At 34.6% G+C, this 280019-nt stretch overlaps 10 protein-coding genes and 2 long non-coding RNA genes across 35 annotated transcripts; 8 read left to right on the top strand and 4 right to left on the bottom strand.

The window, feature by feature from the left end:
• The first annotated feature begins 1389 nt into the window (after positions 1-1389).
• LOC148268861 (uncharacterized) lies at positions 1390-5939 on the top strand. 2 transcript variants are annotated; one of them, XR_015817147.1, is made up of 3 exons: positions 1390-1648; positions 3726-4749; positions 5717-5939. It is a non-coding gene; the product is annotated as an uncharacterized LOC148268861 (long non-coding RNA). The 2 variants fall into 2 exon arrangements; XR_015817148.1 differs by lacking the exon at positions 5717-5939 and having other exon boundaries at positions 3726-4129; positions 4340-5708.
• Positions 5940-29250: 23311 nt separating this feature from the next.
• LOC110817428 (transcription factor TCP8-like) lies at positions 29251-31503 on the top strand. The gene has a single exon (XM_022045962.2). The coding sequence runs from the start codon at positions 29502-29504 to the stop codon at positions 31038-31040; it is 1539 nt and encodes a 512-aa protein (XP_021901654.2). The 5' UTR covers positions 29251-29501; the 3' UTR covers positions 31041-31503.
• An 888-nt stretch (positions 31504-32391) lies between these two features.
• LOC110817402 (uncharacterized) lies at positions 32392-34064 on the bottom strand. The gene is made up of 2 exons (XR_002540192.2): positions 33710-34064; positions 32392-33032 (listed from the first exon to the last, which is right to left on the bottom strand). It is a non-coding gene; the product is annotated as an uncharacterized LOC110817402 (long non-coding RNA).
• Positions 34065-34523: 459 nt separating this feature from the next.
• Positions 34524-60377, bottom strand: LOC110817391 (etoposide-induced protein). Of its 11 annotated transcripts, XM_022045898.2 has the most exons (13): positions 48681-48820; positions 46815-46915; positions 46667-46735; positions 44176-44285; positions 43506-43558; positions 39576-39707; positions 39435-39498; positions 38940-39012; positions 38755-38856; positions 36074-36150; positions 35769-35884; positions 35094-35190; positions 34524-34915 (listed from the first exon to the last, which is right to left on the bottom strand). In XM_022045898.2, coding segments are annotated over exons 1-12 (966 nt in total). In that variant the 5' UTR covers positions 48683-48820; the 3' UTR covers positions 34524-34915; positions 35094-35123. The 11 variants fall into 11 exon arrangements, 8 of the variants coding, with proteins under 8 accessions (XP_021901590.2, XP_021901594.1, XP_021901595.1 ...); XR_015817146.1 differs by lacking the exons at positions 44176-44285; positions 46667-46735; positions 46815-46915 and adding exons at positions 59923-59988; positions 60098-60377 and having other exon boundaries at positions 35752-35884; positions 38755-38837; positions 38940-39025; positions 48681-48831; XR_015817145.1 differs by lacking the exon at positions 48681-48820 and having other exon boundaries at positions 35752-35884; positions 46815-48674.
• Positions 60378-60470: 93 nt separating this feature from the next.
• LOC110817348 (Cox19 family protein (CHCH motif)) lies at positions 60471-66210 on the top strand. The gene is made up of 2 exons (XM_022045843.2): positions 60471-60628; positions 65810-66210. The coding sequence occupies exons 1-2, from the start codon at positions 60543-60545 to the stop codon at positions 65913-65915; spliced, it is 192 nt and encodes a 63-aa protein (XP_021901535.2). The 5' UTR covers positions 60471-60542; the 3' UTR covers positions 65916-66210.
• A 17074-nt stretch (positions 66211-83284) lies between these two features.
• Positions 83285-87939, top strand: LOC110817431 (ATP phosphoribosyltransferase 1, chloroplastic-like). 2 transcript variants are annotated; one of them, XM_088213661.1, is made up of 11 exons: positions 83285-83691; positions 84136-84195; positions 84332-84445; positions 85618-85683; positions 85772-85879; positions 86003-86086; positions 86632-86733; positions 86902-87015; positions 87095-87175; positions 87271-87423; positions 87634-87939. In XM_088213661.1, exons 1-11 carry the CDS (start codon positions 83425-83427, stop codon positions 87727-87729), a joined length of 1245 nt encoding a protein of 414 aa, XP_088069787.1. In that variant the 5' UTR covers positions 83285-83424; the 3' UTR covers positions 87730-87939. The 2 variants fall into 2 exon arrangements, with proteins under 2 accessions (XP_088069787.1, XP_021901656.2); XM_022045964.2 differs by having other exon boundaries at positions 83286-83691; positions 87271-87390.
• A 597-nt stretch (positions 87940-88536) lies between these two features.
• Positions 88537-93099, top strand: LOC110817360 (large ribosomal subunit protein eL24-like). The gene is made up of 6 exons (XM_088213662.1): positions 88537-88680; positions 90423-90496; positions 91809-91884; positions 92052-92153; positions 92479-92627; positions 92782-93099. The coding sequence occupies exons 2-6, from the start codon at positions 90486-90488 to the stop codon at positions 92939-92941; spliced, it is 498 nt and encodes a 165-aa protein (XP_088069788.1). The 5' UTR covers positions 88537-88680; positions 90423-90485; the 3' UTR covers positions 92942-93099.
• Positions 93100-104146: 11047 nt separating this feature from the next.
• Positions 104147-109432, top strand: SHM3 (serine hydroxymethyltransferase 3). The gene is made up of 13 exons (XM_088213660.1): positions 104147-104357; positions 104463-104510; positions 104643-104860; positions 105093-105288; positions 105400-105574; positions 105657-105774; positions 105874-105986; positions 106096-106218; positions 106502-106606; positions 107119-107205; positions 107303-107410; positions 108851-108923; positions 109044-109432. Exons 3-13 carry the CDS (start codon positions 104659-104661, stop codon positions 109316-109318), a joined length of 1575 nt encoding a protein of 524 aa, XP_088069786.1. The 5' UTR covers positions 104147-104357; positions 104463-104510; positions 104643-104658; the 3' UTR covers positions 109319-109432.
• A 560-nt stretch (positions 109433-109992) lies between these two features.
• On the top strand, positions 109993-111859 carry SRR1 (sensitivity to red light reduced protein (SRR1)). 7 transcript variants are annotated; one of them, XM_088213659.1, is made up of 3 exons: positions 110011-110271; positions 110424-110517; positions 110793-111859. In XM_088213659.1, the coding sequence occupies exon 3, from the start codon at positions 110957-110959 to the stop codon at positions 111812-111814; it is 858 nt and encodes a 285-aa protein (XP_088069785.1). In that variant the 5' UTR covers positions 110011-110271; positions 110424-110517; positions 110793-110956; the 3' UTR covers positions 111815-111859. The 7 variants fall into 7 exon arrangements, 6 of the variants coding, with proteins under 6 accessions (XP_088069785.1, XP_088069784.1, XP_021901678.1 ...); XM_088213658.1 differs by having other exon boundaries at positions 110777-111859; XR_015817144.1 differs by having other exon boundaries at positions 109993-110517; positions 111002-111126.
• Positions 111860-112736: 877 nt separating this feature from the next.
• Positions 112737-116552, bottom strand: NFU2 (NIFU-like protein 2). Of its 2 annotated transcripts, none has more exons than XM_022045992.2 (4): positions 116259-116552; positions 116005-116116; positions 115151-115464; positions 112737-113093 (listed from the first exon to the last, which is right to left on the bottom strand). In XM_022045992.2, exons 1-4 carry the CDS (start codon positions 116334-116336, stop codon positions 112905-112907), a joined length of 693 nt encoding a protein of 230 aa, XP_021901684.1. In that variant the 5' UTR covers positions 116337-116552; the 3' UTR covers positions 112737-112904. The 2 variants fall into 2 exon arrangements, with proteins under 2 accessions (XP_021901684.1, XP_021901685.1); XM_022045993.2 differs by having other exon boundaries at positions 115151-115461; positions 116259-116550.
• Positions 116553-128468: 11916 nt separating this feature from the next.
• On the top strand, positions 128469-236910 carry LOC110817359 (RNA helicase family protein). 5 transcript variants are annotated; one of them, XM_088213654.1, is made up of 34 exons: positions 128478-129272; positions 134387-134492; positions 134604-134794; positions 134988-135041; positions 135848-135998; positions 136084-136496; positions 136859-137065; positions 149170-149281; positions 149521-149712; positions 150087-150166; positions 156447-156569; positions 156690-156776; positions 156963-157063; positions 163693-163750; positions 176532-176597; positions 177147-177229; positions 177333-177516; positions 187067-187213; positions 187300-187401; positions 187534-187686; positions 189954-190058; positions 193779-193919; positions 194025-194114; positions 194200-194256; positions 194691-194774; positions 206894-206992; positions 207079-207219; positions 209648-209718; positions 213498-213567; positions 216752-216844; positions 217326-217538; positions 234550-234642; positions 236341-236463; positions 236550-236910. In XM_088213654.1, the coding sequence occupies exons 1-34, from the start codon at positions 128979-128981 to the stop codon at positions 236625-236627; spliced, it is 4362 nt and encodes a 1453-aa protein (XP_088069780.1). In that variant the 5' UTR covers positions 128478-128978; the 3' UTR covers positions 236628-236910. The 5 variants fall into 5 exon arrangements, 4 of the variants coding, with proteins under 4 accessions (XP_088069782.1, XP_088069780.1, XP_088069781.1 ...); XM_088213652.1 differs by having other exon boundaries at positions 128480-129272; positions 136847-137065; XM_088213655.1 differs by lacking the exon at positions 156447-156569 and having other exon boundaries at positions 128479-129272; positions 136847-137065.
• A 15797-nt stretch (positions 236911-252707) lies between these two features.
• On the bottom strand, positions 252708-253401 carry LOC110817409 (uncharacterized). Its single transcript, XM_022045939.2, has one exon. The coding sequence runs from the start codon at positions 253356-253358 to the stop codon at positions 252816-252818; it is 543 nt and encodes a 180-aa protein (XP_021901631.1). The 5' UTR covers positions 253359-253401; the 3' UTR covers positions 252708-252815.
• Between the last annotated feature and the right edge of the window lie 26618 nt (positions 253402-280019).

Raw genomic sequence — 280019 nt, 5'->3', positions numbered from 1 at the left:
TACCCAGATTTACCCACATTTGCTTCCTGAACTATCAACTCATCCCTTTATTGAAACTGTGATTCTAGGCATGCAAATATGGTCGTGATCAATAAATATATCTTCATGTGTTGAGGGATCTGTCTTTCATTACAAGTTCATCATAAGTTCCACATCCTCATTCTCACAACAGAACCAGAATGTTTGATTTTGATTTAACTAAGGGCTCCTTAAACTTTTGTATTAGGGTCGATTACTATGGAGTAAAACAGTGTTTGTTTTGGGCAGAATTGATTCATATGTTTGTGGTGTTTAAAAATGAAATTATGTTCTCTTAGTTTACACTGAATTTCGATAATGTGAATAAATCTCTTTTGCATAACTTTCAATTATAAATTGAGAATATTGAAATAATGTAGTTATTAGAAATTAATTCTCCATTTTATGATTGATTTTCACAGTTGTAATTTCAAAAATTAGCATCTTAGGATAAAAATATGACAATTGCTTACATTAATTGTTTTTTAAAAAATATATGAAGTACCGTTAGATGTGTTGCAGGTTGAGGTGTTAGGTTTAATATATGTGATTCCGTAATTAGTGTGTTGCTATTGGATTTTAATCACATGAATATCTGAATTCTAAAAGGTTTTACATGCTCATTAAGTTTGGATTAGATTACCCTTTCTTTCTGAAAAGAAAAATTACTAATTTTAAAAATATACAAACTTCCTTGAAGCTTCTCTCGTTATATATATATATTAATTTCTTCTTGTATCTTAAAGTAAATTTTAAAACCTTTTCTTTATTTTACCTTTTTCAATTATCAAAAGCTTAATTTAAACATTTCACACTTCCAACTTTTGTAAAATTTTAGATTGTCAATACATGCTTAAGATAACAATACAAAAATTTTGATTCTATAATAAAAATTAAAAGAAAAAACAAAAATTTGAATTTGCTTTCTGCTGGCTGAGGCCATTCCATTTCTTTTTTCTGCCCCAAAATATAAAAAAGATGATTGATTCATCCAAGACTCGAATGAAGCCCGGCCCACTCTTTACTTAACGAAGAAACGACATCGTGTCGCTCTCAGCTTCAGCGAGAGGGTTCAAGCCACCAAAACGGAGGAACAGGTAAGACTGAGACAGATAGATGACAAGAGGAAGCGAGAAATAAAAAAAAGGAGGGATGATGCGTCGAAATTTGGTGATTGCTCCAGAGAGAGTGAATGTACAACAGGCAAAAGCAGCGGGAAAGGAGGGGAAAATAATAAAATCTCGGCTTCTGGTTTCAAAAAGTGGGTGTATGAGATGATTGATGATAGTCCGGGATCACGATGAGCGATTAAGGAGAATCAGTGCTGAAGAAAGAGAAAAGAGCTTGGAGAAAGCCCTATAAATTGGGGGGGGGGGGGGGGGGGGGGGGAAATCAAGCTATGGAGGCAGACTGAGAGGTTGGAGAAAAGCTAACAGAGAAAAAGTGAACCTAGCATCTGTTCATGTCTCTTTTTCAAATCAAAAGGGAAACAGATCAGGTAAGAGAAAGAAGGATGGACGGCCAAGCAGATGAGGGAACTGAGAAGGGATTCTCTGACGGTGGAGGAGACTTGATGCTGAAATTAAATGCGATAGAAGATCGTGTAGCCACCATTTGAAGGAATTCTTAGGTAATTCTATAACCATCGCTTTCTGTATGAAATATGAATGTTGAAACTGGATAGTTCATCAACTTCAATTATACCATGACTGTTTGTAGTGATCTTGGGATGAATGCTTAAATTGTTGATGAATATAACCGAGTGATGTTCCTTTTAACAAGCTCTTCACGAACTGTACATCATTATACGAACCTATTTTACTTTATCATAATTCTGAACTTAAATCAATTACATGAAATAAATATTCAAATTTTCTCCTGAATTTGCTCTTGGACTTTTTTGCTACACGTGGGCTTAATATGGATACCGGCAAGGATTTCAAACTATTAATTTAATCAGAACTTTTAAAAGTAATTAAATATAATTAAACATGATTGAATCTTAATACATTGAGTTTAAGGATAGATTTATAATATACAGATATTATTTTGTAATATTTTTTTTTATAATAAGTAAAATGCAAAAATTTATTGATATAAAAGATAATTATAGTTACTGAATTATAAGTTTACTATTTTATTTTTTAAAAAATTTTATTATTAAAAAAAATTAATCTTTTGAGACACCATATTAATTCTAAAGATTTTACCGTGCAAACAATATTTTTGTTTATATTTTTTATTAATTTTATACCTATTTAAATTTATAAATTTATTAATTTAAAAAATATTTTTATTATAACTAGTGATATCAAAGTATTTTTTGTATTAAATTTTTGAAATTCATTTTTTTTTTGTAATTTTCAGACTGTCGATCCAAGATTTAAGAAAATATATATACAATAAAAATATATATATATATATGTATTTTAAAAGAAAAAAATTATATATGAATTTCTGAAAAATTATATACTTATTTTAGATTCAGGTATATATGAATTTCAGAAAAATAAAGCAGAAAATATATATATATATATATGCGTGTATGTTTAGGATATATATATATATATGTATATATATGCAATAGAGAAAAAGGGAAAGTAGTGGCCGACAGCCGCTACATTAAGCCGGCCAAATCTGTAGCCGAGCATGAAGAAGGAAACCGCGGTCGCGCGACCGTTCGGCAGCCGAAACGACTACCGAATCTCATACGTAACGGCGGAATTTTTCGGTCGTTACAGAGACAGCCATAATGCCCCTACGGGCGTGAGGAGGTGGAAGGAGAAAAAAAAATTTGGTTGGGTTTTCTTTTGAAATTTATGTGGGGTTGGTCTACAAGAATGGAAAAAAATAAAAAAAAAAAGGCTCATTTGGGTGGACCAAAGCCCAGACGGGTTTGGGCTAGGCCGACCCGACCCGAACCGATCCAACTTGGTCCAGAACCCGATCGAATGTTGAACCGATTCAGTTAACTGGTTGGTCAGTCAACAGTCAATAGCCAATAGTCAACGTTTCGATCGGTCAAAGGTCAATGTTGAAAGAAAAAAAAAAACAGAATTTTTTAAATATATTTTTAGTCATTTGTAGTTGATTTTCTTTCTAATTCAGTTTAAATTTTGAATTTTAATATTAGTATGTGCTCGTACATATTGAAATAAATTGATTTATACAATATGTCACAAAAATAACACCTCTTGTGGATAATTTATTTATTTTATAATGTAATATTGCATGAGTTTAATTTATATGAACATTAATTAATTCAAAAGAAAATTAATATTTAATACTATTGCATTCTATTTTTATGGTAATAAATACGTGACAGTTATTCAGTATAACATGTGAATTTTAAATCGGCCCAAATGAAAGTTTATTATTTGATGTGTTCTTACTGTTTGTATTTAATTACTGTTATAAGGGACCACTTATAAGTTAATATTCTGTCTAAATTTGTGTTCTTCTTACGTGTTTAGATTTATAAATTTATTGATTTGAAAAATATTTATATTCTAACATTTACAGCATTGTAATGTACATAAACCTTTGAATTTAGGGTGTTACTTGTTTACTATATTTTCTGTATAAGCTTAGATTACAATGTTTAGAGACAAGAGGATTCCCTCCGATGCATGCTTCTAGCTTGTAAGGATTTCTTATGGGGCCTAAAAACTGACTGTAAACTAAGCTTTTAAAAGATGTTTTTGTAGCGCCCGGAGAAAAGGAGCCAAAAAAAAAAAAAGGCCACGTCGGCAGCCACGTCAGCGGGCCTGGTCAGCAATCCCAGCCAACCGGGGCCTGACACGTGGCAAGACCACGTCACTCCAGAACGGGCCACGTTGGCGATCCGCATGAGCGCGATCGGACGGCCCAGATCAATCGCGCGATCGGACGGTCCAGATGCAATCGCACAGACGGCCCAGATTCAATCAAAAACGAACGGCCCAGATTAAAACAAAATGGACGGCTGAGATCAAAAGGCAAGGGGTTATAAATAGAACCCCCACACCAGACCACAAACCCTAGCCGCCTGCCGCTCGCCGGAGAAGACAAACCAGAAGCCGGCTGCCGTCACCCGCCGCCGCGCCGGGGAAATTTCTGACCGCCGATCGAGGTAAATTTCATACCCCCGACTCATTTTTCCACGCTGATTCCTCCTGTGGCCAAATCGGAGCCAAAATCCCGGCCAAACGGCCGGAATACGCGGCCGAAGACCAGCGGCGCCGCCGCGCCCCTTCTCGGTTTTTGCCTCCGACGAGGCCCTTCCCGGCCTCCGTTTGATGCAATTTTTATATCACCGTGATCACCATTCTTTTCTCTACAGGTTGACCGGAGCCGAATCACCAGAACACGAACCTCGCCGGAGAGCCGTCGCACCCGAGAGCGCCGCCGCCGGTAAGCTCCGTTTTTCCGTATTTTTTGGCCCCCCGAGGGCCCTAGGGTTGTTTTCTCGCAGGGACCGATGCGAGTGTGGCCGAATTCGGCCGAAAATGGCCGAAAACAGCTAACCCGAGGCGAATCGCCGCCGCAAGCGGCGGCGCCGTCGCCGGAGCACGGCGAAGCCGCCGTGCCGGAGTTGCGATATTGGCCAAAAAGGGGCCCTGAGCCTAATTTGAGATTTTTTGGAACACGTGCAGGTACCGTTAGTGCGTTTCAGTTTCCCGGGAAAAATTCAGGGAAAATTAGGAACAGCCTGTAGGCACACTGTGAATCGTATTCGAATCCCGAAAATAAGTAAGGACCCCTCACCCTATTTCCTATCACGGTATTAAAGTTCAAATGATAAAACGGTATTTCTTGAATTAATGAATGTGTGAAATTGCTTAAGGTGGCTAATGGAGCCCGAGTCTAGTGTGATTGGTGATTTACTGTTATTTGGCCTGTTTACAGCTTTAAATGCAAAATGAGGTTTGATGTGTTCATTTTACAGATTTTTGTGCATATACTACGTTTTTATTGATTATGGGTTGAATGACTGAAAAAAAACTGATACTGTATGTTGTTTGTTTGGCATGAATTATGATTTGCTTGTTTAAATGTGAATTGATGATGCTGACTGAGGAAAAGAAAAATAAAAGATTGTGTAGACTGATAATTGTATTATGGGGTCAGCCTGACTAGATATCCTGGGAGATGGTGGATGGACCGGGTCCGTAGGGAACCCTACCGGGATTGTGGTCTCACATGCCGGACGGGGTATGGAGATCTTATGGTTTTGGCGCCCATACCGGACGGGGTATGGGGACGGCCCGTTTCACCCTCATACCGGACGGGGTATTGAGGTTTATGGTTTTGATGCCCATACCGGACGGGGTATGGGGACGACCCTGAAAACTGATTATGAATGTTAAAGATTAACGGGTAGCGGGACCCCTATGGACCCCCATGGATACTAATAGGCTGGTAAATGAGAAAAAGATATGTTGTATAATAACTGAATTACAAGAGGCGTGATAAGTGTTATGTTTTACAGCTTATATTATTCCATGATTATGATAATGTTATTGTTTTTCTTATATTGTTTAATAAATTCCACCGAGGTAAGTGAATGGTAAAGGTTTTATCATAAATGAAAGGATTTGTTGTAAAACATGCTTCATGGGTCCTTTGTATTTTCTACCCACCTTTACCTCCGTGACGGTGAGATATCATGATGTTCTTACTGGGCTAGTGTAGCTCACTCCTTATTTAACCATTTCAGATCAGGAAGACATGGTTCCCGAGCCCGTTCCGCAGGAGGACGACGAAAGGGATGCCTAGAGACTCTGTAGTCATAATCATAGCTTTATTTTCGAGTTTCTCTTTTAGTTAGTTTAATCTTTTATATTTTAAGTACGTTTTTTGTTTTCGTGTAAGGGATGTTAACTGAAATTTTGATCTCGCTTCCGCATTTGATATATTTAAATACTCATTTCATTTTAATATTTCCGGGGTCGTTACAATTTTAATTTGAACTTAATTGTTTGTTATAGTCTCTAACGCAAACCTTGTATTGTATTTCATTTAGTTCTTAATATTTGTAATATATTTAAAATTGAGAATCTATATATAGAAGGATATGTTGAATAAATAAAGAAAATTATAAAATCAAATCTTTAATTCTCTTGCTTTTTGTTCTTTTTCTCACTTATTTTCTTTTAATCCCTTAATCTCTCTATCCCTGCAGGTATATCGAAGCATTACTATTGAAATTCAATCATTCAACTCTATACACTAGTAATTTTGGTGACATTGTTGTTGTCTCTTTCTCCCCTCATCTCCTCAGGTTACATGAAAAGGGTTAACATAATATATCTCAAATTTATTTTTTTACCATACTATCAAACTTACTGCACAAACTGAACTAAGAATAAAAGAAAAAGTTTGAAGATTGACAATCTTTATGAGAAAGATAAAGAAAATCAGAAGATTTTGGAAAAGAAGAGAGCACAATGATAAATCTGAAAAAAAAAAATGCTCCAGTTATTATAAACAGTATATGTGTTGGTATTTATACAGAAAAATTATTTTATGCCTAATTACAAATATAATTTTACAATTACACAAAATTACATAAAAACAAATATAACAACCATTCTAACATACACTAACCTTATTCAAACTAGATCGTACATCCTTCTTGCTGTCATCTCCTTTAAAGATTATATTGTTTTTGTCTAGTTAAATCAACCATCTTAATACTTAAATTGTCATTATGTGCATACTTTTTGTACTAATATAACCTTATCATTCACAAACAGAATAATAAAATCTCTTCATGTGATATGACTCTCTTCTACATGTATATTTTCATGTAGCCCTTACTCTTTCTCTTCTGCTTAAAAAATCCCTATATTTTCTCTCCGACTCCTTTTTATCGTCAAAGCAATCTTGTTCAACTGTTTTATTTAAAATTAATTCAAAATGTTAAGCCATTCTGTAATTGTCTCTTCCTTTTAATAAAATGGCATTTCAATTGTCAACTCTTCTACTTATATATATACATATATAGTTTACCCACTGATATCATTTTAGAAAAATAAATAAAAATGTCTCCAAGCCTAAATGGAATATCTTTAGAGAGCAAATAATTAAATAATTATCTTGTGAGAGGTATAGTTTCTCTTCTCCTTATATAAGGAAAAGGTATGCTTGCTTCTTACTTGGTTATTAATTGTCATGTTCTTGACTTTTTTTTCTTTTATTATTAATAAAGCACATAAGAGTTTTTGTTGCGCGAAGAACTGAAAAGAAGAATTAAGAGAGAAGCAAAAAAGAATAATATTGGTTTAAGTGTTGGAGTTTCTGTATTGTCTTAGAGAAAAAAATAAAAAATAAAAAAAGGTTGGTGACTATTTCTTATAATTTTAAACTTATAGGAGAAAGTATAAATAAAAATTACTCTAAATATATAGATTAAATAATTTTATATTAAAATAAATTAATAGAGATTAGTTGATAGCCAAAATTTAAACATTAAATATTTCAAGTGATTACCAACAAAATTTAAACTAATAAAAAATATATATATTTTGTTATTTATATATTAAAAGGAAGAAGACATGACTTGTTAATATAGTTTCATTTAAATTTGTATTATTTGTTCTTTTTAAAAAATAATTTTATCTTTTTAACAAAACTTTAACAGAAAGATTATCATTTTTCACAACTCGTTAATATTAATTTGAACATGTTGTTATTATTGAAGAATGAAGGAAGAACTCGAGAAAGAGAAGTAAATTGCTAATCAAGATTAAAGATAGCTTGTCGTCCGGAAAAATAAAAAATGCTAAGTTACAGACAAAATTAGGGTTTCATTTAGTTTAACTAAAGTAAATCAAAGAAAATGAGAGAGATGAGAAAGGAGAAGTAGGAGTTCATAAAGAAAATTTAATCTATTTGGCACCTCAATTTTAGTACGTTAGCAGAAAGTAGAGTTTTTTGGGATAGAGTATTTTTCTTAATAATATATATATATATATATATACACACATATAAATGGTTTGAAGTTGTATATCTTTCTCAAGAAAAATACAAATAAAAAGAAAGTACAGCAAAAAGCAAATGAGAAAGGGGAACCGACAAGAAGCAAATGAAAAATCTCTCCTTTATCTTTTCCTAAATTCTTACAAAGATTCGCTGCCTTTTCATAAAGCCACCTTTCTTCTCTTGCTTTTGCATTTTCCAGTACCCTAATTTACATTAAAGTAATTACCACTTCTCATTTTCTGTTCTTTTTATACAGCCATTTTATGCCTATATATAAATATATGTGTATGTATAATAGGCATAAACGACTAGGAACTGCTGTGCAGATTGCGAGGACACTCAGTTTCCTTCATGCAAGCAACCCTTGTGTTATTCACAGAGATATCAAGTCTGCAAATATTCTGTTTGACTCGTTTTAGAATGGTAGGTTGGCAGATTTTGGATCAGTGTGTTGCTAGGCAAGTCTGTGATGAGTCAAACCCAGGTACCAGAAGCTGGTACAATGGGTTACATGGATCCTGAGTACACTAAACTCAATTACCAGCAGCAGAAAAGTTATGAGTCGACTGGTTTGCACCATTAATGGGGAAGAAATTACAAGTAGCGGGAATATGTGATGGCAGAGTTACTTTGCTAGCATACATGCATGAAATGGTTACTTTTTTGCTGGGTCTGGCGAGGCCTTCAATTGAAGAAGTCAACATGGAGATCCAAAGCTGCTTCCTGGTCGATGAACCTGTGATTAGAAATAATTATAATAATAACATTCTAATTTGGATTAACGTTAATTTAAGGAAATTATCTAAGTGTCTACCTTGTATTGTTCCAATTTTTTTGCTTTTGGTATCTCACTCAAGAGCATTTGAGTCACCCTACTCTTCAGCTGTGCCAGAAGATGCTACTGTGAATTATTTGCATGCTCAATTCTGATTAATTTGATCCAAATCTCCAAGAAGTCTATGACCTGTTTGGCAGTTTCGTGCTTGTACTTCAGTTTGTGCTATTCGAAAAACAGGGTAAGTCTGATTTGTATATTACTTGGTTGTATCAATCAATAAAATCATATAGAAAATTTCACAAAAAATATTTACTGTAACATGGCTTGGGAGCTGATGTAAATTAAATTCCACATCTAAAATCGTTTATTGCCTTCCTCTTAACGATAGTGAATCTTGTTCATGACCTTAACAATGGTTAAATATTCTTCCTCCTGTTTTTCTTCTTCTTTTTTACAAATTCTACTTCTTGGGTTCTCACATCTCCTATCCCCCTGTACTTATCCACAAGTCACTCTTTTTGTATCAAATTAAACCTCACGAGTTATCTTCTACATGGAAAAGATGATTTTTATTAATCTTAAACTATCAAATTCTCCTTGATTATTGATAGTTTAAAGCCGCAAAACCTGTATTTCATCTCTCTCCTACTCATGGATTTAAAACTTAGATTCAAAATCTTAATTTTATCACTTGGTTTCAATAAGACAATATGCTATTTGCAAGGTTCTTTTCCTTCTCTCATTGAAGTTTCATATGTTAGTGGACTTGCATCTTCCTTGCAATTATGAGATGCTTTGCATAATATTTTTTAATAAATTCCTTAATCACGCCAATTACAACTTCATGTCACATTTCAAGAACTAAAAGAATGACTAAGCATATTTATGTCTACTTTAAGCAAGCCACATTGCTAGAAAATGAATGGGCTATTACTAGTCCTTTTTTTATCTCTAGTTGGATTCAGTGTTGTGATTTTCTATAATCTTGGATTTGAGTGAGTTCTTGGGGACATTGGCTTCCGCTAACAGTGAACTATTAAGAATCGCATCCCACACATATTCTACATTATAGCCTGCAACTAATTCAGCTTCCGCTTCTGGGAGATCAAACGGAGCTCGATTAGTTTCTGCTAGACGAGAAATAAGGAACATAACCAATATAGGGAGCATGGGAATACTAGATCATATACGTTTTTGCACCATGACAATCTCACTCGAATTACGGGAGCCTACACATATTAGTATAGTATATCGGGGTCCCCGGCCAGAACCACACGTGCACGTTTCCCTGCATGCGGCTTGTCCATGCTTTTCGAGGAACTGCCTGTGACTCAGCATGAGAGAAGGGGGCGGAACTGCACACTCTCGTGTTCAGAGCATTGTCCGAGTGAGTAGGCAGCGCCTACCAAGCAAAGCTTTCTTGAAGAGGTTGGGCTGCTTCCTTTTCGATGCCCGCCTTTTATTTAGATGTTGGGGCAAGGCAAGCCCCAAGAAAGTGAACGGTTGGCTCCCAACTCCATCTCGACCGGCATCCTGCTCTCGAGGGAGAGGGGTCCTAGAGTGAACTACTCATTGTTGTATGTCCTCTTTAGTGCTCTCAAGCTTACCCAAGTGATGTGATAATAAATTATGAGAAGTTTTGTGACAAGTAGGAGATCTCTGTGACAATAGAAGGGCAAAAACGATCATGCAATAGTGAGCTTTCAAGGCATACTATGAAGTGTTCCTGAACTAAAAGTACTCAAGCCGGATCTACTCAGATTCAAGTCCAAGATTCGAAGAAAAGTGAATCAAGAACCTAGTAGGAAGTTATTGGGCCTCACGACTAATGAGAGACTCAGTATAAGAATTCTACCATATAGAGAAGCCTAAAACATCATATGAGTATGGGTACCCATCGAGTACACATGTGTGGCCATGCACATGTGCAAAGCAAGGTATCATCATATACGAGAATTCTACTTGCGCAAAGAAGCACGTAGGGTGTGTGGGTATCAGGAAATTCCCGCTCTAAGAAGCAGGCAACCTCGAGCGCGCGTGAAAGGAACATTCACACGCTAAGAGCACACAACCCCTGCACCATCTGCACGCTATCTATATGGGCCAGGCGGGAAGCCGTAAGGTGAGTCCTTTTAGTCTCATTTTCTCCTATTATTCCTAATTTTCCAAGGATTCCTACAGCAAAGGACTTCTAAAATTTTTTTCATGTGTTTAAAGTGCAAAATTGATAGAGAAATTCTACTCAAATTGGAAGTTCAAGGAAGATCAAGCCACAAAGAGATTTGGATAAGGAGAGAAGATTATTTTATTATTTATTTTGATTATTTCGGTTTATATAATTAATTTTAGAAAAGAATTTAATTATTTAATTATTTTAGTTTTATACTTTGTTTAAGAGTCCAAATAAGAAGTTGTAATCCTATTTCGAGTCAGATTAGTAAATAAGAGCCCATATAAAGACTTCAATCATTATGTTGTAATCACAACTTCAAGAGATCAATAAAATTAAAACTTTTGCTTTATTTCTAAATTAGTTTTGGCTAATTTTGAGAGAGTTCTTTAACTTTCTTCAAATTAAGGAGTTTCTAAAAACTTGTTGGGTCAAGGAATTGGGATTGATTTATCAAGTAAGTTGTGACGTCTTTTCTTATTCTTTTTGTTTCTCTATTAGCTTGATTTTTCATGCCCTATTGTTGGGTATAGTTTCAAGTAGGAAAGGTAAATTAGGTGGTTAAGTTTCTGATTCATATGTTGTGTGAGGTTTCGGGAGTTAAAATGATCGTTCCTCATTCCTCCCGCATCTCCAAGACTAATAACATTGTATGAGATTAGTTAGGACTAATCTCATATTCATACAAGAATGTGATGGTATATATATATTTCTCTTACCAAGTCCTCTAAAAATCCATCTTCAACCTAGTCTAATTCCTAACAAAAACATGATCTCATTAATAGTACACTAGAATCCCCTTGAAAATCTCATTACTAGTACACTAGAATCCCCTTCAAGATCTCATTACTAGTACACTAAAATCCCCTTGTAAATAAGCTAATGTAATCTATATTATACAATTTATTATTATCTCCCTCTTCACCGCCCCTAGTACACTAGCAGTTAATTGATGACTAGATATTATTGTATCCCATCATGTTTCACCATATTTAAACTCTATTATTGTTTCATAAGTTTAAGAGAATAATGACCTCCAAACTAATGATGATTAAGATTTGAAAATTCATCATACAAGTATCTATTTTACTATTCGATCAATTTATGTTTATACCTAAAACTTAGTATTACAAATTTATTTATGTTAGTCGATTTGCTCATGATAATAATTGTTTGTAGGAATTCCTTTTACATATGTTTTATACATGATCAAGATACAATGAACATTCTTCTCAAATAATTGATATATCGAAAAGGTCTTTACCAACTTTCATTCATTTAGTATCTCTAGGCTAGCTAACATTATTTTATGTTCCTTTATCAATAATTCGAATGCATATCTTGGTTTTAAATGGCTTTTCAAACTTTTTAGTTAGTTATTTCTCTGTTTCATTTACTTCATAAAAAAACTATTTTCTCTTTAGCGCATGTATATGCAATAGCATCTATAACTTTGAATTCCATTTTTAATAATTGATTAAGTGATTAGCTAGATAATAAGACCAATTAACTTATACAAGAGTTTTGAGTGAGAAAAATCTTTAGTTTGAGAGGTGAGTATCAAAATCAAGCTTGTGTGAGAGTTACAAATATAGTAAAAAATCTCAAGCAGGGAGCTTGAGGAGACGACAATAGGCAAGTGTTGTTGGTCGAAACCCTATAAATCGTGTTTACTTTCTTTTTTGCTTCTCCACTTTTACTTGTTTATTATTTTGAGTTTAATTTTATATTTGATTATGCAAATACTCTAATCAATAAGAAGTTTAAAAATCTAAAATTCAAATATTCTCTTTATTTGATATAAATCTTTTCTGTTAATAATTGATGTCAAAGCATCGGTCTCTAGGATTTCTAAGTGTCTAGAGCAATGAAGGACAACTCAAACATACACTTGCTTTGCTTAGTAAAAGTAATTACAACTACTAAAAAACTAGAATTAGGATATTCATTCAAGAATTTGACTATGAAGTTCAGAAATTTATTTTGAAAGGTCTACTTGTTCCCTCTAAAACTATAGGCATCAATTTTTAGGTAATGAGCATGCACATATAAAAATGAGCATAAGCTTGTCACTAATAGATTTTAAATCGTAGCCTCCTCATGCATGCATTTTTTTCTGTTTCTTCTTTCTGTCTTATGAAGTCTTTAAGCTCTATTTTAAAGTTTTCTTCATAGTAAATTGAAAAGATTTCTTTTTTTAATTTTCAAAATATCTTCTCATAGAATAATAAAAATTATGCCCAAACACTCTTCAAGGTTCACAATCATATGTGTTTAAACATAAAAATCTAAGTTGCATTAGAGGAAAACACCCTTAGATGAGATGGATAATCCAAAAGTAGGGGAAAAAAAACCTATATGAGGGACGGTTAGGTCCCTTATTATGCTACTTCCTTATATGGTGCATTATTGTTCTATCTTCTTTAATGTTTCTTTTCTCCCACAATAGCCCTTCTCTTTGATTACATCCCATAAAATTGTATCTTATTATGCTAAAAAAAACCCTAGTGATATTGAGCCACACAAAATTAACTTAACACCATTCTAAAAGGGTTCCACATATTGCTATATTGGTAATTTGCATAAAACTTATAAAAACCTATTTGAACACTCTTAATCAATCAATTAAGAGTCTAACACTCTTAAAATATAACTGCAACTGAGAGAAAAAATCATCTCCCACTTAGTTCCTTCATTTTTAAAGAGCTCATCAACTCTATATAAAAACTCATTTTCACTTAAAGGAGAAAGTCTAAGAATAAAATAGTGAACATTCTATTTTCTCTACTCTTTTTCCCCATATTCTTCTATCTCAATTAGCTTTTTAGAAAAATACATAAAAATGTTCAAAATTTAGGTTTCTAAAGTTGATCACTCAAACAAACTATTTCAAAATACCTATAGTCTCTAGAAAAGAGCATTCTTAAGCATCAATATGCAAAAATATAAAGTAAACCTTAAAGGAGCTTAACTAGTCTCTTAAATCCATTTTTGGTGATATATTTAGCAGAATGAGAATATTAATAAAGGCACACTTATTTATTTTTTTTCTTATTTTATTGTTGACATTGTTCACATTTTTTTTTAATTTTAGTATTTCCTTTGTCATTCCTACCCCATTTTATCTCTTTTTATTCTAGAATAGTATGAGAGTCTACATTTTGAGAAAAATTTTAAAGGCACACTTATTTTTTGCTTTGCCTTATTTTATTGTTGACATCGTTCACAATTTCTTTTAATTTTAGTTTTTCCTTTGTCATTCCTACCCCATTATATCCCTTTTTATTTTAGAATAGCTTGAGAGTAATTTTTTAACCATCTATTGAGCCATCGTAATTTTCTATAGACAATCTTTTATACTTCAATTTCTTGTAGTTTATTTTCTTTTATTTATGTTGTAAAAGCCCAGCCTCCTACTGATGATTCCGAGCGTAAAACTTAGTAATAGTCAAATAAATAATACTAGAATTTATAATTTAGCGGAAACAAATTAAGTTTAGGGTTACATTCCTTACATGTTTACTTAAAATACCTAATAGAGCTACGGAAATGCCCTCAAAATTTAAATGAAAGAAACATAAAAGAAAACAAATATGATTAATCTCTACTCAAAATTGACAAAGTGGAAGAGGTAATCTCTTAACTAGTTTCTTGCTATTCAGGATTTAGGTTTTGGTTGTTCTGATGTAAAATAGTTGACAATAAAACGGTGAGATACACTATCTCAGTAAGAATATTAACGTCTTACTACTGATTTAGAAAATCAAAGATTGTAGAAAATATAAAATAACTAATGGATCTCATTCTTAATAAAACTCGAATGCTAGTACATTCATTATTCATTTCACTAAAAACGATAGTATTTTCTTAACTCACCTGTAAATCATCAAATGTCATTTATTAATATAAGAATCAAAGTAGCAATCTAACAATATATATTCTAAGGACATATAACAATTAATCCTTCACTATTTTCCAAAATTGGATTATTTATACATATTCATCTCTATCATTTTACCTTTTTCCAACCACTATCGCTAGGGGTCCATAGGGATCCCCACTACACATGGACGCAAACCTTTTCTCTATAATCAAATGGTTGTCCTCATACCTCGTCTGGTAATAGATGCCACAACATACAACCGCCTCCATTCCTGGTCTGGTATGAGTGTAATTAGAATAATTCCTAACTCCATCTGGTATAGGACTTCTCAGCCCCGTACGACTGAGGGTAATGTCGACAGTAGGGTTCACTTTATGCACCAAGTTTGTACACTCTTTCTCAAGACACCTGACAAGCCAATTTCATTCAACACCATTAATTCACGTATATATTTTCTTTTACTTACTATTTAGCTTTAAAAGACATGTATATTTGCATTCCAAGCAACACACGAGTATAAAATTCATATTTTAGAGTACATAGGTGAAATAAACATGCATTATGCCGACAGAAACGTATTATGCACACAATAAAATTATAACAGCCTGGAACTAGAAAGGAAATAAATCATAAATTGAATGCGAAAGTAAGATAATAGCGTTAGGGTTTACATTTCTTACACAATAATTCAGAATACCCAATAAGCCTACGAGAATGACTATTCTAAAATAACAACGAAAAATCAAAGAAATAAATAGAAAGTAAACAATTGAAAATCATATTCGCAACCCTCTTATGAATCGGGATCTGGATCTTGATTTTCTTAATCTGAAATGGTTAATGAAAGAGTGAGCTATACTAACCCAGTAAGAATGTCACACTACTCACCAATATAGAAATGAAGGTTCGTAAAAATCATGAAAACAAATAATAAAATTCTTAATTTAAGTAAATTCATTTATCATAAATAAATTTATTTATGATATACTTACCGTAGAAAAATTTTCAAAACTGACCTATAGAGGTAATAACACAACAATATCATAATCTTTTATTCAATTAATCAAAATAAATGCTTTTCCTTTTAACCTACCTACTGGTATCCATAGGGGTCCATAGGGATGTCCCCACTATGTGTGAACCCTTATTCAACATTGTTAACTAACCGGCTGTCCCCATACTCCGTCCGGTATGAGAGCCAAAAATATCATCCCTCAATACTCTGTCCGGTATGAGAGTAAAACAGGTCATCTTCATACCCCGTCCGATATGAGTGCCAAAATACTAATTTTCGATACCTCGTCCAATATGAGGCAACGTTCATGGTAAGGTTCCTGGTCTATCCACCATCTCTTAGGATATCCGGTCTGTCCATTCATTCATTCACTTAATCAAACAATTTCTCATTTACATTTAATTTTTAATTTCACAATTTAACTGTAAATCATGCAAAACCAGTAATACATGCATCAAGGAAACACAATTGAATTATCTTACCAACCCTAGCGTATTGTCATACATTTAAAACTGTAGAATCAATCAATCAATTAAAACAAGATAAACAGTTATAAATAACTAATTCTGTCTCCATTAGTAATATGTGATTAATAATCGAAATTTTTTAAATTGTACAAAATATCACATTATTTATAATTAAACTTCAATTCCATAACAAAAAATAGGGTGAGAGATTCTTACTCGAATCAGTGTTGTAACGCTAAACTTTTACCTACGCCTACCAGTGGTTCTCGGGTTCTCGGAATTTTTTTTTGAAGATAAAAACATGCTCCAAATACCTAAAAATACCCCAAAAAACTCAATCGATGTTAAAACCCTCTTCCGACTAATTTTAAAATTCTAGCACGGCGGTACCGCTGTGCTCTGACGACGGCACCGCCGCCTGTAGCGGCAATTTACCTCGGACTGGCCGTTTTCGACCAGTTTCAGCCAATTTTGGCTGGTTTTGTACTTATCCAAGCGAGAAAACACGTTAAGGGGCCTCGATTAGGCGAAAAAATCGAAAAACAGAAGCTTACCGGCGGCGTCATTTTTCGATACGGCGCCCCATCCAGCTCACTTTCGCAATTGGGCATTTTTCTTCGATCAACCTGTGGGAAACAAAATGGTGAATACAATTGTAAAAAAATCGTACGAAATGGGAATCGAGAAGGGCCTCATCGGAGGTAATTTTTTATTTTTCCTACGGCAGCGCTGTCGGGCTTTACCCGTGGTTTTCGATTCATCCATTGGTTCTTTTATTCCGATTTAGCCATGGTGTGTTCAAAATCGAATTTCGAGCGAATAAGAAATGTTTTGCCTCTTTTAACGGTCGGAGGTGGCTCCAGCATGGCAACGGGTGGCAGTTGACTCTCTCTCCCAGCGACTGATTCTTCTTCTCTGGTGGAGGGCTGGCGGCTAAGGTTAGGGTTCGGTATGAAATGAAGTATTTATATCTATCTTCCTTTAATCTGGACCGTCCATCGCGTTTGATTTCAACCGTCTGATCGCATTTAAATAAGAAGTGAATTTGGACCGTTGATCGTGATTTGATCTAAATCGTACGATCGCGCCTGAGGAAAAAATGTATCCGGGCCGTCCACGCACGCGGAAATAATTTTGAACCGTCCGATCGTGGGCATGTAGATTGCCAACGTGGCCTCCTCCGTCAGCGTGCCTTTCCACGCGGTGCATTCTGGTTTGTCGGGGCTACTAATTGGGCAGTCCTACGTGATACATTTTTCCTAAATTATATTTTTTCTCCAGTTTATGATTTTTCTTTCAAAAACATCCCCAGAATCCAAAATTTCACCTATTTTTCTCAAAATTGTTTTCAATTTCACCATACACTTATTTTTCGTAATTTTTACTTTAAATAAAATTTATAAATTAAAAAATATATATTTTATATATTAATTTTAAAATTTTAAAATTAATTATGGTTATTACAACTCTCTTCCCCTTAAAAGAAATTTGGTCGCTTAAATTTCTCTCTCTCTCACTAAATCAACCAGTTGGGGATACTGGGTTCTAAAATCTGATTCTAGCTCCGATGTGGCCTCTCCCTCTGTGTGATTATGCCATAGGGCCTTAACGAAGGAAATTTTCCGGTTGCGGAGTACTTTGCTTTTTCGGTCTACAATACTGACAGGTACCTCCTTGTAAAACAGATCCTCTTAGAGTGAAAGGGACTCGTGCACCCAGACGTGAGAGGGGTTTGGATTATATTTGCATAGCATGGACACATGAAACACGTTATGGACCCTGGATAGCTCTAGAGGTAATGCTAGTCTGTAGGCAGCGGTGACAATTCGTTTAAAATTTCAAATGGCCCAATAAATTGGGGGATTTAGTTTTCCCCTCTTGTCAAACATATTGATTCCCTTGAAAGAAGTGACATTAAGGAACACTCGATCACCTTTCTCAAATTTTAAATTCCTCCTCTAAGTATCTGCATAACTCTTCTGGCTGCTCTAAGCCATCTAGATGTTCTTTATGATCTTAACTATTTTACTTGTAGTCTCTTTTATAAGATCTGAATCGAATAATTTTCTATCACACACCTCATCCCAACAAATTGGCGATCTGTGTGGGCGACCATACAATACCTCGTACGGAGCCATGTCGATATTTGCTTTGTAGTTGTTATTGTAGGCAAACTCTATTAGGGGTACGTGATCATCTCAAAGGCCCCCGAAGTTAAGAACACAAGCTCGGAGCATATCCTCCAGTGTACGGATCGTCCTTTCTGATTGTCTATCAGTCTGAGAGTGGAATGCAGTACTAAGGGATAATTCCGTTCCCATGGCTTACTGAAAACTAGACCAAAATCGAGAAGTGAACCTGGAATCCCTGTTGGACACTACTGTCACTAGCACTCCATGTAACCTGACTATCTCTTGAATATACATTTTTGCTAGCTTGTCTAAGGGGTCAGTCATCTTGATGGCTAAGAAATGGGAAGACTTGGTGAGCTGGTCAACAATTACCCAAATGGCATCATGTCCCGAGCATGCCCTAGGCAATCCTATTACAAAATCCATTGTGATATGTTCCCACTTCTATTCTGAAATTGGTAATGGCTGAAGTAGTCCGTTTGGACGTTGATGCTCTATCTTGACTTGCTGATATACCAAACACTTGGAAACAAAGTCGACTACATCTCTTTTCATCCCGTTCCACCAAAATAGGGATCGCATATATTGATACATCTTAGTACTTCTGGGATGCATGATAAATTTTGAGATATGGGCCACTGTCATGATGTCCCTTCTCAGCTCACTATCACATGGAATACACACTCTATCCTGAAATCTAAGCAACCCATCGCCAAATACTCAAAATTCTAAATTAACTCTCTTTTCTGCATCTTTCTTGAGGGCTATTAGGGTAGAATCGGTGGATTGAACTTCTATTATTCTCTGGATCAACTCAGGTTGAATAATCAGGTGGGCCAAACATGTGACTCTCTTCAGGTCCTGAAGTTGTACCTGTTGAGCGGCCTCTATTGCCCTACATTCTGAAACTATTAGGTGGGCCAATATACCTGCACTTTTTTTACTAAGTGCGTCGACTACCACGTTCTCTTACCCGAGTAATACAAGATGTTGTAATCGTAGTCCTTGAGGAGTTCTATCTATCTTCTCTAATATATCTTGAAATATTTTTGAGCGAATATGTGTTTCAAGCTCTTATGGTCAGTATAGATCTGAAAGATCTCCTCATACAAGTAATGGCGCCAAGTTCCAACTCTTCAAGGCGTGGATAGTCGCAGCAAGTTCCAAGTCATGGGTGCGATAGTTTTTCTCATGACTCTTCTACTTCCTGGACCCATAGGCTATGACCTTTCAATACTGCATCAGAACATAATCCAACCTCAGGTAGGAGGCATTACTATAAACTATATATTCACCTGTCCTGCTCGGTAAGGCCAACATAGGTGCGGTAGTCAACCACTTCTTTAGTTCTGAAAAACTCATTTCACAGTCCTCGTTCCACTCGAACTTGATGTTCTTCTTTGTGAGCCGAGTCAAAGGAGCAAGTAGATAGAAAATCCTTGCACAAACTTACGGTAATAACCGGTCATTCCTATAAACCTGTGAATCTCTTTGACCGAGGTTAATTTTTCCCAGCCGAGCACTGCCTCAACTTTTTTGGGGTTCACTAACACTCCATCCATTAATATGATGTGCCTTAAAAAGGTAGTTTACTCGAGATAGAACCCACACTAATTCAACTTCGTATATAACTTCTTTTCTCTAAGAACCTACAAAACCTGAGTCAGATGGTGAGTGTCATCCTCTCTGCTTTTTGAATAAACTAAGATATCATCGATAAATATAATGATGAACTGATCCAGGAATTGTCTGAAAACTCTGTTCATTAAATTCATGAAGATGGTTGGTGCGTTGGTTAGTCCAAATGGCATGACCTGGAATTCATAGTATTCGTACCTGGTTCGAAAAGCTGTTTTGGGAATGTCTTCTACCTTGATCTTTATCTAATGGTAATCTGAACGCAAGTCTATTTTAGAGAAGACTTGGACACCCTGCAACTGATTAAAAAGGTCATCGATCCTTGGGAGGGGGGTACTTGTTCTTGATCGTAACCTTGTTCAGTCCTCTGTTGTCAATACATAACTTTAACGTCTCATCCCCCTTCCTTGTAAATATGACTCTGGTACCCTAAAAGAACACAATATGTCGGATGAATCCACTATCCTGTAATTCATTGATATGTTTCCTCAACTCCTCCATCTCAACACGACTCATGCGGTAAGGGGCAACCAAAATAGGCTGGGTGTCTGGCTGAAAATCTATGGTGAATTTAACTTCTTTGTCCATTGGTTGTCCAGATAGTTCATCCGGGAACACATTCGGAAAGTCTTGGACTATCAAAAATTTTTAAATACAAATTTCTTTCTTAACTTTGCCTAATTAGAGAAAACAGCAGAGTTAAAGCACTTATTAATAGGAAAAATTACCATGAGGGAATAAATGTTAAAGAATTTTATTAATTTGTAAATGACTCTTCATTAGGAGAGTTGAATACAAACTTCTTATGAAAACAATCTACGATGGCTTGATACGCCGCTAGCCAGTTCATTCCTATGATTACATTAAAGTCCCCCGTGTCAATCTCTATTAGGTCCTTACTCAATTTCTTATCCGTTATCTCTATAATACAGGCTCTGTATATAACATCCCCTAGTAGTGTCCTACTCTCAAGAGTAGACACAAATAACACAGATTCTAGTCTTTCGAGTAATACATTCAAGTTTGGTGTAAAATCATATGAAACAAATGAATGTGAGGCACCAGTATCAATCAAAACATATGTAAGATGATTACAGATAGTGTACGTACCTTGTATCACGTCTAGGTTAGCTTCTGCATCTTACTGAGTTAGGTTGCAAGCCCTGCCCTAGATAGGAGGTCTGACATGATTCTGATTTCTCAGGTACTCTCTCATGTAATGTTGGGCAGTCCCATATATGCGGTAAGTATTGTTAAGGTGATAGCAGGGTCAGTCCCCATGATCCTTGTCATAGTGTTGGCAAGTCTTGTCGCATCCTATTGTTAGAATATGAGGAGGAGCTTGAGTCATTGGTATAGGTTTCTTAGTCTGCTGAACAGGTGCAGTAGGTGCTGGTCTATGGTGTGAAACTGAGGGCCTGAGGTTTCCTACTGCTTGAGAGAAAGTACGAAGGTTCATCTCCACTAGATGTGATTCAACCAAAACAGCCAAGTAAGTACTGAGCTCGAACACATACAACCGTTGTCTGATCTCAGGACGGAGACCCCACTCGAACTTTCTTACCTTTCTATTTTTATCCATCATGCTCTCATAGGAATATTGATCTAACTCTAGGAACTTTCGGGCATATTCTGAAACAATCATGTTACCTTGGAGCAGGTGTGCAAACTCCATTTTCTTCAGTTATCGGAGATGCTATGGGAGGTACTTTACATTAAAGACTATCAAGAATTGTTCCCAAGTGATTGGAACGGGCATGGTGGCATGCTTTAGTTGCCACTAGCGGCTTGCCTCTCCTACCAGCATGTAGGTGGCAAGTATGACTTTCTGCTCGGGAATCACTCCAAGAGTCATGAAGGCCTTCTCTGTCTCAGTTAACTAGTACTCTGTTTCTTTAAAGGAGGATTCCCCTGCAAATGTAGATGAGTTTAGTCTTTTATACATCTCAATGTAGCTTGAATCTATCATGGAAGGAACTGGGTCCCGTGGAAGAGGGACTGGATTATATTGAGGGTGGACCAGATAGTCCTGTGGTGGTACTAGATGATACGGTAGATGCACTGAATTGTACTGTGGTGGTGCCAGGTGATGCAGTTGGGGCACCGGGTTATACCATGGTAGTGCCGAGTGGTACTATGGTTGGGGCACCAGATCATACTGTGATGGTGCCAGATGGTACTGTGGAGGCTCAGGGTCGTACCGAGGTGGCTTAGAATCCACCCGCTGCAGGGATGGCTCAACTTGTGGTAGCGGGGGAGGGTTAAGTATCTCCCTCCTTTCCTCCCAGGCCTGCTGGGCAGGGATGAGTCTCTCCACTATTTCAAATAATCGGTCAATATACTCTCGAAGCAAACCCTCCCGGGCTGTCGGTTTAGTGGAGGTCTTTCTCTGTTCATCTATCTGTACCTACATTTCATAAGAAATGGTTAAGTGATAATTCATTCTTTAGTGTTTTCTAGGATTTTTGTGTAAGGAATGGTTTCGAGGAACGCAGCTCCGATACCAACTGTAATAATCCAAAACTAGAAAGGAAATAAATTATAAATTGAAAGCGGAAGCGAGATAATATCATTAGGGTTTACATTTCTTACACAATAGTTCAAGATACCCAATAGGACTACGGAAATGACCATTCTAAAAGAACAACGAAAATCAAATAAATGAATGGAAAGTAAACAATTGAACATCTTATTCGCAACTCTCTTGCGGATCAGGATTTTGATCTTAGTCCTCTTGATCTGAAATGGTTAATAAAAGAGTGAGTTACACTAGACCAGTAAGAATGTCACACTACTCACTGATACAAAAATGAATGTTAGTAAAAATCATGAAAACAACTAATGGAGCTCTTAATTTAAGTAAATTCATTTATCATAAATAAAATTATTTATTATACACTTACCATAGTGAAATTTCTAAAACTGACTTATAGAGATAATAACACAACCATATCGTAATCTCATATTTAATTAATCAAAACAACAACTTTCCCTTTTAACTTACCTATTGGTATCTATGGGGGTTCATAGGGATATCTCCACTACGCGTGAACCCTTATTCAACATTGTTAACTCATCAGCCGTCGCTATACTCCGTTCGATATGAGCGTCAAAATACCAATCTTCGATACCCCGTCTGGTATGAGGCAACGTTCACGGTAGGGTTTCCTATGCACCCGGTCTGTCCACCATCTCCCAGAATATCCAGTAGGGCTACCATTCATTCATTCACTTAATCAAACAATTCCTCGTTTACATTTAATTTTTAGTTTCATAATTTAACTCTAAATCACGCAAAACCAGCAATACATGTATCAAGAAAATACAACTAAATCATTTTACCAACTCTAGCGTATTGTCATGCATTTAAAATTGTAAAATCAATCAATCAATTAAAATAAGATAAACATTGATAAATAAACAATTCCGGCTCCATTAGTAACATTTGATTAATTATCGAGATTTTATAAATTTTATAAAATACCACATTTTTTATAATTAAACTTCAATTTCATAACAAGGAATAGGGTGAGGAATTCTTACTCGAATCAGTATCGTAATGCTAAACTTTCAGCTACGCTTATTGCCGGTCCTCAGGTTTCCTAAATTTTCTTCCGAAAATTAAAACACGCTCCAACTACCTAGAAATACTCTAAAAAACCTAAACCGGTGTTAAAACCCTCTTCTAACATATTTTAAAATTCTGGCACAGTGGCACTGCCGTGCTCTGACGACGGCAACCCTTCCTGTGACGGCGGCACTGTCGTGCTCTGGTGACGGAACCGCCGCTCACGATGGTGATTTGCCTCGAGCTGGCCGTTTTAAGTTAGTTTCGACTAATTTCGGTCGATTTTGTACTCATTCCTCTGAGAAAACACATTAAGGGGCATCGGTTGGCCGAAAAAGTCAAAAAATAAAAGCTTACCTGTGGCAGAGTTTTTTGGTGCGGCAGCTCCGCCGGTTCACTTTCGCAGTTGGGTATTTTTCTTCGGTCAACCTGTGAAAAATAAAATAGTGATTACAATTGTGAAAAAATCGCATGAAAGAGGAATCGGAAAGGGTCTCATCAGATACGATCTTTTATTTTTCCCATGGCGGTGTTGTGGGGCTTTGCCCACGATTTTTAGCTCATCCGCCAATTTTTTTGCTTCGATTTGGCCTTGGGGGTGTTCAAAATTAAATTTAAAGGGAATAAAAATTATTTTTACTTCTTTTGGCGGTCGTAGGTGGCTCCGGCATGGCGGTGAGCAACAGTCGGCTCTCTCTCCCAGCGGCTGGTTCTTCTTCTTCGGCAGAGAATTGGCAGCTAGGGTTAGGGTTCGGTGTGAAAAAAGGTACTTATATCTATTTCCCTTTAATCTGAGTCATCTATCTGTTTGATCTCGACCATTCGATCGCGTTTAAATAGGAAGTGAATCTGGACCGTTCATCGCAATTTGATCTGAACCGTACGATCGCACCTAAGGAGGGTACGCAGATTGCCAGGCGTGAGAACAATTCCGGACCTACCGATCGCGGGTACATAGATTGCTAGTGTGGCCTCCCGTGTGGCATCGTGTCAACGTGCCTTGTCACGCGGCGTGCTCCGGTTCGTCGGGGTTGCTGACTGGATGGTCCTACGTGGCACATTTTTTTAAAATTATATTTTGACCCCCAATTTCTAATTTTTCTTTCAAAAACATCTCTAAAACCTATATTTTCACCAATTTTTTCCAAAATTATTTTCAATTTCATCATCTACCTATCTTTTCTAATTTTTACGTTAAATAAAATTCATAAATTAATTAAAAATTTTATTTTATACATTAATTTTAAATTTTTAAAATTAACTACGGCTATTACAAAAATGACATGACAATATAGATTAAGAAACCTTATCACATTAGCCACAGATTTAAAGCGAATAAATTAAAATAAACAGAACAGTAAATAGATAAGCATAATAAACGATTGAATAAATAACTAATACAATTAAAACTCAAAACAGGCATACACTGACTGATTACTTGCTCCATTGGCAACCTGTATTTAATTAATTAAAGAGCTGCCAATTGTTTAAAATTTTCATTTATTATTAGTTTGGCTTCAATTTAACAGTAACAGGGAAAATAGATGAGAGATTCTTACCCTAAGTCAGTGTCCAACACCACCTTTTTTCACTATGATTTTTGGTTCTTGAATTTCTTAGATTTTCTTACTAATATCAAAACATACGTCAAAATAGCGTGAAAATATGCAAAAATTGCAAAAAAGGACAAAAATCTCACCAAGGGATCAGATTGGGATTCCGGTGCGGCAGTGCTGCCGCACTCTGCAGCCTGGTCCTTTTTTTTCGGTGGCTCTTCCTCTTAGTCAAGTCGTTTTCAGTCGATTTTCAATGAAAATCTATTTAAATCATGGTTAGGAGGTGTTTCTCGGTGAAATGAGGGAAAAAACAGAAGCTTACCAGCAGTTTTGTTCCTCCGATGTGGCGGCTCAGCCAAGCTCCATTGTTCCTTCCTCACGTTTTGCAGTTGTTCTCGGTTCCCCTGCAACGAAAATAAGTTAGACGGCTAAGGGCGGAGAAACGGAGAGAATGAGAAGAATTTTCAGCCTACCAGAGCATTTTCGACGATCTAGCACGGTGGCATCGGCGTTCCTTTGGCGACTATGTCTCTTTCCGGCCACCTCTCTTCTTTTTCTTGGACTTTTGGATGTCGGCTAGGGTTAGGATTTCAACAGAAAATATGTTTAAATACCTCTCTTCGATCGACCTCAGTCGTCCATTCTAGGGAATATGGAAGCACACGGGTCGTCTGATTGTTCCTGTTTAACAAACTGATCTGGTCATCCATTAGAATTTGCGTGAGGCGTCAGGAGTCCTCCCATTGCGGTCTATTCGGGGAATCAATATGGGTCGTTCGTGTGCGTGGGAGTGAACATGGGCCGTTGGATCGCCCTGGCACGCAGATAGCCTGCGTTGCGTGGCTCCCGTAAGGAGCCTGTGCCAACGCATCTACTACGCGGCATGTTTTGACTCGTCGTGCTGCTGACGTAGTCATCTTACATGGCCCGTACTTCTTTTTTTTTGTGATTTGACCCATGTTTTCAAACTTTTCTTTCAAATACACCTCCCTTTTTATTTACAGTTACACTCTGCTTTCTAAAATTGTTTCCAAATTCGTTCAAAATTTATATATCTAAAAATAATAATTAAAATTAAATCCTACAATTTTTATTATTATTTTATAAATTAAATTACACTATTCTGAGTGTAAATCTTGGGTTCGGAATGTTACAAATATTGTTCCTTTTTGCAATTCTATTCATAATTGCTTTTCATATTATTATTATTATTTATTTTTTTCTATTTATTTCTTATAAAGATGCAAATATTTTTCTTTACTGTGTCCTAGAATGATCTAAGTTATAGAAAGTATCAAATGCTAATTGTTAATCCTTATGATTAACGTCATTTAGATCAATTATATTCTTGAGAATTTCCTATTCAATAAATTTTTAGAATTACCTATAAGATACTATGATAGAATGTTGTTTTTCTCTTATTGAGAGCAGTTGATTCTTAACTACCATTAAATAACTCTATAAAATCTAAGTCATTCCTAATAAATATAGTCAACCAAACCACATAAAACAAATATTTATCTCTTATATTCAAAAAATATCTCTTCATACATAAGTTATTTATGATAGAATTAAGTCTAAAAAATAATTTTATATAACTGTAATTATTTAAATTTTTACTTGACACGTAATATAAACTTCATGCAAGAACCTACTACTCAAGTTAATCTAATAAATGTATTCCTATAACAAGCACTATGTCCTACATTTAAGTACTTATTAGCTTTTGTTTTTTGTTTTACTTACTACATTTATATTGTCTCTCGTGCATGCTTCTTTTCGTGATTTACTATTATTATGTTTTGAATATGGAATAATGCATGTATTAACTAAGAGATGTTCACGATGTTAATATCTACTTATAATGTAAGAAAAATGAATGAGATAAATATTAACTTCATGTGATGATTGATATTCTCGGGAAGGAAGTTAATGATACTTTTTTTTTTTTTTCTATTAAAGAGTAGTGATTTACTACAAAAATGTCTAAACTAATTATAATAATGTACAAGGAACATTGTTATAATAATTATATTTCAAAAATAATATAATTATTACTTTAGGAATAGCAATGTGTTTTACAGAGAATATTTGAAAGCCTTATATTTGTTAGGGTAGTTAACTAGAAACAATGCCTCTGAATGAAAGACCAAAAAATAAAATAAATAAAAAATAAAAAATCAAACAATATTGATATGTAGCTCACTTTTATTTGATAACACAACGTATAAAATCTAATTTCTAATGTAATTAATTTGAAGAAAAAACATGAATATATATATATATATGTATACTGTAAAAAGTACTTTTAATGTAAAATTAGTAGTAAGTTGCAATAAAATATCATTAATATAATTTTTTAAATAATATTAAATATTTTTCTTAAAATTTTTAAATAATTTTAATTATTTTATTCAATATAAGTGTTGATTTGAAATTGATATATAGTTTTCTAACTTTAAAATAATTTTAATAAATATGAAAGTATAATAATAAACTACAACTACATTTTATATTAAAATATTAAACTAATAAATTAGAGAAACACAAAGTAATAAGTATAGTTATTGAAATATAATTATTTACACCTTACAAAACCAAGTCATATGTCAAAAACATATATTTCTGATATATTTAAATTGTGTTTTTAACATTAAAAGTAGAAGTAGAAATGTAATTTAAAAAACCTCAAGACTTACTAAAAAATGGTCATTGAGTTTGTACCTCATTTTTTAATTTAATTTTGATATTTTAATTGTTAAAATTAAATTCTTGAAGTTTTATATTTTTTTTAATAAGTAATTTAATTAATTTATTTGTTAAAATAAATAAATTTTAGATACGTCATTATCACCTGAAACGACATCATCAAATGTCCATTACGTCATTGCCACGTGGTGATAACTTTGTCCATTGATGAGTTAAGTAAAGGACTTATTTGTAAAGTAAATAAAAATTCAAGATTTAATTAAAAAAAAAAAAATTGAAAGTTTGTGAACTAAATTGAAAAAAGAGTAAAAGAGAAGGACCAGTTTGTAATTAAAGAGACAAGAGAGTATGGGGTTTGGGTTGGGATGAGCTGTTTTATAACTGGATGGGAAATTGTGGCATGCATAACACTGCCATACATCTAGCTGCACCCATGCTTCTACGTATGTATTGATTGTAATATATATATATATATATATATATATATATTCTCACTCAAAAAAAATTATCTATATAATATATATACATGTGTGTGTGTGTGTGTGTGTGTGTTTGTGTAGGAGAGATAGAGAGGACTGGAAACTAATAACAAACTAAACCTTACGTTATGAAACATAAGCCACAGTTAATTGTAAGATACAACGGTGATACATATGTGTTGAGAAAATAAATTCTCAATATATATATATATATATATAATTATGAAGTATTATAAAAATAAATAAGAATTTAACGTGATTTCAGCAAATATAAAAAAAAAAAAAAAAAAAAAAATTTATTATGAAAATTGAGAATATATCATCAATAAAATTATAAATTTTTATATAAATAAAATATTAAAATTTTATTTTTAAAATTATACGCAGAATATTTTTTAAAATATATATAGAATATTCCCATTATTCAATAATATATTATAAAAAAATAATAGTGATTTCAAGTGTTATTTCTACTTTGTTTTATGTTGGAGGACTCCAATTGTTTTAATTATTGTATATTTGGTTATGTTACACTATATGTATGTATATGTATATGTTCATATTTGATATATAAATGAAATATATATATATATATATACATAGTTTGGTGAGAAAATATCATATTCATATGGGTTGTTAAAAAACTATATGTTTGTAGCAAATGTAGTATATAGATATTGATTAAGAGAATTATAAAAATATATATTTAACGTAAAATGATTTTAACATATCAAGAAAATAAGAATTGGCAGAGAAAAAGTAATAAAATAAAGTAAAAAACATTTTTACTGAGTGGGCAAAAAAGATTAGCGTGGGATTTTTAACATTCCCTTTTGGAGACCCCACGAGTGGACTTGTGTTTGCCTACCCTAATCCAAACTCCCTTCATCTCTCTCTCTCTCTCTCTCTGCAACCACACAGACAAGAGTCAATCAGAAATCAACAACCCCACAAAACCCTTTTGGTTCAGACTCCCACCTCCTGCAAATATTATTATTCTCTACCTCTCTCTCTCTCTTACTCTCAGATGAAGATGAGTTATTGAGTGAAGAGAAGAAGAAACCTCTATATGTACATGTGTATGTATATATTTTTTAAAATTCCCTGCTAGCTAGCCCACCAAATGGAGCTCACAGATTTGCAAACCAATAATAATCAAACCAACAATTCTTCCCCACAACCCCACCAAACCCATCACTCTTCTTCTTCTTCTTCCTCTCATCTTCTCCTTCCTTTTGATGGCAGATCAGGACCAGGTCCCTCTTTTATGGGCTCCATCTCTATCCGATCACAACCACTCCCTACTCCATCCTCCGCTTCTGCTTCTTCTTCTTCTTCTTCTTCTTCATCATCATCTCCTTCTTCACTATCTTCCTCTTCTTCCTCCTCTACTTCTGCTTCTATCTCATCCATCACCACCACCACCACTCCTCACCTCGTGGATGCCTCCCTCGCCATCGCTACCAGATCTACTTCTCTAATTGACTCTACAAACAACAATCAACAACAAATCGCAGCAACAAACCCAGTAAAACGCTCCACCAAGGACCGCCACACCAAGGTCGATGGCCGAGGCCGCCGCATCCGGATGCCGGCCACCTGTGCTGCCAGAGTTTTCCAGTTGACCAGAGAATTGGGTCACAAATCCGACGGCGAAACAATTGAGTGGCTCTTGCAACAAGCGGAGCCGGCGATTATTGCTGCAACCGGCACCGGTACCATCCCCGCCAATTTTTCTACTCTCAATGTTTCTCTTCGTAGCAGTGGATCTACGCTATCTGCGCCGCCCTCAAAATCTGCACCGCATTCTTTCCACGGTTCCTCGGCTCTTCAGCCTCACCACCGCGCTCACTACGATGAAGGGGGTTTTGCCCATACGGTTTCTTTGTTGGGTTTTCATCATCACCAGCAGCAACAACACCATCTTCTGACTGCAGATCAGATTGGCGATGCGCTTGCAACCGGCGGCGACGGTGGTAGGGAAGATGATGGTGGTGGCGATTCGAGTGACAACTACATGAGAAAACGCTTCCGGGAAGATTTGTTTAAGGAAGATAACCAGCCGCACAATGAAAGTGGCAGCGGCGATGGAGACGGAGGATCTCCCATCAAGTCCTTCAAATCCGGTTTGCAGCTGCCTAAGCCTCACCAACAAACAACGAGTTCAGGGCTGATGCGGTCGTCGAATCTCCTTCCTGCGACTGCCATGTGGGCCGTGGCTCCGGCACCCAACAGCAGCACGTTTTGGATGCTGCCGGTGACGGGCGGAGGGGGCAGCGGATGTTCGTCGGTGGGCGGCGGTGCTGGTCCATCGGAGAGCCAGATGTGGCCTTTTGCTAGTGGGAATCCAATGCAAGCACCTCTACATTTCATGCCGAGATTTAACGTTTCGAGCAATGTGGAATACCAAGGTGGACAAACAAGTGCTTTACAACTGGGTTCCATGTTGATGCAGCAGCAGCAGCAGCAGCAACCATCTCAGCATCTTGGTCTTGGAATTTCAGATTCCAATCTGGGCATGTTGGCTGCTCTAAATGCTTATTCTAGAGGTGGTTTGAACATCAATTCTGATCAGCAAAATAACCCAATGGGGCATCGTCATCAACAACACCAGCCTCAAGCAACTGATAGTGGAGATGAGGATCCCAATAGTTCTCAATGATCCATAATATATATATATATATATATATATAGAGAGAGAGAGAGAGAGAGAGCATATACAATTCATTCCCGTATGTGACAGCTCCATTCATGGCTTATATATATATGTATACAAACATACATCCTCTCGTACGGGAGAAGGATGAATCAGGTAGAGTTTTGGTGGGTTTGTTGTTGGGTTCCTCCAGTAAGTTGAATTTTTGCTGAGTCGATTGTTTGATAAAAGAGAAAATCCAGTACCGGGTTTTGTAGGGGGATGAAAGTTGAGAGTTTGCTTGGGTTTGAGTTTTTCCAAATTATTTACTTGATGTGTAATTTGGTTAGTTTAGTCCAAAGGGAATTGATGAGGAGAGTTTGTATTGTATAGCAGGAATTCGTTTGTGTTTAGTGTTGTTGTTTTGGTTTGTTTGTACCAAAAAGGAAGTGATGACTGATGAGAAAAGGATTTGTTATTTCTGTTTCAATTTTATTTTTATTTCAAAAAGTCTTGAATGTTCAATCAAGCCCTGAAATGCTTCTGGCTCTTCTTTTCCTTGAAGAGAGAAAAGCAAATTGAAAAGATTAGAGAGATGAGGAAGAAGAGAATGAAGGTGTTAAATTCTCTCTTCTCTCAGAGCCGAAGGGTAGTTGGTTGGTTTGGTATCTTCTACTGCTTCAAATCGTCAAATTACACATCCTGTTTCCCTTCTTCTTCTGTCTATCTTTTAACTTTGATATGGCGTTAACAATTAATAATAAGACTAATAAAAGATTATTATTATTCTTTTTTAAATGTATAAGAATTAATTTAAATAATATAAAAATTAAATTTATATTTTAATTTAAAAAAAAAAAAAAACCAATCAATTTTAGCTGGGGAATTCATTTTGATAAAGTGCTTAATATATTTTTGCAATGACAAAAATCTTTTTTGAGGAGTAAGACTCTTCTCATATTATTAGTTCGTCCAAGAACCAAAACAAGTTAACAATACGACCGCGGACATTGAAGATTTTAATAATCTTTTAAAGCACTTTTCAAAATTGAAATTGAAATTTTAATTTTTATGGTACTCCCAACTCATGGAAGTAATTATCCCCTATATATTTGGTTTTATATACATATATATATATATATATATTTCTATTTTAATTATTACTGATTATCATTTACAACAATTTCAACTATAATTATCATCAACTTAAAAAGCCAATACTAACAAATGGGTGACAATTAATATATAATTACTAAAATTAAAACAAAATATGTCTAAACCACAAAGTCTATGTACTTTTGTACAGCTACAATAATTAAAATTATAACAAAATATAATCAAATCTAAAAAGTTTGATATAGCTAAATCAAGAAAAATATTACAGAAAAATCCTTATTTCATTATAGAGTTGCATCTACCTCCGGCTAGATACAGACATGCAGAGTGTTACATATCATTTGTCATAATAGTCCATTACTTTGTCAAATAACAGCCTGGTGACATTCATTAAATAAAATATATAAATAAATCAGACACCAGTTTGTATGAATAATTGTTTATCCAATGAAAAATATATAGCTACCACCTCAACCAACTTCATATCAGATGGTGTAGCTACTCTCTGAAATACCCACAACTCAGCACAGCAGCCAACTTCTGATTGACCTGGTTAACTTCATTTTAATTCATGAATTATCTAGCAATTAACAGAAACTCAATTTCTCTTTCAAGACTTCAGCTTCAATTGCATCAAGGGCAATTGTTCCCACCAACTTAAAGACTGAATTTTCTGTACTCAAAATCAGTCTATTTGTAAAGAGAGAAAATTGTCATTGATGCATTTGAAGCTGAAGTCTTGAAAAGGAATATGAAGGCCATTAAGAACACGATATTATAGTTCATGAATCAAATATTAATCTAGAGGAACTCCATCAGAAATTATGGTCACTAACCAACTATAAAATTGCAACGCCATTATACTTGCAATTTGGAAACGCTTGATAGCATCATCCAGGTCATCTATAAACATAGGAACACACATTTTCATCAATATTATTTAACAGCAAATCATCAACGTTAAATAGAAGACATAAAACACATACGTACGTTCAGCTGAAATGAAAATTAGAGGTGAGAAATCAAGCAAGAATGGAATAAGAAGTGATCCAGACGAAGTGAAATCGATTTTTCAAAAATACATCAATAATAAATGTAGTAATTAGATTAAGGAATGATCAGGAACCATGTCAATAGATCAATGGTTACACTGCTTAAAAATCAGTTTGCAGTGACAAGTTCTGTTTTTTATTTTATTTGGAACCAAAAAGAAATATATCATCTTATCAGTTATAAACATCAACTGACATGGATTTAGCTTCTCCTAATCTCAAGAAGGAGAAAACCAGAGCTAGCCAAACATGGCAGGAGAAAGATTTAGAAGGAGGTTCAGCATGTAACAGTGACAAGAACAAAAAATGCAAATCAAACATCAATAAATTCCCAAAAAGTAATAAACGCGAATTGAATGGCTAAAAAAGACACAAGTACAGAGATCACCAGAACTCAAGCTCTGATCTGATCGACAATTGATGTTTATAACATAGAATATATAAATTACGTTCTAGATCTAGAAATGTGAGAGAGAAAAACACACATAAGAAAAACTCTCCGGTTAACAGAAGAGGATGAAAACTGACCTACTGTTCGGCAGATAATTTTAATCGTAAAAGGATGATGTTAAGATGTAGAGAAACAATCCAAAGCAAGCACCATCCAAAGGGCGGCCAGGGAGAGCCCTGAACAGAAGCTGAAGATGGAGAACACTAGCGTTTTACAATTATATAGAGGGAGGCGGCAGGATAATGGGCCATATTAGGTATTATCAATGCTCCAAAATTTCCAACCTTTGGATTAAATCGAAAGTATGTACACACACACACACACACATATTTCATATTTCCCTTATATCCGGAAAGGTAATGAAAGTATATACATATACACATATATACTATATACAAGTTTCCATGTAAGAAAGGGTCCTACTGTTCAGACTCCAACTCTGTAAATTAGAAACAATAATAATAAAAATATTAACTATGAAATAAAAAATAATTTACAGTACTAAAGAATTATAGTAGTAATAATATTATATTTATAAATGTATAAAATATTTTGAAGAAAAAAGCTAAAAAGAGTTGATAAAATATTGTTTTTTTTTTTTTAAAAAAAAAAAAAGTAGAATTGAATATATAAGTAAATATAAAAAATACATTAAAAAAAACTTAAAATTAAGATATATTAATTAAATTTTAAGTAATCATTTATAATAATATAAATCTTATAAGTTAATTGAACCAAAACTATATCCAACCCAATGATGAAAGTAAAAATAGTAAAACTAATAAAAGTAAATCATATCTTCTAAATGAACTAAAACATTTAATGATTTGTTATAAACATTTATAAAATTATATTTAATTTAACTAGGAGAGAGGAAAATTACATTGCATGAGCTTCCAAAAAATGGGGATTCATACAGAATAGTGACACGTGGCCAATGTCATTAATTATACACAGACTGTAAACTTTTTATCATATCCAACTTTTCTTAAGAGTCAACACGATCCATTCAAGAATTAAAATAAAGTTGCTATACATGCTTTTCCAGCCCTAAGAATGCGGAAGAGAAATTAGAATACAAAAGAATGGAGAAGAGGGCGTGGTCTCTGCATAGGAAACTTCACAACTTTCCTCATAACTGCTTGCTACATGCAGGATTTCAGACATAACGCTTATCCTTAATCTGTCTGGCATATAACTCTTGCTACACGCAGGATTTCCTGACATAATGCTTTCAATTTATGTAAATACCAACTGGCAACACAATCTCATCTGCCTCGAACCTGATCTCGGAAACAATTTAAATTAACAGATAAAGCAAAAAGAACTACAACTGTGCAATATTCAAATTAGGCAGCAATATAGATAATACAATCACAAAATCCAGGTACAACCAAGGAACTAGAGGTTCAGAAGCAAGAATTTATCGATTTAAAAACAGTTTTCATATTGCATACTTACACTTGACAGATGATGTACAGTTAGAACTCCTTAATGTTCCTTATTGTCTTGCCTTTGTTCTTGGGGCTCCAAGAGGAAGATAGATAACATCCACATCCTTAAAACCAAGCAAAGGAAGCAAAATAAGTCCCCAAGTTGAACACTTTTCTTTCACCATTTTTTAAAGACAATATACACATGATAATGGAGTTTGACATCTATATATCCAAAATATTCGTTTTATCCATGTTATGCTCTCAGATCGCGTGAGCCAACTATCAGTATTTCTACTATCAACTGCAAACTGAAATTGGCAAACTGCACACATGCATTATTCTTGCCAGGAATATTAAATGTGTACTATTAGTTATAGTTGTTCAACTATGGGGAGAAACAAACAATAATAACTTGCTCAGGAATACTCATGATTCCACTCTAATCTCAAGTCCCATAATTTGCACGGCCATGTTTAAGCAAACCAGAGATATCATCAACAATCTGAACACCTTTTTTTCTTTAGAAAAAAATAAAATCTTAAGCACCCTTTCAAGTGACTATGTTATTGTAATGTAGGACAGAAGTGGTTAGAAATCATGGCAACTTTGAATTAGTATGAATCTTTATATTGATGATCAAAATATGTGCATTTCAAACATAACTGGTAAATTTTAAAGCTTACTAAAGTTTGAAGCTTACGACAGAGTATCTGCAACATAAAATATCGGAAGCCTCCCAAGGCTGGCACCTTTCCATTTCCTTCTTTGAGAAAAGATTGCTTTCTCTGCCCCTGAGCTTGTTGCGGTAAGAACAAACTAAAAGAAAATTTGTTACCAACATTTACACAACCAAATTCTGGTAGCACATGGAAACTGGCAGGAAAGAAAAAAAAAAGAAAAAGAAAAAGAAAAAGAAAATTTTTACAACCATCAACGGAATTACAAGGCTGGGTTGAGGTGGACAGAGGAAGGGAGAGAGAAAGTGAGACATGAGAGAGGACATACCAGTGGAAACAGTATTGCCATGACCCCATAGCTCACAAGAGGTGAGAAAAAGAAAATAGCCAGGACACAAGGGCTTCCTGAATATAAATTAGAAGACAAAGCTGTAAATGTTTGCAAAAACCCAACCTTAGAATATAGGGAAAAAGCACGCACCATCTCCAAATAAGTTCCTACATGAGGTTGTAGATACTAAACATTGAGGAAACCCACTATTAAAATATAAATAATAAACTGATTTATCTCAATTAGCTGAAGTTTTTGAGATAATTGGTCACACAACTCAATTATTCCATCTGATATCAAAGTTCGAGGTAAAATATTCAAAACCTGGTTGCCTTATTTCTATTATGATTACTTTTAAAGACAAGGTGCAGTGGACCTGTTTCATCCATGCTTTCAGCCTTCAAGTAATTTTTTATCATTCTAAACTTTTGAGCAATCAGTCACATTTCTATATTATATCATACTAACATAAGGTCCTCATATGCTCCCACTAAATTAGGTCCTTGAGCCATTGGAAGCTAACTTTTGCTACCTTGTTGAGAGACAAACAGAAATAAAAAAAAAAAAAACCAATTGCTTATTATTATTGTTTTTTTTATAAGAAAAAAAAAGGCAAGTATCGCAAAGAGTCTTTGTTTTCTTTGAAATAAAAGGTATAAATTCATTCATTATACGCACCAAGAAGGTATAGCAACCCACGTACAAAAGTATTTATAATTCAATTAATATGCCAATTAAATCACCAAGATCCTCCATAGTTAGAATAGAATGACTCATTACAAAAAAACTTAAGGTTTGAAACCATCTCGCTCTAATCCTATCCATGTCCTCCTCCATCCCGTCAAATGTTCCCCTGTTCCTTTCTTTCCAAACAACCCAAAATATTGCCAAATGAATGAGCCTTAAATGTTTTTCTCCGACCAATAATACCCTTCCAAGCCCATAATTCATCTCTTACATTTCCAGCTAGAACCCGGCATATATCAATATCCCATAAGCCATCGCTCATAAACTATACGCTATGGGGCAACTTAGAAGAATGTGATCACAACTCTCTTCCACTCTCTTACAAAAACAACACTAATTAATAATGATCTAACCTTCTCATCAACTTATTGATGATTAGAATGCATCCACGGCTTGCTTCCCAAGCGAAAAAAGCTACCATTGGCAGCACATTCACCTTTCATAGTCTAAATGGGAAATTTTTCTTTTCTGGCTTCATTTTTAGTTAAATACCTGCAAAAAGATTTAACTGTGAAGTTTCCTGTTGAACTAGGAGTCCATCCAGGTTGATCATAGTTCTCAACGAGAGAAACAGAGCACATAGAGATCAAAAGTGACTCGTTCCCTGTATGCATCTTTCACCAGCATGTCCTTGTATCTAGTGGTAGCAAAAATGAGGGAACTTGTCTTTTAATACACCTCCATCGTTCCAAGCTGCAAAGGTAGAAGGAAAACCTCTTCCTGGCTCCATTCTCTATGATTCTAAGAACATCTTTAATTTCTCCCTCTAAAGTCACAGCAAAAGGCTTTTTTTTTTGTATCATCAAAAACCTTTTGGGTGATAAAAATAGCATGATTAAACCTTAAATAACCCGAAAAGATGATGGCAGATACCTCAAGCCATAGAGGATAATCACAAAAATGGGAGAGGGTAATGCATCACCTTACCAGAAGAACAGAAAAAAGAAAATATAAAAACAAGAGAACAGAAAGCCTTAACAGACAATGATCTCCCAATTCCTTCGCAAACTAGAGAGAGGCATATTTCTAAAAATCCATTTGCAAACTAGATAATGCCTCAAGACAGAATATAATTACAAGGATGAGAACGAAAAAAATTAAGAAAAAAGATGAGTACAATGCATCCTCATACTAGAAGGAAAAAAGGAAAGTTGAAAAACAAGAAAACAGAAAGGCCTCAAACATAGAATTGCCTCTCAGTTCCTTTGCATTAGATAATGACCCATCTCCAGAAACCCATGTATGTGCCTTCGCAAACTAGAATGTATCACACATTCATCTTGATTGTTCCTCAAGAACAAACGAAGACATGCATCTTCATGCAATGTTAGATGGCATAATGTAAATATGTGTACATTACTCACAAATATGCATTACATTCTCAGTATTAACTTTCTGTATATTTGACATCTTGCTCAAGTTTTGTCAGCATCCATTATGCTTCTTAACTTTAACATTCATGATATGGTCAAGAAAAATATGCTGAGACACCAGATACATGCATAATTTTCTGTGCCACGAATAATTGGGGTCTCAAATTTGACCCCTTGCTATTTATATTCAAGTTTATAAATGCTTTGCATACCTTAACCATCCAACTGTAATCTATTATACAGGAATTCGAATAATGAATGAGCCTTCAAGCAACATAAAAACAAATTCTTCCAGACGGATGGAATGCAATTTGAATGGAATAGAACAAGACTAAAAAGTAAATGATGTTAAATGATGTTCAGTTGGGTCATTTCAAAACAACCATGAAACCAAAAACTAAATGATTCTTAAGTTTCCTAAGATTTGGGAGGTTAAGATCAAACACTTAAATAAAAGCCATGCCAAGCGACTGAAACAACTCATCAACCAAACCAAGAAAACTATAAGGTGGAAGATATAGCACCAATCACATAAATACAAAGTGAACAACTACATACCAAAGCCAGCAAAGAATGCCCAATTAGATTCAAAGAAGTCCAGCCTTTTGTCCAGAGGCACCTCGGAGAAGTTCCATTTATACCTACCAATAAGCTCAAGAGCTAATATGTTACTATGTAGAAAACAGCAAGATTGAAAAGTTGAAAATAAAAAATTAAGAAAGTTAGTGCATTCCATCACATACTCATAACAGTAGTAGGCATACATCCAGGAAAGTAGGAGGAAATTAATTGTCTTCCCAATATATGGTAAAAATCCTGTAGCATACACCTGATTGTTATACACAAAAGGCAGTCAAATCTAGTATCAGAGAAGGTGCTTCAAAAAAATTTGATAAAAGATGAAATATCATTAGCAGGGAGGGGAAAAAAACGCAAAGGAGGACAAGCAACCCCCCCCAAAACAAAACAAAAAAAAAAGGTTGCAAAAGGAACATAATAAATACACTATTGATACATCATAGCAACCCAATTCCACTGGAAAGTTGATAAAGAAATTTCTGTAAAGAAATCATGGGCTTATCCCTAAGAAAAGATATTATAAGGATTCGTTAGCAAATAAAGTGTCTAGTAAGAATTGAAGACTGTATAGACACATATCATGATAACCTTATTTGTACATACTTATCATGTGAAAGCAACAATAATCTGAAATTTTAATACAGAAAACTGTCTCTCACCTCTAGGAAAAAAAAGCTCAAAAGTAGGACTGAATACACCTGCTCCCCTATTCCAACCATGATCCTGCAGAAAATTTAGACCAAAGGGAGCTTAGAAATCTCATCTGAAGCACAATCATTTTGGAATGATCGAAGCAGTACCCCCCAAGACCAGCAGGCTTGTTGGTATTTGTATTCTTTTGTGAGGTCAATGCATCATCTCCAGAGGGTTCCATAGCAGTCACCTCTGATTCCCCCAGTGCAGCAAATCCGTACTTAGCAATGTCGTTATACCTGAATTTGAGGTTTAAACGAAATAAAGGTATCACTAATCAACGAGTGACATCAAGGATATGAAAATTATTAATAATCTTTTTAATCGATTATATACATGTTTTGACTTGTTTACTCAGGTGGTGAACAGATTTACATGGAAGCAAATATGAAAAGGAACACATATCGTCATATGGCTTTCCTTGCCTAAGAAACTACATGGGGAAGAATCTTTGCTATAGGCAACATGATGTGATTAAGAAAGTAACTACATTTTTTCTCCACATTAAAGAGAAAGAACCCCAGGCCATATTTTTCTTTGGTGTCAAAGCAAGAAAGCTGTGGATCCAGCTTTCTTGATTAGCTAGGTAGTGAGAGGTTCAACAGCTAGTCAGTTTTAGGCATAGTAGGGTATGTGAGTGAGCAAAAATAATTCTAAAAGAAATTGATATTTCCGATCCTTTTGATGATTTTTTGAGTCTTATAAAGGAAAGTGGTGCACGAGCTTCTATGGTCATTTCCTCTCCTCTAGGTAGAAGTAGAGATCTTTCGTTTGAAGACCCCCTGTATTTTGTTTAAAGATCAAATGTCTTTTTTAATGCCAATAAAGTAATTTTCAAACTAATTTTTCATAGGATGATTTAGAAATAGAGGAAAGTTATGTGAGAAAGAGAAGAGTATAAGTAGCCAGGAGAATGCAGAAGATCAAAATGAAGAAATATAGGGAATCATATATTGAACAATATAGAGTTGACAGTACAAATAGAACAACAGACTCAGAGAAGTAAAATTAAACAAAACCTTAACAAAAGATATTCTGAATTCACCATTGTCTATCTAATTGTTTAATAGGCCTTTATATAGGCATTAGTTACAGCTAGTAGAAAAATGTTAAAATAACAAAAGAGAAAATCAAAAGTTTCTATGCTAAATAAATGTAAAATCAAACAGGATTCTGTTGTGACTAGAGTTTCTTAGTGTTTGGATTGTTAGAAGTGTGCTCCTTCCTTTGGTGATCTTGTCACTCTTGCCTATCTAGCATTCCACTTTACTACCATTTCTCTTGTTGAAATTCCTAGAGGTGTAGCTAGGAGAATTAAGAGGCTTGTGAAATTTCGTTTGATCAGGGTCTAACCATTCTAAGTCTTATGAGAAATTTCCTTTGATTAGGGCCTAACAAATCTCTGACTTAGTTGGGAGTTTCGTTGTTTGCCCAAATCTGACGGGGTTCTTGGTATTGATAATCTTTTTATATAAAATTTGTCTCTTTTGACTAAATGGTTACAAACATCTCCTTTGGAATCTAACTCTTTATGGAAGAAGGAAATTAAGAGCATTTTTGGTTTGTCATAGAACAGATGGGATTTCGAAGTAAATATTTGGAGGACATATAGAAGCCCATAAAAAGGTATTTCTAGCCTTAATGTTTCTTTTTTTCCGTTGCTCAAATTGTGATGGTTACTGTGGATGATGGTTAAGGTTTGAGGAAAACCCTTGATGAGGAATACTCTTCTAGGAGCATGTTTCCCTCCACTCTACCATTTATGTAGGCCCATCATCTCACTATTTCCTCTTTTTTGGTTCATTATAATAAGTCCTATTCTTTGGGCATGTCTTTTAGAAATCCTAATGACCGAGAAGCTAACGATATGACTTTAATTCAGCTACTTGATTCTTTTGCTCCTCTTTTCCCAATAACTCTAATTGTAGATTAGTCCTTTGGAACCTTCAGACATATATTCCTGCAAATCTTATTATGCTTTCTTGAGCCAAAACCCTACTTCTTGTAATAATATCTAAGATAAAAAGCTTTCTGAAGGTTCCTACTCACTCAAAGGTAAAGTTTTTTTTGCTTGGACTACGTTTTTGGCAAAAATGAATACGAACAATGGTCCAAGTTGCTGATGGAATCGTGCTTTATTTCCTGGGCTTATGTGATGTGCTTTAAAGCCACAAAGAGACATATTCACTTGCTTTTGGATTGTGATGTGGCATGGAGAATCTAGTGTTGGTTGGTTGATACTTCTAGTGTTCCTTTGATTTCTCCTATCACAGTTGAGGCCTTTCTTCTTCCATTCTTTTAGATTTGAAAATAAAGAAAAATGCTAAAGCCCTTTAGCATAGTGCACCTTTGCTTGGTTATGGGCAATTGCCTTGAGAGAAACAATAGAATTTTGAGGGAGCACTCTTTACTGTTTATACCTCTTTGAAAAAAGTTATCTTTCTTGGAGTTAATTTTGACCAAGACACATGAGCACTTTTAAAAGTTATTTTTGCCTTCTTTGGATGGAGGTAGGTTACCTGTTCTTTCCCAGTAATAGTTTATTTTTAAAAAAATAACAAGTGTAGAGTATATATTGATATCAGCACCAAGGGATGCCCATCCATATACAAATCAATTAAATTGTCACCTTTGCTTAGTTTCACTCGTAGAAACCGGTGCACGTTACTCACACACGCCAATCTAGGTGACCTAGGGCCATGGATCAATTGTCATTTCTCATTGAAAGTGTCAGAAGTTGGTGGATATACAGGGTTGACAGTGCATAAAACTATTTTGGCATGTCTAGAGATTTCCAATGATGTTTAGTCACGGAAGTTAAGCAAAAAGGGTGAGTGGCAATCTCTATTCTAGTAGATGTCACGGTGGTGGCTCAAGTGTGGAAGAGACTACTAAACGATTAAGTGTACTGGGGGCTTAGAGATTTTTTTCCCAATGTTTTTTTCTTTGGGAAGTGAATACCCTTTTTCAAGAAAATATTTCTTCATGGCAATATGTGGGAATTGTTTGTTTTCTCTTTTCTTTTGAGAATGTGTCAATTTAGCAAAGAAGGTGGGGATAAGAATTTATGCTTTGGTACCAGCTAACCTAAGAAAAGTAGTCTTGAAACTAAGTTGTCCGAAATAATCTAGAAAAAAGATGAAAGTTAACTAGGAGAATAGGGGTGGACTAGAGGAAATTTGAGATCAAGATGACGAAATATTACGAGAATTAGACTGTGAATAGGATATTAGACAGAACCATAACAATGAACACAGTAAGACAACAAGAAATAAAACTCTAACTAAAAAAGTTCTAATTCACACCTAACTATCTAATAGTTTGATGGCTAATAATTTTTACACTAACATCAGGTACAACTAGTAAGGCAAATATTAAAACAAGAAAAGAGAAAATCAAGAGTTTCTATTAAACTTAAAATCCACCCAAATAAGATAAATAAATTAAAGAGATACTAAATACTAATAATAGTTACAAAAGAAATTCTTTAAAATTCATTCCAAATTAAGATTTTCTTGTTCTGCATCAGCAATGATCCAGGGGCCTCAGATGTTTCGACACTTTTGTGTAAATTTTTATACTCAGGCAGAACCTTGGTTCATCGTGACAGAATTTATTTGTAACCAAAAACCCCACCAGAACTCTAACAGTTAACCAAAAGATGGAACAAAGTAATGTTAACTCCAACTCCAGAGGGATGTGCATCATTATAGCCTTTCTATTGAAGATACTGCTCACTTCTAGTAACGGGCATGGGGCAGGATTTGTAGAAAGTCAAAAGTTGCAAAACTAAATTTGGGTCTCTGATTCTGGGACATGATTTACATGAGTGGAATGATTTTGGGAATGTTTTTGATGTTTTAACTTAGTATAAATATTTTGAACAGGGGCAACACCCCCTTGGTGTTTATACATAATACATTCTTTTTTATCTCAAAACTTCTAGTTATGCATAGGCCAAAAGCATAACATGACAAACTACGAAGAAAATACTATAAAAAATAATAATACAAAGAACTGAAAAGAGCAAACAGTACCAGAGATTGCTTAGGATGAAGCTGAATATGTACAGTGGATAGAACCAAAATAACTGTAGGCAACAATGTAATGTTATTATAGCAGATGATTTTTAAAAACAAAATAAAAAAAGTGTAGTATGATTCATTCACAGACACCTACCTATACCAGATGAAAATTTAAACAGAAAATGAAAAAGAAACAAGAAGAAAGAAAAAAGAAGCATGTCCCTCAACTAATTATAAGTATACTGTCAGTACTCATCTACAAAAATGACATACAAACAGAGATCCTCGATGAATAGATACGTATACTCATAGGTAGCACCAGTTTATTTTAGATTACAGTCTTGTTGAGAGAGCTAAGATTTAGAGGGTGTTTTGCCTAGCTTAAAACATCAGAACTTTCAAGTTGAAGAGTATATAAATTTTCTCAGTAACTTATAAGCTATACAAGCTTATTTACAAATGAACCACCGAACCATTTCAGCTAATACGAGATTACAAGTTATTATGTGTTTGTTAAAAAAAATAACTAATTAGCGTTTCATTATGTCAAAATGACTTAAAATGTACAGCTGTATTATTTTTAATACATAAAGCTATCATATGAAGTTTTTTTATTAAAAAAATTAACTATTTACTTTCTAAATGACTTAAAACATTCATTATTCAAGAAACTGAAACATACAATTGGGAATTGCAAATAAACCTTCGAAAGATTTTCATTTGTAACATCTAATAATTGAAACTTCAGCCTTGTAAAGCTCAATATCCTTTTCCTTTTCAAGCTTCTTCCAACTGGGAAAGATGAAACACATCAGAGATAATGCATGTGATATCCACTTAAAAGAAAAAAAATATATAAGTAAATAAAATTTGGAGTTTGGATTTAGATGAAAGGAAATTTTCAAAAATTGGAACTTTTAATTAATTTAGAAACTTAAATGAAAATTAGTAAGAAAAAATGGAGTAAAAACATAAATAAGTGGAAGTGGAAGGAGGCAAAGGAAATCAAGAGAATGGAAGGCCCAAATCAGACCCCTTGAGAAGATCGGATGGAGGAGATTTTAAAAGAGAACGGATGGCCCAGATCAAGCTGGTGAGATCCAACAGCCAAGGAGATGGGTATATAAGAAAAGAGATTAGGGTTTTTCTTCATTTTGAGAGGAGAAGCCGAAAACGAGAGGAAAAAGGAGAGAGTCGACCGAGTGAGAGGGAAGAGAGGAGATCTGTTGAGGGGGGGAGGGGAGTCGAGAGAAAAAAAAAAGGAGAGGGAAGGAAGAAGGAGGCCGGAAAGAGTAAGGGAAAGGAGAGAAAAAGGAGGAAGGAGAAGAAAAGAGAGGAGGGGCCGAGCGGGAAAGAGAAGGGGAGACAAAGGGCGGCCGCCGCAAGGGAAGAAGAAAAGAAGAGAGGGGCGGAGGCGGGAGAAAGTGGAAGCCGAACCAAAAGGAAGGAGGAGGAAGAGGGAATGGCCGAGACGCCGTGCGACAGCGGAGACCAAGGCAAACGAGGTAAAGATTCGTCCTTTTCGTCTTTTCTTCCCCTATTTTCCTTTCAATCTATTTCTATTTTGCACTAACCGATTTTTTAGACGTAAAAATCATCATTCCAATCGCAAGCACGCAAGGGAGCCGCAGGGTGAACAAGAGGAGGCAAATTGGGAGCCAAGCCGAGGCCAAATCGCCCATGCTGAAAGATAAAACCGTTCTATTTTCGTGTTTTGGTGGTGGTTGAGCGGTGGTGGGGCGAGGCTAGTGTCAGGCTGGTCGCGCGGGTTTGGCCAGGCCACCCACCTGTGCGGGAACCGAGGAGGTTTCCTCGGGAATGGGGAAAGCCAACCCATGCAGGAAGCCGAAGGGTTTTCCCCGAGCATGAAAATCCGATCCACCATTTTGAGTTCCGATTCGCCGTTCGAAAAACTGAAAAATCTTCTTCTAAAAACGGGAATCCATTTCGCCATTCGGGAATGAAGATGGAGGCTAGAAAGAGGAAGGGAAAAGGGAGAAAAAGGAGGAAGGAGAAGAAAAGAGAGGAGGGGCCGAGCGGAAAAGAGAGGAAGGGTCGAGCGGGAAAGAGAAGGGGAGCCAAAGAACGGCCGCCATGAGGGAGGAAGAAAAGAAGAGAGGGGCGAAGAAGGGAGAGTGTGGAAGCAGAACTGAAAGGAAGGAGGAAAAGGGAACGGCTGAGACGCTGTGTGATAGCAGAGACCGAGGCAACCGAGGTAACGGTTCGTCCTTTTCATCTTTTCTTCCCCTATTTTCCTTTCAATCTATTTCTATTTTGCACTAATCAATTTTTTAGATGTAAAAATCACCGTTCCAATCCTAAGCACGCAAGGGAGCCGCGGGATGACCGAGAGGAGGCGACCGGGAGCCAAGCCGAGGCCAAATCGCCTACACCAACCGTTTTGTTTTCATGTTTTGGTGGTAGTTGAGCGGCGGCCCCTGCCAGGCCATCCACCCGTACAGGAACTGAGGAGGTTTCCTCGAGAATGGGGAAAACTGACCCATTTGGGAAGCCGAAGGGTCTACCCCGAGCATGAAAATCTGATCCACCATTTTGGGTTCTGATTCGCCGTTCGGGAAGCTGAAAAGTCTTCTTCAAACGGAAATCTGATTCACCATTTTCTGAATACAGATCCCAATAATTTCGGGTATTTCGTTGGGTGGTCGTCGGAACCCGTAATTTAATTAAACTAATTTTTAGTATTTCGAAATATTTTAATTAATTATATCGTGTCTACAGAAAAATTTGGACATTCAGATAGATCCGAAGAGACGCGTAGAAGAGTAAATATTTCTAAATCTCAACCAAGTTCGAATTTCGAAAAGTGCATTCATTTCATTAAATTATGAATTTTGAAATTTCAACGGACATTGATCCAATTTCGATGAAAAATAAAATCAAAATTATAATCAGTAAACCTAAACAATTGGAACCCTATGAAGAGACGAAAGCAGAAAACAGACCCAATGGACTGAAAATTATTTGAACTAATGAAATATGAAATTGAAAAAAAAAATTCTCAATTAAGGAAAAAATTGAAAAGGAAAAGAAATAAAATAAAAATGTAAAAAGAAAAAGGAAAAGAAATAATTGAGATTAAAAGATGATCATTTAAACAAATTGAGAATTTTGGAAAGAGAGGGAATGAGTGAATAGGGTAGGAACCCTAATACCTTCTCGTTTAGTTTGAATCGAGGAGGGGAATGTGTGTGTGTGGCTGGAGTTCAGGGGGCATAGTGAACCTGCACATGGATAAAGTCTGAAACTTAATTCACATGTGAACAAGCATTCGTGTGAGTGTGGGCCACCTAGCAAACATACCTGCTGTAGCTATTGTGTGATTTGTGTGTGCTATCCATACGATTAGGGGATCCATTTCGTCTTTCCTCGATGATGATATAAATGGCATCGCGCGATGAAACCTTAAAAATGACATTTCGAGTGTATAAGTGATCTTTAGTGTGTATGTGATTATGTTTCGAAATGATGAATAATATTCGAGTGGCCATTGTGTGATTTGTGTGTGTGCTATCCATGCAATTTGGGGATCCATTTTGTCTTTTCTCGATGATGACATAAACGGCATCGCGCGATGAAATCTTAAAAATGACATTTCGAGTGTATAAGTGATCTTCAGGGTGTATGTGATTATATTTCGAAATGATGAATGATATTCGAGTGTATCTGTGATCTTTTGTATGTGTGTGTGATTATGTTTCGAGATGATGAATGATATTCGAGTGTATCTATATTCTTTCAGAAGTATGAAAATATACATTTGAGATTTGTATATGATATTCGAGAGAATTCAGCAGATCGATCGATCAAGAACATGTGAAATAGTGAAAATAAAAAATGAATTTTGCACTGAAACATTTTTATTGATTTTGTTTCTTATTATGTGTTTTGCATGAAATTTTATCTGGATTGAGAGAATGGAAATACTTATTGAGTTGGTGAAATTCATTAAATTTCACCATGATATTTTTCAAAGGAAAATAAAGAGTCAGCCCGCTGGCAGACGAGTAGAACCCTGTAAAAAAGTTCTTATTTTTGTATATTTTGTACATATTCGAAAAGTTTTATTTTATTATATTAGATTCTAAATTCTAATCTCATGTTTGTATATATAGTTAATGTACATATCACATAAGATGTTAGGTTGTATTATATTTTTTTATTTATGTATGTATGTATTTTATGGGCCCACTATATAAAAATAACATAAGTAGGAATTACGCCTCATATCGAGTATCGGAATGTGACAATGCACTCTCTTAGTGCCAAACATACAAAGTTCCAACATGATGACGAACAGTGCCATGAGTATAATAGTCATAAATAAACTTATCATCATCACCGTACCATGAGTACAATAGTGGTAAATAAACTTATGAGATGTGAACGTATCTTCTAAAATGTATCATTTAAAGAAAAATCATAAAGGTAACAATACTGAGAGGTTGTTAAATAAACAGATTAAAATTGTTGATCAACATAATAAAGGTATTTAGCTTACAACAGTTACCCCCTACCAGCTGTTTAATATCAGTGTTATAACAGCTTTTTAAGCTCTTCATAATTGTCAATCACTTCACTAAAATGTTTAAGCTAATCGAGAGCTTATAAGTTCCATTTGACCAAAATCTGAGCTCAGTTAAATACCCTCTTAGACTTTAAAATCTAGAAACTACAAGATATGAAGCTTATAAGATCCCATAGACTGAAGATAGTATAATTTTGCAGATGATGCAATTAATGAAGGATTTTTTTTTCTTTCTTCAAACAAAGTGATCAAGAAATCTCCTATCGAAAAATATTGCCTGAAAAGGGGTAAAAACAAACTCCATGCTTCAACAACAAAAAGAACATCTTGTATCTTAACAATTATGAAACAAAAGAAAAGAGACAATAATGACCAGCTAAGCAAAAAAAGTTTAGACAAACATTACAGGAGCAAATGGGTTTTATGATACTTCATTTGCATTTAATTGTCCCTTACCAAACATAAAATTTATCCAATATCATTTATTCAATGAAGTAAAATGATCCAATTTCTTAATTCAAAAGCTATTTGGATAACATACTAGCAGGCCAATGGAAAGAGACCACATCAATCTTTTCTTTATAGTGTCTGTTAAAATTGAGTGCATGCAGCAATTACTATGATATCAATTGCATACTTACATAAAATAGTTGCACGAGCCCAAGACGTAACAAGTAATAAAATTTTAAAATACCACCAAGCGGACAGGTTTCTTGATCAGTGATAAGTGAGCACTGATGAGGCAGCATCCATTCTAGTGTTGGAATCACAACTGAGTTAAGGACAAATAGACTGCATGGAGATTATAATAGAGATATTCAAATCATTAGATCAAGAAAAGCATGATTTTGAGAGCACAACTCAACAACCATCAGAGGCATTCTTGCACATATAAACAGGGACCATTTTCAATTTAATATAGATAATGACGAAGCTAAAATTGATCATAAAAGTAAGACATATATTTACTAAAGCAGTAATACTAAAATTGTATTTGCAGGAGGTGAATGTCAGTCAAAATATCAACTAAACTACAGACTTATCTTCTCTCCACAAAGCATTGTCCTCTTGAGCCTCCTTGGAAAGGTTTGATGTTAATTCCAAAAGGAGGTTATCAGGGGGTCGGCTTAAAGGCAGCAAAGCTAGCAAAGAAAGCTCTGCCCTGAGACACTAGCCTTTGGCTTAAGCATTAATAGCTTTTAATTGTTATCTTATCAAAGTTATGAGATGTAAGGATAAAATAGAAGTTTCAGAGATCAAATAGAAGATAATAAAGTGAAGGATGTGGCCTTTAGGAAAGGGCACAAGAAGAGGAAAGAAAGACAGGTAAGGAGAGGTTATTCTGTAGATAGAATCATTAAAGAGCTCTGTTGGCAGTCTCCAATTTACAAATTATTGTACTGACTCAATCAACTCCTCCAGAAGGTGAGTAACCCTTTGAATATGAATACCCAGTTCCTTCAGTTAAAGCATTTCAAAGGTTTTCAATTATAATGGAACCTGATGCTATAAAGAAAAGCAAGCATTTCAACTATATTCATGAACCCTTCCCTCAAATCCTCCAAGTTTATATCCAATTCCAAATTGGTCCTCAACATGTATATTTCTAAACTTACGGACAAAACATTTCAATGCACTCTCAATAAAGTTTTAAGGATTAGATTAATTTCTAATAGAAGTTCTTTTGTTAGTCAAAATGCCATTTTAATTTGCTTTCTGTTGCTCTAATATAGTGGCAGAAAAACTGGAAGAGGAGGCCTACGTGGCAAGCATCCATGGAATCCGAGAATATGCAAGTCAAACTTAGGAAAGGGGTAGTTAAACCCCACAAAAGCCCTAAGTCATAGAACCTGACTCCTCGTCCACCTTCAATCGGTGAACCTCGGGTTTCTTGCATCCTTTCAGCTTCTTTGGTGGACAATTGGGAAGATTGTTTATGCACCATTTCATGTATTTAAGCTTCCATAGTATTCGAATATGGCAAATAATTTATCCAAAAGTATTTTAAACAGTCTCAATCTCTCTTGTTCTCTTTCACTCTCTCTCGGTGTTCTTCTCTCTCACCTTAGGAAAGGTGATGTCATCAATATATATATTACGATAATGTCATCAACATATATTAAGAAATGTGTAACTCCCCCTTTCTCTGAGTGTTTGGTGAAAAAAGTGTGGTCTCCTTGAGCCTATCTGTAGATACTTTTTTGTTACCAATCTTGTTTTATCTCTCAATTGTCTCATCTGCTTTATATTTGATGAGAAAATCCATTTGCATCCCACTTGTTTTTTGTCTTTTGCTAGATCCACTATTTCTCATATCTCATTCTTTTCAAGTATTTGCATTTTCATACTCATAGTGTTTTTCCATTTTTCCCAAGATACTGCCTTGGATATTGTTTTAAGAATAAACTCACTATTTAAACTTGTGAGAAAATTTCTGAGTTGATGAATATTTATCAAATGATACAAATTGTGATAAATGATACAAAAAGTGTTTAGTGCATTCTTTTGTATCTTCACAAAGTGCAATAGATATATCATTATTAGAGAATTGTATAAGTTTTTTGAGACTTAACTCAGTTCCAAGATCAATGTCAAATTCTTGGACTTCTTTTTTTTTTTCTTTTGAAACAACACCTTATAAAGGTATCATTAAATATATGCACCAAGGCGTGCAAACCCATGAACAAAATTATTTAGAAACCAGTAAGGATATCAACAATTTCTCCTCAATCTTCATCATTCAGTACAATGGTTGACCTAGAAACAAAAAATCAAAGATATGAAATCACGTCTTGTAACTTCTGAACACCTCATCCATCCCTTCAGAAACCCTTCAATTTCTTTCCTTCCACAAGACCCTAGAATAAGCCCCAAACAATTTTTCTGCTTTGTTAAACTCATCCAAACTCATAGTTCATCATTCATTGACCCAGCCATGGCCCAATTAATGCCCAACCATAAGCCAAAGACCACAAGTTGTGCTGGATGGGACACCAAAAAAAGTAAATGATTAAATGCCTCCTTCGTCATCTTACACAAGCAACATCAATCACTCGTATCTTTCATCTCCTTTTTAGCTTGTCAATAGTCGATATACTTGCCTCCCATGTGAAAAATATTATCTTAGGAGGTGCTTTTACCTTCCATATATGCCAATAAGGAACTTGCTTTGGCTTAGTATTCGGCATCTTCCTCCTTATATGCACTTGAGAAAACATTGAGTCTAATATGATAATAAAGGTGCTTTTACCTTCCATATATGCCAAGAAGGAACTTGCTTTGGCTTAGTATTTGATATCTTCTTCCTTATATGCATCTGAGAAAACCTAGAGGCTAATATGATTTCTTGAGATGATGGATTTTGAAGGTTTTCTTGTGGTGGCAAATTTTCTTATGGGTTATGGACATTCTTTTCTAGTATGGTTTTGAAGTTTATGACAATGGTGGTATGTTAAAATCCATTACGAATTCTATATTATTATCTTCCAATATACGCTCCCCTAAAGATAACATTAGATGAAGTAGAATTCTTATTTAACAAATGTGACACTTGAAGATAAAGAAAATTTTTATATGAGTAGATGGTAATTTTTGTACTCTTTTTGAAATGAGTACCCTAGAAAAACACATTTTATGTCTCAGGAAACAAATTTTCTTCATTTGTGAGAATGAATATGAAAAATGGCAACACACTTAAATATTCGATAGACCAACTGATTTGCTGACACTTACTGATGGATAAAACTACCGAAGTGTTTCAATAGGACTTTTTGAAATTAAGAATACTTGTAAGCAAACGATTAATAATATTGGTGGCAGTAAGAACAGTTCCAACCCAATATTGTTTTGCAATGTTTTGGAAGAGAAAGCTCTGGTAGTGGTTAAAGGTGACTATCTTGGCATTCCACTATCTTGTTCTATTGTGGGGTGTGACCATATGATGATTCATAAAGGATTCATTCTTGATAGAAGAATGAGGAAAGTGTTTGATTGAAAAAATTTTAACATTGTCAATACATAGATATCTTTATGAATGTTCTAAATCAGGTTTTTATTGTATTGTAGAACTGAGATATGATATGTTCAACATCATATTTAGCTTTAAACAAAAATAGTCAAATGACTCTAGTGAAAAAATCAATAAATAACACAAACCATAGAGTACTAGAAATATTAGGTGTGTGAAATGGGTCCCAAATATGACTTTTTTTAAATAAAAGTATGTGTGTTGCCTTTACAAAAGATTTACAAGCTAAGGGTCTGAAACCATTTATTCTAAAAAGATCATACCCTTCTGTATCCTCAACCCCCTCAAAGCCCTTTTGTTCCTATCTTTTCACACAACCCAAAAGATAGTAAGCGAAATAACCTCAACATGTTTCCTCCTACTACCCAATTCCTTTTAAGTCCAAATTTGATCTTTCATGGAATTTGAACACACCCAACTGATACCAAGAGTGCTATAAACCATGGACCACAACTTGGGAACGACTGGACACCATAGCAACACACGATTACAGCGTTTTTTTGCAAAAATAGAGGCGCTGACCAAAATCTTACCCCCTTCTTCTTTACTTATCTGTAGTCAGAATACATTCTTTGCTAGCCTCCAAAGCGAAGAAGGAAATGCATGGTGGAATATTCCCCTTCCAAATCTGCTTGTACAGAATAGTATAATCAATGTCATCATGTTTGTTAAGCTGTCTATAAAAGGATTTAATAGTGAATAGCCCATCCTTTGTTTGATTCCACATTGAGATGTCTCTACAATCATCAAGAGTAACTTGGGAAAAAAATTTGAGTAATCACTCATATTTCCTAATCTCTCAATCGTTCTGATGTCTTTGCATTAACACTTGCCACTCACTCGTCCTACCACCACTCTCTAACACTACATCACATATTCTAATCGCTTTTTGCCAGTCTATCGCATAAATTCAAGAAAATTGTTCCCTGAGGGGCCCACCCTCTAGCCGCAAGTCCTCCCACAATTTAATCCCGTCCCCCTTCCCAACCTTCCATCTGATATTCCTTTGAAAATGGTCTTTGCCCCTGCTGATTTTTTTCACGTGGTCTCGAGCTCAACCTTGTAAATTACCTCTTGTCAACCATATCGTACTTAACTGTAACCACTCTACTAAAGACTGAATACCCAGACCCCCAAGTGCAATCGGTTTTTTTAATTCACTCCATGCAATCAAGTGATACTTCAAGTATTTCTCTATATCTTCCCAAATAAATTTACATTGAATAGCCTCTAGTTTTTTGGCCACATTCATTGGAATAGTTAATAAGGACATGAAATAAGTTGGAAGATTACTCAATATACTTTTGATTAGTGTAAGTCTCCCTCCCTAGATAGAAGGGTTCTCTTCCAACCAGCCAATCTCTTTACAATCCTCTCCACTATTGATTCCCATGTCTTCGCCTCTTTAAACCTATAATGAAGGGGAAGCCCCAGATATTTAATCAGTAAGGTCGTAAGTCTACCACCCAAAGCACTCGTCAAATTGTTCGAGTCCTCTACATTCCCCAATCCCAATATTTTAGACTTTGTTAAATTAATATTGATACCAAACATCTTTGTGTATAATAATATTTTTCTTTTATTTCAAAAAAAAATATTGATACCAAACATAGCTTGAAAACTCATCAAAACACACTGTATGTTGAGCAAGACTCTTCTCTGAGGTTTATAGAACAACAATACATTATCAGCAAAAAACAAGTGATTCATCTCCTCTGCCTGTCCACCAACCCCAATCCTCAAACCACTAAATAGTGTACAATCTCCAACTTTTTAATTAACACTATTTAGTGATTCCATAACTATAATGAACAATAACGGCAAAAGTGGATCTCCTTGTCTCAACCCTCTTGAAGCCTGAAAAAAGGTCAATGCACGATCATTCACAATTACAGTGAAAGAAACAAAAGTCATAGAAGCTCTAACCCATCCTCCTCTCCACTTCAACCCGTAACCTAGCCTCCCAAGCATGTAGTTAACAAACTCCCAACTCACATGATTATAGTTCTTCTCCATATCAAGCTTACATAGAACCCCCTCTCTCTCTCTAAATACCATTTTATCTATCACTTCATTTGCTATCAACACAACATCAAGTATTTGTCTACCAACCACAAAAACATGCCGACTCTCTCAAATTATCTTACTCAAAACAGATGTCATTCTCCTAGTTAGGACTTTAACTATCAATTTATAAACATACTCCACTAAACTGATAGGTTTAAAATCCCTAATGTTGTTGCCACTACGTTTTTTAGGAATAAGCACCAAAAAAGGTGTTGAGAACTCTTACAAATTTTCCTAAATCATAAAAAATCGTGGAATATATCTATAATATATGTTTTCATGATTGGCCATCCGGACCCGGGACTTAGTCCCCTTTACACATCATCAGACTCTTATATATCTTTTTTTCTGAAAAGGCCTTCTCTAACATATCCTTCTACGGAACATCTAGTGGCGTGAAACATAGACCATCCAACTTTGGTCTCCTGCTCATTTCCTCATGATATAACTTGCCAAATATGCCTTGGCCGCCTCTTTAAGTTGCTTATTACCACGAACCATTTTACCATCAATCTCCAAGGATTCCACACAATTCATTCTCTAGTGGTGACTAGCCATACAACAAAAATATTCCGCATTCCTATCCCCCTCCTTAACCCACCTAGATCTGAATTTATACTTCTAAGCAATCTCCTTCATCTGGAGTCTAGTGGCAACTTCAACTTTTAGTTACTCTTTTCTAACCATATCATCCCCAATAAAATTGCCCTCCCCCTCTTTCCTATCTAGCTCCTCAATCTCATCATAGAGTGGCTTCAACTCCATCTCATATCTGAACTCCTCCTCCTCCTTGCTCCATTTATTGATCTCTAGTTTAACATATTTCAATCTTTACACCAATATAAAACTTGTCTTGCCTTCTGGATTAGCACCACACTACTCGTTTACCCTATCCCAAAATCTATCTACCTATAATCACTTGTCTTCAAGTCTGAAGTAGAACCCCATCTAATGTCGTTTAAAAACAAACAAATAGGAAAATGATCATATGTTAATTTTTATACCTTTTTCTGACACAGTTTCTCCATTATATTCTGAACATAAATAGAATCAAGAATCTGTCAATCTTAGATTACGATGGATTGATATTGATTTGACCACGTCCATTCAACCCCACTAATAGAAGATCAATTAACTAAAGTCAACCCACAATGTCTTTAAATTCATCGGCATAGCTTTGTGAAAAGTGGTCCCCTAATCTCTACCATCTCTGCACCACCATATTAAGATCACAACCCACCACCCATGGCGCCTCCCACAACTTCCTACATGTCTCCATATCCCCCTATAACAGCCTCTTCCTCCCTTCACCCCTGTTATAGACACCAAAGAACACCGACCTGAACCTACTGCAATAGCCCCTGAATAGGCATGAGACAATGCAATTTCCCAATAGAGTTTCCTCACAAATCCACCAATCCTCCTTACACAGGATAAGGATGCCCCCAACAGTACCAATAACAGGTAAGGATCTCCACCCCAATGGCTTACATCTCTAAAGACTCCTTACAACTCCCTTCGAATAGTTTCCATTTTGGTTTCTTAGAAACAAACAACATCAGGCTTTCACCAACCCAGACAACCCCTAATATCGAGCATCTTATTGATATCATTGATATCCTTAACATTCCATGATTCAATGTTGTCAAACATCATCATTTTCCAATCCTTCCCCTCCTCTCACCTTTTCACGATCCATCATAGTTCACAGTAATAACCAGTCTTCTAAGCTCTCTTGGACCCTCAGCCCCTTGTCTCCTATTCCCTTTTGCCTTTCCTCTCACCTCCCTCTCTTTTGATTTCCTCTTCTTCTCTAATTCCCTAAACAACTTTACCACTTTTCCTTCTAACCCTTCAAAGGAAACTCCCACCATACCACACAATCGTTGTACATTTTTCAACACCCATATCGAATCTTCCTCAACTGATAGTATAGCCCTCCCTCACTCCTTCACTCGAAAAATCATATTCATAATTGCCCTCCAGCAAGCCCCCACAACCATGTTCCTCCACACAATCGGCATCAAAAATCAGCATTATGTCCAGTGCTCTCTCTGATGAATCCAGAACCATCACACCATCATCATCGACCACCACCAACAGCCTTGATTCCAACTCCTCAAGTCATTGAATCACATCCCTCGACACTCTACTATATTCTGAAAACACTTCCGAATTTTGACAAATCCCCTCCATGCGCTAGTGAGCAATCGGAACCCGACCATCTATACACCTCTCTCCTCTATATTCTATTGTAAACCGACCACTCTTTCTGTGTCGAAATCGTCGCTAACCTCCGTAACCACCACCTCTCTCTTTTCTGCCCGTGCGTTTCTTCTTATTTCAGCAAGTAGGGTTTCATTTTGGTGTTTAGGTTTTCGGGTAAACCTTTCTGCTTAACCCCAGCCTGCTTACTAAATTCTACTCGAAACCAGACTCAATGTTGTCTCAAAATAGGCCCATTTCTCTATCTTCCAAACTCAGCCATGTTTACTCTCCTGCCCAAATCAAATCCGATTTGTTTCCCTTTAGCTTTAACACGACCGGATTCACTTTCTAGATGGCCCAACTTCATCCACCCATTTCTCTTTCTCGGCCCAAACCGTCTACCCGCTCCATTGCCCCTTCTTATCACAATCTTTGTCTCCTGATTGGCCCTACCCAATTTATCCAGCCCGTCTAAGTTTCTACTACCAGCCTCTCTCTTCTCTGAGCCAAAAAATGGTTTCCCTTTGCGTTTCATCCAACATTTTAAATTTCAAAACAAATGGATCTTGACTTGAGTTCAAACTTTTTCTTTTCAGCCTGATATAACGATTGCGCCTAAGATTTCATCATCGCTACAAATGTGGCTCTCCATGCCCTCCCAATGCTCACCATTAGCTCCGCCTTGCATACCGGGCAGCATACCCTTCCACTCTATCCATCTTCTCCCCAACCATTTCTCCCTCATGATCTGCAGCCACCACTCTCTCTTTCCTCTGCAATTTCCTTTTACCAATTCGACCCCACCACCTCATGAAAAACCACCATCAATATCCACCACCCATCTCCAGGACCTTCTGGCAAAAAAGTTCTTCTAAACCTCCCTCCCTAGTTTACAGAGAATACCAAAAACCTCTCTCTTTGGTTTCGGCTTAGCACTATCCACAAAGTATGGGTGTTCTTTCTCCAACATCTTTCCCATGTCTTCCCCTTCTTAACCTAGAAAAAATCTCTGAAACACTGACGGATCCACTTTACCTCCTCCTCCCTATAAAATATTGATCACCTGGATCCTCTCCTATTCTCTGAAAATCTAATACTATCCTACCCAATCCCTTCCTCTATAATGTCAAAATATTTTTGTTTGATGGCTAGAAATCTCCTGTTACCAACCATCGCTAAGTTTCTGTTACTGGCATCAATACATCCGCTTGACACTATTATTCAACCAACAATCTCGCCTACGACCATCTCCACTGTAACCCTAACTACACAATTCCACTCATTTTAGTCCCCAAATAGTATAGTGCATTAATTAAAATAGAACTAAATTGTATTTATTACTAATGAAAAATAGCACACGCTTATGTTTTGCAAACTAATATATATTGCAATGTAAATTTTCATATTCTAAATTCTTAAATAACGAAAGAAACATCACTTTTAAGATGAAGAATGATAGATGCCTAATCTTTTATGGTGAAACCAAATCTTGTGTGTGAGATCGATAGCAATAACAAAAAAGGATCCCAATGTGTATCTAAGTATTAAAGTCCGTTTCTGACTTCAATACGTCTAGTCATCTTCCGCGAATTCAGTCTTAGAAGTCACAATAAGAAAAGTATAATATTGCTTTGCAGTTTAAGTCTTATGATAATTACTTACTGACACAAGATTAATACATAATTTGGGGACATGTAATATATTTTTCAAGACAAAGGTAAGGTTAAGCTTAATGTCGTCCTTACCTGTAAAAGTATTGAGGGAACCATCTGCAATGACAATTCTTTTACTACTTTGACATGGAATGTATATATAAAAATTTTAAAAATATTGATACTATGGTCTATGACTCCTGGTCTATAATTTAAGAGTTCTCAAAAAATTTATCTAAGACATTTATTTCTTATGAGGTAGAAGTTATATCTGAGTATGCCAATAAATCAATACTTGTTTGTTTCTCTAGAGACTCAAGTAGTGTCCTTAATCTTTGAATCTCCGCTTTGAATTTACTAAGATTTGAAATTTTCATGTTGAAATTTACTCCAATAATTTGGCTGCGTGAGGAAACATTGATTTTGTATTGAATCAATTCACTAATTCAACTCAGACCAGGAACTCATTGAGTCAACTCAGTAATTCCACCTTAACTCAGCTTGCCTTGGATTTGGACAAAAGTTGCGACAAGGATACCAACAACTAACACGCATGCATTTCTACTCAAAGGGTTGCAATAGAGATAAGCTTAGGATGGTGCCTATGGCGAGTATAGCGACTTGGAACTATGACAATGAAGGGAGAAGCAGCAACTTCTAGCGCCGACTACAAAGGCCAGCTAGTGGTGGAGCTGGTTAGTCCTATGGTGCCTGGCGATAAGAGGTGGCGGCCAGTTATGAAGGCAGACCTCTTTTAGGTTTTTTTTTATTTGATAATGGAGGCTGAATAGAATTTGTAAAATAATTTCAGAATTTCTTAACCTAAAAGCTCTAATATCATGTTAAAAATAATTTTTTGATTTATACGTATTTTATTGAATATTAAAACCTACTATATACAAGTTTCCAGAACAAAAAGAAAATAAACAATTAATTACAATGGTATAATTTACCTTTATACCCTGATTTACTTTTTTTTTAACATTATGATTTACTTTCTTTCTAATATTTTGATTTATTTTCTCTTTAACATCTTGATTTACTTTCTTTTTAATTCTCTAATTTACTTTCTCTTTAATACTTCAATTTACTTCCTTTTTAACACTATTCAAAAATTTGAATCTAAAAAACTAGTATGAAACTATTTCAAAAGCACATGACAGAATATGTTTATTAACCAAATATATCTATAAGGTCTAACATCTCCCCCTCATTGATGAGATAATGACGCTTATTACCTAACAAAAAAATATCATAACATATTGTCAAATAACAACATAATTTATGATACTCCGTCCGTCATTGTGAAAAATAAGAATGCAGGGAGATAAAGAATTATCTTAAAAATTTCCTTTGGGCATTATTGGTACAAATGATTCACTTTTATAGAATTCATTTCAATTTAATTTTGCAAAATTATTTCTATTTAGGATACCCTGCATGAACTTCTGTGAAGACGAAAACCAAACCAATAAATCACCCTCTCTTTTAAGCCATCATACTTCATTTATGAATTCCATCAATTTTGATAAGACTCTAAATACATATTCCCAATTCCACTTAATATCTATTTAAAATTGAATTTTCATATTTTTTTTGTCTGAAGTAAATAAATTTGCAAATGAAATCCAAACAACAGTTTATATTTCCTACCATATCCGCGATTTCTATCCTTTTGGTTTTGTTATCACGAATTCCTTTTAGGTTATGCAGGTTATTTTCCTATTTAGTTTATACAATTGGTGCCTACATAAAAGAAAACACAGTTGTAACCAACAAATTATACTCTTTCAATGCAAAGGGTAACACTCTTGCCAAGAGCAACATTTCAAAAAATTTCTATTTTTTTGTTTACCCGAAAAATCAAAATCCAATTAATTAATCAATATCATACAAGACACAGTACCAGTTCAGATCGTTAAAAATTACCTTCCTAAGAAAATCAAACCGTTCAAGAGAAAACACTGTGCTGTGCGCATTAAAAGCGTTCTGGACCTGAAGTAAGAACCGAGAAAGAAGGAGAAAGCAAATGAGAATCTCGTAAAGAGGAACAAACATAATCAGTAAACAAGGCGTGTAATTAATTAGAGAAAGAGATAAGAACCGGAGGCAGAGAAGGACGACTCTGTGTAGACAGCAAGCTTCCCTGAAACCCTCAAGCCATAAAAACGACGCTTGCGTCGATTTTGCTTGTATTACTTTCACAAAAGGCTGTGAATTTTCCATTGCAGAAGAAAAGAGAGGAAAGAAATTTGATGAAGAAAAGTGTTTGCTTCACCCAGAGGGTCAGTCTATCAACCCTAATCAGAATGAAGGACCTGTTTGAATTTGATCATAGGTTTCTGTTGGGACAAAGTTGGGAGCTTTTCAAAAATGTTATATTAGTGGTGTTCTGGACATAAAAATATAACTTGGAGGGTATTTTCGCCAATTCAAATTATTTCAATATTAACAGGTTATATAATTCTGTAAGAGGAGAGAGAAGATGACGAAGAATTCATTTGGTGCAAGAAACAGAAATCAGAACGAGAGACGAGAGAGAGGAGAGGATGGGAAGGGAGAGCAAGGAGCCTTGCAAGAAAGTGGCATGCGATATTCAGGCCTGTCTCTCGAAGAACAATTTCCTACCTCAAAGGTATCCATGTTTCTCTTCTCGATATTTACAAAAATCTATATGCAGTGAGATCAAAGTATTGTTTGGAAGTTTTGATTTTAGGAGTTGACATGATTGATGCCTGGAGTCGGACAGAATTTGCTGTGTTGAACTGTCGGATAGGATTCTTTACCGTGATAAGATTTTCGGTCTGTTCTATTTTAGTATTTGTTTAGGCGAAACAAGTACGCTAATGTACAAGAACATAATTCCCTTTAGAATTATTGAAGAAAAAAATTATTTTCCCAAAACCTGATAGATAAATTTGTTCTTAACCTATCATTGTCGCTTTTATTCTTCAATTCTATCTACCGTTTATCTTCATTTTCTTGTTCTTTTCAAATCTCCACCATGGCATGTCTGCAATTCACTCATTGAGAATTGCTCTAACTTCCTCTGTGTATCTTGACTGCATGGACGAGTATGAGAGAATAGAGCACAAGTGAGAGTTGTTCATTTTTTAGCAGCTAGACCCAAATAATGGCTCATTTTCCGTCATTTTCCCATAAAAATCACCCAAAGTCCTTCGTTTTCTTTGAAAAGTCCCTCATTTTCCTTTATTTTCCCATTGCACATCACCCACAGTCCTTTATTTTCCTCCATGAAAAATCTCACATTCTTAGGTTAGCACACAAACAGGGCTTATCTTCACTACCCAAGAAAACTTGCATTGGCAAACAAATTCCATTCCAGCAATCCCACCACCTACTCAAAGACCTAAGGAGCTATAGTGGGGATAACGAAGCGTGACTAGATGGTTTCAACGTGAGGTTCATTAAGCAAAATTGTAACACTCTAAAGAAGGATATTATCTTCCTATATAGGGAGTGATACATGTTCTTTTGAGTCCAACCTCACTCTACTTTTTGGTGCTCATTCCAAAAGTTATCATGGCCTCAAACATAAAGGATTTTGGATCTATCAATCTTCTAGGAAGCATTTATAAGCTTCTAGCAAAGATCCTAGTAAAGAAGATTGAGTCAGGTGATGTGAAAAGTTATAAAGGAATGTTGGCATGCTTTTGTGGGAGGGAAGGTAAATTCTAGATGCAGCTATGGTTGCTAATGAGGTGGTGGGTAATCTTTTGAGAAGTAGAGGGGAAGGAGTGATGTGCAAGGTTGATATAGAGAAGACATATGTATCTTGGAGCTTTGCTTTATATGCTACATAAAATGAGTTTTGGCTATAAATGAGGTTCTTGGATAAAGATGTGTATCTCGACTTTCCTTTGCAGTTATGGTCTCTGATAGTCCTTCAACATTCTTTAAGGCATTTACTTGCCTAAAATAGGGAGACCCACTTTTCTTCTCTTTTCTTTATCAAGGTGGGCAAAAACAGTGGCATAAAGGAGGCCCCCCAACTTCTTTTTGCAAATGATGTACTACTATTCTACAAGCTTGAGCCAATATTCTTAATGAATATCAAAGGTGTGCTATTTTCAAGTAGTCTTTGGGTGCAAGATCAACATATCAAAGTCAGAACTTATTAGGTTTAGAGATTGGGAGACTTGGTTACATTGGCTAGCATTTTAGGATGTAAGAAGGTTGTGCTCCCTATGAATTATTTAGATTTACCCCTAGTTCTAAATTGAAAGATATATCCATTAGGGAACCCATTGTCAATAGATTTTAAGCTAGACTCACAGTTTGGAAGAAGAATTCTATGTTAAAAGGAGTGCACCTGACTTTGAACAAGAGCACATTTGCAAATCTCGCTATTTGTTACCTACCAATTCTGATAACTCCAGTAAGTGTGGCAAAGAGATTGGGAGCTATCCAATATAGATTCATATGTTAAACCTAAATAAGAAAAGGAGTTTTCACTTAGTTGCATGGAAGTTAGTTAAAGAACCATGAGACGGGTGCCCTAGGTATTAGGTCAATGATTGAGTTCAACAAAGCCTTGCAAGGAAAGTAGATATGGATATTTCTGATGGAGATGACAAGATTTAGCTCCATTAGAAAAGACTTGGACATCCTTCTTTTTCTATTCTTAAAGTGATGTTTCCTTTTTTATTTAAAGAAACCAATAGTGAAAATTTATATATGAGGTATGTGAACTTGGTAAATATAGTCGTATAATATTTCTTATAAGTAATATGAGAATTCTTACTTTTTCATTAATTCATAGTGACATATGGGGTTCATCCTATACTCCTAATATTTCTGGAGTTAGATGATTTATGTATTTCATTGATAATTGTACAAGAGTCATGTGACCTTTCTTACTTAAATCTAAGTTTGATGGGGGTTGCATAGTACCTCGATTTTATAATATGATAAAAACTCAATTTAGATGTCATATCAAAAGATTTTGCAGTGATAATGGCAAACATTTTTTCAACTCACTCACTCTCATTCTTCTTTTACCAAGAAAAGATTATCTAGAATCTTCATGTGTCTATACAGTACAACAAAACAGAGTAGCAAGATGAAAGAATAGTCACTTTCTTGCTATGACCCGAGCTTTCTTATTGGGGGGAAAGCAATTCTTTCAGGTATTTACATCATTAATCAATTACCCTCAAGTGTTTTGGATTTTAAAAGCGCTACGGAAACACTCGTAAAATTTTATCACCGAAGTCGGTGTCACAAACCATTGAATCCCTAGAATAGTCTGTATATTTACTTTGTTCACATTCATTGACATTGGAGATGAAAATTTGATCCCAGAGCCTTAAAGTGCGTATTTGTGGGGTACTTCTCTTTTCAAAGGGGTATAAGTGCTACCATATGCTTATGTAGAAATTTTGTGTCTGCAAAGTTACATTTGTTGGAACAGACTCTTACTTTTTCTAACCTTATCTTTAGGAGAACTTATATTGAAAGATAAGAATACAGATTTCTTTGTTCACATCAACCTTCAATCATTTCCACCTCTCTAATCACCAACTACACTACCGTAGAAAAGCTCTCAAAATCCATCGTTACCACCTACCCAATTGCCACCTACACCACCACAAAAAATCTCTAAAAATATTCTAGAAAATCAACCTACGCAAGAAACCATGCATAGCCCGAGATTTACTCAAGTGTACTCAATAAGAAATAATATGGCCTGAGTTGAAGCAGGTTTAAGTATCAAAAACAAGTTCTAGAATTGAAGTCTTGAAACCTTGTACAACTTGATATTGATGTCTTTTACAATCCGTAAAGGAACCAAGGAATGCATTAAGTACTCTCTTTATCCAATCTCACAGTTTGTGTCGTTTAATAAATATTCACAATCTCATAACAATTTCCTTACGAGTTTGAATGATGAGTCTATCCCTAACACTTTTGATGCATTATCCTATGAAAGATGGAAAATATAATGAATATTGAAATGCAACCACTGAACGAACCAGACGTGGGAAGTGGTGAATTTATCCAAATGAAAGAAACCTATGAGATGCCAATGGATTACAATAAAATATTAGGGTGGTGGAACAACAGAGAGGTAAAAGACAAAGTTGGTGGCCAAAGACTATATCTAAACCTATGGGATAGATTATCAAGAGACATCCGCTCTAGTTACTATGATGAAATTAATGCGAATCTTGTTGTTTCTATCTATCCACTTTAACTAGCAATTGAAACGATTCGATATAAAGAGTGTTTTTCTGTACAGAAATCTATAAGAAGAAATTTATGTGGAAATTTCGCCAATATTTACATGCAAGAACAATAAATTGTGTAAAGTGGAAAATGCATTTTATAGGCTCAAACAATCCCAACACATGGTTTGGTAGATTTCCAAAAATAATATTAGACTTGAGATGTAAACGAATTCAAGAAAATCGTACTCTATTTCTCAAACACTCAGAACTAGGGAGAGTTACAATTCTCTTAATATATATTGATGATATTATTGTGATAAGGGATGATGAGAAAAAAAATTGATGCTCAAATAATGCATGATCAAGAAGTTTGAGATCAACAAATTAAGAAAATTAAAGTACTTTCTTGAAATTAAAGTTGTTCACCTAAACTCGGGGATTTTCATCTCACGGCAAAAATATATAAATGAACTACTAAAGGATACTGATAAGATAGCATGTAAACTAACTAGCATTCTTATTGATCTCAATCACAAATTGGAAGTAGTAGAAGAGGATACAGAGATAGATAAGGGAATGTACTAAAGATTAGTTAGAAGATTGATATACTTATTACAAACAAGACCAAACATTATCTATTCAATAAAGTATAATAAGTCAATTCATGCAGAACTATAATCAGATGCACTTACAAGCAGCCTACAAAGTGTTGCATTACCTGAAGGGGACACCTGAGAAAGATATCATGTTCAAAAGGAATGATAGGTTACTCCTTAAAACCTATATCGATGTAGACTATGAAGGGTCAATGGTGGAAAGAAAATCTACCACATGTTATTGTACATCCTTTGAGATAACTTGGTCACTTGGAGTACAAAGTAAAATATAGTTGCGAGATCGAGTGTAGAGTCAGAATTCTGAGTAATGGCACAAGAAGTGTGAGCTCCTATGGTTAAAGAGGATTCTTGAATTTTAAGAATCAAATGGAATGATCTTATGCTTTTATTGTGGCAATAAGTCAACTATAAGCATCACACATAATTCAGTACAATACGACAAAACGAAATATATTGAGATTAATAGACATTTCATAGAAAAGAAGGTAGATAGTGGTCTTAAATGTACACTATACATGTCTACCAACTTAGAACTTGCGTACGTGTTAACCAAAGGATTGAATAATCCAGTATTTTAGACTATCATTGCCAAGCGAGTGGATAGACAATATTTACTCCTCAGCTTGAAGGGGTGTATTGAAGAACAAACTATATATATAATTAATCTAGGAGATTAGGTTAAAGCACATTCTTGACAGTCCCAAGTTAGTCTCTTAATTTCTCATATATTTACTTGCATAAGTTATGAAATAAAACGTAAAGTTTTAGCCCAATTGGAGGTTGATTAGGCAAAAAGGTCAAAGCGTTTTCACTTCCTTTTCTAACTTTGTTCCCGTCCTTCATCGCCAAACCCTAGCATTGTCTTTCTTCATGAAAAGAGATGAAGAAAGAATTGATGTCTGTATTTGTTTTATTTTTTTTATGTTGAGGTTAATAATAATATTACTATTATTAATAATATTTTTTTGGAGAAAATAATAGTGATAATATTATTATTGATGAATATAGGTGCAGAAAAGTGATAGAATTACTGGAATTGTGCTGTGAGAGATGCAATTACAATTCTACACATTGCGCTTCCGTTGCTGATCTGCTCAAGCAAATCAGGAAGTAAGCCACTTTTTGCACAAACCAGAGTGCAGATTCACCGAAGCAGAATCCATCTTTTCATTGGTGCTGAAACAATTTTTGAAGGCAATTGTCTTTGCCTATGGTGTGTTTGTTCCAGAAGAGAAGCCTTCTTTGCCTGCTCTTCTTGCTGCATTGCCTTCTCCTAACAAATTTTGCAATTTTATACATGCATGTCTGTATATATCTCTCACCAGACAATTTTATTCCCCATGGAATTACTTGAACTGAGGAATATTCTCTCTTCTTTCAAATAAATCCCTCTCTGAATTGAATTCTAATCTTTTTTTTTACCTAAGTATGGATTAAGAGCCAAGGTAAGAGATAGACTTTCTTTTGGTCCACTTTTCCCCATCCATGAATTTGGAGTTAAGATGTATATTCGCGTATTGAAAAGATAGGAATAGGAATATATCAATTATCATCCGATTCATGACATTGTTGTTTGTAGAAGTATGATAAGAAAATTTGTTGATATATATATATTTATTTTCAAATTTATTAGTTTGTATCCGAGCAAAATTTGAAAAACTCAATTTATAAACGGATCGTAATGCTGTATTTCAATCTTTTTGTCATTGAAAATAAAGCCATATAGGCACACACGTAAGTTACCAAACATAGACAAAGGTTTGGGTGGTTTTATCACCGGAGAACCCTCTTACAGTTATGTTTTTGCATTAAATAGCTCTACTTTTCAATTGAATGAACTAGTCCTAGGAATATTTTGGATAAAAATGTGTAAAATAAGATCGCAATTAAGTCTTGACTTTGCATTTATTTAGATGCACAAGTGACAAGAAAAGAAGATAGAATTGGACAAAAGAATAAAACGTACTAGGCAAAAAAATTGATTTATAATTCATAAGTCTTTAATTTTTTTCTTTTTTTGAGAAATTAGTACGTTATTTGATATTTTAAAAAAATTATAGAAATAACTAATTTTATTAAAAATATTAACTTATTTGAACCAACACATACAAAAAATTATCAATAACAATAATATTCTATTATTAAGTTTCTCTTATATTTATAAACGATAGTAAAGGTTTAAAATATATAAGAATTATATATCAAAGATGAAGAAAATCATAAAATTAAAGAATAAGTAAATCATGAATTTAAAGATGAAGAAAATTATAGTATTAAAAAAAAAATCAAGATGTTAAAGATAAAATAAATTAAGTTAAAAAGGTAAAATTATAATTTTTGTAATTAATTCTATTAATTGTTTATTTCTTTTCCGTCCTTGAAAATCTATATATATAGGGTAGTAATATTCGATAGAATACAAATCAATCAAAAAATCATTCTAAGCAAGATATAAAGTCTTAAATTAAAAAATCTCTAAACTTTTTTATAAACTATTTGTAGTTTTCATTGTTGAAATTAAAAAAAAAAAATCTAAAAGATGTTAGCCTTTATAACCAGACACCACCCTCCAGTCAATAGCCACCATAGGGCTAGAAACCACCACCAACCGACCTTCATAGTCAGCCCAAAAGTTGCCACTTCTCCCTTTATCACCATACTTCCAACCTGTAATAGTCACCATAGATACCATTTTCAACTCATCTCTATCACAAATCTTTACACACAAATGCGTGTGTGTCAGCTGTTGGTAACCTTGTCACAACTTCGGTTTAGATCCAAGCTTATATGAGTCAATGCAGAATCATTGAGTTGACTTAGTGATTCCATGGTCTGAGTTAACTTGATACAGAATTAGTGTTTCCTTATATAGCCAAATTACTAGAGTAAATCATAACATGACAACTTCATATTTTGGTAAATTCAGAATAGAAATTGAAATACTAAGGGCACTACTTGAGTCTCTAGAGATACAAACAAGTACCATTTTATTGGCAAACTCAAATATAGCTTCTATCTCACATGAGCTAAATATTTCAGTATAGACTCAAGAGGCATAGATCATAAAATTAATATATCTAAAATATTTTTATACATATATTACATATCTAAGTAACAAAAAGATTATCATTATAGATAATTTTCCTAATACTATTAGAGGTAAAGATAACATCAAGCTTAACTCTATCGTTGTCCTCAAAAAATATATTACGTGTCCTCATGTTATGCAATGATCTTGTATTAGTGAGTAAATTATCACAAGACTCGAACTATAAAGTAATATTTGTTTCTTCTCATTATGATTTGCAAGATCATAATTTTGAAAAGATGATTGGATGCACTGAAATTAGAAATAGACTCTACTACTTGGATCCGCTATAGGGATCATTCTACTATTACTACTGGCCTCACGCACAAGATCTTGCTTCAATATAAAATATTACAGTAAATGCAAACATGGCAAGTTCATAGTTTAGTAAATTATGAGTGGAGATTGAAAGATTAAAGGCATGATTTGAGTCTTCAGAGAAACAAATAAATATCGAATTATTAGCACACTCAGATATAACTTTTATCTCACAGGATTTAAATATCTCAAATAAATCATTTGAAAACACTTGGATTATAAACTTAGAAGTCACAAATCATATGACTAATACTTGTAAATATTTTTTTATATATATTTTATGTGTAAATAATAAAAAGATTATCATTATATACTATTCTCTTGGTATTATTACGTGCAATATGACATTAATTTTAGCTCTACCATTGTCCTAAGAAATATATTACATGTCTCATTTGTGCACTAATCTTGTATCAATGAGCAAATTATCACAAGACTTGAACTACAAAATAATATTTTACTCTTCTCACTATGACTTTCAACACTAGAATAAAGAAAATATGATTGGATGCATTGAAGGCAAAAACAGACTCTATTATTTAGATGTATGTAGAGGATCCTTTCTCTTATAACTACTAACCTCACACATAAAATTTGACTTTATCATAAAAGACTTGGAAACCCATCATTCTCTATTTTAAAGATGATATTTCTTTCATTATTTAAGAATTCAAAATATAAAAATTTACACTATGATATCTGTGAGTTTGTAAAATATAAGTATATGATGTTTTTCACAAGTAATAAATAAAGTTTAATTCCATTTTGATTAATTCATGGTGATATTTGGGAACCATTTTGCATATCTAATATTTTTAGAGTTTGATGGTTTATATTATTTATTAACAATTGCATTAAAATCACTTGGTTGTTTTTACTTAAAACTAAATATTATATTAGTCATATCATACATTAATTTTGTAATGTTATAAAAATCCAACTTCGAATATCCGTAAAAATTATGTACCTATAATGCCAAAGATTTTCTCTATCACACACTTTCCTCATTCTTCATCAAGAAAAAATATTTCATGAATCATTATACATACAAACACTACAATATAATGAAGGCGGAATGCAAAAACAAAGTTACCTTCTAACCACCACTAGAGTTGTTCTATTTCATAATAGTATCCCAAAACAATAATGAGACAAAGTCGCTCTTACTGCCACCTATATTATTAATCTTTGGCCCACAAGTTTTCTTGACTTCAAAAGTCCTTTTAAAATACTTCAATAGTTCTATCCAATAGTAAGTGTCACAAATAATCTTATCTCCCGAATATTTACATATATTGCATTTGTTCATATTCATTCTCACCAAAGAGAAAAACCTAATCTCTGAATCCTGAAATATGTATTTATGGGATATTCTTCTCAAAATATGATACAAATGTCATCATCTATTTACCCAAAAATTTTATATGTTTATAGATGTCACATTTGTTGAACAAAAATCCTACTTCACCCACCATTATCCTCAGGGGAAGCTTATATTAAAAGATAAAAAAATAGAATTCATAATTGATTTTAACCTACCACCATTGTTACATACCTCAAAACCAACAACATAAGAGACTGTTCAAAATCCACCAAAAATCTCACCACCATAAAAAAACCTTCAACGTTCATTATCTCAAGAAATCATATTAGAGCCTAAGTTTTCTCACATGCATAGAAGGTAGAAGATGCAAAATACTAAAATAAAGTAGGTCCAAGACTCTAACCTTGATCTTAAAATTGAGGTAAGTCTTAGAAAACTTATTGTATTTTATAAATGTATAAGAGAATGTATTAAACATCTTTTATACTTTATCTAATAATTTGTGTCATTTGATAAGTATTCATTAATATAGAAATTTTCTCATAAGTTTAAATACTGAGTAATCCCTAATATAGTTTTTTAAGCCATTATCCTGTGAAAAATAAAGAAATATTGTGAGTGTGAAAATGCAGGCACTTTAAAAGAATCATACTTGGAAAACAATGGATCTACCAAAAGGAAAGAGACAAATGAAATGTGAAATAAGTTTTCTAAATCAAACATAAAATGAATGAAACAATCGAGAGACATAAAACTAAGTTGATAACTAAGTATATCCACATACATATGAAATAGATTATGATGAGACATTCACACCAGTCACCAAGATGAATACTATGCGAATTTTGTTGTCATTAATTACCAATTTTGACTAACAATTATAGCAGTTTGATGTAAAAAAAATGTCTTTTTGTATAGAGATTTAGAAGAAAATATCTATATTGATATTATTGACTACCATACTTTATTATTTATTATTTAATTAGTTTATTTTGTTGGAATAAAAATACTTTTAAAATCAATATATCTATAAATCTAAATATATAATCTCGTACTGAATCAATAAAAAATGTAAATGGAAGTGTACCTGAATCCATCGTAGAAGATTCGATTGCATTCTGCGGTAAGTACTTCTGAATCAACATAATGCCTCAAAAGCTAGTTTTTTTTCAAGTGACATGATGTTAGAAAAATAAAATGGCAGTTTTGTTATTCGGGGACCATAACTACCTTTTATATCGATAAACATTTATAATTTTCATTTTGCCCATCATAAAACGAGAATATTACAAAAATAGTATTTGCACATTACAAACTCATATTTAAATCTGATGCATTAAGATTCAATACTTTTTAACTGTAATTGATCACTTTTAAATGAATCAATTAAATTGATAGTCTGATATAGATACCAAGACCCCCAGTAAGCCCACATATTAGAAAAACTCCAACAATCTCCTATTCGGGTTTTATATGACACCTTAACTATACATTAAATAACCATAAAAGTACTTAGAACTGTACTATCAATACCTAAATGCATCACCAAAATAATTATATTCATTGATCATAACGACATGTGATCAAAACGGTCTTCGCTACAGCTATTGTAGTTAAAATCTTTAATGGTTACGTATATCAGTATAACCGAACGACATAGATCAAACATGGATGTACAATATGAAAATTACATATTATGTGATCTAAACATACCTATTTCCAACTGGTCCTGCCTTAACCTTAGTGAGATCAACTGTAAGAAAACTCATAGATAATATATATAAATAAAAAACAAAACACAAGAACTGTAATGAAATCATATATACATAAACAAAAGTCAAAGCATAAATTTTATGACGTCTTACAAAATAAATGCAACTAAGGTACAAGACTCCCATTGAACCTACACACCATCAAGGGATAAAACACCCATATGAGCAATGTGCTCATGAAAGACCTTAGGTGGTAATTCCTTAGTGAACGGATCTGCAATCATAAAGTTTGTTCTAATGTACTCTATCGATATCTACTTACTCTGAACTTTTTCTTTAACAACGAAGATATCTATATACTTAGACTTGGTCAAGCTCCTATTGTTATTAGAATACATAACTGCAAATTTATTATCACAAAATTACTTTAATGATCTTTCTATGCCATCAACAATACGCAGGCCAGTGACAAAATTTTGCAACCATATTCCTTGATTGGATGCCTCATAACAAGGTACAAACTATGCTGACATAGTAGAAAAAACTACAAGTGTTTACTTAGCACTCTTCTAGGAGATAACTTCCCCAGTAAGTAAGTAGATATAGTCTTATGTAGATTTTCTGATGTCTTGACATCTGGTGAAATCAGAATCAGAATAACCAATAATCTCCAAGTGATCTGACATCTTGTATTTAAGCATATAACTTTTTATTCTTTATAGATACCGCATGACACATTTAACTGTTTTTCAATGATCCATACTTGAATTGCTTAAATGTCTAACTAACATCTCAATAATGTATGCAATATTTGGATGCATATAAACATGTGCATACATAAGACTCCCTACAATTGAAGCATAATGAACCTTTTGCATCTCTATAATCTCTAGGTCATTCTTAAGGCATTTACTTAAACATATTTTTTTTAGACACAGTGGAGTCACTTGGTTTACAATCCTATACGATAAACCTTTTAAGAATCTTTTTGATACAGCTCTTTTGTGATAATTCAAGAATACTCCGAGAGCAGTCTTGATGTATCTACATCCCTAATACAAAAGAGGCATCCCCAAGATCTTTTATCTCAAATTTTGTTATCAGAAATCTCTTGATTTTATACAATAAACCTATATCACTACTGGCAAACAGTATGTCATCGACATATAAAATTAGAAAAATATACTTACTTCCACTGAACTTTTGGTATACATAATCTTTCATTAAATTCATCTTAAACCAAATAAGATGATTACTTGATGAAATTTGTGATACCATTAATAGGAATTCTGCTTAAGTTTATAGATGAATTTTTTTAGTTTGCAAATCACTTGCTTTACATTTTTTGATATAAAGTTTTCTGATTGTACTATATAAATTGTCACATCAATATCACCCATTGAGAAATGTTATCTTAATATCCATCAAATGTAACACAAGATCAAAATGTGCCACTAAAGCTATTATAGTCTTGAAATAGTCTTTTGACGAATTCGGAGAGAAAGTCTCTTTATAACCGTTGTCTTTTTTCTATGTAAAGCCCTTAACGATAAGACGGGTCTTGTACCTCTTCATATTACATTTTGAATCCCTCTTGATTTTAAATATCTATTTATAACCAATGAGGTTCGCATCCTTAGGTAATGGGACAAGATCTCAAATGACATTGTCATTCATAAACTTTATCTCTTCATTCATGGTATCAATCTATTTTTGAGAGTTAGAACTTTATACGGCTTGATGGAAGTTGATAGGATCATCTGCCACAGTATTAATGTCAAACTCATGTTCTTGGATATATATAATATAATCATCTGGAATCGCACTTCTCCTCTCTTTAGTGAATCTCCTTAATGTCATAAATTTTGGAGGATGTAAAGTTTGTGCTTGAGGAATAATTTCTTAAACAGGAACAGGAGATATTATGACATTGTTTTGATTTGGATTTGCTTGTTGGACAATGTTCAGTATAAGAACTTGATCTTGATCATTATTAAGAGCAACTAAGGGAATAGGAATATCGAGTAATTCTTCGTTAAATACAAGGTCTCGAACTCTTTCTCCCCCTGCAAACTCAACATTCTCAAAGAATTAGATATTTTTCATCTCAAAAATTATATTAACAATGGGATCATAAAATTTATAACCCCTGAATCATTTAGAATAACTAATAAAATAGAACTAACTGTTCTGGAGCCCAGTTTTTTTCCTATGGCAATAAGGCCTAACCTCAGCTGGACAGTATCAAACTAGGCCTTTTGCCCGTCCAAATCTCATAAGGAGTCTTTGTAGTTGCTTCAGTTGGAACTTTGTTGAGTAAATATGTTGTGGTTTTTAATCCTTCTCTCTAGAGTTATTCAAGTAAGGTAGAAAGACTAATCATACTCCTCATCATATCCTTAAGTGTTCTGTTCCGCCTTTCAGCAACATCATTCATACTAGGAGAATCTGACATGGTATATTATAAGATGATACTGTATTCCTCTAGGAATTGAGCAAACGGCCTAAATACTATTCACTTGATATGTCAAATCTACCATAGTATTCACCACCATGGTTAAATTTAACAATTTTAATCATTTTGTTAAGCTGGTTCTCAACTTCTACTTTAAAACTCTTGAACATATTCAAGGACTAAGATTTCTCATAAATGAGATATAGATAGTCATATTTGGATTAATCATCTATGAACGTTATGAAATATTGTTGTTCATTCTAAGAAATCATAGGGAATGGTTCACAAATATCTGCATAAATAAATTCTAATACGTTCATAGCTTTGTTGGTACCTAATCTTTTAATGTTTGTCTATTTACCCTTGATCTAGAAGTTCATCTGACACAAGTCTCTTAATTCTCTTTTGGAAGATATGACATAATCTCTTGTGCAATAATAAACTGGAATTCTCCTTGGCTGATTTTTTCTTTACACTTCTTGTACCAATATGTAAGGATTTATTATAAGAAGCAATTGTATTAGGTAAATAAAGATTATCATGCGCTGATAAAGAAGCAGAACCAACAAGATTTGATTTAAGAAAAAGACTAAATTTTCTATTTTTAAATAAACATGAATAATCAAATTTATCCAACAGAGAAACATAAATCATATTTCGTCTAAATGACGATACAATAAAATTCTATTCTAAATCCAAATAAAATTCAATACTTAACAATAATCTAAATTTTTCAATTAATTCTACTTCGACTAGTTTGTCATTGCCTATATAAATGAATCTGACAACATCACTTGACTTGTGGCAACCCTACATAGACATACTAATGTAAGTTGTGGCACTAGAATCTATCCAATAACTGTGTGTAGGTATAGAAGTTATATTAATCTCATAACAAACAAAATTAAGAAGCATACATTTATTTGTACCACATGCATGATAGTCAGCACGTTGCTTCTTCTAGTGTCCCGAAGCTTTACAAAAGAAACAAACATTTTCGATCTGAACCTTTTGTTGCTTCTTCTGTTGTACTGAAATCGCAACAGATTTACCTTTTTTTTTTTAGTTCTTCTTATCCTTTGATATTATTGCGAAATTAGTACTCTCTGTCTTCTCATACTTGAATCTTTCCTTCTCTTGAACACAATGTAAAATGAGCTTATTCAGATTCTAGAATTCCTTCTAACAGTTGTATGTCACGTTAAAATGATTGAACTGGAGTGGAAGAGAAATAAAAATTAAGTACATAAGTACTTTTTCTGACAATTCTACTTCAATTGCCTTGAGCTTTGCATGCACATGTGATATCTCCATTATGTACTCTCTGATATTTTTATTTTCTTTACACCTCATTGAAACTAGAGTCAACAGAAATGTGCATGCTTCGATCTTATCACGTTTGGTGAAACGTTGTTCTAGAAAATGAAACAAATCTCTAGCTATTGTGATCTTATTAGACATAGTGCCTCGAAAAACCTCTAGAATAGTTTGTTGCATAAGCAACATATTCATACGGTTTGACTGATTTCATCTTTCAAACTCATTCTTTTACTCAGAAGTACTGTCAGAAGTAATCAGATCAGTTAATCAACCCGTCAAGCCCAATCCAGATCCATAACTCAAAGCACAAATCAAACATTATTCTTCCATTACTTGAAATATGTGTCATTCAACATTATGATGGAATTAACATTCGCAGAGATACTTCTAGTAGAAAAAAAAACTGAATAGAGAACAAACAAAAAATAAATTAATTAATACTCACATAAAACTGTAAATCATAAAATTTAATAATAAATTTTAACTAAAGGTATATTTTCATATCAAGATATCATGCACTTCATTAACACTCTATCTTTAGACAGAATATTAACTTGTAAGTGGTACTGTGTAACAGTAATTAAATATAGACGGTATAAACACATCAAATAATAAACGTTCATTTGAGCCGATTTAAAGTTCACATATTATACTAAATAATTGTTATATATTCATTACCACAAAAATAGAATACAATAATATTAAATATTAACCTTCTTTTGGACCGATTAAGATTCATATAAATTACATTTATGCAACTATTTATATTATAAAATAAATAAATTATCTATAAGAGATGTCATTTTGTTGACATATTTTATAAATCAATTTATTTCAATATATATATGTACATACTAATATTAAAATTCAAAACTAAAATCAAATTTAAACAAATTAGGAAGAAAATTGACCACAAAATAGCTAAGAATACATTTAAAACAAAAACTTTTTTAGTCAAAATGATGGTTGTTGACCGGTCAAAGTCAATGTTGACCGTTGATCGGTCAACCATTGATTATTGACCGGTCAACTATTGACCAAGTCGGGTTAACATCCGGTCGGGTCTTGGATCGGGTTGGCCCAGCCTAAACCCGTATGGGTTTTGGCCCACCCGAATTGGTCTTTCTCTTTTCTCCATTTCCTTATTTTCTTTCCTTTCTGTGGAATAAACCCGCATAATTTTTTTTTAAAAAAACTTAACCCTAAAAACCAAGCTCATTTGGACATAAAACACATAAGTCCATAACCTAAAAAAAAAAAAACTTTTTTCTTCTTTCTTTTTTCCTTCTTCTTCCTCGCGTTCAAATGAGCATTTGAGTGCTACAGTAACGATTAGAAAAACTAACCATTACGCATGAGATTTGGTAGTCATTTTGAATGTCGAATGGTCGTGTCACTGTTGGGTTCATACAGCAGCGGTCGGCTACTTCTTTCCTTCCTTTTGTTTTTGTTTTCTCTGCTGCATATATATATACATATATATTCATCCTAAACTCATATATATATATATAAATATTTTTTTTGCTTTAATTTTTTTATTTTGAAATTCATATATATATTTGCTTTAAAAATAAATATATATTTCTCATAAATCCATATATAATTTTTATTTTTTAAAATACATGTATACATATTTCTAATCCTCATATATATATACACACGCATATATATATTTCTTTTCTTAAATCCTGAATCCAAAATCCAAAAATCATAAAAAATAACTTGAATCTCAAAAATTCAATACGAGAAATGCTATGATACAAATTGTTGGAATAAAAATACTTTTTAAATTAATAGATCTGTAAATCGAAACATACAATCTCATACTAAATCATTAAAAAATGTAAACAAAAGTGTACCTGAATCTATCGCGGAAGATTCGGTTGTGTTCTGCAGTAGATATTTCTGAATCAACACGATGTCTCAAAAGCTAATTTTTTTTTGGTGAAAAAATTTCAAAAAAATAAAATGGTAATCTTGTGATTCGGAGACCATAACTGCCTTTTATACTGAGAAACTTTTATAATTTTTATTTCACTCATCATAAAAAGAAAATATTACAAAAATAGTATATACATATTATTAGCTCATACTTAAATCTGATGCGTTATTTTTTAACCGTATTTGATCACTTTTAAATGAATCTATTAAATTGATAACTTGATACGTATACCAAAGCCCACATTAAGCTCACATGTTAGAAAAAAATTCAACTTATTTTTTATTAGTTAAGAGGATGTAATTAGAGTTTTACTAAAACAATAATATCATGTAATTAGAATTTTAGTAGAATAAGAATTTTCTTATTAGTAGGTTACGAATTTTATAAATATTCTAAGTATAACAACCTAAAGTGTGAGAAATAAAATTATTATTTTCTTTCAAAAGTCAACATTGTATTAGGGCCAAAATAAGATTATTTTAGGGTTTTAATTTTAAGATTTCTTTCAAACCCTAAGATAACATAATATCCTATGTTAGTGTCTATTTATCCAAATCTATCCTTATCACCATTCTAAACAACGTCAAAAGCCTCATCACATAGTAGATCAGAGAGAGAATAAACAGTAGCAACAACAGTGGCTGTTGACAGATCTGCAACCAGATGAAACTAGTACACTATTCGGCGATGTAGCCTGAAGATAAAGAAGCAGATATGTGCACGTGATAAGGAAGACGACCTACGCATACAGTTTGAGAAAGCAAACCGTGTGTGGCCTATAAGGTGAGACAAGCTTCAGCGCGACCAAAACCGAATAAGGTGACTCACGTGGCCGCTTTTTGACGGACTGTTGTGTTATTGAATCTATTGTACTGAGGAAGATAGATTTGTCCAATGATTTTTTAAAACCAAAGGGCTGAAAAAGAAGGGACTGCATTCGTTTTTGTGAAACCAAAAGAGTTGGAGACAAATCACGCTACGGAGCTTGCCAAACAAGCATACTCAACTGCGATGACCTACTTCACACAAAGGCAGAATCAACGCATTTTTGGAACGATCTCACTGAATCCGTGCCTAATCTAAACCCACCAGTGTGTTATGTGTGGTTTTCGGTAATTTTCAGCCATGACACATGAATTTCCAGTGACTGTGCATGTGCTGGCTTATGGAGGCGTGTGAGACTCCAGTGGTTACAAGTGGTGGTATTCCTAGTGGTGTAGCGTGGTGGTATTCCCAATGGCGTAGCATGGTGAGATTCCCAGTGGCGGCATGTGGTGGTCCAGTGGCAGCGCATCCAGCAACGTGTGAGAGCTTGTGTGATATGAGCCCGAATTATTTTAAAATCGAGCCTAAGCTATTTTAGAGCCGAGCTCGAGCTGTTTTGAATAAGGCTGAATCATTTTGGGTCGAGCCGAGTCGAGCTACTGCATAACAAATCCGGTTTCAGTTTGGAACACTTATTGGCATTCTTTGGTACTGATTAGAAGGATGGCTTTTCAAACCTTTATATGTAAGTTGGACATGTGTGATATATCTGTGACAACTTAATGGGGGGTGTTAACTACCCTATTTTATTATTTAATTAGTTAAAATGATATAATTAGAGTTCTACTAGAATAATAATATCATGTAATTAGAATTTTAGTAGAATAAGAATTTTCTTATCAATAGGTTAGGAATTCTATAAATACCTTAAATGTAACAACTTCAAATATGCGAAATAAAATTATTATTCTCTCCAAAATCAACTGATATTCCCTAGGTTTTAAGAGATGACCAAGAGCTAATAAGGTATGTAAAATAAAGAAGACTTTATATGGATTAAGTAATCATCAAGAGCATTATTTGACAAGTTTGTAAAGGTGATAATAAATTTTGGATTAAAGCAGACTCAAGGAGACTATAATCTTTTCATCAAACACTCAAAGACAAAGGAAGTTACAGCTCTCCTAATATATATTAATGACATTATCGTAATAGAAAATCATGAGAATGAGCAAGGAACACTAAAATAATGCGTAACAAAAGAATTTAAAATCAAAGAACTATGCAAGTTGAAGTATTTTTTTAGAAATTAAAGTAGTTCGCTCTAAGTTTGGGATTTTTATTTCTTAAAATAAATACATTCATGACCTGTTAAAAGACATTGACAAGCTAGTACGCAAACCAGTTAACATTCATATTGATTCTAATAATAAACTAAGAATAGTAGAGAAAGATAATTTAGTAAATAAAGAAATATATTGAAGATTAGTTGGAAGATTGATTTACTTGTCTCACATAAGATCAGACATCGCTTATGCAGTAAGTGTTATAAGCTAATTCATGCACAATATGAAATAAGTGCACCTACAAGCTACAAATGGCAACTTGCAAGTGTAATAGTGGTCGACAAGGTAATAAGGACTTAAAAAAATAAGCAAAAAGAAATAGAAATAGAAATAGTGAGAGTGTGAGAGATTAATAGGAATCACACTAAGCCATAGGTTAGGGATCTTTTCAAATAAGAATGTTGTATTTGAAAAAAGTGAAATAGCTCGTCAAGTGCGATATTCCCACTGGGCAATCACTATCGCCTGTAATACTTGTCGTTTTTCATGAGGTCGCCTGTGAAGTCTTACCTAGTGAACCCTAAGCTGCCAATACTCCCTCAATGAAGCTTCTTAGTATACAATTCCTTCTTTTTGGAGAACAACATTGTTTTATTCATGAAGGATTTACAATTGGGAAGTAACCAATAATCTCCCATAGAATTCAACTGCATGTTCTAAGTGGAGAACTATAACAGCATAATTCTGTGATGTTTTGATGTGTTGATTGAATAAAAAGATGAGATTTGAGTTATGTATTTTTGGGAGAAAACAAAGAAATGAAGATTAGAATAAATAATGACGGATTTGTAAAAATAGGATGCAAATTTCATATAATAATATCTTTAGGATTTTTTTATCTTATTACTATCTATATTCTCAGTTTTCTTTATTAATACTTTCACAACTTGATTTCTTGATTTAAATGTCAACAAAAATATTTTTTGGTTTTCTGAAGGAAAGACTAAAAAAAAAAGAATTTCTTTTTAAAGTTTAGAATTTTGAGTTGCTTTAACTGTTATATGAAAACCAAACAATAAATGAAAAATTAAACTTTTTCCACTAAAAGATTAACGTCATTGTGTTAAATCATATTTTGTAAAAAATTAAAAGTTTGGGGATTATTTTGTAATGAAAATAAATATTTAGTACTAAAATAGAAAAAATAGATTAATAAGAAATTAGTTAAACCATTAATTAGAAATCCATTTACCAAGGCGATGATCAGGCTACTTCGAGATGATGATCATCACAATGGGGCTGAAACATGATTCAAACTCTTACGGGAGGCAACCGTGGGGAATTTTTTATAATGTGCGAAAGTCTAACAAACCAATATCGTGTGGAGGTAGAAGGCCCATGGGTTGTGAACTTCTTTTCCCAGATAAGAAGCAACAACGGATGCCAAAAATAAAAAAAAAAAGGTCTTGGACACGTGATGGATCTTGAAGTACTATTTTTGTATCGCCTTTGACCAAATCTACCCACATTAGGATTATCCGTTAATGGTTGATCGAGTTTGATGGATTCGCCTTTGGAAATAAGAAGTTCTAATCCTGGGGGGAGGGGGACAATATCAACCACTTAACATCCATTCGATGCATCGAGGCCTTATAGGCAGTGGTTTACCTTGCAGCAGATATCAATAGTTCGAGTTTGCTTATCTTCAACTCGTAAACTTAGTCGATATGAAACTATATAATAGGGCCAAATTTTTCTGATTCAGCAATTCGATCTATGGCTTCTCATTCATAGACATTGATAAGATAAGATCTTCCCATTTAATAGTACTTTAGGATGACATAGCCTTCAAGTGAAAGGTGAAGTTCAAACAAAGAAAGGCTTACAATGGATACCTAGGCACCCAGAGACAAAGAAGGCGTAGTAAGCGACAAAATATTTTAGGGAGTTAAAAATAAGCATGGATCTAGAGATTTTCGAATAGGTCAACATTTTGAATAGCTACTGAATCCATCGGCAGGCAAGAGACAACGTGGTAAACTGAAACATCTTAATAGCCAAAGAAAAAGAAAGCAAAAGTGATTTTCATAGTAGCCGCGAACGAAACAGGAGCAATCTAAACCGTAAAAATGGGGTTGTGGGAGAGCAATAAAAGTGTTATGTTGTTAAGCGAAGCGGTGGAGTGTTGCACCTTAAATGGTGAGAGTCCAGTAGCCCAAAGCATCACTAGGTTATGCCTTAACCTGAGTAGCATAAGGCACATGGAATCCTAATTAAAAAATTAAATATGAAACTTCATACACCTTAAGATTCATAAGATGAAAAGAGAATTTTTAAGGTCTTTATACTCATTATACCTACCATTAGATGGATTAGGGTTACTCTTATAGCACATCCTTGTATAATGTTCAAGGCTCTAAGCTAAGTAGCAGGAGCAACTTTTAATTTGTTATAAGCATAAACAATGGATCCAATAGGTTCTTACCAATAACCACGCCCGTTGAATAGAAACATTAAACTAAAAACTCATACAAAATGAGCACTTAGGAAAAAAAGACCATATGCAGATAATAGAAAACCATAAGATTGAATTACTTGGTATGTTTGCATTCATAAAAAATCGTGTAGCCACCCATTAATATTAATGGAACTCTGCACAAAGTTTCCTCTCGTGATATGAGTTACCACTCTCTGATCGTTTATACTACCCCAAACATCTGAGTGCATTTTCCAAATGAATGGAATATTATTGCAAAAATGGAAAGGAGCAATAAAATAATAATAATCATAACAATCAATTAAAAAAAATGGATTATTATACAAATATTTTATATAGAAAGATAAATAAGTCCATTTATTTAGTTCTACCTTTCTTATACCTATTAGATATATATTCACTGAAATATACTTATATATAATATACAAATTCAAATTATAAGATAAGACATCTTTACAATTAAGAATATAACAATAATAAGTACAAATATTAAATTGAGGTCCATTCTATGACAAACTTGGCCTTTATTTTTATACCTTTAGTGGGCCTAGTATATCTAGTAATTGCAGTGGCTTCTTTATCTCTTCATGTTAAAAAATTGAGGGGTACCCATCATCTTCTCTGTTATTTCCCCCATATTCTAACCTCATCAATATTAAGACTTTCACTCCTAAATTACCCACTCCCAGTTCACCAACATTGATGATGATGATTGCTTAATCAATATGAAAGAAGGAGAAGCAACTAACTAGCAACAACATTGAGCAAGGGTAGATGGGCTGTGAGTTTGGGTTCATGCCAAAAATTTACACACTTGTGAATCTGTATGTTGGGAACGAAGAAGACGATGTCAGGACGAACGAGAGCGAGAAAGAGGGACCAAATGAGGAGGAATTGGTGGTCCAGGCACAAAGTAATGAAGAGGTAGAAGCTAAAAGGACCAAAGGTGGCAATTAGAATATCTACATTTAGGATTATAGGTTTATATAATGATATATTATATATATTAGCCAATCCCAACATAATGTGATCAGGACGAGCCAGTTTCTTCTATTTGCACATTCCTAGATCGAGTTGGACTAAAAAATTTGACTTGGTCTGATCCACATTTAAAAATTTAATTCAGTACAATTCTTTAATCAAAATTGAAAAATACACATGACTAACTGTGTCCAGATTATGAGCATACATTTTAAAAATAATTTAAAATACAATATGACAAAGCAACCTTTTTGCACCTCATTACGATAAAGAAATCTATGGCTCATTAGATTGAAATTAACCTATTATGCTCTTTTCTAATTTTTTTAAATAGTTTGAATTCAAGTTGGTTCGAGACAAATAAATAATACATAATATTAGAACATATTAGTTTTTGTTTAAAAAGAATAAGTTTAAACTTTGGTTACTTATATAATTTTAAATTGAAGTATAATTTTTTTGTAATTAATTATATTGTTGGATTATTGAATTTATCATTAACTTAATTAATTAATCTTCACATAACGGATTGGTTTGATCTAAATGTTTTGAAAAATTTGTTTGCTCAACTTAAAGCCACATGAAAATTAATGAATCCATCCCAAATTTTCGTGCCATAACTATAGGTTAAGTTCAAGTGTTATAGAACTCCTTTTAAATTTCTTTGTCATCCCTATGTGTACCCATGAAAATCACGTGAAAATTCACCAACCCGTTCCAAATACGGGATACGGGATGGGTTCAAATTAACGAACTGAACCGTTAAGATGCTCAAAAATAATAATTAAAAAAAAATCGAAGAGATGGGAGGAGCATGCAGTGATTTATGTGCGTGAAATAGAAGGGAATGCGAGTGTCTCTGCTGCCTCGTCTTTCTGACAGATCCCGCTGTTTAGGGTTTCTTTCTCATACTACTCAAAAATCCTCGGCTCTCCATGTCTCTTCTCCAGACCAATTCCCCACAATGCCCTTCCTCATTCCCTTCCTCTCCTTCCCCCTCCCTCTTCTCTTCTTCCTCATTTCGCATATCTGTAGCCCGGCCTAATAGCACCAGTAGGGCATTCATTTCTTGTTGTTTATCGCAATCTCAAACTGCTATCGTCAATGGGGGTGTCGTTAATCGAATTGCTGAGAGAAATGAGATTCGCTTCGGTTTGCCTAGCAAGGGCCGAATGGCTGCTGATACTCTTGATCTTCTTAAGGTATTTTGCTCTTATTTCTGTTTGGTTGCCGCGGAAATGAATGGAAGTCTAAGGAAAATCGCGATCTTATATTTGGATTTTCTTTTCCTTTCGGAAAATTTATTTGACTCGGAAAATAGAGACATTATTTGTGCAATTCTGTCTTTGTTTGAATTCATGATAACTTCTTGTTCCTTTTTTGTTGAACTGCTGCGTTTCTTTTTAAGTGTTTCGCGTTATTTCCTGATTTTTTTTTCAATTGGTATAATATATCTCAAGGCAAATTCGTCAATTGAACTACGAACTAGGTAGCTGAGAAATGATTTCAAATATATCTTCTCTATTTTGTTTCTTTATTCCAGCACTTATCTTGGTAATGGCGCGGAAACTTGAGCCTCGTATGAACTACTTACTACTTGCTATTCTCAGCTCTGACGCCATACTTTAATTTGTTCTTTTGAGAAGGATTGCCAATTATCTGTGAGGCAGGTTAATCCTCGACAATATGTGGCAAAAATCCCTCAGGTTCTCTCTCATTTTCATCACAAATCCTCTGTCACTTATTTTTTTGGTCCGTCGTTCTATATCTTAAATAAATGCTTCAGATTAGGCTGTTGGAATAAATATAAAATTTTCTTTGACACTTTTATTTCTCCTTCAGCTAGCCAATCTGGAGGTCTGGTTTCAGCGGCCAAAAGACATTGTACGGAAACTTTTATCGGGAGATCTGGATATTGGTATTGTGGGTTTTGACACTGTTAGTGAATATGGTCAGGTATTACAGCATCTAGTATATTGTTGGACTTGGATTTTATTTTCAGATTTTCTGTAATTACTTGGATCAGTTAGAGTAATCTTGATGTTACTGATATATGTCCAATAAATCCTGTCTCAAAGCTCAAAAATATTGCTTTTGGCAATTTAGTTGATTGCATAAGCCTTTTTTGAAAAATTAACCATCCTATTTTGCTCTAGTTATTCTTGGACTGATCTTATAGTTAGTACCAAGGAATTTTGTTCTTTGGGTTTGCATTAAGGTGGGTCACTTCATTTGCCTGTGATAACTTGGGAGTTACTCTGTTTCCAAGAATAGGAAAAAGACATCAAATTACATGTATTCTGCATACTACCTGTGTATAATTGTGCAAACATCTCTATGTTTTCTCCTAGGCATAGGGTGTATTCTTCATTAATCCATAATGCTTCTCTTTGCATAATGTTTTTTGATGGAATGCTAAAATCACTCAAGTTACCTTGAAGGCCCTGAAACCTCCACCTTCTTTACATTCAAGTTCTTTGCTCAGAGTACATGCATTTTTCTTGCATATAGTTCTCATGAAATAAAGAGGCATCCAGTTATTTTTCCCAAGAAGAAGAAGGAGAAAAGGATTAGGGCATACATTTGCTTCGAGTTCATTTAAGTAGCTTCGATTCCTTCTTTATGGAAGAATGATTATATATGTTCTACTCTGTATGAAAAAAATTATTCTAAACATATATCATCCTTCTTGACAATCAGAGAAACCACATTCTATATAAAAAAGTGGAGAAACCACATCATTATTTATTTATTTTCACTTTCATCTTTAGAATGAGTCGTTGTAACAAATGATTATGTTCCTTAGCATTGTATAGTATTTTGATAAACGTGGTAAAGAACAAGTGGCTAAAAGTATTTTTAACAAGCAATCTGCAAAGTTCCACCATCCGGTCCTTCTGGGACTCTTTGATTAAGAGTTTAGAAGTTAAAAAATCAAGGCTCAGATGCTGCAGCTTATAGTCCTCCGGAGTTAGATGCATAATATGAAGTTCAATTGTTTTAACAAAAGGGAACATAAGCATCTTCCAGATTCTTCTAGTGTCTTGGCAATGTGAAAATCATTAACTTGGAATGTGATGAAAGTATATTCTTGCTAAAACTCTTGGAACATTTGATTTTCTTGTTAGGGGAATGAAGAGCTTATTATTGTTCATGATGCTCTTGATTATGGGGATTGTCGTCTATCTCTTGCTGTAAGTGATTTTTGCTTCGTGCATATAACTCATTTGAAGATTTTCTCTCATAGTTAACAGTCATCATGGCCATCTTTTATAATGTCAGATTCCGAAGTACGGAATTTTTGAGAATATAAATTCATTGAAGGAACTAGCACTAATGTCTCAATGGACTGCAGAGAAGCCTCTGCGTGTTGCTACTGGCTTCACTTATGTATGATATGCTAGCTTCTCTTTCCATACTAAATTAATTTTTTCTTCTAGTAAGATTTCTTTTTTGAGCTAATGGCTAGAATGACTCTATTCACATTTAAACCTACTTCAATTTTCTATGCAGCTTGGTCCTAAATTTATGAAAGAAAATGGACTGAAGCATGTAGTCTTTTCAACTGCAGATGGAGCCTTAGAGGCAGCTCCTGCTGTAAGAAATTCTTCCCTTCTAAATAATCATAATGACTTCCATTGTAACCTGAGTGATACTAATCTGAAATGATTTGGGTGAAAATAGTGGAAAAGAAAGCCTTAGAAGCAGCTCCTGCTGTAAGAATTCTCACTTTCTAAATAATCATTATGACTTACATTATAACTTGAATTATACTAATCTGAAATTATTTGGGTGTAAATAGTGAAAAAGAAAAAGAAATAAGATAAAGAAATTGAAGGCTTTGAAATAACTCTTAGTAGAAACCTCTTTAGCTCCTTCACTCGGTTTGATTCTTGGCTCTAACTCTTTGTAGAAACTTCATAATCCTCATTATTTTGCTATTAAAATACTTTTTTTCCAACTAGATTTTAGATTCTGTACTTATTAAAAGTTGTTTGTTTCTTGGTTGATGTTATCATTCTGGATGATGATTGTGTGAACTATTAATATTCATTTTGTAAGATGCTTGTCTCTCCAAGTGATGCTTATCAAAGTATTTCTCCATATGATGCTTATCGAAGTATTCGTTTCTGTTATTCTAGATGGGAATAGCCGATGCAATTTTAGACCTTGTGAGTAGTGGAACAACATTAAGAGAAAACAACCTGAAAGAAATTGAAGGGGGAACAGTCTTGGAAAGCCAGGTAAGATATCCTGTTTCCATCTGTTTTGCACAAGCGAATCATGTCAACTTGTAATCTTGAGAGTCTTATTAGTTGTTGGAAATTATTGTTTGTTGGAGATCAAACAGCTTTTTTCAAAATTCTCTTTAATGTCTCTCATTTTACATCAAGTAATGGTGTTTTTTATAGGCTGTTCTCGTAGCGAGCAGGAAATCTTTGGTCCAGAGAAAAGGTGTGCTGGATACAACACATGAAATTCTTGAGAGGTTGGAGGCTCATTTGAGGGCAGTTGGTCAATTTACGGTGTGTAGACCAGGGTTTTTTCCTTTTTAGTCATTTGTTTATTTAGTCTTAATTGTTTTCTCATACAATTTGATGGTAGGTGACTGCAAACATGAGAGGAAGTAGTGCAGAGGAGGTAGCTGAGCGAGTACTGAGCCAGCCATCACTATCTGGTTTGCAGGTGATATTTGAAGAATCCAATCTTCATCTAATTTGGAAGTTGTACTTATCTTTTCTTGGTAAAGTGCTGAATGACAGAGGTCTTTCAATTTGTAGGGGCCAACTGTAAGTCCAGTCTTCTCCAAGCGTGATGGACGGGTAGTAGCTGATTACTATGCCATGGTCATTTGTGTTCCAAAGAACGCACTATACAAGTCCGTACAGCAGTTGAGAGCGGTCAGCTATGACAAATTCTACCAGTTCTTATCTGTGTGTATATTGATTATGTAGTTTTGAGTACCAGCATATTGGTTCTGAACTCGTGAGAAGTTCCTGTCCCTCTTTTGGATGGAACGAACATTATTTCAATTCTTAAAGCCATATTTCTAATGTATATGAAAATTACTTGTATTTTTTGGACTTGATTCCATATTTTTGATAATATCACAAACAGGATTTAAAGTTATTGCTATGTTGCAGATTGGAGGGAGCGGGGTGCTGATTTCACCATTAACCTACATTTTTGATGAAGAGACTCCCAGATGGCGGGAACTGCTTTCAAAACTTGGGCTCTGATATCGAATTTAGTTAATTTGGGAAGTGAAGTTAGTGTGTGAAATCTTCAAGGTTTTGCTTTTTTAAGGGAGCCTGTTATTTCATCGGGCAGCAATATCATCTGTTGTTTTGTTGTATCTGTAATAAATTACTTGTAGTGCTATTAGAGGTTTCCTTATCAATGGATTCTACAAGTTATTCGATTTGAGATATAATTCAGTTGTTTAGTCATGTTGATAGTCTCAAAAATTACAGTGTGAGAATAAAATTGAAGATTAAAAAGAAACCTTTAGCAGCAAATAAGTGTATATCTATATACATGTCAAAAATGGGACAAATGCAGACTTATTCCTTTTGTTATATTTTCTTCTGAGAGAAAAAAAAAAAAAAAAAAGAAAGAAAGAAATGCGTGTATATATATATATATATATTTCATATGCCATAAATGGTAAATATTTTAAAGAAATTACTTTTGAAACACAAAAATTAGTACAAACGCTTTATTATACTAACATCTCCGTAAAAATTTATAAATTTATAAACAAGTGTTTTCGGAGTATTGTGAAAGAGAAAAATGAAGTGAAAAAAGAGAGATGAAAAATAAAGTGACAAAGGTGGAATGGGAAACCACATTGTTCTTTCTCTATTTGAGTTTGGGTCTGTAAAGTTTTCACTTTACCCCAACCAAATTAAATGAACCTAACTCATCAAAATCCAACCCAAGACCCAAAGCCCGCTCTTTAGAAAATTAGCCAAACGACGCCGTGAGCTCGGGATCTCTTAGTGTTGAAAACGGCGTCGCGTGGGGCTAGGGTTAAATACCCGAATGCGGTTTGGTTTCGTCATCTCCTCTCTTCCTTCACCCAAAACTTAAGCGTGTGGCTTCTGGAGGCGATTGGAAGAATCAGAGGAATCTGGAGTTGGGAGAGTGAATAAGCGGAGGAAGAACGACAAAGAGCATTCAGCCTCTAGGTATAGTTTACAGATCTGGTTCTCAAGATGAAGCAACGTTTGTTCTTGAAAATTGATTTGGGTGCAGTGTTTGTTGTTCTGAATTATGCTATTTCAAGTTGATTGAAAATTTTCAATTTATGTGTTATGCAGTTAATTAGCTTCTTTTTTTTTTTACCGTAATAGGCGTATCCGTCACAAACGTTATAGTCACCAATATAAATATACTGTTACTGCTAGGAATGAAGTATGGTAATTTTACGTTCCATCGTTTGTCTTCTTTTTCTTTATGTTGGAGCGATGTTCTTTTGCTGCTGATATATTTCATTCACTATTTATGATATTTTACAAATCATATGCGTGCCAGTCTCACTTGCGTTTTGCATAAAGAGTTGCCACGTTTTAATTTTCTTGCTGCCTTCCCTCAATCTGATACTACTACTCAAGAGTTCGGACCTCCAGGATACTATTATCAGCTTTTAGCGGGACATGAGTCTGGTTCTGTTTGCTAATGCCATTCATGTGGCTACCTTTCTTTCTACTTTTTCTTTGGACCTGCTGTTTGCAAATATAATCTTCTAAGGGTTTTACTGTGCCTGGTTTCTTTTTAATTTTTAGCACGCCTCTTTTTGGCCTTGACTGAGTAATGTTGTTATGGTTGCAGTAAAAAAGAACTCAGGTTATCAAATATTCTTATTGAGTAAAATGAACGAGTATGTCCACAATGATCTCTTGGGTTTTTAGGTTCTCTTATGGTTACTTGCAACTGTTACATGCATATGTTGCCACCTTTGCTGTTTGAGTTCCGTTGTTATATATTATGGCTTCATGTTGTACTACTTCCACATCGGTATTATAACAGTTGTTTTGCATTGGAATATCTCTTGCTCGTTGCATTCCCATGATCAAAAATGAAAAGCATAAAAGGGATAGAGAGGAAGGCTCTTACTTTTTGCAAAAGGTTGAAATGGTTGTGAACTTTGATTGCTCTCTTGCGGAGAAGAAAATGCTAAAGAATTATTAGGTTGATCATTGGCGTGACAAGATGAGATTTTATAATTTTACTTTTATTTCATTTCTTATTTTGTTTTTCTTGTTTTCTTTTTTTTTTTGATGTATTTGATTTTCTATTGCTCATATATTTTGTGAATGTAATTAAAATAAGCGGTATCTTATAGATTTAAATAGAGAAATAGAGGGTAATTTCACATTCTAATAATCTATACTAAACCATTATGTGCCCATGCGATTTTATTATTATTTTGATCACATTTAACTCCTAACATTTTATATTTAAAATAGGATTTTTTATATATATTAGGATTACAGCCATTATTATTTTCAGAGAAGATAGAGGCCCATTTGCAATTAATTATACAGAGGAATCTTTAAGTAGTTTCTATGAAAAAAGGGGAATTATATTTTTTATTACCGATTTTGAATAGCATCATATTTTATCAGTTAAAATAGTGTGAAAAATGATTAATTATTTATTTGTGAAGATGATATTTAACAAATTTAAAGAAATAGGAACGATGACAGGATAATTGTCAGAGCTCCAAAATCAGATCCATTTGGAATTAGAAACATAGGGCCTGGAAATCTAAAAGGGTATTGGGCCATCTTAGGCTTTCAGAAAGAATAAATTCAACTTCTGATCCGACCACTTGTAATCATTGGCACTTCTATGATTCTTTAATAAGTGAATGGAATTTCTTTCAAAAATTCGTTTTATATATACTGTGTTTTCTTTTATGCTCTAGAGTTTCAGCAACAGAGGAGGGTTTCTGCGACCAAGGGGGAACAGCAGCAGCGGAGTAGCAGCCATGGTTCTCAAGTAACTTTTTCCTCTATTTTTTCTCTATTGTGTTATTGTGTTCATTGAAATCGTTTTCAATTGACGATCTTTGATTTAAATTACCCTTTATTTGTCTATTTAGTTTCTGGATTTGAAAGAGTATAGTTTATCTTCCATGAATGCATAGTTTACACGAGAAACACGATCTATCTGTTTCCACCTCCAAAATATCGATCTGTGCTTTTTTCCTTCAAATATTTAGTCAGGCAGCAAGATTTGAGGATAGCTTTTTATTTCTATTTTAATTGTTCTTCATCACATTTTATAACCAGTTTAATGGTGAGCAGAGGAGTCTAAAGGCGAAATAGAATGACTCCGGGAAACTAGGGGAATGTAATACTGAAAGCAATTTACACTTTCTGCTTTTTGGGTTTAAGTTTGATTCGGATGTGGGTTTCTTTTGTTGTTTGTAGAAATATGGATTGCCATAGTTCAGTTAAGGTTTCTGGTATTGTTACTATGGATATGAGTGACTTAGCTTTTGCAGTCTTCCTCAAGAATTGCCTCTTTGAGTAGCTATTTGTATCAATATGTATAATTTTAGCTTAGTTAAGAGGCAAAAATTAATAGATCATTATTTGGTCTTCTATGGTATTTCGAGGGGACACTGTTTTTCCCATAAGTGATCTCCATGATCCCCTGGACATTCTCTTTAAGTTTACTTTGACCGAGTGCAGTTGGTTTCTTCAGAATTAATACCCAAACATCACATCTTTTGGACTCAGGAAACAGACATAAATAAAAGGACTGTTGGATTCCAGAAGTAGACATAAAATAACAGGATGGTCTGCTTGGCTTTACCATCCAAATTCTTTAGGCTTCAGAATTCCAGTCATGATATTGCCCTCAATAATTGTAATTTGATTAAATTCTTTTAAGGCAATATTTCGGTGGATAATTCCATTTGATTAGTTATGATGAAAATGCTCGTGGCATTGGAACGATTTCCTTGTGTCTGATGTGTCTCTATTGTTTGCAACTAAAATGTAGGTACTCAACACTTACGGTTATGAATAGCAAAAACCTGAGATGCTTTGTTTTCTCAGGACACCTGACAGGACTTAGGCTTAAGTTATCCAGATAAGCTCCTTATATTAGCATCAGAGAAAGACTGACAATGCATATAAAAAACATTTAACCTTAGTTTGGTTTATTTTCATTGTAGAGAAAATAATTGGTTTCATGTATAGAAAGTTTATTTTTTTCATATAACAGTGAATATGTTGTACCTAAGTATTTAATGATCATGTTGAGATTCTGACTCTAAAACTTCAAATTATTGGTATTATAGGACAGAACTCTGCCGTTTCAGTGGAGCCAAGATTTACCCCGGGAAAGGCATCAGATTTATACGTGCTGATTCTCAGGTGAATTTCATCTAGTTTAATTTGAATTTATCTATTTTCCCTGGCCAACATTTCTTTTAATTGGAAATGGCTTTCTTTTCATATGGGTATCATGTCTTTATTGGTAATAGTTAGGTGTTATGCGGTTGTTTTCAATGATAATGACAGATCTGCACTGTATTTTTTAGGTTTTTCTGTTTGCCAACTCAAAATGTAAGAGGTACTTCCACAACCGACTTAAACCATCAAAACTTACCTGGACTGCCATGTACAGGAAGCAACACAAGAAGGTAAGATTCACTGGAGATTGGTTTTAATTTTGGATGGGGTAGTTAGTGGATCCATAGGTTCTGTATTTAATCTTGTTTCTTTGAGTGAAGAATCTGATAGATGATGTATGATAAGCCCCTCAACTTTTCTAAGGGGCCAGATTGTCTATATGCAAACTAGATTAGTCAAATCTTTTTAATGAGTTACTTGAATATGTTTGTGGACTTATTCCCGATATGTTAAAAATTTCAACCTGCACAATGCTCCTGTCTCAGTTTAGTGAATAAAATAAATGTATCCAGTATCAGCCACAACTCATGAATAGGTTACCTTACTATGTTAAAGGACATTGCCCAAGAGGCTGTGAAGAAGAGGAGACGCACCACCAAGAAACCATACTCCAGGTCCATTGTGGGTGCCACCTTGGAAGTTATCCAGAAGAGAAGAACTGAAAAACCGGAAGTTCGTGATGCTGCCAGGGAAGCTGCGCTCCGGTGTGTATTCATTTAGTAGTTTTCTTGTTGCTATTCTTGAACATTTTGTTTAAGTTTTTAATTAGCCATTTCTTTAGTTTCCTGCAAAGCATAAATCTTGCCATTGTGTTGTATATTTGTTATGGTTCTCAGTAGATTTACAATTATATTGCAGTGAAATTAAGGAAAGGATCAAGAAGTCAAAGGACGAAAAGAAGGCAAAGAAGGCTGAAGTGATGGCGAAGCAACAAAAGATAGGAGGCAAGGCGAATGTTCCTAAGGGCGCTGCACCAAAAGGTCCCAAACTTGGTGGTGGTGGTGGAGGGAAACGTTGAGGTATTTTAACAGTTGGTAGTAGTTATAGGTTAATTTGGAAGGTTTTGTTGACTACACTTGTGTTTGGCCAATTTGGAATTGGCATTTTTGTTAGCTTACATTGATTACATGTTTGAATGGATATCTGGTTATTTTATGGATCATGGACTTTTTGTAATTTGAACTTGCCTGTGCAAATATGCTTTTTATTTTTTTGGGGGGATAGTGTGATGAGAAATATGGATCTGGCAATTGTTGTTCTAACATTCTTCTATTGAACCAACTGAATAAGCTTTTTGTCAGCAGAGGGAGGGAGATATTTTCAGCTCTTTGAGATATTTTAACCAACTGAATAAGTTCTCTTTGAACTTCTTGATAGGAAAAATTGTTATTGGGAGTAATTAATGCATTCCAATAAAATATTTGAACTTTTAGTAATGAAAAATCGAATATAAACAATTATGTATGAATATAATCAATAGTTCTATGATTTTAAAACCAATTATATACAAAGCATAGTGGCCAATATTCAGGGGAAGGAGGTTGTGGTGATGGATGCACAGAGTACGGTTTTTATAATCGCAGATTGCATGGCATTGTTACATTGAACTGGGTCTGTATGGATTGTAACATGGTGGCTCATAATTTTGCTCAAGCTGCATGCATGTAGTGTTTTGAATTTTCACGTTTGAGAAAGACTATCCCGGAACATGGATGCATTCTTTGCAAGTTAATTAATTTCTATTGGTTTTTACTACATATAAAAAAAAACCAATTATATACAATACATAGGTTATGTCAAAAAATTAAATCGAAACCTTTGTCAGAAAGAGTTCATGTGCCAATAAGATATAATAAAGTGATTGATTCATACAAATTATGTCACAATTAATAATAATAAACTTATTATTAGAATTCATAGCTACAGATAAATTTTAATCAAACAAAATACGGAATAAGACTGTTTTGAGATAAGATAATTAATAATAATAAAGTTAAAAGTAATAAATAAAAAAAAAAGTCTCAATTAATTAATCACAAAGATGGATGGATAAAGTACAAAGCTTTTCGCTTTCACTCAGTTATTAAATATTAATTATCCAGTAAGTATAATTTAAATAAAATTTACATATTTAATATATACTTTAATCAATTTTGATTGTATTTTTAATTGTACGATGATTAATATGCCTTGAGATTTTTCAATAAAGTGATAATATACATAATTTGAATTTGATATAAAATTAACTTGAAATTAAAATTATGTTTCAATTTGAACTCCTATCATGCTTATATTACATTTTTTTATTTATATTATATGAAATTTGAATTTAAATTGAATGTCAGGTTTGTCATACAAGTGTGTAACTATATAAGATAAAAAAAAAATTTAAATATAATTTTGGGTTTTTAAGATATGACTTGTACAATATATTTCAAAGTTCATCTATGTTGGCGTAAATAAGTAGTAGCTAATCCAAGGAGGTGAATTAGGTTTTTAACAAAAACTGAATAATCTCAATTTAAAATGACAACTACAAGAATATGCAGACAATTAGTATAACTTAACAAGTGATAAATGCTTAATGAAAATAGTTTAGATAATGTTTAATCTCTATTAAGTGCTTTTAAATTGGTGATGAAATGAACAATTATCAAATGTTTTCAATAATTATAATTTATGCTGTCATAATAAATTCAAGAGCAAGAGACAACTAAAACACCAAGTTTATTCAATAGATAATTAAAGTAAATATACAAGAGAACATTTAACAACAAGCAAAAGTTGATTTACAACTTGTAAATTTAAATGCAATGTGTAAATTTAAGAGATAAAGGAAGAAAAATTATAAACTCGATTTTTGTAAAAGTTCGACTACTCACGTGCACCTATATTCTCTCCCCAAATCAAGTCAACTACTTAAGTATTTATATTATCTTATCAAAATTCTTACAAGTGCATTTTTTTTGTCCTTTATTTCACCTATGACAAAAACTTGTTTATCTTAGTGTTAAATTTTACCATTCAAGTGGATCTATCAAATACTCAATTCTCAATAGGTCCCCCACCTCATTTTACAAACCTCTAAGAATGTGAAATGGAATATTTAAATTTTATTCCCACCAAGATAAAAATTACAAGATGAAGCTTAAAAAGTTTTAAAAGGATTTTCTAAGATTTACCTCAAAGAATATTTAACTTTCAAAAGTTATGGTGACAAGCACTTTTCTAAAATAAATATCTTTTCAGACTTGAAGTACATAGAAGAATAAAATTAAAATCAAACTCTCACAAAAAATAAAATTTCAAGTTGAAGCTCAATTATATGGGATATATTTTTCAAATGATTAAATCAAGCTTTAGTTTTGAAATCTCTCGAAAGTTAAGTGAAAAAAACGAATAAATGAACAATACGTAAAAGCTCAAACAAACTTTTAAATGTTACCTAAAGAATATCTTATTTAAGAGTAAATGGCAAGAATGAACACGAAGAGATTCAAAATTTTGAGGTTACGAGAAAGTTAAGAGTTTTTCACTTTCAAGATTCAAATTTATCTCTTCAAAATTATCAAAAAAGAGGTAGATGAATTTTTTTTAATAATGTCAATGTTGTACTACTCGTTAGACACATAAAATGAAGTTTTTGGGTATTAAATTCATCCAAGACACGTATAAATGCATGTGTTTGTGCATTAAAAATGACGTTATTATGAGGTGCATTAAAATACATCGTAACTGTTAAAGATATCCATTCGAAATCATCTCCAAATCAACATCATTTGCTATTTTCTCTTTAGCACACTCATTTGTACAAGCTCATGTCTGCGATGTTATCTCCTTCATATTGTCTATCTCTTCAGGACTTCATTTTTATCTCAATAACTCCAGCATATTTATCTTATCTATTCTGCACATATCTCATCCTACTTTCTAGCTTCAATATTATCCAACAATGTACTATTTAAACAACAATATATTTAATAAGAATATAACATAATTTCTGCTTTATTTCTGGGTTCATAACATGGTATCAGAGCCATCATAGAACAAAGAAAAACAATGGCTTCTTCTGATAAACTCTCCCTCATCTTTGCTTCCTCAAACAGTAATCCCATAACCACTCACTATTCCTTTTCTATCAAATTAAATCCCAAAAACAACCTGGCATGGAAAACTCAGTTCATCCCTATCCTAAACTATCAAAATCTCAAAGGCCTTGTTGATGGCAGTGAATCAGCACCGCCCGAATTACTAGTCACTGGTGAACCTCCCACCACCACTGCAAATCATGTGTATCTCGCATGGTTTCAGAAAGATCAAATGCTCCTTTCGTGGCTTCTATCCTCCTCATTAGAGGAATTTTTTTTTGTGTATTATTAGTCTCACTGCCTCATTCTCTGTCTGGAATACCTTAACAACTGTATTCGACTCTATATCTCAAAACTACCAACTTTAATTACATATTGAGCTGCAGGACCTAAAACGGAATGACCTATCAATTTCACAGTTTCTCTACAAAGCTAAAGCCTTGGCTGATGAACTTGCATCCGCTGGTCGTCAACTTTCTTCTGCAGAGTTCAACGCAATCATTTATCACAATGTAGGTAAGGAATTTCATGGAATCATCACTGCACTTAATATGAAAACCTGTCATTCCATTAGCTTCATAGGCAGCTACTTGCTCACGAAATTCTAATAAAAATCACTTAGGACGCACTGATTGCTAATATTGTTCACACCACCAGCTCTCACAAAGTTGACAAATAACCATCTCAATTGTCCTTCAACTACAACAGGTCTGCTTAATCCAAACGTAGGGGACTGTGCCAGATTTGCAGTTACCGAAATCACACCGCAGATAAATGTCAAAAAAATGTATCATCCACGACATCCTACTCCAGCTCAAGCCCACTATACTTATGGTAATCCCAGATTAATCTCAAGTATTCCCCATCACAACCCCCAACCATACCAAGGTACTCAGTATCTATCATGGAATCCAGACATAGTAGCCTCCCGCCATATAACTCCGGACATTGCTTCCCTCCATATTGCCAACAATTATAATGGTGATAATTAACTCAAAGTTGGTAATGGCCAAGGTATGCAAATCACTCACTCTGGTTCAGCTACTTACTACTCTTTTTCCCATAACTTTTACCCTAAAAATGTTCTCTGTGTCCAAAATTACACAACCTCTATTGTCCGTTCAAAAATTTACACATGATAACAATTGTTTCTTTGAGTTTTGGCTGTCACGTTTTCTTGTTAAGGATCAGGTAACTAAAAAAGTTCTTCTCCTCAGACCTAGTAACAATGGTATCTATGAACTGCAACCACCAAGGAAGCAAGCACATGTCAACACCACTTCCACCTTCATTGATTAGCACTCCTGGCATGGTCATCCTCATCACAGTATTGTCTCCTCTATCCTCAAGTCTCACAAGTTGCCCAGTTCTCACTTCTCCACTTCTAACTTTTATCAGTCTTGTCCTTTAGGAAAATTATCTCACTTAACTTTGTATTTTATTGTCCACAAGAGTCTGGTGCCGTTTGAGTTAATCCACTCTAATGTATGGGGTCCGACACCATCTCTTTTGAGTCAAAGTCATATGTATTTTTCCATTTTGGTTGATAATTTTACACAATATACATGGTTGTACTTTTTAAAAGATAAAAGTTAGCTTTTATCAAAATTTCTTGAGTTCAATGCCTCTATTGAATGTCAATTCAATTCCAAAATTTAATCACTGCAATCAGACTTTGGGGCTGAATATCAAAAAGTAAATCAATTCTGTAAAACAAAGGGAATCATTCATCGTTTAGCTTGTCCTCATACGCATGAACAAAACAGTTTATCAGAAAAAAAAAATCATCATATTACTAATATGGGTTTCACTCTCCTTGGTCACTCAAATGTTCCCCTTCGGTTATGTCAATTTGTATTTGAGACTGTAGTCTTCTTAATCAACATACTACATACCAATGTGTTAAACAATTCCTGCCCATTCACCAAGCTTTTTGGTTCTGCTCCTCTTTACCAGAGCTTAAAAATCTTCGGGTGTCTCATCTTTCCTCTCCTCAGACCATATAATCGTCATAAGTTTTCATATAGTTCCAGTCCTTGTGTTTACTTAGGTAATTCCCCTTCCCATTCTGATTTTTGTTGTCTTGATCCTTCATCAGATCGTCTATATATATGTCGCCATATTAAATTTAATGAAATAGTCTTTCCAGTCAAAATCTCTTCATCCTCTATTCCTTCCACCACTCCAGGTGCTGCAGATGCTTCCTCTCATTGGTTAATAATTCACACAAATAACTCCCTTGCACTTACCCCTATGTCTCCCTTCACTTTGACCTCTCCCCTAACCATTCCTCACCAACCAGACATCCTTTCCTCGATTTATTCCTTCACCTTATCCACTACCATGCCTCCCATCCCCCTTATAGTTGATCTCACCTAATATAATTCGAATACAAATCCCCCTACTTCTCCCTAACGCACCCACCCCATGACATTTCACCCTTCTACCATGACCCATAAACATATCGCCTACCTTGCTAAACACTCCTAAACCAAACTATCTTCAGACTGAGCCTCAAACTTATAAATAAGCCTCTCGTTATAAAGAATAGAATGTTGCCATGAAGTCTGAGTTTGATGCATTGCAGTCTACCAACACTTGGTCACTGGTACCTAGACCCACCCACAAATATATCATTAGAAGCAAATGGGTGTTTCATGTTAAAGAAAATATGATGGCAATATTGATCACTACAAGGCCCTGTTGGTCGCCCAAGGCTTCTCCCAACAACCTGGCCTTGACTATAAGGAGATATTCAGTCCTGTTGTAAAAGCTTCCTCCATCAGAATACTATTATCTCTTGACTTTGCTCTTAAATAGGACATTCAACAATTGGATGTCTCAAATGCCTTTCTCTATGGTACCTTGAAAGATGAAATTTATATGGAGCAACCTTTGGGTTTTAAATCTACTGCTCATCCTTCTTACGTTTGCAAATTGCAGAAGTCACTCCACGATTTGAAGCAAGCCCTGCGGGCACGGTTTACCAGGCTAAGTTAGTTCTTAATCTCGGTTGGCTTTCATTTCTGTAAAGCTGATACCTTATTATTCATCTATCATCATGGCACTGATAAACTCTTTCTCCTATCATATGTTGATGACTTAGTTATACCGACAATAATTCTAATCTCATTTTCCGTATCATTACATCCTTTAAGTCTGAATTCCCTGTACGCGCTCTTGGACAACTACATTATTTCTTGGGTATTGAAGTTAATTATGAGCATAATGGGCTGCTCCTCACTCAAACCAAATATATACACGATCTTCTCTCAAGAACAGGCCTTAAAGATGCAAAATCGTGTCCAATACCAATGAATGGCTTTCCTATACTATCTAAATCTATGGGTACTCTACTTTCAGATGACTTTATATATCGTCAGGTAGTTGGAGCTCTTCAGTATGCAACCATCACCAGGCCAGACATTAGTTACTCAGTTAATAAATTATGCCAGTTTATGCATGCTCCAACATATATACACTAGAAAGTCGTTAAACGAGTCCTACGACATCTCAAGTACATAGCCTCCCTTGGTTTACTTATCTCTCGTGACACATCCCTTGATTTTCACTGCTTCAGTGAGAGTGATTGTGGCGGGGGCCCCGATGATCGACTTTCTACCTGTGGATATGAAATTTATCTTAGCAAAAATCTTATATCTTGGGTTGCTAAGAAATAACCAATAATAGCTCATTCTTCCACTGAAAATGAATAAAAAGCTATTGCTAATGCCACTTTTGAGCTCATGTGGCTTCAGAGTCTGATGTGTGAACTTGAATTTCCTTCCCCCAATAAATCAACCTTATGGTGCGACAATATTGATGCCATCTAACTATCTGTAAATCCTGTCCTTCATGCTCGCACTAAGCACATTGTATTTGATTACCATTTTGTCCGAGGACAGGTAGCAAACGACAATCTTCTTATTCATTTTATGACAACTAAAGATCAAATCGCAAATGTCTTCACCAAGCCCCTCCTTCGGGATCAGTTTTTATTCATTAGAGATAAACTTCGCCTACAATCCTCGAAGGATGGGCTTGCCGGGGGTGTTAAAGATATTCATCCGAAATCATCTCCAGATCAACCTCATCTACTAATTCCTCTCCAGCACACTCATCTGTACCAACTCACCTATGCAATGCTATCTCCACCAGATTGTCTATCTCCTCAATACTTCATCTTTATCTCAATAACTCTACCATATTTATCTTATTTATTCTGCACATATCTCATCCTACTTTCTAGCTTCAATATTATCCAACAATGTACTATTTAAACAACAATATCTTCAATGAGAATATAACACAATTTCTGCTTTATTTATGGGTTCATAACAGTAATATGCATCATCACAATGAGTTTCACATTGTTTACATGTTTCCTCAAACGAAGCTCACATTACATGTTTTGGTTATTTTAAAACTTTTTTAATCCAAAACTTTGTTCATATTCTTTTTACCTTGATAAAATATATTTCAAAAGAATAGTATTTTTTCACATAAAAACTCATAAAAAATCGACTTAAAATATATATATTTCATTTTATAAAAGAAATCAATTTTCTCAAAAATTCATTTAAAATTTATCTATCTTTCAAAAAGTTTTAAAAGTATATTAAAATAATTTTTATGCGAAGAACCTTAGGAATAAAATTAAAAGGACTTCAAAATGGATTTTAATATTCTTCAAATATAATCTTAAGCCAAAAAATGAAAACACTAACATAAGAGGATATTATACCGATATATTTACATTTTCAATTTTATTCACTTCCAAATATATCCATGTAATCTCCAAATATAATATCTTAATTTTTCTCATTTTTTTTTTGTCTATATTCATTTTAAAATTTAATTTGATCCATTAGTTCGTAAAACTATTTATTCAATTGTAGACGTATCTAAAAAACCTCTAATATAGGAATAAATAATCAATTTTTGAATAACTTATTGTCAGCCTCTTTTGCATATGAGTCATCTGATTTATAAGAGAATAGTTTGTATTAGTATCTCAATTTCAATTCAAATATTTGATTGATTCACATTCTATATTTTGATAAATATTTACCATTCGAAAAGAGGAAAAAAATTGAGTTTTTGTCTAAAGAAATATATAAGAGAAATGGTAGATAGATAGAACATTTCAACAAGATATTGTTTTTTAACATTCTCAAAATAAAATCTAGTCCAAAAATATATATCATGATTCCTTACTTCAAAAAAGACAAACATCTAAATTTTATATTTTTATATATTTTTTAGACTTATCGCCCATAATAATAAGTAACAATAAAAAAATTTATATCTATTTTTTATGATTTTATACTTGGATCAAATATATTATGTTTTCAGGAAAAAAAATATCTTCCACAATAAAATATGATAAGTAAGATTTCGAGTAAGTATTTATATAATATTATCTTGTCCAAGGAAATGATTCATTAAAATAATGAGTCACCATTGATATCGACATATATAAAACGCTAAATATTTAGGAGTTCATCTATTCAATCATTTTAATTTCTCATCTCTATATCTTGCTAACACAGTAAATATTGCATGTAAACTTGCCTACGCCACTTAGCTTTCCTTTCCTTTGTTGATAGTCTATTAAGTATAGCAAGCCAACAAATGAAAGTTTGTCCTAGGATTCAATAAGAACCCCACACATGAAGTAATCCACTTTTACAGTTTTCTTTCTCAAACTTTCTCAAGAGCTACTAACTTCAAACTTTCTGCTCTGAAAAGGAGTCCACCATGTCTACATCTTGCTACTAGGAAAGAGAACTCCACAAATTAAATTTTAAATAGTGACTAGGTCCTCATATCTAGTTGGAGGTCATTTCCAATCATTGTCTTGAACAATTGCTGTTACTATTGTCTCAGTGTCAATGGAAATTACAGAATCATAGCTTTATCTTTAGTTTAAATATTATTTTAAATTTTTTTAAAAAGCAAAACTAGTATAAATTAAGATTTTGTTATTTCATCAAAATCAATTTATGTATTTCATCTAACTGTAATTTATATAATTAAAAAATCAGTACAATAAATAACAACTTTGTAGATTTAAATATAAATAGACGGTAATTTCAAATTCTAATGATCATACCGAACCTTGTTTACCCGTGCTATTGTTACTATTATTTTGATGACCTTTTACTCTGCTCCTAACATTTTATTACAGTCATTATTAATTTTAAAAAAGATATGGACCCATTGAAAATTAATTATACAAAGAAGAATTATATTTAAGAAGTCTCTTATGACAAGAAAAGGGAATTTATATCTTCTATTACTAATTTTCGAGGAGCAAATATAACTTTATCAATTAAAATAGTGAACAAATTTTATTAATTTTTAATTTATGAGGGTTATGTTTAACAAATTTTTTTAAAAAAAATAAAAAATAAAAAAAAGGATGTCTGATGGGCTCATGTATTGGAGCACCAAAATTAGGCTCATTTTGAATTAGAAACATAAGACCCAAAAATCTAAAAGGTCATGGCCATATGAGGATTTTGTAAAGAGCAAATTTAAATTCGGATATGAACCATGTAACCAATGCATTCCCCCAAATTCTATGACAATCCAAGGAGGAAATGAATTGGGTATATAAAATTTCAAACTTTTAAATAATTATTCTACTTTCTTTACATGCAATTTTCCTTAAAATGGAGGAATTTTCTTTGTAACTATTTTTACTAATTAATATGTATAGAATATATAAATATTTGATTTTCTAATCAAGTCCTTTACGATGATATAACAAGTATCAATGAACTATTGATAATAATAGACTTGATTTTATAAAACAAGTATTCAATTATGTACATGAAATGTAAGTAAGAATTAGATATCAAACTGTTATTGAGGAATATATCAAAGATAAGTTAAAAAAGAGAAGGGAAAAAGATAATACAAAATTCTTTTATCGAGATTCGCCAACCGCTTATGCCTGTATCATCTTTTTCAAGCAGAACCAACCACATGAGATTCTACTGCTCTATTCAATCTTTTACAGCATGTTAGTTGTTATTGGTAGTTAATTCACCAAAACACTTGTGGATCCTCAACAGAAGAACTTTCATAGATCTCATCAAAATTTTCAATTGTTTTATTATAAAACTCCAGATATATAAAAAAAAAATATATTATAATTTTCTTTATCAAAGACTTGATTTACAAGTAAAAAGTATATTTAGAGCTCAATTGAGACTTAAGAGGAAACAATAATTTTTTTTTTTTTTAAATTTTCAAATTTGATCCTTAAAAAACTATCTAAAATTTGTTATGATAAAATATTTATATGAGAGAAAGTTAATAAGAGTCACTTGAGACTTTTTGAAACCATATTTTATTTTTTAAAGTTGTAAATACAAACCATATTTTGTGATATAATCATATTGATCGCGTACTCGGACACACCTCCCACTGAACTAATAGACCATCCAATAGGTTCCCTGTTGGGGCCTCGTTATGCCAAACCATGTGGCGACTGGGGGGAAGGGAAGGGAAGGGAAGGGGAAGGGGGAGGGGGAGGTTGAAAAGGGGATCATATCATATCAACTTGTATCATAAAAAAACTATTTTTAACTTTATTTTCTAATATAATTTTTTTGATACATTTATCATATAAATATAGTTTGATTTAAAAACTGTATAATTTAGGATATGACACGAAGAAAACACATTCCGTTGTATTTAACATTAAAATGTTCTTTTTCTGTGCTCTGTGAAATATTTTATTTGAATAATTTTTTATGATACATTTCAAATAATAATTCTTATAATTATATATATGTTGACACACAAACTCACATTTTTTTAAATAAATTTATTTTTTTTTAAATTATTTACCTATATAATTATCATTTTTTAAAAAATAATTTTTATTATTTTTAAGAACAATAAATTTTCAAAGAGATTTTCATAAACAAAATCTTCTTAACCTTTCAATCATGAGTTACCTCAAAAATAATATGTCTAAATTAAAAATTGCTTTGGGGATTCTGACAGTAAAATACTCTCCTTCTTTTCCAAAATTTGCTTGTTTTTTTTTTTTTTTAAAGCAAATTATATATTGATGATAACAAAAGTAAGTACTCTACCCAATAGAGTAGAGTACTCATAAAATGATAAAGTTGAACTCAGTTAGCCAAAAAATATAGGCAAAAAATTTACAGAACTGGACTGGAATGTCAATGTGAAGATGTCTTGTGGGCCGATGATAGCTTGACAGAGCTTTACAGATCCACTTCTGTAGCCCTAATTCTGTCAGTAGCAAATTGGAAAGATTTTTCCGTTGCTCGGAAGCCGGCCATTAGCAGAATCGAAGCAAGGGTACTCATTTTCTTTTTTAATTAAATCTTTGCTCGCAGGGGCGCCTAACGTTATTACAAGGGTTTTGAGCAAGCTGCTAAGTTTAACCCTTCTGCTTTTTTGAAGTTATCGAAAACGAAATCCCGACAACCCCAAGAGCGGAAACTGAAACAGGTATTTTACCCATAATTTTCCTTTCGAGTTTAAGTTTATATTTGCATACTTTTCCTTTCTCTCCTTTTGTGATTTCTACTTCGGACATGTTTTTCCTCCCAAAGGTTCATGTTACGTTTTAAATGGATATAGGATATTGGGAGAGAGAATGGAGACTTGTGGTAGACTTGCGGTGATGGGTTCTGTGCAACACCCTGTTTGGTTCCAGCTCAAAGAATCGAGCACGGCTGCTCTTCCTCTACAGTTTAAGTTCAATTCATTGATGTCTTCTAGGTCTTCTTATCTTCATGGAAGAGTTGTTGCTGCAAGATCATCTTCTTCTGTTTCTGTCGCAGCACCAGAAGTCAGTGGTCAGTATTGTTCGTTATCTACCTCTTGTTTGGAGATTATGTGGGTAGAGTTTTTTTTTTGGGTTTTTATGTTTTATTGTTTGTTTCTGTTTATATACCCGTTGGTGTGGGGATTGACAGTAGTAGTGGAATGATAGTAAGTTTATTATGGTCAGCATCATTTCAGTTACTCAGTGGAAGGATTTGTTCAGAGCTGATCTTTGTTTAAGGAGTTTCTTGTTGTTTTGTTCAGCAAATGTCAGTGCCTTTGTTGACCATAGCTTGAGTGACATGGACCCTGAAGTACGGGCGATTATCGACAAAGAAAAGAATAGGCAATTTAAAAGCCTTGAGCTTATTGCGTCGGAGAATTTTACATCTCGAGCAGTGATGGAGGCAGTTGGTTCATGCCTTACAAACAAGTATTCTGAAGGACTACCCGGTAAAAGGTAAGCTTTTTCCTTTTCTATTAAGAGGCTGCTTTTTATATTTTTTTATGAATTCTCGATCATAAATATCTGAGAAATTTTTTTTTTTTTTTTTTTTTTTCCACATCTTAGATACTATGGTGGGAATGAGTACATTGATGAGCTTGAAACCCTTTGTCAGCAAAGGGCTTTGGAAGCTTTTCACTTAGATGATAAGAAGTGGGGGGTTAATGTTCAACCACTATCTGGCTCTCCAGCTAATTTTGAAGTTTATACAGCAATTCTTAATCCACATGATAGAATTATGGTGAGTTATTTCTTTTGAGGTGCTGTAATCAGTAGTTGTTGTTCTGGGGTACAGGAATCAGTGATCTGTTCTTTTAACTTAGGGCTTAGACTTACCTCACGGTGGGCACCTGTCTCATGGGTTCATGACTCCTAAGAGGAGGGTTTCTGGCACATCAATCTATTTTGAGTCTATGCCTTATCGACTCGATGAATCTACAGGTTCAGCATTACTTGGCCTATTTTCTTAGCATAACATGGGCGGTGTACTGGTCAGTGATTGAACTGGTTCATTCAATGTTTTATTTGAAATTTTAACAGGCCTTGTTGACTATGATATGCTTGAGAAAACAGCTAATCTCTTTCGACCAAAACTTATAATTTCTGGTGCTAGTGCATATCCTCGAGATTTTGACTATCCTCGGATGAGGAAGGTAAGGCATTCTTGCTGGTTCTATTCTAATAGATTTTACCAAAAATTCTTTTGCAGCGTGTTGGGTTTTCTTTAAGATCTAACTTCTTAAAATCTATATGAACTTGAAGATAGCAGATGCTATCGGTGCTTTTCTCATGATGGATATGGCTCACATAAGTGGACTTGTTGCTGCCTCCGTGGTTGCTGACCCTTTTGAGTACTGTGATATTGTGACAACTACCACACACAAGGTGTGTATTTAACTGTTTTGCAACTGCAAATTAGGAGTCATTTTCTATGTGGTACTTAAAATCTTGGTCTTGCTTGTCTCTGAATTCCAGCTTCATTTTATATTTTCTAAATTGGGTGTAGCATAGAGCAGGTGGCGCTTTGGTTCTCTTTGTTAGTGGATCTACTTTATTTGTAAAATTTATCTTTTACCCTAAACTCTTGAATAACATTAAATCTAGAAAGAATTTTTATCCTTCCCTTTTTCAATTTGCACATGCACTATCTGATGTAAAAGCCCTTCAGTCTTTGAGAGGTCCAAGAGGTGGCATGATCTTTTTCAAGAAGGAACTGGTTCTTGGAGTTGATCTGGAACAAGCTATTAACAATGCTGTTTTTCCAGGTTTACAGGTCAGTTGCGCAGTCATGTTATTTCATTTCCAAATGTGATGATGAGCTTCCATGTTTGTCCTCTTCGGTTATGAAGCTATTTTTTAGTGTATGATATAAAGTCATGATGGACAACTGAAAAGGACCAGAACAGAATGTTCTGTCACTGTCGGATGTCATAACAAGAGTTTCATACATTAATATTTTTATATAATACCCCACTTATTTTAGGTTGTTAAAAAATAATTAAATTCTATGGAATTTATGTAAGATATAGTTCTATATGTATATTTTAGTGTTTACAGTTTAATTTTGTATCTTGCTAGGGGTTTTCTTTTACTATTTGGAAATTTTCTTTGCCAAATAGTACCATCTATAATGCACTTCTAGTTGGTTTTAGATGGTCTATTACTATTGATTCGGATTCAATTAAGAATTTCAAGATTCAAGTTCTCTTGTTAGTTGGTGTTTTCTTTTCTTTCCTCCTATATTCCCTGCTATGTTGACCTCCATCAATGACACTCTGTATGCAGGGTGGTCCTCATAACCACACAATTGGGGGCCTTGCAGTTTGCCTCAAACATGCACAGTCGTCAGAGTTCAAAGCTTACCAGAACAGGGTAAAGTTCCTGTTTTGAGTTAACCAAGATATTGGTTATTTGTGATCAAAATAAGTCCTGTATTTCTGAGCAAAGATATGGTTGCTCTGCCATGTAGGTGGTATCCAATTGTAGGGCCCTTGCAAACAGGTTGATTGAATTAGGGTATAAGCTAGTTTCTGGTGGGAGTGACAATCACCTAGTTCTTGTAGATCTCAGGCCACTGGTAAGTTTCTTGGTTCGTTGTTTTGTTTTTTACCTTCAAATATCGGTTTAGCTATTATATTGCTTATATATCCATTAAAGTATGTCTATCCATTCAAGTATGTCTATATTGTTCAGTGGTTGTTTGTCCATGTTGGAAACACGAAGTTAACGATATATGGCTTTGTGCATGGGATTATCTAAATGTTTCAGTATAAAAATTAGTGTGATGTCATGTTGCACTTAATAAATTTATAGTACCATGCTCTTTTAGTTTGTAGATAAAGTAGATGACTTTGTTAATGACCAGATTAAGTTTGTTTAACTTTTTAATTTTATTAAATAGAAATGGGAATACAATTCAAGTAAGATAGAAATTTGAAAGCATTCCGTCTCCAATTCAAGATAGAAGTTTTTGCAGTTCATTCTTTAATAGATGAGAACATGTATCTGTGGTGGTTGATGACATAAATAAAGTTAATTCAATTATACATCAAATATGTAATTATAATTTTAGGTTACGTATCAAATAATAAAGTATAAGAATTGAATGAGAATTAAATAGAGTTGAACCAAATGCAATCTTAGTATTTCTTAGTGGTTCCAGAATATGACTAATGATTCTGGAGTAGGTTTTGATTATTAGGAGTTTGTGGTCTGCGAATTGCAAGTATTAATTCTTTAATTCGTTAGTAATTTCTACTGATACTAGAAAGTACCATATTTTTATACATGAATTGTTTGGGAAAATGTACCTCTACACTTATTTGAGCATTGTAGTTGAATTCTAAAAAGTTATTATTCCAAGCAATGTAGTAAATACCATCCCGTCAATTCCTGCCAGCAGTTACCGTATGATTCTAATAGCGGCATGGCATAGTTGGAATTCAATCACAGGTCAAATTAGTCAAAATTTATCGATACTAGGCTTATCAGTTGAAATACCAGTACTATCTATTACAAAACATAGTATTTCTTTAAAATCTAATATTTTTATGATTTTTGCTTGAAAATTAGAAATTGAAATTGTAAGACAACTTTAAAAAGCTATTTAAATTTTAATATTTTTAATATATTTTTGTAGTCAGACTATGAGTTTGACTTAACATTTTTATAAATTAAATACTTAGACATGCTTGTAAACCATACTTATTTATTTGTAAAATGTATTATCAAGTTAAACTATCCACTTACATTGAAATTTACGAACGTTGGTACGTACTACTCCAAACTGAACTCGAGATCGTAACTCGTACAGTGGGTATTACTTTGATTTTAATCCAAGACTAGATGTGAGAAGATATTATTTACTTTCTCAACCTCATTGTCTTTGGCAAATACAATAAGTTGCGGAACATGTTGAAAATGTGATTCAAATCCTTTACGAGCACCATATCATTTGTCATTTTGCTCTTTTACTGCATATTTCTCTGATATTATTTGATCCATGTACCATAACCAGGGTGTAGATGGAGCTAGGGTGGAGAAGATTCTTGACATGGCCTCTATTACTCTCAACAAAAATTCTGTCCCTGGTGAGGAGTTCTTTATTGTATCAAGTATAGTTCCATCTAAATATGTTGATTGTTTTCCTTTGTCTTGGGCATCTTGATGTTGATACCTCATAACCATTAAAATTGAATTCATATATGAAGGTGACAAGAGTGCCCTAGTTCCGGGTGGGATTCGCATTGGATCACCTGCTATGACTACTAGAGGGTTTTCAGAGAAGGAATTCGTGGCAATTGCTGAATTCATCCATGAGGGACTGCAAATAACTCTTGAAGCTAAACGTGCAGCGCCGGGATCAAAGCTTCAAGATTTCATGAAATATGTAACGTGTTCCGATTTCTGTTTGAAGGAGAAGGTATCAAATCTCCGCGAAAGAGTAGAAGGACTCACAACCCAGTTTCCCATTCCTGGTGTTTGAGTTCTTTTGAAATTTTTATGAGAAATGGGCATGTATAAACTGATAATTTTGTTTCTTATATGAATATTTATACCCTCTAAAATATATTCAACCACTCAAAAGTTACGATGCTAATTGCGTTGTTCAACCTGCAATTCTTGTAGGGAGAAATTTGATGACTTGGAAATAGTATTTACTGAAGGGGTGAATAACAATTTACATTTTTAACTTAAATAATTTATATTTTAAAATATTAAATATTATTAAACAGTAAATTTGATTATAATAGAACTAATGCTTGTTTAAAATATATAATATTTTTATAAGAAAATACAAATATTGATGAAAAGTTATGTCATCAGAATTGTAAATTTTAATTTGTATCTTAAAGATCTTTGTTATATATAATACAAATAGCTATGTGCGTATAATCTATAGTGCCAATAATATTAATATATAACAGATATAGTGTATGGTAGGAAGTTAGTTTATAATAATAACTTGAACGAAAATTATTAAAATAAATATTAATTTGCTTATGAATTATCTAAAAAAAATAAAATTTTAATATTGTTAGAAATTTTTAAATTTATTTGATAGTTAAATTTTTAAAATGTTTAAAAGTCCTTTCAAGTTAATACATACTTATTGTTGAAAATTTTAAATTATATAAAATAATTATTAAAAATAAATAGTCATTTTTCATTAAGCGTATATAAAACATTCGTCTCTGCCGCAGCAGCAGGGGGTTGCTTGCGCCAGCCACACAGACGATCGAATCCAGACGCTAACAACACCAGCAGCATCACTTGAGGCCGGTGGAAAGTGGGCATAGGAGCTGTTAGTGGATCTCAGGATCTCAGGCTTTATTACAAAGGAAAGAAAGGTGATCTCTTAAGTTTGAAAAGATTGACGCGGTTGCCTAACCCTATTTTTTCTCGACGACAGCTCCACATCCAGTCTCTTCGATTTTGGTACGCTGTTTATTGTCCTTCAACTGAATCTGCTTATAGAGATAGAGAGGGAGAGAGAATCGGATTACTCTTTTGTTTTGCTTTGGATCGACCTTGTTAATATTGCCCTGCGGAATCTAACACAATTGAAGTTTAATATCTTCTCCATTCAGATTTTTAGGGATGATGCTGTTACATCGTCACCAAATTCTAATATTTGATATCTAAGTCTGTTGATGATTTGCGATCCCCATAGCATGCTGAAACGTATGCATCTAATACAAGGAATCATTTTGACTGTCTTTTCTCTTGTATAATATATATTTTTAATGGTATGGCATTAAGGAAGATATTCTGATCCTTCGTTGGTCGTGTTCATAAGTAAAAGGAATATTTTATTACTGAAAAGAAATAAAAGGGATCATTTTGCTAGTCTCGCGTATGATTGTTTATGCTGCAAACTTTTCTTTGTCTAGATCCACTTTATTTATTTAGTTTTTGATTAATTGTTTCCGCCCAATGATAGTAGGTGTAAATATCAGGTTTCGCAGTTAGACTAGTTCATGATATTTACAGCTTACTTGGCGAGGCACATATATTGAGTTCCCCTTGGCAACAGCTTCTTCTCAGTTCTTCTACTGGCAATTCTCTTGGCAAATAATTTACTTGAATTGCTAGCCTCAAGAAGAAAAAATATTTGGTTTTGATGGCTGCTTCCGCCAAGGTTCTTACCATTGATAATTTGACTCAGAATGGAGAGTGGACAATTGTTTTACCCCGTCGACAGAAACAGAGAAGAACAAATTCCATTAAGACTAGAACTGAAGAAGGACAACCTTGGATTCCAACTGATCTAGAAACTGATCCCCGCAAGCAATCAAAATTGATGCAGAAGATGGAGACATCTATGAGGAGAATTGAGAACTCGCAATTTTATGCTAGTTTCTTGGAACAAATCCAATCTTCTGATATGTTGGATCGATTCCACAAAGTTTTGGGATCTGACCTGAAGATGCAGATGGTAATATACGGTATAGGCAGCATTGAATCATATGAACCTCCTAGGTTTCAGTTGAGCCTTGCAATCTTGATGAAGAGAAAGTTTAGTTGGATTGGGGACATAGAGGTGTTTGATCCAGTTCTTTCTGCTACTGAATCTTGGGTTTTAGAAGCCCTTGGTTGCACTGTTCTATCAGTAAATGAGGAAGGTCGGCGACAGGCTCTGAAGCCTACACTTTTCTTCATGCCTCATTGCGAGGCAGAGTTATACAACAATCTTCTACAAGCAAACTGGAGAGTGGATCTCTTGAATAGAATTGTTTTGTTTGGGAATAGCTTTGAGACGTATGAGCAGAATATTGTTTACTATAGAAACTCATCCATTATTAATTCAGCTAGGCATGTAATAGCTGTTCGAAAATTCTCAGATGAGTTTAGAATCAAGACAATATCAGACGATTATTTTGCAGCTTTTCTTGATTCTAGTTGGCATTTTTTCGGTCCTGATCTTGAGTCAGAACTGCCGTCGATTAACTATGATGGAGATTATTTATTGGATGGGTGAAAAGAGACTATTTATTGAATAAAATTACATTTATTTACACTGCAATCTTGAATGCCTAAGAAACAAAACCTAAGTCATTTCCTCGTATAAGAAAGGTTGTTTGTTATATATTCATATAATAAACTGAATCCATTGACTGTTCTTGTTCATCCTTCTTTAATTTGAGTATAATCTTGTGAGTTGTTGCCTAGTTAAATTTATGGTGTTAGAGATTTGCTGGATTAGTCACTCAACTTTACAGTGACTGTTCGCATTCATTAGTTTCAGTACGTTGGATATTTTGTTTGAGATGGACGTTGTAGTAAATCATTACGTGTTCTTACTTGCAGGAATGATATGCTTTCAGTTATATTTGTCTTGGATGGGAAGTAATAACGGGTGATACAATACTTATACTAAATGCAGTTGCAAGTTCCAACTTTTCAGTGCTAGTTGATGATAGGTGAAAAAATGAACACATATATGTATGTATATAAACATAGACAAGTAGAATCATTTTTGTAGATAGATGCTATATTATAGATACAGGGTATTGCATGAGACGAGCAATATAAAAAGAAGGGTTATTTGATGTAAAGGCATTCATCAGTGTGTAACGGGATTAAACAAACAAATAGATTATTGAAGAAATGATTTTCAATTTTAACGAGTATACCTAATTATATTTATAAATGATAAGATAAATTCTGAAAAATTATAAAACAATTTCTCGTAGTAGAAAAGGCACGTTGGATGATTGTCATCATCATCTGTGTGTTCTTTAAAATACTAGACCTGATTATAATTAAACCCTCCTTTAGTTTCCTAAATAAAAAATTATTAAAAATGCACTTATCTTCAGTTTAAATTATTGGATAAACGAAGTTTGTTCAAAGGCTTCAAGCTAATGCTTTAAGCAAAAATCCAGTGGAACTCACAGGCATTAAGAAGGCTATGCTTTCCACAACTTTAGCAAACTTTTAAAGGCCAAATTTAACTAAAACTTCCATTCTACAAACTGGATTCGTATCCATTCATAAACTATACAGATTGTATTCAACTATTTATTGGCAAAAAACTACACATTTAATTCCAGAAGGTTGGAGAGATATTAAAGAAGCTGAACTGCAGCAATTGCTGGGATCTTCTCTCGCAATTTTTGTGTAACTGCCACTCGGACAGTCATCACTCCTGCTGCTGGACCGGTAATTCTTACTTTCACAATTGGCTCCTCAATTGCCACTAACTCCAGAGATCCCCCGGCTGCTCCAACAAGGTAAGGCCTTATTTCTTCCAGTACCTGACATAATCCAGCATCATAACAAGGGTTTACAGTTGCAGGTAAGAGAATGAGTAGTGAAGAGGAACACAGGTAGAAAAGCTGTCAATCAGAAACTAATTAACTTGTTCCAATATATATAAATAATATATAATATATATATGTTTATTGAAAGTGAACTTAATATTTTATCTCATGTACTAAACTGGTGCCTCATAAATCTCATATTCTCATTAAGCCTCAAAAAGAAATCATAAGTCATAAAACGGCCACCCTGAAATCCTAAAAGAGGTGCTCTTGAATGCCACCAACTAATTCCTAACCCGAAATAAGCCTGAAGAATAAGAAATCTCAAAATTCTAGGCTAACTTAAATAACCTAAATATTTGTTAGAATTTACTCTGTTATTTTTATAACATATTATAATATCAGAAACAACTTTTTTCTTTTTTTGAATGGGACGGAAGACAACACTCAAAATTGAGTTAAATATTTTATCTCATGTACTAAACCAGTGTCTTATAAATCTGATATTCTCATTAAGCCTCCAAACAGGAATCATAAGTCCTAAAACGGCCACTCTGAAATCCTAAAAGAGGTGCTCTTGAATGGCCACCAGTTAATTCCTAACCCGAAATAAACCTGAAGACCATGAAATCTCAAAATTCCAGGATAACTTAAATGACCTAAATATTTATTAGAAATTACTCTGTTATTCTTATAACATCCTATAATATCAGAACAGCCTTTTTCTTCTTTTTAATGGGACGGAGGACAATACTCGAACTTGAGTCATCAACTTTACAATGAAACATCATGCCATCTAAGCTAAATGTTATTGACTCAGAAACAGGTTACATCATTCACTCTTCTTTACCATCACTTACTAATATTAGTCAAATATGTATCTAGAATTTGGCCTTCTTATATGTGCCAATAAGTAATAAGACATTGGTATAAACAAATGTCTCAGCAAGAAGTTTATTTTGTGAAGGACTTCTTGTAGTCCTTCCAAACTCTTCTTATGTTGTAATTGATTCACATTTTATTCTATTCAATTCCTATATCTTAATTATTTAACATATAGAAGTTAATAATAATCTATAAATTGGTGATTATTGAATCAATCTCACTCAAATCTTCAATTAAAGAACTATGGTTTATATCCTCACTTTTTTTTTTTTAAATAAAAATGGTAAACTGTACAAAAGATTTACAATAAAATTAGTGTCTCTATGACATTCCCAAAATTCATATCACTAATAATGTCATGACCTACCAAAATACAACCAAAATAATTCAGTCATTTATCTTTTAGTCTAGAGAATCTATTTTCCTCACAATCAAAAGCTCTACTATTCTTTTCTTTCCAAATAACCCAAAAAACTGTTAAAGGAGTCATATTAGCTAATTTATTTTTAGATTTAAACTGTCCCAAGCCCAAATTTCTCCCCCTCCCGACCCAGCAATAACCCAATTAATGCCCAAAATACCGTACACAAAAGTTGACAAACTATATGCAGTAGGACACCATAATAGAAGGTGGTTTGTATCCTCACTTGTCAATGAGAGAATCACAAAAACACCTTATCTAAATTGGACATGGATTTGACTAGAAATTAACATGTTAATTTTGTTCAAACTTCTATCCTTTATTGTATACCTATTTTTATTCCATTCAAATGGATTTGATACAAACTCGACTTTACTGTATCTCTAAACCACTACATTTACTAAAACCTAATCTATGTCAACAAATCTTCAAATTCGAACACAAGTAAAACTGAATGTTTTCCATACTATAAGCATGCCACAACATCTTATAGTTCAATGCCTAGATCATCAAAAGTTGGCACCAGATATGGAATGTGTATCCAACTAAACCACATATATGGTATCTCTAAATAACATGTCCACATATGGAATTTGAATACTACAAACAAGTAGTCCCATTTGGTCTCCCTTTTTTTTTAACTTGTTTTCCTCTCTGTATGAATCTATCCATCGTAAATGGGATATGAATACAACTACTGAATTAACGACAATGCAACTTGATGTAAAGACTCTATCATGCTCACCTTTTCTATATTTTCTTCATTCAGCTCAAGGCCAGTCTCTTCATCCGGTACTGATTCAACTGCAACTACTTCAGGAATCTTTTCCATTAAACGACGCTCTATACCCATCTTCATTGTCATAACAGCACTTGGGCATGATCCACATGCCCCTTGTAACTTCAACCGTACAACATTGCCATCAATCTCATATAAAGCCACGTTCCCCCCATCTGCAATGAGATATGGTCTAATTTCATCTAATACACTTTCAATATTCTCTGCCGTTAGAGGCAATTCCACCACTGGATCTGGAGTAGCTACAGCCTTTACAACTGCTAAGGCAAAAGAAAAAAAAAAACATGAACTCACTAGTTCAGCAAATAATCACTGAAGTAGAGCAGTGGTTGAGGAGTGCAAGAGAAAAAGATCCCATCAACAGCAAACAAACCACAAAGAAAAATAGCTTCAATTGTTAAGGAAGTACAAAACTACAGATAAATCTACAAAACAAGGGAATAACCGCAGTTGAAATAAACATGAAATAAATCAAATACATGCATAGAACAAAACTAAACCAGGCAGCTATTTCCCTGGTTGAACTTGATAACAACCTTAGGGGAGGAAAGAGGAACCCGCTCCCCCCTAAGAGAAAGGAAAAAAAAATCGTTGGTTTTCTTTTTGTATTCCCCAAACTTGCAACCAATCTTTTCATGCTTTGGAAATTATCATTTTAAGCTCCTTCTGTCGAAGAAGCAGCTAAATGAAATTTACAGAAATAGAAAATGAGCAATAAGAAAGGCAAACAAAAATCAATATCTTGAGATTAGTAAAACTTACAACAGAAAAAAAAAATTAAAAAAGAGGCAAGAACTAACCTATCCTGCTCGTTAGAAGCCGAGGTGGAATTCGCAGGGACCTACATAAACCCCATCGCAGAGGATTACGCCTTCTTGCAAGCGAAACTTTTGTTCCAAATAAACTCCACCTCTGCGAAGTTGAGATCACAAGAAATTTAGAAAAAACCCAAATTGAAGAAAGTGGAAGAGAAGCCAAATTGGCATTAAAAAAAGATTCTTAATTTCACAAAAAAAAGAAAAAGAAATGGAGAAAATGAAAGAAAAAGAAATACCTGAAGTGATAGAGAAGAACAGTATAGGGATTGTCGAGGGCGGTAGCATAGAGCTGGCTTTAACACGACAGTTTGCATCCCTTCCTCGTTCCCTGTGTGTGTTTATACAGAAGCAAAGGTGGATGTGACTAAACGAATCTGCTAGAGATGTGTTTGAGCTTTCGTCAAAGTCCCTAGTTGGTAAATTTCGCTATTATGTGGGATTCTGATAAATTTTTGTCGAAGAAAAAAAACGACCAGACATGAAGGGGAGCCAAATTTCTTCTTGGTAGTTTTCTGGAAAGAAGTATAATCCCAGACGGCAAAATCACTGGGCTCTTTTGTAAGCCGGCCCGCCCGCCCGCCCGCCCATTTGGGGCTACATATTTGCCCCGCATTCCCAAGTTTGTTATAAAAAAACTAGTACTAATTTTTCTTGGACAACCAACATGTACTAATTTGAATAAACATTAACAAAAGTGTTTATTACATAAAAAATGGAATAATACAAGATATCTTACAAACATTTGCCAACCATAAATTCACCAAATTCCACTCCCAAATGGGAAAACTATTTTTTATTAATAATGAATTAATCAAAGTTACATGAAAACGAGACTATATGAAGAAAAAAAAAAAGCTTACTAGTAAATAATATTTAATTGCATCTTGTCTTAGTTTATAATTTTATTGATAAATTTTTAAAATGAGAAGTTTATAGAGAAGATAAAAGTGGACAACCAACTGATTAAATGGCAATTAATTGATTGCCTCAAATGCAAAAGACTGTAAAGGGCAGAGTAGAGATGCTTGATGGAGGAGAGCAATATCAGTTTCCAATTGTATGTGTTTTTATTTAGCATGATCATTATGTTGAAGGGGTGTGGAAAGTGATTAGAATGAAATAACTATGTATGATTAGTGTGAATAATGGGTAAATATGATCATCACCTAATAAATTTTTTTCTACTCCATCATACTTAGTATTTAGAGAAAGATAATTGATATCTTGATTACCATAGTGAGAGGCATTTGAATCAACTGGCCATTATTTCTTTTATTTGAAGTTATTATTGTATTTATTGGTGGTACACGAATATTAAGAAGCTTCTTTAACTTGAAACATTTATAGGCATTATGACTAAAATTTTCACAAAATTAATAATTGATTGCTCTTTATTGTTGGAGGATTGAGATAAAGGATTTTTTTACCTTGATTATGCTTTGAATAGTTGGATTAGACCAAAGTTATTGGAGGGAAAAACTTGAATTGATTTTATGATAAAGTTGGTAGTGATAGATGTTGTATTATTGAGTAAAGTTTCTCAATTAGGAAAACTTTTATACTCAATCATTTGGTCATGTAATTCTTGAAAAATGATCGAGGTGTTCATAACCCATATTCTAGTAAACTTGTTGCCAACACCATTATAAATACATATTGTAACATCATTATATAATAAAAATATATTTCTATTGAAGGTGGATCATTAATCTTAACTCTAATACTATTCAAATAATAAAAAGCTAATTTACTTTTATGTAAGAAATTTTTTTTCTTTAATTACATTACACGAGATCTTTGTATGTTAGATAAGATACGTGAGTTTAAGCTAAGCTTCACGAGAATCAAACCCCTAATTAGTACACACATATTTTGTGAGAAATATTAATAGAATTATTGCTGTAATAAGAGAGATAAAATATAACCAATCACATTTAATGTATCTGGTAAGATCATATTCATCTAAGAGAGCTAAGAACTATAGCTAGCTAGACAACTTGAAAAAAGTGAGCTTTAGATGTGATTGGATAACAAAGTTGATAAATATTAGTGGATACACACTCCCTACTCATAATATAGGTGGGTACAACACTTGCCTCCATAATAAGTGGTGGTTAAAACAAAAAACTTCACTTGATATAATTTTCAAATAATTAAAAAACCCCTCTTACTAAAGGTATAAAATTTTATCAACATTTTTTCTTGTAAAGTAAACTTAAATTTCATCATTTTCTTAGATATATAAATTCAAAATAACAACACTTCTTTTTTATATAATATCGTCAAAATAATAATTTCATAAGAATCATGAAACATTTTAGATGATGACTCATTAAATTATAGCAAAGTTACTTACCTCACTTCCAAGCTTACATTAAATCAACAATTCTCCTAAAATTTCCACATTTTCCTTTCGGTTTAGGCAATATCCTAGACATATTTTTCTTCTAAAATTTTGACTATATTTTCCCCTCTTCTCTACTAAATTTTGGCATTATTTCCTTCTTACAAATCATCAAAACTTTTGCTTATAAAAATGGTAAACTAAAATAAAAAATAGAAACCAAAATAATCACTTACCCACCTTAAGTTCTCTTGGGCTACTCCTTATGTCTTCTTGTTTTCTTCAACTCATTCATTCATTCTTAAACTCGCTCCTCTTCTTTCTTCCTCATCTTTTTTTTTCTATCTTTTCCTTTCTTTCCCTCTTGGCTATAACTTTTTCTCCTCTCTTTCTTTTCTCAACTCTCTTTTTCTCTTTTCTCTCTTCTTATTCTTATTCTTTTGTTTTCTCTTGCTTTGTTTTTTTCCTTTATCTAGGCGCTCCTATTTATAATAGTTGGGGAGACTTGGAGAGAAGACACTTGGAATGCAAAGTGGCACAGGTTGATGGTCGATCACCATGACACCCAATTGCTTATTACTTATCTTCTCTTCTCTAGCTTGCTAGTAAGTTATTTTGCTCATAAATTTTAGTCCGAATTTTTTCACTCAATCCTCTTTTCCCTCTTGGTCAACATCTCATGGGACTAATGTCTCAATTTTTGCCAAAGTTTCCAATAATAGCTAGCTTTCCTTCCATATACACCCATGGCCGATTGTTTGCCCTTGCAAGGTGTCCTAATTTCCTCTCAACCAACCATCTATTCTCCCTTTATCTTTCCATGACCAATGGACTACTTCTTTGTGTCCTTAATTCTTTCATAGCTTGACATCTAGCCAAGGAGAAAAATGGCCAAGCTTGGGGGAAAAATTCCCCAATTAAGGGAAAAGTACTCCTTATGCGATATAATTTTCTTTTCTCCTTCATTAATTGTTTTTCTTCCATTTTCATTTTGCTTTCTCAATTGTTGTTGTTTCATACAATAGATATTTTCTCTAATTTTCACTTTTCTTACTTGAGAGAAAATATTTTCCGTCACGAGGTATTCTTCTCTACCACTCGAGGGATTTTTTCTCCCATTTACCCTAGGAACTTCCGTTTTTTCTTTCTTTCACTTTTCTCATTTTTCTCTCCTTCTTGGGATGTTTTTCTCCATATTAGGATGTTGTTTTTGCCTAGAGTTCTTTGCCTAAGAAAACCCTTTTTCTTTTCAAAGAAAAAATTCTTACCCGTGGAAAATTTCTCTCCTGAATAACCTTTTTCTTCTTTCAATTTCCTAATTTCTCTCCTGGATAATTTTTCTCTCTTTAGAGATGTTTTTCTCCTTCTTAATTTCTCTTCAATTTTTTTTATTTTTGCCTTAGGAAAATTTTATTATTTACTCAGAAAAAATTTCTCTCACAGGAGAAATAAAATTTCTCATTCACTATTTCTTTTCCCCCAGGGTCATTTTTCTTTTCCCATATACCTAACAATTTTTTTTAATTCCTAATTTCACTAAAACAATATTCTTCGAATTAAATATCTTGCAAAAAAATCATTTCAAAATAATGCAAATTATATTAAAACATTACCATATGTAAATTATTCTTTTTTGCATTATTACAGAGGAGCCTTTTAATGGCTCCAACTTACGTGAATTATCATATCTGTAATATGATTATTAAGGTTAGTTTTCGTGCATTTAAGGCATTGGCTTCAGAGTTGAGATAACAACGTAGACCCAATGTTGAGGAAGAGATGAAGATTCTTTTGAATCGTGATTAGAATGCCAAAGTGATTCATGTTCACAAGAAAGGTGACACCTGTGCCAATTGTTAGGTTGATTAGGCTCACGAAAGTTATGAGGTGACGTGGGGTAGTATGAGGAGAATCGTTTTGAGTCCCCGAACTTTGACCTAATCGCATGCAATATCAAAATTCAAACAACCTAATTAAAACCCTTCCCTTTAATTGAATTCACAATCCTAAAAATTAGAAATGTAAAAATAAAAACTAGGGAAACAAAAACAAAGAAAAAAAGACACTATAAATTTACCCGATAAGTTGATCCCAACTCCTTGACTCAATCAAGACTTCGCACGCTCACCTAACTTAAAAGAACCTAAAGAGAAAAATTAGCACAATGCTAATAAAAGCATAAAGCTTGATTTATTTATTATTAAGAAGATTGTGTTTATAATGCTTGAGTTAAAGCCTTTATATAGGCTCTTAATTACTACTTCAATAGGGAATAAGATTTAGAAATTCTATCCAAATTTTAGGATTTATTGTAATTAGAAAACAAATACTTAATTAATTAAATAATAAAATTCTAACCTAATTTGAATTTAAATACATAAAATAAGTACTTATCCTTATCCGAATTCTAAAATAATAATTAATTAATCCAATGGATAAGTCTTACATTAACATATTAATAAAATAATATTTATTAATGGTCTCCTCCTAATTCTTCAAGGACATCTTCTCTTTAACCTTGAATAGAATTCTACCTTTATAATTAGTATATTTTCCACATGAAAAAATTTGGGAACTTGGATATATTGTGGAAGTAGAAAAAGTTAAAAATTTTGAGTAAAAAAAGGATTAAAGAAGAAGGATCGCTTGGGTTGGTTGTTGGGGCACGGACAAAGTTGTGGATTGCATGGGCTGGGCCATGGGTTCCCGAATGGGCTGGTTGGGTTGCACGACCCTCTCCCAAATGCATGTGACGTGCGCGTGATTGATCGATTTGCGTGCATGCAAGCTACTGTGCGTATGCTAGCGCGCGAACCACACGCCTCACATGCTCCTTCACGTGGGTGAGGCTCTCGCATGTGCAGGTGGTCTTTCCTGCATGTGTGGTGATTCACACTCGTGCTGAAAACATATCACATATATGGCACGTACTGACTCATGCTTTCCCGATCCGAACTGCTTCTTGTGGGCCTTTTCTTGAGCTTCGAAGGGGAGTTCGTTATTCACCAATTCTTGAACCAAAAGGTTAAAAATATTCAGAAATTGCTTAGCCTAACTTCGGGTAATCGGTCCTGGGGGTATTTAAATTTTACTTCCTATTGACCTCAGTTCGTCATGGTCTCCCTGAGATGTCCCTTCTTCCACTAGAGTGTTAACTGTCACATCATCCCCCCTTATTCGTGAGGATTCATCCTCAAATCGTCAACTACATTAAAAGGAGAAAAATAAAAAAATATTAAAAGTAACAGATACTCCATACACTTATAATATATCAATCTTGTAAGCATTGTCGTTGATACGCTCCAAGACTCGGTGATACGAAATTCGAGATCAATAACATAACTCAAAGCCCCGCATATACATCACCAACCAGAAATTTAAAACCTTGCACATACATCACCAACCAGAAATTCAAAACCCTAAGTAAACCCTCCCTACTTGACTCGCACTCAACACGGTAGTGAAAACCAAAGTTATAGGGAAAGAACAAAATTTAGAATTAAAAAGATGCAACAAGACTTACCTCAATAAGTGATCTCAATCTTTTGCTCAACAAGTCAGTTGAACACATGCTCACTGAACTCACTCTTGGAAGTAAAAAAATCTGAATATTATTGAAACCTAAATTGTCCCTACAAGAAGGGGTGGTGGCCTCTATATATAGAGTTGACCATCCTCGTTTGACTCAAATTAGGAAACAAAACTCCTAAACATAGTTCTTAATTTTAATCTCAAAAAAATACTAAAATTTGATTTAATTAAATCTCAAAAACTAAAAGAAAATTGCAATAAAAAATTCTAGAATTAATTAAGCTAGACTTATCTTCTTTGGTCAGCTTAAACTCCCTTTTCCACTTTACACTTGTCTTCCACATGGCTTCATCTTCTAATTTCTTTATTATTTAATTCTTTATGGAGGTAGTGGCTGGACATATTACTTCTTCTAAAATTGTAAACAATTTGGGAATTTAGAAATAAAAAAGGACTCTCCCTTCTTTGGCCCACCCACTTTCCCATGTCGTATGGTTTTGTTCCTCTTCCCTCTTTTTAGTTTCCTTCTTCTACTCATCTTTGGCATTCCTCCTCTCTTCTTCTTCTTATTGTGCTGCCATGCAGACTTTTCTTCTTCTTGTAGATTAGGGGAAAAAATTTCAGAAAACTATAAGATGGCTTGCAGTAAAGAAAATCCTTCTCTAGTTATAGGTGTTCTTTTAGTCTCTGTTTTGCTTCTGTTTTTTTTATGTTAATTGGAGTTCATGAAGAAGGCTTCAGGCCTAATCAAAGAGAAACCCAGCTCAATCTTTCCAAGTTTAGTGTAGTTCATGCGCGAGTGAGCGAGATTGCACCTCAATTCTCTTTTAAAATCAGAACCAGATATGGTTAAGACTCTTCTTACTTTTTTGGACCTGTTCTTCCAACTTTTTGAGATTCAAATTCGATTTCCTAAGTGATCCAAGTTTGGACGAGCAAATTGAAGGCCTTTTGAAAGCTTTTAGCATGAGTTTGGGTAATAGGTCCCTCCGAAACTTGAGTTGTGATTCTAGATTCTCCCAAGTTATCTTTTTGATCTCTTATGTTCTGGTTTGCATCACTTGGAATGATCCGTCTCCTTTGGGGTCGAGTTTAGACTTCTTATGCTTAGGAAATCTTTCCTTTCTCATGTGAACCCAAATCTAGTCTCTGGGTTCGAACACGATTCACTTTCTTCCATTATTAGCATTGCAGGCATGGGTTTTATTTTGTTTCTGTATGTGCTGTCGTGCATTTTCTTGTATGGTCTTAATAAGTTCAGCTCTTCGTTGCCCATCGATATTTTTGAGATCCTCCACAAGAATGGGCGTAAGGTCTAACGATGTGGACAGGTTAAAGCCGTAGACTACCTCGAAAGGTGAGAACCCTGTGGAGGTGTGGATACTAAGGTTATAGGAAAATTCTATATGGGTAGACAATCCTTCCAAGTTTTCAAATTTTGACCAACCATAGCTCTTAACAACGATCCTAAGATTCTGTTAACTATATTCATTTAACCATTCATTTGAGTGTGACATGCGGTTAAGAATAATAATTTAGTTCCTAACTTACCCCACAGTACTCACCAAAAATGACTAGGGAACTTGACATCCACTTATTATCGTTTTAAGTTTGTGATTCTAGTCGCATTTTCGGTCTTATGATAGATAATAAAGTGGATCATTTTACTAAACTGGTTTACTACAACGAATATGTTGTCATTATCCTTCTTGGCCCTTGGCAATTTTAACACGAAATCCATAAAAATATCTACCCGATGTGCTGAGGTACAGGTAAAGGTGTATAAATACCATGAGGTAATACCCTAGACTTTGTTTGTCTACATGCAATGCGTTGACTATAAATGTGTTCGATATCTTTTTTCATATTAGACCAGTAGAAGTGTTTGCTCAAGATGTTTAAGGTTTTACCTACTCTAAAATGTCCCATGAGTCCCCCACTATATGCCTAACGTACTAACAACTTCTTAACTGAGTAGTTGAGTATACACAATTTCCCTTCCTTAAGAAAGAACCCATTGATCCCATGGTATATATGAAAAGCATAGTGTTCATAAACATGGTATACAATGGAAAAGTCTTTATCGTTGGCATACATCTCTTTGATATGTCCTAAGAACTTAGAACTTAGCGTGGTCATTAAAGCATACCTTCGAGATAATGCATTGACGACAATGTTATCTTTTTCTTATTTATACTTAATTATATAGGGGAATGACTCTATAAACTCCACTCACTTGCCGTGTCTACGATTGAGTTTACCTTGACACCTTTAGGTACTTAAGGAACTCACAATCGATATGAATCACAAATTTTTTCGGAAGCAGGTAGTGTTGCCACACTTCTAAGGATTTTACCAAGGTGTACAACTTGTTATCGTAGGTTGAGTAATTTAAGGGTGCTCTACTAAGTTTTTCACTGAAGTAGGCTACCGGGCACCCTTTCTGCATTAATACTGCTCTTATACCTACTCTTGAAGCATCAAATTCAAATTCAAAAGTTTTATTAAAATCAAGTAAAGCTAGAATAGGGGCAAAACACAATTTATCCTTTAGCATAGTAAAAGTGTTCTCTTGTTTTTCAGTCCATGAGATCTTGACATCCTTTTTGACCAATTCATTTAAGGGTGTCACAATAGAGCTGAAATCGTTCATAAACCTGCAGTAGAAGCTGGCTAGCCTATGGAAGCTTCTAACTTCGTTGGAGTCTGTCGGTGTAGGTCACTCCCGAATGGCTTTTACTTTTTCTTCATCTACCTTAATGACTTAGGCACTCATCACAAACACTAAATAGATCACAAAGAAAACAAGTTAAACTATATTGCGTAGGAATCCGATTAATCCCGATGGATATAATAGAAAGGTATATCCTAATTATACTACCTAATACCAGCTACACTCTACGAATGGTTGAGTTTCTTTATGCAACATTAAGCTAAAATTTCAGGATACAAAACGATCAATTAATAGTGAAGCATAAAAGGTTTTCGCTCACAGTAGGTAGACTAGTCTTCCTTTTTGCTTTATGATGTAAAATGAATGAAAACCAAAAGTTTTCACAAGCACCTATTGGGAGAGGTACTCTATCTTTGAATCCACAAAGGTTTTTCAATCTCACTTACTAGGCAGTTAGTCTACTTTTAAATGCAATATGCAACAACATGTCAACTAACTTGTGCAATGGAGATATCTTTGTATTTTTAATTTTTATAATTTTTTTGATGATAAACACGAATCACTTGAATTAAACAGATATGTATGAATTCAAACGCAATGCAATATTAATTAACAAATCAAAAATTAATTTGAATTGTTAATTAATTCACAAGAGTACTAAAACAATTAATATAAATAGATTCATTAGGAGCCTATACCTGACGTGGGAGGTATGGGGAGGATCATTTTGACTCTCATAATCTTAATCCAATTGCATGCGATATCAAAACTCAAACAACCTAATTAAAACCCCTCCCTCTAATTGAATTCACAACCCTAAAAATTAAGAATGTAAAAAATAAAAAATCAAGGAAATAAAAATGAGAAAAAGAAAGACGCCACAAACTTATTCGATAAGTCAATCCCAACTTCTCGGCTCAATCAAGACTGTGCAAGCTTACCTAGCTTGGAAGAACTTGAAGAGAAACATTAGCACAATGCTAATAAAACCTCAAAGCTTGATTTTATTAATTTCCAAGAAGATTGTGTTTACAATGCTTGAACTAAGGCGTTTATATAGGTTCTTAATTACTACTTCTAGAGGGAATATGATTTGAAAATCCTATCCAAATTTTAGAATTTATTCTAACTAGAAAACAAATACTTAATTAATTAAATAATAAAATTCTATCTTAATTTGAATTTAAATGAATAAAATAAATAGCTATCCTTATCCAAATCTTAAAATAATAATTAATTAATCCTACGAATAAAGTTTACATTAAAATATTAATAAGATAATATTAACTAATGGTCTCCTCCTCCTAATTCTTCAACGACATATTTTCTTCAATCTTGAGTAGAATTCCACATTCATTGTGACATTCTAAATATTAATTAAAACATAAGGATGCCAGATACAAAAACAGATATGAGTATATTTAAGATAATTATTTGAAGTGGAATAAAATATTACAATTTCTTACAAAATAATAATAAAGTTCTAAAATCTTATAATAATGAGGTAAAATAAAATTAAATACAAGTCTCTACAAAAGATTGACTCATCAGAGTATGAAACAAAATATGCATTCGTAATGGTTCATGAATCTACAAGATCCATAAAAGCTTTAAGAGGTAGTTGAACGATTGGTTCCTCACTATCGTCTTCATATGAGAGGGGACATGGAAAGAGGTAAGTTCCGCATACTCAATAAGGAAAACAATTTTTAAATAACATCACTAACATTTTAAAAGTAATTTAAACTTAAATAGGGTACCATAATTACTTACCATTGGAAATTGTATCAGGATTCCATTTCAATAATTATGAAAACAATTTACTTTATTAAAAAAATATCAAATCAATTACGTCATAATCATATCATGCCATTTAATTCAATCATGCTAAATTTTGAATAGAAAAATAAAACAAATCATGACATATTTTTATCTCATTTTATTCTTCGTGCGAAATCATTCAGACTTCCATCTATTGAGGGCAATACATATTTTTGACTACTCATGTGGATGACCAATTCATTTTATATCATATCAACAATTTATGACTTGCTAAACTATCAATACATTTACGACTTACCAAATCATGATACGATCTATGACCACGACGATGCCAACAACAGTGGTCTTATATATAAATTATAGTTATGACTGTACTTCACCAAGAGTGACTCTTACAATCATATTGTTTGTCACTCTCGTAAGAAGGTACACCATCATTCACAGGGAGCGGTTATCTCACGTCATTTCAGACCAGATAATGGAGAAACAGAAATCTCTCAGAGATGAACAATATTACGAATCATATCATTATAAACCATACATGCCAATATCGATAAATATTCCCCATAACATCATGCTTGTTACTTTATCATGTCATCGTTCCATATAAATGTACATCAACATTCACCATATGCATAAAAATCATTATGGTTAAACATGCAAACAACCGATTTATATTCGTTCATATAAATATGTGTTAACACATAACATTTACCTTAAACTATAATAAAAATTAAGAATGCAACAAATCGATTAATATTTTATTAAATTAATTTAGAAATATTCCTTAATATGTTGAAATAAATACTAAATTTCTTACTGAAACTTTAGAGTTTTTCTTACTTCTTTCCATCTTCTAATTCTTCATCTTTTCTCTCTAGCTCTTTCTCTCTAGAATTGTTTTGGTGGATAGAAGAATGAAGTTGGAGTGGTGAGAAAATTTTGAAAATGGGTTCCTATTTATAGAAAATGGGAACTGTTAAATTTGTGCCAAGTGACGAAATCTTCTGAGAAGAGAGGAAAGAAAAAGGTGACTTGATGTAACGCGACAACTGACGGATGCGATTGATAGATGACCAACGCGATGACGGTGATGCGACATTGGTGCAAAAATCGAAGGTGTGCCACCAAAACGATGGTGGCATGCTGCATAACCGACGACGCACGCCCCCGAAGGCGCGGCGCTTGCTGCCCGAGGCAGCTTCCACTGCTCAAACTTATCGAGTGTGCATGCACATGCATAAGGCGCGTGGAGCAACATGCAGACTGCACGCCTCGTGCCTTGCGTAGATGGGACGCGAGCACAGGCACATGTCCCATGGCCGCGCGCAAACGAGGACGGAGAGACCTTATCGCAGCCTTTTCTGGTGGATTTTTTCGCCGTTTTTCTTCTCTATTTTTCCTAAAATCTTTTTAAAATAATTTAGACAATTCAACAACTTTAAAAATAATTTAAATAATTTTAATTAATAATAAATACGTTAGTTTCGAAAAATTCAAAATAAAGTTTAAGCACAATTCATTCAAAAATCAAAGCATGAAATTTAAAAAGTTCAAATGGCCTTAAGGCCCGAATAATTAAAGGTTTTACATAAAACTTTTGCACAAAGATTTTCGGGATGTTGCATTCATAATTAACATATTTTGCACATGAAAAAATTGGGAACTTAGATACATTGTGGAAGTAGGAAAAGTTGGAATTTTTGAGTCTAAAAAGGACTAGGGAAGAAGGATTGTTTGAGCTGTTTGTTGGGGCACATGATGGGCCGTGAATCGCACAGGCTGGGTTGTGGGTTGCCCGAATGGACTAGTTGGGTTGAGTGGCCCTCTTTCGTGTGGGAGGTGCACGTGCGCGGTGCTGCTTGTGTGATCGGTCGCCTTGCCCGCATATGTGCGGGCGTGCAGTTCTACACTCCTCACGTGCTCCCTCACGTGGGGGAGGCTCCCGCATGTGCGAGCGGTCTTTCCCACATGTGTGGTGATTCGCACACGTTCTTGAGGCATATCACATGTGTGGCACATGTTGGCTCCTACTTTCCAGATCCAGACTGCTTCTTGCGGACTTTTTCTTAGGCTTCGATGGGGAGCTCATTATTCACCCATTCTTGAAACAAAAGGTTGAAAATATTCTAAAATTGCTTGGCCCAGTTTGGGGTAATCGGTACTAGAAGTATTTGAAATTTAATTCCTATTGGCCCCAGTTCGTTATGGTTTCCCTGAAACGTCCATTCTTCTACTAGAGTGTTAGTTATCATATCATTAGGCCTCATTAAATTATTGCAGGTCCGAATGATATGGTTGATTCCATTCGTCTTAATTACTGCGAGATCGCTTGGGTGTGATATCACTTGGGTGCATGTGACCGGGCATTAGGGGTGCTTTGATATTTACTTATCATTTTGTAGCCAAAAGAAGAAAGTTTGTTTTAAAGAAAGTTTGAATTTTTAATGTTGTAGAAAATCAAAAGTCAGAAGCCATGGAAATTAGTCCCGAATCTATACCGTCCAATGTGTCTTCCTCCTTGTTGCTTAAAAGGAACGGCCAGTTCTGCCCATCGGCAGACTTGCACCATTCTACCCTCTGCACAGTCGACACTGCCATTTTGATTCATACGCCCAGCTGAAGATGCCTCCAAAAAAGAAGTCGCAGAAGCATAACAGCAAACGTGCTACTTCTTCATCGTCAAGCAAATCAAAGCAGCGTCAATCCTCCTCCGGTCCCAGGCTTCAGATATCGGCCGAGAACGAGAATCGGCTGCGCCGTCTCTTGCTTAACTCTGAACGGACAGCGGTCCCGGCACTTCCCCAAGACTCTCTCTCGAACGCCCAGAAGGCCAAGAAACTCAAGGCGATGTACGAGCAGCTCTCTTGCGAAGGCTTTAATGATGATCAAATTGAACAAGCTCTCTCGTCTATCAAAGTACTTTTAACTTTTACTGTATCTATTTGACTATCCAGAAAGTTTGAAGTGCATGTTTGCCGTTGGTTTTCTTTTCTCTGTGTTTTTTCCCTTTTATTTCCTCGAAATGAAATCGCAGCAGTAAGGAAAATTCATATCTGTGTAGTCACAGTAATGTAAAAAATAGTTTTTAAGAAACCAATATGGCAGAGAATAGATTGATGGAAAATTATGAACTGGCGACGTCAAGTCATGTCTAAACATGTGAAAGAGAATACTGTTGTTAGAGAAAATGTCTGTGCGCCATTCCCCAAGCCGAGCATCTCTGGCCATTCTGGCTGCCTGGTGCATCGATGCCCTGGGCACACCAAGAAACTTCGTGGTGATTTAGTGCAAGCTTTTTGTTGTTGTATTAGAGGCAGGAGTTTGCAATATTCTTATTGAATTGGGGGAGGGGAGTCCATGGGCTAACTCTTGGTCTAGATAATATAGGGGAATACTAAATAAGAGCAACCCTAGGTATTGAAAATCTTATTTATAAAAAATCTGTCTTTAGATACATGGTTATCGCTGTATCATGAGGAATTTTTTATGATATGGGGCAGGTGAGTCTTTGAGAGATCAATTTAGTTAAGTGAGATGTGTGTTGTCTTTCTAAAAGAAAAATTGGCCTACTTATCAAGAATGTTATATATAAAAACCTGTCTTTAGATAAATGATTATCACAATTTCTTTTGGGACCTAATTCTCTATGGTACAAGATGATAAACAATAAGTTTGGTTTGCACATGAATGGATGAGAATGCATAGCTAGTATTTATGTTAGGGATTTAGTTGCGGAGAAGATCTCCAAGTGATTAAAGAGTTGTAAGGAAGTCCTTTTATCTCTTTGGTGAAGAGTGATTTTGTTTATAATCTTTTTTGCCTAGTACTCCAATATATTCTCTCTCCTTGTCTAAAAGTTTGGTTGGGATTGCTATTATCAATTAGAAGATCGTGAGAGATTTCTGTGTTTCGGTGTTGGTGAGAATACTAGGGATCATCTTTTGAAATGAGAGGTATGTTGCCTTTCTAGAAGGAAGGCTGGTTAGATCTTGGGAATTTAATGTCTAAAATTATGGCCTTTTTAGCCAATTGGCTATGTTATTTTCAAAAGGAATTTGATTCTTTGTGGCAAAAGGTGGCAAGAAGCAAGTTTAGCTTGAATTGGAATGGCTGGGAAATTGAGGGTCTTTCCAATCTCCCCTAAAAGGCAATTGTAAAGAAACTAATGAGTTATATCTTTCATTTCTCCCACTTGTGTTGGCTAGGTTGGGGGATAGAGCTAGTTTTCTTTATTAGGAAAGATTGTGTGATAGGGTACAGTTTTTATCTCGAAAGAAAAAAAAAGATCTGCAGATAGGGGATGCACCAGTTGCATTTTTTTCCCCTTGCCTATAGAGATTATCAACCACACATAATTTTCCATTTAATTCCTTTTTGTTCCTTCATGATAATTGTATATAATGAAAACCTCTACATTTTAGAGATCTCAATGACTTAGAGATATATGCCTTTATGTCTTTGATCTCTTTTCTGGATTGTTTGTCCCTCTCCAGCTTTGGTTATAGAATGTGGTTCCTTTATTTCTTAGGGGTATATACTTGTAAATATTGTTTTTGAGTACCTTATCTATAAAGTCTGTATCATTATAATTCATTCTGGGAAGTTAAAGTTCCTTATAAGGTGAGGACTTTTACCTAGACAAAGTACCTAATAGAATTTTGATAGAAAAAGAAGTATTATTTAAGAGGAGAAAGTAATTGCATGCAAGAGGAATAACACATCCTCCTTGAATCGTTAACTAGAACAATTGAAATAACGAAAGGGAAACACAGAAACACATAAGTCTAAACGGAGAAGTATAGATTCCTTATCTTGAGGCATTACAATATTAGTGCCTCCCAATTCCTATGTAACACAGAGAGTAGTGTTTGTAAACAACCCATGAGCTTTCGCCCATAGTGTGGCCAAAAAGGTCCGGTCCTCCTTTCCCATAGACCCTGATCAAGTGAAAAAGAATAATTAAAGAATCAATTATTCTTTTGAAGCCATCTTGTTCCCTCCATGTGTATGTATGAACTCATAATGTACTCCACTGTTAGAGGAGTAACCCAAGCTAAACCAAATAGCACAGACAATGTTTCCACATTCTCCAGGCAATGTCACAGTGTCAAAATATATAGACATATATCCAATTTACTTACACAGATTATATTCATTACATATATGTATTCATAGTAGTATATCCCCATATATTTGTATGTATGTTGTATATATGTCGTGTATACACATTATATAATATATAGTGCATATATACAATATATATAGTATATGTGCACACTGCTTATTGTATATACATTTCATATATAGAGTGATATACACTGTATAAAGTGCTTATATGCATATAATGTATATAAATCGTATTTATCTATACTGCATATAAGATATATATTAATATGTACAGTCATATAAAATATGTACTAATATATACAATGTATATATTCTCCATATGTATTACGATATTTATAATATTATATATATGCACAATGTATATATACTGCAGATATATACAGTATATATAGTGTACACATTATATAATGCATATATATACATATATGCACATACAAATATATCTATTAGTATCTGTGCATTTTGGTTATTCGGGCTATTTTCTGGGCATTTTAGACATATGGGCGCATTTTTGGGTATTTTGGGTGCATAATCGCATTTTTCGACAGTTTAGGTATCTGGGTAGGTTTCTAGTCTTTTGGGTCCCTAGATGCCATTTTGTTGGATTTGCTGAACTTTGGCTAGCCTCGTGCAGGTACTTAAGTGCTTTTTGCACATTTTTAGTACTGGTGATTTATGGGTGTTTCATGTGTTTGGACGCAGATGATGTGTAATACTTGGTAATATGGAAACATGTGGTTAAATAGTACAATAAATGGTAAATCAGTAAAAACACAGTTTCTTTTCTTTTCCACCCAACAACGGAGCATGGTAAATTATTTTATTTCTATTTACTTTCTTTCTCATTTTTTTAGCATTCAAATTTCAAACAAGAAAAAGAATGTTACTTTCCTCTTTTCCTTCTCTCCCTATCTAACTACCTAACATAGCCTTAAAGTGGTTATCTAGATGTTTATTTGTTCTTTTGTTGTTATTTCTATTAGGCTTGACTAGATATCTCTTTGCTAGTTTATGCTTTTGCAAATTCATAAAGATGTAGATGTAGTGCTTGTATATTTTAAAATGCTAAATCTTTAGGGAAATGGCTCTGGAGGTATTTGAGAGAGGAGGATGGGCTCTGGAAGAAGGTGATTGATGCAGAATGGGGATGTTGGTTGCTGGGTGAGAGGTCTAGGGATATAACTAGACCTCATGGGGTGGGTGTATGGAGGAAGATTACCAGGGAAAGACTGAACTTGCAGACGTGCATCTGCTGGAAATTAGTAATGGCATGGTTGTTAAGTTCTGGAGTGATGATTGGGTGGAAGGGGCCTGTCTCAGTAATCAGTTTCCTCAAATTTATGCCATTGCTTGTTCCAAGCACAGTAAGGTTGGGGAGGTGTACAGTGCAGGGGCCAACAACTGGGATTGGAACATTAATGTTAACAAAAATCTTAATGATTGGGAAGTGGCAGAATTTGAGAAACTTATGAGCCTGGTAGCAGCCATATTGCTGAATGATCACAAGGATGGACCTATCTGGAAATTGAAGAAGAATGGGGTGTTCACAGTTAGATCTTTCTATAATTTTCTGGTTAATCAAAATGGGCTGGAGGAGAGCAATTTTCCTATGAGACAGATCTGGAGAGTTAATGCCCCTCCTCGCGTTGCTTTTTTTGCTTGGGAAGCAGGTAGAGAAAGTATTTTGACCATTGATAAATTCATGAGAATGGATAATGTCTTAGTGAACGGTTGTTATTTGTGCAAAGAGGATGAGGAGATCTGTAGCCATATTCTTCTTTGGTGTCCGATGGCTTATAGTCTATGGACTTTGGTGTATGGTTTACTTGGAATTAGTTGGGTCATGATGGGTAATGTAAAAAGTGAGATTTGGGTTTGGGATGGGTTAAGTAGGGGGAGGAAGATTAAATGACCAGAGGGCGTGGAGTCTTGAAAAACATGGAACATTTTCTGTTAAATCCTATGACCGTAAGCTGATGAGTGGGGCAGGGGGTGATTTTTCTGTGTTCCCTGTCAGACAGATCTGGAGGATGAAAACCCCTCCTAGAATGGCGTTCTTTGCCCGGGAAGCTTGCAAGGAAAGCATTTTGACGATTGACATGTTGAAGAGGAGGGGTCAGACTCTAGTTAACCTGTGTTTCCTGTGTAAAGGGGGGCTGAAACGTGCAACCATATCTTGCTATGGTGCCCGATGGTTTATAGTGTATGGACTATGGTTTATGGCCTTTTGGGTTTGAATTGGGTTATTGCGGGTTCTGTTAAAGATGAGCTTTGTGGGTTTATGTAATAAGAGGACTCATCTACTGCTTATTCCTATATCTATCTTCAGAGTGGTGTGGAAGGAAAGAAATGCTCTATCTGATCGGATTGAGAGGGATTTTGTTAGCATTAGGGATAGATGGATTCATATGTTTGAGTTTTTAATTTTGGGTCATGACATTAGTGGTTTAAATAATTTTGGGAATGTAATTGACCATTCGATTGATATGTAAATACGGTTGTATATGGGTTGTACCCCCTTGATACCATTGTTAATAATATACTTGTATACACTTTTATTTCAAAAGAAAAAGTAGGGGGAGGGAGATTATAAATTTAATACCACTTACCATTCACTGGGTGGTGTGGAAGGAAAGGAACCAAAGGGGTTTTGAAGAGGTTGAGGGTAATAACTCAAAATTAAGGGATGAATGGATACATTATTTAAGTTTTTTGTGTTTGGGTCATGATATTAATAGGATGGAAGATTTTGGGCATTTTATTGACCTAATGACTGATTTGTAAATAACTTTGTAGATGGGTGGCACCCCTTTGATGCTATATTACACACTTTACTCTTTTTATTTCAAAAAAATGTTGCTTTGTTTGGGTTATTTGGCATCTTGTGCACTTGTCTTATGTAGGATAGTGCCACTCTTGAAGCTGCTCTTGATTGGTTATGCTTAAATCTTCCAAGCGACGAGCTTCCTTTGAAATTTTCTAGTGGGATTCCTTCATACAGAGATGAAGGTAACTACAGTTTTTCTTAGGTCATATTGGAGTCAGTACTTTTGTTGGTTATACCTGCAAACTTTCCTTTCCTTTTAAGCATGTTGTTTAATCATTCATTTGATGGTGCAGGAGGTTCAGTTAATGTCATATTAGCTTCCCGGAAAATTTATACTCCATTACTTGACTCACCAACAAAAATAAGAGAGGATGGGGAGGAAATTTTTGTTAGAGCAAAGGGGCAGCATCAAGAGGATACTTTAGATTCTTGCCAGCCATCTCAAGCAGATTGGATCAGGCAGTATCTAGAACGACAGGAAGGGGTAGGAGAATTTGAGGCTTGATGAGAAATTCTTGTCCACTTTTGCTTAGAACTTTATTAAATTTATTGTCGTATTAGTCCGCGCTAATCGCATAAGGTCTTTCTGATTTGAGATCTTTCTGATTTGAGATCTAATTGTCATTTTCCAGGAATGCAGTCTTCCTGGAAATAATAGTTAATTTTTATGTTTGTAGGATGATTCCAGGTCTTGGGAAGATGAGGCTGTTGACACTGACCCTTCCAAAGAGGTATATTTACTTTCATTTTTAGTGTTTGTAGTTACAGGAAGTTAGTGCTCTCTCTTTCTCTCTCTCTCTCTCTCTCTCTCTTTCTCTCTCTCTCTCTCTCTCTCTCTTTCTCTCTCTCTCTCTCTCTCTTTGCCTCTCAATTATTGAGTTATAGATGATGTGATAACATAGTAAAGTAGATACTTGAATCTTTCAAAAGAAGGTACCTGAGTTTTTCAAGTTGAGTAATGAACTCATATTGTGCTCGTAAGACTGTCAGATGGGTTGTTGTATTTTATGACGTGGATGAATGTTTCGAATGCACTAGTGGAGGGGGGAGAAGGGGGGTTGTTAGCAAGTGCTTAGGGCTCTGGCTTCTTTGGTTCTGTTCCTCCACTCTCACTGTTTCTTAACTTAGGTCAGGATCATAGAGTTTGCTTATTGGATTCATCTGGTATTTTAGCTTACAAGTCCTTGCCGCCTGCTACTCCTGTTCGTACCACAACCCCAAATAGCAGAGTGATTAGATGTAACCTTCTAAGGTGCTAAATTGTCTATGGAGCTTGCTTTGTTCCTGTACCGGTACTGAGATCCAGAATGTACTATGTTCCTGGTGACCAACCTTGTATTTGAATAGGAAGGTAGCTTATTTTGTAGAAACTGAAATGAGTTGAGAGTTGAGAGTTGAGAGCCTGGGGCGTACAGTAGGCAAGAAGGGAGGAATCAAGACAGAATTTTATTTGGTGCATACTGGTTTGTTCAGTCTTTTTTGATTCGCAGGGTTCTACTTCGTATTTTTATTTCTTTTTTCTCCTCCTAATGTATAGGTGCCTGGAAAAAGGTCTTTTGATGTTATTGCCCAAGAGTATTATGCAGCAAGATCAGAAGCTTCAAAAGCCAAGGAAAAAGGAGACAAGAAAAGCCAGGAACAGGCGGGCCATGTCATCCGAAAACTAAAGCAAGAGTTGTCTGCTCTAGGTTAGATTTAAATTTTATTTTAGTCTTTCTTCAGAGCTTTTTTACTAATTACTATATGTCATGAGCCTTTGAATTTGCCAAGTAGGATTATCAGATGAAATCTTGGTGTCTAACATTGGGCGGGAACAGACCACAAATAGCTCTGCTGAGGACACTTTTGCTATTTCCCTGCCGTATAATCACCACAAGTCAAGGACATTAGTTAATGTCGAAAGTGATCTTCCCCTAGTTCTGCATTCAGATGAATCAAAAAGGGAAGGAAATGATATGGAGAGCTGGGACTCCAAGGAGTTTCAAGCCAAAGCTCTTCTCTCAACTGTAACTGTTGAAGAAAAAAAAGCCTCAGATGATGATGTGGAGCTTGGTGGTCTTTTCTTCGAAGATTCTGTGTCTAATGAAGCTTTGCCCTCAGAAGTCTTGAAGTTACAAAAGAAACAAAAGATGAGAGAATTATATAGTGAGCAGAATTTAGAGAGATTAAATGGAATCTGGAAGAAGGTATGCTTGCAATTTAATCATCTTGTTAGGCTAATAATAGAGCCAATGGATGGTAATGCGAATTAGACATCATAGTCAAACCTCCATGTTTGTCTACATATTTTTCCTATGTCTATCATCTAAAATATTTGCAACAAAATGCATTTGGTGCATGTATTGTGTTCAAAAAATATTAGCAGTAGAACTCTTTTTTATGATAAAGTTACATTTACAGTTATTATTTTTTTTATTTTTATTTTTTTCTGTGTTTGTAATCTATATCAGACTTCTTTATTATATGTATCCTTCTTGCGTCCAATGAGATATTTGTTTGTTCTTGTGATTTTTTTGATGCTACTAAGTTATGACAGGGAGATCCACAGAAGGCTCCAAAGGCTGTTCTTCACCAATTATGTCAGAGATTGTTGTGGGATGCACCAAAATTCCAAAAATTAGTTGGCAAAGAAAATAACTTCTTCTATTCTGTTAGTGTGCTGCGCAAGGCTAGTGGTGTAGGAAAAAGCAGAAAAGCTGGGGGTCTGGTCACCCTTCAGCTTCCCAGTCAAGATAGATCTTTCGAATCTGTTGAGGTACTTGTTTATTCTTATTCGTTTATATGCCGGCATTGATGTTGCAAAAGCTTGTATAAATCTTCGTATAAATCTTCTCATAGATCATTTTTTTGTAACTGAACCATATTTCCAATAGAATGTAACTAAAGAATATGGTTAACTCCACTCTTGTTGTAAATTCATCCAGTCTTTCTTTTGTATGTTAGAAAAATGGTTCTTTTAGTAGTAAAAGAAGAATTATTAAGGACAGCAAATACTTTTTTTTTTTTTAAATCACTAAGGACAAGCAAAGACCAAGTACAATAACGGAGGATAAGATATCCTCCTAGCATTTTCTAGTAGAACTCTACAGCATAGTTACAGTCAAGCCTCCCAGATATTGGTGTTTATCGTCCTCCAGTTCCTCTGTAGCACGGAAATATAAATATCAATAAAATTTCCATCGGGCCTTAGTCCATAAGGAGGCTAGAAATGTCATCCACTTCCACAGAACTTGAATCAGGAAATTGCAGTCATAAAATCCTATTGTTCAGGTCCAACAATAGTGTTCACAGCGTGCACATAGAGCATCCTTCCAAAAGGTTTTTGCTTCTTTTCTCACCCCACTTCAACATAGATCCGCTTACGAAACACTTCGAAGGAAGAACAAGCCACATTAACCCTAACATATCAAACAACTTTGTCAACAATTTCCAAGCCACATCGCAATAGATAAATAAATGGTTATGTGTCTCCCTTTTCATGTTTGTGTTAGAAAAATGTTTAGCATAGTAAATATAAGCACTCTTTGTCCACTCTATCCGCAATTCTTGGACATGTTCAAGAAGTTGAAGAGATTTTTCTTTCTTTTACTTGAGTCATAGGAGGAGGAACCAGTTCCCTTGAGGCAGAATGAGGTTCAGGTGCAGGCTCAAGAGTATGGGTAGGATCTGTCTATTGAATAAAGAAGGCAAGTCTATTAAAGGAGAAGAGTTGTCCTTGTCTTCCAAAGATAATTTCTCCTCTTGAGAAGAGGGTCGGTAAGATAAGATGCATTTTTAACAAATGTGACATTTGAAGGGACTGAAAATTTCTTAGTAGGTAGACAATAACACTTGTAACTCTTTTGACTTGAAGAGTAGCTACAGAACCATGTTTCAATACTCTAGGATCTAGTTCACCTTGACTCAAGCAATAATGATGAACAAATAATAACCGTCTAAAGTGATGCCGGGCAAGTAATGGAAGAACCAAAATTATCCTACAATGTGGAGAAAGAGGGAGAAAATTCTTTTAGATAAAAGAAGATTTATTGGGAAGAATGAGGAAGAATACAATTTATGCCTGAAGGATAAGGGATCCTCCCTAAAATATCATGACCTCTTCTCCACGAGCCGAAGAGCATAGTAGATTTTTCACATCTGGAGGGGTAACCCAATTCAAGTCAAAGAGACTAACCAAATTTATCCAAGACTTCCATGTAGTGGCACAATGTAAAAATAGGTAAGAGTGTGTCTCCTCCCTCTAAATCACATGAATTATGTATTCAGAGATAAGGCTTGGTGTAGTTGACGAAGTTGAAGCACATGATTTGTGCTAAGTATCGCTCTTCCCATTACTCTTAAGAAGATGTGCTGTTGGTCCTTAAAGATCCAACGTTCCGAGATAGCCATAAGCACCATAGCTAGCAACTAGAGCCTTTAACCAAAGGGGCTTAGCACTTGGCTCCTTTCATTAATAAAGAGCGTAGAAGACTTCCTACATTTGGGATGGTAAGCTAGTTCAACCAAAAGACACTAACCAAAATTTTCTAAATCTTCCATGTAATGGCGCAATGTGGAAATGGGTGAGAATGAGTCTCCTCCCCCTTTGAAGCATGTGAAGCATATATTTGGAGATAAGACTTGTATGGTCAACGAACTTGAAACATATCCTTAGTGTTAAGCTTCTGATGGATGAAAGTACATGAGAACACCTTTACCTTTGATGAAACTAGAGCTTTCCAAAATATCTTCTCAGCTAAGGTGGGGGTTGTTTGTGATGTGATAAAAAAAGACTTGTGTACAACCTTGGTGGTTGAAGGGCCCAAGTTCTGTCGTCTAGTTGAGGTGAGAGATGAATTGGCTACAAAGAATCTAATAAGGATAGGATGTCGAGAGTCTCCCCTTTGGATGGGTGCCAGGTAAAGTGGAAGTTCCAAGAGAAACTTCCTTCGGTGTTTTAAGTGAAGGTGGAAATATTGGTATTGCTTCTAGTGGATAAGTTGTATAGTCGAGGGAATTTTGATGTTAGGGGTTGGTCTCTTGCCCAAGTATCTTCTCGGAAAAATACTTGAGATCATCTTCAACTCAAAAACAGGTGAGTGGAGTAACCAAGGTTTGGATGTGGGAGCTGATTTCCAGGACTATGGTGAATAGTGGAACTTGCAACAAAGACATGCCACCTTTCTGTTCCGTTCATGTGGATGCTTTTAACCACTCCGTGATAAGTTTAGTTCATATCGGAAGCACCAAAACTAGTTAGCCAATAGAGTGTTTGGAACTTATGACATGTAGCTGCGGTAAATCAGAAAATCAAAGGGAGAGAGAAGGGGTTAGATCAGGGAGAGAAACAAAATATTTGATAGAAACAGAGAGAGGTAGATTGCAGAGAGATGGGAATGAAGAATATCGAGAGAGAGGGATGGAGGGAATGAAATATATGAAAATACATTGGAAAAATTACTTACCACTTTGGATTTACAAGGAAATGATTAAATACATAAAAAGATACATGAATGATTCCATAGATCGTCGATCTTCCCTCCATAGAAGTCAAAGAGCCGCATAAACCCTAGAGATGTAGTGAATGAAGATGGAAGAGGAGGCGGGTGCGTATAACCTAGGTTTGGGAGGATTATATACCCCTCCTGAGATCAAGACACGTGTCCCCCCAAGATTCCACGGACGCATGCCACGTAACTACTTATTTTTTCTAAACTAGAAGCCAAAACACATCTTTACCCTGGCGTTTGTAAACCTTTAAGGGTTTGGATTCCCTGTGACCTATTCCATTTTTCTCTTTTTGTTCCCCTGCTAATCTAGTGTCTCCCTACTCATCTCCTCTCGGTTGCACCTGATTCTTAATAGTTCCTTGTCATTGAGAATTAACGTTTCCCTGAAGGTTAAGGTAAGTAAATTATTGTGGTATATAAGTGGCACTCTCCCATATTTTTATTCCCTTCCATTTGATTAGCCATTGCTTTTCTTCTTAGCCTTGATTCGTAAGTATTCTTGTTTGCAAGACTTTTGGTTCCACTATTTTCCAATTCTGCAAATTTTAGTAAATTGGTTTTGTAGTTTTTTGGACCTGGATAGTACTTCTTAAGTAGGGACACATGGAAGAAAGGATGTATTGTGGTCTCAGGGGGAAACTATTGTCTGTAGGCTACCCCACTGATTTTTTTTCTTGCGTTTGTAATGTCCTTAAAGTTTGGGTAGTAGTTTTTTACCCCTTCTCGTTGCTATCATAACTTCCTTGTAGGGTTGTTGCTTAAGAAGAAATAGGTCACCTTCTTCAAATTGTTGCCTTTCTTCCGAGAAAGTTTCGAGGTCGGCGGAGGGAGTATGTCAGATACCTTAGACATGGTTCTGATCTAAAGAAAAGGAGAGAAGGGAAGGAGAAGAAGAAGAAGAAGAAAGGAGAAACAAAGGAGAAAAATGAGAACATTAAAGATGAATTCTATTATTATTTTTCTGATGATTACAGTGCATAAGAGATACATTATTTGTAAATGGATCATGTTATAGGTGATCGGCGAAGATGGTGGAATCACCCGGATCTGATGCAGCGATGATCTCGTCCAGAATTGGCGACGATGATCTCTCTCATTTGTCACTACCCAACTTAGTCTACAAAATTGAGAAGGAATTCCTAACCCTAAATGTTAATACTTGTTAGAATATTATAGAAGATTCTCTGTACGTAACAGTACGATTATCTTTCCAAATATATTAATATAATTAAAAAAAAAATTAATAGGGTAATTTATGTTGGTTATTATAAATGATTCAATCTAAATGTATATATACCCCTACTCCTAGTTGAATAAAATAAGAATTATTCAATATTTTTCTTACCTAACCCTTTACATGGTATTAGAGTTAGGGTTTTAGGGGTCAGATTACATTAGACCAAATAAAGGTTGAACAACTCATTCCTGGTAACGGAGGAAGTCGACCACCATCCTCCGACAAGTAAAGGGTTAGAGGCTGTTTCGCGTTGGGTGAGCCGGAGGAGGCTGTTTCGCGTGTGTGTCGCGCTCAGCCCAGAGTCAAAATCCAAAGAGAAGCTTGGCTGGCTTGGTCTGAGCAAGAAACCAGAAGGCTGGAGTGTAGAAAGCCGAGGGGGAGCAGATTGCACGACAACAAGTTTTTTCCGGTTTTTTGATGCGATTTGAGGTTATTTTGTGAGCTCTATTCTGGATCTGGGTGTGCATTTGTGTTATGTATTGATTTTCGGTCGAAGGAAGGTATTTTGGTGATTTTTGGCAACGTGTGATTTTCCGGTGACGGCGCATGAACTTTGGTGGCAGCACGCGCCGCCGCAGAATCTTCGGTAATGGTAGTGTGGTTCTTTTGGTTTCTGTGTGTGAAGAAATTTTATGTTTTCTCATAATTTCTAGTTTATTTGCAGTGTTTTTCGGGTATTTCTGGTTATTGTGTTTTGAATTTTAAGTGGTATTTTTTGTAACTCTTGAATTGAAATGGATGATAATATTGTGTGCTATTACTGCCATAAATAAGGGCATATAATCGGTATTATAATAAATTACAGAATCGCAATTGGTGGACACAAACCGCTAATATTGTTGCTACAATTACTAGTTTATATTATGAGAAAACTGTTATGATTTCAGCTGACTAGTATGCTAAATTCACTCAATATCAGGAATTTTTGAATAAATTTTCTTTTCTTACTGAATAAGAAAAAAAATGTCTTATCTCCTAATCGAATAGAAGGGTGATTGATTGTGCTGTTATAGATCACATGACGTATAATTTTAATATTTTTTCTAGTTTTCAACCACATTAAACACTTTTTTCTGTAACCATTGCTGATAAGTCAACCTATAACATTGTGGGTTCCGAGATCACAAAACCAATATCATCTGTTATCTTGTCATTTGTATTAAGTTTATTTAAACTTGTTTTCAATATGATTTATGTGAGTAAATTTACTAAAAATTTGAACTGTTATATTACATTTTTTCCTAACCATTGTATTCTTCAAGATCTTATGACGAAACAGATTATTGGTAAATGAAATATATCAAATAGTTTCTACATTTTTGATACTTGGGTGCCTCGATCGGTTGTTTGCTTTAGCGTTATCTCTTTATTTGAAGCTTATTGTTAATTAGGACATTCTTCTCTACCTGTGTTGAAGAAGTTATGTCTTTAGTTTCACGATGTACCTTAATTAAATTGCGAGTCATGTCAGTTTGCAAAATATCACTATAGTCCGTTAGGTCCAAGGGTCAATAGATGAGCTGAGTCTGTTTGTGAATTAGTTCATTATGATTTTTGGGGCCCTTGTCTTGTTCTATCCAAAACTGGGTTTAACTATTTCATTACCTTTGTGAATGATTTTTTTCGAATGACTTAAATATATTCTATGAAGAATCATTCAGAAGTATTGTATTAGTTTTGTACTTTTTGTGCTGAAGTCAAGATATAATTCAATATTTATGTGTATGTATTGAGAAGTGATAATGTAAGGAATATATGTCAAATTCATTTCAGAACTATATGACTCAACACGGGATCCTTCACCAATCCTCTTGTGTTGATACACCATCTCAAAATGGAGTCGCTGAGAGAAAGAATAGATATTTAATTGAGATAGCTCAAATCCTCATATTCTAAATGCAAGTCCTAAGCAATTCTAGGCCGATGCTGTTTCAACGGCTTGTTTCTTGATTAATCATATGCCATCTATAGTACTTGATGGGGAAGTTCCTTACAGTCTTCTTTTTCCAAACAAATTTTTGTTTTACAGTGCAATTTAAGACATTTGGTAGCATTTGCTATGTTCGAGATGTATGATTTATTTTGACAAAATTGGACCCAAAGGCCTTGAAATGTGTATTCTTAGGATATTCTCGACTCCAAAAAAGATATAGGTGCTACTTTTCGATCTCAATAATATTTGTTATCAACTGATGTGGTTTTTTCAAATAATACACTATTCGTCTCCTCATTGTCCAAGTCAGGGGGCAGATGATGTCTGGCTTGTCTATAGTTTTATATCAGGTGTCTTTATTGAGAAAATATATAATAGTATTTTTCTAAATGATGTGCCTCCAGCTCTACTTGAGTAAGTTGATGATAGCATTCGTGTGCTTCTGACTCAAGTACCACCACTAATTGTTCATGTTTATTTTAGAAGAGAACAGACTAATGATACATGTCCTGCACTAGATCTGTCGTCATTTGATTTTGCCTCACAAGACCTTGATCTTTTTATTGGTTTTCGTAAAAGTAAACGTTAGTGCACCATTGCTAATTTTATCTCATATAACCATATGTCTCACTTGTCTAGTTCTTTAATTGTTTTTATAGATTCAACTTCTATTCTCAAAATAGTTAATGAGGCTTTGAATCACCCTGGTTGGCATAATGCCATGCTTGAGCAGATAAATGCTCTTGATGATAATCGTATTTGGGATCTGGTGAATTTACCCAAAGAAAATAAGGCTGTAGAGTGCAAATGAGTATTTGCAGTCAAAGTGAATTCAAATGGTTTTGTGGCAAAACTTAAACCTTGACTGGTAAGGAAAGGATATGCTCAAACTTATAGGGTGGACTATTTTGATACATTCTCTTTAGTGGCCAAATTTACTTTTGTCCATTTATTCATATTTATTGTAGCCTTGCAAGATTGACCCTTACACCGGCTGGACATTAAAAATGCATTTTTTTATGGTGATTTCTTATAAGAAGTGTATATGGACCACCTGCATTTGTTACTCAAGGGAAGTACGGAAAAGTCTGTCATTTGAAGAAATTTTTGTATGGTCTGAAGCAGAGTTCTTGTGCGTGGTTTGATAAGTTTAGTGAGGTAATCTGTGAGTTAGGATTGAAGAAGAACAAATGTGATCATTCAATTTTCTGTAGACAATCAACAACTGATGTTGTACTTCTTGTTGTTTATGTTGATGATATTGTGATTATAGGAAATGACCATTCAGTAATATCCTCCCTTAAGTTATTCTTGCATACTAAGTTTAATACCAAAGACTTGAGACAACTAAAATTCTTTTTAGGGGTTGAAGTAATAAGGAGTAAGGAAGAGATTCTGTTATCTCAGAGAAAGTATGTATTTAGTGTACTTGCAGAAACAGGAAAGCTGGGTGATAAGCCATGCAATACATCAATGGTACCAAATGTACATCTTACAAAAGATGATGGTGATCCCCTTGATGATTTAGAAAAATACAGGTGACTACTTGGGAAATTAAATTACTTTATTGTGACTCGTACAGATATTGCATACGTTATTAGTATTGTTAGTCAGTTTATGTCTTCACCTATAGTCAAATATTGGAGGCTTTGCAACATATTTTGTGTTACTTAAAAGGTGCTCTGGGACTCGGCATAGTGTTTAGAAATCATGGACATGCGCACATTAAATGTTTTATACATGCTGATTGGGCTGGATCTAAGATTGATAGAAGGTTTACTACGGGTTATTGTATTTTTATTGGTGGGAATCTCATATCATGGAAAAATAAGAAGCAAACATGAGTATCTCACTCAAGCGAAGAGTCCGAATATAGAATTATGACCCAGTCTACATGTAAAGTCTTATGGATACATCATATTTTATATGAAGTAGGTTTGAAGCCCACATCTCCTACGAAAGTCTGATGCAACAATCAGACTGCCTTCATATTGCATCAAATCTTGTGTATTTGAGAGAGTCAAATATATCAAGATTGATTGTCACTTCATTTAAGGGAAGATTTAGGATATCTACTGGTTATGTGAAGACAGAAGAACAACTCAGTGATATGTTCGTAAAACCTCTGAATGGAACACAAATTGAGTATTTTCGAAATAAGCCGGACATGATTAATATTTATACTCTAGCTAAAGAGGGAGTATTAGAATATTATAGAATATTCTTTGTACATAATAGTATGATTATTTTTTCAAATATATTAGTATAATTAGGAAGAAAATTAATAAGTAATTTATATTGGTTACCATATATGATTCCATTTACATGTATATATATCCCTACTCCCATTTGAATAAATTCAGTATTTTTCTTCCTTAATCCTTTACAATACCTAGAAGACTATTTTGCCATTCTTTTTTGTTTGTAATTTTCCTTTTTACCCTTAATATCCTGGCCACCCATATGCTATTTCATACGATTTTTGGAGGCAAGCTATTCTTGTTTTAGGGCTTTACTCATTTGTTGCCTTTCTTCCAAGAAAGTTTCGAGGTCGGCGGAGGGAGTATCTATGTTTACAGTATTCATGAAATGAGGGGGTGGAAACCCATTAAGAGCTTGAAAAGACGCCTTTTGCTTGAATGTTAAGTAGTGTTATACCACCATTTTGCTAGTTCAACCCATTTAGCTGAAGAGTTGACGTTACGATGGGTTGCCATACACTGAAGATACCCTTCCAAACATTGATTGAATCTTTCAGTTTGACCATTAGTTTGAGGATAATAGGAGGAACTATAGTAGAGAGTCGTTCCTATCAATCTCATTAATTAAAAAAAAAAATAGGCTGGTGAAAATTTTGTCTCTGTTGGAAAAAATTATCTGAGGGCACCCATGTAGTTTGATAGTCTGATCTATTAAAATTTGAGCAATCTTAACAGCGGTGAAAGGGTGTTTCAATGTCAAAAAATGAGCATATTTAGCCAATCGGTCTATAACCACCATGATGATATCTTTATTGTTTGACCTGAGTAATTGCTCGATAAAATCTATGGGTATTTAACATACTTAGTCAGTTAAGCGAAGGAGTTATAGCAATCCTGGAGTGGGTATTCGTTCCACTTTGCACGTTTGACAAACTTCACACTGCTGAATCCACTTAATCACATCTTTCATTCCAGGTCTAGAGAAATGTTATTTAAGCCGTTTGTATGTTCCCCAAATTCCTGAATGCTGTTGGAGTATTATGACATTCTTGGATTAATTTTTGTTTTAATCCTCTGGAAGAGCCTATGATTAGTCTTCCTTTATGCCTGATGATTCCAGTTTGCATTGTATAACCTAGTTTGCTGTCAGGACTGATCAAGAATTCCTACAGCAATTTCTGCATATACTCGTCATTCCTGTAGTTATTTGAAACTTCATCCAACCAGGAAGGGACATTGGTGGTAATGCTAATAAATTGACTACATGATCGAATTTGCAGTTGAGTTCTCTTCTGGATGAGGCATCTGCTACCTTGCTTTTAAGACCCTTTTAATATTGGATTGCATAGCTCAATCCCATTAATTTGGTTATCCCTGTTTGTTGTAATATGGCGGTGACTTTTTGGTTCAAGAGATGTTTGATACTTTGTTGATCTGTCTTAATGATGAAAGGGCTTCCCTCAAGGTAATGTCACCATTTTTTAAAAGTGTAAATGATGACAAATGGTTCCTTTTTAAAAATAGATAAGACCTGATTTTTTTGACTCAATCCTTTTATGATGTAAGCGATTGGTTGCTGCTCTTGCATTAGTACTGCTCCAATTCCAATTTTACAGGCATCTGTCTTGAGAATGAACGGTTTAGAGAAATCCGGTAACCTTAGAGCTTGCATGCTGGACATCTTTTGTTTCAGAGTTTCAAAAGCTTGCTTGGCTGCCTCAATTTGTTGGAGTCCTCTCTTTTTTAGCGTATCAATAACGTGTTTATTGATAAATCCGTAACTTTTGATGAATTTTTTGTAATAGCCTGTGAGACTCAGGAATCCCCTTGGATCTTTTAGTTGGGTCTGTAGAAGTCAAGTTATCATAACTTCTATTTTCTTTAGGCCAATTCTGACTCCTTGTTGGGAAATGAGATGACGCAGGCATTCTAGTTCAGATTGGGCGAAACAACACTTGAGTTCTTTGGCAAACAATTTGTATTGTCTCAATAATTCCAATACTGTCTTGAGATGCTGAAAATGCTCTTTTTTTTTTCAAGAGTATAGACAAGGATGTCATCCAAAAATATCAATACAAACTTCTTCAGATGTGCTTCAAATACTTGATTCATTTGGAATTGGAAAGTGGCATGGGCATTCGTCAATCAAAAATCGGATCCGACTGACCTGTGCCTTTAGATTTTTCAAGTTTATCAAGTTGGATCGGTGATCACTGAATTTTTGCCTTGAAATCGTTGGTGATGCAGAATACAGGTTCAACCAATATGATAAAAAACTCTAACATACAATTTAGTGCTAAAATTTAATTACTAAGCAAACTCTCTTTACTTAACTAACAATTAATCTTTGATTGAGAACTAAAGTAATTGGAAAAAATAATAAGAATTGATAAAACACCACAGAAATACTTCGATAAGTAGAACTAGTTTTTCACTCAACAAAATGGTCGAAAAAATCTCTCAAAAAACACTCACAATTGCTGCAAGTTAAAGCAAAATTAACAGAAATTTTATTGAATCTGAATTGAATGAATTACAACTGATGACTCGGCCTTTTTATAAGCAAAAATTTAGAGAATTACAATCGAAATCAAACTTCTAAAATCTAGGATACATATCTCAAATTCTATCTAGGATTTTTAATAAAAAAATAATTAATAAACTCTTAATTACAAAGAAATTAAAACTCTTCTCTCTTGAGTTGTGGTAGGTTTAATCTTGGAGAATTCTCCTTGGATTTGGACTCCATTATTTTACTAATTTTTAGTTTTGAAAGATGACTTAGGATGCAACCAAGTTGATGTAGAAAAGAACTCATTTTCTTTGAGAAAATCAAGGACAATCGGCCATGAGGAGAAAATCAAGGAGGGAATCAGTTTTCAAGGAGAAAATCTAGGAGAGAAGTGGTCTTGTGGAAAACTTGTCCTTCTGAGTTTCTACTTGTTGAATTGGATGCAAACACTCATTCAAGATGGGATTTAGGAAGAGATAAGCTAACTAGGATTCTTGAAAGATGGTTTGCATGAAGAGAAGAAGAGCGGAGGAAAAACTATCATGAGGGAGAATTTCTTTCTTGGGTGGGACTCTCCTCCATGCATATCTAGGATCACTTCAGTAGGTCATATATTCTTCTCCTCCTGAGCTATATGTGCCTGCACTTGATTCTTCTTGTATCTTCAATCCTTACTGGAGGTAGTAGACTTTCCATGAAGCTTCCAATACTTTTCTATGGTGTGCTTTTTTTTTTTTTGCAGAAGGTATACCAGAGACTTGCCTGCTCCTTCTGCTGGTTGCTGAGGTCTTACTGTGATTTGATTCCCTTTCCAGTTGTCGTGGTTTGGAACCTTTAGTTACCATTGTAAAGCCATCAATTGTGCTCGATTGAAGCATAACTTTTCCTCTGTACTAATTAAGAATATCACCTCATTCAGGGATGAGATATCTTCCTTTCCCAGAATCTGAATTCTTAGCTGATCATATTCTTGATTTAGTTTTGCCATAAATTTGTATGCAGTGTCTTTCTCAACAAATCTTTTTGAGACTGCTGCGTCTTTGCTGCTCTCCATAGTGATACTATGACATTGGAGGTTGTGCCTTCTGCTTATATCTTGTTTGCATTTTGGTGGATTGCAGTGACAGATTCACTTTTGGAACAATACCTATATCTCAATCAAACATTCTGCAGTGAGTAATAACTCATATTGTCCAGTCTTCCTAGGGCTGACTATGTTAGTTACTCCTTCCAATTTATCTATAAAAAAAGTTAGTTACTCATTCCAACCCTTTTTCTTTTCAACCAAAAAGGTAGATGAATGGATCCGTTTGGATAGTGTAACTGGACTATATCTGGCTTTGTTTCAATTTCAATTTAATCAGGAAGTATATATATTTTCGGGGAGATAAATAGATCTGATAAGACAATATAAATCTGAAAATGCCTGACTTTCTTTCAATTTGATTGAATTAAAGTACATAAACTACGACATTCTTTTATAACAGGATGCGCAGAACGCTGTTGCATCATTTGCTCTCCATCGCCTATTTCCTGAACTTCCGATTCATCTAGCAATTATGGAGCCTTATGCATCACTTGTACTGCAGTGGAAAGAAGGTAATCCTTTGTGCATCAGATATCCTGGTTTCTTAACCAAAGAAAATCAGAACATCCCTTTGAAAGTTTGTCTTATGTGCATGATTAATGAATTCGAAGGATTCAGTCACTAAGCCCTCTTCAAATACTTACTAGTTTATTACCAACTTCAGTTACAATGATATTCACGCTGACAAAAAGAAGTTATTCTTTAAGATATCATGGACTGTGACTGGTGCTAAATATTTAACTGTTAATAGAGGAATTTTCAACAAAATCAGAAGAAGTTGAAGAAGATCGGAAGAGTGCCTTTGTGGATAGATTACTGAATATGGATGGCACATGTTCAACCATTTCTGCCGGTGTCACTAGCAGTTTACTTCCTGAAACATCACAGAGACCTCATGTTGAAGCTCGTGAAAGTTCAAATAGTGCTGATCACATAGCTAAAAGTATGCTTTCGATACATCTTTGGTTGATTGCACTGCTTCCTGAATTGTTAAAAAGGGGGAAAACTGCTTTCTGTAATTAGAAAACGGCTTTCTGTAATAAAATGGAAACTGGGGAGTGATGTTTATAGTTCCCTTTGCTCTCTCGGCTAAAGCCCATGGTTTTTTTTTTGTTTTTTTTTTTGTTTTTGGAGGATAGCTTATCCTACCCGTCTCTCTTGTAACTTCTATTTCTTTTCGTACATGTATTTTTTTGTCAAAAAGGAAAACTAATTGAATTGGAAATAAAAGAGACTATGCAAGAAGATATTGAACAGGTTATATTAGAGGTGTGGTTTTTATGCTGTTATTTGGTTTTTGCTCATTTTATATTGCAGGTGGAAACTATAATATTGAAGCAGAATGTAATTTCTTGAGACGTGAACAAGAGAATAAGAAAAAAAGGGCGAAATACAAGGTTTGGTTTCCTCTTTGAGTTCTCATTTCAAATTATTTCTTATTACATTGATGATACCTGTTGCAAAAATCATTTCACGTACTTGTCCACTTTATGGATGTTATGTTCTGGATACCAGGATCTTGTCATTGGACAGTTATCTGGGATTTTCGGTTGCAAAATTTGCTTATTCTCCTTACTGCGATTCCTTGGATGATTTATTTTGTGAAAATAGATTACAACTCATCAAAAGGAGCTGCTATCTTGGTTCTCGTTAGAGAGAGCTCCAATCTCGTAGTTTTAAAATAATATTCTGACTTATCTTTATTAATAGTAAACATAATCCTTTGTATAGAGGTTACAATTTTTATTTAGTACTTTTAATTTAATTATGAATATAAATTTATTTAGAAAAACTCTACTAAAATATTAGAAATTCTATAGTATTTAGGATTTCAATGCTAATGGAAAATGATATATTATTTAGGAATTTAATACTAATTAGAATTTTAACTATTTAGGAATTTAATGCTAATTAAGATTTCATGTTTAATTGAACTTCAACATTCTATTTGGTCATTGTTTTATCTTCTATATTTATGCTGTACAAATGCGCCCATAACATTACTCCCATCCTGGTCTTCAAGGTTGTACTCAAGTTTGAAATGTGGATATATCTGACTCGTTGGTCTTTTTTTATTGTTCTGTGTTGCATTCAATCTCGAGACATAATAGCCAGATTGATGATCCAAAATAAACGGCTCATCGCAGTTATAATACAACCCCTTCAGCCTCTTTTCTGCCATCTATGCTCTTGTTAGTTTTTTTACAATTGAAGAGGAAGCATTATTAGATTGTGTCGTAATGTTGCTGTCCTGCAGAACTAGTGTTTTCTGAACTATATTGTTAGGCTTGTTCATGGATTGAGCAGTGTCACTATAATTGTGTTCAGTCATAATGCACAACTGTTGTTTTCTTTCAAAATCTTTGGTCACTCATTGTGTGCATAATAGTGGTGGATGATTGCGTCTTGACCTCTAAATGGAGAGAATCAATCAGTCATGCTGTGAACAAACTTACATGCTAATTAACCCAAACGAATTTGTTTGCTCTTGCCAATTTTTCTTGAAACTGTCTTTGGTGGTCTGCAACCGATCTTAGTCTGTTTCAAATTTTTCAGTTCTCCTAACAGGTTATTTCCAACTAACGACCCAAATCTCAGATAATAATAGTTTTTGAATTCAGTACAGTTAAGTGTAGATTGTTCAGATTCTAACTAGTGGAATCACAATTGTGCACCTCCAATCATATGGAAGGCAACCAATCTCACCTTATCCCCTTCCGATGTGTGTTCGTTGACAAAAAACTTCTCACATCGGTATAACCATATTAGAGGATCTTCAGAGCCATCAAAATGTTGGAAAGTTTAACTTGATATAGCGGGGAACGATTTTGTTACTTGGAGGGTTGTTAGCATTCCGCAACTGACTTCTGGTATGAAGCACTTGAGGTGGCTGTTCCTAGGGGTGGTTGCTGCTTGCAGTTCTTTATGATTTTGTTCATCTGTCACGATTAGAGCTGGCCAGTATCTTTTTGAGTTACGAGGATAATTCCTGCGACTGGCTGCCTAATCGTCTTTCAATCTCTGCAATCCGTGCCTGATTTGCGGTCAGGGTTTCATCAATTATAGATCTTTTTTTGTTGTAGAGTCGCCCATTGTGTTAGATTCTGATACCAATTTATTATGTCCCAAAATCAGGATCTTGTCATTGGACAGTTCTATGAGATATCCGGTTCCAGAATCTGTTTATTCTCTTTGCTGTGATTTCTGAAGTGATTTATTTTGTGAAAATAGATTGCAACTCATTAAAAAGAGTTGTTACTTTGGATCTCGTTAGAGAGAATTCAAATATCGTAGTTTTAAAATAATATTGACTTATCTTGCGTACTCCTTTATATAGAAATTACAATTCTTATTTAGAAATCCTAATTTAATTAGAAATCTAAATCTAATTAAGAATATTCTACTAAAATATTAAAAATCTTATATTATTTAAAAATCTAATACTAATAAAAAATTTTATATTATTTAGAAATTTAATACTAATTAGAATTTATAACTATTTAGATATCTAAAACTAATTAGAGTTCCAACTATTTAAGAATTTAATATTAATTAGGATTCTATATTTAATTGAACTTCAATCTTCTCTTTAGTCGCTGTTTTGCCTTTCATATTTATGTCGTACAAATGTGTCCATAATAATAGGTTTTGTTTATTTATTCCTCCATTCATGAATGGTCATGCATTGGAATGCTTATCTTTCACATAGTTGCTTGATGATTCTGCTGATTAACATTTAAGTTGTGGCAGATTGTAATTTTTTTTTGATAGAAGAAGATATATATTAGAAGAAGAAGATAACTAGCCTTGCTTTTTTTGAACTGGTTATCTTCCTTTATGCTAGATAGAAAATTATGTTTTGACGGCATAGCTTTTTGTTAAAAACTAATGTGAAGGAGAGAGAAATTGAGGAAGAAAGGTTTTTTCGTTATGTATTTCTGATAAACCTTACACCTATATATACTTGTAACTTATACATGGAAGGTGCTAAATATGGTTACAGAATTATTACAGAATTAAAAGAGGAATGTTTTAATTTTAATGAGAGAGATTTTGATGATACAAGTGGAAAGTGAATGGTTCTGGAGTTATGGAAATGTTTTCAAATTATGACAAATCTTCCTAGAATTCAGCTAGGAAAATAAGAAGTCGAAAACAGAACAAATATTTAATGTAAAAGCTACAAGTTGTGTATGAAAATATCCTGAAGAAATAGGTGATGCTGATATCAGGCAAGAAACCATGCCCTTTGGCCCATAAGGAAGCCGAAAAAGTCATCCACTCCCACAACTCAGCATCCAAAGTATTCTTCTTGTTAAAAATACTCGAGTTCTTTTCTTTTTCTCTTCTTTTTGACGTGGAGGTATCTCTTCCTCCTTGGTTGTATTCCTTCTTTTTGTTCTCAATAATATCTTCTTCACAATAAAAAAATAAAAAATATTCCTAGAATTATGATATAACCATCTTGCTAATCAATTTTTTTGAATTGTTTGATGTCAAAATGGTGCATAAAGGTCCCACATAACCATCTTGCTAATCAATCTTTGGAATTGTTAAATGTCGAGATCTTTAATGAAGGTGTCAATTAGTTGATCTCTGGAAGTCACATGGTATATCTTTAGAATACTGCTGTTTATTTTTTCATTAGTGTAATTGTGGGAAAAGTATATAATTTGATATACATATATTTTTTCTTTTTCTGTAACAAGGTGTATCCCTAAAATTGGGCCTATTTAATTAGGTGTCTATTACGATCACAAAATAATTAGGTTTCCTTTAATGTAGCTATGGTGACAATAGGTATATGTGTAACCTCATGTAATTATTCGATAAGAAAAGATATATTTTCCTCTATATGATACTAGAGCTTTATTAAATATATTCTAATTTTTTCAAACCCTAAATTGGTCTTTATTGCCAAAATTAAAAGGAAAAAAAAAAACTAAATACTTAAGCAGCCTTCATAGCTGAAATTCTGCAGCTATCCCGCTGCTGCCCAGCTGGCCTTCATAGTCAGAAAACACCTAACTACACCTCTGTTTTAGCAAAGCTCTGTTTCAGCCGCCGTTGCTTTATTTTTGCAAGTTCTGTTTCAGAATCTGGTGCTCTGTTTGACCTCTGTTTGACCTCTGTTTGACCTCTGTTTGACCTCTGTTTGACCTCTGTTTGACCTCTGTTTGACCTCTGTTTGACCTCTGTTTCTGCTCCAGCCGATTCTATATTTTGCCTCTCCTTGTGCTCCAGATGGTGCTTTGTTTCCGCTTGTTCCCACTCCGGCTGTTGTTCTATTTCGGCTCTGTTTCTGCACACCTGATTTGTCATGTTTTGTTCTGTTCCTGTGCACCTTCTCTGTTATGCTCTTTCGGGAGTTCTGCCCCTTGCACAGTCTGCTCTACTGCCTTCTGCTTTGCTGCATTCCAGATTTTGGTTCACAAAAGATCTGCTTTCGTCACTGGTAATTTTTCTCATTCATAAAAAAAGCCTATAAGATGTTGGAAATTACAGAATCTACAATTCAGCCTAATTGGAAGAGAATTTTCGGTCCAATAGCTCGAAGAATTAGAAAATATCCAGGCAGCATGACTGGATGGAAAGAACTATCGTAAATGCTCTCAACTTTTGTACAGTGATGAAAGAAAGGGAAAGGTCAATCATTTCACAGGCACAAGAAAAAAAACAGGACATCCTCAATTTGAAGCATAGGATAAAGAACATTCCATCATTATGATATGGCTATGACACTTGAGATTAGTGACACATGTATGTTCTTGCCTAGTGTCAAGGGTATTTGGGACACATTTCTTCAAACCTACTCTAAAGCTAGAGAAACCGAGTACACGAGATTAAGGAAAAGATGATGGCTGTGAAATAAGGAAATAGAACAGCTACAGAGTATGAATCAATTGGAATCCCTGTTTGGTCAATATAAGGTGATGTGAACTAAATGTCCTGATGATGCCACTGTTCTCAAGGAATTGATCGAACAAGACAACTATGAATTTGTTGTTAGACTTAATCAAGAACTTAACCAAGTAAGAACTCAGATACTTGGTGAGCCTGAAGTTCCATGTTTTAATGAGGTGGTGGCATTGATTCGAGGCGAGAAAAGTAGAAGAGGCCTAAAACTTTAACATGATAACCTGGATAGGTTAGCTATGGTGGGTATCGACAACAAGAATGCAACTGATAGAACACTAGCCTTAGACAATGGAAACCTGGTGAAGCAAAAATTTGACAATCATGATAGCCTATCGTGTAACTACTGCAAGAAAGCGCGTCACTTGGGAACGGATTTGTTGTTGTATCGAATTGATAAGTCAAGACATGACAAACCAATTTCTTGATTTCCATTGGTTGAGCATATTATCCGTATAAAGTAATATGAGCTTATTTCCTGTAGCATTGCAACCTCCAAGCTTGGATGAAGTGTAAAAAGATCTTGACTGAGCAGGGTAATTAATTCCATCCAACCTTTTTGGACTTATTTGTAAAGAAGTATTTTTATTTTTACCAAACCCCAGATTATCTAGTGTTCGCCTCCATAACTCCTTTACCTTTATTCTTGAGGCACCGCTGCACCGAACCAACTCGAGATGGTTCGATTGCAGTCGCACCATAGAGAGCAAGAGGGTCAACTGAAATATGATCTGATTCAATTAGTTTGAGGCCTTATTTAGACTATCAAGTGATGCAATTGTGTATGTGAGCGAAGGTTGATTTTGGGGAATGTGTAGTAATCATGGGCGCTACTCGGGCTGAAAAGGAAGGTGAAAGAGAAATAGAGGGAGAAATATATATACTAGTAACTTCTGAATCTTTGCACGCATATAGACTAGTAATTTATGCATGGAAGAAACTATATATAATTAAAGAATTATTGTAAAATTAAAAGAGAAACATATATGCCTTAATGAGAGAACTTATGATACAAATGGAATGTGAGTGATTTTGGAGTTATGGCCAATATTCCTAGAGTTTGTGATTGCCATCATTTTCTATCACTTTCTTGCAGATGTTCTTGTATGTGAGACATAGAAAGGTGAACCCAAAGTTTTTGTTATTAATTTACCTGAAACATGCTCTGAGAGATCATTTGCTTAGCTGAGAAGTAAGTATGGCAAAAACTGAAAACCCTCTTTCGTTTGGCTGTTGGGTTGTCGGTGTTGTGGTTTGAGGGAGACATAAGGCTCTTTATAAAAAATTCTTTGCTTCTTCTACTTCTTTGGAATTCAATAACACTTTGGCCTCTCTTTGAGCTAAGGTGCATGGATTTGATAGAAATATCTTTTGGTTATTTTGCAGAGATTTGGCTGTTGTGATGTTGTATTGATTTTTGTTTTTCTTTTAACTTTTAACTTTTATTCATTCCTTTGTTTAGGAGTATATCTTACCTCCATTGATGTACTTCTCTCTTTTCTTCTCCAAATAATATTTATTAAGAAAGTTATTCAAGTTGTACAGGCGCCAATTGGAGTCAAGTTAGAAACTGCAACTAAAGATGATATCAGAACTTTTTGATCCTAATTAAATTAGTCTGGCTATATATCATAAATATCCTAGAGAATTCAGAATACTAGATAGTTAAAATAGTAGCAATTTTTTTTTTTTGACTTAAAATCTTCCATTTAACTTACCACTGTTTGTCATCTTCATGACCTTAGATTTTTCTTCTTTTAGGATATCTTCAAAATTAGGGCTTCTCTTCCTATTGCTGGGTCGAAGTATGACATATTGCAAAGTTTGAAGGAGAATGACGTTCTAGTTGTTTGTGGGGATACGGGTTCCGGAAAGACTACTCAGGTTGATATTCATTTCTAATTTCTTGATGCAAACGATTTGTATCCCTCATTCTCTTTCTTTGTTATCTAAGTTTTCCTATTCCAGGTGCACTTATAGCTTTCTCAATGGTCTTGTGTTTAGGTCCCACAATTTATATTGGATGATATGATTGAATCAGGAAATGGTGGATATTGTAACATCATTTGCACACAGCCAAGGCGTATAGCGGTAAGTATGTAGGTATTATTTTATGAGTGGCTACATTTTTGTTATTCATGCAGAATAATCTTGAAATCAGTTTATATGACATAATATTTTGAGTAGTTTGGTGGCATAAACTAAACAACGTAGAATAGTACCAGCTTTTCTACTATGTATTAACTTTAGTTTCCTGGTTGTTTTATTGGATTGTAGGCTATTTCTGTTGCTGAAAGAGTTGCTGAGGAACGCTGTGAACCCCCTCCTGGTTCAGATGGTTCTTTTGTTGGTTATCAAGTTCGTCTTGATAGTGCAAGGTGTTCATGTCTTCCCTCAACTTGGGTTTTATATGACACATTTGCGTCTATTGGTTCATTAAAATTTAGTTGTTCTTAAATTAGCTTTCACGACCTTTGATTTTCTTGCATTCATACAAGTTGTGAGTTGTTAGTGCTAGGTCACATCTTGTATCAAGTGAAAGTAATCTTTTTCATTTTCCATAGAGAGCTTTAGAGGGTGCTAATTGTTTCTTTAATAATTTCAACATTTGGCCAATTACCAAGCTAGATATGGTCTAGAAGGATTCATTTATAAAATTTTGTTGTAACCTCATTGTAAACAAAATTTTAACATCATGTTTTTTTGTGTTGATTTTTGGTCATCCGCATTTATTGTTGTGATGGTGTAAGTAATGGAGATGTATTAATTTTCTCAACGTTTAACTTTTACTTCTTTTGCGTTGTTTGGTTCAAGACTATTTTGTTTCTATTTTATTACTAAATTTTAGTTATTTAGTAAGTAGAATTTAGTTATAATTTGCATCTTTAATATATAGTTGAATTAGATCCTCCTGTATCTCTAATTACAAAATGATAGATTATATTCCCACCTATTACGAGAAGGTGATAAAAATACCTAACTTGAACCGAGTGCAGAATTATTAAAATTAGAATACCAATTTCATTCAAAATTATTATCATATTTATATTTTACCCTATTTATATTTTGTCCTAAAGTGTATATTATGTTTAATTATGGTAAAAGGTATATTATTAAAATACTTGCATATGTGACTAATTGAATCTTATTTTTATTGTTCCTAAGAGTAAGTATATCCTAATACTCAATAATAAACACACTCATTTTTCCACATGTTATCAGAGTTTTATTAAAAAATATCCCATATCTTTTACAAACTTTAATTAACTTTCATCTTCAAAGTAAGAAAAATACAAAACCTTAAGTAGGGCTAGCCTTACCATCAATGCAGTCACCAGCCTTTGTAGTCAGCCACCAAACCAGCCTTCTAGCCGCTCCTCCAGCTGCTGTGCGCTTTGCCGCCTCCAGCCACTAAGCTGGATATTGGACAAAATGTGTTTTACCGCATGATTCTTGAGGTTTTTAGCGAACTCTTTCACTTTTTGAGGTTAGTTGGCTCGGGTTTTTGTTCTTTGTTCATTTTTGCAAGTTGATATTGAACAAAGTGTGTTTAGTGTTAGACGAATATAAGATAGATTTAAAACCTGAACAAAGTTCTTTTAGTTACATTCTATTGAATAGCTGGATCAGTTAGAAACAATGATTTATATGCTTTATACAAGACTTTTGATCAATATGAACGCGTGGAGAAAATTAAAATCAATAATATTCTACAAGATTACAAGCTTTTGTGACTTATGAACTTAATAAAAATTCTACTTTGATTTGAGATTCTCTGCAAGAATGTTATTTATATGATTATATTATTAAACATAAATCTAATCTGGAGATTCTACTCTCATCGAAGGCATGGCTAGCTACAGAACTGCCGAAAAATTGAAATTGTTAAAAGCTGAAGGTGAAAACTTGGACCCGGGAGATTGGGATGAAAGAACAAGGCAACATCAATGATCTAATGCATGATCTGGAAGTTCTAGATGCCCTAGAGTGGAGTTGGGTCTGTCACCAGAGAACTTTGAGAAAAGGAATGCCGTGAGACTTGATCTGGCTAGCAAGCTCAACATGGAGGTTGCATCATGGAAGCAAAAAGCTAGAGAAAAGTGGCTTAAAGATGGCGATAAGAACATGGGATATTTCCACTGTCTTGCCAATCACAGAAGACGTTGTAACTATGTGGAAGATCCGCTAGTGGATTCTGTGAGCATTTCTGGTAATAAGAAGATGAGAGAAGCTGCCAAAAGTTTCTTTTAAAACCTATATAAGGAAGAATTCCCAAGAAGACCGAATTTAGATGACCTCCACTTCAAAAGACTGGATGAGGAGGCCAACTTTCAGTTGGAAGCGGTTTTTTCGGAGAATGAAATTGTTAGCTGCCTTCGTGAGTGTAATGGAGATAAAGCCCCAAGGCCAGCTGACTTTAACATGAGATTCATGTAAGAATTCTGGCTGGTGACGAAGGAAGATATGCTTGAAATGTTTAATGAATTTCACAAATCTGGCTCTTTTGTTAAGGCACTCAACTCCACATTTTTTTTTTTTAAATTCTGAAGAAAGAAGGGGCCAAAAGCATTAAATACTTTAGGTCTACAAGTCTGGTTGGTTGTATTATAAGATGATCTCAAAGGTACTTGCTAAACGCCTATTTAAAGTCTTAACCTTGATCATTAGTGACTGTCAACATGCTTTCATTGATGGGAGGCATATTACGGATGCAATTTTAATAGCCAATGAAGTTATTGATGACATGATAAACAACAAGAGAGAAGGTATTCTTTGCAAACTAGACATAGAAAAGGTCTTTCACCATTTTTATTGGGACTTTTTTGATTATATCTTTAATAGGATGGGTTTTGCTCAGAAATGGAGGAGGTGGATCAGATGATGTATGTCTTCAGCCAGTTTCACAGTCATCGTTAATGGGGGGTCATCCTCATTCTTCACGGCTTTCAGGGGCCTGAGGCAAGAGGATCCGTTGTCTCCCATTTTGTTCATAATTACCATGGAGGCCTTGAGTAGACTGCTGGAGCAAGCAAAAGAGCTGAATCTGCTTAGAAATATTAACATTGGTGGCAGAAGTTCACAAACTGAATTACATCACATTTTCTTTGTGGACGACAACCTAATATTTTGCCAGCCAGAAACCTCCATGCTACTCCATCTGAGATCTGTCATACTCTATTTCCAAGCTGTATCGGGTCTCAAAATAAATTTGCACAAATCTGAACTCGTGAGGATAGGTGATGGTAGCGATTGGAAGTCCTTTGCTCAGGTTTTGGGGTGCACTGCTGCTCAATTACTAATTAAATATCTCGGTCTCCCTTTAGGTGCCAAATACAAGGATGGAAGTACTTGGGAGCCTATCATCAAACTTTTTGAGAATAGATTAGCTGGCCGGAAAATGAAATTCCTCTCTAAAGGGGGTCGATTGACGCTGATAAAAACACTCTTTCCACCCTCCCTATCTACTATTTGTTATTACTCACCATCCCTTACAAGGTTGCAAAGAGACTGGAGACCATCCAATGCAGATTTCTTTGGAGGGAAAATTAGGAAAGCAAGAAATACCATCTGGTTAAGTGGGAGGACGTTAAATGTCCAACGAGACACTGGGGACTTGGTTTGAGATCACTAAATGAGCTGAATAGATCCTTGCTGGGCAAATGGGTTTGGAGATTTTGGGAAGAGGAAAATAGTTTATGGTTGAAGATAATTGAGGCCAAATGAGGAATAGAATTGGTCCTTCTATCAAAAACTGGGAAACAGAAAACATGGTATGGGTTTTTCGAAGAGTATTATGCAAATGCAAGAAACTTTCACTGAAAATACTAAATGGAAGGTTGGCAGAGGCAACAAAACTTACTTCTGGCGCGATGTTTGTTGTGGCAATGTTAGTTTTGAGCTCAAGTTCCCTCAAATATTTAGTCCAAAACGAGCATATGTTTGTTACTGATGCTTTCAACAACAATACATGGTTAGTGAACATTTCAAGGAACCTTCAGGACTGGGAAATCAACAAATACACTGAGCTTCTTCAGCTTCTCGCTACTGTTTGCCTCAATGATAGCCCTGACCAGTTCCTTTGGGATCTAAAGAAAAATGGGAAATTCTCAGTTAGCTCTTTTTATTGTCACCTGATGGGTTTTAAGGAGTTTGGACAATTTGCTTTCCCGATAAGAATGGTGTGAAAGTCTAAAGCACCTACCCGGATTTCTTTCTTTGCTTGGGAAGCGATTAAGGAATGTATTTTGACCATAGATAACTTGATGAAAAGAGGAAAAATCTTGGCTAATAGATATGCTTCCTGTGTAAAGAAGATGCCGAATCCAGCAACCACATCATGCTATGGTGCTCCTTCACCTAGGGTCTCTAGAATATTGTGTACAACCTTTTGGGTCTTAATTGGGTTATGGCTGGGTCGGTGAGAAATGAGCTTTTAGCTTGGGAGGGGATTTGTAAGGATAAGGGCATGCCTCGCCTCATACCCTTGTCTATCATGTGTGTCATTTGGAAAGAGAGACATAATAGGGTTTTTGAGGGCAAAGAAGAAATTCTTGCCAAGGTTAGAGACAAATGGCTACATTATTTTGGTTCCTTGGGACATGACATTTATAGCTCAGAGGATTTTAGAGCCATTGTAGATATCCTCACTGATTACTTGTAAATTTTTGTATATGGGTGGCAGCCCCTTATGCCTTCACTTAATATAATACTTGCACTTTTTTGTCTAAAAAAAAACATAAACCTAATCTTATTTTCAATCTATTTTATGCAATCGATATTCAACCTAAAATGGAAACCTAAAATTAAACTCAATCAAATATTCTGCATGGTCACAAGCTTTTGTGGTTTGTGAACTTTATGAAATTGCTATTTAGACTCAAGATGCTCTCCAAGAATAGTATTTATATGGTATATATTATTAAAATAGAATGCAATATTGTTTTCAATGCCTAAAATAGTGAGAACAAATGCTCCACCTACAACAGAAAAGAAGTAGCAGGAGAATATGATAATTCTTCTTTGTTTTAAAAGAAAAAGTATAGTAACTATATTAGTAAAGTACCAAAATAGAGGGGGTACCGCCCATTTACAAGAGATTTACAAGTTGGTTAGTATGTCAATGATATCCCCAAAATCCTCAGCCTTAATGATGTCATGGCCTAACACAAGAAAACCGAAATAATTAAACCTTCTCCTTCTTAATTTACTAATATTATTCACAACTCGCTCAAAAGCTCTCAAGTTTCTTTCTTTCCATATGACCCAAAATATGGATAGGGGAATAAGTCTCGCAGTTTCTATTTTTAGTCCAACACCCTCCCAAGCCCAAACCTCATCCTCAATTGAACCAGCAGGTACCCAATAAATGCCAAGCAAACCATATACCAAGTTCTGTTTATCCAAGGTTAATATGAGCAGAAGGTAGCGGCAGTCTTCCTCTTCCCTTAGACACATGAAACATCCATTCACCAAAGGAAAGCCCCTAGTCTTCAGTTTATCCAAGGTTAATATGTTTTCCCCGCAAGCCTCCTAGGCGAAGAATGCCATTCTAGCGGGTGCAGATTTTTTCCAAATTAATTTGCTAGGAAAACTGGGGGAGTTATTTAGCCTAATTCATCTTCTTATAAAAGTTGATTTGGAGGATTTCAAGATAGCTCTCAAGATTTAAGTGATAAGATTGATATGTATGAAATGAAGATGAAAAGATGTAGAAGAAATCTTGAATTTTCGATTACACCGGAATCTAACATATCTTAGATTTTAATAGAATATAAAGAATGAGAAAAGGATGAAAGGGTGCATAAATTAGCGACCGAACAAAATCTTATGAAAGTGCTGCATTTTAATGATCAAGAATTAACTAACGATATTAAAGACATATACACACAAGAGGTATTTAATATAGTAGAATAGATTGTGAGCGAAGTTGTGTTATTTCTGTTGCTCAAAGTTGAGTTTCTAGTAACATATTTCTCAATTTAATTGTAAGCAATAATGTTGTTAAGGTTAAAAATAATATTGTTCTTGTTGATCTTAAGAAGAAAGAGGTCCCACTTGAAGATACTACTACACATTCTTTAATTTTTAACAGCAAGGAGGAAAATTTGATAGTTCTTCATTTTATGGATTTTTCCCTTTCTAATTGGTCCAGTTTGTCTTTAGAATTCTTGATTTCAGAAGCATTCATGTTTTCTAATTACAATGTCAAGTTTCACAAGGTTTAATTGTTAAGAAGACAGGTTCCAACTTTAATATTCCTTCTACTTCGATATTTCAAAGTTCGAAGTTGAGTTTTTACTAATTGAAGAGGAATAATGTATGATAGGAAGCTCCTAAAGTAGGCATATTACAGTAATAGGAGATAAGAAGTAGAACTAATAAAAGAACATGAAGGTTTTTTGAAGTTAAAAAGAAAATAGGAAGATTTAATTTTATTTTTTAAGTTTTTGAAAGTTTTACGGAAGATTTGTTTTCCTTTTAAAATTTTGGAAAGTTTTACAGTAAAGGAAAATAGAAAGATCTACTTTCCTATTTCCTAATTCTTTCTATTTAACATACTTTCTTATTTTAGGTTTTCTTTGTTTACAATAAAAAGTAGGAAGATTTCCTAATTTTTTTCTATTTAACTTATTTTTCTATTTGTTAGGTTTTCTAAATTTTCTATTTTTGTTGTATTTTGATGCCTATAAATGAAGTACCTTAACTTAGTCATTAGATAGAGTATTCATGATTATTATTCAAATATTGAGATATTGTTTTAATGAGATTCATGAGCTATAAATTTTGGTTCTCAATAAAATTTCTTCAACTTTTGTATTCAAGCTTTCTTTATCCTACATTACAATATTTTTGTTTATTATTTTGAGGTTCATGTTTACCCAAAGTGTATTCGAAAATGCGTGATTTGCTTGTATCATGTATCTATACAAGTAAAGGTGTATCTGGGCAGGGATTTATATACTAATTTATTTATAAACAACATCTATTTTTTTTTATGCCTTCTCAGGAATGAGAAAACAAAGCTGCTTTTCTGCACAACTGGCATTTTATTGAGGAAACTAGCGGTACATAACCATACCTCATTATGTTTAAGATTATTTCATTTTTTATTTTAGTTTAAATTTTGTTGGCATCATTCCTTTAGTATTTACTTATAAAGTGGCTTTTCATTTCATATGGTACTATTGAAAGTCGCATTAATTTTAATCTAGAAAGAACCGATGTTTCTGTAATATTTTCGTTCCACGATATTTATCATCTTGGACAGCACATATGGTATGTTCTCATTAATATCAATTACTCTTCTCTCAAGGGCTTGGAGCGAAGTTCTGTGGATGAGGTCTATTAGAATATTACGAAATATATTATGAAATATTTTTATATAATTATTAGTTGATTTTCTATCATTAATTGAGTGATTTATGTTTCCATATATAGATTCCTCTTTTATGTATATATATTCCTAAACTTACGAAATGAAATACAAAAAATATTCAGTATTTTCTTCTCAAACTCTTTGCATGATATCAGAGTTAGGGTTAAGGTTAGGGTTTTAGGAGTCAGATTACATTAGACCAAAGAAGGGTTGAACAACTAATTTTCGGTATCGGAGGAAGTCGACCACCGACCTCTGACCAGTTCAGAGTGTGGCTAGCATGGTGGTGTATGCAGAAGAAGCTGAGGAAGCCGTTTTCCTAGTTGTTTGACTTCGCCTATGTCGGGTTTATTGGAGGAGATCAGTTCACATGCGTATCGGGTCCCGCACAAAGATAGAAGACGCAGAAGAGCCCAGTTGGTAGGTTTTGTGCACGAAACTAGAAGGTCGGAGCGGAGAAAACTGAGGTGGAGCAGACCACACGACAATAGCTTTTTTCGGTTCTTCAACGTGATTTGGGGTGATTTTGCGGGCTCCATTTTGGATTTAGGTGCACATTTGGGTTCTAAGGTGATTTCCGACCGAAGGAAAACCGTTTGATGGTGTTCAGTGGCGCGTGGGTTTCCATCGGCCGTGCATATGGCAACGCTCGGTCTCCGGTGGTGATAGTGAGGTTTTGCTAGTCCTGTTGGCAGTCATGTGTGAAGAGATATTATGTTTTCTCGGAATTTCGGATTTATTTGCAGTTTTTTCTGTATATCTCTAGCTGCTGTATTTTGGGTGAAATTTTTGTAATTTTTGAATTAATATGAATGATAATATTATCTGCTATTACTACCGTAAAAAAGAGCATATAAAACGGTACTGTCAGAAATTGTAGAATCGCAATGGGAGGGCATATACTGTTAATATTGTTGCTGTTACTGTTAGTTCATATTATGAGAGAACCGTTATGAATTCAGCTAACGAATATATTAAATTCTCTCAGTATCATGAATTTTTGAATAAATTTTCTGTTCTTGCTAAATCAGAGAAAAAATGTCTTATCTCATTTTCAAACAGATGAGTGATTGATTTTGATGTTACAGATCACATAACATGTAATTATAATATTTTTTTCTAGTTTTCAACCACACAAAGTACATTTTCCTATAACCATTGCTAATGGGTCGAGGTATAATATTGGGGGTTTCAGGACCACAAAACCAAGTTCATCTATTACCTTGTCATCTGTATTAAGTTTTCCTAAGCTTACCTTCAATCTGATTTTTGTGAGTAAGTTGAGTAAAGATTTTAATTTTTGTAATACATTCTTTCCTGATCATTATGTTCTTCAAGTTCTTATGACGAAGCAAATTATTGGTAAAAAAAATATATCAGATGGTCTCTACATTCTTGTTACTTGGGTGTCTCGATTGGTTGTCTACTCTAGGATATCATTTTCTACGTGTGTTGAAGAACCTATGTTTTCAGTTTTATGATGTACTTTCATTGGATTACGAGTTATGTCGGTTTGTAAAACATTATCGTAGTCCGTTACGTCCAAGGGTCAATAGACGAGTTGAGTATACTTTTTAGTTAGTTCATTCTGATGTTTGGGGGCCTGTACTGTTTTGTCTAAAATATGGTTTAAGTATTTTGTTACCTATATAGATTTTTCTCGAATTATTTGGATATATTTTATGAAAAATTATTTTGAAATATTTTCTTATTTTTGTATTTTTTGTGTTGAACTCAAGACATAATTCAATATTTCTGTGCATGTATTGAGAAGTTATAATGTAAGGAATATATGTCAGACTCATTTCAGAACTATATGACTCAATACGGGATCCTTCACCAATCCTCGTGTGGTGATACATTCTCTTAAAATGGAGTTGTTAAGAGAAAGAAGAGACATTTAATTGAGACAGCTCGAACCTTTTTGTTCTAAATGCAAGTCCTTAAGCAATTCTTGGCCGATGCTGTTTCAATGGTTTGTTTCTTGATTAATCGTATGTCATTTACAGTACTTGATGAGGAAGTTCTTTACAGTCTTCTCTTTCTGAACAATTTTTTATTTCTAGTGCAGGATAAGATATTTGGTAGTACCTGTTATGTTCGAGATGTGCGATCTAGTGTGACAAAATTTGATCGAAAGGCCTTGAAGTGTGTATTTTTCTTGATATTCTCACATTCAAAAAGTATATCGGTGCTACTCTCTAGATCTTAATAAATATTTGGTATCAACTGACATAGTATTTTTAGAGAATATACTGTTTTTTCTCCTCATTATCCAAGTTTACAAGTCAGGAAGCGGATGATCTGTGGTTCCTCTATAGTTTCACACCAGGTGTCTCTACTAACCAAGCAGATAATAGTGTTTTTTCAGATAACGTGCCTTCAGTTTTACTTGAACAAGTTGATGTTAGTGTTAGTGTGTCTCTGACCTAAGTACTACCACCAATTGTTCATGTTTAGGACTGAAGACAGCAGACTAATCATATATGCCCTGCACCAGGTCTGTTGCCGTATGATTTTGCCCACAGGATCTTAATCTTCCCATCAGTTTTCTTAAAGGTAAACGTCAGTGCACAATTCTTAAACGAACTTATCCCATTGCTAATTTTGTTTCGTATGTCCATCTATGTCCATCGTTTAGCTCTTTCATTGCTTTTATAGTTTCAATTTTCATACCCAAGACAATTGAGAAAGTTTTGAATCATTCTGGTTGGCATAATGTAATGTTTGAGGAGATAAATGCTCTCAATGAAAATCATATTTGGGTTTTGGTGAATTTACCCAAAAGAAAAAAGGTCGTGGAGTGCAAACGAGTATTTTTAGTCCAAGTAAGCTCAGATGGCTCAATAGCAAGATTTAAAGCTAGACTTGTAACAAAAGGCTATACTTAGACTTATGGGGTAGATTATTCAGGTACTTTCTTTCTGATTGTAAACTTACATTTGTTCATTTATTTATCTCTATTGCGATATCTCGAAATTGACCCTTATACCAATTGGATATCAAGAATGCATTCATTTCTGGCGATCTCCTAGAAGAAGTGTATATGAAGCAACCATCTAGATTTGTTGCTCAGGATCAGTATGGGAAAATCTGTCATTTAAAGAAATTTTTGTATGATTTGAAGTAGAGTTCTCATGTGTTGTTTGATAAATTTAGTGAAGTAGCTCTGAAAGTTGGGCTGAAGAAGAGAATGTATGATCACTCGGTCTTTCATAGACAATTAGCAGTTGGTCTTGTAATTTTTGTTGTCTACGTTGATAATATTGTCATTATTGGAGATGACTGTGTTGAAATATCTCCTTTCAAATTATTCTTACATACCAAGTTTCACACTAAAGATTTGGATAAGTTAAAATACTTATTGGAAGTAGAAGTAACAAGAAGTAAGAAAATAATTCTTTTGTCTTAGAGAAAGTATGTACTTTATTTACTTGCAAAAACTAGAAAGTTAGAAGATAAGCCATGTAACGCACTGGTGATACCAAATGTATACTATAGTAAAGATGATGGTGGCCTCCTTGATGATTCGGAAAAGTACAGACAATTAGTTGGGAGACTAAATTATCTCACAGTGATTTGTTCAGATATTGCATATTTTATCAGTGTTGTGGGTCAATTTGTATCTGCACCTATAATCAAACATTGAGAGGTTTTGGAATAGATTTTGTGCTACTTAAAAGGTGCTTTAGGATTTCGTATAATGTTTAGTAACAATAAGTACACTCACATTAAATAGTTTGCAGATGCTGATTGGGCTGTATCTAAAATTGATAGAAGATCTACTACAATTTATCGTGTTTTCGTTTGTGGGAACTTGATATCATGGCAGGGTAAGAAGTAGACTATTGTGTCCCGATTCAGTGCAGAGTTCGAATATAGAGATATGACTCAGTCCACGTGTGGAATCTTATAGATATAACACCTCTTAGCGGAAGTGGGTTTGAATCCCATATTACCTACAAAACTCTAGTGTGATAATCAAGTTATTTTTTATATTGCCTCAAATCCCGTGTATTATGAAAGAAACAAACATATCAAGATCAATTGTCACTTCATTCGTGAGAATATTCAAGAGAATTTGATCTCTGCCAGTTATGTGAAAACATGAGAACAATTAGGTGACATATTCACAAATACTTTAAATAGAATCCGAATTGAATATCTTCGTAACAAGGTGGGCATGATTAATATTTATGATTCAGTTTGAGAGGGAGTGTTAAAATATTACAAAATATATTACGGAATATTCTTATATAATAATTAATTGAGGGAGTGTTAAAATATTACAAAATATATTACGGAATATTCTTATATAATAATTAATTGATTTCCTAACATTAATAGAGTGATTTATGTTTTCATATATTGATCATTCTTCTATGTATATATGCCCATAATCTTATGGAATGAAATATAAGAAATATTCAGTATTTTCTTTCCTAACTCTTTACAAGGTCAAAGTTAGACGATTAGAAAGGTGTTGAGATTCTAGAAAATCATGCATAATTGCAATGATTGATAAAAATTCTCATGTACTCGAATAGTCGCAATAATTGATAAGAATTCTCATATACCATTTCATGTTTATAAATAATAGTTGTAAATCAAATACAAAATATGTAACTTTTCATGGAATAAAATCTCAATTTATTATTCTCTTTCTAAATTTTCTATTTTTCTCTGCTACCTCTTCTCTCTATATATATTTCTCTCGTTCTCTTTCTAAGAGCCTCTCTGTATATATATTTCTCTCTCTTGCTCTCACTAACATTCTCTTTCTCTTTCTAAAACATTCTTTTTTTCTCTCTCTATTTCTTTCTTCCTCTAAAATCTTTCCTCTCTCTCTCTCTCTCTCACACAAACTCTGTTCTTCCCTCTTCCTAACTTCCTCTCTTCTCTCTTTCCAAAACCTTTTTTTTCTTCAAAATTCCTTTTATGCTCTCTCTATTTTTTTAAATTTTTAATTCTACTCCCAATTTTTTAAATTTCTCAAAATTATCCCAAAATCATTCCAACTTTAATATTTTTTTTAAATTAAAGTTCCGGTGAATTACATGTCAAAGTTGGATCCTAACAAAAGGCCATCTAAGGAAAGTAAGGTTGAGTACATTTGGAATCTTTAGACTGATAAGACTACCAAACCTACTGGCTTTTTGATAGTTTTCTATTCAAATTGCCTGGGAGATTGTGGAAGGGGACTCTTTAAAATTCATCGAAGAATCCTTTTGAATAATAATAAAGAGGAAAGGTTAAGGTTTATCCCGGGGCTTAGAATTCTATCTCCTCTTGTGATTAAGTGTATTGTTTAAGTTACAGTTTTAAATAGGTTGAATACTAACAATCGTTAATTTTAGTTTTTATAATTTTGACAGCAACTTTTTCAAGCTCTTGGGTCATTAGAATTTAATCGTGTGTTAAAAGTAAGGTCAGAAATCAAGAAAAAAGAGAGAGAGAGAAAGGGGAAGAGAGAATCCAGAGGACTAGATTTTAGATATTTTTCGTTTCTCATTATGGTATTCGCCATATATATTAAGTACCAATTATTGGTACGAAGGACAAAATGATTGGTGCAAAGGACAACAAGGTACCAACAACTATTATCATGAGCTGCCATGAATATTCCCAACCTATTTTTAATAATTAACTAACGGTAACTTAAATTCGGAGTATCTTGATTCATTCCCTACTTGCCTTATTCCTAACATTTCCCCTCCTTTAGAGACGGACCTTGCCTTGAAGGTCGATTTGAGAGAATTTCCCCTTGAGGAAGTTCCAATCTTCGCAGATGGTTTCCTTGGAATCCATGTTCAGCCACTTCATCAGTACTTGCTCTATTTCTATTCCTATGTGAATGATGGTTCTTCTTTGCAGTATTTCTTTTGGCTCTACTTTACTTGGCCTTCTGATTCCACTATTGGCAGTGAGCTGTTCTTCACGTTGGTGTCTCCTTCATATCTCTTCAATTGTGACATATGGAATCATGCGGAATCCAGGATTAATAATACAATTGAAAACCTCGCATATAACATTAACATGTAGAAATCCTAAGTCCCAAAGAAAACCCTTCCTACTCGATCACACTCAAGCTGTGAAAGCAAACCAAGATATCTGGAAATAAAAGTAGAAATGAAAAGGACACTACGGCTTACCTGAGTAGTCAATTTAATTCATTAACTCAACAAGACGGTCGAGGCGATCTCACTTGATTGAACACTCTCTCACAATTAACAATAGCTAAGAGCAAAATAATCTGAATATTATTGATATGAAAATTGAATGAATACAACTAAAGAGGTGGCCTCTTTATATAGGCATTCACTGTACTTGTTCTACTAGGACTCGGAAATTTAAGTTCTAATTAAACTTAATATAGGATTACATTAAAATAGTAATAAAATAAATAAGAATTTAAACTAAGTTGCTTCTCTTCTCTCTTGGCCGATTCTTGAATCCTGTTCGGCTATGAGTGTCCATCATCCTCTTGATTTGTTCTTCCCATTAATTAACTAATTAATGGCAGATTTTGAGTTGAAGAAGGATGCAAAGATTCAGTTTTGTCGTTGAAGAAAGAAGGTGAATTCGGCTAGGAGGAAAATTATTCTTGGCCGAATCCTACTTTGGTTCTCTTGCTTTGTGTCTTGAATGAATCGCGTTCCCTCTTGAATTCTAGCATGGAATTCAATTAGGATTCTTCATGGCAGCAAGCTCAACTTGAAAAGAACTAAAAATCACAAAATAAACATGTGAAAAGGGAGAAGAAATCAGATTCCCTCTCGGGTAGGACTCTCCCACCTGGGCGGGAGTATTCTTCCTTTCAAACCCGCTTGCCTGCGAGCTGTTTCTCGTATATAACTCTTATTGCATTTCTTCTAGACTTTTTCTTCTTAGCGGTTTGTGTACATGTCCAAATAGTGTTGCGGAATCCAAAATTAATTATGTGATAAAAAATTCACACATACATAATTAGCACCAAAAACTTAATCTTTGCATAAACCCTTTCTACATAATTCACAATCATCTTGTGATTGGAATTAAGATAATAGAGATAAATAAATTAATTATAATACCACCAGGAAAACCTTGATAACTTAAAATCAATTCAAGAAAGAGATTGATGAAAATCCAGAAATTACCTTGATAAGTAGACACTAATTCTCTATTCAACAAAAAAGTTGAAAATATCTTACAAGTTGACAAACTAAGAGCTTTATGTTTTATTATTTTGAAACTTGATTGATTGATTATAATTCTTGAGGCCTGTTTATAGTTGTAGGCCAAGTGGAATACAAGAAAAGAAAATATCCTAATTAATTACATTTGCTTTTCTAAGAAAATAATAAATTACATAATTAAGAAAATAAAACTAATTAATTCTAGTTACTTTGTCTCAAAGCTACTTTTACTCTTCCCTGCGGGAAAAATCTCCCATCCATGAGAGAAATTCTGCATGCGCCTTGTGCGTGCTACTATCCTCTGTGTGCTCGCAAGTGGAGTCTATCGCCCTTCTTGTCGCAAGCTCGTGGGTAACTATCCTGTGGGATATTGGAATTTTGCGGGATTCCTTCTTCTTGTGGGACTGTGGCTTTGGTTTTTGTCTTGCCTATCCGAGATCACATCTTTCCCCCTTCTTAAAAAAGATTCGCTCTCGAATCTTTATCATCAAGATTGATTGATTCCTGCAAAGATAAAGAAAACAAAGAAGGGTTAAGTTAATCCACTGTGTACCGAAGTACACTCGGGCCTTTTCGCACATGGAAACACTCTATTGTCTCATAGCCTTTCTTTGGGTCATTGTTTCTCTCTCCCTTGCCAACAAAATCATCAAAAGTCTTGAGCTGTTCTTCATATACTTCTCTTTGGGACAATGGTGTAAGAACATGTAAAGAGTATTGATTCTTCCCACTGTAATGATTGACTTTCCTATCATACTGCCATAGTTTTTTAAGTGATAGATGTCCTGCTTGCATATGCACAACATCACATAATACATTGTTTACATATTTACTGATAGAGAATGGAACCTTGACTTGCTTTGTGACTTTGATCTTTATGTTGTCATTTAACCAGTATAACTTCTATGGGTTGGGATTTTTGTGCAAGTCAAGCCTATCCTGTCCACAAGCAGCGCACTAACCACATTAGTGCAACTACCTCCATCAATAATCATACTGCATAACTTGCCATTAACGAGGCATCTAGTATGGAAGATTTTTTCCCTTTGATCATTGTCTTCGGACTTGACCTGTATGTTCAAAGTCTGCTGGATAACAAATATATCTCCCTATGTTGGTGGCACTATGCTTTCTTCACAGTTTTCCAAGGATCGCATGCTATCATGGTCGCTAATTATCTCTCCATTATCTCGTATCATCATAGCTCTTTGATTGAGACACTGGGATGTGATATGTTTAATCCCAAAACACTTGAAACTTTTAATAGTACTCTGCCTTTGATTAGAGATACGTGCTTTAAAATTACCTTGCTGGTTGATGGAGAGTGGCTTACTTTCTTCTCTTCCAGTTTCTTACCTCATCTCTTTTAGGCTATGTAGAACTGAACTGAAGGGCAAAACTGGTAGTTCCTCTGGCAGTCCCCTTGAACTTCAATTGTCTCTCAATCTTGGTGGTCATGTGCACCATGTTTTCCAAGTCGATGTAGTGTTGTACCTCAATGATGATGGCAATATCTCTATTCAGACTGCCTAAGAATCAAGCCATGGTGGCGTTAGAATTTTCATAGACCCTTACTTGGATTATAGTTACTTCCATCTCTTTGTGGTAATCTTCCACTGACATGGAACCCTGAGGCAAGCGTTGAAGCTTCTGGTTCATGTCCTTGTTAAAATAAGATGCTATGAACCTCTTCTTCATGGTGGATCTCATCTCTCTCCATGTCGAAACAGCCTCATCTCCATTCTGTCTTCTGAGGGTAGTCAACTGATCCCACCATACTAATGGATAATCTTTGAGCTCAAGGGCTGCTAACTTGATATTCTTTTCTTCACTGTAATTGTGGCAGTTGAAGATGCGATCTACTTTCCGTTTCCACTCGAAATAGGCTTCAACATCCTTCTTCCCTTGGATGGACTTATATAGTCCTGTGATAATAATATACATATTGCACATCGCAATTGTACAGGAGAATGCACTAAACATTCTTTATATCTTTTGCAATTTGTGTCATTTGATAAATATTTATTGTTTTATAAAAATTTCCTCAAAAATTTAAGTAATGAGTGTATCCCTAAAATATTATTTGAGGCATTTTCTTGTGAAAATGGAAAAATGTCATGAGTGTGGAAATGCAGATACATGAAAAGAACCAGACTTGGAAATAATAGCAAGAAACCAATAAGATAAAAATGAGTTTTCTCAATCAAATATGAAACAGATTGGACAATCGAGATTTATGTAAAGCGAGATTGATGGCAAAAGTCTATATACATAAACATATTAAATGAACTAGCAGGAGACATTCGTACCAGTAGTTAAGATAAATATTGTGGGAATCTTGTTATCATTAGCTACCCATTTTGACTGGTAATTACAACAATTTGATGTAAAAAATATCTTCTTACATGGAGATTTAGCAGAAGAAATCTACATGGATATTCTACCAGATTTTGACGGAGGAGCAAGACCAAATAAGGTATGTAAACTAAAGAAGACTTTATATGGACTTAAGCAATTTGGTAGGCTTAAGAAGACCACACTCTTTTCATCTAACATTTAGAGATATAGGGTGTTACAGCTCTCCTAGTATAGTTGATAACACTATTGTAATAGGAAATGACGAGAATAAACAACAAACGCTAAAACAATGTTTAGCAAAAAAATTCAAAATCAAAGAACTAAACAAATTGAAGTATTTTATGGCAATTGAAGTTGCTTGCTCTAAATTTGGAATTTGTATTTCTCAACAAAAATACATTTATGACTTGAGGGGGAGTGTTAAAGAGGAAGAAAATTATAGTATTAAAGAGAAAGTAAATTAAGGTGCTAAAGAGGAAGGAAATCATGATATTAAAGAGAAAGAAAATCAGGAAGTAAAAAGAGGAAATGAATCAGGCTAATAGAAATGAAGTACATCAAATTAGAGGGTAAAATTATATCATTTGTAATTAATTGTAATTGATTGTTTATTTCCTTTTTCCTTCTAGAAAATATGTATAAATAGAACTGTAATATTCAATGGTAAACACATCAATTAAAACCATTTTTAACAACTTCCAGCATCTTTCCTGAGTGTGGTATGCTTTCTTACAATAGATACACCCCTGGCTATCATGATTCTCACTTTTTACTTGACCAGATTTATCATGGTCTAAGGTTGCTGCTTTAGCAGTGGCATTATTTTGTTGGTGGCTATCATAGCAAATTGATCGGTTTTACGAGGGTCAAGCATCAGGCTACTTCTACTTTCTTCACTGCGAACAAAACCTACCACCTCACTAAAACATAAAACTTCAGGTTTACCAAGTACATGGAACCTTTACTGGTCAAATTTAGGTCCATAGAGGAAATGCTAGGCTTTGTGTTGTTCCATGCATTCCTTGAAGAAATAAGCATCTGCAGGACATTTGGTTTTTAACACCTTGTAGCAGTCAAGTTCTTGCTGTAGAGCTTTCAGCTGGTTGGCATATTTGTCACTGTCCTACTACCGCATTTGGCAGCTATTTTCTCTAGCCTTTAAATAGTTCTGATAAAGTGAGTCTTAAATGTCTTTTGCAGTGCTCAAGAACATGCACGTGTTACAAGTCTTGGGTACGATAGAGTTCCGTAACCAAACCATAATCATGGAGTCTTCTTTTTCCCTTGCTTCAAACCGAGGATCTCCTGGTTTTGGTCCTATTTCTATGAGGTGGTTGATTTTTCCTTTTTCCTCTCAATATAGTCCTAACAAGTTAAGATCACTTCAGGTAGTTCTTCCCATCCGGTCTATATGCTGCGTGAATGATTTGCAAGTCCCTTGATTGTTAGGATCCAACAGAAGACTCTGTTTGAGCAGGATAGTTGGTTTCTGTAATTCTCGACATATTCTAGGTTATTTTATATAGGGAGAAAAAAATTATCAGATGCAAAGGCTGATCGAGAAAGGAACTGCAGAGCTTCACAAAAACCAAAATGGGGTCGGAATAGGAGCTGTGGAAGAACAGTGGAACTGGGCTGAAACAATGGCTGTGCAGAAGAGGGGATACACGGAAAAACAGAGCAGACAGGTGCTTTGCAGAAAGAAGGTTGTGGCAGAGCAGATTGTTGAAAAACAGAGCAGAACAGCTTGGAAACAGAGCAGAGCGGTGGGAATACAGAACAGAGCTTCGCAAAACAGAGCAGAACTACCCAAAAAAAGAATAGAACGGCACAAAAACGGAGCAGAAAATAGTGGTGGCTTTTTGCAGCTGAAATTAGAGCAGCTGTGGCTGAAAACAGATGCTCTTTTCAGCTTTAACAGAGCAGCTGCAGCTGAAAACAGAAGCTGTTTGGGAGGAGTTCGCACTATAGAGGCCTGTTGTAGGTCTAGGGTTTATTCTGGCCATGAAGGCCGGTTTATGATTGGAGAACGAAAGAAGAATATTTTTCTCCTATTGCTTTGATACCATGTTTAGAAAATTGTATTTATTATCAAATATTATATATGATTACACACTTATATATAGTGTTGTTATGGCTATGTAAAAGAAAAACTGAACTACTTTGGAATCCCATGATTTATGGGATTTTTTACCGTTCTAAGGTCCTAAATAGGTCTGACTCTATATATTACGTAAAGGAGAAAATATATAGGGCTTCCTTTTCCAACAAGAGTGATGTTATCTTTCCCGCTGGAATTGTGCCTTTTCCTGTTGTCAACCAAAGGATGAAGAAATAGAGTAGTCTTTGTTTAGGTTATCTTATCTGTTTGTTGATTCTGTGTATTTGTTTGATGTGTTGATATGTGTCAGTTATGTGAGAATGAGAGTCTGAATGAGTCTTAAGTAATTATATTAGGATACAGTTTAAAGGTTGGAGGAAACTGTTTTTTCTATTGTAATAAATCCATTCTGCAGATATTATAAAATAAACAGAAGAGTTAGGCATCAGTCGTAATTGTTTGATGATATCTGGGAGATGATGTTGTTTTTATTTTGCATACTTTTGGTTTAAAGTCCATCTTTTAGATCATTTCGTTATCCATGGACAAGTGGGGCTGGGGTGGTTTTTTCTATTGGTACAACTGCTGTGTTGTTTCCATCTCTTTTGGGGAGTAGCTAATCCTTCTCTAGATTAAATTTTTTTCTTCCTTTCTAATAATATTTCTTATTTCATAAAAAGATTATTGTTGAACAATATTTCCATATACTTATCTTTTATTTTTGATAGAGCAGATGCAATAATTGTTGTTTGTCCTTAAATGTTTAAAATCTCTTTTTATACCTGGTCAGACTAACCCCAAATTGCTAAGCCACTGTTTTTATCTTTTTCAATCAGGGGGATAAAATGTTGACTGGAATTTCTCATATTATAGTTGATGAAGTTCATGAACGATCTCTTCTGGTAAGTAAGTAAAATAGGTAGTAGTAGACTCACACAAGTATAAATGCTTCCCTTGGCATTTATCGATAAAAAAAAAGGAAAAGCTTCCGTACACAAAAACATGGTTGGGATGGTTAATATTTATCAAAGAAGTAAAATTTAATTTCCAAGAATAACTTTAAAGTTCCATAAATGATTGTTACATGTGTACAAAAATAATTTATTGTCAATAATTTTGCTTTAATAGTCATTTACAATCGTATATTGTATATAGCTTTGGTGTCTATAGTTTTGTTTCTTCCACAATTCATTATCTATGGCTTTGCTTTACTTAGTCATTGCAAATGGTATACTGGGGATGATGATGTGTGGTTTTCTATTTATGATTTAGGATTTCTTCAGTATTTGTTTTTCGCTTATGCTTCCTATGAAGTCTTTTTATGATGTATCTGGGCTGCAGGGTACTTTATTAGTCATATTTAGAAATCCTGAGTTGTACCATCTTATAGAATTTATATTAAAAATTAAGTTGCATGATAATGACTAGTTTTTCTTTTTTCTCTATACCAGGGTGATTTTCTACTGATTATTTTGAAGAATCTGATTGAAAAGCAATCTACTTATGAGACTCCCAAACTGAAGGTTATCCTTATGTATGTTTGAGCATTCCCAGTTTCTGTCACTGCCCTTAACATAGATATTGTCTTGGTTCTATCCTGTTTTTTATTCTTATACCCACTATTTCCGTATATTCAGGTCTGCAACAGTTGATTCAAGCTTGTTCTCAAGATACTTTGGACATTGCCCTGTTATTACTGCACTAGGCCGAACACATCCAGTGACAACGTACTTTCTTGAGGATATATATGAAAGTATCAATTATCATCTTCCTTCAGATTCCCCTGCATCATTAACATCTGAATCATCCACAAGAAACATGGTATGTGGTATCTTGATTCTTAATTGTTTGTTGTCAATGTCTGTCTTGCTTGCTGACTTTTTGCACTATTGATCTTCACCAAGTTTTCTTACTCTTTTTTTATGGTTTCTAGCATGTCTTTAATAAAAAAAGAAATTATATTAGAAAGAGAGGTAACATTTGGGTGGACAAGGTATTGTCTAAAGCAATACAATGATGAAACCCTAGAAAACAACAGAGTAGAAGTGAAATAATCCTCAAAACAAATTCTATCTATGGTGATGCTAGTGTCACACCCCAAGATCTAGATTATGTTTTGGAGTGTAACTAAATAAATAAACTATTAAAATTTCATTCAAAGCAAGTAAGATAAAGATATGACAAAAGGTAAACTCAAACCATTAATATAATGTATATATATAAATAAAGAAGCAACGGTTAGATCTAGGTCATGAACATGGTAAAAATACATCCCCCTTTTTTACAAAGCGGCTTAACCTTCCTACAACGGTCTCTAAAGGAAAAAAAAACACACAACTAACAAACTTATGAAGAACTTATGTCTTCTTGGATTAGCCAACCCTATCAACTCTTCAAAACTCAGACTCCAAGATTTTTCTTCTTGTTCTAATACTCATTTAATCTAAAATGGTTATGAAAATAATGAGATACACATTGCAGTAAGTAGCAAATTATAACACAACAGAAAAAGGTCATTGAAATCAAAATAAATCATAGATATAACATATATATTTCCCAAAGATCAATGAACATCACAAAACGAGTCACACTTTCACTATTATTATAGAAGGCACAATATAGTTTCCAAAGGGTCTGACTTTCTCTAATATTATGAATAGCCACATAATTCGCAAAAAGAGCTGGACTCCCTCCACAAAATGGATGGACAAAACAAACTCCTTTCGTGATATAGATGGGCACAAATGGACAGTGACTATAATAATGATAAACAGAAATCAGAATTACATATCACCCAATTTCTCAATAGTTCAAACACTAACTTGAGCAAGCACGTGATTATAGTACTTTGAAAAATCATCTAAATAAAGAATTAAGTAGGAGGAATACCAACAAAAAAAAACCAATACAAATCATGTTATAATAGATTACTTACCTTGAATTGAGGAAATTAAAGTGCTTTGAGCTTTGTTAACCTTAAATCAGCAGTAAAACAGTAAAAACATAGAGAAACGTCTTCAAAACTTCAAATTCTCTCCCCATCCATTCCACAAACGTCTTTTAGTTATCTAATCTCCTTCCGGAGTTGTTAAACAGTTCATGACAAGAGCTTAAATGACAAGCAGCTCCTATACGCTCCAAAAATGACACCTAGCCACAAGGTGTTGTAAACTTGTGTAGAAAATAATATTTAACCACGAGGTGTTGCAAACTTGTCCAAAAAATGGCACTTAGCCACAATATGTCGCAAATTTGTTAAGAAAATGACACCTTTCCACAAAGTGTCGTAAACTTGTTAAGAGAATGACACCTAGCCACGAGGTGTCATAAACTTGTTCAAGAAATGACATCTAGCTATAAGGTCTCACAAACTTGTCCAGAGGCACCTAACCATGAGGTGTCATAAACTTGTTCAAGAAAGGACATCTATCTATGAGGTCTTGCAAACTTTTTCGGAAAATGATACCAGCCCACAAGGTGTCACAAACTTGTTCAGAAAATGACATCTAGCCAGGAGGTATCGCAAACTTGTCTAGAAAATGACACATAGCCAAGAGGTGTAGCAAATTTGTCCATAAAATGAAACCTAGCCAAGAGATCTTGCAAACTTGACAAAAAATGGTACCTAGCCAAGAGGTGTCACAAGCTTGTCTAGAAAATGACACCTTGCTGCGAGATGTCATAAATTTATTCAGAAAATGATATCTAACTATGAGTTAAATGACACCTAGTCACAAGATCTCACATATACTCTCAAATATTTTATCAAACAACCGACAAATATTTCTAAATAGGATTTGTAATATATCAAATATGTAAACTTCACAAAAAAGCACGTTTAGGTGTGTATTAATAAAAAGTTTAAGTAAATAATGCAAATCATATGTTTAAGCACTAAAGATTGTCACAGCTAGTGGCCAACATCACTAATAAATCTCCTAAAGCACCACGAGAGATTCAAATTCCAATTCTTAAACCTAGAGTCATTAGATTTCCAACAAGCTTTTTGTCCATGCTGAGCCTCTTAGACCTTTGAAAGTAAAATAATATTGGGACTGGTTACAAATATGATCTCCATGACCTTACATCCCCTCAACCATTAAATTATGTTGTATTCAATTCTTTTTTTTCGGATAAAAGAAGACTTTAATTGGAAAGAGATAAAGAGATTACAGCAGAGGATAATCCTTAATAGTATACTTCCAAAAGCAAGAAAAGAAAGAAAGAAAAGAAAAAAAATACAGAGACTGTGCTGTAAATAAATACATCCCAATTTTGGTGGAGGGTGGAGATGCTAATCTTGTGAAAGTGACCATGTGCTTTAGTCTATAATAAAAACAAAAAAGTAACCCTATTGTATGAAGTATGCTTATTGTCAAAAAAATAATAAATTCCGAGCATATCAGATGCATCATAGTCCTGCAAAGAGAACACCTTGCCACAATGGTTTGGCTTCTTTCCTCATCCCTTTCTCATTGATAGAAACTGTAAGTAAAGTTTCTATTATTGGGGGTGAAATCCAACTACAACCAAACAAATAAAAGATACTGGTTGACAATTTCCAAGCAATGACATTGTGAAGAAACAAATGAGTGCGTGTCTTATCACCTTTGAAACACATAACACAAACATCGTGAGAAAGAGCCCGATAAGAAGTGCAAATTTGAAGTAAATCATTTGTATTAAGCTTTTGTTGAATAGCGGTCCGAACAAAGAACTTCACCTTAGAGGGAACATGAGCCTTCGACAACACATTGACAATGGAGGTATGTGTAGTGGTGCGGTTATTTGTTATGTGTTGAAAGAGGGATTTACAAGAGAAGAGCCTTGAAGGCTCCAGGGTCCATAATCTTTGATCAAGATGAGAGGATATAGTTATAGGTGACAAAAGATCCAATAAGTCGGCATATCCAAAGTCTCCCTATTAGAGAGGTCACGAGTGAAGTGAAAGTTCCAGGATGTTCTACCATTGGTTGTGGTAACGAAAAGGGTCCTAAGTGTGGTGTCTTTGGGGGAGGAGCTATACAGCCTTCGGAATTGAGAAACTAATGATTGATTACCTAACCATCCATGGGAGTGTGTTTCTTATTCTCCAAAGCTTATTATACAGATGCCTGGAGGTAGCATGCGATTTGAACATGAGATTTGTAGCAAGTTGTTAGTATTGAGCCTTTGATGCATGGTTGTCCATCTAATACCTTTACCTTTGATGGTGCTTATGCTTTCCAAAACAATTTAGCAATATGAACTTGGCTAGAGGTGTGATGTTTATTCAAAGAAAGATTTACAATTGTATGCCTCCAATAGGTCCATAAACCAAATTTTGGTGTCAGGAAGTGAAGAAAGGTGAATCTACTTTAATTGAACTAAAGGATTTTGCATTTCGAGCCTTCTTATCCAATTGCCATGAGACTGCCTTGTATCTCTCTTGAGAGTCATTGAACCTCCCTATGACACCACATTTCCATTCTATAAGAATATTCTCCATTTATACATCATCAGTAGCGCTCTTTGCACGTAATTCTGAATTTCTGTCTCCACGGGAGTATTTCCCTCCTTTATTCACATAACTCTAGACTCCTCTCTTCAACTCATCCCCTCTTTGATTAGATTTCCTCACATCATTTTTAAGGATGATTATCTGCTTAGTCAATTTTCAAAGGTGAGCTTAGCTGCCAACCCAACTAACCCTGACATATCCATTAAAATCTCCTTCTTCCTGAAACCTACGTTTTTTAATACCTCCTTATTACATGACTTTCTTTTACCTTTTAGGTACTGTAGATTTTCATAAGTTCATATCCTTCTTAGCTCTCCACAACAGCCTCCTACTACAATCTTTCACATATTCATAAAATCATGGTGTTGCAACCGTATATTACGAAAACAAAAAGGAGTAGGCCCAAGACTTAATAGTGAGAATTAAGAATAACCAGAAAATGATATTGTAGAAATTTAGGGAAAAATATTTACTTTATTTCCACTATGTTTTTGGTGTTACAAATAATTCATATATAGACAAGAATGTCTAAATACAAATAAGGAAATTTCTATTATAATAGGGAGTCAAGAAATTAATAGCGAGAGCTATATAGGAAAAAAATATCACAATTATTTAGGTAACAAAATATTCATATCAACACTCTCCCTCAAGTTGGTGCTAAAATATCACACATGCCCAACTTGCATATTAAGTTGTAAAAAATTTTGTTGTAAAATCTTTTAATGAGGATATCCGCCACCTGATTGCTAGAAGATGCATGATATAAGCATAAGATGACATTAACCACTTTCTCTTTTATAAAGTGACCGTAAAAAATCTCAATATGTTTCGTTCGTTCATGTTGAACTGGATTTTGGGCAATATTAATTGCTGGTTTATTGTCAAAAAATAATGATAGCGTCCCTTCTTTAAATAGTTTTAATTCATTTATTAGATTCTGCAACCATAATAATTACATACCCATTGAGTTATTGCTCTATATTCTGTTTCAGTACTAGAATGGACAACTACACTCTACTTCTTGCTTTTTCATATGACCAAGTTGTTACTAACGAATGTGCAGTAACCAGTAGTTGACCTTCTATCATTTGGAGATTCAGCCAAATCGGCATCTATAAATGCTTCTATCTTAAGGTGGCCATTTCTAGAGGAGAGTAATCCTTTTTCCGGTGCAGATTTTAGACATCATAATATTCGAAAGATGACATGTAAATAAGTCTCGCGAGGATCATGCACGTACTGACTCACCAAGCTAACTGCATAAGTTATATCTAGTCTGATATGTGAGAGATAAATGAGTGTTTTAACCAATCTTTGATATCTTCCTATGTTAACTGATGCACTACTACCAATTTATAATTTGTGATTACTTTTAATAGGGGATTCTGATGGCTTGCAACCTATAATTTCAATTTCTTTTGATAAGTTTAAGATATAATTTATTTGAAAAATGAAGATTTCTTTATTAGATCTGGCAATCTCAATTCTCAAGAAGTATTGCAATTTTCATAGATACTTAATTTCAAATTCTCGAGTAAGAAGTCCCTTTAGTCGAGCTTTCTCCTTCGTATCATTTCTATTCACTACAATATTATTTACATAAATAATGAGAAGAGTGATCCTACCCTTACAATGTTTGATGAACAAAATATGATCAGTATTGCTTTGCTGAACCTTTCAAACCATGCTCTTCGAGACTGTTTTAATCCATATAAGACCTTCTTTAATTTGTAAATCTTTCCTTATGTTTTTTCATCTTCAAGTCAGGTGAAATCTACATGTATACCTCTTTCTCTAACTCCCCGTGGAAGAAGACTTTTTTTACATCAAACTAGTGTAAATCCCAATCAAGATTAGCAGCACAGGATAGTAATATTGTGATTGTATTCATTTTTGCGACAGGTGCAAAGGTTTCTTGATAGTCAATTCCATAGATATGAGTATACCCTTTAGCCACTAGTTTAGTTTTATATCTTTCAATCGAGTCATTTGCTTTGATTTACAGTGAACACCCATGTTTCATTTTTTACCAATGCTTTCATTTCTTCAATCATCGCTTCCTTCCATTTGGGATATTTTAGAATTTCTCTCCAATCCTGTAGAATAAACACAAAAGAAACAGATAAGATAAAACCTCTATAGAAGGGAGATAGAGAGTCATACGAGACAAAGCTAGACATAGGATGTTTAGTACAAGTTCTGATTCATTTTCTAAGAGAAATGGTTTTATCATATAATTCATGAGACAAAAATGACTCACCAGTATCTTCAGAAACTTAAGAAGATTCTTGACGTGGGATAGACTGCATGATAGCTTTTTCTGTCTTATCTCTTCTTGAATACCTCTTCAAGTCCGGTTTATTCAGTCGTCCAACATTTTCTTTTTGAATAAGATCTTCTGACATGAAATTCTCCCCCTGAATATGACTGTCAAGAGTGACCAAATTGGACATCACCTCTTCCATTTCACTCTTCCCCTGAGAGGTGTTGGGGTGGAGCTGAAATATAATTCAAATTCTCTAAAAATAACATTTATGGTTACGAAGTATTTTCTAGATGGAGGATGATAACACTTGTAACTCTTTTGAGTAGGAGAATATCCAACAAATACACATTTGAGAGTTTTAGGTTCCATCTTACTCACATTTCTAGTTTGGACTGAGCAAACACATCCAAACACTTTGGGGGAAACAATATAGGAATTTGTAGTTTGGAAAACTTCCAGAGAACTTTTAAAATCAAGAACTCGCAAAGATATTCTATTAATAAGATAGGCGGTTGAGAGAATTGTATCTCCCTAATAACTTTTAGGTAAATTTATGGTGAATATTAATGACCAAGCTACTATAATGTGTGTTTGTTTTTTCTTTCAGCAACCCCATTCTGTTCACTGGTGTAAGCACAACTTGTTTGGTGAATTATACCATTAAACTCTAAGTACGCACGGAATCCACCATCCAATATTCTGTACCGTCACCTATTTTTAGAATTTTAATTTGAGTATCAAACTGTGTTTGAAAGCATAGGAACACATCACTTTTAGGTTTCAACAGATAAATCCATGTTAATCTAGTATAACAGTCAATGAAAGTAACAAACTATCTATGGGCAGATAAAGATGTATTCTGAGTAGGTTCTCAAATATCAAAATGAATGGTCATAAAAGGAGTAGAACTTCTATAATTACTCACATGATATGAACTCTTTTTATGTTTAGCTAGCTCACATGCATAACAAAATAGGGAATTCATAAAAGTTCTTTTAAACAATGTGGGATATAAGTTTTCCAGAGTAAAGAAAGAAGGATATCTTAACCGTCGAGGCAATTGTAGGATTTACCTATTAACATCTGTATCTCTGAAGGCAGGTTGATTTCCAACGACGTTTTGACTTCTATTCAAGACATATAAGCTATTCTGCAGTCTACCTGTGTCAATTGTCTTTCCTGTTTGAAGATCTTGAAGAATACAAGGATCAGAAAAAAACTCAATTCTACAGTTAATATCTCTACTAAGGGCACTAATGGATAAACGACTGTCAGAAAAACTAAGCACATGAAGAGCTGAAGTCAGTGGAATGATTGGAATACATTTAATGGAATCTGTTCTAGATACAAGAGTGTATGATCCATCGGCGATATAAATATTTTCCTGTTAAATACATGAAAAATAGGTCAGAAAATCTTTAAAAGAGTCTATCATTTGTCTATTAACTTCAGAGTTTATAATTTAAGTATCAGAATTAGAAATAGTAGGGAGAAGAGCAGTACCTGAGTTTACCATTTTTTGATGTACCAATAGTTAATAAATAGTTACTTGTACTTGAAACAATTAATTTTTTCACTATTGTCATTATTTAAAAAATACCTAGAGACAGACCCAGCTGCTAATCTCAACAAGATAGAAAAATCCCTCTGATCAGTACCAAAGATGTCAAACACGCTGCAAATGGTGACAAAAGTTGGAGTGTGCACTGGAATGCAATAATAGATCACAAAAACAGAGAGAACCCTTGCTGAAACGAAACACAAGATTGCGAAAAAAAAAAAACAGATTTTGGTCGAACAAAGAAGACCAAAAACAAAAACACCTGATGAAAGGCCTTTTGCTGGAACAACAGAAAAGTAACAATATGAAGCAGAAGTTGATACCAAAAACAGGGGCTGAAAAACAAAAGTTGAAAGAGCAAAAGCTGATAACAACAATAGAACTGAAGCAACCCAGAGGAGCGGCCGAGGAAACTTGGCGAATCAGATGCTGCGTGCGAGGGAACCTGGCGAAGGAGCAGCGGCTATGCACGAACCAAAAGCTGTGTTGGGTGTGTGTGTCATGTGTGAAGAACTCAGAAGGAAGCAGCATTTACCACTGCAAGTGGACGGATTGAAACTCGAACGAGAGGGTTGCACGTGAGGGGACCGTGTGAATCACTGCAGTCAGATGCAGCAAGCAAATGGCTGTGCGCGAAGAAGCAGATGAATCTGGAGTCGGGAACGTGAACCAGAGAGTTGCACGCGAAATGTCGCTTGAGCTGCTGCAGTCGGGCGGAGCAGGCAGGTCGGGTAGAGCGGAGATAGAGCCCGAGTAGGGCAGCCGACCGCATGGTGAGTCTAGCTCTCTGTTTTGGGTGGCTGATGAGAAGATTTTAGAGTTTTGAAAGAAACCCTAAAAATAAAACCCTAAAATATTCTTACTCTGCTTTGATACTATGTAGAAATTTAGGAAAAAAATATTTACTTTATTTTCATTATGTTTTTAGTATTACAAATAACTCATATATATATAAGAATTCCTAAATATAAATAAGAAAATTTCCGTTATAATAGGAGTTCAAGAAATTCATAGTGAGAGATATATAGGAAAAAATATCATAATTATTTTAGATAACAAAATATTCATGTCAACAGATATATTAAAAGGTGCAGGAGAATTTCGTACACCTTATCCAAAAACTATGCTCCCAGCAAGCAGATATCAAGAATCAATTGATATAAGAGAAATAAGTTCCTCCCAATCAACTGATCATTTAAACTGGGTATCTGCAAGAAGAAGATTCCATAACTCAAAATCCTAAGTACATTCATTGAAACCCCTCATAGTACTTGTGATTGTAGAACGTCCCACCCAAGGTTGAAAATGTTTCAAGTGCCTGACATGATCCCATCCTGTCACATTTACACCTTCTCAAATGGTGTCATGAGATGTTCTGTCTTCATTGAGATGTCCAGATATAGAGAAGAATGAATCTTTCACATTATAAATAACGTCAACAAAATAATGCTTGTTAGGTTCTTAGAAAGTTGGATGAAGAAAAATCCTATTTTCCTCCGAAGTTCCAATTGACTATCAACCAATGTGCTGTTTCTCTCCCCAAACTGATTATGAATTTGCTATGTCTATAAATTTCAGTAATGCTTATCCTGAATGATTTTGCTTCCACTGAAAGTTTCTTATTTTATCAAAAAAAGGACCAAAAAATTTTGCTTCCACTGGATGCTCTGAAGCCCCAGCTATGATCAAGAGGGAATAATGTGAAGAACAAAGTAAGATCTTCAAACAAAAAAAAGGAAAGGGAAGAAAGGTTCCCCCCCCCCAGATGACATCTTGTGTTTCTTTCTCTTTCCGAGCTAGAAAATTGAATTCTCACATATATAAATAGTGTTGATGTGAGTAGAAGATCACAACTCATTTAATTTTCATAATGATTTCGATTTTATGATACAGTCAGTAATCTATTGCCAATTTTGTCCCACTGTCTATCTTTTTGTTTTGTTCGAGACAACTGTGAATTGATGCTGATTTCTGTTGCTCACTGTTATTTTTTATTTTGATTATTATCTTTTAACGGTCTTTTATATTGCAATGACTATAGCATGGTAGTGTTAGCAATCATCGAGGAAAGAAGAATCTTGTCTTGTCCGCATGGGGCGATGATTCCATACTTCTAGAGGACCGGGTTAACCCGTATTATGTCCCAAGCAATTATAGATCATATGCCGAGCAAACACAACTTAATTTGGTAATTTTGAGATGATTTTGATAAGCTGAGAATGAGTTTTTCCTGACATTCATGCTGCTGTGCTAATTTAAATATTTCTTTTGCAGAAAAGATTAAATGAAGACGTAATTGATTATGATCTCCTTGAAGACTTGATTTGCCACATTGACAAAACTTGTGAAGAGGGCGCTATACTTGTCTTTTTGCCTGTAAGATCATACACAAAACCTTAATTTGTCAGTCATCTACTGCCTCTCTTTCTCATTGCCTGGGTTTTGCTTTTCCTTTCTCTCAATAGGAAGGAATCAAATTGATTTTATATGTTTTTTGTTGCATTACAGGGAATGTCAGAAATTTATACTTTACATGATAAGTTAGCTGCTTCCTATCAGTTCGGTGGATCATCTGTTGACTGGCTTTTTCCTCTACATTCATCTACAGCGGCAAGAGATCAAAAGAAGGTGTTTCTTCGACCTCCTAAAAACATACGAAAAGTAAGTTTCTTTGCTCCCAATCTTTGATTTCTTTTTCTTTTTTTTAGGAATGGTAAGGGCATTCTTCATTATGTTATTGTTTGAGAATAGGAGTATTTTTGTTAAAAAAAATGTAATTTGATTCAATTAGGTTAAACTGCATTAGGGTAAATATCACATCCTATGTAATTAATGACATTCGTTAGCAATATTAATGAAATATGGATACTATGGATGATACATGAAACACTAAAAGTACCCGAAGGGAAAACAGCGATCATGGAGAAAATCCAATCCTTAGAAAAACCGGCAACTTCTAAAAAATGTTTATTCTTCTTTTCGGCTATCCCATTTTGTTTAGGAGTATCAAGACATGAACTTTGATGAAAAATTCCATCTTTTTTAAGATACATATCCAACTTTTTTTCAAAGTATTCTTTTCTATTGTCTGTCTTTGGCACTTGGATTTTTGTCTGGTATTTAGTTTGGATCTTAATGTTGAATTTTCTAAATATGTGACAAACTTCTGATTTTTCTTTCATGAGGAATAGTAATGTAATTTTTGTATGATCATCTCCAAATGATGTAAACTCGATTTGGAACCCACATAAAACGATTTTATGCTGATAGTGCAAAATCATGCATCTCCACTTCATTGGCAGAACGTAAGAATGATTACCTTCTTGCGACCACTCAAGCCTTTTTATTCTCAAACCACGTCCGGAAACAACATTGAGGTGATTAATTGCTTATCCTTGAGTGCACTAAAATTTAAAAGTCCTTTAGAAACCCTTTCCAAATTCTACTTAGAAATAAGTGTCAAAAATCATCAGGTCCCACAAATATTTGGGTATATCAGCTATGTTCACATTCATTCACATTAATTGGGAAACTTTATCCCAGATTTTTAAAATGTATGTTTGTGGGATACTCTTCTTAAAAGGAGTATAAATTGAAGTACTTTCTGGAATTGAAGTCACTTGCTGAAAATCAGGAATCTTCATCTCCCAACAGAGATACATTTATGATTTGTTAAGATATATGTGCGAATTAATATGTTAGTTACTTAGTACTCTTGTTGATCCCAATCATAAATTGGGACTGATAGGAGACAATACACTAATAAATAAGAATATGTGTCAGAAATTGGTGAGAAGATTAGTATACTTATTACACATAAAGACCTAACATCGCCTATGTAGTAACTGTTATAAGTCAGTTCATCCACAACCCTAAAGAAGTACTCTTATAGATAGCCTACAGAGTGCTGCATTAGCTAAAAGACTTACCTGAGTGGGATCATGTTAAAAAAAAAAGATAAGTTGCTCCTAGACGTGTATACGGATGCACACTATATAGGATTAGTGGTAGATAGAAGATTTACAAAGGGTTACTATACGTTCCTTGAAGGTAACCTAGTTATATGAAAGAGTAAGAAGTAAAATATAGTTGGAAAGTCGATTGCTTAATCAAAATTCAGAATAATAGCTCAAAGGATATTTGAATTAATGTACTTAAAAGAGAATTTTTGAAGATTTGAAGATTATGTAAGGACAGCTTTGTGCACCTATATTGTGGCAATAAATCGATTATAAGTATTGCCCATAATTCAGTTCAACATGACAAAATCAGACATGTTAAAGTTGACATACACTTCGTCAAAGAAAAGATAGACAATGGCTTAATATGTATCTCATATATGCCGACCAACTCACAACTTGCAGATGTATTGATTAAAGGCTGAGCAATCCAACATTTCAAACTATCATTGGCAAACTGGGGATAAACAATATCTTTTCCCAATTTGAGGGAGAGTGTTAAAGAGTGTATATAATTAGGTTGTAATTAGGTTAAAGGGAATTAGGATAAAATATATGCTATGTGATTAATGTAATTAATGACATATGTTATTTCCTATTTTGGGGAATTTGTATACATAGAACTGTAATATTCAACAGAATACATATTCAACCATTCTTCACAATTTCCTATATAGTGAATTTGAGAATAATAAGCTATTTTCTTTATATTCTATATAACAGTGGTTGCTATTATAAATATGAATAATGTAAAATTGTATATTTTAAATATGAACAATGTAAGATGGTATATTTGTTTCAATTGAAGTATAGTTTGCTAATTGCTGTAAACCCAAACATAGAGTGTTATATATGTAAGTTTCTTTTTTCTTATCTAATTATACATTGAAGTTGATTATTCCTATGTAAGTTTAGAACTGTGTACTAGTTTTTGGATTGTTAACATTCTGTTATATTCAAAATTATCAGGTCATTATAGCTACAAACATTGCAGAGACTAGTATAACGATTGATGATGTTGTCTATGTTATTGATTGCGGAAGACACAAGGAAAATCGTTATAATCCGCATAAGGTATGCATTTGCTTCTTTTTCCTAATGTGATAAACATATCCTTAATAGCTGTTATGAGGTGTACTAAGCATTGATGGTTGTGTTGTACTTTTATGAAATATAAACATCAGAGTGACTCTTTTTTTCTTGTTCACTCTGGTTATGAGTGCTGCTAATAGAATTCTCACTAAAGGGATTACAAGTGTATGGTTAGGAATTGTTCATGGAGGAAGAGGCTAGTGAATTTTCAATTCTGCAACTTGCACAAAATACCTTAAAAAATTTTTTTAATGTGGGAAAGAAAGAAACAAGTATAATTGCGGAGGATAAGACATTCTCCTCGGCCTTTCTAACATAAAGGTAGATATACTACAGAACATACATACATAAAATTAACAACAGTCTTGGTGGGGAACAGTAATCATTATCTGCTAGTTCTTGGGTGAAGTAGAAAGTGGCAGGTCCGCAAATTAATCATGTGTCTTAGCCCATAAAGAGACTAAAAAGAGCATTCTGCAAGCCTTGAATAGAAGAACACAGATCATCAAATATTTTGATTTCTCTCTGACCAAATTATCAACAGTCCTGCAAAGAGAGCCCCTTTGTAAAGGGGCTTTGCCTCTTTCCTTACACTGATACTATTATTTATCTACCTTAGGATAGGAATAAATTCCTACAAGTCTTTTATATACTCTAGATCTTTGAGGTAATTTGTTAGGACCCAGGTGACACATGAGGCTGACATGTCATTAGAGAAGATATGGAGTTGTTATTTCTTTTATCTTCGTCTTTTCAGTTCCCAAATCTCGGGCAGAAGGAAATAAATATGATAGAGTGGAAATTGATGAGAAGAAAAAGGAAAAATCTAATTAAAATTACAAATTCTCTCTCTACAACAATTTATCCTTTCTTTTCTTAACATTTCTTCTCCCTAAATCTGCTCTCATCTTCTTCTAAAATCCTTATTGTTTCTGCTACAACTCTTCTTCTTCCTTAATTTCTTCACAAGTCAGGACAGGTCTCTAACAAAGTGGTATTAGAGCAGTGGATTCGCAGAAACACAAGCAGCTGTGGTTGTGCTGAGCAGGAAAAAGGAAAGGCAACGGCAGTTGACCAAATATGCGTCAATGAGTTGGATCTAGGCAGTCCAAGATCATGTTGGATATGCGCAAAATGCAAAGGCACATACGCTAGCAATTTGATCAGATCATAGAACTTCTAAGCGGTAAAGGGTTGCTGTCTAAAGTGTTAGCACCGAGGGAAGCTTTACGAGAAAATAGAGAGCAATAAGATCAAACTTTTCCATTCGTAAGTTTCCAAAGATGCACAGAGCTCCAATTAGACCAGGAGATTGTTGTACAAGGAGGTGAACATTCACGGGACCACAAGATTGAGGAGACAAAGATGAATCCTCGAGCTTGCTCTTGTTGTTTCCCTTCATCACATCAGTTTCACCAATCCTGAGTTTTTGTTGGTGTGAACAGAAACTCAGTGAAGTATGGGAAATATTGTGTGGCGATTCCTGTCTTACCACGTGGAAGAATCGTCTATCATCTTTCACTTTCCCACCTCACACTGAAATTGTCTCTTCTGTTGATGATGAGATGATAGTCAAGACTATATAATTTGTTATGGTTGAGAAGCTGGACTAATTTGTAGAGGAGCCAAAGCAAATTAAAAAAATTTGAAACTAAAGGTGGATTGATGGATGAGCATGAGGTGATTGTTAAAATGCCGCAACCAAAAGAATTGTCCAAGAATGTGTCATTTGACGAAATTAATTATCAACATCAAACTGTCTCAAGCAGCGCGACACTGCAGGACCTCATGAGATTGTTAAAAAAAAAAAAGGATCAAAGCTTCAATTAGAATCCAAATTGTAGTTGTATATGGTGACTATCCTTTTAAAATTCAGGCAGGCATGAGCTTCAATAACAAGAGGAGTCGTTTGAAAGACATTTGGGTATATGTCAAATATCACATTCAAATTAGTATTTTCCTAAATTGGTAAGCAGGGTCTAAAGAAAATGGGTAGATTAGGATGATGGTGGATTGCTCAACCTCTCTTGTGTGGATTGCTCAGTATTCTCTTCATGGCTCTTAGCTTCAGGTTAATATGATTCCTTGAGGACAAGGATTATTTTCATTGAGGGAGTAATGTCAGGAGCCAGGTGACACATGAGGCTGAGGTGCCATTAGGGAAGATATGGCGTTGTGTTTTTATTTTTATCTTTTCAGTTCTCACTTATCTCGGGCAGAAGGAAATAAATAGGGCAGAATGGAAATTGATGAGAAGAAATGGAAAAATCTAATTAAAATTACAACTTCTCTCTACAACAATTTCTCCTTTCTCTTCTTAACCTTTCTTCTCCCTAAATTTGCTCTCATCTTTTTCTAAAAGTTTTACTGTTTCTGCTGCAACTCTTCTTTTTCCTTAATTTTTCACAAGTCAGGACAGGGGACTGACATAATTTTGGATCTGTGCACCAATCTGGACAATAGTATGGCTGGCATTAATATGGAGGAGAATGTTATTAGAAATTTGGCCAATTTAGTGTGGTGAAATGCCTCTGATCGGGGGCTGCCTTTAGAGGTTATTCATGTATATTTTCTTGTTGGGATGTCAGAAAGCTTTGTAAGTGTTTAAGCAGTTGGAAATGAGCTTAATTCTCTTGTGGGCATGTATGTCAATCGTACTCTTATAGCATTTGTTGTTTTTGAGAACCTTTTTGGAAATGAGCTTTGTTCTCTTTTAGGCATGTATTTGTATCATACTATTGTAGTATTTGTCCTTTTTTCAGAACCTTGTTGGTGTTGCTAACAAGCTTTAGATAATCATAAGGTTTTTTTCTTTTTTTTTTTTTCTGGTATCTTTGTGGGTGACACTGCTTATAATCAGATTTTTAGATGGGAAGCATATTATCTTTTGAAGGAGGGGGCGGTTCTATTGGGAATTTAATATCCAAAAATCTTGATCTCATGGCTTAATGATTATGAAATACATTTTTACTGAGCTCCTATTCACTGGGAAATAGCAGTGATGTTCATGTTTTGGCTGGCCTACAGTGGCTGAGATTCAGAAGCTGGAGAAGCCATCTCTTATAGAGACCCTCCAAACCACAGCTCAAATATATGATCCCTTTTGTTCTTTACTGTGGTTGAGGGTGGAGGATGGGATCCATTTCCTTTTTTGGGGCTTTAACCGTGCACCTTCCCTTTAGTCCCTTTCTCTCTTTTTAGCCATATCCATGTTACAGTTGATTTTTTAGTGATTAGTCTGATTCCAGTTCCAGATGTCACACTGGTATAGAATAATATATATACATATATATATATGTTATTTGATAGAAGAAGAACCTTACTGAAGATAAAGAGAGTGTACAAAAAAAAAAAGAGAGGATGAGGTGTCATCCACCCTAAAATGAAGAAACAAGAAATAGGAAAAGGAACATACAAAGCATCAAAACAAAATAGAAATCCAATTCCATAGAAAAGTTGATTTTAGAAGACCTTGGCTTTAGCCCAAACTGAGACAAAGAAAAGTAAAACGATTGTTACATGGGAGACAGATTGTTATGGCGAAATAATGGTGGTCCAAGCATCATGTGCATTTCTGGTCCTTATACAGTGATAAGAAAACCATAACTAATGCTTTTAGCATTGCTGATAGTTATGTGGTTCTTCTCTATCATTGCTGCTGCTGAAGTGCTCTTAAACTGTTGTCTTTCTTGCTTACTGTAGAAATTGTCAAGCATGGTGGAAGATTGGATCTCTCAAGCAAATGCAAGGCAACGGCGAGGAAGAGCTGGACGTGTCAGACCCGGACTTTGCTTTTGCTTATATACATGTCATAGGTTTGAGAAACTCATGCGACCTTACCAGGTGCTGAAACTCTTGATGAATATATTTTTTTCATTTATGTTTATGTGACCTATTGGTTATTTGGCATTGATGTAATGTTACCTTGTTTTCTTGAACAATGCTAAGGTTCCAGAGATGCTTCGAATGCCTTTAGTAGAGTTGTGCTTACAAATTAAGTTGCTCGGACTGGGTCACATAAAGCCATTTTTATCTAAGGCAAGTAATTCCATTCGTGGATTGTCTGTTCTTCTGATTGATAAGGGATCGTCTAATTATATTATTTTTGACATCCCATCTACAGGCCTTAGAACCTCCAAGAGAAGAAGCTATAACCTCTGCAATTTCACTGCTCTCTGAGGTATTGTGCTAAATTTATTGTTTTCCATGAGTAGTTGCATGGATTATTCTGTTCTCTTTCTAAATTGCGGAGAGGAAGTTGCTTCTGATTCCCGTATACACAGAACCTTTCAGATCTGAGAAGGAAAAAGTATCACAGGCAGAATGTTCTTGTTGTTTAGTATTATTTCTAGCTTTGTGTTGTCAGTACTATTTGACTATCTTTTTCTGTTTGTGGAACGTATGTGAACTTTTCTTGTCTTCTTTGTCTGATATCGTAGTTATTTTGATAGAGTGGCCATTTTAGCATCTTTATGGGCCATAGTCACACGAGCAATTTTGGGGAATCTGTTTTCTACATTACAAAGGACTGGGTTGTTTCGCAGTATTGTTGTTGAGTTATTTTTTCCCTTTCTTTTCTTTTTCATTGTCTTTGTTATTTTACCCACTTTTCAGGTAGGTGCTATTGAAGGGGATGAAGAGTTGACCCCTCTTGGGCAACATTTGGCTAAACTTCCTGTTGATGTGTTGATTGGAAAGGTATGCTGTTAACTTCAGTAACTTTGAATTGAATTGAAAAGCTTTACATGATTTCCTCTTATAGAAAAGATTGTACACAAAAGATTGAAACTAACAGCTAACTACCACATACCTTTGACTTTATTTTATAGCTAAGGATATCTATAGAATCTGTTCATTACTTTCCTAAATCTTTCAACATCCCCAACAAAACTGGCAGGAAGTTAATTCCTAAATCTGCTGGAATAGTGCTGGAATTAATGCTGAGAATAAATTCCTAAATCTGCTGAAATTAAGCCTTAAATCTCAATACTCCCCCTTAAGCTGGCTTGAAGATATCTTCTATTGCTAGTTTGCCAATATCTTCCGAAATGGGCGGATCTCACATGCACCACTCCCCGTGTTGACTTTGGGCTCGCAGCACTTTTTCGACCGCTGTTGGTGCTAGTTGGAGGGTTTATTCTGTGTCGTTGAGATTAGTTACTAGATTTTATTCTTTTCTTATCTTTAGTTACTTTAAACAATGACAGAAGCAAAAAAACTTGTTGGTCCTAGTTCAGATAACCCTTCATCAACTATTGGAGACTTTTTAAATGAGAAAATTCAAATTTTGAAATGTATCCTATCTCAACTTAACCCTTCATCAACTATTGTTGCATCAAAAATAGTAAATTCAGGTATTGCTCCTCTTTCTGCTATTTCCAATTATAATATTTGGATTATAGATTTTAGAACTAACAGACACATGATAAACTTTTCTAAAAACTTCCTAATCTATTCTCCTTGTATTAAAGGGGAAAATATTCGTATAACAGATGGATTATACACTACTGTATTTGTAACAGATTGTATTAATTGTACTCCCACCATTACTCTATTTTTAGTCTTTCATATGCCTAGTTTTTGTAATAGTTTTTTATCTATTAGTGGCATCATTAAAGATTTTAACTGTAAATTTAAATTTTTTTCTGACTATTTACTGAGTAGAATATTTTCTTATTTAATTAATTGAGATGGTGTAATTAAAATTTTTGCGAAAATAATAATTCATATAATTAGAATTTTATTAAAATAAGAATTTTCTTATTTATAAGTTAAGAATTATATAAATATATCAGGTGTAACAACATAAAGGGTGTGAAAAAAATGAAGTTATTATTTTTTTTTTCAAAATTAACATAGTATTAGAGCCAAATAAAGTTATTTCAAGATTCTAATTTTAGAGTTTTTTCAAATACTAAAATAGCACAATAAATTGAGTTAGTACCCACTTATCTAGATCTATTCCCATCACCATCCTATATAGTGTTGTAGACTCACTGCCAGCCTCCTTCCAACTCCGCCGACCGCCAACAGTAGAGACATGTGTGCCACACGTGCCGCTAGCAGCAGAGACGCGTGAGCTACACGTGCCACTAGAAAACCATATCCAACCCGGAAAACTGTTGCACCGCCACTAGAACATCCTGACAAGGACGCATTTGGCCTTATCACATGCAATCCGGCTCGAATCACGCCTCTCTAAACTTGCCATCAAGCAGTTGCCACGTGACCCGCTGGCAGAGCTTTCGCCAAGTCCTGCCGGCACAGATCTGCTTCCTTCGCGTGCGAGCCGCTCCAACAAATCTTCTTTGGTCCTATTTTCAACTCTTCCACACGTATTCGCCTCTGGTTTCACGATACCGGCGCCGATCTAGTTCCTCTGCGCATGAGCCGCTCCGACCGGTCTTCTCTGGTCCTTTTTCCGACTCTTCCGCACGTGCTCCCCTTGGATTTCGCGATACAGGTGCTAATCTGGTTCTTCTGGGCACGAGCCACTCCGACGAGCATTTTCTGGTCCTTTCTCTAGCTTTTTTGTGCCTGTACGCCTCTAGTTTTGCGATATGTCACAAATCTGCTTCCTCCGTGCACAAGCCGCGCTAACTAGCATTTTTTGGTACTTTTTCCAGCTCTTCCGTGTGCGTCCATATTTGGTTTTGCAACTCGATGCAGATCCACTTCCTCCACTCGCGAGCCACTCTGACCAGTCTTCTTTGATCCTTTTTCCAGCTTGTTCACGCGCATCCATCTCTAATAGATTACAGGATGGCTATTCAAAATTTGGTTTGTAAGCTGGGCATGCATTATGTTTTTGCACCAACTTGAGGGAGATGGTTGAATAAGATATTTTATTATGTAATTAGTTTAGATGATGTAATTAGAATTATATGAGAATAATAATCTCATATAATGATAATTCTATTAGAATAAGAATTTTCTTATTTGTAAGAAAAAAAATTTATAAATATCCTACGTGTAACTATATAAAGAGTGAAAAAATAAAATTTATATTTTTTTTCTATAATTAACATTATTGTATCCTTCAAGATCCTCAAACAGGGAAGATGATTGACACTAATAGACTGCAGGATGGTTTATATGTCTTTGATAGAAGTTAAAGCATAATTAGGAATCAAGCCGCCTTCAAGAATACGGAAGTTAATTAGAAAATTTTATAGTTGCATCAATGGTTGGGACATCCTTTTTTCTTTACTTTAAGAAAATTGTATCATAGTTTATTTCAAAGAACTTTCATGGATTTCTTATTTTGCTATGCATGTGAACTATCTAAATATAGGAGTTCATATCATGTGAGTAACCATATAAGTCCTACCCCTTTTATGGCTATCCATTCTAATATTTTGGGATTTATTCATAATACCTCTTTATTTGATCATAAGTGGTTTGTTACTTTTATCGACTATTGTACTAGATTAACATGAATTTATTTGTTCAAGTAAAAAGTGATGTGCTCTTATATTTTCAGTCATTTTATAAAATGATATGTACACAGTTTAATGTTAAAGTTAAGATTTTAGTAACAGACAATAATACAAAATATATGGATGGTGGATTTCGCACCTACTTGGAGTCTAATGGGATATTCCATCAGACGAATTGTGCCTACAGCACTGAATAAAATGGTATTCCTGAAAGGAAAAACAAACATATATTAGAGGTAGCTCAGTCTTTTATGTTCACCATGAATCTATTGAGAGATTACTGGGGAAATATTATTTTAGTTATCTATTTTATCAACATAATATTTTTAAGAACTCTTGATTTTAAAAGTTTTTTGAAGGGTTTGTAAGGACAAAATTATTATATTATCCTCCCAAAGATGTTTGGATGTGTTTGCTTTGTACATGTTAAAAATATAGGTAAATTAGAACCTAAAGCTTTTATGTATGTATTTGCTGGATATTTCTCTACTCAACAAGGTTACAAGTGTTATAATCCTCCATGTAGAAAATATTTTATAACTATGGATGTTATTGTTTTGAAATCCCTTATTTCAATTCAAGTCCAACACCTCTTCAGGCGGAAAACAAGAAGAAATAGGTTATGTGCAGTTTGTTAACTATAGGAAATTGTGGATGAATTATTATAGGAGGATTTTTAGCATAAGAAATCAAGGGTAATAATCAGATCTTAAAGTTTAAGAGATTGGCTGATTAACTCCAGATTCTTTCCTAATCTTATGTAACAGAAAGTGTATATATATATATAGTGAAGGGAGTAGCATGTACATATATAGAAAAATAATAATACAAGGTTGCTTAGTATTTTTTATGGTATCAGAGCCGTAAGGCTAGGATTTCTGGGAAAACTAGGCAACTTACAGCTGATCATCATCATAAGTCCAGCCTTAATTGGTGGTTTCTCTCTAAGCCTTCATTGCTGAACTTTGACGCTTACCCTTATTATTCTTTACTATTGTCCGATCATATTCAGTCGTGACGAATACCACATCTTCGGCTCAAGCACCTTCGATAGTTGAGGATGAACAGACTGCCCAGGCAACAATAGAGCTTCATAATATTTAGGCAGCATACAGATTAAATGGAAAAAATTATTTGAAGTGGTCTCAGTTGATTCGAACTTTTTGAAAGGAAAAGGAAACTTGAGTCATTTACTGGAGCAGGGATCGGAAACCGAAACTATCGGTGCAGAAGCATGGGAGGTAGAAGATTCAATGATTATGTTTTGGCTATGGAATTCCATGACGCCGAAGATTAGTGACACATGCATGTTTCTGCCAACAGCAAAGACAATCTGGGATGCTTTCTACCAAATATATTCAAAGGTCAAAGATGCGGCTCTCATATATGATATCAAGATCAAGACAACGGAGACAAAGCAAGGGTCGAAAACTGCGACCGAGTATGCCAATGTTCTACAAAATCAGTGGCAAGATCTGGATTATTACAGGACAATTGATCTGAACTGCAGCAAGTGCGCAGTAGCCATCAAAAAATTCATAGAACGAGACCAGGTATATGATTTTTTAGCCAGCTTAAATTCTGAATTTGATCTTGTACGCATTCAAATTTTAGGCAAACTTGAAGTTCCATCCTTGACTGAAACAATATTATTGGTTCGTGCCGAGGAAAGTCGCAGAGGCATCATGCTGGATCCATCTTCAACAAATAATTCTGCCCTATTAAGCTCTAAGTCACAAGCGCTAACACTTGACAGAACTGTTACAGACAGGTCTAACCGATCGAGTGCTTACAAGGATCATGATGAGATGTGGTGCACATACTGTAAGAAACCATGACATACCAAGGAACAATGCTGGAAATTACATGGAAAACCCTCCACAAACAGCCGTGAATGGGGAAAGAAAGGAGGACAATTAGTACCAAGACAGAGACAAGCTTATATGTCCAGTCAAGATTCAACCCAAGTCTTTGGAGGACTTAGTATGGATGAAATTGAAAAACTTAAAGGCCTATTAGGAATTGTGGAAATACTGACACCAAAGTCCAGTCCTCAGACATCAACTCAGGATATTTGTTCATTGACACTTTCAGGTGAGATTCTAATATCTCTTAAATTGAATGCTTTAGGTAATGAGTTTAAGAATGCCTATATCCTTGATTCTGGTGCCACTGATCATATAACTCATAGCTCTAGCCAGTTTAAGACGTATAAACCTTGCCCAAGCAACCAAAAAATTGGAGTTGCTGATGGTTCTACAACCACAGTAGCTGGAGTAGGAGATGTTCAAGTCACCCCAGACCTAATACTTAAAAATGTTCTCCATGTTCCACAACTTTCAACAAATTTGATTTTTATACAAAAACTTACCCGTAATCTAACTAGTTGTGTTATATTCAATGCTTCCTATTGTGAATTTCAGGACCAGGAGTCGAGGAAGAGGATTGGACTTGCTAAGGAGCATAATGGACTCTATTAGCTAAATACACCAAGTCAACCGGAATTGAACAAATCAGCTTTGTTTTCATTGTTTTCTTCTTCCAATACAGATGTTATTTGGCTACATCATAGCCGTCTAGGTCATGTGTCGTTTTTTGCATTGAAAATAATGTTTCCTACCTTGTTCAAGGGTTTGGATGTTCAATCTTTCTATTGTGATATTTGTGAGTATGCAAAACACACTCGTATACCTTTTCCAATCAGTAATAATAGATCATCATCTCCCTTCTTTTTGGTACATAGTGACATTTGGGGACCATCTCCTATTCCAAGTATCTCAAGGCATAGATGGTTTGTGAGTTTTATTGATGATTGTACAAAGGTCTCCTGGATATACTTGCCTAAAAATAAATCTGATGTGAGTTGTATCTTTTCTACGACAATGTCCATGATTATTTCGACCAATTTTTTACTCTTTATTTTCAAAAAGAGAGAATTATACATAAATCATCCTGTACTACTACTCCACAACAAAATAGAGTGGCAGAAAGAAAAAACCGACATATTCTTGAGTGTACTATAGCTTTATTGTTCCAACAAAATGTACCAAAATCCTTTTGGGGAGAAGCTGTCCTCACATAAATCTATGTCATAAATAGAATTCCTTCTAGAGTCTTGGGATTTAAAAATCCACTCGAAATCTTATCTCAGTCTGACATTCGAAAATCCTTCAATCTTACTCATCGGGTATTCGAGTGCACTTCCTTTGTTCACGTTCATAGCCATAACAAAGGTAAACTAGATTCTAGAGCTATTAAGTGTGTCTTTGTGGGATATTTCTCAACTCAAAAAGGTTATAAATGCTATCATTCTCCTAATAAAAAGCTCTATGTCTCAGCTGATGTTACTTTTGTTGAAAATAAACCACTATTTTTACTCCTTATCTTCAGGGGAAGTTGCCTATACTTGAAGATAAGGAGTTAAGTCTGCCAGCACTAGAAATGCCCTCACCCGAGTCACATAAATCACAAAATGGGCCTTCAGCATCAGTGTCTCCTTCACAATTACAGTCTAAATAGCCACAAGAAAACCAAGAAGTAGATGGAAAAATCTTTAATCATTTCCGGTTTTATCAGGTGTATACAAGCAAAACAGATCCTATTATGACTGCAAAGCAAGAACAATTCACTGAACTGACTCCTAAAAATAAGGTGACAATTTGTGAAACGAATCTAACTATACAAGTAAATTCTCTTTCCAACAATGATCAACCTAACCTTAATCTGGATCTGCCTATAGCCTTGAGAAAACAAACTCGAGAATGCACAAAAAGGCCAATATATCCCATGTCTCAATTTGTGACTTTTCAGAAATTCTCTCCAAGCCATCAAAGTTTTCTCTCAACCCTGAACACAATTCCTATTCCTAACTCATTGTCTGAAGCATTATCAAAGAGAGAATAGAGAGTTGCTATGGAGGTAGAAATGGATCCATTATAAAAGAATGAAACTTGGGAATTTGTTGATTTACCTAAAGGTAAGAAACCAGTGGGCTGTAAGTAGGTGTTTGCAGTAAAATTTAAGATGGATGGATCTCTAGAACGCTATAGGGCAAAGGTTGGTTGCTAAGGGATATACTCAAACATATGAGATGGATTACCAAGAAACATTTGCTCCAGTAGCAAAGATGAACATGGTGAGAATTTTGCTGTCCATGGCTATGAACTTTGACTTAGAATTATAGCAGTATGATGTGAAGAATGTCTTCCTTCATGGGGAGTTAGAAGAAGAGATTTATATGAGTATCCCACCAGGGTTCAGTGGTGCTAATGATCACAAGGTTTACCAGTTAAAAAGGGCATTATATAGGTTGAAACAATCACCTCGCGCTTGGTCTGGACCGTTTCCCAAGGTAATGCTAGCTAATGGATACAAACAAAGTCAAGGATATCATACATTTTTCATCAAGCATTCAGTTTCAGGGGGAGTCACGATATTAATAATGTATGTAGACAACATCATAATGACAGGAAACGATGAGGTAGAAAAAAAAGTCTTGAAGGAGTGTCTAGCCAAAGAATTTGAAATAAAAGATTGAGGAAAGGTAAAATACTTTATTGGGATTAAAGTAGCTCGATCTAGATAAGGAATTTTCATCTCTCAACAAAAATATATTACAGATATACTCAAGGAGACAGGAATGATGGCTAGCAAACCGGTTGGAACTCCCATTGAACAGAATCACAGGCTAGGTGAAGCTCTTGGAGACAAAACAATGGATAGAGAGATATATCAACTGCTTGTTGGAAAACTCATTTACCTTACCCATACTCGGCTAAACATAACATACTCAGTTAGCGTCATTAGTCAATTTATGCATGATACTGGAGAGGTTTATCTACTGGCAACCTAGTCCGTCATTACTTAAAAGCACATCTCGGCAAAGGAATTCTATTCAAGAAAACATCAAACATTGACCTTGCAGTATACACAGATGCTGACTTTGCAAGATCACTAGTTGATAGACAATCAACCACGGGCTACTGTACATTTCTTGGAGAGAACTTAATTTCCTAGAGAAGTAAAAAGCAGAGTGTTGTAGCAAGATCAAGTGCAGAAGCTGAGTTTAGAGCTATGGTAGCAGTAGTATGTGAATGAATGTGGGCCAAGAGTATTTTAGAAGACCTAAAAATTCAATGGAGCAGACTTATGAGACTATATTGTGATAATAAGTCAGCTATAGGCATTGGCCATAATCCTATGCAACATGACTGCACGAAACACATTGAGATAGATAAACATTTTATTAAAGAAAAGTTAGATAGTGGTCTGATTTGTACACCATATGTTCCTATAGAGCGTCAACTAGCAGATGTTATGACAAAAGGGTTATGTAATAATATATTTCATAAGAACATTAACGAATTAGGAATGGTGGACCTTTATTCACCAGCTTGAGGGGGAGTGTAGGAAATCGTGGATGAATGATTATAAGAGGATTTTTAGAATAGGAAATCAAGGTTCATAATAAGATACTAAAGTTTAGGAGATTGGCTGATTAACCCCAGATTCTTTCCTAATCTTATGTAACAGAAAGTGTATATATATATAGTGAAGGGAATAGCTTATACATATACAGAAAAATAATAATACAAAGTTGCTCAGTATTTTTCATTAACTCTTGACAATCATATTCAGGAGAGAGTTATATTTCGGAAGGTCTCGTTCAAAAAGAGAATGTCTAGCACCTGGATAGACAAAACTTGAAAAGGTATTCAAGCAAGAATAAGATAGAGAAAGTCATCGTGCAATTTGTAACAGGTCAAAAATCTTTTTCAAGTCTTAAAAATACTGGTGAGTTACCTTTACTTTGTGATTTATCTAATGATGAGGATAACCCAATTACTCTTAAAAAAAGAGTCACGTCTTGCACTAAGCACCTTATGCCTAACTTTGTTTCTTATGACTCTCTATCTTTATCGTATAGAGTTTTTGTCTTATCTGTTTCCTCTATGTCTATTGCAGAGGATTAGAGAGAAATTATACAAATCCCAAATTGAAGGAAGTCATGATTGAATAAATGAAAACTTTGGTAAAGAATGAAATCTAAGAGATTGTTTCACCTCCACTAGGAAAAAAGACGGCTAGTTACAAATAGATGTTTACTGTGAAACACAAAGCAGATGGGTCGAATGAAAGGTACAAAGATAAATTGGTGGTTAAAGGGTTTACTCAGACCTATGGAGTAGACTATTAGGAGATATTTGCCCTTATCATGAAGATGAATACAATCAGAATATTGCTATCTTGTGCAGTCAACTTTGATTGGGACTTGTAACAGTTTGATGTGAAAAATGACTTCTTTCATAGAGACTTAGAGGAAAAGTTATACATGAAAATTCCTAAAATTGAAGATGAAAGAACACAAGGGAAGGTTTACAAATTAAAGAAGACCTTATATGGGTTGAAATAGTTTTCAAGAGCATGGTTTGAAAGGTTTAGAAGAGTTATGATCTCTTTTGAATATCAAAAAGTAATACTAATCATAACTTATTTATCAAACATTTTGAGGGTAAGATCACTTTTTTTATTGTTTATGTAGATGATATTGTTGTAATTGGAAATAATATAAGGGAGATAGCTTGATTGAAAAAACTTTTTATTCAAGAGTTTGAAATAAAAGATTTAGAAAAACTACAGTACTTCTTGAGAATTGAAGTTGGTAGATTTAATAAATGGATTTTCATTTCTCAAATAAAATATGTTCGAAACTTATTAGAAGAGACCAGTATGATAGGGTGCAAGCTGACAGAGTCTCTTATTGAAAGCAATCACCAACTACAAGCAGGAATTAGTACCTCATTAAACTTGGGGAGATATCAGAGATTAGTTGTAAGACTCGTTTATCTCTCACACACCGGACCTGATATAGCATTTGCAGTTAGCCTAATGAGTCAGTACATGCATGATTCTCGCAAAGCCTCATTTACATGTTTTTTGCATATTGCGATATTTAAAATCTGCATTAGGAAAAGATTTGCTCTTCTCAAAAAATAGTCACTGTAAGATAGAAACATTTATAAATGCTGAATGGGCTAGATTTCTAAATATAGGAAGTCAACTGCTGGTTATTGCACACTTGTAGCAGGCAATCTGGTTACTTGGAAAAGAAAGAAGCAGTATGTGGTTGCTCGTTTCAATGCTAAAACATAATATAGAGTAATGGCCCAATAAGTATGTGAAGGATTATGGTTTTAAAACCTAATGAAAGAATTAAAATCGTTCAAAGAAGAGAGTTTATTCTTGTTTTGTGATAATAAAGCAATCATTAGCATAGTCTATAATATAGTTCAACATGATCGGATAAAACACTTTTACATTAATCGACACTTCATAAAAGAGAAAGTGGTTGATGACTCTTTACGTCTATATCTGTTTTCTAGTTAACAGGTGACAGATATATTTATTAAAGGACTTTACAACAAATCTTTTTATAACTTAGTTTGTAAGTTAGGCATTTGTAATATACTTGCTCCAATTTGAGGGAAGTATTGACTAGAATATTCCGTTTATCCCTTAGTCAAAATATTTTTCTTTTATAATCTTTTCCATGATGATGTAATGAATTCGTAAAATCAATTAGAATCTTTATAATAATGTAAATTTTTTAATTCATAAATATAAATTTTATATAAAACTCCGGGTGTAATATTACAAAGGATATGAGAAAATAAAATAAACAATTTTTTTCTCCAAATTCTACAAATTGCCTTTGGCAGATGACTTTATAAGGACTTTTATGCAATGTGGATCAGTAAAGAGTTCAGTTTGCATGGAAAAATGTCGTAGATCTTGAAGTGTCTCATTATCAGATCAGTTGTCACCATAGTAGTAAAAACCATCTCTCATCTTCCTTGAGTTCTGGTGCTAAAATAGACAATAAGGTCCAAGAGATGACACAATAGTTAGAATCTTTACAAAGGTTTCTCATTGATAGTTTGAGAACATTAAGAACAAGTTTTAAGCTCGCCAATCTAGATTACGAATATAGACATGGTCAGAAGCATGCAAATCTATGATTGAAACAACCAACTTTCCAGAGCAAGTTAAAGCATTAAGAGTATTACCTCATTGTGGAATGTACATTACAAATACCATGCAAGAAATTGGATATTAGCAATTTAAGAAGTAGATCTGCTCTTCACTGAAGGGATCTGTTGGAGCTGATTCAGCCTCATTCATTCTAGGATATACAATACCAGGTTTTTAACTAGGGCTTGTTTGCTGCTTTTCCAGTTTGTTGGCTTGCGATATACCCACCAACAGATTTCCTACTTATGATGGGTTTATTTCACTACCATTTTTTCTCTCTTTCTCATGGTCATTGCCTCTGTTTTGATCAATTTTTTCTTCACCTGCCAGTGAGCTAGGGCCCAAAAATTTTTCTGTTATAGCATCTACAGCTTTTTTTTTTTTTTTTTGGTTCAATTAATAATGTCTGCCCATTAATTCGCAGCGTTCTTTTGACTATCAGAAAGGACTGCTGAATGCCATACCTCCGATACCCCCCTTTTTTCCTTTCCACATCAATAGCCGAAATATTTGCCTCTTTGAGGCATATTTTTCTTAGCTTGGTTTGTTGTTTATACATATATATATATGTATAATATAAATTAATAAGAGAGAAGCTTCATTAGATAGAAACAAATAAGCACAATGGCAGAGAATATCCTCCTCGAACTTTATAAAGGGCAATGTTATATTTTGTCTGTGAAAATATATTTAAACACAATCCTTGTAGGGTCACTGATGACTGCCTCCTAATTCCGGTGTAGGTCAGAAAAGGCATATCTGCAAGTTGACCATGCGCCTTTGCCCAAAGAGATGCATGAAATAGCATTTAATTCCAAAATTCATGAGGAGAAGAAGACCTATTCTCAAACTTGTTCGATTTCTCTCCAAAAAGATTATCCAAAATCTTGCAAATATGGCCCTGTACCATAGGGGTTTCGCCGCCTTTCTTACTCCCTCCCCTTTAATATGATAATATGATATGCCTGATATGCTTCCTTTTAGCCCTTTGGCGTAACTTTTAGTGGTCTTAGAGCTTGATATAATAATAAATCAGGTTATATTTTGTCAGCTTAAGTTTTTAGGATAATTAATTACCTAACTTATTTAGCAGTTTTTTTAATATAAAATCTAGTCCTTGAAATTTGATCTTTCTCTCTCTATGCACAGCAAATGTCAAAATATATTGGCATATTTGCGTGTTTACCTGTGTGTACATACATAGATTTGTCCACATGTTATTCAAGCAGGAAAATGCTGTCATACATGCAGTTACATTTAGAGAGCAAACCACTGATAATCATTGTTGGATACTTATGCATACTTTGATTGGAAGAATTAGATGACTCCATTCCTATGAAACTGCAGATGCTGCTTTATGGTGCGATATTCGGTTGCCTGTCACCTATACTCTCAATTGCAGCTTTTTTGAGCTACAAGTCCCCATTCGTATATCCAAAAGATGAGGTCCTTTTCGTGTTTATGCAGTGTTTGCTGGTCCTGTCCTTTTAGAAACAGATAGATTGCATTGTAATATTGTGTTTAAATTACAGAGACCAAAAGTTGAAAGAGCGAAATTGGATCTATTGACTAAGAAAGAAGATGGATCAAGTGATTCAAATGATTGGTACAAGCAGTCTGACCATCTGTTATTGGCTGTTGCATACATGAAATGGGAGAAGATTCTACGTGAGGTTGGTAAAAATTCCCTTTGCCATTTTTTTCTAATGATTTGTACACATCGTTGAATTTTATAGGTAGGATCTCTTTAATGCAAATCCATTATTATGTATGTTTCTGTGCTCCCCAATAAGAGATCTCTTAAATTACCCAAAAGAGTGACAAAGCAAGCAAGAATTTACTAAATGATGGTAAATCAAATATTAGTCTCTTTCTTAAAAAAGTAAATATAGTGCTCTAGAAACTCTAGAAAGATTGTGTAGAAAAAAAGGCTTTACAAATTGCTAATTTCCTGAGAATGCTAGAGGGAATAGCTTATTTATTTATTTACTTTTGTTTGTTCATTTAAAAAAAAAAAATACTTTTGTTTGTTTTAAAATTTGGATATGATATATTTTTTATATATTATCTTCACAAAGAAATTAATTGTATAATTTAATTTGTTATAGATTTTAAGATTACTTATTGATTATTGTTATTATTTACAATTGTAATTTATTGCAGTATCTGACATATTTTATTTATTGATTAAATGGAGGACTTTTTGTAAAAGTTATATAAATGTGAAAATCTTTGTGTTGGGTATTTGAACATAAAATATGGATATACAAACATATGTATGTTATGATTATCTCTGTTCTTATTATAGATATGGATTTTAACCTTATAAAATATTTTATTTGTGGTGATAACTCATTTTTTAAGGAAGCTTACAATTTAAAAAATAGGGAAGATTAATTACTGTAATAACTTGTACAAGATAAATCATATAAAAATAGCAGTTATTAAATATATTTCTAAAATAGTGTTTAATTATTTAATTTAAATATTTAAAATATAATTCTAATTAATTTTTTTTATTTGTTTTCATTTAATATTCAGTATTTATATGTTTCTCTTTTTTTATTAGTCATTTATATGTCTTTTTTATAATAAACTACAAAGCTATCACATTGTAATTTAATTAATGAAATTATTTTTAAATTAATTAGTTGTAATGGAATAATGGTATTTTAAAATAAAGTTAATAAGTTAATTATTAAATCTGATAATATAAAGGCATTTCTTTATAGATAACAAGTTGTATTAATAAGAAAGGAGAGATTACTGAAGTAGGGGATTCGGTGTTCTCTCAAAAGAAAAGAAAAAGGAAGGAAGGAAAGCACCTTATGAGCTTTTACCCAAAAAGAACCCAAGAATAAATCTTATCCCGAAAATTCGGAAAATAGTAGAAAAGTCCCTGAAAACTCTTAAAATGTCTCTTCAGCTAAATCATCCACAGCCCAACAAAAGAAGCTGTGTGCCGGAGAGCTTTATTCTCTTTTTTCAAACTCATACTAGGATAAAAGAAGAAACAAACCATCAATTGTACCAGGAGAAACTCAAGAAACACCAAGATATCGAATATCCGGTGCCAAATTCTCTATGCCACTTTAGAATACAAGAAAAGATTACTATGATTCTTTATAGCTCTAAGGCAAATCACACAAACTATTAGGAACAAGATAGTTCCTTTTGTAAGGGTGTACCAAAGAAGAAGATAGAAATAAAAAATGGTGTATTAATTATGTAGGTCGTTATGTGTGTGTAAAATGTTATATGTGAGTATCTAAGTGTTAAAATTATGTATTATGCATGGGTAGTTGTAGGAGGTATTATAGTATGGGAGAATAAGCCTTTTAAAGGCAAGAGTGGCAGAGTAGGCAATCCTGGAAATTATTTAGAGAATTAATGGCTTTGGTTAACTGCTTCTGTAATGTTAAAACAGTCTGTCTTCTTCAAGGACTGGTTGTGTATCAAAAATTATTTCAAATAGAGTACATCCTTACTCTAGGGTTCTTATGGTTCTTGTGGAAGAATGAATCGTTATGTATTTTGTTGAGTATTAGTGACCTATATATGTATGTCCTTAGCAATCATACAAAGAAATCCCATTGATTAAAAGATTAAAAATATTATAAGGAATATAATAATAATGTACCATTTACCCAGTTGTTCATAGAAATACACTTTTCAACACTCCCCCTTAAACTAATAAATGGATATCATCTATTCTTAGCTTGCCAGTGAATGTTTAAAATTCAGGATTATTCAATCCCTTGTTCAGTATGCCATCAATCTGCTATCAATGAGAGTAGTGGGTAGGTGTGCATATCACTTCACTATTCAATGTCTCTTTGATTAAGTGTTGATCGACTTCAATATGTTTCTTCTTGTCATATTGTACCGAGTTGTAAGCAATGATAATTGCTAACTTATTATCACGGTAAAGTCTCGTAGGTCCATCCAACGGAATCTTTAAATCTTCAAAATCATCTTCAACTAGAGGAGCTCACATACCCTTTGAGCCATGATAATTCCGATTACTGGATCCCTCTTTTACTTGCATAAGTTGATTTTTATCGAAAGAAAAGCCTAACATATGATATTCAATATTTTCAGAAAGGAACAAGATCTGCACAGCAGTTCTGCAATTCATTCTTTTTGAGCAATTCTGTAATGCATATGATAAGGTTTGGTTTCCTCTTTAGTTCTTTTTTTTCCTTATTTCTTTTCCATTATTTTTGGTACTCTACAGTCTAAGAAGAATTACTTTTGCATGGTTATTCTTAAACAGAGAAAAGTAATCTGGCTTGGATGCGGTATTCACAACACAGTATATGCACCTTGAGAATTGTAAAATAACAGAGAAAATAGGAAAAAATATTTCTAATATTCTATTCCAATGAGTTAGGGATATATATATATATACAGAAGAAGGATATAAATATGGTAAAATAAATCACCCTATTAATGTTAAAATGTATATAGGAAATTAACTAATGATTACATGAGAATATTTCTTAATATACTGTAACAAGAATACTTGATAAGATGAGCGAGGTAGACAAATAGAGCGTGGAAAGTAACATCTTCAAACATTGGAAAGATCACCTGATAGGGGTAAGAAAGGAATTAGATGAAATGATGTTACTTGAGGATAGGAGTTGGCGATAGAAGGCCAAACTTAAATGGTTAAAGGAAGGGGATGTGCATACTCGCCTGTTTCATAGAGTTGTAAATGGACAAAGAAGGAAGAGCAATTAAAGAGCTTGAGCTTGATAATGGGGTGATGGAAAGGAAAGATAAGCTAATAACAGAGGAAATTACTCAACCTTACAGGAGCATATGCTCTGAAGGGACTTATAAATAGACCCTTTTTAGAGGGAGATAAAGCTGACTAGTTGGAGAGACTATTTGATGAGGATAAAAAAAGGAGGGCAATTTGGGATATGGGCAGTGGCAAAGCCTCAAGTCCAAATGGTTTTACAAAGGAATTCTTTTAAGGTTGATGGAAAACTACCAAAATGGATCTTCTCAGAGTGTTTAATTAAAAAATGGAATGAGTTCACAATGACTATCACAAGAGAGCCGCCCCCTCATCACTCACCGCTATTTTCTTCTTGGATTCTGGGGGGAATTCACAAAATGCTTTCCTTAATGGCACTGTATGCAAAAGCGTAAACTCCACATTCATTATGTCGGTACCGAACGATAAGTTTAGAGAGATATGTGACTATCTCCCAATCAGTTTATGGCGAGTGTTTACAAGATAATCACTAAAATTCTTTGGACGCGACACTTTCACTGAACTAGAGTGCTTTTGTGGGAGATCTATAAATCATAAATGTTTTATTAGTTGAAAATGAGGTGGTGGAGTTCACTAAGAAGATGAAAGAACACGGCCTGATTCTGAAATTAGACTTCAAGAAAGCATATGACTAGGTGGATTGGAGATTCTTGATAGAGTCATGGAGCGGAAGAGGTTTGGAGTAAAATGGAGAGGCTAGATTTGGGGTTGTCTAGCTTCCACTTCGTTTACCATCATTGTTAATGGCAACCTTAAGACTAGTTTAAGGCAAAGGAGGTCCCTTTCACCCTTCTTGTTTATCCTAGTTGTTGATGTGATGAGTAGGATGTTGTCCAAGGCGGCAGAGAGGAACATGCTGAAGGGCATAGAGGTTAGAAAGGATGGGGTGGAGATTTCTCACTTACAGTTTACCAATGATACTATCTTGTTCTTGCAACATGATGATAAGTCCCTTAAGAACACACTCACACTCATCCAAGCATTTTAGGCTTGAGAATAAAGCTGCAGAAGAATGGCCTAGTTGACATTAACTTGGAGGAGGAAGTAATTGACTTTCTTGTGGGGTCCATAGGTTGCCCTAGGCTACCTTGGGGGGAAATCCTTGGAAAAAGTGCTTTTTAGGACAGAATGGAGAAAAGTGGTTAAATGGTTAAAGAGTTGGAAAGAGGGATTATTTTCATTCGGGGGAGCATTACTTTGATTTAATCTTGTCTAGTTAGCTTTCTCCTTTACTACCTATCTTCGGAATCCCTTGTGGGGTAGCCAAGGGATTAGTCTGCTATTTATGAAGATTTTTAGGGCTAGTGCAAGAGGCGGAAGTAAGGACCATCTAGTGAGGTGCGAGATCTATTGTCAATCTAAGACTTTAAGAGGCTTGGGCATTGGGAATCTAAAATGAAAGAACATATCTTTGTTGGCTAGATGGCATTGACGCTTTCCAGTTGAACTGAATTCTTTGTGGCATAAGGTGATTAAAAGCATCCACAGAAGTGAATTGGATAAGTGGGACGTCTTCCCTGCAAGTTCCATTGCTCACTATGGTCCCTGGAAATCCATCTCCGGGGTTTGGACCTTGTTTGCTCCGCTCACCTGTTTTCAGGTAAGAGATGAATCTAGAGCATCGTTTTGACAAGGCAATCACGTGGGCGACCAACTGTTAGCATCCAAATTCTCTCAACCATACAACCTTTCCACCGGACACAAGTGCCCATATAACCACTTTCACTTTAAATTTCCAAAGTTTCTCTTGGGACTTCCATTTTACCTGACACCTATTCAAAAAGGATACTCGCGGTATCCATTCGTTATTAGACCTTTTGTAGCCAAATCATCTCTGGTCTCAACATGGACTTGGGTCCTTGAGTCATCAAGATTGTACTGATGTAAGTCTTTCTTTGATCACGTCACAAACAACTCCTCCTTAGCCAATCTCACATTACCAAGAGTTTTGGAAAGTTTCGGTTCATCAAAGGTAAAGGTATTCTCTTGGACTACCTTCCGTCAAAAGTTGAACACAAGGAATATGCTTCAAGTTTGCTAACCACATTGTGCCTTATCTCGGAATATATGCTTCATGTACTTCAGGGGGGAGCAGACACACTCTCACCTGTTCCTACTTTGTGCCACTGCATGGAAGTTTTGGACTAACTTGGTTACAATTTTGGCTTGAACTGGGTCACCCTGCCAGATGTGGAAAGTCTCCTATGCTCTTTTATTCATGAAGAAGGGGTCTAGAAGAATGCCAAACCTCTCTGGCAAGGGGCTGTATTTGCCAAGTTGTGGTGTTTATGATTCTCTTGAAGCCATCAAATGTTTAAGGACCATCATACATTTTTTCATGAGTTATGGGACAGAGCTACCTTTTTGGCTACTCTATGGGTTAAAGCACATGCACACTATCATAATATTAGTATTTTAGCACTTCATTGTAGTTGGGTGCTTTTGTTTGTAGCTCATAGGACGGTATCACTTTGTTATGAATTTTTTTTCTTTTTCTTTTTATGATTCTTTAGGGAGGAACCATTATTCTTCAGTTATACATTGTATTTGTCCTCTTTTTTCCTAATAAATCTTCTTTCATCTAAAAAATATAGTGGTAAACTTTTTAATGTAATTAGTTTCTTGTATAGATCTTCTCCTATATTGTACAATTTTCTTTTCATAGTTTCCCTTTTCTTGATATGGGATTCCTATAATTGAGTTTCAATATTTTCTTTAGTAGTTGCAATGGGATTAGGAACCTGGCTGAGGATTTGGATTATTTGGAATTGGAAATATAGGTATTTTGTGGTAAACAAGACCTCCATTTCTTGATCGTTGACCATGTGCTTATGTTCTTTACAGTGTCTTTCTTGAAAATTATGATATACCTGAAAAATATTTTCTTCAGTTCCTTGCTAGTAATGTCGCGATGAGGTATATGTACTTTATAAAAAAATTCAAATTTGGACATTTGCCCAATGCAGTGAAGACCATGTCTTCTTAATGTGTAAATTACTCGTCAATTCTCTAATAGAACTTTCCCAATCCTTGCTAATGAGTTGTTCATTATAAATGCACAGGTCAATTAACTATTTTATCAGTTGCTTTCTTTTAATTTGTCCTTCATCTTTGCTTCCTTATATATCTATATATTATATATACTTATCTATGTTTTTTCAGAGACATGAGAGTACAGTTTGGGACATTGGTGGCAGACAGTGGGCTCATCAGTCTTCCGAAAAATTATCGGGTATTTGACCCTTGTTTACTCAATGATGTATTTTAGGGTATAAATGAGAAAAGTGTTTTCTCTTATAAGTTTTAGACTTTTGAGATAATTGGTTAGCAAACTAATAATCTAACATCCTATTAGCAAATATTCTGAGTTCAAATCACGAATATCTTACCAGTTTTTGCATAAACATATCTATGTTTGACTTGCACTATATATATATATATCTATATTTTCACATGCTGAGCTTGTAATCCTGCTTGTATGTTGGTGTAGTAAAGTATAAGTTATAAATTTTTTTCACCCAATCTATCATTGAACAAATCCATTTGTTATTCTTGTACGACCTCAAAGATAGCTAACATTAAGTTACGTTTTTGCTTTTCAAATTCTTATGCAGTCTATGGTATGAAGGAATTGATGATATTCTTTTCAATAAGGTGTATTGTAATTAGCTCTATCAACAAGGGTTATATTCACCATTAGTTGAAATGGCAAATGCTTTTTGTTTGTTTTTTTAATAGATAAAAAAGAGAAATCTATGAACAAGGCATCAAGAGGTGCCACCAATTACAAGATTTAGAATTTGAAATTAATAAAAATATCTAGGAGTTTCCCTTGAGTCTTAACCAGTTGAAATGGTAAAGTATTGGGTTTTGTGGGGTCCTGTGTCCACATTTTACTCACAAAGGGAAAGACGATATACTATCAGAGAATAGGATTATTTGTTATGTAGTCTATTAGAGAATTCTCATTAGACTTTTCCTCTTTTTTCGTTTTCTATATAGTTAAGTTATATCCCTATTTTTCCAATTTTCGTTCATAGGTTTCCTTAAATATCATGCGCTATTCCTTAAAAATAATAGCAAGAGCAATATGATCTAGTGATACCTTAGTTTTTCATCTTTTTTTTTTTTGTAAGAAAATAAACTTCTTTTGAAAGAAAAAAGAACATAGAAAAGGAAGAAGATAAGGTGTCCTTCAACCAAAAACAAGGGAAAAAGAGCAAAAGATAAGGTAGTGAGGAACTAGTCATTATGAGGTGGTTGTACATACATTGAGATATCTCAAAAGTGCACTAGATTGTGGATTAGCCTATGAAAATTATGGGCATACAATATCCCGTTGTAAACCTAGTAGCCTCAGGACATCATGCTCAGTCTACATATGAGTATCCTACCAAATGCATAGGAGAGTCAAAGTAAAGCTGGAGATCATAACGTAGAGTACCCAGTGTATGGTATAATATATATTTTACAGCTTAAAAATGGTCCTGATGAGATTCATGTATAGGTTGGCCAGCTTGATTGATGGGAAAGAAAATCTATGATGAGTCAAGTAAGGTATTGCAAGGTTCCAACAGTACTACAGTATGGAGTACCATCTGAACACATAGAACTAGAGCCTTTACGAATCTGACCATAGATTGGGATAGGAGTAGCTAAGGGTTGACCTTCCTGTATACCATCTGATCGTATGAAATCCATCTTATACTTGCTTCAGTCTAGAAACAGTCCCTCCTTATTGTCAGAAACTTGGATAGCCAAAACAATAATGGAGTGTACTAAGATCAGTCATTAAGAATTCATTCTTCAAGTTGACACAGGGAGACTTTAACAAGTTGATAGAAAAAGCAGTTAGAATAATATCATCAACGTACACAGGATTATAGCCATATGAGAATCATGCTTCTAGATAAATATAGATATATCTGCATGACTTGAGGTCAACTCAATGTAAAATGTTGAAACCAAGCTCAAGGGTGATCCTTTTATGGTTATTGGGAATCTTATGTCAAAGAATTTATCCCTACTAGCTAAATGACTATCATGCTTCCCACATCAACAAAACTTTTGTGGCACAGGGTGATAAACAGTATCCATGGGAGTGGAAGGGACGGATGGGATGCCATAGCAGGAAGATCCACTACTCACCAGAGTCCTGGGAAATCTGTCCTCAAAGCCCATCCTTGATTTTTATCTTACTCACCCGACTTCACGTGGGAGATAAATCTAGCATGTTGTTTTGGGAGGATACCTAGGTGGAGGAATCAACTGTTGGCCGGTTAACCTATCTTCCAGATGCAACACCCAAAGTATATAAGTAAATAAGTATAAAAACCAGGTGGCTCTTCTTCTGGTAGAGTGGCAGAGAGAGAGCTTCAAACATAAAAAGTTGCTGCTATGATCTTGAGGGGACCAGAACCAGTGGGGTCCTCTTCCAATATTGTGGCAGGGAGAGAAAGCTTCAAACACAAAAGTTACTGCTGTGATTTAGAGTTTATTTCTGGTGCAGGAGAGAGAATCGTGAGATTTGAGGCATGAAAACAGAGAATACCTACTGTACAGGAGAAAGAATCACAGCTTGAGAGAGTTTAAGGCTGGGGAGAGAGAACAGAAAGCAGAGACACAGCATATATATGGAGTGTAAGAAGTGAAACACATGTTGGTGGTAGTGCGGGAGAGAGAAAGTAATTAACTGTGTGCGCCTGAGGCAGGTGCACGGATGGGCTGTGCATGCCGTATGGGCACGTTCTTGGGTGGCTAGCGCTGCTGGACAGCAGGTGGGCGCAGCTGGGCAGAAGCTGGGCTGTGACTGAACGTGAAACAGAGCACATAGACAAGACAAAGTCAGAAACAAAGTAAAAACAGGGACTCTGTGCGGAAACAGAGCGTGGAAGGGTGAAACTGAGTGAAATTAGTGCAGTAAGTGTAGCAAAAACAGAGCATGAAAACAGAGGCAAAATAGACCAATTGCAGCTGGAGCAGAGCCAGCGGTGTTTTCCGACACAGCGAGGGTGTTTTCCAGCTGTGAAGGTCAGCTGGTGATGATGAGGCCAGAGGTCAATTTTTGGGTTTTTGCTTTTTGTTTCAGCAATAAAGGCCTGCTTAGGGCTTCTAGAAAAAGTTAGAATATTTTTCTTATATCTCTTATACAATTTGGAAGCATAGAATGTTATGATTTATTATTGAATAGTTAGATCCTATATATACACAGTTTTGAGTATAACAAAGGAACCCGCAAATTAACTATATAAGAGTATTTTACTAATGCCCTTATACATTAAATTACATATATGCTTTTCAACAAATTTGTTTACCAAATTAATACTTTTTTCCTCTGTGGAAAGCTGAACTGCAATATATGCCCTTTGGGGTTATTTCTTGATTTTTTTTTCTTTGGTTGCTCTTTTTTGACTCAGGATGACAGAAAAGGGAAAGAGCATCTTGATAGTTGGTTTTCTGATAAGTTGCAACCATTCAACATGTATTCGCATCAACCTGAAATTGTGAAGGTGAGAAAAATATGACTTTTTGTTGTTTCCATCTTTGTAGCTTTACCATGGTAAATCTTACCCTTTTCTGTTTAATTTCTGAAATTTTGAGCAAGATTCCCCTTTCTCAAGGGCTTTGCTCTTTCACCCATCTGTTACGTACAATTTGCTTATTGATCTAACTTTTCAAAATAATCTCTTCTATTTACATGCAAAAAAATCGTATGCCCTTTTGTGTTTATTCAATCAATCAAAACAAGGCTTGAAATATCTCCTCTATGCTTCTTGTGCAAAATATAAGGCCAACTTCTTGTCAGCACACTTGGACTTCTCTCCCTTTCCCAATTGTCCGTATTTGTTAGGAGTATCTAGGGTGAAGCATCTACAATTTTATAGTTTTTCTTCTGGGATAATGGGTAAAAATATGAAACTGGTTCTAGCATCAAACTGAATGTAATTGTCTCCCCATATTTCAGATTTAATTCCTAAGGCATTCATGCAGGCTATATTATGTTCTGGTTTGTATCCTAATATTGCTGCAACTGAACAAGGCATCACATCAGCAGCAATCCGTAGCTTTAGACAGTCAGATAGTGCTGCAGTGAAGGGTTATTCAGTCTGGTATGATGGAAGAAGAGAAGTTCACATACATGCATCTTCAGTCAACTGTAACTTGAAAGCATTTCAGCACCCTTTCCTCGTCTTTCTTGAGAAGGTTTGGCTGTACTTGAAATATAGGATTAGTTTAATCTCTTGAACGCTGTAATTTCTTAGTTTTACTGAACTGCAAATTATGATTTTTCATAATGTTAATAAAATGATAGAGCTGCCGATGTAGGACAAGTAGAGTTTTGAACTAACTTGTCTATTGATAGTCCGGAAAGTGGAGGAATAGAGGGGAAGAAAAAGAAGAATAAATATACATTAGAAGAAATTAAGTTTCAATATGAAGAAATAACAGGAGAGAGAAAAGAATATGATAGTTAGACACAAAAATAATTGGAGAAAATAATAACTAGAGAAAAAAACCACAAAAAGAGATAATACTGAACAAAATCCTAACAAAATAAATTCTTATTCGTCCTTTTTTTGTATAAACTATCTAAGTGACTTTTCTACAAGCACTAATTATAACTAATAAGGAGAATTTGAAATAATAAATTATTTCAATTATACTAAATGATGTAGGACAAGTAGGTTTTTGAATCTAACTTGTCTAGAGATAATTTAGGAAATAGAGGAATAGAGGTGAGAAGACAGAAGAATAAGGTAGAACTGAAGAAGTCAGGGGTCAATGTGAAGAAATATGGAGAGAAATAGACAAAACAAGATAGCTTAGACAGAAAAGTATCTAATATTTTGATGAAATTCTCTCTAATTATTCATCAAGAATATTGTACTGACATTGTAATACATTATATTTCTACTCGGGAAGAGTAATCACTAATTACAACTTAATTCAACGTTTAATTTGGTAATACTAAAAGTCGAAATAAAACTGTAATATACTGTAAATGATTGTTGTGAGGAAATATGAGAAGAAAAGAAAGATCTCTATTTCTGAATTGATCATACATGCTATTATATAATAGGTTACAAGAGAAAAAAATAGGAAACTAACTCATTTCTAAATATGACACTAACTCATCAAGAAACCTACTCATTCCTAAATAAAACACTAACTCATTAGGAAACTTAACTTCCGAATCCTTCAATTTATAGGATTTTCAATTAATTCCCAATCTCTTGCCAGCATATCTATATCTTGACACTCCCCCTTAAGCTGAGGAATAGATATCTTCCATTCCCAGCTTGAATGCAAGATAATGGAAATTCGAACTGTTCAATCCCTTTGTTAGAACATCAGCTACATGATGTTTTGATGGAACATAAGACATACACACTAACCCTTCCTTCAATTTTTCTTTGATGAAATATTTATCAATTTCGATATATTTTGTCATATCGTGTTGTATAGGATTATGAGAAATATTGATAGCTGACTTCTTGTCACAATAGAGCTTCATAGATCCTTCCCATTTAATTATCAAATCATCTAGAATAATCTTCAAATAGAGTAGCTCACATAATTCCTGAGTAATAGCCCTGAACTCTAATTCTGCGGATGATCTTGCCACCACATTCTGTTTCTTGCTCCTCCACATTACTAGATTACCTTCAAAAAAAGCACAATACCCTGTAGTTGATCTTTTATCCATTAGGGAACCTGCATAGTCAACATCGGTGTAAGCTTCTAGAGCAAGAGTGTCATTCTTCTTGAACAAAATTCCTTTTCCTGGATTGCCTTTCAAGTAATGCAGTACTCTGTAAGCAGCTTGTAGATGAGGTTCTTTTGGATCATGCATGAATTGACTACTCACGTTTACTGAGTATGCTATGTCAGGCTGAATGTGGGCGAGGTATATGAGTTTTTCGACCAATTTTTGGACATTCTTTTATCAACAGTTGGTTTTTCTTTAGCTTCTCCCAACTTATGGTTTGGATCCATTAGTGTAGAGATTGGTTTATACTCAATCTTCCCTGTTTCTATCAATAGATCAATCACGTACTCTTGCTAAGATATAAAAATTCCTTGTGTGGAATATACCATCTCAATACCAAGGAAATACTTCAGTTTTCCCAATTCCTTTATTTCAAATTCTTTTGCTAGTCTCTATTTCAGCTCTTGCTTCTCTCTCTCATCATTTCCAGTCACTATGATGTCGTCCACATGGACTAGAAGTGCAATTACTTCTCCTACAGCTAAATGTTTAATGAAGAGAGTGTGGTCACCTTGGCTTTGTTTATATCCCGACTCCTTCATGACTTTTGCAAATCTCTCAAACCATGTTATAGGATATTGTTTTAACCCATAAAGGGCCTTTTTCAGCTTGCATACCTTGTGACCTATGTCTCCCTCAAATCCCGGTGGAATATTCATATATATCTTTTCATCTAAATCACCATGGAGAAATGCATTCTTAGCATCATATTATAGGAGTTGCCACCTAAAGTGGGCAGCCAATGACAATTGAGTCCTCACTGTATTCATTTTTGCAACTGGAGTAGAAGTCTCTTGATAATCTATTCCATGAGTCCGAGTATACCCTTTGGCCACCAATCTTGCTTTATATCTCTCAAGGGATCCATCAGCTTTGTATTTTAGTGTGAAAATCCATTTACAATCAATAATGTTTTTCTCTTTTGGTTTATCAACAATCTCTCATGTTTTATTCTTTTCTAATGCACTCATCTCTTCTCTCATAACATCTCTCCATTCTCCATTCTCTTCTCTCATAACATCGCGTTTAAACTTACAATGAACTTTTTGTTTGATGGTGATAGGTGGTTAAGAGAGACATAGTGAGATAATGGGTAAAGCGGGTGTTTGGTGCATTATCTGGTACCTTTTCTCACAACAATTGGAATGTCTAGGTCATCTTTTGGATTATCAAGTGTTTCAACAGATCGTGTATGTAAAAGTGGGTCAGATCTTACCGTGATCTCATTTCCAGAGTCTGGGTTGGATTCTTTGACTTGTATCAATTCTGGAACGGCCTTTCTCTTTGAATACACCTGAGTGAACCTTGGTAACTTTGGACTTGCACTAGTAGGGATAAGAGGTGACACGGGTTCAGCTGCAGAATTGGATGACTCATATGTGATTAGGTCAGAGGTCTCAGATTCAACAGCATGGACTGGAACCTGAGGAAGGTCAAGGGTTTTAATTGGTTCAAAGGACCCACAAGTACTATCTTCCATCATTGAAATCTCCCCCTGAAGAGAACTTGGAGAAAAAAGGTTTATTTTCTGTGAATGTGACATCTGTAGAGATGTAAAATTTTCTGGATGAAGGGTTGTAACACTTATATCCCTTTTGAGTGGATGAGTAATCAAGGAAAACATATTTTATGGCTTGGGGATCTAGCTTACCTCTTTGTTGGTTGTGGACATGAACAAAGGCAATGCACCCAAATATTCTGGGTGTTAGGCCATTTAAGGTTCTGAAGTGAAGGTAAAAACTATTAAGGATCTCTATGGGGCTTTTGTTGTCTAACACGCGTGAGGGAAATCTATTTATCAGGTGTGTGGCAATAAGAACAATCTCTCCCCAATAGGACTTAGAAACATTCCCTTGAAGGAGTAAAGTTCGGATAGTGTTAAGTAAGTGCCAATTTTTCCTTTCAACTACCTCATTTTGCTTAAGTGTGTTAATACATGATGATTCATGGATAATGCCCTGTGATTGAAAATAGGGTAACAAAATCTGGTTGAAATAGTTTCTAGCATTGTCTGTCCTAAAACTTTTTATTTTAAACCCAAGTTGGTTTTGAACCGTCGAGTGGAAGTTGGGTAACAATGCTAACATCATATTTTTGTTTAAGAAGAAATAGCCAAGTAAACTTAGTGCAATCATCAATTAATAATACAAACCAACGAGCCCCAAAAACATTTGGTATTATAGAAGGACCTCATATGTCACTATGAATTAAATGAAAATGATGAAAAGTTTTTTTATTGTTTATAGGAAAAGATACACGAGCATGTTTTGCTAATTCACATGTATCACAATGAAATTCAGACATATCTAATCTATAGAACAAATGAGGAAACATGACTTTTAAAACTCTAAAAGATGGATGACCTAAACGTAGATGATACAGCCAAATGATATCTTTATTTGTGGAACTGAAGAAAATCAAAGACAAATTGCTTATACCATTTTTTGATGACTCAAGGCTGTAAATACCACTTCTTTCCAATCCTCCTCCCCAAGTGCTGATACTGAAAAACACAATAAAAAGGGAAAAAAGTGACATAACATTTAAGATCATAGATTAGTTTTTGAATGGAGATCAGGTTGGTTGATAGTTTCGGTACATGGAGAACATTTTTTGAGGGTAAGGGTAGGTGTGATATGTATATCTCTGAACCTTGCAACAGTAGCTAAAGAGCCACTGGTCACTAAAATTTTCCTGTTACTCAGGCATGGAGTATAGGTGTGAAAGAGTTGAGGTATGGAGGTCATATGATTTGTGGCACCTGAATCAATTCAAGAATTAGCATATAATGTTTTCGAGGCTTTTATGCAAAAAGAGAACGAAGGTTTACCTGTAAGAGCCAGAGAACAAGTTCTAGAAGGCTTCCCAAGAGACCCCAGCAAGTTTCTCAGCTTCTCAATTTCTTCATTGTTGAATCCCCCCTATTGCTGAATTTTCCTCAGTTTTGGGTTGCTATACCGTAAGTGTCTGAGGCCTTTGTTCCCCCCACGATTCCCCCATTCTCAGCTTGGTGGCTTACCATTCAGTTTCCAACACTTCTCCTTTGTGTGCCTCGATTTCTTGCAATAGATGCGCCAAAGATTATCCTTGTTCTCCTTTCACTGGTTTTCTCTACCAGAGTGTTGAGTTAGATTACCCTTTTCTTTTTTTTTTTGATGATCTGTTTTTGTTATTATGGCTAACTCGTTTACAGTTTGTTGTGTTTGAAGTATAACATTCCTTCAGCTTTCTTCTCCTCGAATCAATGATATTGTCTCTTCTAGAGGAGGGATGTCCTCCTTGTCAAGGATTTGGATCCTAATCTGTTCGAATTCATAATTCAATCCAGCTAAAAATCATAAACCCGGTCTTTTTCAAAGAAATTTTTTAAGATGACAGCATCCTCAGGGTGTTTCATCTTAAAACTCGGTAATGATCAAGTTCTTGCCACAAGTTTTGCGGCAGGTTTGCATATTCTGTGAGTGATTTGTCTCCTCGCTTAGTGCCTGTAGTTCTTACCTTGATCTCGTACACTTGAGCAACATCATGGGCCTTCGAATATGTGCAACAAATGAAATCCCAGATTTCCTTTGTTGTAGCCAACATCATACACGTATCACTGATCATGGGATCCATAAAATCCCATAGCCAAGACATTATCATGGAATCCTCTTCATCCCATGCTTGAAATGGTGGGTCATCCTTTGTTTATCTCGTTCCAAGAAGGTGATTAAGTCTTCCTTTGCCCTTGAGGTATGTGCAGATAAATTGAGACCATTTCAGATAGTTCTTCCCATTGAGCCTATAGCAGGCCCGAATATTCTGCAATTCTCCAATTTTCTGAAAGAATTGGACTCTTCGAGTGGATTTGAATTGTTGGAGGCAGTGGTGTCGGTGGTTTGGGAGGTTGACATGATGAAGGAAGGAAATCAGCAGCAAGTAAGACTGCCCAAACGGGAATTAAAGAAGGAGAAATAAAAAATAAGTTCAGCAATGAAAGCTGAAAGGAAGATCATTCAGCAATTAAGGCTGAAGAAAATAGAAGAATTCCCAGAAACTAACTCATTTCTAAATAGAACACTAATTAATCAGGAAACTTATTTATTCCTAAATATGACACTAACTCGTTAAGAAACCTAAGCTCCTAATCCCTCAATTTACAGGATTTTCAATTAATTCTCCTAATCTCTTGCCAGCATATTTACATCTTGACAATTATAATCGAAAAAAATCACAGAATTCTATTGTATTATATATGAATTACAAATTGCATCATAACCCTCTATGTTGTATAAGCTGTACATAGAGGAGTACAGGAAACATATTCAAGGAAAGGTATCTAAGGTAACTCGTGTGTGTGTATTTGGTTTTATTTAGCCAAAATAGTGCATGATTAATGGGAAAATTACTATCAATGAGCTTTTAATTGCGGATGCATATGTATTCTTATCATACTGAAACGACTATCATCATTAGTATTAAACCAATAGCAATTCGTACAAGCTAAATATTCTAATTGAAAATTGGCCAAAGAAAGAACTTTGATTTAATTAGGTTATTTTTATATCTATCATCTTTGGTTGTATTCAAAATTTAACTATGATTTTTAATGATATTTTGAAATTTTTCTTTCTAACATATCATTTCTATTCTTTTAATTGAAACAAATTAGAATTCAAAATTCTCTATGACATTTAGAGGATAAAATATTTTCAAGGACAAGAAAATTATAATGACTTTTTTCTCTATTTCCAGTCATTCTTTTTTCATGGTATCTTTGCTTTATTTGACACTTATTCTTATCAACCAATGAAATACCTATACTTTGATATGTAATAAATTGTTCAACCTGATAAATAAAAAAGAGTACTTCTTAACTTATAGATTTTCCCAATCAAGAAATCCATGATTTTCGGAATACTATTTTACAATTATCAGAAACAATCAACTTGTAATTATGAATGGCAACAAGCATATTTTTCAACATTCTCTCTCAAGCTGACTAATAGATCTGTAAACACATCTGTCAGTTGTCTCGCTGTAGATTCATAAGGTATACAAATTAGACTAATATTAATTTTTCCTTTATAAAATGTATGTCTGCTTCAATATGCTTTGTGCTGTTTTTTACGAGATTATGTGCAATATTTATTGCTGATTTATTATCATAATAAAATCTAATAAGTTACTACTCAGTTTTGATGTTCATAAGGAGAGCTTTCAACCATAGTAATTCATCTATCTCTTAGGTCGTGGCCCTAAACTCAGCTTATGCACTAGAAGTTGTTATTAGATTTTGTTTTTTGTTCCTCTATGTGAAAAGATTACTTTCAAGAAAGGTGATAAGCTGTGGCTGTAAGAGTAGGTTTCCTCCAATAATGTTTAAGTACATTATTGTGAAACAAAAAAGTCCAAGTTATGGCAAGCAAGAGGACATTTTTCTTTTCTGTCACTCCATTTTGTTATGGAATGTAGACATAGGATGACTCATGACTAATCTATTCCTGGTGCAAATATGATGAAAGATTTTGATTGAAACAATCTAATATTGTCAGTTTGAAACTTTTAAATGTGAACACCAAACTGGTTTTGGTCATATTATGGAAGTCAGGAAGCACATGACAGACATCATATTTGGATTTAAGTAAGAAAATTCAAGTGATCCTTGTATAATAATCAGTGAAAGAAATAAACCATGTAGTATGAGATATCATGAATATTGAATGAATCGAAATGTCACTATGAGTTAAGGAAAAAGGAATATAATTTTTTTATTATTGATAGTGTAAAGAGTTAGGAAAAATGTTGAATATTTCTTATATTTTATTTAAATAGAAGTAGGGATATATTTATATACAGATGGATTCATATATAGTAATCAACATAAATTATCTTATTAATTTTCTTTCTAATTATGCTAATGTTTTTAGAAAGGTAATTATACTATTATGTACAAAAAATATTCTAAAATATTCTAACGTTCCTCCTCAAGTTGGAGCATAAATATTAATCATGTTCAGTTTATTTTCAAAATATTTAATCTGTGTTCTATTCAGAGGTTTTGTGAATATATCATCAAATTGTTTTCCTGTTTTTACATAACCAATAAATATAAAGTTTTCCCAAATCTTTTCTTCGGATGAAATGATAATCAATCTCGATATATTTAGTTCTTTCATTATACATTGGATTTAAAGCAATATAAAGGACAACTTGATTATCGCACTAGAGTTTTGTAGAAAATGTGGGTTTCAAACCCACTTTATTTAAAAGATGATGTATCTATAAAATTTCGCATGTGGACTGGGTCATATTTCTATATTCGGACTCTGCACTTGAGCGAGATAGAACTATTTGTTTCTTATTTTTTTATGATACAAGATTCCCACCAATAAAAACACAATAGCCCATAGTAGACTTTTTATCAATTTTAGATCCAGCCCAATTAGCATGTGTAAAACATTCAATGTAAGTATGTTCATGATTTTTAAACACTATGTCAAGTCCTGCGACACCTTTTAAGTAGCACAAAAATCTGTTTCAAAACCTCTTAGTGTTTGATTGTATGATCAAACATAAATTGACTCGCAACACTGACAAGATATGTAATATCTGGACGAGTCATAGTGAGAAAGTTCAATTTCCCAACTTGTCACGTGTATTTTTCTGGTTCATCAAAAGGATCACCATCATCTTTTATAAGATGTACATTTAGTACTTGTTGAATATGATATTTAATAATTATTTACTAAAATAAACATTTTACTATAATAGAAATTTTATGTAATAAAAATTATATCAAAATAGGTAATTTCCTTATTAGTAGTTTAAGAGTTATATAAATACATTAAATGTAATATCCTAAAGGGTAAGAAATAAAAATTATATTTTTTCTGCAAATTTTATATGATATCAGAGTCAATTAAAACTATTTTATCTTTCTAATTTAAGAGTTTTTTACAAAACCCTAAAATAATAAAACATACTGGATTGGTATCCATTTAACAAGATCTACTCTCATCACCACCCCATACAGATATGTTGAAGAAGAAAAACATATCTGGTGGTTCTTCCCTGACTGCCACTTGAAGGAGAAACGGCGGTGGATCTATGCACAAGTGGTGACCAGCCGATAAGGAAGAACACGCGATCGGCCTGTCCTAATAGATCCACTTGATGAATGGCCCTGCGTGTCGATCGGCGACAGTGTTTTTTAAAGAACAACTGCGGTTGTCCCGATTTGCTCGAAAAGAGGACTAGAGAAGAGAAACCGGAAGCAGATCCTCAATGCTTGGCCTCGTCTGTGCGTGAAATTAGAAGAGTCAGAGAGAGAAAGCGAGGGTGAAAGCGTGCTGGAGAAGAAGAAGAAGTTGCAGCATTCGGCTTTGCACGAAGGCAGTTTCTGACGGTTTTTCGGTGCGTTTTCACCATATCCGTGCCGGAGAGTCGCGCGGTTCCATGGTATTTCTAGTATTTTCTGACGGCGGCAAGTGGTGGCTAACAGTGGCGCGTGACTGTGCGTGGTGGTCTGGTGATTGTGTGTCCGGCGATGAGTGGCTACACATGAGAACTCGTGTGGTACTCTAGTGGAGTTTGAGTCGTTTTAGAGTCGAGTTCAAGCAGTTTTTGAGCCGGACTGAGTCGTTTTAAGTTGGTCCAATCCGTTTTGAGCCGAACTCGAACTGTTTTAATGCTGAGCTCAAGCCATTTTAGAGTCATCCTGAGTCATTTTGAGCCGGGTCAAGCTGTCTTGTGGCAGACCGAGCCATTTTAAGTCAAACCGGGCCGAGTTGTTATCTGAAAGATCTTATTTCAGTTTGCAACTTAGTCTGTAAGTTGGACATGTGTGATATCTCCGCACTAACTTGAGGGGGGTGTGAAATATTATATTTTATTATTATTTAGTAGAATAAGTATTTTATTATAATAAAAATTACATGTAATAGGAATTTTATCAAAGTAGGTAATTTTTTTATTAATAATTTAGAAGTTCTATAAATACATTAAATGTTATTCCCTAAAGAATGAAAAATAAAAATTATATTTTTTCTCCAAATTCTACAGTACCATTAATGTATTGCATGGCTTAATCCCCAGCTTTCCTGTTTCTACAAGTAGATCAAGTACGTACTTTCTTTGAGATAACAAAATTTCTTCGTTACTTGTTACTTCAACCCTCTAAAAGTATTTTAAATGTCCCAAGTTTTTGGTATAAAGCTTGATATGCAAGAATTACTTGAGAGAAGATATTCCTACATAATCATCTCTTATAATCACAATATCATCAATATAAACGATAAGAAGTATAATACAAACTGTTAACTGTCTATAGAAGACCGAATGATCACACTTGCTCTTCTTCAATCCAAACTTGTAAACTACTTCACTAAACTTATCAAACCACACATGGGAACTCTACTTCAAAGCATGCAAAGATTTATTTAAATGACAGACTTTCTCGTACTCCTCCTAAGTAACAACCCAAATAGTTGTTTCATATACACTTTTTTTCAGAAATTATCATAAAGAAATGCATTTTTAATATCCAACTGGTGTAAGGGTTAGTCTTGGGAAGCTGCAATAGAGACGAATAAACGGACAGAGGTACGTTTGGCCAGTGGAGAGAATGTATCGTAATAATCCATTCAGTACTAGTCAAGTTTTAAATCTCGTCACAGAGCCATTTGGATTCACTTTGACTGCAATACACATTTGCACCTACAGTGATGCGGAACCCCAAGACCCTTGTTTGAACCTTAAAACTTTTCAATCAGTTTAGAACAGAATTTAGATCACAAGTAAAAATGAATCAAATTTGTTCAATTATACAAATGGTAGAAGTTAAATAGAACCCAAAAAAAATAAATGATATCCCTTGAACTCAATCCAAACAAGCACCAAGAACAATTGAAATAGAAAATCAAAATTGAAATACAAGTGATAACAATTATATTTCAAATCAACGTTTTGTGTATAAAGTAGAAAGAAAGACAAAATGCTTTCAACTCAATTCTGAAATATTTGATTACAACTCTTGATGTCCATAAAGAAGAGTTCCTTTGGTATTTATAACCAAATAAATCAATGATAAGTTACAACACAATAACTACAATTATAACTCCCACAATAACTAGACTAATTATGTGATAATTACAATTGTAACTCCAATAATAATTAGGCTAATTATAGGCATGTAATTATTATGTGACTTCTTGTAACTCCAATTTTCTTAACCAATACCACTAATTGTTTGTGACATCTTATAGTTATGGACTCATTCTTGTAATAATACTAAAACAAGACTTAAGTTCAAATGAATTACACTTGACTATATGGGCTTAATTAACTCAAATTAAAATAAAACAATGCAAAATACTTAAAACAACTCAACTAATCCAGCCCATACATAAGGTTTATTCACCCATTATCAATAAGACTCAAATAAGGCCAAATTATCCCAAATTATTTAAACCCAATTAAAGTTACGAATTTGGGCTGTTCAAAAAGCTCATATTTGAACTTTCCACAATTGGCTAGCCCATCATCTACATATTTTTGAGTGAAAACTTGGAGCAACTCTTTAAGTTTCTTTGCCTTTGATCTTATTACTGATCCGCTGAAACTTTTCATGTTTGGAACTCTATTTGTGTTTACATCATTTGAAATTTGCTCCAAGTCATCTTTTGATGCTTTTTGAGTATTTTGAATGTTTTTAGCCTTATTTGCATCATTTCCCCCTCCCCTCAAAATGATTCGTCCTCGAATCAATTCTTTGCTTATATTGGATCACATATGGAAAGGACTCCATGAATTCTACCCATTTTGCATGTCGTTTATTAAGGTTGTCTTGCTCTTTCAAATGCCTCAAAGATTCATGATCGGTGTGAATCACAAATTCTTTTGGTAACAAATAATGCTGTCATGTCTCTAATGCTCTTATCAAAGCATAAAACCTTTTGTCATTGGTGGAATAATTCAATTGTGCACCATTGAGCTTCTCACTGAAGTAAGCAATGGGTTTTTTATCCTGCATAAAAAAAGCACCTATCCCAAGTCCAGAGGCATCACATTCAATTTTAAAAGTTGAATTAAAATTAGGCAATCTTAATAAAAGCGCATTACATAACTTTTCTTTCAATAAGGAAAACACATGTTCTTGTTCTTTTTCCCAAACAAACCTCTTATCTTTTTTCATGATTTCAGTTAAAAAGCAGCAATGGTGCTAAAATCTTTTACAAATCTCCTATGGAAACTTACCAAACCATGAAAACTACGTACCTCACTTACATTTTTAGGTGTCGGCCACTCTTGAATAGCCTTTACCTTTTCACTATTTATCTTGATTCCTTTTGCACTCACAACATATTCTAAGAAAATGATGCGATCAATGCAAAATATACATTTCTTAATGTTAGCATATAGTTAAAATTTGCGCAATGTGTCAAACACTTGCCTCAAATTCATGACATGCTCATCAATAGATTTGTTATATATAAAAATGTTATCGAAGTAGACAACACAAACTTTCCAATAAATTCACGTAAAACATGATTCATTAAACGCATGAAAGTACTTGGCGCATTAGTTAAGCCAAATGGCATAATCAACCACTCATATAACTCTTGTTTTGTTTTAAAAACAGTTTTCCATTCATCTCCTAGTTTCATTCTTATTTGGTAATAACTACTTGTAATATCAATTTTAGAAAATACACAAGCACAATGCAACTCATCTAACACATCATCAAATCGAGGTATTGGATGTCGATATTTTACCGTTATTTTGTTGACGGCTCTACAATCAACACACATACGGCAACTACCATTTTTTTTTTGTACTAATAAGACGGGCACTGAGCATGGACTTAAACTTTCTCGAATGTGCTCATTTTGTAAGAGCTCCTCCACTTGCCTTTGAAGCTCTTTGATCTTCTCGAGATTGTTCCTATAGGCTGGTCTATTTGGTATGGCAGCCTCAGGAATGAAGTCAATTTGATGCTCAATCCCTCTCAAAGGTAGTAAAACTTGAGGTAGATCATCGGGAAAGACATCATTAAATTTCTACAAAACTTCAATTACAACACTTGGCAAAGAAGGGTCAAGTTCGTTAATTGATAAACAAGCTTCTTTGTACATGAGTACAATTATTGGCTTGTTAGAAAATAAATCTTTTCTCACATCTTTTATTTTAGCATGAAAGCTCATTTTCTTTCCCTCATTCTTTTCTATGGTCAAATGCACCTCTCTTTCTTTTTCCTTTTGATCTTCATTTTTCCACTCTAATTTTCTCTCACTCTCTTTTCTTTTCTCTTTTTTTTTTTCTTTTCTTTTTCTCTCGACCTCTCTTTGTGCGAATTCATCATGGAATTTTTCAAGTTGCATTTGGTCTTCAAAAACTTGTTTAGGGGGTTAAAAGAAGAAGAGCATACTTTTTGCCCTCTTTTTCTACCATGTACCTATTTAGATACCCATCCTACATCACTCTCCTATTCCGTTGTCATGGTCTACCCAACAAAATATGACTAGCTTGTATAGAAAATACATCACATGTCACCTCATTACTATACTTCCCAATAGTAAAAGGCACTCTCACTTGCTTATTAACTCTCATCTCTCCACTATTGTTAAGCCATTACAGTTTATAAAGTTTAAGATGTTTTGTAGTTTCCAAACCCAGTTTATCAACAAACAAGGTACTAGTCACATTTACACAACTACTCCCATCAATAATTATGATACACAATTTTCCATTCACTAAACATTTAGAATGAAAAATGTTCTCTCTTTGCAACTTAACCCCTCTCATCATCAGTCCTTAATTGTGTATTCAAACCTCGTCTAGAAACCAACAATTTACTTTCCATAGGCGTTTCCCCATCACTACAATCCTCCAAAGGAGGCATTTCATCCTCCACATCACTCTCATCATCTGTTTCAACACCATCACCATGCATCATCATTACCTTTTTATTTTGGCATTAAGATGCAATACGACCAAAACTCAAGCATCTAAAACACTTTATATCTCTATTCCTAGGAGTTTGGGAGTTATAAATACCTTTGTTTTTATTATCATTAGCATTTTTTAGATTAGTTTTGTCATCTCTTTTGAATTGAACAGTCTTGTTATCTCCCCTCCAATTCGGCCTCCAATTGGAATTTTGGGTCGAATAAGTGTTGGCTTGCCTTGTGTTCCCCTTTCGCTTTAATTGTCCTTTAATCTTTATAGCCATGTGCACCATATCATCAATCTTCACATAATGTTGAAGCTCTACAATGTTGGTTATTTTTTTGTTGATGCCGTTTAAGAACCTTGCCATAGTAGCTACCCTATCCTCTTCAATATTAGCCCTTATCATGGCTATCTTTATCTCTTTATAGTAGTCTTCTACACTCTTGTTCCCTTGTATAAGACCTTGCAATTTTTGATGTAAGTTCCTATAGTAGTAAGTAGGAACAAAGTGCCTTCTCATGATAGCAGTTCCTATAGTAGTAAGTTGGAACAAAGCGCCTTCTCATGATAGCCTTTATTTCGGCCCAAGTGGAAATAAGTCTCTCTCCATTTCTCCTTTTACTTGTGATGAGTTGATCCCACCACACAATGGCATACTCTCCAAACTCCACAGCCACAAGCTTTATCTTTTTCTCCTCCGAATAATTGTGGCACTCAAAAATAAGCTCCATCTTGCACTCCCATTCAAGATAAGCATTCAGATCATTCTTGCCTAGAAACGATGGGATTTTCATTTTGATGCTTCCAATGTTTTTATCAAGATCATTTCGACCCCTACCATAATTTCGACCTTCATTGACCAAAGTAGCTTGGTCATCAAATTCTTCCTCCACTTCCTCATCAAAAGGTGGTGTTGGAAGTCTTCTTGCCCTTGGATTGGTTTGGGAAGCTTCCCCTCTCATACAATTTAACTCACTTTGTTGTTTCTCTAATTTCTCATTCATGTTGCCAATAGCTATTTGAATCCTCTCAAATTGTTGTTGCATTGCTTTGAGGATGAATTATTGATCTTTTGATGTTCTTTCACTCCCTTGTGGCTCCATCTTCAAATTTAAAATTTTAATGACAAACAAAGTAGACACAAATCACTCCCTCACGTGTTTACTTTCGTAGTATGGGCACTCGTGTTTCACTCAATTTTAGCTTTTACCCTCTTTGAGCTCACACTCTCTTGCTTTTTACCACTCAAGCAACCTTTTATAACTTTATACAAAAGAGTCAATTCAAACAACAATTAATTATCATTATGTACTCAATTATAATTAGAGATAATAAAAAATTTATAAAGAAATAAGATACACGAATTCAACTCTATAAGTAAAGTAGAACATTCTAAACAATGAAGAGCACACACTTGATATAGAAATAAGTGTATGATGATTTTTATGTTAATTAGGCAACAACGAATCAATATTATTATCTCAAGATGTAATAAGAAGCAAATGGGCGGAAATGTTAAATGAAAACTAAATATGCAAGAAAAAAAAAATGGTGAATCTAAAATTTAATGCACGAAACTTGTAATTCTCTAATAGAACCATCAATTATCACCAAAAATACTCAAATTAAGTGAAACAAACAATTTTAGATGAAAACAAACTCAATTGAGGTGAGTTGTTTCTAATCAGTCCCAAAAATTATACAAACAATCTCAACCAAACAAACAGTCTTGAAACGAGTTTCCCTTTTAAATTTTAAATGTATTTGAATGTTATATGAGATAAATAAAAGGGTAATAATAGCAAGTGTTTCAATTACACAAGTTAGAATTGGTTGAAGTATGTTTTGCACAATTAAGCAAATTAGGCTAATCTGATTTTTTTTTTTTTTTGGCTTGATGCAAATTTGTCTCTTTTTTTTTTAGCAAGAATTAATGAAAATAAAGACAACAAAATAAGGATAGACTAATTTACTTAGTGAACCTGGCTCTGATACTAAATGATACGGAACCCCAAGACCCTTACTTAAACTTTAGTACTCTTCAATCGATTTAGAACAGAATTTAGATCACAAGTAAAAAACAATCAAATTTGTTCGATCACCCATATGGTAGAAGTTAAATAGAACCCAAGAAAGATAAATGATATTCCTTGAACCCAATCCAAACAATCACCAAGAACAATTAAAATAGGAAATTAAAATTAAAATACAAGCGATAACAATTGTATTCCAAATCAACATTTTATGCATAAAGTGAAAAGAAAGCCAAAACACTCTCAACTCAATTCTGAAATATTTGATTACAACTCTTAATATCCACAAAGAAGAGTTCCTTTGGTATTTATAACCAAAGAAATCAATGGTAAATTACAACACAATAACTACAATTATAATTTCCACAATAATTAGGTTAATTATGTGATAATTACAATTGTAACTCCAACAATAATTAGACTAATTATAGGCATGTAATTGTTATATAGCTCCTTGTAATTCCAATCTTTTTAACCAACACCACTAATTGTTTGTGGCAGCATATAGTTATGGACTCATTCTTGTAATAACACTAAAATAAGACTTAAGCCCAAATGAGTTACACCTGACTATATGGACTTAATTAACTCAAACTAAAATAAAACAATACAAAATACTTAAAACAACTCAATTAATCCAGCCCATACACAAGGTTTATTCACCTATTACTAATAAGACTCAAACAAGCTCAAATTATCCCAAATCATTTAAACTTAATTAAAGTTACGAATTTGAATTGTTCAAAAAGCTCATATTTGAACTTTCCACAATTGATCAGTCCATCATCCACATGTTTTTGAGTGAAAACTTGGAGCAACTCTTTAAACTTCTTTGTTTTTGATCTTGTTACTGGTCCGTTGCAACTTTTCAGGTTTGGAACTCTATTTGTATTTACATCATTTGAAATTTGCTTCAAGTCAGCTTTTGATGCTCTGAGTATTTTGAGTGTTTTTAGTCTTGTTTGCATCATACAGTCTTTTTTTCCTTTGGATAAATCCACCAATTCCCTAGTATAATTATCATCAAGAGCATTTGGACAGATTGGTCATTCTGAACCTCCTCTATTGCTTTTGGACAGATTGGCCTTTTTGACATCTGGTTAAGGTTCATGGTCTCTTTTAGGGTGTCCTGTTGTTTTGCAAAGAGTTTGGGCCACTGTCTTGTATTGAAGTATGAGTGTTTTTTGTTTTTTCACTTTTTTTTTAGAGGATTTCATATGCTCCATTTGTGTACTGTTTTTCTCTCTCCTTAATAGTACTTCCTCATATAACCTAAAAAGAAAAGACATCAACTTAATGAGCTTGGTTGCCAAGACTTGTTCTGAAGCTATGCTTCCAAGAAATAAGAGCCTGAGCATCCGATTCCTCTTGCATTTTTGCTAGAATAAGTATACACAGCATTAAGCATACATTGCCATGATGGTTGTTTATAGATTATTTTATTAACTTGACAATGCAAGCTGGTTATTATTATTTTCAGGTTGAAACTCATAAAGTATTTTTAAGAGACACAACCATTATCTCTCCCTTCTGCCTTTTGCTTTTCGGTGGCTCAATCAGCATTCAGCATCAGGTAATTTGCTATTCCTCATTCAGACTATTAAGGTATGTGCTTATTGTATTTTCTTCCTGCAAGATGCTAATTTACTAGTCATATAATGAAATTGCCAACTAGTCTCAGTGGTAGACTTGGTTGGTCTTTGATTCTCCAAGTTTTCAAGCTTAAATGCCACTTCACTGTATGAGAAAAAAGAATAAAGAAATTCCCATTTAAGAGGGCAGACCAAATTCTCATTTTTATTTTGCATGAACCTGGAAAGAATGGAATACAATATTGAACTTACGATATGGTTATCATTTTGATTATAGATAGATATGGATGTTCTACTAATTTTTTGTGCCTGCTGAATTGAGTAAGATGTGTTTTAATTATAAATATATTGAACTGTTCTCTCATGTTTCAGTGGCAACTGAATTATGCTTCAGTTTGCATGGTTTACCAGCTAAAAACAACTATGATGACAATCGAACATGAAAACTCGTTGTATACAACCATTACTTCTGTGCTTTCTTGTTGGTCTTTAGTATCAGGACCCAGTTTTAGGATCTAGTTGTTGTGAGCCTGCCTATAGAAAAACCTAGGAGAACAATAAAAGAAGACTTTGATTTTCTGCTTTTACAACTTATTTTGAATATAAAAGGCCATTAGGGAGAAACCTCTAATCTCTAGAGTCTGAGGAATTTAAAACATTCAAAAGAAATTCCACTTATCCTTCTCCGTTCAGTTCAGTCTATAAATACCATTTGACGAAAATAAAGAACTATGAATCATCCTCTACACAATAGGCACCTAACCATTAATACGAAAGAGCTAACTCAAAAAAACAATAAGTAAGAAACTTTACTACATCACTCAGTGGTTATATCCTCTCCATTTACACTTGGGTGAGTGATTGGTTTGGGTTCAATTCCAGTTTACTTAGTGACTTCGCAAATAAATAAAAAATATATATAAAAGAGTAAGAAACTGTACTGCCAAAGTTATAGGATAAAATAGGGTAATTTCTGCATTTTGGGAATCAGGTTAAATTTAGGAATTTTTAAGTATTATACCAAATACTGGGATGGAAATAGCTGGACATGGACTAGGAGTCACGCTTCAAATCCTTTAAACATACGAACTGATTGCATTACACAACCAAGATATTGAAAGAACTCTCATGATAATTTAATAACTGATGGTTTGGTCCCAAAAAGTACTGTAACGGAAGTATTTATATTGTCTAGATAGAAAATCCTCTCTTACCATAACCGTAGACTAACAGGAAACTTATAACTTCGAAGAATTGAAACGATAAAAAAAAATCATACAATTACCAATTACCAAAGCTTATTCATGCTATTACATGAATTGCTGCTAAAGAATCTTCTTAGTCTTTTGAGATCTGGTTTTAGGTTTCTTTACAGGTAAGTTTAATAGAAAATTAGAAGAGCACTTCTTGGATTATTTCTTTAGGACCTGGTTTGATAAGGAGCCGCTGGAGAACTCTAGAGTTTCAAGGAGCTCAAACATAATTGTTCTAACTCCAAGATGTAAAATTTTCTTAAAAAAAATGTGCTGCTAAACTGCATAGCTTAAGATGCAGAAAAACATAAGAACTATATTATGTTGGTAAACTACCCAACTAAACTCAATTAATGCCAAAGTCAACTGACTCATCACCAACTACTCTTGCTGAATTCTCCTTGTCATTAACATTTTTTTTGGCAGATTGGAATGGTGACTATTGATGGATGGTTAAAGCTAACAGCACCTGCACAAACTGCTGTCTTGTTTAAGGAACTACGGTTAACTCTTCAGTCTATTTTGAATGAGCTCATTAGAAAGCCAAAGGTACATTTTACTTCCTTATATCCAAAAATCATGTTATTCGCATTAGTCCTTTTCTGCCTAAATGCATGCTTTTTCTTCATTTTCAGAACATAGCTATTGTTGATAATGAGGTTGTGAGGTCCATGGTCCATCTTTTGTTGGAAGAAGGGAAACCCCCTAAATAATGGAAGATGGCTCGTATATGGTGAATCATTTTTTGGTCAGGTGGCTGGGAAAAAAACGTTCTCAAGAGAATACCTGCATTTCATGATACTGGTTTTTTTCCTCTCGGGGAAGAATTACGCCTTTATTTCACCTTGACTTGTTGAAGGGTGCAGCTAATATTTATCTCATCCAAGTTACGATTTTATCACTTATTTTCAACAATATGCCCAAAGATAGGCCAGAATTTTTGGATTGTGTTTAGTTGTAGAAAATGTTTAATCATTTAAATTACTAATTTCTTAATGAATCATTTTCATTCAAAATTGAAAATGAAGATTCATCAATTGAAGAGTTGAAGATAAATTTAAAAAGCAATTAAAATAACGGAATATTAAACTAAAAGTGATAAAATAAGTTGAAAATCTCTAAATCTCAAAAAAAAAAAAAAAGAAATCTATAAACTTAAATATATTTAAAATATAAAAGGTAAATAAATATTATTAAAAAATATTTAATTAAATTTTAAAAGACAATATTTTGAATTAATAATTTGTTTTACTAGATTTTTATCTTTTGTTACACACGAATTATAATTTTATAAATGATATATTATGATATATATAATAATAAATTGAAATTAATTTTTATTTTTATATTAAAATTATGTCAAATTTATATTTATTTTTATATTTTAAAAGTTTAATTAAATAATTGTTGTATATGTTAATTTGAGTGGATATTATTTTGACACATGTATAATTATTATGATCATATTAATTTTGTTTTTATATTTTAAAATATAAGTAGATAGTATTTAAATTTTTATTTTTATATAATATATATTTATAATTAATATTGACATATCATTTTTATTTTTTATTTTATTTTTAAAATTTTTAAATTATATATGTTATTAGTATAATTTTAAATGAAAATGTAGAAAAGAAAGCTATTTAAACCTAAAAATTGATAATATTAAATAAAATCTCATTTCAAATTCAGGCACACTTTATAACCATGGATATATCATTGGCCGTGTATGTGTTTGTAGGGGGAATTAAACTTTCTTAATAACCTACATCCTGGGGTTAAAGGAGGTGGAATTTTTACTATGGCAAAAATAACTAGGATGAGATGTTTAGAGGTGCAATCTGAGTCATGGGTCTTTTGCTTGCTTAGAAGTCGAAATTCAAATACTTATTTTGTATCTTTAGTATCTCAGACTCTTTAATTTTAAAAAATCTTTATTGTTTTTGTAACGACCCAAAAAATTTAAAAGGAAATACATATAATAATTTGAGTGCAGAAGCGAAATAAAAATTAAAGTTAACATCCCTTACACGATAACTCAAAAGTACTAACAAACATCACGGAACAATTCTTTGAAAGAAATATGAAAAATAGAAAAAATAAAGGAAACTATAAAGTATCTAGTATCTACTCATAGCCTTCTTGTGGATCGGACTTGGGAACCGGGTCCTCCTGATATGAAATGGTTAAATAAAGGATGAATTACACTAACCCAGTAAAGACATCATAATATATAGCCGTCACAGAAGCAAAGATTGGTAAAAAACCAAAAATAACCAATAGAGCTCAATTTTTAAACTAATACATTCATTAAAATTAAAACCATTTTCCCTTTTTCTTACCCTTAAAAAACCTGCGAAAACAACTTATAAAAACAATAACATCATACAGATCATAACTTCATGCACAATCAGTCATAAAACATATCATAAATTCATATTTATTGACAATAACTAATCATCACCGTTTCTCGTTTCACCAGCCTACTAGTATCCATGGGGATCCATAGGGGTGTCCCTACTACACGTGAACTATTTAACTTAACAATTTGAATTCCAAGGTCGTCCCCATACCCCGTCCGGTATGAGTGCCAAGACATTAAACCTCAATATCTCGTCCGGTATGAGGGTGAAGCGGGTCGTTCCTATACCCCGTCCAGTATAGGTGCCAAATGAGCAAGTCTGCATACCCCGTCCGGTATGAAAAAACGTTCACGGTAGGGTTCTCTATGAATCCGGTCCGTACACCATCTCCTAGAATATCTAGTGAGGCTGTGACCTTATCTATTTATTATATCACATCCCTTTTCTGTTTATCCTTAATTTCCGTTACCAAATTAAACACAATCACATAAATAATGAACATGCACTCGGTAATACAATCATATCTTAAATTCCAAAATCACACAGTGGTCAAGTAATACAGTAATACATGCATTTTAAAACTCTAAAACTAAATACCATCATGCCTTTAAACTGTAAAATAAATCAACAGGAATCAACAAAGAACAATGTTCAATTTCGGGCCCCATTAGCAATCAGTAATTAATTATGCATATTTTTCTAACTTGTACAAAAGACTGTATTATTATTTATTCAAACTTCACATCTATGATAGGGAATAGGGTGAGGGGTCCTTACTTGATTCGACGGCGAAAACTAGATACTTACTACGTCTACGGGCGGTCCCTAGGTTTCCTGAATTTTCCTTCGGGAACTGAAACGCACTTACAGTACCTACAAGTATCCCAAATAACCCAAAAATCAGACCCAGGGCCTACTCGACCAATTTTGAAATTCTGGCACGGCAGCTTCGCCGTGCTCCGGCGACGGCACCGCTGCGATCTGCCTTGGGTTTGCTGTTTTCGGCCATTTTCAACCGAATTCAGCTGAACTTGCACCGGTTCCTACGAGAAAACACACTTAGGGCCCTCGGTGGGCCGAAAAAATACAGAAAACTAAAACTCACCGGCGGTGGGGCTCTCCGGTGCGGCGGCTCCTCCGACTCACGTTGCGGTTGGGTGTTTTACTTCGGTCAACCTATAGAGAAGGAAACGGTGGTAACAACGGTGAAAAAATCACATCGAATGGGAATCGAAAAGGGCCTCATCAGAGACATTTTCTGAAACACCCCGCGGCGCCACCGCCGAGCTTCGGCAGTGTTTTCCGGCCAATTGGCTGGTTCTTTCACTCCGATTTGGTCATGGGTAGGTTTAAAATTGAATTTGGTGCAAGAGAGAAAATTTTTACCTCGTTTGGCAGTCAGAAATTGCTCTGGTACGGCGGCGAGTGGCGGCGGTCGGCTCCCCGGCAGCTGGGTTGTCTTCTCCAGCGAGGGACTCTGGTGGCTAGAGTTAGGGTTTGGGTGCGGATATGGTTATTTATACCCATCCACTTTTGATCTGAGTCGTCCGTCGCTTTTAATCTGAACCGTCCGATTGCGATTAAATAGGGAGTAAATCTGGACCGTTCATCGCGATTCAATCTTAGCTGTCCATGCGCGATTTAATATAGGTCATCCGTGCGATGCAATCTGGGCTATCCGTGCGCGTTTTTGATGTGGGTCGTTTGTGCGTGCGGGAACGGATCTCAGCTGTTCGATCGCGCGCACACGAATCGCCCACGTGGCCTCCCGCGTCAGCGCCTCTACCACTTGGCGCGCTTTTAATCTGGACCATCCAATCGCGATTAAATAGGGAGTGAATCTGGATCGTTCATCGCGATTCAATCTGGGCCGTCCGTGCATGATTTAATCTGGGTCGTCCGTGCATGATGCAATCTGAGCTGTCTGTGCGCGTTTTTGATCTGGGTCGTCCGTGCGCGCGGGAACGGATCTCAGCAATTCGATCGCGCGCACACAGATCGCCCACGTCGCTTCCCCCGTGTGGCCTCCCGTATCAGTGCCTCTGCCACCTGGCGCGTCCTGGTCGGTCGGGGCTGCTGACCGGGCAGCTGACGTGGCGTAACTTTTTTAAATTGTGTTTTGACCTCCCAGTTTTCGATTTTCCTTTCAAAAATATCCCCATAACCCAAATTTTCACCATTTTTCCCCAAAATTATTTTCAATTAAATCCCTAACCAATTTTTACCATTTTTATTATTATTTTTTTTATTAAATTAAATTAAAATCATATAAATAATAATTATATTTATGTAAAAAATAATAATAATTAATAAAATAAAAAAAAAATGAAAGGTTGGGTGTTACAACTCCCCTCCCCCCTTAAAAGAAATTTGGTCCCTCAAATTTGCCTCTTACTCTTGATCGAACAGCTAGGAGTACTAGGCTCTAAAATATGATTCTAGCTCCTATGTGGCCTCCCTTGGTGTGTGGTTCTTTCATATGACCTTCACAAAGGATATCTCCCGGTTGCGGAGTAATCTGCTCTTTTGATCCACAATACCGACTGGTACTTCCTCATATGATAAATCCTCCCGGAGTGGAAGAGGTTCGTAGGGCAAAGCATGATAGGGGTCCGGGTTGTACTTGCGTAGCATGAACACATAAAACACGTTGTGGATCTTAGAAAATTTTTGAGGCAATGCTAGTCTGTAGACGGCAGTACCAATCCTGTTTAAGACTTCAAATGGTCCAATAAATCGAGGGTTCAGTTTCCTCATCTTGTCGAACCTACTGATTTCCTTAAAATGAGTGACCTTAAGGAACACCCGGTCGCTTTCCTCAAATGCTAAATCTCTCCTCCGGGTGTCTGCATAACTCTTCTGCCTGCTTTGAGTCGTCTGAATGTTCTTTTTTATCTTAACTATTTTAGATGTAGTCTTCTCTACCAGCTCCAGGCCGAACAATTTTCTATCGCCCACTTTTTCCCAACAAATCGGCGATTTGCATGGGCGCCCATATAATGCCTCATACAGAGCCATGCCAATACTCGCTTGGTATTTGTTGTTGTAGGCGAACTCTATCAGGGGTAGATGGTCGTCCCTGGAGTCAAGGACACAAGTTCGGAGTATATCTTCAAGTGTATGGATTGTCCTTTCTGACTGTCCATCAATCTGAGGGTGGAAGGCAATACTGAGGGACAGCTTTGTTGTCATGGTTTGCTGAAAGCTACTCCAAAATCGAGAAGTAAACCTAGAGTCCCTGTCGGATACCACTGTCACTGGGACTCCATGCAATCTGATTATTTTTCGAATATACATTCTTACCAACTTTTCTAAGAGATCAGTCATCCTGATGGCCAAGAAGTGGGAAGACTTGGTAAGCCGGTCAACAATTACCCAGATGGCATCATGTCCTGAGCGTGTCTTAGGTAACCCTGTCACGAAGTCCATGGTGATATGTTTTCACTTCCACTCTGGGATCGATAATGGCTAAAGTAACGCACCTGGGCACTGATGCTCTGCCTTGACCTGCAAAGTCAGATATGTCTCCTTTCATCCCATTCTACTAAAACCGGGGTCGCATGCTTTGGTACATTTTAGTGCTTCTGGGATGTATGACAAACTTTGAGATATGGGCATCTATCATGATGTCTCTCTTTAACTCACTGTCACCTGGAACACATACCCTGTTCTAGAATCGGAGTAACCCATCGGCGGAGACTCGAAATTCTGAGCTAACTCTTTGTTCTGCATCGTTCTTGAGGGCTACTAGGGTGGGATCAACTGACTGAATTTTTCTTATTCTCTGTATTAACTCAGGCTGAATTGTTAGATGACCCAAACATGTGACTCTCCTCAAGTCCTGAAATCGAACCTGTTATGTGGCCCCAATTTTCCTGCATTCTGAAACCATCAAATGGGTTAAGATACCTGCACTTTTTCTGCTGAGTGCATCGACTACCACGTTGTCATTACCTGAATGGTACAAGATGTCACAATCATAGTCCTTAAAAAGCTCTATTTACCTTCTCTGATGCATATTGAGATTCTTTTGAGTGATTATATGTTTTAAACTCTTGTGATCGGTATAGATCTGAAAGGTCTCTCCATATAAATAATGGCGCCAAGTCTTCAAGATGTGTATGATTGCAGCAAACTCTAAGTCATGGGTAGGATAATTTTTCTCATGACTCTTTAACTATCTGAACCCATAGGCTATAACCTTCTCATGCTGCATTAGAACACAACCCAGGCCTAGATATGAGACATCACTATAAACTGTATATCTCCCTGATCCACTTAGTAAGGCCAGTACAGGTGCAGTAGTCAGCTGCTTTTTTTAGTTCTAAAAAACTTCTTTCACAGTCCTCATTCCACTCAAACTTGGCATTCTTCTTTGTGAGTCGGGTTAGGGGAGCAACTAGACTAGAAAATCTTTCAACGAACCTGCGGTAATAGCCTACTATTTTTAGAAAGCTACGGATTTTTTTAACTGATATCAATTTCTCCCAGCCGAGCACCGCTTCAACCTTTTCAGGATTCACTGATACTCCATCCTTTGATATGATGTGTCCCAAGAAGGTGGTCTGCTCAAGCAAAATCCACACTTACTCAACTTTGCATATAGCTTCTTTCTTCTAAGAACTTGCAAAACCTAAGCTAGATGGTTAGCATGTTCCTTTTTGCTTTTTGAATAGATCAAGATGTCATCGATGAACACGATAACAAATTGATATAAAAATTTTCTGAAGACCCTGTTCATCAGATCCATGAAGATGGCTGGGGCATTGGTTAGCGCAAATGGCATGATCAGGAACTCATAGTGTCTGTACCTGGTTCGAAAAATCGTCTTGGGGATGTCTTCTGTCCTTATTTTCACCTGATGGTAACCTGATCGCAGGTCTATTATGGAGAAGACCTGCACACCCTGCAACTGATCGAATAGATCATCAATCCTTAGAAGGGAACACTTGTTCTTGATTGTGACCATGTTCAACCCTCTGTAATCAATATATAGTCTCAACGTTCCATTTCCCTTTCTGGCAAAAGTGACTCCAGCACCCCAAGGGAACACGTTATGTCTAATAAAATCACTGTATTACAATTCAGTAATTTATTTCCTCAGCTCCTCCATCTCAACGCGGCTCATGTGGTAAGGAGCAACCGAAATAGGCTGGGTGTCTGGCTGTAAATCTATGGTGAACTCGACTTCCCTGTCCACTGGCAGTCAGGGTAGTTCATCCGAAAATGCATCTGGAAAGTCTCGGACTACTGGAATCTCTTGAATACAATTCTCTTTCTTGGGTTTGCTTAGTTAGAGAAAACAGTAAGGTTAAGGTACTCGACGAATAAAAAAATTTGTTATCAACGTATAAGTATTAAATGATTTTATTAATTTGTAAATGACTCATCATTAGGATGATTGAATACAACCTTCTTGCTAAAACAATCTACGGTGGTGTGATACACTACTAGCCAATTCATCCCTAAAATTACATCAAAATCACTCGTGTCTAATTCTATTAGGTCTACACTCAGTTTCCTATTTGCTATCTCTACGGCACAAGCCCTGTAGACAACTTCTCCCAATAGTGTTACACTCCCAGCAGTAGACACAAATAACATTGAATCAAGTTTATCAGGTAATATATTAAATTTTGATGCAAAAATAGGTGAAACAAATGAACGCAATGCACCAGTGTCAATCAAAATATGAACAAGATGGTTATAGATAGTGTACATACCCTGTACCACGTCCGAGTCGGCTTCGGCATCCTGCCGGGTGAGGTTGTAAGTTCTGTCCTGAATAGGAGATCTGCCCTGATTCTGGTTCCTTGGGCACTCTCTCGCATAATGTTGCGCACTATTACATATACGACAGGTGTTGTTGAGGCGGTAGCAGGGTCGGTCCCCATGATCCTTGCCGCAATACTGACAGATCTTACCACGTCCTATCACTGGAGCCTAAGGGGGAGCCTGGATCACTGGCCTAGGCCTCTTGTTCTGTTGGACAGACACAGTAGGTGCTGGTCTGCAAGGTGGAGCTGAAGGTTTGAGGTTCCCTACTGCCTGAGGGAGGGTGTGGAAGCTCCTCTCCACTAACTGTGCCTTGGCTAGAACGGCCGAATAGGTCTTGAGCTCCAGCACGAACAAATGCTATCTGATCTCTGGGCGGAGACCCCACTGGAATCTTCTAGCCTTCCTGCCCTCATCCAACAGCGTCTCAGGGGAGTATCGGCCCAACTCTAGGAACTTACGAGCATATTTTGACACAGTCATGTTCTCCTGGACCAAGTGGACGAACTCCATCTCCTTCAGATGTCAGAGATGCTCTGGGAGGTACTCTGCATGAAAGGCTATTAGGAACTGTTCCCAAGTAACTGGAACGGGTAAGGTGGTCTGCTTGAGTTCCCACCAACGGTCTGCTTCTCCCACTAGCATGTAGGTAGTAAGGGTGACCTTCTGCTCAGAAGTCACCCCTAAGGTCTTGAAGGCCTTCTATGTCTCTACCAACCAGTACTCAGCATCTTCAAAAGAGGATCCCCCTGAAAAAGTGAATGGGTTTAGTCTCTTGTACCTCTCTATGTAGCTCGGGTTAATCGTGGGAGGAACTGGGTCCCGTGGAAAAAGGACTGGGCCAGGCTAATGGCAGACTAGGGAGCCCTGTGGTGGTACTTGTTGATACGGCAGGGGCACCGGATTATACTATAGCAGTGGTACCGGGTGGTACTGTGGAGGAGCAGGGTCGTACCAGGGTGGCTCAAGATCCTCTCGGTGCAGTGGTGGCTCAACTTGTGGCAGTGGGGGAGGGTCAGGTAGCTCCCTCCTTTCCTCTCGGCTTTGCTGGGCCGCAATGAGTCTTTCTAACATCTCAAATATCCTGTCCACGTCTTCCCTTAGCGAACCCTCTCGGGCTGCTCAGTTTAGTGGGGGTCTTCCTCTTCTCATCTCTCTGTACCTGCATTTCACAAGGAACGGTTGAGTGATAATTCACTGTTTGGTGTTTCTCTAAGTATTATTGTGTAAGGGACGGGTCCGAGGAACGCGGCTCTGATACCAACTGTAACGACTCCATAAATTAAAAAAAATACATATAATAATTTGAGTGCGGGAACGAAATAAAGGTTAAGGTTAAAATTCCTTACACGATAACTCAAAAGTACTAACAAACATCATGGAATAATTCTCTGAAAGAAATACGAAAAATAAAAAAAAATAAAGGAAACTATAAAGTATCTAGCATCTACTCGTAGTCTTCTTGCGGATTGGGCTTGGGAACTGGGTCATCCTGATCTGAAATGGTTAAATAAGGGGTGAGATACACTAGCCCAGTAAGGACATCACAATATATCACCGTCACAGAAGCAAAGGTTGGTAGAAAACCAAAAACAACCAATGGAGCACAAGTTTTAAACCAATACATTCATTAAAATTAAAATCATTTTCCCGTTTTCTTACCCTTGGAGAACATGCAAAAATAACCTATAAAGACAATAACATCATACAAATCATAACTTCATACACAATCAGTAACATAGAAGATATCATAAATTCATATTTATTGACAATAACTAATCATCACCGTTTCTCGTTTCACCAGCCTACTAGTATCCATGGGGATCCATAGGGGGTGTCTCCGCTACACGTGAACCATTTCTCTTAACAATTTTAATTTCAGGGCCGTCCCTATACCCCGTCCGGTATGAGCGCCAAAACATTAAATCTCAATACCTTGTCTGGTATAAGGGTGAAGCGAGCCGTCCCATATCCCGTCCGGTATGAGCGCCAAATGACCAAGTCTCCATACCCCGTCCGGTATGAGACAACGTTCACGGTAGGGTTCCCTATGAAACTGGTCCGTCTACCATCTCTCAGGATATTTAGTGAGGCTGTCACCTTATCTGTTTATTAGATCACATCACTTTCCTGTTTATTCTTAATCTCCGTTACCAAATTAAACACAATCACATAAACAATGAACATGCACCCAGTAATACAATCATATCTTAAATTCCAAAATCACACAATGGTCAAGTAATACAGTAATACATGCATTTAAAACTCTAAAACCAGATACCATAATGCTTTTAAACTGTAAAATAAATCAACAGAGAATAATGTCCGATTTCGGGCCCCATTAGCAATCAGTAATTAATTATGCATATTTATCTAACTTGTACAAAAGAGCGTATTATTATTTATTCAAACTTCACATCTATGATAGGAAATAGAGTGAGAAGTTCTTACTTGATTCGACGCCGAAAACTAGATGGTTACTGCGCCTACAGGCAGTCTCTAGGTTCCCTAAATTTTTCTTCGGGAACTGAAACGTGCTTACGGTACCTACAAGTGTCCCAAATAACCCAAAAATCAAACTCAGGGCCTATTCGGCCAATTTCAGAATTCCAGCACGGCGGCTCCGCCGTGCTCCAGCGATCCACCTCGGGTAGGCTGTTTTCGGCCCTTTTTGGTCGAATTCAATTGAATTTGCACCGGTTCCTACGAGAAAACACACTTAGGTCCCTTAGTGGGCCGAAAAAATACATAAAATCGAAACTCACCAGCGGTGGGGCTCTCTGGTGCGACAGCTCCTCCGACTCACGTTGCGGTTGGGTATTTTGCTTTGGTCAACCTGTAGAGAAGGAAACGGTGGTCACGACGGTGGAAAAATCACATCGAACGGGAATCGGAAAGGGTCTCATCGGAGGCATTTTCTGAAACACCCTGCGGCAGCATTTTTCGGCCAATCGGTCAGTTCTTTCACTCTGATTTTGCCATAGGTGGGTTTAAAATTGAATTTCGTGCAAAAAGAGAAATTTTTACCTCGTTTGGCGGTCAGAAATTGCTCCGGTACGGCGGCGGATGGCGGCAGTCGGCTCCCCGGCGGCTGGACTGTCTTCTCCGGCGAGGAGCTCTGGCGGCTAGGGTTTGGGTTTGGGTGCGGATGGGGTTATTTATACCCATCTGCTTTTGATCTGGGCCGTCCATCGCTTTTAATCTGGACCGTTCGATCGTGATTAAATAGAGAGTAAATTTGAGTCGTTCATCACGATTCAATCTGGATCGTCCGTGTGCATTTTAATCTGGGTCATCCGTGCGCGATGCAATTTGGGCTGTTCGTGCGCGTTTTTTATATGGGTCGTCCGTGCGCGCGAGAACGGATCTCAGCAGTTCGATCGCGTGCACGCGGATCGCCCACGTGGCTCCCCCCGCGTGGCCTCCCGTGTCAGCACCTCTGCCACCTGGCGCGTCCTGATTAGTCGAGGCTGCTGACCGGGTAGTTGACGTAGCGTAACTTTTTCAAATTACATTTTGACCCCTTGTTTCCGATTTTCCTTTCAAAAATACTCGCAGAACCCAAATTTTCACCCATTTTTCTCAAAATTGTTTTCAATTAAATCCTTAACCAGTTTTTACCCTTATTATTATTATTATTATTATTATTATTATTATTATTATTTTTATTAAATCAAATTAAAATCATATAAATAATAATTATATTTATATAAATAATAATAATAATTAATAAAAAAATAATAATAATAAAAGGTTGGCTGTTACAGTTTTCTTAACAATAAGGAAAAGAAGAAGTTTCTAATGTTGAATCTATTATACATAAACTATATATTTATAATATTAAATCAAAAACGTCATTTTGTTAGTAAAAAAGAGAAAAAAAAAATAAAGTAAATCGGACAAGGTCACCAATAGTGAAAACATATATTAAATATATAGATGAGTCAAGATTAAATGGGGAAGTAGTGTCTTTTAGAAGAAAAAATGAAGTATCATAAACAAGGCACAAAGGGAAAGAAGTAATTTTTAGAGTAGTTACAAATAATTCATACTCTTACCTAAAAGAAAAAGATATTATTTCTTTTGTATTTTATTGTATTATGTTGTCTTAAATAAAAAATAAAAAAAAAATTCAATTTAACCATAGTTAATCTCTTACCCACCAACCGCCCCTACGTGTCTTCTCTCACCCAACACAGTTGCCATTTTGACAAATTTTTTACAGCAATATAAAATGTGACCACGTCATCAGCCCATGTGCATAGTTTTAATGAGTTTCAAATGACGACTTATCACGATATCTTGTAGAGAAAATATAAAAGTACATAACTAATATAAATATAAAATTAGTGCAAGTCCTTATTTAAAAAAAAATATATAAATTATAGAGGGACTTTCAAGGTATTAATATCTTACAGCAACATAAAAAAACTAACCGCATTATTAGCTATATTTTCATAATTTTAATGAATTTTAAATGACTAATTGTTATGATAGCGAATTTGAAGAAGATTTTGAAATTAAGAGTGCATAATGACTAAAACATTGATGCACGAGCTTAATTAAAAATAAAATAAAATAAAAGAATATGAATTGTATATAAACTCTCAAAATATTTTATCTTATTTGATATAATTGTATTTTCTGTTGAATAATTTTGATCGATAAAAATATTTTATAAACTCATGTACGATTTGTGTTTTTCTATATAAATTCTTATATTATGTTTTAATCTATTTGAATCATATACATTTAAATTTTTATTAAATTTATCTTTTGACATAATAGTCATTTATTGGTCATTGATTTTTGGAGCACGTAACTATTGATGTGTTGAAATAATATGAATACAATTTTTGACCCCGTGAATATCACATGACATACACATGTAATATATATATTTTTTATTTTATTTTTCAAAAATAAAAATTGAATATTAAAAAATTAATTTTAAGATAACTTGTATTTCCGCACACCATATACCCTCTTTTTAATTAAAATTAACAATTTTATTGTTCTTCTTTCTCTCTCTCCCCCCGTTTGTGAAATGAAGAATATGAATTCGTCAAAGCCAATTGTAAGATTAATCAAAAGGCTGTCAAATCATCCATGTAAAAGTCTTACCCAATCATCCATGTAAACCTAATCCAAATCAACAAAGCAGCCGATTTTATTAATAAAAAAAAAATCATCTCAAGGAGAGTTGGAGCTCAAACAAAAGTAAAAGTAAATGTAAAACTAAAAATTAAAATTTTAAAAAAAATATATATATATATATATTACATGTGTATGTTAAATGTCATCTATGCGACATACACGTCGAATAAAAATTTCTTTCCTATGATAATTTTAATGTATCAGCAGCCACTTGTACGGTGAGTTGATGGCCAATAAACAATCATTAAGTTAAAGTGTAAATCTGATAAAAATTTAAAAAGTGTAAAACTCAAATAGATCAAAAAATAGTATGAGGGTTTAAACAGAAAAATACAAATTATACAAGAGTTTATAATGTATTTCTACAAATTTTCATTTATTAACTCTTCTCATTCTGATTACGTTGGCATGTTTATGGGTTAACGGTCAAACTTTGAAAATAATTGACTTGTAAAAATAAAGTTGAAAGAGTTCTTGAAGGATGGATGGATAAATTAAATTAAAATTTGCTTTATTCTTTACCAAACTGAAAGTAGAAAATAAAACGGATGGAAGAATAAAAAAGAAAAGAGCGAAATGAAAAATTTAAAAGAAGTATATATATGTGCATATATTTTAATCGTTATACACCTCTTAGTACGTAAAATGATAAAAGGTCATTTTCTCTATTAAACAAAAAACATGATGACTAAAATAGAAACGATAGATAATAAAAAAATTTCTGCAATAAAGATCATATTAAACATGTAATGGCACAGTCAGTAGAAAACATTGCAGAATAGGAATCTTACACCTTCTATCCCATTTCATTATAAACTGAGAATCTTTAGTCTAGACCCATTTGCAATAGGATCAATAGCAACTCTAAATTTTCAAATTTTACGGAATTTGTCATGTATTGTAGTTATGACAACTTCCTCTAGCTCTTCTTAATGCGGGCAAAGCATAGGTTCCTTTACTTGATTAGGACATTGTTTTATATTGAAATAAGCTCTCCAACCACTTCTTCCAGCAAAGAAACTATAGCTTGTCGAATTTCAATCAACTGACCATGAACTGATTTGTTGCCTAGTGCATGGCTGAGGAGAATGTGGTTGTGCATCACAAGTGCATTTTACTTGGAGTAAAAAACTGTTCTTTATAGAGAAAAACATTTAAAGAAACGGCGCAGGATATTTTTTTCTCTTGAAACAACGGCCGAGGATATCTTTCCCCAAAAAATTAAATTGAAAAATGGATAGTTTAGCACCACTTGAACAAAGAAAGCTGTTAAGAAAGAGACAGAAAAAATAGATAGAAAAAAAGATAGTCAAGAACCACCTAAACAAGGAAAGTCGTCCTATCTCTAGATAACAAAGACAACGGGATGGTTAAAGAGTCCATGCGCCTTGGCCCAAAGACAAGCCGAAGAGGACATTTTATCCCAGAGAACTGAAAATGGAGATACTCATTCCCTGAAGATCGTAATGGTTCCTTTCCGACCAGATCAACCAAAGAAAAGCTTAACCCCTAGAGTAAAAAATTGGTGTAGCTACTAAGTGCGAATGGTTTAAAAACCTATCAGAATTAGGAAAGTCAAGTTTAGAATACTTACAAATAGACCCATTACTCTTAAATGCCTCTACTGTGTTGTCATGCTCTTTGCTACCCTGCTGGACACTGCCCTCTGGTACGAATTCACCCCTGATTTGGCACCAGACATCTCCTTGGAGAGGAGTTTGATAGCATGATCAATTCTTTCTGTTCCTCCTCCCAGGAAGTGTGGTCTTCTTAGCAAAATTTGAGAAAAGCTTCCACTAATGTAAGAATTATCGGAAATCCTCAAGACCACTTGTTCTGATACTGATACCATGTTATGGTCCGGAGCTTAGGATCTCATAACAGGATGAGAAATTTGGAACTAGGGTTTAGGACTTGTTAGTGAAAACCTACCTATCTCAGAGCTAAGCAATCAAAAACTTTGATTAAATTATTTTTTTGCTTAATTTATATTAATGTTGTTTGCATATATGTATATATATGTATATGCATATTAAGGTGGTACTAACTTCCCTTCTTTTTTTCTTAGATCTTAGAGATACTATGGGGTCCTAAATCAGTTTCTTATCACCTTAAAAACAAAAATTCCTAATCTAACTTCCTAAACAGAATACCAACCCAATTATATGTTTTCCTAATTAAGCCAAACGAAAAACTTAAACTAACCTATTCAAGGTAAATCATAATTAAGGTTATTTTCGCAAAGTTGAATTCTTCTTCCTCGGGGTCCCTCCCCGGTAGACTTGTTTTTTCTTTTTTTTTTCTTTACCAGTGATTGGAATCTACCAGAATGTCAAAGTTCAACCACAGTAACTTCACCGCCAATACTAGATATAAAATTACTAGAGGAATGAAGGAGAAAAGAAAGGAAATGAGAAAAAGATGCTTTTTAAAAAATGATGAAAGGCAAAGTGTTTCTTTAGTTTGGATAACTAAAAATTGAAAAGAAAAAGAAAAGATAAGAAAAGAAAAAAAACTGATATAACATTTTGTTCTTTTAGCGTTATAAAATAAATTAAATGACTAGTCATAAAAAAATAATCCATAATACACTTTATTAATAGAATGATAAATTAAATGAATAGATAAGAAGAACAAAAAATTAGAGTTTTAAGAGAAAGATGAAGCTCTCCATTCCCCCCTTCCGTTTAGTAATTATTATTTTTTATCCAAACAAGTGAAAAAACTGAAAAGCATCCCATTTTTTTCTTTCCTCTTCCCTCAACTTCTATCAATCAATCAGCCCAAACATATTGTAATAGAAAAGAATCTGTATGTGTGACTTTTATGTGTATACTGCTTGAATTTTTAACAGCCCAGGAGGAGGTGGCACTAGATTCAATGATCACTAAATCAGGCAACGCGAAAGGAGAAAAAGAATCCAAAATCAAACAAACTTCTTCTCACTCTTAGCAACAGCTCGAGTGGCATGGTCTCCACTGGTATTAGTTACTTGCTTAGCCATAGAAAAGAGACCTCCTACAGAATCAAACTGAATTAGAAGAAGAACAAAATGGATCAACAAGTTTTCTCCGCACTTTTAGGAACTTGGGCGCAAACGAAAATGATGTTCAGCATGAACAATGGGTTCACCTTCTAAACTTCGATTAGTGAAAGAAACTTTCCTCCCACACTAACCTCCAAGCAGTTCAACCTCTAAAGTTTTGATTGCAGAATCAAACTCAAACCCAACAATAGGAACGAAATAAAGGGGATAAATGATCAGACAAAAGAAAGAAACTCACAAAATAAACCATCCTGCGAAACCCAAGGCTTTTAGGTAAATAATGCGATCCAATCAGAATTAATCAAATTCAGTAGCTACTAAAATTTCCTTCGGACAAATTCTTTTCCATCGGAGGAAGGTCTAGTTTCGATTTCGTAGCTGATCAGCTTGGTAAAAGCCATGGTTTTTATTTAACAAACAAGCTTAAATGACCGCAGGCACACACAATCTTGAGAATCGAGGTGAAATGATGATTAAACATAACAATCATATTTGTAATTTACAATTGATAGTTACAAATAAAGCAGATTGTGAGACGAAATGTCAATATAAACATACTATTCGTGGCGGCGTTTGGTCTTACGATCATGATTATCGCAGTCGCTATCGTCATCGTCCTCGTCGGAGAAGATGCCTTCATGATTATTGTCGTCGTCGGACGGCGGGGAAGGGTCGAGACGAGCTGCGTCCATAGCCCACTTAATCAGCTTCTCAACTTCATCATCCTCATCTTCATGGTCGTTTCCTGGAACTCGGCCGTCCATTAAGGATGCCCTGGGATCCACGGGAACAGATTGGGAAGAAGAAGGTAAGGATGCCTTGAGTGCGGCAAATCTAGCAGAGAGATCATCATCATCAACGGCTGCGACGTCACCTCTATTCGTCGAAGAAGAGTGCTGAGTCCGTGGTGGGCGGGGAGGAGCAAGGGACGGTCGTGATTTGAGTTCCTGGAATCGACGGAGGAGATCGGGATGGAGGTAATCGGGAGAGATGCGGGATGAGTGGGAATTAACAGAAAGATTGAGCAACAACTCGTCTTGCGCAGCTTCTAGCAGTTGTTCGACTTCTAGGTCACTTGTCTTCTTCCTGCTGCTGCTCATCTTCCGTCTTCGTCTCCTTTTGCTTTTTCAGATTTCCAACAAAACGTCAAGAGTTATATTAAAAAAATATATATGTATTAATAATATTATTATATTTGTCAAGTAATTTTTTTTATTAAATAAATTTTCACGTAATATTTGATTAAAAAGTGGCTCCAAAAAATTTTAAAACAAATACTGCTAACATCACAATTTATTTTTTATATTTAATAATAAGTTGCACAAACTCAACTATATTGATGTCCTTTAGATATAGAATACATAACTCAATAACTATATTTGATATGGGAACATAATATTAACTTAGTACAAAATGTTGACTATCAATTTTATCAAATTTAAGAGAAAGACTTACAAAAAATTGATTCAAACAATTCGATTAAATATATGAAAATAAATGCAATGTATACAATATATATGTACATAAAAGTTAGGACAAAATAATCTACAAATAACTTACGTAAATTTGAAATTTTATTTCATGTCTTAGCATTTTTCATCTAGATGGACGGTAGAGATCTCCAATACCTAACTTGTCTAAGGCTTTAGTTAATATATCAACAAATTGTGATTTATATTGATGGCAACATAATGAAAAGTACCCTCGTCATCCCTGACTCTCATCATTGATCTCTGTTGGGGACTTGTTTTTAATACTCAAACTCGTAAGAATTTTTGTTCTCATTAGATGATAATAACAAACTTATGTATCAATTTGGTAATATTGTTTATCATATGATAGAAGTTCTTAAATTATTTATTCTTTCTCAAATTATTTTTGTCTTCTGAATGTAATAATCATTATATCAATAATTGAAATTAATGCCCATGATTTTCTTATTTTATTTTTGTTCAAGTGATGTTTTAAAAAAATTATATGTATATTATTGAGAATATATACTATAATATGAGTATCTTCTTGAATAGTTATCACAACTTTTATTCTAAAAAATATTTTACTTGAATTTTTAAAAAATTTATCAATTTTGTTAGAATATCATGATATTAAATTGTATTAATAAGTTAGACATAAACAATCAATATAGCAAAGTACTTGAATATAATTGGTTTTATAAATGTTAATAGATTCTCTTAGGGAGTCTGTTAGTGCATTTGTTAGCAAATCTACCAGCTGATTTTATCAAGATTTGTTGATTTCTTATTATATTAAAAAACACAATTGTGATTTAAAATTTATTAAATTTAATTGTGTAAAAAGACCTGAAATTTAAAGAGAAATAAATTCATAAATTAAATGCGGAATAGATTAATAGAGTTAGAATTTACATTCCTTACACAATAATTTTGAATGCCCAATAGGGATACGAGAATGTCCTTTCTAAAGAACAAACGAAAATTAAAGAAATAAAATGAAAAACGAATAATTAAGCATTTTAGGACAAACTTCACTAGTACTTGAAGAGACTTTTGAAAATAAACTACTCACAACCCTCTTACTGATCAAGATCTAGATCTTAGTCCTGTTGATCTAAAATAGTTAATGAAATAATGAGTTACATTAGCCCAGTAAAAATATTACACTAATCACATATACAAAAAACTAAAGATTGGTAAAAAAATTAGAAAAATTACATTATTTAAATACATTTAAAACTTGAAGACATTTGTTAAATACTTACCATAACGAGTTTTCCAAAGATAACTTATGAAGACTCATATCCATATCAGTTTTTACTTTCATGCATAAGAGAACGAGAAACAATAACTTTCCTTTCTTACTTACTTACTAGTACCTTTAGGGGTCCATATGGGTGTCTTCTCCTACTCGTTAACCTAATATTCAATTTTACAATTGACTGGCCGTCCCCATAGTCTATCTGGTAATGGGCGCCAAACATTTCATCGTCTCGATACTCCGTCTGATATGAGGTGAACCACATCTCCCAAACCTTCATGATAAGAACTTTCTAACCCCGTCCGACTGAGGTAATGTTTACGGTAAAGTTCCTTATGTATCAGGCCCATCCGCCCTTTCCCTGGGTAACCAGCAAGTCTTTCACATACAGATTTTCATCAATAAATAACCAACAAACTCATACTGATATCTTACATCACATTCACATATCAATTAAACTACATTCATGCTGACGGTATATAACCAAAATAACTACATAAGTTGATAAGACTATTAAACAAAAAATTAAGAACATATACGATACGAAAATCAAGCAAGTAGAACAGTACATAAAATAAACAGAAAATCAAGACAATTGTGAACTAACCGATTCTGGCTCTATTAGTGACCTGTAATTATTTTTAGATTTTTTTAATTTTTCACAAAAATACAAAATTATACATTGTTAAGCCTTAATTTACCTTAACGGAGAATAGAGTGAGGGATCCTTATCCGGATAGGTGTTTTGAGACATCGAGCTGTCTACTATGCCTCTTAACGGGTACCGGTTCTCCGAATTTATTATGTGGAATTCAAAACACTCGTCACATACCTACAAATACCCCAAAAATCTAAAATCGGTATCTAAACTCATTATGGCCAATTTTGGAGTTCCAACACGACGGCCCACCGTGCTCCGGCCCCAGCTCTGCTGTTCATGGCGACAATTCACCTCAACCGAACCCGTTTTGGCCGGTTATAACTGTATCCCTGCAGAAAACCACATTAGGGGCCTCGGTTAGCCGGGAAATCACAAAAAAAGGCAAACCTACCGGGGGGGACCTCTGAGTGTGGCGGTTCCGTCAATCCTCCTTCGCAGTTGAGGTTCTTTCTTCAGCTACCTACACAGAAAATGACGCTAAACACAATAATCAAAAAATCATGTCAAATGGGAATTGAGAAGGGGCTCATCGGAGGGATTTTAGGATTTTAGCAGCAGCGGCTCCGTCGGACTTTATCCACGGTTTTTGACTCACCTAATGTCCCTTTTGCTTTGATTTGGCCACAGGGGTACTCGGAATCGAATTTCGAGTGGGTAGAGGAGTTTTTACCTTTTTTGGTGGTCGGTGGTGGCTCCGTTGCGACGGCGGTCGGCGGTTGACCTCCTTCTCCAGTGTCTAGTTCTTCTTCTCTAGCGGGGGCTGGCGACTGGAGTTTAGATTCTCGTCCGTCCGATCATGCCTAATAAAGAAACGGATCCAGATCATCTACACGCACGAAATCGATCCTGAATTGTCCGATCACGGAGCACGCGAATCGTCAGCGTGGCCTCCCGCGTGATGTCGACATCAATGCGCTTTGCCACGCGGTGCACTTTGGTTTGTTGAGGCTACTGACTAGGCAGTTTTACATGGCCAAACTTTTTTTATTTGTATTTTGACCTCCTGTTTCTAATTTTTCTTTAAAAAATTCCCCAAGAACCTAAATGTTTACCTTTTTTTTCAAAATTATTTTTAATCTCATCTCTAATTCATTTTTTAAAAAATTTCACTTAAATAAAAATAAAATAAAGTAAGCAATTATTTTAAATTTATAATTAAATAATGAAAAATTTATCTCAGGTCATTTTTCAAGATCGAGTATTACAATTGTCCCCCCTTAAGAAAAGTTTGTTCCTCAAATTGGTCATTCTCTCACTCAGTCGAATAGTTGGGGGGTACTGGGCCCTGAAACTTGATTCCAGTTCCCTAGTGGCCTCTTCCTGCATATGTTTCTACTATAGGACCTTGATTAATGAAATTTCTCTATTGCGGAGTACTCTAATCTTCCCGTCTACAATGTCTATTTGTACCTCTTCATATGATAGATTCTCTTGGAGTAAAAGAAGCTCGTGGGACAGGATGTGTGAAGGGTCTGGGTTGTACTTGCATAGCATAGATATATGGAACACATTATGAACCCTGAATAGTTCTGGAGGTAATACCAGTCTGTAGGTAGTCATACCAATCTACCCTAAGATCTCAAATTGTCCAATCAAATAGGGATTTAATTTTTTCCTCTTTCCAAACCTACAGATTCCTTTGAAAGGAGTGACCTTAAGAAATACTCGGTCACCTTTCTCAAATTCCAAATCCTTCATCTGAGAGTCCATAACTTTTCTGTCTACTCTGAGCTATCTGAATGTTCTTTTTGATCTTAACTATCTTGGCTGTAGTCTCCTCCATAAGATTTGGGCCGAATAATTTTCTATCACCCACCTCTTTCCAACAGATCTACGATATGCATAGACGACCATACAATGCCTCGTATGAAACCATGTCGATATTTGTCTGGTAGTTATTATTGTAGATAAACTCTATCAGAGGTAGGTGATATTCTCAATAGCCCCCGAAGTGTAGAATACAAACTCAGAGCATATCCTCTAGTGTGCGAATCGTTATCTCTGATTGTCCATCGGTTTGATGGTGGAATGCGGTGCTAAGGGATGGTTTCGTTCTCATTACTTGCTGAAAACTATACCAAAATCGAGAAGTGAACCAGTTCTCTATTGGATACCACTGACACTAGAACTTCATGTAACCTGACTGTCTCTTGGATATACATTATTGCTACCTTGTCCAAGGGATCAGCCATCTTGATAGTTAAGAAGTGAGAAAGTTTGGTGAGCTGGTCGACAATTATCCAAATGACATCATATCTTGAACGTGCCATAGATAACCCTGTTACAAAATCTATTGTGATATGTTCTCACTTCCACTCCGGGATCTATAATGGCTGAAGTAACCCGCCTAGACGTTGATGCTCTGCCTTAACCTGTTGATATACTAGATACTTGTAAACAAAGTCGACTACCTCTCTTTTCGTTCTGCTTCACCAAAACCGGAGTCACATACTTTGATACATTTTAGTACTTTCAGGATGTATGGTGAATTTGAAGTTGTGAACCTTTATCATGATGTTCCTTTTTAGTTCATTGTAATTTGGAATATACACCCTGTCCTGAAAACTGAGCAATCCATTGGTAGAGACTCGAAATTCTAGACGTACTCCCTGTTTTGCATCTTTCTTAAAGACAACTATGATGGAATCGGTTAATTGAGCTTCTCTTATTCTCTAGATTACTTTGGATTGAACAGCCAGGTGGGCCAAGCATATAACTCTCTTTAAGTCTTAAAGTCGTATCTGTTGTGCGGCCCCTATCATCCTGTATTCAGAAACTATTATGTGAGTTAACATACCTGCACTTTTTCTGTTAAGTGCGTCAACTACTACATTGTCCTTGCCTGGGTGATACAAGATATTATAATTATAATTCTTGAGAAGTTCTATCCAATGCCTCTGATGCATATTTAGATCCTTCTGAGTGAATATGTGCTTTAAGCTCTTATGGTCAGTAAAAATCTCAAAAGTCTCATCATACAGGTAGTGACGCCAGGTCTTCAATGCGTGAATAATGGCGACAAGTTCCAAGTCGTGGGTGGAAAATTTTTCTCATAACTTTTTAACTGTCTGGACCCATAGGCAATGACCTTACCATGCTGCATCAGGACACAAGCCAACCCTAGGTAGGAGGCATCACTACACACTATATATTTATATGTCCCACTCGGTAATGCCAACATAGGTGCAGTAGTCAACTGTATCTTAAGTTTTGTGAAGCTCCTTTCACAGTCCACGTTCCATTCAAACTTAACGTTCTTCTTTGTGAGCCAGGTCAACAGAGCGGATAGGCTAGAAAATCCTTTTACAAACCTGCGGTAATGACCTGTAATTCTCAGAAAGCTATGAATCTCCTTAACCGATGTCAATTTTTTCCATCCAAGCACTGCTTCAACTTTTTCGGAGTTCACTGATACTCTATCCCTTAATATGATGTGTCTTATAAAGGTAGTCTGCTCGAGATAGAACTCACATTTGCTCAATTTTACATACAGTTGCTTCTCTTTAAGAACCAATAAAAGCTGAGTTAGGTGGTGAATGTGTTCCTCTCTGCTCTTTGAATAGATCAGGATATCATCGATAAACACAATAACGAACTGATCCAAGAATTGTCTGAAATTCTGTTCATCAAGTTCATAAAAATGACTGATGCGTTGGTTAGTCCAAAGGGCATGTCTAGGAACTCATAATGTCCGTACTTGGTTCTGAAAGCTATCTTGGAAATGTCCTCTGTTCTGATCTTTACCTGATGGTAACTCGAACGTAGATCTATTTTGGAGAAGACCTCCGCACCCTGCAATTGGTTAAAAAGGTTATTAATTTTGGGAAAGGGGTACTTGTTCTTGATCGTAACTCGGTTCAATCCCCAATAGTCACTACACAATCGTAACGTCTCATCCCCTTTATTTGCAAATGTAACTCTAGCACCCCAAAGAGATACGCTATGTCGAATGAATCTACTGTTTTGTAATTCATTGATTTGTTTTCTTAGTTCTTTCATCTCAACACGACTCATGCGATAAAGGGCAACAGAGATAGGCTAGGTATCAGACTGAAAATCTATGGTGAACTTAACTTCCCTATCCACTAACAGTCCAGGTAGTTCATCAAGAAATACATATGGGAAGTCTTAGACTATCGAGATTTTTTGAATGCAAACATCTTTCTTAGGTTTGCCTAATATAGAGAAGACAATAGAGTTGAAACACTATATAATGAGAAAATTATCATGGGAAAATAACATTTAAAATTTTCACTAACTTGTAAATGGTTTTTCATTAGGAGGGTTGAATACAAGTTTCTTATGAAAACAATCTATGGTAGTGTGGTACACTGCTAACTAGTTCATTCTCAAGATTACATTAAAATTCCCCGTGTCAATCTCTATCAGGTACACACTCAATTTCCTACCAGCTATGTCTATAATATAATATTTGTATATAACATTTTCTAGTAGTATCCTACTTCTAGGAGTAGATACAAATAATATAAAATCAAATCTTTTCAATGATACATTTAAATTTTACATAAAAGAATGTGAGACAAACGAATGTGAAGCACCATTTTAATCAAAATATATGCAAGGTGATTACAGATAGTGTACGTACCTTGTATCATGTCTGGGTTGGCTTCAGCATCCTGCTGGGTTAGGTTGTAAGATTTGTCCTGAATAAGAGTTCTGTTTGGTTCTAATTCCGCGAGTACTCTCTCGCGTAATGTTGGATGCTCTCACATATGCGACAAGTATTATTGAGACGATAACAGGGTCGGTCCCCATGATCCTTGCCATAGTGCTGGCAAATCTTACCGCGTCCTGTTACTGGAGCCTGAGGAGGAGTCTGAGTCACTGGCCTAGGCCTCTTGTTCTACTGAACCGGTGTAGTGGGTGCTATTTTGCAGTGTAAAATCGGGGTTCTAGGATTTCTTACTGCTAGAGAAAATATGCTAAGGTTCCTTTCCACTAGTTGTGCCTTGGGCAGAACGGCTGAGTAGGTACTAAACTCAAATACGTACAACTGTTGTCTGATATCAGGGCAGAGACCCCACTCGAACCTCATTGCCTTCCTGTCTTCATCCATCATGCTCTCAGAGAAATATCGACCCAACTTTAGGAACTTTCGGGTGTAATCTGACACAATCATCTCACCCTAGATTAGGTGTGCAAACTCCATCTCCTTCAAATGTTAGAGGTGTTCTGGGAGGTACTCTGCATTGAAGGCCATCAGGAACTATTCCCAAGTGATTGGATCGGGCAGAGTGGCCTACTTGAGCTGCCATTAGAGGCCTGCCTCTCCCACCAGCATGTAAGTAGCAAGTACAATCTTCTGTTCAGAAACCACCCCAAGAGTTACGAATGCATTATCTGTCTTAACTAACCAATACTCGACCTCTTCAAAAGAGAATGCACCAGTAAAGGTAGATGAGTTTAGTCTTTTATACATTTCAATGTAGCCTGGGTTTATCATGGATAGAACTGAGTCCCGTATAAAAATAATTAGATTGTGCTGGGGAGGGACCGAGTGGCCCTGTGGTGGTACTAGATGATACAGTGGAGGCACCAGGTTGTACTTTGATTGTACCAAATGATGCGGTAGAGGCCCCGGATTGTACTGTAGTGGTGCTAGATGGTACGGTGGAGGAGTAGGGTTGTACAAGGGTGGCTCAAATTATGGCAACGGTGGAGGGTCAGGTAGCTCCCTCCTTTCCTCCCGGGCCTGTTAGGCAGAGATGAGTCTCTCTAGCATCTCAAAAAGTCGATCAACATCCTTTCAAAGTGAGCCATCCCGAGCTGCTCGATTTAATGGGGGTCTTCCTCTGCTCATTTTCTTGTACCTATATTTCACAAAGAAATGTTAAGTGATAGTTTGTTTTTGGTATTTTTAAGTCTTTGTGCAAGGAATGGTTCCGAGAAAGGTGGCTCTAATACCAACTGTAAAAGTTCAGAACTTAAAGGGAAATAAATTCATAAATCAAACGCAGAAGTGATTAATAGAGTTAGGGTTTACATTTCTTATATAATAATTTTAAATTCCCAATAGGGTTACGAGAATGTTTCTTCTAAATGATAAACAAAAATTAAAGAAACAAAATGAAAAACAAATAACTAAGTATCCTAGGACAACCTTCATTAGCACTTGAAGGGAGTCTGAATAATAAACTACTCACAACTCTCTTGCTGATTGGGATCTGAATCTTGATTCTCTTGATCGAAAATAGTTAATGAAATGGTGATGTACACTATTGCAGTAAGAATATCACACTAATCACACATACAAAAAACTGAATATTGGTAAAAAAAAATCAGAAAAATAACTAATGGAGTTCTTGCTTTATTTAATTACACTAACGGAGGAAGGCTCGTATGGGGATCTCCTCTCTCCGACTATAAAAATAGAGAGAGATAGAGCCATGGAGAGGAGAGATCTCGTGCATGAGGAGAGAGAGAAATTTGTGCATAAGAGAGAAAGAGAGTTGTACAGTGTGCGAAACTAGATGCTGGATTTGATAGACCGGTTTGTCTGCGAAAAAAATAGAAAGCCAAAAGGGAATAGCATAACAATGTACGGTGGGAGAAAAAGACCTACGCAGCACCCAGGTGCGATTTTGCGATCTGTGGTGCGTTCCCGACCCGATTCCACAAGATTTGTGTCGGAGTTAGATACGCGAATGGTTCTGTGGCAGTCTCTGACCGAAAAATAGTAGCTCGTGATTGGTTCTGATGGTGCGTGCTAGTTTTGGTGACCACGCATAAGGAGGCGGTTGGCACTCCGGTAGCGGCGCGTGGTGAACCGGGAGCACACGGATGGCGACGTATGGTGACTCCGGCGAGGGGGATTGCATGCTCAAGGTAAAACTAGTTTTTTGTTGGGTTCGTTTCTAAAAATCTCTCATCATTTAATACGCATGTTATGTATTAGTGAATGAGGAAATTAAGCAAGTGGCAGTGAAGATTTAAAGGAGACTATAGACCCAAACCAGTAGGAATCTTGACACATTTTTTCTAATCAAACTTTAGGTAAGGGATTGAGTTAGTCTCACTCAAAGGCCCCCGTATTTTATGAAAACTTGTTTTCTTTTAAAATAAATTGTTTACAGACTTTATAAATTGTTTAAGTTTTCAATCACGAGTTCTGTGAACTCATCATATTCGCATGTGCGCAATTGAATATAATTGAAAACCTACATGATGTTGTGTATGACGTATAATTATGTATTCATATTGTTACTTGTAGGTATGTGCAAATTTTATGCATGCTAGTTATCGAGTTATAAGTGTATATGATGTGTGTATATATATATAGATATATAATTATAGGTTGTGCAACGTGTGTATGTATGAGTGAATAACTTGTATGTGTCTGCTTATAGAATACATATATGTCTTGTGTAAATATACAAATATATTTATGTTGTATGTGTTGTGTGTTTATATATACTTATTTGAGTCGATAATTGTGTGTATAAAGTGTATATATTGTGCTTATTGTGTAGGCATGTTGAGGTATAATATATATGATATATAAATAGGTGTATGTCTGAATAAGTCATCTAGTAATGAACCTGATTAGTAAAAGAATAATAAAAGAATCTTTAAAAAACAAAAAAATTCGTTTAACCAGTATCACCAAAGGGTGGGTGTGTGTAGCCTTTTGGCGTGTGAATGTGGTGAACCCTACCCGTAGATACGGTTTTAGCCAAATGTAGCAAAGTGATAAGAACTATGAACTGTATACTGTGTACTGCAAACTGTGAACTGAACTGTAACGTGTTCACGTGGTAGAGGGTATCTTTACTGCCCTCGTTGATGTCGGTAGAAACGGTATCACATGGCGAAACTATTTTTAATAAGATATAAAATGATAAGAATGAATAGAAAGTCATGAATGAAGTTTACGATATTGAAATACTGAACTAATATCTACTGAACTACTTACTACTTAAATTATGATATTGAATACTGAATTATGCTATTTATGGAACTGTTTATGCTTTGAGTTATAATACTGAAATAAAGAATTCTGAATGTTTATTGAATAAACTAATTTAGAAAGATTTGGTGATTGAGTGTGTGCATGTCTTTATTGTGGGTACTGTCATTTTTTCTTACTGAGTCCGTAAAGTTTACCCCAATTCACACCCTCCAACACAGATTAGTTCAGATCAAAAGTAAGTTTAAGGTCGAAGAAAGACTTTAAAGAATCTTTAGTGATTTTGAGAGTTTTGTCTTGTAAGGTCGATTCAATTATATTATAATGATACAATGTAAAGAATTTTGTAAGACTCATGACTTATAATTTCGTATAGGGGATGATTGAATTTTAAGCTTTCATTTATTGTAGCGTAAATTTATCAGGTTACGTGTGTGGAATAACGTTTTTTTCTCAACAGAGAAAGCGGGTCGTCACAATTTAATTATAACATGATTAAAACTCTTGAATGATATTTTTTTTTCTTTCTCCTGGATTTTATTTTTTGAATATAATAAACAATTTCTCAATAAGTGGATTTAATTCACATGATTGTTTATAAGGCTTGACTCCCCAATCTCCCTTCTCATCCTTGTGTTTTCCTCTTGGCTCTTAAACATGGTATCAGTGGCAAATGATGACTCTTAAACATCACTGGGTTTAAGAGGGGTTGGCTCTTTTATTAGGCTTCAAGAATTTTGAGTTTAAATTAACGAGAAAAAAAAAGGGCTTGCGTGATTAACAAAATACAGAATCAGCCAAAATATCAATGATATATTATTGAACCTTTTTTTGGGATAAAAAAGAAAATCTAATTATAAATTGAAAAGTAAAGTAGAAAGGTATTTAGACAAATAGAAATATGAGAGGAAGAGAAAAAAAAATGAAATACCAATGATATATAATTTCGATACGTGAGTTCTATGAGATTTGTCAACACCAACACGAATACAGAGAGGAATGTCATTTCGGATGGGTTAACAAAAATGGATAAACTAACATATGTGTTCCGGGTGTGATAATGTTGATGAACGTGTTAATTATTTTTGCTACCTTTTATTCAAGAATTCTGACAAAACATGTCAAAATAGCCTTTAGTAATCTTTTTTTTTTTTTTAACCATAGAAGCCTTAACAGAAAAGATGAAATCATCAGTAAAGAAGATGTTAGATAATCGAAGGCCTCGTTAATCCATTTTTTTGGGGTCTCTAATCACCTTTTGACTACCTTTTTTCATAATAAGGGGGGTACACGTAGTTTTTATTGATAACTACATCAAATGAGTTTAACTTTAAAGATTTTCTAATGAGGTTGTAACTCAAATAATCATTAGGCTTTTCCTATATTTAGTTTGATGTCCATAAACCCCTTTTTTTTTATTTTTTTTAATCATTAAGATCACTCAAAGTGTACCTACTTTGTGAGAGAATAATAGTTGTCTTGTGAATACATTAGTGATCTGTCTTTTTTTTTTTTCTTCAGATAATGGTTGTCTGTTGGGATTGTCTTTGTTTAACTAAATTATTTCTCATGTGTAATTGAGATAATAGACAATATATTTGAATATTGTGGGACTAAATGTGTGTTTTTAAATATTTGTGATAATTCTATCTATAAAAATGGTTGAAATTTAAAAAAATATATATTTTATTTTACATTTAGGATATTATATAATTTAACTATACTGGTATATGTTTTTGACAAAAAAAAAAATTAATAATTGAGTTTAAATGACTAATATTTTATATAAATATATTTATATTTAACAAAAATAAATAGATCAATTTAATGTGACATGTCATATATTTATTTTTTATTTAATGTGACTAAAAACGTTAGCTTCTTACTTTTAAAAAAAAGTAAATATTGAATCCTCTAATATGCATTTTCCTTTATTTGTAATAGATTTATAAATTATAAATACAGAAAATTAAATATATGTATGTATAGATATAGTAACAATAGTACGAGTTAAATTAAATTATATTTCATATAATCCAACCCATAAAAAGCCCATATAAGTTCGTTTCTTCAAAGCCTTAATTTTCTTGAGCATAATCTATTTATAAATTCATTGAAGCGGAAAAAAATATTTTTAATCATCTTAAATAAGTTATATAGTTAATTAAGAATAAATATAATTTTTAAAAAATCAATTTTTTTTTTCTGAAATTCAATCCATAATTTATATAATTTTTTTTTCTTTTGATACATGTGCATTTTTATTTCAGTTGTTTTTTTTATAATTTATTTTTTATTCATCATAATTAAATTTATTATTCTCTTTTCACAATTACGGTATTAATTTATCAACAAACACAAAAAAAAAATCTAATTTTTAAGAGAAATTAAGAAAATCCTAGGTTCGTATATATTAAAAACATAATATAATTTTATTACATTATTTTAGAAATTATATAGTGCTCTATTTATAACAACCCGGAACTTAAAAATAAATAAATTATAAATACGGAACCGAAATAATAGAATTAGGATTTATATTCCTTATACAATAATTTAGAATACTCAATAGGGTTACGAGAATAACTCTTCTAAACGAACAAGCGAAAAATCAAGAAATAAATAAAAAATAAAAAATTAGGTATCCTATAACGACATTCACTAGCCTTTGAAGGGAGTCCGAGTGGTGAACTATTCACAACTCTCTTGTTGATCGGGATCTCGATCTTGGTCCTCTTAATCTGAAATGGTTAATAAAAGGGTGAGCTACATTAACTCAGTAAGAATATCACACTACTCACCGATACAAAAATGAAGGTTGGTAAAAATAATAAAAATAATTAATTGAGTTTTTAATTTAAATAAATTTATTTATCATAAATAAAATTATTTATTACATACTTACTGTAGTTAGATTTTCAAAAATCGACATATAGAAACAATAACACAAAGACATCATAATCTCATTTTCAATTAACCAGAATAACAACTTTTTCTTTTTATCTACCTACTAGTATCCATGAGGGTTCATAGGGACCATTACGCGTGAACCCTTATTCAACATTATCAACTAACAGGTTGTCCCCATACTCCGTCCGGTATGAATGCCAAAAATATCATCCCTCAATATCTCGTCCAGTATGAGGGTGAAACGGACAATCCCCATACCCCGCCCAGTATGAGTGTTAAAATACCAATTTTCGATACCCTGTCCGGTATGAGGCAACATTCACGGTAGGATTTTCTATGTATCCGGTCCGTCCACCATCTCTCAGGATATCCAGTAAGGCTACCATTTATTCATTCACTTAATCAAAAAAATTTTCGTTTATATTTAATTTTCAGTTTCACAATTTAACTCTAAATAACGTAAAACAAGCAATACATGCATAAAGGAAACACAATTGAATCATCTTACCAACTTCAGTGTATTATTATGCATATAAAATTATAAAATCAATCAACCAATTAAAAGAGGACAAACAGTAATAAATAACTGGTTTCGGCTCCATTAGTAACCTGTAATTAATTATCGAAGTTTTCTAAATTACGCAAAATACCGTATTATTTATAATTAAACTTCAATTCCATAATAGAGAATAAGGTGAGAGATTCTTACCCGAATCGGTATTCGAAATACTAAACTTTTAGTTGCGCCCACTAACGGTCCTCAGGTTCCCTGAATTTTCTTTGTTCACATTTGAATGGCCAATCAATTTTCTTTTTAGGAGAAGAATAATATTGTTGTTAACATTATGTATAGTAAATTTTGATAATATTTTTATTTAAATTATTTTCTATTTTTGATTAGAAGAGAAAAGTACAAAAAAATGATATTATTAATTAATATTTTAGGATGAGTATGAAAAAAAAAATGTGATACATAAGCCTGGAATGAAATTAAACCAAGTTAAACGTTCAACCAATTACCATTGTAGGATGGGTATTTGAAATATAGGATTAAACGTATTGTGTGAATACAGATAAGATGACAACAACTGAGTATAGAATACTAATATTAAAAATAAAGTAAAAAACTCACTATTCTATACTAGAGAGAGAAATAATAATAATTCGTCTGTGTGAGAAACAAAGAGAGATAATCTTGTTGTATGAGCTAATATAGTTTGAAATAGTTTTAATCTCTTGTATAATAATAAATTGAGGTAAATGATAATAGTATGATAAGTTTCACGTAATCTCTTGTATAAGCTGAACTTTCTTTTATAGTTTTATTTTAATATTTTCACAAAAATTGAGTAATGTATGACACTTTCTTAAATTTTTATGTAAAACTCATTTTTTCACTCAAAAATTAATCAATTTATTTATAAAAATCACTTCAAGTATACTAAATAATAGAACAATATAGTTTGTACGCAATTATATCATGGGAGTGTACATATATTGCACTCACCTTGAAGCAGAGTATTCGTGTAAGCTACCAATGCTAGTTTACACATAGATTCTATACTAAGCCCCAAATACGAGGTATACTCTAATCATACAAGACCTACAATTTGTGTCAAAATCACATCAATGTCCCTCATACATCAAATTATTATCAATCACTAGCATAAATCCATCATTCTTAATTGAAAAATTCGATTAGTCCCCACTGAAGCCACCAAGCTGTCACACCAATGACATTGGATAAAATTCCTTAAAATTTATAATTTTGAAATATTTGGAATCTCTACTAATCTTATTAAAAGCGGATTCAAACACTAAAATTAACTGGTTTAATCTTACATATTATATTTTCTTTGGATGAAAGGAAATAGAAAAGTGTTAGATACGTAACTCTTGACGCATCCTAATTAATTAGTGATGTAATATGGATGCCTTAATCATTTTTTTTTTTAATTTTGATATCCGTTATTTATTTATTTATTTTTTTTAATTTTCTTAGTGAATGTATGTTGTGCTTCATTCATTATCCTTGATTTATTACTTTATTTACAAATCACAAGGGGAACATAGATTTAAAATACATCTAAAATTAAAAACAAACTAAAAACCTAAAAAGGAAAAATTAAAAAAAAAAATTATTCTCTTTAAAACAATCATTTCCTTCAAAATGTGCCCATGATTTTCGATTTTCTATAGGAAAGGGATTTCTTCATGTATAACGGTCCTTCACTGTATCGTTTATTCACTTCCATTTTTTAAACAAAGCGATCGTTTCACCTTTATCCATTTTTCATTTTTCAAACAAGATTTTGTTAAATCTTTTAATTCCACCTTTATTGTTCTCATTGCAAAGGTGGAATGAGCTAAAAACATCAGGGAGTTGATACCTATTAGCCTTGTGGGCTGCATCTACAAGTTGTTGGCAAAGGTATCGGCTAGGAGAATGCTTAAGGTTTTAGGTCAGGTTATTGGGAGGTGTCAACATGTTTTCGTGGAGGCATGTAGATATTAAATGTTGTTTTGGTGGCCCCGGAAACAATGGATGATATGCGTTGCAGTAAGAGGGATGGGGTTTTGTGTAAACTTGATATAGAAAAAGCTTATGATAATGTTAGTTGGGATTTTTTAAGATTACATGGTGAGTAGGCTTGATTTTGGGCAGAAATGGAGAAAATGGATGATTGCATGTGTTTCTTCGCCATCCTTTGTTGTGTTGGTTAATGGGGGTTCTTCGTCGTTCTTCAAGTCTTCTAGGGGTTCGAGACAAGGTGACCATTTATCTTCTTTGCTATTTATTATCGTTATAGAGGCTCTACATAAGCTGGTTGGGAAGACCAAGGAGGCAAGACTGGTGAAAGGCATTAAGGTAGGGAGAGATGGAAAGCAGATTGAGATTTCACACTTATTTTTTGCGGATGACCCTCTGATTTTTTCAATCAACCAGACATGGATATGATGTTTAACTTGAGATGTGTTTTATTATGTTTCCAAGTTGTTTTCGGGCTAAATGTTAACTTATCTAAATCTGAGTTGGTGATATTTGGGGACAGATTTGAGTATAGTTGACTGACAGGGGTACTAGGGTGCAAAATTGCTAAACTACCCATAAAATATCTTGGTATTCCCTTGGGAACTAAACATAAGAGTGGGAGTATTTGGGATCCAATGATTTCTATGTTTAAGAAAAGGTTGGCAGGGTGGAAAAGAGGCATGTTGTCAAAAAGGGGTAAGCTCACCTTTATCAAGAGCACCCTCTCAAACCTTTCTGTATATTACTTATCTATTTTAACGATGCTTGTGAATGTGGCAAAGAGGCTATAATTTATTTAATGTCGTTTCTTATGGAATGATGATGAGAGTAAAATGACATATGATTTGGTGCAATGGAGGATGTTAAGTTACCTTTTGATAAATAGGGGTCTTAATGTGAGGTTAATTGTTGAGATGAATATGGTGCTCCAAATTAAATGGCTCTGGAGATTCTGGAATGAGGAGAATTAACTTTGGAAGAGGGTGATAGAGGCTAGATGGGGGGGTCTTGGAGAGGGCATGGGATGAGGAGAGAGTTGAGGAGGTCATACGAGGTGGGGCTATGGAAGAGCATTTGGGTGGGAAGTCAGGCTTTACATGAGTGGGTCAATTGGAAGGTAGGCAGAGAAGATAAGATTTTCTTTCAGTATGACGCATGGTTGGGGACCAGGAGGCTGAAGGTCCAGTTTCCACATACTTTTAACATTGTTCGATGTAAGAATATGTTGATCAAGGATGTTTATGAGGGGGATATTTCTAGGAGGGTGTGGCTGATTAAGATGACAAGGAATCTTAACTATTGGGAGCTTGAGGAGTATGAGGGACTTCTTGCTCAACTTACTCTCTTGCCTAGTTGAACACATATGAGAATCAATTTATTTGGGATCTTTCCAAATATGGTCGGCTCACAATGAAATCTTTATACAATCAATTTTGAGTAGACAGATTTGGAAGAAAAAACCCTCTCCAAAGATTGCTTTTTTTGCATGGGAGGTGAGTAGATAATGCATCCTAACCATCAGACAAGTTGATAAGGAGGGGCAGAATTTGGGTTAATAGATGTTACTTATGCAAACAAATCTCGCAATTCGTTTTAAGTATCCGTTCGCTTACAGTTTGTGATGAAGGATTATAACGTATTCATAACATGTAACAAAAGATATAAAATAATTACAATTAAATTTTTTTATAATTCAAAAATTATATTGTAGGTTAGAGATCAAATTTAAAATATATTTAGAAATGAATTTTTAAATTAAATTTTTTTAAAAATACAAAAACTCTATACGTGTACATATTAAAACTAACCTTTACTAATTAACTTTTTAAATAATGGAACCTGCCAACAAATTGGATAATATAAGAAAAATTTTAATATAATAAAAGAAAAATTCGCTCAATTTTCCTTTCTTTTTTAGTGTGCGTGCGGCTAGGTTTTCTTTTCTTCTCTAATTTTTTGCAATCCTCACTCATATACATATATATATATATATATCACATATTTCTTCTTTTAATAAGCTGCTAAAAAATTTGGATTAAGTGTAAAATTACTTAAAAAATTATGTAATATTTCTTCTCTTTTAGTTATTAATTCCTATTTGGACTTCTTCCCGTACAAGTAGAAACTAATTTGGACTTTCTTTTTTTTTTTTCAGCAACCAATTACATATTTATATATATATCATGTATATAATTGTCAAGTCTAACTTCCTGTACCCATCCAAACCAATTTGGACTCCCTTTTTTTTTTCTTTTAAACACCCAATTATATATATCATATATATATCATTTAACAAAATAATTTTATAAATCAATTCAATTTCAAATTAATTTTACAATAATCTCTATTATTATAATAATCACACATATTATATTATTACATTAATAATATAATAATTAAGAAATTAAAATATTAATTATATATCTGTACTAATAAAGAATATAATAATATTTCATTGAGATTAAAAAATTTATTTATTTGATTAAATTAAATTCTCTAATTTAATTATCAAATAATAAAAATAATTAATTCATTTAGCAAAAGTCATAATATTCGTTAGTATGTAACTGTAACACCCAAAAATTCTTTTCATTTTTTTTATTATTATATTAATTTAATTTAATTTAATTTAATTTATTTTAATAGAAATAATAATAATAATAATAAGGGCTAAAAAATTTTTAGAGATTTAATTGAAAATAATTTTGGGAAAAATGAGTGAAAATTTGAGTTTTGGGGGTATTTTTGAAAGAAAAATCAGAAACCAGGGGTCAAACACAATTTAAAAAAGTTGTGCCTCGTCGGCTGCCCGGGAGGGAGCCACGTGAGTGATCCGCGTGCGCGCGATCGAACGACTGAGATCCGTTCTCGCACGCACGAACGACCGAGATAAAAAATGCGCACGGACGGCCCAGATTACATCGCGCACAGACAGCTCAGGTTGAATCGCGCACAAACGGTCCAGATTGATCACGATGAACGACCCAGATTCATTCCCTATTTAATCGCGATCAGACGGTCCAGATTAAAAGTGAAGGACGGCTCAGATCAAAAGCAGATGGGTATAAATAACCTCATCCGCACCTAAACCCTAACCCTAGCCGCCAGAGCCCCTCGCTGGAGAAGACAGCCCAACCCCTTAGGAGCCGACCGCCGCCACCTGCCGCCGTACCGGAGTAGGCCCTGGGTTTGATTTTTGGGTTATTTGGGACATGTGTAAGTACCGTAAGCGCGTTTCAAATCTAAAAAAAAAATTCAGGGAACGTAGGGACCACCCCTAGGCGCAGTAAAAATCTAGTTTTCGGCGTCAAATCAAGTAAGGACCCCTCACCCTATTTCCTATCATGGAATTGAAGTCTGAATAAATGATAATACTCTATTTTATACAAATTATGTAGCGCCCGGGAAATTAAAGAAGAAGAGAAAAAAAAAAGGGAGGGGGGGGAGGGCCACGTCAGCAGCCATGTCAGCAGACCCAGTCAGCAGTCCCGGCCAACCGGGACCTGCCACGTGGCAAGACCACGTCGATCCGGGACGGCCACGTTGGCAATCTGCGTGCGCGCGATCGGACGGCCCAGATTAAATCAAAATGGACGGCTAAGATCAAAAGGCAAAAGGGTATAAATAGAACCCCCACACCAGACCACAAAACCCTAGCCGCCGCCACCCGCCGCCGCACCGGGGAGATTTCCGACCGCCGATCGAGGTAAATTTCATACCCCCGACTCGTTTTTCCACGATGATTTCCCTAGTGGCCAAATCGGAGCCAAAATCCCGGCCAAACGGCCGAAAAACACAGCCGAAAGCCAGCGGCGCCGCCGCGCCCCTCCTCGGTTTTTGCCTCCGATGAGGCCATTTTCGGCCTCCGTTTAATGCAATTTTTATACCACTGTGATCACCATTCTTTTCTCTACAGGTTGATCGGAGCCGAATCACCAAAACACGAACTTCACCGGAGAGCCGCCGCACCCGAGAGCACCGCCGCCGGTAAGCTTCGGTTTTCCATAAATTTTTGGCCCCCCGAGGGCCGTAGGGTTGTTTTATCGCAGGAACCAAAGCGAGTGTGGCCGAATTCGGCCGGAAACGGCCGAAAACGGCCAACCCGAGGCGAACCGCCGCCGTGCCGGAGTTGCGAAATTGGCCGAAAGGGGCCCTAGGCCTAATTTGGGATTTTTTGGAACACGTGCAGGTACCAGTAGTGCGTTTCAGTTCCCCGGGAAAAATTCAGAGAAAATTAGGGACAGCCTGCAAGCGCACTGTGAAGCCATGTTCGGACCCCGAAACGAGTAAGGACCCCTCACCCTATTTCCTATCACGGTATTAAAGTTCAATAAATGATAAAACGGTATTTCATGAATCAACGAATGTGTGAAATTTCTTAAGGTCGCTAATGGAGCCCGAGTCTAGTGTGTTTGTCGGTTAACTGTTATTTGGCCTGTTTTACAGTTTTAAATGCAGCATGAGGTTCGATGTTTTCATTTTATAGTTTCGTGTGCATATTTTACTGTTTTATTGATTATGGATTGAATGACTGGGATATTGATGCTGTATGTTGTCTGTTTGACATAAATTATCGTTTTGCTTGTTTGTATGTGGATTGATAATGCTGACTGAGGGAAAAGGAGAATGAAAGATTATGTAAATGGTAATTGTATAATGTGGTCAGCTTGACTAGATATCCTGGGAGATGGTGGACGGACCGGGTCCGTAGGGAACCCTACCGGGATTGCGGTCTCCCATACCAGACGGGGTATGGAGATCTTATGTGTTTTGGCGCCCATACCGGACAGGGTATGGGGACGGCCCGTTTCACTCTCATACCGGACGGGGTAATGAGGTTTATAGTTTGGTGCCCATACCGGACGGGGTATGGGGACGGCCCTGGAATATGATTTCAAGTGTTAAGGGTTAACGGGTAGCGGGACCCCTATGGATCCCCATGGATACTAGTGGGCTGGTAAATGAGGAAAATATGTTGTGTAACGATTGAATTACGAAATGTTTGATAAGTATTATGTTATACAGTTTATATATGATTTCATGATGATGATGATGTTATTGTTTTCGTATATTGACTTATGAATTTCACCGAGGTAAGTGAATGGTAAAGGTTTTATTATTGATAAAAGGTTTTGTTGTAAATTATGCTCCATTGGTCTTTTTGTGTTTTCTACCCACCTTTACCTCCGTGACGGTGAGATATCGTGATGTCTTTACTGGGCTAGTGTAGCTCATTCCTTATTTAATCATTTCAGATCAAGAAGACCTTGTTCCCGAGCCAGTTCCGCAGGAGGACGACGAAGGGGACGCCTAAAGACTCCATAGCGATATTTGTAGCTTTTACTTTCAAGTTTCTCCTTTAGGTAGTTTGATTTTTTATATTGTGAGCACGTTTTTGGTTTTAGTGTAAGGGATGTTAATTGAATTTTTGACTTCGCTTCCGCATTTGATATTTTTAATATACATTCCATTATGAATTTCCGGGGTTGTTACAAATTAAATATATATGCATAATTAATTACAGTTGTTAATGGAGCCCGAACCGTATATATTTCTCTGTCAATTCCTATTTGATTTATTTTACAGTTTAAATGCATTATGGTATCTGATTTATTTATTCTATGATTTTGAATGCATGTATCACTGCTTACTTCACTACTGTTTGATTTTGGAAATCTAAGATATGCTTACTTTGTTGGATGCATGTTACTTGTGTATGTATTCATGTTTGATTTGGTAACAGAGACTAACGAAAAATGGGAATGGGATGGGATTTGATAAATGGATAAGATGACAGCCTCACTAGATATCCTGGGAGATGGTGGACGGACTGGGTTCATAGGAAACCCTACCGTGAACGTTGTCTCATACCGGACGGGGTATGGAGACTTGGTCATTTGGCGCCCATATCGGACGGGGTATGGGGATGGCCCGCTTCACCCTCATACCAGACAAGATATGGCGACAGTCTTGGAATTAAGTTTGTTAAGGGGAATGGTTCACGTATAGCGGGGACTCCTATAGATCCCCATGGATACTAGTAGGCTGATAAAAATGGGCAATTGTTGTTTGATGATTTGAATATAAAAGTATGATATGTGCTATGCTACAGATTATATATGAATTGATGATATTTATAATGTTATTATTTCCATAGGTTATTTTTATAAATCTCACTATGATAAGTGGACGGTAAATAGTTTAATTATTGATAAATGAATTTACTTAAAATTTGTGCTCCATTGGTCGTTTTTAGTTTTATACCAACCTTTGCTTCTGTGACAGTGATATAGTGTGATATCTTTATTGGGCTACTATAGCTCATTCCTTATTTAACCATTTCAGATCAGGAGGACCTAGTTCCCGAGTCCGATCCACAAGAAGACGACGAGTAGATGCTAGATACTTTATAGTTTCCTTTATTTTTCTCATTTCTCGTATTTCCTTTAAAAAACTTATTCCGTGATATTGTTTAATACTTTAAGTTATTGTGTAAGGGATGTTAATCTTAATATTTTATTTCGCTTCCGCACTCAGATTACTATATGTATTTCTTTTTGAATTTCCGGGGCCGTTACAGCAACCCCATAGGTTTAATACTAAATCGGTAGTAAATTGGTCAAACCAATTTACTAATCAAGGTTGTCGTCTAACAACACTACTTAACAACCAGATAACATTAAATGTACAATTACTTTTAAGAATCTGCTAAAAAATTATGTAATATTTCTTTTCATCATTATTGCTTTGTGTTAACCTATGATATGGTTTAATTGTTAAATCTCAATAGGTAACTAATTATGTTTCATGTTAATTATAACTGATTAATAAATAATATAAAAAACTTTTTTCTTCTCTAATTCAATTACTCTGACGAAAGTTTTAATTTAGTTGTTATGATAAATGACAACATAGAGTTTAAACTTATTGTTAAAATTAATAGATTATGTCTTAATCAATCACTAATTCTACAAGTATTTAATAATACCTAATATCTCTTCAACTATAGTTCTATGACTATAGATGTTCAGAATCAAAGTATGATAAATGACTTGTTAATTACTATGATGATCTCTGGTTAAAAAAAATTCTTACATCTTTTCATTTTAAGAAAATATTCTATTGATAATTTAAGGTAATATTAACCATTAGGAATTCTCAATTAGTTTGGTTCAATAATCATATCTTTATATAAATCATCTATATATGTGATTTAGTTAATAAGATCACCTAATATTTATCTTATAGAGACCATCACATATATATTAATCTTACTAGACCATTAATTTTCTATTTTGATAATCCAACGACCAATAACATTTTAAATTAAATCATAAAAAGGTTTACTCTTATTATCAAGTTCTCCATCTTGATGTAAAGTCTCTAAATTTAATCAAAAATTTTATCATATAAATTAAAAAATAATAATAAATATAATAATAAAAATATTATTAGGATATATTAAAATAAATTATCAAATAATAATATATTTAACATATTACACAAATAATTAGATCTTGGGCATAACAATTATATCCCTAACAATCTGCCACTTGAATTAGATCTAATTTGTCATGTACTTCATTCCCAACTTTCACTTATGCTTTTCAAACTCCTTTGCACTAAGAGCCTTAGTGAATGGGTCAACTGCATTATCATTTCCATCAACCTTTTGAATTTTAACGTCCCCATGTTCAATGATTTCTCTAATCAAGTGGTACCTCCACAGAATGTGTCTGGCTTTTTGATGCAATCTCGGTTCCTTTGCTTGAGTGATTGCTCTAATAGTGTCACACAATAATGGAAATGGACTTTGTAATACCCTAAATTTAATTTTAATGTAATTTAAGAATTTTTTTATAAATATAATTTCTTAATTTTTTAATTTTTAATTTTAATTTAGAGTAAAAAATGAAGTAAAATTGATGAAGGATGAAATTGAAAGCAATTTTGGAAAAAATGGGTAAAAATTTGGGTTCTGGCGGCTAGGATTAGGGTTTAGTGCGAATGGGAGTTATTTATATCCGTCCACTTTTGATCTAAGTCATCCATCGTGATCTAATCTAGACGTCTGATTTCGTTTGAATCTGGTCGTTCGATCACGTTTGGGAGGGAGCGCATCCAGACCATCCGTGCGCGCGGGAACGGACCTGGGCCGTTCAATCGCGGGCATGTGGATCGCCCGCGTGGCTCTTCGTGTGGCACCGTGTCTGTGCCTGTTGCCACATGGCGCGCTCTAGTTTGTCGGGACTGCTGACCGGGCGTCCTACATGATAATTTTTTTCTAAATTACGTTTTGACCCATAGGTTTCGATTTTTCTTTCAAAAATACCTCCAGAACCCAAAATTTTACCCATTTTCTCCAAAATTGCTTTCAATTTTACTTCCTTTTTTTACTCTAAATTAAAATTAAAAATTTAAAAATTAAGAAATTATGTTTATAAATTCTTAAATTACATTAAATTTAAATTTAGGGTATTACAACTCTCCCTCCCTTAAAAGAAATTTAGTCCCTCAAATTCGTCTCTCTCACTCTTAATCAAACAGGTAGGGATATTTGGCTTTGAAATCTGATTCTAACTCCCATGTGGCCTCTCTCGGTGTGTGATTCTTCCATAGGACCTTAACAAAGGGGATTTTCTGGTTGCAGAGTAATCTACTCTATCAGTCCACAATGTTGACCGGTACTTCTTCGTAGGACAGATCCTCCTGGAGTAAAAAAGACTCGTGGGTCAAGACGTGTGAGGGGTCTGGGTTATACTTGCGTAGCATGGACACATGAAATATATTTGAAAAGTCTCGGACTATCGGAATTCCTTGAATACAAATCTCTTTCTTGGATTTGCCTAGTTAGAGAAAACAGTAGGGTTAAAGTAATTGATAATAAGAAAATTTATCGTGAGGGAAACAATACTAAACGATTTTATTAATTTGTAAATGGCTCCTCATTAGGAGGATTGAATACAACCTTCTTGCTAAAACAATCTACGGTGGCGTGATACGCCGCTAGCTACTTCATTACTAAAATTATATCAAAGTCCCCTGTGTCTAATTCTATTAGGTCCACACTCAATTTTCTATCTGCTATATTTATGACACAGGCTTTGTATACAACTTCTCCCAATAGTGTCATACTCCCAGCAGTAGACACAAACAACACAAAATCAAGTTTATTAGGTAATACATTAAATTTTGATTCAAAAATAGGTGTAATAAATGAATGTGATGCACCACTATCAATCAAAACATGAGCAAGATAGTCACAGATAGTGTACATACCCTGTACCACGTCTGGGTTGGCTTTTGCATCCTGCTGGGTGAGATTGTAAACTCTGCCCTAGATAGGAGGTCTGCCCTGATTCTGATTCCTTGAGCACTCCCTCGCATAATGTTGGGCATTACCACATATGCGACAGGTGTTGTTGAGGCGATAACAAGGTCAGTCCGCATGATCCCTGCCACAATGCTGACAGATCTTACTGCGTCCTATCACTGGAGCCTGAGGGGGAGCTTGGATCATCGGCCTGGGCCTGTTGTTCTATTAGGCAGGCGCAACAGGTGCTGGTTTGCGAGATGGAGCTGAGGGTCTGAGGTTCCTTGCTGCCTGAGAGAAGGTGCAGAAGCTCCTCTCCACTAGTTGTGCCTTGGCCAGAACGGCTGAATAAGTCCTGAGCTCTAGCACAAACAAATGTTGTATGATCTCTGGGCAGAGACCCCACTCGAACCTTCTACCATTCCTGCCTTCATCCAACAATGTCTTAGGGGAATATCGGCCAAACTCTAGAAACTTACGAACATATTCTGACACAGTCATGTTCCCCTAGATCAACTGTACAAACTTCATCTCCTTTAGATGTCGGAGATGCTCTGGAAGGTATTCTGCACGAAAAGCCATCAGGAACTGTTCCCAAGTAACTGGAACAGGCAGGGTGGTCTGTTTGAGTTCCCACTAGTGGCCTACTTCTCCTACTAGCATGTAGGTAACAAGGGTGACTTTCTGTTTGAGAGTCACTCATAAGGTCTTGAAGGCCTTCTTTGTCTCTGCTAACCAGTACTCGGCATCTTTAAAAGAAGATTCCCCTGCAAAGGTAGATGAGTTTAATCTCTTATACCTCTTTATGTAGGCTGGGTCCATCATGGGAGGAGCTGGGTCCCGTGGGAGAGGGACTAGGCCATGCTGAGGATGCACTGGATTGTACTGTGGTAGTGTCGGGTTGTACCGTGGCTGGGGCACCGCATCATACTGTGGTGGTGCCGGGTGGTACTATAGAGGAGTAGGGTCGTACCGGAGTGGCTCGGGATCTTCTCGTTGCAGGGGTGGCTCAACCTGTGGTAGTGGAGGAAGGTCAGGTAACTCCCTCTTTTCCTCTCGGCCCTGCTGTGCAGCAATGAGTCTCTCCAGCATCTCAAATATCTAGTCAACATCTTCTCTAAGCGAGCCATCCCAGCCTGCTCGATTTAATGGGGGTCTTTCTCTCCTTATCTATCTGTACCTGCATTTCACAAGGAGTGGTTGACTGATAATCCGTTATTTTAGTGTTTCCTAAGAATTTTATGTAAGGAATGGGTACTGTAACGACCCCATAAATATCCAAAGGAAATAAAAGATAATTAAAGAGCGGAAGCGTAATAAATGTTCAAGATTTACATTTCTTACACAAATAACTTGAAGTACCAAACAGCGTTACGAATTCACTCTTTTGAAAGAAACATAAGAATAAGAAAATAAACGAAAAATAAAGAAATCTAGTATCGACTCGCAATCTTCCTGCGGATCGGGTCTCTAGAACCTGGTCCTCTTGATTTGAATTAAAATAAGTAATGGAGCACTTAATTTAAATAAATTTTTTTATCATAAATAAAATCATTTACCGTTCACTTACTGTAGTGGGATTCATAAAAATAACCTAGCCAGATAATTAATATTATACAGATCATAGTTTCATGTAAAATCAGCAACATAGCACATATCGCAAGTCTATATATATATCGTC

This window comes from Carica papaya, chromosome 2 (genome assembly GCF_054855325.1).
Source record: "Carica papaya isolate Zhongbai chromosome 2, ASM5485532v1, whole genome shotgun sequence".
In the NCBI taxonomy this organism is placed as follows: Eukaryota; Viridiplantae; Streptophyta; class Magnoliopsida; order Brassicales; family Caricaceae; genus Carica; species Carica papaya.
Note: the sequence above shows the minus strand (reverse complement) of the source record. Positions and strands in the feature narration are given on the sequence as shown.

Excerpts from the sequence above, each read along its gene's own strand:
- SHM3 (XM_088213660.1), top strand. The coding sequence starts at position 104,659 with ATGGAGACTTGTGGTAGACTTGCGGTGATGGGTTCTGTGCAACACCCT. Across the intron at positions 105,775-105,873 it reads TCGACTCGATGAATCTACAG|GCCTTGTTGACTATGATATG; the intron begins GTTCAGCATTAC and ends AAATTTTAACAG. Across the intron at positions 107,206-107,302 it reads TCAAAGCTTACCAGAACAGG|GTGGTATCCAATTGTAGGGC; the intron begins GTAAAGTTCCTG and ends TCTGCCATGTAG.
- LOC110817360 (XM_088213662.1), top strand. Across the intron at positions 92,154-92,478 it reads ACAGGAAGCAACACAAGAAG|GACATTGCCCAAGAGGCTGT; the intron begins GTAAGATTCACT and ends ACTATGTTAAAG. Across the intron at positions 92,628-92,781 it reads GCCAGGGAAGCTGCGCTCCG|TGAAATTAAGGAAAGGATCA; the intron begins GTGTGTATTCAT and ends ATTATATTGCAG.
- LOC110817431 (XM_088213661.1), top strand. The coding sequence starts at position 83,425 with ATGTCTCTTCTCCAGACCAATTCCCCACAATGCCCTTCCTCATTCCCT. Across the intron at positions 85,684-85,771 it reads ATTGTCGTCTATCTCTTGCT|ATTCCGAAGTACGGAATTTT; the intron begins GTAAGTGATTTT and ends TTATAATGTCAG. Across the intron at positions 87,424-87,633 it reads AATTCTACCAGTTCTTATCT|ATTGGAGGGAGCGGGGTGCT; the intron begins GTGTGTATATTG and ends GCTATGTTGCAG.
- NFU2 (XM_022045992.2), bottom strand. The coding sequence starts at position 116,336 with ATGCAAACTGTCGTGTTAAAGCCAGCTCTATGCTACCGCCCTCGACAA. Across the intron at positions 116,117-116,258 it reads GTTCTTCTCTATCACTTCAG|AGGTGGAGTTTATTTGGAAC; the intron begins GTATTTCTTTTT and ends TCAACTTCGCAG. Across the intron at positions 115,465-116,004 it reads GCTTCTAACGAGCAGGATAG|CAGTTGTAAAGGCTGTAGCT; the intron begins GTTAGTTCTTGC and ends CTTTTGCCTTAG.
- SRR1 (XM_022045986.2), top strand. The coding sequence starts at position 110,957 with ATGGCTGCTTCCGCCAAGGTTCTTACCATTGATAATTTGACTCAGAAT.
- LOC110817359 (XM_088213652.1), top strand. The coding sequence starts at position 128,979 with ATGCCTCCAAAAAAGAAGTCGCAGAAGCATAACAGCAAACGTGCTACT. Across the intron at positions 206,993-207,078 it reads TCGTATATCCAAAAGATGAG|AGACCAAAAGTTGAAAGAGC; the intron begins GTCCTTTTCGTG and ends TTTAAATTACAG. Across the intron at positions 207,220-209,647 it reads GGGAGAAGATTCTACGTGAG|AAAGGAACAAGATCTGCACA; the intron begins GTTGGTAAAAAT and ends CAATATTTTCAG.
- LOC110817391 (XM_088213663.1), bottom strand. The coding sequence starts at position 47,271 with ATGTATATTTTCATACTTCTGAAAGAATATAGATACACTCGAATATCA. Across the intron at positions 43,559-44,175 it reads TTTATTTGCAATTCCCAATT|TTATTTTGGTTCTATCCACT; the intron begins GTATGTTTCAGT and ends TGTTGCCTACAG. Across the intron at positions 35,885-36,073 it reads TGGCAATACTGTTTCCACTG|TTTGTTCTTACCGCAACAAG; the intron begins GTATGTCCTCTC and ends ATTTTCTTTTAG.
- LOC110817428 (XM_022045962.2), top strand. The coding sequence starts at position 29,502 with ATGGAGCTCACAGATTTGCAAACCAATAATAATCAAACCAACAATTCT.
- LOC110817348 (XM_022045843.2), top strand. The coding sequence starts at position 60,543 with ATGGGAAGGGAGAGCAAGGAGCCTTGCAAGAAAGTGGCATGCGATATT. Across the intron at positions 60,629-65,809 it reads AACAATTTCCTACCTCAAAG|GTGCAGAAAAGTGATAGAAT; the intron begins GTATCCATGTTT and ends TGATGAATATAG.
- LOC110817409 (XM_022045939.2), bottom strand. The coding sequence starts at position 253,358 with ATGAGCAGCAGCAGGAAGAAGACAAGTGACCTAGAAGTCGAACAACTG.